This window comes from Pan troglodytes, chromosome X (genome assembly GCF_028858775.2).
Source record: "Pan troglodytes isolate AG18354 chromosome X, NHGRI_mPanTro3-v2.0_pri, whole genome shotgun sequence".
Taxonomy (NCBI): domain Eukaryota; kingdom Metazoa; phylum Chordata; class Mammalia; order Primates; family Hominidae; genus Pan; species Pan troglodytes.
The window spans coordinates 129,085,512-129,373,869 of record NC_072421.2 but is presented as its reverse complement, the minus strand read 5'-3'; the positions used below and the strand labels follow the sequence as shown (position 1 = coordinate 129,373,869).

At 40.0% G+C, this 288,358-nt stretch overlaps 1 protein-coding gene and 1 pseudogene across 1 annotated transcript; both read left to right on the top strand.

Annotated features, from left to right (window-relative positions):
* Positions 1 to 114,639: 114,639 nt before the first annotated feature.
* LOC100609378 (probable hydrolase PNKD) lies at positions 114,640 to 115,220 on the top strand (annotated as a pseudogene).
* Positions 115,221 to 120,397: 5,177 nt separating this feature from the next.
* Positions 120,398 to 226,805, top strand: LOC100611487 (uncharacterized). The gene is made up of 14 exons (XM_054676495.2): positions 120,398 to 120,503; positions 122,190 to 122,566; positions 123,919 to 124,061; positions 134,335 to 134,487; positions 140,604 to 140,725; positions 147,794 to 147,912; positions 149,633 to 149,780; positions 161,626 to 161,724; positions 162,590 to 162,738; positions 168,840 to 168,992; positions 195,958 to 196,044; positions 206,594 to 206,663; positions 208,763 to 208,821; positions 214,772 to 226,805. The coding sequence occupies exons 1-4, from the start codon at positions 120,398 to 120,400 to the stop codon at positions 134,414 to 134,416; spliced, it is 708 nt and encodes a 235-aa protein (XP_054532470.1). The 3' UTR covers positions 134,417 to 134,487; positions 140,604 to 140,725; positions 147,794 to 147,912; positions 149,633 to 149,780; positions 161,626 to 161,724; positions 162,590 to 162,738; positions 168,840 to 168,992; positions 195,958 to 196,044; positions 206,594 to 206,663; positions 208,763 to 208,821; positions 214,772 to 226,805.
* The last annotated feature ends 61,553 nt before the right edge of the window (positions 226,806 to 288,358 follow it).

Genomic DNA, 288,358 nt, shown 5'->3' with positions numbered 1-288,358 from the left:
TCTGTGCTGCCTGGGGTTAGGGGAGGGGTGATGCCAGCACTCCCTTAGCCACCCCAACTGACATCTCCCTAGGTCACATGCCCCCCACGTCCACTGGCTCCAAGCCCAGCGCAGCAGTAGGACCTGCCTAGGTGTTGCATTCTTTGTGGCCTAGACAGCCTTTGAAGTTTATTTAGGACCTCCAAGCACTTTAGCCTATAGTGATGAGGCTTGCTAAAACTCACATTCTTACCATTTGGATGAGTGATTTCCTTCTGGCTAGGGCTGGTCTAAATGCTCCCTCAGTAGGCATGGACTGTTTTGCCCAGTGCTGGCAGCACTAACTTCCAATGCAAAGTCCCACAATTGCTGCACTCTCCCTTCCCAAGTGCACAGATTCTCTTTCTACACCACAGAGCCACTTCTGGGGAGTGGGGGTGGGGTGGTGTTGACAAATCAAAACTGTCTTTCTTACCTTCTTCAGTGCTTCTTTCAGCAATATGAAGTTAAAAACAGGTACTGTGGTTGCTCACCTGATTTTTGGTTCTTATGAAGGTGCTCTTTTGTGTAGATAGTTGTCAAGTTTGGTGTTCCTATGGGGAGGATGATCAGTGGAGGCTTCTATTGTGCCATCTTGCTACAACTCCCTCTTGCTGTGTCTTCATTTTCATTCATCTGAAAGCATTTTCTAAATTCCTATGATTTCTTCTTTGACCCATTGGTTGTTTAGTAGTGTGCTGTTGAATCTCCACATACTCGTGAATTTTCCAAACCTAATTGTCTTATTTATTTCTAATTTCATTCTATTTTGGTTGGAGAATATACATTGTATAATTTCAATGTACAATGTATTGTCACAGAGTGACACTCCTTCTGTGTATGGTGGACACTGGAGGGCGGTGGCAGCTGCTGGTCTTCTCGGCTTATCCTTCCCTGCAGAAAAAACTGGTGCTATGAGCAAGCTAGGGAAGAGGTGATTGGGGCCAGTATTATCAGTCTCCTACACCTGGAGTAGTGTTTATATCATATGAGTGGAGCTGGGTGGGAGAAGAGAGATGCAGTTCTTTCTGTTACACCTTTCTGGAATATAGCTTTTTCAACACAGTGCTGAGGGGAATGAGGAACACCAGCAGCCTGCTCCTCCTGGGTGAAACTGTATCCTGGGTGAGACTGGAAACTGGAAGAGAAAGAGCCCTGTCTTCTTGATTACACATGTCCAGGGTAGACCTTCCATAACACGGACCTGGGAGAAAGGGGAAAAGGTACTGGAGTGAGTTGTGGCTCAAATGCCATAGACTCTCACTGTTCCTACTGATGTTTAGTAGATTCTTTTGAATTCTTTTGAATGACATTTATTTCCCTTTTCTACATGCCCTTAGAAAAATTTTCGGAGACTTTGAATGATTGCTTTTTTAAAAAAAATTATTTTATTTTATTTTATTTTATTTTATTTTATTTTATTTTATTTTATTTTTTGAGACGGAGTCTTGCTCTGTCGCCCAGGCTGGAATGCAGTGGCGCGATCTCCGCTCACTGCAAGCTCCGCCTCCTGGGTTCACGCCATTTTCCTGCCTCAGCCTCCGAGTAGCTAGGACCACAGGCACCTGCCAGCATGCCCGGCTAATTTTTTGTATTTTTAGTACAGAAGGGGTTTCACCATGTTAGCCAGGATGGTCTCGATCTCCTGACCTCGTGATCCGCCCGCCTTGACCTCCCAAAGTGCTGGGATTACAGGCGTGAGCCACCATGCCCTGTCGAATGATTGCTTTTAAAGTAATTTTCATCAGATAAACTGTTGTTTGGCTGGGGCGAGAGTATGCTGGACCCCTTATTACATCATCCCTGTAGTCCTGCTTCCCCAGTAGTATTTTTATACGGAGAAACTTCTCCAGAAAGCCATCTTCTATCTGTCACCTTTCCTGATTTAACCATGATCAAATGTATTCAAGAGGTGTCCAAAGACCCAAGTTCCCTAGTAATAGCCCGGAAGTTCAGTGATGAGGTAGTATAGATGGACAGTAACCTTAAAAACTGCCTGTGTTCAGCGAATGGTAGTTTTTGCATATTCCATTCTGTTTTTGTTCTTGACAAATTTCACCATAGCACTCCTATGAGAGATGGGGACCTGATAATTTCTAATGACAATTGGTGTCTACATGATCATGAAAGACTTGGAAGGTGAATATCATTCTTTCACAAGAATGAACGCCTTGGGTACCTGGCCTACCTTAAAGTTGCATCTACGTTTACATTTACATTTTAGCATTTACCACCTAGTGTTGCCTCACATGGCCCCTGAGTCTAGAATTCCAAAAGAAAAAAAAAATGTTGTGTTGGATTTGGAAGTGGTTTGGACATGATGGAAAGAAAATTCTCCTGTATGATGAATAGAGCAAATTGATATGATGCCCGATGTCTGTTTTCCTGTCAAGTTTAGTGTGCCTTCAGGGCTCAAAACCTTTTGCTAGTTTATTGAACCCAGCTCATGGAGTGCTTCTCTTTCCCGCTAAAGAAAAATGGACATTTCACCTCTGATGAAAATATCATAGTCTCTACACAATATCTGTCTTAGAATTATACTTATTCCTATTAATCTTCATGGATAAACTTTATGGAGCAAGGATCTTTGAAACTTTAAATATTTAAGGCCTTTATAATATTGCTTCTGTGGGTTAACAAAAAAATCCGTACTAAAAAAGATAAAATAATGATTGAACAAACTCCAGTGAAATTTCTTACCTATGTTATCTCCAGCCAAAGATGTCTTATGATTCTGGACAAAGTGACCCAGAGGGTCTACAGTGGGAAACTCTCATGTAAATCAGAAATGTTTATCACTCTCTGAGATTCATTATACAGTATTATAAACAGAACACTTCCTCACCATTCCCCAGGCCATGGAAGACAGAGCATCTATCAACTCTTCTACCTTTCAAAGATAGTGTTGAGGACAGAAATTCTGCCCCTCTCTCCATCCGTTACTTGCTTTTGCCCAATGAAAGAAGAGTAATTAACATGATTGGAGGTTGCCTGACATCCATGAGCCATACTCAGCAAATGGGTGGAGTAACAGTGATTCCAAATAAAATTAGCATTTTTCTTTCTCCTTTTCACTGCCTTACTCATATACTGGTAAAGGTGTGAGCAGTTGTCTGCTCCTATGTGTAAGCACTTATGTGTAGTAAGCATACTTGGGGCGGGGCCTGTAGCATGCCCTCCGTATAGAGACTTCGTCAGTCTCTCTCTCTCTCTCTCACACACACACACACACACACACACACGTACACACATATACACTTTTGTTCCTTTTATTCTTGCTCTTGCTGGTGACTGTGTGTGTAAGGAAGACCTGTGACCCTTGGAGATGACTTTGTAAGCCAGTGTATACTCAATAGACACAACTTTTTGCACAGGCATGCCCTAAAATCTCATTTTAGTAAGGAAATAGGAAGATGCTATTTTAGACTCAATATACAGCCACATTTCTCTAATCCAGCTTTAGCAAGAGAAACATATGTTTTGGGATCACTGAGCCCTTGTCTTGTTCACTAATTAAGCTGATACTCTGATCCTCATTTAGCTATTAGTTCACCATATCTATTTTTTGCATGAGACGGAAACCAGAATGGAGGAGTGAATCTTACTTCCTCCCTCCAATTTACAAAAGCTTCAACAATTCATTCCATAATTCTCTGTGTTGACAGTCCCAGTAAAAAACTTACTAAAAAGAATGAAAGAATATATGGGCCCTTAAAATAGCAAGTCAAGTTCCTTAATGTCTTTACATCTGTTCAGATTCCCAACCTTGATCTGTGGTTTTGAATCCAATCCCAAAAAGAAATCTGACCTCGTGATAGTGGCTCCTGTTGTCCCAAGATGGCTATGACTCCAGCTACCTTCACGCCAGAGCTTTGATTCAATCAAATCTTATATGTCTGGTAAACAAACGTGTGAAAGAGATAGTCTCATCTGGAAAGTACTGAATAATGATAAAGATGATTCTATACAGCTTTACTCCCAACAGGGAACACCTATACCCATGGGCTTATGGCATAAAAGCAGCACTGTGACTCTTTCAATATACAGACTAAGGTCATCAAGACTTTTAGCAGCCCCATATTTTATTTTTACTTAAATTCTTATTTTTAATTGACAAATAATAATTGCGTGTATTTAGGGGGTACAATTTGATGTTTTGATAAATATGTACACGTTGTAAATGATTATATCAAGTTAATTAACATATCCATCATTTCACATACTTATAATTTTTCGTGGTGAGAATATTTAAAATCTACCCTTTTGATGTGAAGGACCTCTTCAAGGAGAACTACAAACCACTGCTCAACGAAATCAAAGAGGTCACAAACAAATGGAAGAACATTCCATGCTCATGGATAGGAAGAATCAATATCGTGAAAATGGCCAAAGTGCCCAAGGTAATTTATAGATTCAATGCCATCCCCATCAAGCTACCAATGACTTTCTTCACAGAATTGGGAAAAAAACTACTTTAAAGTTCATATGGAACCAAAAAAGAGCCCGCATTGCCAAGACAATCCTAAGCAAAAAGAATAAAGCTGGAAGCATCATGCTACCTGACTTCAAACTATATTACAAGGCTACAGTAACCAAAACAGCATGGTACTGGTACCAAAACAGAGATATAGACCAATGGAACAGAACAGAGCCCTCAGAAATAATACCACACATCTACAACCATCTGATCTTTGACAAACCTGAGAAAAACAAGCAATGGGGAAAGGATTCCCTATTTAATAAATGGTGCTGGGAAAACTGGCTAGTCATATGTAGAAAGCTGAAACTGGATCCCTTCCTTACACCTTATACAAAAATTAATTCAAGATGGATTAGAGACTTAAATGTTAGACCTAAGACCATAAAAACCCTAGAAGAAAACCTAGGCAATACCATTCAGGGCATAGGCATGGGCAAGGACTTCATGCCTAAAACACCAAAAGCAATGGCAACAAAAGCCAAAATAGACAAATGGGATCTAATTAAACTAAAGAGCTTCTGCACAGCAAAAGAAACCACCATCAGAGTGAACAGGCAACCTACAGAATGGGAGAACATTTTTACAATCTACCCATCTGGCAAAGGGCTAATATCCAGAATCTACAAAGAACTTAAACACATTTACAAGAAAAAATCAAACAACCCCATTAAAAAGTGGGAAAAGGACATGAACAGACACTTCTCAAAAGAAGACATTTATTCTGCCAAAAGACACATGAAAAAATGCTCATGATCACTGGCCATCAGAGAAATGCAAATCAAAACCACAATGAGACACCATCTCACACCAGTTAGAATGGCAATCATTAAAAAGTCAGGAAACAACAGGTGCTGGAAAGGATGTGGAGAAATAGGAACGCTTTTACAGTGTTGATGGGACTGTAAACTAGTTCAACCATTGTGGAAGACAGAGTGGCGATTCCTCAAGGATCTAGAACTAGAAATACCATTTGACCCAGCCATCCCATTATTGGGTATATACCCAAAGGATTATAAATCATGCTGCTATAAAGGCACATGCACACATATGTTTATGGTGGCACTATTCACAATAGTAAAGACTTGGAACCAACCCAAATGTCCATCAATGATAGAGTGGATTAAGAAAATGTGGCACATATACACCATGGAATACTATGCAGCCATAAAAAAGGATGAGTTCATGTCCTTTGCAGGGACATGGATGAAGCTGGAAACCATCATTCCAAGCAAACTATCACAAGGACAGAAAATCAAACACAGCATGTTCTCACTCATAGGTGGGAAGTGAACAATGAGAACACTTGGACACAGGGTGGGGAACATCACACACCCGGGCCTGTCGTGGGGTGGGGGCAGAGGTGTGGGATAGCTTTAGGAGATATACCTAATGTAAATGACGAGTTAACGGGTGCAGCACACCAACATGGCGCATGTATACATATGTAACAAACCTGTGCATTGTGCACATGTACCCTAGAACTTAAAGTGTAATTTAAAAATCTACCCTTTTTGCAATTTTTAAATCTACAATACATTATTATTCACTATGGTTACCATGCTGTGCAATAGATCTTGAAAACGTATTTCTCTCTAACTGAAGCTTTGTACTTTTTGATCAACATCTCCCTGTCCCCCAACCCCACCCCACCCCAGCCTCTGGTAACCCCCATTCTACTTTCTACTTCTATTAAGTCTGGCTTTTTGAGATTCTATGTATAACTGATATCATGCAGTATTTGTCTTTCTATGTCTGGCTTATTTCACTTAACAAATGTCCTGCAAGTTCATTCATATTGTCACAAGTGACAGAATTTCCTATTTTAATCCTGAATAATATTCCCATGTGTATATGTACCACATTTTCTTTATCCATTCATCTGTTGATGGACATTTAGGTTGATACCATATCTTGCCTATTGTGAATAATGCTACAATAAACACAGGAATGCAGATATATCTTCAACAAACTGATTTCATATCCTTTGGATATATACTCTGCAAAGTTCTCATGGCTTCTCATTGGTTCAGATCTAGTCACATACCAATCCATAAGATCATCACTATAGCCAGGGAGTGCTGACTTGCTTGGACCAAATAAGGTCTATTCCTAGAGCTGAGGGTGGAGGCCAATTCCAACCAAACCAAATGAGTTGAGAATAGGGCAAAGTGGGTCATCAAGCAAAAGATGAAGTGATATTGCTGGAATACTTGAGAATGAATATTCAAGAGATATATCAGTGTCATCTATAGCTTCTCTCTTAATCATGACTAGAACTCTCCCTTAGGCTAAACTATCATTTGCAGCCCTGGATAAATACAATATTTCAATCCATAACTTTATGGTGTCTTAAAGAAGCTGAGCCCTAAGATTTACCTAGGCTTTCTTCCAGAAGCACTGCCTATGTTCTACATAGTCAGTATGTCCTGCTTAGTGCCCAAAATATCAGACAAATATAAAGAGGATACCTGGTAGAAAAACTTTTCTGCTGTCCTGTCTTCAATAGGATATCTAAAACACCCTCTAGCTTGGTTAACAGTAAGGATTGACTGGATGTTCAGTGCTAGTCTTCTCTCCAGCAATGTGTCGTCTGGTTTTCTGGCTACAGATGTGTTTCTGGAACAAGAGTTAAAGCAGGAAATTTTCCATCTGAGTTAGAATGGGATCCTAAAAGCCAAAAGATGAGCCAACTCAAAATCCTTTTTGAGAGAACAGAGACTCAAAAATCAAATTCCATAATTATAGTCATGAGGTAAGATGGTTCCTCCAGACTTTTAATACTACCTTAAGTGGTGTGATTAATTTCTGCCTGCATCTACAACAACCATAGTTTCCATGATAAACATGCATTTGGGCCAGATATTTTGCTCAGGGATTCTCATACACCGAAAGATGGCTCACTGTGTTGTGTTAGAAGAATCCGTCCCTATTTAGTAAAGGCAAATTAGATTAGGGTGATCCAGGGTGATTGAAGAGTTTGTTGAAGAGCATCTGGAGATACTGAAATGCCTCAATTACTGCGGAGTCCAAAAGATAGCTACATCTCCTTACTTGATTAGGTGGGTGAGTGGTCAAATAAATTAGTGCAATAAAATAACAATTACTATTTATTGACTAATGACTATGATAGGCACTATGCTAAATATTTTACATACATCACCCCATTTAATTTGTATAGCAAGCCTATGAGGTAGTTATGATTACTATCTGCTACCTTAATAAGAGACTAAAATAGGACAAAATTAAGTAAGAATGACCCTGAGGCAGAGCAAGGGAGTGTAGAATGATTTCCCAGAATGTAGGAATAAAACAGGACTTGAGTAAGCATTATGTGTCTAAAAAGTTGTGAGTTTCAGATAACACTATAGTTTTCTATTGATCATGGGAGCAACAAAATAATTATCAGGCACTGGAGAGGAAAAAAGAAGCAACAGTGACAGTTGCCAGACCTAGAGGGTTTTTCAGACAGGCAGGCAGCCAATTCAGCAAAACTTGAATGACAAATGGCAAAGGACCAGATGCAATAGTTAACATGTCAGTGATGCCAGATAATACAGAGACAGATAATACTGAAGACAAGATTCCCATTGTACCCCTGACCTTTATGCCCTTGTACCTTGTACACTCCTCCGAACTTAGATATAACCTTTTAGAAAAGGCAAAGAGCACTAAAAATTAGTTCAGATTATTTTCCCTACATGGAATATCTTGAATGAAGGTTGCATTGTGCTTCAGAGCATGCATAGGAGGAATACACATGAAATCCCACACCCCATTTATATTATAGTTCTTTGTATAGTTGGCCTAGAAAGTGGTGAGAAACAAAGATATTGTACCATAAACACTTCAGTTCATTGTCTCTGATTATTCAGATGGAATGTAAATGAATGGGACATGAGTGAGCTAAAGAAAGGGTAAATATAAGAAGTTGGGGGCTGAATATAAAGAAATGAGAAGCTGGAAGTGGAAGTAATAGGTTTTGCAACCTTCTTAACTTGGAATTGGCCTGGGGTTGGTACTTGAGTTTTCCAGAGGATCAAGTGAAGTGGATGTGACAGAAGAAGCAGATTGGGTCTCTCACTCAGTGATTTACCTTGGTGAGAAGCACTTGGAATGATCCTTGCTCCAATTCAAGGTCCTCCTATAAATGATGTAGTTCCTCCAGATATAGACTAATGCCTAATGTCAAAAGTGTGCTGGCTGGTGCAGAAAACACAGGGGTGAAACTTGTAATTGCCCTAAAAGAGAGCCTGCTTGTGGACAAGTGCAGAGAAATTTCTTTGCTCTTCAAATACTATATTTATTTCACATCCTTTCCTGGGGCATTGGTTTGAGAATGTTGATGTCACTGATATGTAGATTGGAATTTGGAGTGCCTTAAAAGCGTATCCTTCAAGTCAAGATAATTTTATGTGATTCAACTGAGTGCCAGCCCTGATCCAGAGAGAAATAGCCTAAATATCAAAGGAATTACAAGACCTAAGGAAATGACAGAATATAAGTCTGAAAAAAGAATTTATTGTTATGGGAAAATTCACCTATGCATCAGAACATTTTTAAACTTTTGTTTTGAATTAAGTAAAAACTTAGGAAAAGTTTCAAAAATGGTACAAAGAGTCTTCAGATTCCCCAAATGTTAATGCTTCTATATTTGCTTTGTCAATCTCCTTCCCCCAACTCCCTTCCTCCCTCTCTCTTCCTCTTCCTCACCCTATTATCTTCCTCAGCACATAATACATATTAACTATTTGAGAATAAGTTGGAGATGTCATGCCCTTTAATCCTAAATAATTCAATGTATGTTTCCTAAAATCAAGGACATTCTCTTACAATGACACTACAGTTATCAAATTGAAGAAATTAGCATTAACGCAATATTTTTACTCATCTATCAAACTTATTCAAAGTCCACCAATTGTCGTAATAATGTACTTTATAAGGACATGAAATTGCAGCTCACAAGTGGCATGCAGTTGCCACATTCCTTTAGTATGCTTTATGTGTGAATTTGAATTTAATGATCTGGCAAGGCTACCTAGAGATGATCTTAATATTTATTTGAGGGGCTCCTTGAATCCCAATCATGTTGATGCGTTATAGTAACCAAGGTCGAGCCATCTGAACTTTCTTGGCATAGTATCTACTAAGAAAGTAACCTCAGAGGGTTAAAATAGATTTATAATGTAAGACTTGAAAACCCACCAATTGAGTCTGCACCATAGAAGAACCAGAAGTGACTCCTTTTACAAGGCATGCACTAGTGATGGAAACAATAGTATCTTTGAGCTCACTGATGGCTGTTATCTGTAGGCTATGGTTGACACTGTGAGATTCTGCCATGGAAATTGGCTCTCTAATACTGTTACGGGATTTCTGGGATGTCGATTTTTCTGGCTGGAAACCTCTGTGGCCGCACCTTTGCCCTAGATCTTGCCCTGCATCCAGGAAGAATGAGGTTCTCAGACAAATGAAGGGTGAAGAAGTAGAAGAGTTTTATTTAGTGTTAGAACAGTTGCAGTGAGCCGACACGGTGCCACTGCACTCCAGCCTGAGCAACAGAGTAAGACTCCGTCTCAAAAAACAAACAAACAAACAAACAAACAAACAACAACGACAACAAAAAGAACAGCTCAGAGGAGTGAGTAGCTCCTCTCTGTAAGCAAGTTATCCCTTTGACTGTTCAGCTATCAGCAAAGAGGAGGCCCTGGAGAGAGTAACTCCTCTCTGCAGACAAGCCATTCGGACATCTCTGCCCGTCTCTGAAGCTCTCAGCAGAGAGCGTAGCTTCTGTCTGCCAGCAGGTCATCTCTGCAGCATTCAGCGGAAGGGTACTCCCCTCTGTAGCTGGTCGTCCTGTCCCATTGCCTCTCTGCCCTCTTCGTCCTCTGGCCGTCCTCTCTCCTACTCTGGCTGATACCAGGGCTTTTATGAGCCTCAGAGGGGAGGAAATGCATGCCCATTGGTCCATGGGCGGCCATGGCAGGCTGGAAGAGGCACCACGAGCTGCATCCCGCTGCCATTCATGTCCCCCCAGGCTCCGCCCCAACCCTCGCTCGGAGATCGGAGCAGGCGCAGGGAGTGGAGAGAGGACAGGCAGCATGAGAAGACATCCCCTAGCCTGCAGGGACGGGGTGGGGAGGTCCTTCCTGGGGCACCCGAGGTTACAGGCTGCGGAGACATCCAGCTCCTGCACCTGGTTGGGAGTCACAGCCTCGCCTGGGATGGCAGATCCCGCCAGCTCCCAGCCCTCTCCAAATAGCACAGGGAGGCTCGGATCCACAGCCGCAATTTAGGTGGCTGTAGCCCGGCCCAGCAGGATGGGGTTCCTCTGTGCTCCGTAGAGCAGGAGGCCTGGGTCTGCAGCTGCGGTTTGGGCAGCTGCAGCAACAAACGGGGAGCTCCTGTCCCAACTCACAAGGGGCGGGGCTCCCACCGGCTCCACGGAGTGTGCAGCATTAGCCGCACCTCCCTGCTGCAGCCGGAATGATGACCGCAGCTACTGCCATCAATACCAACATGGGCGAAGAGATTCCGGAATTACAGAGGCCACAAGGTAACTCTCAGCCACCAACCCTTATTAACATGGCAGGTAGCAAGGACTGACAGTTGACTGCTATGCCATGATTCATAGAAACAGCAACTGAAATAGACGATGGTGTTTCTAGATGGGGATTCAACTAGGCTGTTTCTCTATTTTGTTATAATAAAGAAATAGAAAGCTGGTGATTAGAAGGTTGGTGTCAGACGCCATAAATGGAAAATTGCACTTCTCACGCAGTTTCCAGATCTATGTCATTCACAGACCCATTGATTCAAGATCATGCTGATTCACCTCAAGTATAAAAAGTGAATATTTCTTTAGTGTTTCTTTTTTCAGCCTTTGTCCAGGATACTTTTAGACTGGGGAAAAGAAATTATTCAGACTCTAATACTGTTATATATAGGGTTTGAGGTGGCATTGATCACAGAGGTCCTAAAACACCATCATGTTCATCTGATTAATATAGAGGCTTTAAGGTTCAGGTAAGAAATGGAGTTTTGGCTGAAGCCCATCTTATATTGGGTCAAATGGGTCCACACACCCACATTGTGGCTTTTTCTCTGGTCTCTGAGTGTATAATTTGGAGATGCATTCTTAGACGCCAAGAATGAAAGACTTCTCCTATTGTTTCAATGACCTGTGGATGAAAACCATTATAATACAAACAAAAAAAAAACAAGTGAAACCATTCCAACCTTCTGGCAAACATTCAAATCACAAAAAAATTATATTTCTAGAGTCACCGCAAAAATTAGTGTCACCATCAAAGATTTAAAAGATATATTCTGTTTTCTCAATTTTCTCATCTGAACTCTGTAAAACCAGATGGTTCATGACAGATGACAGTGATTACTGTAAACTTAACCAACTGGAAGTTCTGATTGCAGTTGCTGTGCTAGATATAGTGAGGATTGAAAGCAATTCACAATTACTTTGTTAATATGGCAGCTTACAAACACTCACTTGTGTCAGTGCTGTTAAGTCATGCTCTTTGATGTAATATAGTCCACAGGAACCCTAAACATCTCAACATTTCTGAGAAGTTGTTTTTCTCACATCATATTAACTGAGTCTGCTGAGCTGGATGTAGCAATGCCCCTAAATTCCACAATAAGATACTTGTATGCCAAAAGGTGGAAGATAAGCTCCATAAACATTCATCGCCCTGCCATATTGATGAAGTTAAAGGAGGGTCTGGAACCTGCTGGTATATTTTCCCAAGTAAAAGACAGATTGTTGCACCTACTGCCACCAAGAGACAGGGACAGCATTTAATTTGGCCCCAATAGAAGTATAACAGTACAGAAGTTCAGGGCTCTAGAGGGAGGCCATGCCATTTATAGCAAAAACATGTTCTCTGTTTGAAAATCGTCATCTGATATGCTACTGCGCCCTAGTTGAGACTGGGCACAAGATACCAAGATATTTTGCAAGCTAGATTCTCATTGTGATCTGTTTATTATTGGATCCACCACATTGTAACTTTAAGTAGACATAGCAGCTATCTATTTAATCCCCTGTACAATGAAGTAATCAATTTAGAATTGGCTCAAGCAGGTCTAGAAGGCATGAATCAACTATACGAATAGTGGCCCAGATGCCCATGTAACCTGACTTTGTTGCATTTTTGCCTCTTCTTCAACTTACACCAAGCAATGTTAAACATGAAATTCAGGATAAAGAATTCAGAGCTACCAAAGAGAAGTAGAGTTTCAAAGTTTATTCCTTGCATAAGAGCATCGCACCTAAGGGGAGACCATTTATATCTTAAACATCTTATACGTTTGATGTTTTTCTTACGTTTATTATAAAATTGTTGACTCCAAAGACAGGTAATTTGAATCTTTATTTCAGCAATTGTCCACACATTGTGGTAAACACTTGTTTTTAACAAAATCAATATCTGCAGAAACATTGTTTGACATTCTGTTGGAAGCAAAGTGCCTTCTTCCAAATATGATGGATACATATTATTCCATTGAAAGCAACAATTGAGAGTCAAGTTTGATAATTGAAAGACTTTGTTGATTCTAATAACATCTAAAATAACTGCTTTTATCTAATGATCAGTGATGTTGAGCCTTTTTTGTTGTTGTTCATATGATTGTTGGGCACATGTATGTCTTCTTTTGAAAGTATCTGTTCATGTCCTTTGCCCACTTTTTAACGGGGTTGTTTGTTTTTTTCTTGTAAATTTGTTTAAGTTCCTTATAGATGCTGGATATTAGACCTTTGTCAGATGCACAGATTGCAAAAATTTTCTCCCATTCTATAGGCTGTCTGTTTACTCTGTTGATAGTTTCTATTGCTGTGCAGAAGTTCTTTAGTCTAATTAGATTCCATTAGTCAATTTTTGCTTTTGTTGCAATTGCTTTTGTCATCTTCATCATGAAATCTTTGCCCATGCCTGTGTCCTGAATGGTATTGCCTAAGTTGTCTTTCCAGGGTTTTTAGTTTTGGGTTTTATGAGATATCATCTAACAGCTGTCAGAATGGCTATTATTAAAAAGTCACAAAACAACAGATGCTGGCGAGGTGGCAGAGAAAAAGAAACACTTATACCCTGCTGGTGGGAGTGTAGATTAGTTCAGCCTTTGTGGAAGACAGCGTGGCACTTCCTCAGAGACCTAAAGACAAAAGTACCATTTGACCCAGCAATCCCATTACAAGGTATATACCCAAAGGAATACAAATCATTCTATTATAAAGACAGATGCATGTGTGTATTCATTGCAGCACCATTCACAATGGCAAAGATATGGAATCAACTTAAATACCCATCAAAGATAGACTGGATAAAGAAAATACACCATGGAATACTGTGCAACCATAAACAAGAATGAGATAAATTTGTATAATTTATACCGAATGAGTATGATGTTTATATTTTGATAGATAAATAAATAATATGCTAACTAAAATATTTACCAGGTGACTGGGCATCTTTTTCTAATTTGCATAAAATCTCTGCTGTTTGGGCTAGTGGTAACACTGAGTGATGACCTTTGACGAGGCAGATGGAGGATGGGATACAAAAGAAGAATGCAGGTAGATGGAAATTACTGTTAATATTCTAGTTCTTGTTTGGGTGGTAGGTTTATTTGTGTTCAGTTATAATTAGATAGCTAGCTAGATAGATAGAAAAAATACATACATGGAGTAATGATGATGAAGTACCATGAAATAAAAGTTATAATTAATTAATTTCTATTTGCTGGAGGTCCATCAAAAATGTGTTTGTAGGGGGCTAGATTAAAAGAAAATGTGATTCATGTCTAGGAAGAGAAATGATCTGGTCCACTGGGACTTGCTGTATAAATCCTAAAAGATTAGACTGCTTTTTCCCTCCTTTTGCCCCAGTAGGGATGGATCCAAATGCAGAACAGTTTACAAGAAGCCTACCGTGAAGCCTGGGTAGAATGTTTATGGAATATGGGTAGCTCATGGGCCTGTGCCTGTTAAGCAAGGGGAGGGATGTTAAAGGAGCATCAAACTGGCACTTTGGGAGGCCGAGGCGGGCGGATCACGAGGTCAGGAGATCAAGACCATCCTGGTTAACACAGTGAAACACCGTCTCTACTAAAATAACAAAAAAAAATTAGCCGGGCTTGGTGGCGGGTGCTTGTAGTCCCAGCTACTCCGGAGGCTGAGGCAGGAGAATGGCGTGAACCCAGGAGGTGGAGCTTGCAGTGAGCTGAGATCGCGCCACTGCACTCCAGCCTGGAAGACAGAGCGAGACTCCATCTCAAAAAATAAAAATAAAAAATAAAAAATAAAAAAATAAAAGGAGCATCAAACTGGAGAGGTGAATTGTGAAAGGAGCCAAAGAGAGTAAGGATTGATGGATTGGTATGAAGACGAATAGACATAGAAGTGAGCTAATCTATTTCAGAGATGACAATATGTGGCATATATCTGCTATGTCCATGGCACACATCACTAATCAATTATTGCATTCTATCCCACTGAGCTTGACCATGGCCTCTGAATTCTTTTCAACATAACACTACAGGCAGTTATTAGTGATTGATCAGAGTTAATCAATGAAATGTAACCTATTTGCCATGTTTAGTCTATACAAACCATAAGACTACCACTCAGAAGAAATGATTAATTAATAAGCAGAACATTAGCCAAAATTTAGGATATAGGAAAGTAAAGGAAGTTACACAGGGCATCAATCTGGAGTAGTGTAGCAGAAGAGGGGCCAGGGAGCAAGGATTGATTTCAAGTTGGCTAAAAAAAGAACTGGGAGAAATAGAAGCTTAGATATTAATTTGGACAAATTTAACTTAGCTCCCAAGACTTTGAATCACATTTAAGACCCTAGTACCCATGGTGAGTTCGTGTGTGTGTGTATGTGTATGTGTGTGTGTGTGTGTGTGTGTGTATCTGTGTGTTGTAAGAAGTTTTGAAATACAGAGACAATGTGCAGGAATGAGAAGGGACCTGAAGATGGAAGGACTCTTTTCAGTGTGATTACATTGTGAACTCCTAAATAAGCCAAGTAATCATCACTTGAGGAATATCTTTTTGTATGTGTGTGAAGATTATATAAAATTTGTGGCCACACTGAGGGGAAAGTATGACCCTAGCATTAATATATTTTTCTTCCTCCATCAAGAAAAGAAAACCATCAACATCTGTAACTACTCTTTGGAGTTTTATTCTTCATCAACGATTGGCCTTATAAGGACACCACATAACAGGTACAGTTACAGGAATTCTCTGGAACAGAGAATTACAGATTAGTCTATAGAAGGAGATAACATCAGTCAGGTGGGATTGGGGGTGATGGAGGGGACATTTTAGGGTAAAAGTGGCCAACGGTGCAGAGCCTAAGGAGGAGAAAATATATATATATATATATATATTACATGTATATATATAAATAGATACAAATATGTATATATATTTTAGATACATATATATTATGGAATATATATGTATCCTATATATGTAAGCTGAAATTCTGTAGCAGTGTTGTTCAATATAACTTCATGAGGTTATAGAAAGGCTCTAAATCTATATTCTCCAATGTCCTATATGATACCCACTAACGTGTGACTGTTGAGTACTTCAATTGTAGCCATTGTGATTGAGAAGCTGGTTTTTATTTTGCTTAACGCTAATTTAAATTTACATAGCCACCTGTGGCTAATGGCTACCACACTGGACAACACAGAACTGTAGAGTGTCATATGTAGTATCCCGAGTCATTCTCACTTTGTTCTCCCTTATCCCCTTTTCTTAAAAGGATGCTGATGGGATCTCCAGGATCACTAAGATTCTGGTAAATGCATTATAAAATCACTTATGTACATAAATACATAGTACAGTGTAATTATTTTGATGATTTACTTTGTTTATCCCATGTTTTCAAAATGGTAGCAACCCTCCTAACCATCACCACCCTCAAGCATTCATAAATTCATGTTTTATTTAACCATTCTGATATTTCATGTAACAAAACTCCCAAAGAATGGTAAAATGTTTGCATGGCCAAAACATTCCAATAACTGTAGACTGCTTACCTTCTCAAACCTAGCTCACCATGACCTGTCTTTGTCAACATAGACAGATGTCTCCAACAGGGAAGTGTTGGTAATCTTTTTGTAAGATGATCTCTAGAGACTTTGGCCCATATATGCACATCTTGAAAAAGCAGTTTCCAGCTGTAACCAACCACGTTGCATACGAATGAGAATTGGTGGTTCTAAAGATTAGAGGAACCAGGTCCAGGAGGTTTAGCACTGGTGATCATGAAATCAGAAGACAGCAGCCTGGAAAACTTCCAGATAATTTGGAAGTCCAGCCGGTGCCAGATGTGGTAGACTCTATGTTTGGGAATCCCACAGCTGCTTTTATTCTGTTCAGCATGCTTTCCCTTCCTTTTGGTAGACCACCAGCTGTCTTATGTGCCTCAACTCAAGTTACAACAGCAAAGTTCACTTTAGCTCCGGGAAACTGATCCCCCTTAGCAACTCCATAGCAAATTCCTGAGGAGATGACCTCAACTGCAAACTCTCAGTTAAAGTAGACTTATTGGGCCTACTTAGAACAAAACTGTAAAAGGCTTCCATTGCATCTGTAAATGGTGTAACTTGAGGAGGGACTTTTCATAGTTGATTTCTGGGACTCTGGTTCACAGGGTGTAATTGGATGCACAGCCACCTACCCAGGGTTATTTGGAGGACAGTCCCTGCAGGCAGCTAAGTGGCAGGTGTGATCTCCGTGACAGCTGCCTCTAAAATATACAATGTCCACAAGTCTATATGCATGCTATTTAGAAATTAGCTCAATACTCCTCTTTGTTCTCCATAAAAATCTTATAATTTTCCCATGTTACCCTGGACATCTTATTCCATGTTAATAATTGGAAATCATTCAAGCAATTCCCCAGAGATGTTCTTAGTTCTTCAATTATTGTTACTGACTAATCTTACACACAGAAATACTGTATATAACCATTCTATACATATTGAAGTTTGAAGGGCCTTGACTGCTAAGGTTTTGCTTATGGGAGAGTTGCTTTAGTGATGAAATTTGAGGGGCTTTTGCTACTAGGACATGAGGCATAAGTGAGATTAGTGGGATGGGAGAGGGGTTTTATCTTTAGATATATAGGAAATAGCCATACCCCACACCCTGTGCATTAAATGTGGTTTGTGCTCAGTCCAGCAGCACCAGTGTTAAAATTGGAACACTATAGAGACTAGCATGTTCCCTGTATCTGAAGTACAATGGGATTTCGGGAGCAAGTGCTGCCATGGTCTAGGTTCAGGTTAACAAAACATATAATATATTCTCTCTATATAGGAATGTGGCATATCCTCATATGACATGTAGAGAGATATGAGATGCATTTGTGCATAAAACATAACAACAGTTGAACAAGTGATCTGACAAGCGATCTCCATGCAGTTTTGTTTCACTGGCTATACAAATACTGTCTGGTTTGAGATACAGCCTTTGACTTTGGTGTGAACCTAAAGAGAGCTCATGTAATAGTGGGATTAGAATCAGAGGCGATCCCCTATACCAGATGACTTCAGTGTTCGCAGGTGAGGCAAATGGAAATGGGATGTGATTCCTGCGTTTGATGACATAGGACATAGCATATACATAATAAAACCATGAAGCAACAACCTTTAGTTAACATTAGACAGGTACAAGTAAGGGGCTTGGGGCATTCAGAAGGCAACAGTTGCCCATTTAGTTTAATATGGAAGCTTTTATGCATTGGTGGAGTGACCTGAAACACTATGACTTATATGCAATATTTGAAGAGTCACCTGTCTAAGGTGACATTTGGGGGCCTGCCTGGTATGACTTCAGTGAAAAATACAAGGGCAGATGGCATCACTATGAAGCTAGTCCTGCTGAGGGCAGCAGAATCTGGCAAAAGCTATTGCATGGGCATAGAAAAACAGCTACCATTTATTGAGCACCAACTAAGTGCCTCCCAGGCTGGCATTTTATTTAATCTGCTTTTAATTTGCGTTTAATTTAATTTGCTTTCTCTTCATCTTTGCATATCAGAACACTCCCAGCAACCCAACCAGCTACCTTCTCTGACTCTCTATACCCAGGTTGCTGATAGCTACTTGAAAACAATTGCAAAAACTTGTTGGCTAGCATTCAACTTCAGCTGAACCTTCTTTACACTTACTGGCAATTGCTCTCTATCTCCTTTGGCTAGTGGTTCTCAAGATGTGATCCCCTGAACCAGCTGCCTTAGCATCACCTGGTAACTTGCTAGAAATGTACATTTCAGGGCCCCACCGAGACCTGTTGAATCAAAAACTCTGGAGGTGGGACTCAGTATTCTGTGTGTGTGTGTTTTTTTTTTACATTATTAAATACTTTGGTGTGTATTTCCTAAAAACAAGGACATTCTCTTATGTAACCAATACAGTTATGAAGACCAGGACATGAACACCATTTCAATACTGTTATCAAACCCACAGATTTTATGCAGATTTCACCAATTGTCCCAATAATGTCATTTATAGCAGAAGAAAATCCTGGGTCAGGCTTTGCATTATGTCATTGTGCCTCTTCGGTCTCCTTTGCCTGGAACAGTTCGTCTGTCATTCTTGGAGTTTTGTGACTTCAACACTTTTGAAGAGTACAGACCAATTACTTTGTAGAATGTCTCTCAATGCATCCTGTCCTTTCTATTCTGTGTTTTAATGAGCCCTTCATACAATTATGATGTAAGCTCAAGTTTGGAGATCACTGCAGGTCTAGCCTTGTCAACACCTTTCCTCCATTTTCTCAAAACGTATTTCAAACTTTCGTCAGTCTTTTCAAACCCCCTACATCGCATACTCCTTCATTTTCACAAAAAATCTAGACCTTAGAGCAGAGGTTTCTAGTCTTTCTATTGCCATTACCAAAAAACTTTTGTGCCATACTATATCCTTTCTACCCACTTTTTTCAATTGAAGAAGGCACCTTTCAGCTACTCAATGAAAAGCCATCTCTCTCAATCGATAGATAGATGATAGATAGATGATAGATAGATAGATAGATAGATAGATAGATAGATAGATAGATATTCTGGGTTGCAACTCCTCTGTTCAGTGACTTTCTCCATCAATCAACTATATTCTGAATAAGCTTTGAATCTATTGATTTTTGGTCCCTACCCCATAAATTTCTCCATTCTCTCCTATCTTTAAAAGTCCCCCATATCACCCTCTAACAGATCCTGTAACTTCTTCTGTTTTATATCCAAGAGAACTACATTAGCTATTTGTTCTTCTTCGCCAGTATTTGATTCACATCTCACAGAAATCTCACATTTTACCCCATACATCTTTGAAACCATCTTTCCAAATCACCAATGACAAGAATGCCAGGGAGAGAGTTACAAATTTTAAATAAGTCATCAGGAAAAGCCTTACTGAAAAGGCAAAATCTTTCCTCCTATGTCTCTAACCACCTTTATTCATACTGCTTTCTGAAGTAGGTCTTCCGCCTGTCCCATAAATGTTGATGTTTACCAAGATTCTGTGGTTCCATCCTCTTCTCTTTCCTTCCAAATTTATATGAGCGGCTTAGGCCTCTCTCCAGAACTCCAGGCAAACATGTTGGCTAAATCAGAACACATTTGAGTAAGTACTCCATGCCTCATTATGGCATCACTCTCCTTATCTTTATCACCTGGGAATTATTCTTCATGCTTCCCCCTGTATACCCAAAACCCAAAAAGAGGAGATTTTGCAAAGTAGAGCTGAGAAAGGCATGAAAATCTACAAAGGGGAATCAAGATAAGGATTGAAAAGTTTTGATCAAGAGAGACAGCATCGACTCAAGAAAACACTGGATTAGTGTAGGAGAAAGAAGGATAGGACAGAAGAGGAAGAGACCTAGTTACAGGTACCCTATAAACGTGCTGTGTTAGAAGTCTTTGGGAACTAGTTGGCCAAGATGGCAATGAGAAGGATTAGATAAGTTTCATAATGTATATGGGGTCTCATGGGGAAGAAGGAGAAAAACAATCACAATCTTGGCCATGATTTTCAGGGAGAACACACATGCTAAGCTCAAAAATGTGTGTAAGGATTGGGAGTAAAAATGGCCAGATGGGTTGTTAAAGTACACCATGGAAGACAAAGCAATGAAACAGGAGATGGGAAAGAATAATAATTTATTCTTTTTCCAGTTTATCCTTTTTATGAGAAATTGATGTGACGGAAATCCAATACTTGTAGAAATGATGTTGAAAAAACATTTATTATGATACATAAAACGCTTTAAAAGAAGAAATTATGAGTATAAGGAATAATAATTTATGCAATAATACTTCTAAAATGATAAAGTATTTTCCATATGAAAGAGAATTTTTATCATGAGATGGAATCACCTTAACATGGAATTTGAGGGTCTGTTGCACATTAGTTCAAAGAAGGTGTTTGCCTGTAAAATGAGATCTGAGGAGGAATTCTTAGATGATAGTTGCATAAACCCTATCTTGTGTATTAATTCCATTCATCTTGTGTGACAAGTACCAACAAAGCGTAGGTCACAAAAAAATTGCTGTTGTTACCCTAAAAAAGAACCTCTCCCAAGGAGCTGCTATGGTGGTTCTAGTTAGTACTACTCTCTCTGTATACTTATTTTTGAACACACTTGTGTTTTTAGAGCTTAAAGTGGTTCCCAAAATGCTTATATTCTATAATTAATCAAGATAAATGCTAAAGAAATCCTTGTTCAACTCTAGCCATGACTTTGTAGAGTTTGTACAAATGTATTAGACTCTACCGTACATTTGTACAACTGCTTAAATATGAGCCTTCTTCTCTTTTTATTTAGGACCTATAAAGGCAAAGGAAGGCTGATAAAGTTGTGTAGCCTACTGGATCCTGAAGAAAGGTGCTTATATTAGGTTATATTACGTCAATGATTCTGGTCCATTTCTGGTCAATAGTCAAACTTATAATTAAATAGTCTATTAATCTCATAAATAACGTAACTGGGTGATTGACTGAAGCTTTGACAGAAAGAAGTAGTGGCTTATTTTTGCATTTATGCTGTATCTCCTCATAAATAATTTTTGCCAGTTTTTAAGCAAATTGGCTAGACACTTTGTACTTTTTTGATAAATTTAAAATCAAACAGTTATGATGCCATGTGAATGGCCATAAATTTATTTTGCTTTTTAACTGGCTGTTCCATCTGTCATTTTAGATACAACCTAATATGCTAAATTAGACTATATGATGCTAAACCAACCAGGCAATTCGATGAAAACCAAACTAGTAAAAGTGGCATGAAGTAAAGCCAACATCTAGTGGATTTACTGAAATCTCACTCGTTGCTCGATTGTTCTGTCATTGTTCTTCAATTGACAGATACTTAACAGGTTTAGGTCCTCCACCTCCATATAGGCCCAAACAAAATCTGATTAATCAAAATGGTTCCACAAAGTCAAAGCTTACCAGAAATTATGAAGTAATACTAGTCGAGTTTCAGGATGCATGTTCCCTGGAGCCCTTAGAAAAAAGTATGACAAACCCAATAACTGTTGCATGATTGAGGTAGATAAAATAATAGGTGAACCATTGAGGACTCTTTCAGCTTTAGAATTTTCTTTTTCAAACATAGCATCAAATCTTTATAAGTGGTAGATAAATAAAACATGATATATACATACAATGAAATGTTATTCAGCCATAGAAAAGAATGAAGTACTAATATATGCCATAGAGTAGCAATGGATGAACTTTGAAAACATGCTAAGAGGCCAGCCATGAAAGATGCATATTGTATGATTTCGTTTATATGAATTGTCCTTATAAGAGGCAAATCTATAGGGACAGTAATTAGATTAGTGGTATCTGAGGGCTAGTGGGGGATATGGTGATATGCAGGTAATAGCTAAAGTGCACAGGGCTTCTTTTTGAGGTGATGAAAATCTAAAATTTACTGTGGTAATAGTTGCACAACTGTGAAAATACAAAAAGCCATTAAATTGTACAATTTTAAAGGGTGAATTGTATGGTATGTGAATTATTTCCTAGTAAAGCTGTTACTTTAAAATCTCTCTAACTTGTATATTCATAACAAAATGTATTGTTTAACTGTATTCCAGGACACTAGAGGCTATATAGCCAAATGGAGAAAAAAACACATAAGAGATTTAGAGTTATTTGTGTCTGACTTTTTGTTGTCATTGTTGTTTTGGGTTTTGTTTTGTTTTGTTTTGTTTTGTTTTGTTTTTTGAGACAGGATCTCCCTCTGTTGTCCAGGCTGGAGTGCAGTGACGTGATCACAGCTCACTACAGCCTTGACTTCCCAGGCTCAAGTGAGCCTTTCATCTCCCAAGTAGCTAGGACTACAGGCCATGCCATCATGCCTGGCTAATGTTAATGTTTTTTTTTGTAGAGAGGAGGGTCTCACCATGTTGCCCGGGCTGGTCTCAAACTCCTGGGCTCAAACGATCCTCCCACCTTGACCAGCTAAAGTACTGAGAATATAGGTGTGAGCTGCTGCACTTGACTGAGTCTGGGTTCTTTTATCTGCTCAGCTTCTAATAAGCTGCACAATCATAGAAAGCCAATTTTCTCAGATGTGAAACAGGAATATCACCTTAGCCTCTTGCAGGACTGCTCCAAGATGAGATAATTTCAACAGAGAGCCTAGCACAGTGCTTGGCACATTTATAGCCACCCAAGAAATGTTTGCTCCCTTCCCGTTTTCACACTCCATGGATAATTTCTCTTTTGCCTAGATTTCATCTTTGTGAACATAGGTCAAAATGTCATTTCATCCCATCCTTCCTTGAAAGGTAACCACATTACCATCAAACCAGGCAACCTGGAGTTTTAAGTCTGAATAACAACTAAAGAAAACTTGACTGTGTAAGTCATTAAAATTTGTCTGTATGTAAAAGAGAAAGACCCAAAAAGGGGGTGAAAAATTAGGGCTGAAGCACAGCAACAGAGAAGTGCACCTCATTCAAAACAGAAGTATTTTGCAGTTGGTGACACCCCCACAAATGACTAATCCCAAAGAAGAAATTTGATTCCTTCAACTGCAAGGAAAAGAAGTTTAACACAGGCAGCTGTGGTGATAAATCTTCCTATCAGTTGTGGTTGTAAGTCTGGAAAATCTTGAGTGAACTGTGCTGGTGAATCATGCACATTTATTTCTACTTGTTTAAATATGTTTTTCCTTTATTTACACAGAGATGGCTTATAATAAAGCTACCGTTAAACACTGGTGTCAGAAAACCACCAAAGGGAATTCATTTTCTAACATCCATGATGATAATATAGATGCCCAATTCATGACATGCAGTTTTCCTTTCTCTGTACAAATATTAAAATAATATTTCTGCTTGCAGTGGTAAAGATATTGTTGCCTTGATCCCAGCCACAGAAAAATAAATTAAGGAAAGGACTATTTGATTATATGTAGAAATTTTAAATATATTTGCCTTTGCCAAAAATGTATAGTTTACTGACCGACCCAAAATATTTAACCAGATTAAAAAGAATCCACAATTCAAATGCAACTATGGAAAATCTTGTGGTGATTTAAATATTTATAACCCCAGTCTCAAAGTACTGTTTCCACTTTAGGAACATAAAGGAACATGTCCCTGATTTGCAATTGAGTTGCCTAAAAAAATAGGGATTTGTGTTAGGGCGGGGGCGGGAGGCAGAGAGAAGAATACAATTCTAATGGAAAAGTAGACAGTTGTTATATTTGGCTAATGAAAAGTAATGTTCATTTTCGTGTCAATGTATTTGATAAGAATTTTCAAGAATTGTTACTTCAGCAATGACCCTGGGGAAACAAGATCTGATCTAAGATAATTTTTTTTCCATGTGGGCAATTTTTCTTTTCTTCAACTTTTATTTCAAGTTCCAGGGTTCATGTGCAGGGTGTGAAGGTTTGTTACATAGGTAAACGTGTGCCATGGTGGTTTGCTGCACCTATCAACCCATCACCTAGGTATTAAGCCCCACATCCATTAGCTATTTTTCCTTATGCTCTCCCACCCCACGTCCCACCCCCGACAGGCCCCAGTGTGTGTTGATCCCCACCCCCACCGTTTCCATGTGTTCTCCTTGTTCAGTTCCCACTTATAAATGAGAACATGTGGTGTTTGGTTTTCTGTTCCTGCATTAGTTTGCTTAGGATAATGGCTCCCAACCCCATCCATGTTCCTGTAAAGGACATGATCTCATTCCTTTTTATGGCTGCATAGTATTCCATGGTGTATATGTACCACATTTTCTTTATCCAGTCTGTCATTGATGGCCATTTGGATTGATTCCATGTCTTTGCTATTGTGGATAGTGCTGCAATGAACATATGCATGCATGTGTCTTTATAATAGAATGATTTATATTCCTTTGGGTGTATATCCAGTAATGAGATTGCTGGATCAGATGGTATTTCTGCTTCTAGGTCTTTGAGGAATCACCACACTGTCTTCCACAATGTTTGAACTAATTTACATTCTGAACAGCAGCGTACAGATATTTCTATTTCTCCGCAACCTCACCAGCATCTGTTGTTTCTTGACTTTTTAATGATTGCCATTCTGACTAGTGTGAGATGATATCTCATTATGGTTTTGATCTGCATTTTTCTAATGATCAGTGATGTTGAGCTTTTTTTCTTTCATGTTTGTTGGCCTCATGAATGTCTTCTTTTGAGAAGCATCTATCTGTTCATGTCCTCTCCATGTGGGCAATTTTTCATTTATTCTCTCCTCTGGGAGATAGTTAAGTGTTTAAAGTAGTGATATGAGGACCTGAATTAATAATTTTATTTTTTCCAGCTTCATTGAGCTATAATTGACCAATAAAAATTGTACACAAGGTGTGCAATGCCATGTTTTTATATACATAGACATTGTGAAATGATTATTATGGTCAAACTAATTAATATGCCCATCACTTCCCATAGTTACCTTTTATTTGTTGTGAGAATATTTAAGATATACCCTGAACATATTTGAAGCATGCAGCACAGTATTATTAATTATAGCCACCATGTTGTACATTAGATCTACAGAACTTATTTATCTCATAAAACTTAAACTTTGTAAATTTTGACCAACATCTCCCCATTTCCCATATCTTCTGTCCTTTAGCAACCTTCATTCTACTCTCTGCTTCTATGAGTTTCACTATTTTAGATTCCACATGTACTGAGATCATACAATATTTGTCCTTTTTTGCCTGGATTATTTCGCTTAGCATAATGTCCGCCAGGTTCATCCATCTTGTCTCAAATAACAGAACTTTCTCCTTTATTGAAGCTGAAGGCTATTTCATTGTACATGTATACCATGTTTTCTTTATCAATCCATCCATTGATAGACACTTAAGTTGATTCCATATCTTGGCTATTGTGAATAGTATTGCAATAAACATGGGAGTGCAGTTATCTCTTTGACATACTGATTTCATTTCCTTTGGACATATACCCAGAAGTGGGATTGCTGGATAATATTGTAATTTTACTTTTAGGTTTTTGAGAAACCTCCATACTGTTTTCCATAATGGCTGTACCAATTTACGTTCCTGCCAACAGTGTACAAAGTTTCTCTTTTCTCCACATAACTGTCAACGCTTGCTATCTTGATTTTTTGCCATTCTAACAGGTGAGAGATAATATCTTATTATGGTCTTGATTTGCATTTCCCTGATGATTAGTGATGCTAAGAATTTATATGTCTTCTTTTGAGAAATGTCTGTTCAAGTCCTTTGCCCATTTTAAAAATTGGGTTGTTGGTTTTCTTGCTCTTGAGTTATTTGAATTCCTTATATATTTTGGATGTTAGCCTCTCATCAAATCTACGATTTGCAAATATTTTCTCCCACTTCTTGGGTTGTCTGTTCTCTCCATTGATTGTTTTCTTTGCTGTGTAGAAGCTCTTTAGTTTGATGTAATCCCATTTGTCTGTTTTCGCTTTTGTTGTCTGTGCTTTTGGGGTTCTATCCAAAAAATCATTGCCCAGACCAATGTCATTGAGCTTTCCGCCTTTGTTTTCTTCTAGTAGATTTACAGTGTCAGGTCTAACCTATAAGTATTTAATCCATTTCGAGTTGACTTTTGCATATGGTATGATATAAGGGTCTAATTTCGTCCCCTGCATGTGGATATCCAGTTTCCCAGCACCATTTATTGAAGAGACTATCCTTTCCATATTGTGTATTCCTAAATCCATTTTGGTCCCAGTTTTCTACAAAGCCTTGGCATTGGTGTTGCTGCTATTATGCCCTGCATTGAGACAGGCCTGACAAGAGTTACAAGAGTCCGAATGTTCTCAAAGAACACAGAAGAGAAAGTAATTTATGATCCTTGTAGCCTTGCATTTGGTGTCTGCTCATTTGAAGTAGGCACCTCATCCAGTTATACAGACTGATGTTGACAGGGAAAGCCCATCCAGAGATTCTCGGTGGGCTGATTGATAGGGTCCTCAGGTGGTCTGGTCTTGTGCCTGGGTCCACAGGGGCTGGTGTGGAGCTTGGGGCCACTGGGGTGGGCCTAGAATTTGGGTCCAATCACTGGGGTTCATAGATTCAGGCCTGCAGCCTGAGTCCATGGGGGCTGGTCTGGCACCAGAGTTCACTGGGGTGGGTCTGGTGCTGGGATCTGCAGTAAAATCTGGTGCACACTTCACTCTGCTTCGCTAACACACAGAGTATCTTGCACTGCATATTGCTGTGTGGGCTTGGAAGAAAGGCAATGCAAGTAAAATGAAACTATCTTTTCTAGCCTATTCAATACATCTTTTGTTATTTTTGTGCTCCACTGAGGTGCAGCAATCTCTCACCTGGATTCCTTAGCTCTTGTGATGGTATTTTCGTGCGTGGATGGTTATTTGAATTGATGTTTCTGTGAGTGGATAAGCATTGGAAATTTCTGTTCCGCCTTCTTGTTGACATCACCTCTCTTGGTGTCTCCTGAATTAAGGATTTTAAAAGATCTAGAGGCCCACCATAATATGCTGGCCTAAACTTGCTTAACTTGTAAACCTTCTGAATCCCTAGAATGTAGTATTATATTAATCAATCAGATTTTCCCCAAAGTATGATTGTGTTAGCTCAACTGTTAGAATATTTATCTTTTTTTAATGAGGGATTTTAGACCCTGTATAATGAAAACTAATTTGGACTCTATATGTTTTATACATTTTGAATTTCATGCAACTTGAATTTACAGACCTAATTAATTTTCATTCTCTTTTTAAGAGACTCAAGTTTAGCTTCCATAATATATATAGGGTTTTAAGTCCCTTGTGTTAAAAAAAACTATCTATACATATATATGTGTATTTATAGTGTGTGTGTGTGTGTGTGTGTGTGTGTGTGTGTGTGTGTGTATTCCAATCTTTCTGCCTTGCACAGAGAAGATGTGTAAATTTTCTGAGGAAAGATCACATAGAGCCTGGCTATGGCAATGAGTTAGGATGGTAAAGAGTAAGACCAGCCCAGAAGTTCTTACAGTAGTTCAATAAAGAGACAGTGGTGGTTTGGCATATGGTGATAGTAATAGAGATAGTGAGAAAATTAAGCTAGAGCCATAGGATGTTTTGACAGATGGATGTGAGCAGAGGAGGAAGAGGAAAGATGGAAGGGAGTTTTGGCTACAGCAACAGAGTGTTTAGGAGGGACCATGTTTTAGTACTAGTAATTTGGGACTGAGGCTTGCTTCGTTCATTCATTCATTCATTCATTCATTCAAATAAAAGATTTATTGAGTACCCCACTATGTGCCATGTGCTGTGCTAGGTGCAAGGTATGCACTGATTAACAATATAGACATAATTCTGGCTCTCATGAAGATTGTGGTCCAATGAAAAAGACTGAGCCTGAGTCTGACAAGTTGATATTTACAAAAGAGTACAGTGAGTAGTATGGTAGTGGCAAGCACAGCATGCTGTTGGGAATTAGAGGAGGGAAAGCTAACCCAGATTTGGGATGTGTTGAGTAATTAAAAGCTTCCAACAAGAGTGACATCTAGCCTGAAACCTACAAGATGAATGGGAGTCAAACAAGTTAAGAAGGGGAGGGAGAAATGATCCAGGTAGAAAGAAGAACTTGATAAATAGTCCTGGACAGGGGAAAACCATGTTGAACTCCTGGAACTGAAAAAACACATTCAGAGTGACTGAGTGAGAGAGAGGAAATGGCAAATGATGAAGCTAGACAAGTAGGCAGGGGTCAGAAAATGCAGGACATTACAGGGCAGGCTACTGTATTAGTCTTTCCCTTAGGAGCAAAAGGGAAAAAACAGTGAACTTAAAAAAAAATAGTATTTTAAAATTTAATTTCTATTTTGATATAAATGTAGGCTCACATGCAGTTATAAGAGATAGTACAGAGAGACCTTCTATGCCTTTTACCCAGTTTCCCCAAAGGTAAAATCTTACAAAACTTTAATACATTACCACAATCAAGATATTGACCTTGATAGAGTAAAGACAAAGAACCTTTCATCACCACATGGATCCCCCATTTTGCCCTTTTATAGCCGCCTCCACATCCCTCTTTCTCCCCAGCTCCTTAAACCCTAGCCACCACTAATATATTCTCCATTTCTACAATTTTGTCTTTTTGGTTTTTTATATAAATGAAATCGAACAGTATGTAACCTTTTGGAACTGCTTTATGTTGGATATTTAGCTTAGAAATATTTTCTCCAATTTTATAGTTTCTTTTTTCATCCTCTTAACAGACTCTTTCAAAAACCAAAATTTTAAATTCCGATGTAGTTCTATTTATCAATTTTTCCTGTCATAGCTCTTGCTTTTCAAGTCAAGTCTAGAAAGTCTGTATTTATCTCTTGATCTTGGTGATTTCCTATTTTTTAATAATAAGGGTTTTAGTTTTATATTTTATGTTTATGTCCATTATCCATCTTCAGTTAGTTTTTTAATAAGGTGAGGGAATTATGTTAAAGTTCATTTTGTTGCACATGGATGTCCCCAAATTATCCAGAATCCTTTTGTGAAAAGGCTATCTTTCCTATATCGAATTCCTTTTGCATCTTTATCAAAAATCAATTGGGTATATACATGTGGTTTTATTTCTGTATTGCCTGTTCTATTTTGTTGATCTCTGTGTCTTAACCTTGGCTAAGACCACACAGTCATGGTTACTGTAGGTATATAAGTTTTGAAATTGGTAGACTGGTTCCTCTACCTTTTCTCTTCTTTTAAAACATTGTTTAAGCTATTGTAATTCCTTTCCCTTTCCATGTAGATTTTATAATAATCTTGTGTATATCTACAAAAAAATCTTGCTGGGATTTTGATAGGAATTGTGTTAAATAAGTTTGGAAAAAACTGACATCTTTTCTATGTTAACTTTTCCAATCCATGAACATATATGCATCTCCATTTATTTATATCTTATTTTATTTCTTTTGTTGACATTATATACATTCCTTTCTGTATTTTGTTAAGTTTATGCCTATGTATTTCACTTTTTGAATGATTACAAATAGTATTAAATTTTTAATCTTAAATGTCCACATTTTGATGCTGAAATCACTTATTTGTTCTAGAAATTTGTTCATTTGTTGTTGTTTTATTGTCATTTTATAGTTTCCTTGTAATTTTCTATTTAGATAATCATATCTTCGAATAAGAATAGTTTTATTTCTTCCTTTCTGATCTACATGTCTTTTATTTTCTTTTCTAGCTGTATTGCACTGGCAGGAATTTCCAGAACTATGTTGAATAAGAATGGTGAGAATAGGCATCCTTGCCTTTTCCCCAGTTTTAAGGTGAGAGGATTCAGTCTTTCACCGTTAAGTATAATGTTAATAGTTCATTTTTCATAGATTTTTTTACTGAGTTGAGGAAATTCCTTTCAAATTCTATTTTTATGAGTTTTAAAAATCATAAATTAGTGTTGAATTTCATCAAATATCTTTTCTGCATCGACTGATGAGGTCATATCATTTTTTTCTTTCATTTGTTAATATGATGGATAGACATAACATTGATAGAATTTTAAATATTGAACCAGCCTTGTATTCTTGAAATAAACTGTACTTGGTCATGGTGTATAATTCTTTTATATTCTACTGAATTCTCTTTGTTAATATTTTGCTAATGATGTTTGCATCTATTGGTGTGTAGGGTTTCTTACTCTCTTTATGTGATTTATGGTATTAGAGTAATATTAGATTCATAAAATGAATATAAAAGTGTTCCCTACTCTTCTATTTTCTGGAAGAGAATGTGGAAATTTGATGTAAATATTTCTTTAAACTTTGGCAGAGTTCTCCAGTGAAACCATCTGGGAGTGCAGATTTCTTGTTTGGGAACTTAATTTTAAAATTATAAAATCAATTATTTTAATAATTATAGGTCTATTCAAATGAGTGATTTCATATTGGATGAATTAGAATAGCTTGCGAGGTTATTTTGAGGAATTGGTCCATTTCATCTAACTTGTTAAATATATTAGTATGGAGTTGTTCATAAGTTATCCCTTATTTTGATGTCTGAGGATTTTTAGTGATAAGTGACTGTTTACTTCCTGCAGTTGGTAATCTGTATCTTTTCTCTTATTTGTTTGTCATCTTTGGTAGAAGATGGTTCTTTACAAAGAACCAGTTCTTTGTCTCATTGATTTGTTGGTTTTTTTCTGTTATTTTCTTTCTTTCTTTCTTTTTTTTTTTTTTTTACAGGGTATCACTCTGTCACCCAGGCTGGAGTGCAGTGGCATGATCATAGCTCACTGCAGCTATCCCTCCTCAACTTGAGGGATTCTCCCTCCTCAGCGTTCTAAGTAGCTGGAACAACAAGCACGTGCCATCATGCCTGGCTATTTTTTTTTTAATTTTGTGGACATGGAGTTTCACTATGCCGCCCAGGCTGGTCTTGAAATCCTTATGCGATCCTCCTGCCCCGGCTTCCCAAAGTACTCGAATTACAGGCTCAAGTCACTGCACCCAGCTTTCTACTGTTTTCTGATTCCAACTTTACTAATCTGTGTTTTTATCTTTTTTGTTTTCTTCCTGGTGCTTACACTGAGTTTGTTGCTCCTCTTTTTCTAGATTCTGGAAATATGAGCCTATAGAATTGATTTCAGACTTTTCCTCCTTTCTTATATCTGTGCTTCATTTCATAAATTTCACTCTCAGCACTGCTTTAGCTGCTTCCTACAAATTTTGATATGTTGCATTTTCATTTGCATTGGTGCAATTATATTTTTATTTCCTTTAAGATTTCCTCTTTAACTCGTGGATTATTTAAACTGTGTTCAAAATAAATAAGTAAAATACCTAGGAATACAGCTAACCAGGGGGGTGAAAGATCTCTACAAGAATTACAAAACACTGCTGAACAAAATCATAGATGACACAAATAGAAATACATCCCATGCTCATGCATATGAAGAACCGATATTGTTAAAATGACAATACTGCCCAAAGCAATTTACAGATTCAATGCTATTCCTATCAAACTACCAGTGACATTCTTCACAGAATTAAATTAGAAAAACTGTTCTAAGATTCATACGAAACCAAAAAATAGCCTGATGTAGTTTGACTCTGTGTCCACACCCAAATCTCTTCTCAAATTTTAATCCCCACGTGTCAAGAGAGGGAACTAGTAGGAGGTCATTAGATTATGGGGGCAGTGTCCCCCATGCTGTTCTTGTGAGAGTGAGTGAGTTCTTACAAGATCTGATGGTTTAAAAATGTGGCACTTCTGCTTCACTTGCTCTCTCTCTGTCCTGCTGCCATGTGAAGAAGGTCCTTGCTTTCCCTTTCATCTTCTGCCATGATTGTAAGATTCCTGAGGCCTCCTCAGGCATGTGGAACTGTGAGTTAAATAAACCTTTTTTCTTTACAAAACACCCAGTCTCAGATATTCTTTATAGTAGTGTGAAAATACAGAGCCCAAATAGCCAAAGCAATCCTAAGCAAAAAAAAAATAAAGCTGCAGGTATCACATTACCCAACTTCAAACTATACTACAAGGCTACAGTAACCAAAACAGCATGGTACTGGTACAAAAACAGACACATGGACCAATGGAACAGAATAGACAGCCCAGAAATAAAGCTGCTCACCTACAACTATCTGATTTTTTAATGAAGTTGACAAAAACAAGCAATGGGGAAAGGATTCCCTCTTTAGTAAATGTTGCTGGGATAAATGGCTAGCCATATGCAGAAGATTGAAACTGGACCCCTTCCTTTTATCATACACAAAAATCAACTCAAGATGGATTGAAGGCTTAAGCATAAAACCTAAAGCTATAAAAAACCCTTGAAGGAAACCTAGAAGATACCATTATGGACATAGGCCCTGACAAAGATTTCATGACAAAGATTCCCAAGGCAATTATAACAAAAACGAAAATTGACAAATGGGAACTAATTAAACTAAAGAGCATCTGCAAAGCAAAAGAAACTAACAAAGTCAACAGACAACCTACAGAATGGGAGAAAATATTTGCAAACTATGCACCTAACAAACAGCTAATCTCCAGAATCTATAAGGAACTTAAACAAATTTACAACCAAAAAGCAAACAACCCTATAACAAAGTGGACAAAGGACATAAGCAGTTTTCAAGAGAAGATATATACATGGCCAGTAAGCATATGAAAGTACACTCAGCATCACTAATCATTAGAGAAATACAACTCAAAACCACAATGACATACCATCTTATACCAGTTAGTATGGCCATTATTAAAAAGTAAAAAGAAAAAATAACAGATGCTGGCAAAGTTGCAGAGAAAGGAATACTTATACGCTGCTGGTGGGAATGTAAATTACTTCAGCCACTGTGGAAAGCAGTTTGGAGATTACTCAAAGAACTTAGAGCAGAGCTAACATTTTACCCAGCAATCCATTGGGTATATACCCAAAGGAATATGAATTGTTCTACCATAAAGTCATATGTTTGCATATGTTCATCACAGCACTATTCACAATAGCAAAGACATGGAATCATCGTAAATACCCAGCGATGGTAGAATGGATAAAGAAAATACACATGTACACCATGGAATACTATGCAGCCATAAAAAAGAATGAGATCATGTCTTTTGCAGCAACATGGATAGCGCTGGAGGCCATTATGCTAAGCAAACTAATGCAGAACAGAAAACCAAATACTGCATGTTCTCATTTATAAGTGGGAGCTAAACATTGAGTATACATGGACACAAAAAAAGAGTACAATAGACACCAGGGCCTACTTGAGGGTGGAGCATGGGAGGAGGGTGAGTATCAAAAAAACTACCTATCAGATACTATGCTTATTACCTAGGTGATGAAATAATCTGTACATTAAACCCCTGCAAGACTCAATTTACCTATATAACAAACCTGCACATGTACCCCTAAAACTAAACTAAAAGATTGAAAAATAACAAAAGGAAAAAATAAAGTGTGTTGTTTAGTTTTCAAGTGTTTGGTGATTTTCCTATTGTTTTTCTGTTGTTGATTTCTATTTTGATTTTATTTTGGTTGGAGAACCACTTGTATGATTTCAATTTTTTAAGAATTTGTTGAAACTTATATTATGGGTTTGGGTATGGTGTATCTTGGTATATGTTCAGTGGGCACTTGTAAGAAATGTGTATTCTGTTTTTGTTTGGTGAAGTGGTTTTATAAATTTTGATTAGATCCTCTTGGTTGATGGGGTTGTTGAGTTCTTTTATATTCTTGGTGATTTTTGTGTGTGTGCATAGTTGCTCTATCAATTGCTGAGAGAAGGATATTGAAGTCTCCAACAATCATTGTGGAATTCTCTGTTGGTCTCGAGTATATCAGTTTTTGTTTCACATACTTTACAATTCTCTTTGGTGCATTTAGAATTGCTATATCTTCTTGGTGAACTTGCCCTTTTTATAACATTCTTCTCTATCTCTGGTAATTTTCTTTGCTCTAATATCTAATATGAATATACCCACTCTACCATATTTTGTTTAACATTTTCCTGATATGTATTTTCCTTCAATTTGCCTATATCCTTTTACCTTCAATTTGTCTATATCCTTGTTTAAAGTAAGTGTCTTTTGGACAATGTATAGTTTAGGTCATATTTTTGTATCCACTTCACCAATCTCTGTCTTTAATTGGTGTGTTTAGATCACTTACATTCCATGCAAATATTGATCTATTGGAACTTAAGTTTGGTATTTTAAAAAGTATTATTGTCATTATCTTTGTTTGTACCCTCTGTTTTTTGTGTTCCTGTTTTCCTTTTCTGCTTTCCTGAGGGTACTTAGTTTTTTAAATATCATTTTGATTTACCTCTAGCAATTTTGAATATTATCTCTTTCCATAGCTTTTAAAGAGGTTCTAGGCATTACATTACATATATATAACTTGTCACAGTCTATTGCTGTTATTTAAGAATTTGAGTGAAGTGTAGAAATCTTACCTCTCTTTACATTTGTTTACCCTTCTACTTTTATAATTTAATTGTCTTAAATAGTTCCCCAACATACATTTGTAACCAGTCAATGTCATAATTTCTGCTTCAACCATTAGACTTAACTTAGAGGACTCAAGAGGAGAAAAGCCTATTGTGTTTATCCATATATTTTGCTTACCATGTTCTTTCTTCCTAGTGTTCCCAGATTCCTTTTTTTTTTTTTTTTTTATTGTTTCCTTTTAGTTTAGAGAACTTCCTTTAGCCATTGTTTTAGGATAGCTCTGCTGGTGACAAATTTTCTTAGATTTCCTTCACCCAAGAATATGTTGATTTTCCTCTTAATTCATTAAGGATATTTTCACTGGATATAGGATTCTCATTTGGCATTATTATCTTTCAGCAATCAAAAAATATACTACTTCCTTTTGGCCTTTATGGTTTCTGATGAGAAATCTGCTGCTATTGAAATTATTGTTTCCCTGTAATATGTTGTTTTTCTTTAGCTCCTTTCAAGAATTTTTGCCGTTAGTTTTCAGAAGTTTGAATATGATGTGCCTTTGTATGGCTTTCTTTGTGTTTATCCTGTTTGAGGTTTGCCCAGCTTCTTAAATCTGTAGATTCATGGCTGCCAAATTTAGGAAATTTTTAGCTATTATTGTTTTGAGTACTTTTTTGTCCCCGCCCTCCTTCTCTACTTCCAGAACTCTGATTATAAGAATGTTAGATTGGCCAGGTGCAGCAGCTCACACCTGTAATCTCAGCACTTTGGGAAACCAAGGCAGGTGGCCTACTTGAGCCCAGGAGCTCAAGGCCAGCCTGGGCAACATAGTGAATCTGTCTCTATAAAAAATACAAAAATTAGCCTGGCGTGGTGGCACACGCCTGTAGTTCCAGCCACTTAGGAGGCTGAGGTTGGAGGATATCTTGAGCCCAGGAGGAATAGGTTGCAGTGAGCCAAGATTGTGCCACTGCACTCCAGCCTGGGCGACAGAGTGATACCCTATCTCAAAAGAAGAAGTATAAGGAGAAGGAAAAGGAGAAAAGAAGGAGAAGAATGTTAGGTCTTTTGTTATAATTCCACAGATCTCTCTGTCTATTCATTTTTTAGTCTATTTTTCCTTATATTATTATTTTTAATTGATACATAATAATTGTACATATTTATGGGGTACAGCATGATATTTTCATACATGTATACAATGTACAATGATAAAATCAGGGTAACTGGTGTCAGGAACTTCAAAATTTGCTCTTCTAGCTATTTGAAAATATCCAATAAATTGTTAATTATAATTACCCTGCAGTGTTATAGAATGTTAGAACTTATTCCTCCCATCTAGCTGTAATTTTGTATCCATTAACCCACCTCACCTCTGGCTCTCCTCCCCACACCTTCCCAGTCTCTAGTAACCACTATTCTACTCTCTCTGTCTATGAGACCAACTTTTTAAGCCTCCACATATGTGTGAATGTGTGGTATTCATCTTTCTGTGCCTGATTTATTTGGTATTTTTATTGCTGTTCAGATTAGATAATTTCTATTGTCCTATCTTCAAACTCACTGATCCTTTTGCCCTCTCCATTCTTCTGTTGAGCTCATCCTTTCAGTGTTTTTGTTGTTGTTGTTGTTGTTGTTATATTTTCCAGTTCTAGAATTTCGATTTAGTTCTTCTCTACATTTTATGTTTCTTTGCTGAAATTCTATTTTTTCACTGGTTTCCAGCATATTTGTGATTGCTCATTGAAGCATCTTATGATAGTTGCTTTAAAATCATTGTCATATATATCTAACATCTTTTTTATCTCTGTATTGGCAGCTATTGATTATCTCTTTTCATTCTGTTTGAGACCTTTCTAGTTCCTGGTATGCAGAGTGATTTTTTTATTTAAACGTATGCAGTTTGACTATTATGATGAGACTGTGGATCTTTTCTAAATCTTGTGTTTAACTGGTTTTTTATTTTTTTACACTGCTCTGGAGGCAGAAGGTAGGGAGTACATCATCTTTACTGACAGATGGAGGTAGAAGTCTAGTTTCCCCATTTAACCTTCTACAATACCCAAGGGGGCCTTTTCACTACTGCTGGGCAGAGGTGGAATTTCTATCTGTCCTCTAGGCTTCCACTGAAAAGTCCCTGAATGGGAGGAGTAGGGTGTTTCATTACTGCTCCTCACATGACCTCCACTGACACTTTGTGGAGAGGAAAGGAAGTTCGCATTGTTATCACTGAGTGATGGGGAGAGACCCGACTCTTGGCTGGGCGAAGTGGCTCACGCCTGTAATCCCAACACTTTGGGAGGCTGAGGTGAGCAGATTGCTTGAGCCCAGGAGTTTGAGAGACCAGCCTGGGCAACATGGCAAAACCCCATCTCTAGAAAAAATACAAAAATTAACCTGGTGTGGTGGTGTGCATCTGTAGTCCCAGCTACTCGGGAGGCTGAGGTGGGAGGATGACTTGAGCCCTAGAGGTGGAGGTTGCAGTGAGCCGTGATCCCACCACTGCACTCCAGCAGCCTGGGTAGCAGAGCGAGACCCTGTCTCAATTTAAAAAAAAAAAAATCCTGTCTCTCTCTCTCTCCACTAAGCCTCCTCTGACACCATTCCAGCAGTGGTGGGGATGTGTGGATTTGGGGCACCTCATGACAGCATGGTGTGGGTGGAAGTCTTAGACCCCATGTGGCTTCTGCTGGCATGATTTGGGATTGGAGCCATGGTTTTAAATGTGGTGTTTGGCTGCAGTAAAGCAGTTATTTTCTAAAAGCTTTCTCTCTTGCTAACTCGTCCCTTTCCTGGGTTTTTGATTAGAGAGAACAGGCTTTTGTTAGGGCTTTTTTTTTCTGTCTGCATCCCATTAGTGTTTCCTAGTTACCAGCTTCTCCATAATCAGACTTGTATATATGAAGCAAAAAGAAAACTCAGAGAAGTCACCACCTTGTCATTCTTTGCATGTCAAGGTCCCTAGCTGATCTGCCTTCTTCTCTTCGCCTTTGAGCATCTTTGTACGTTTATTTTATACATATTGCCCAGGGCTTTTCATTGTACTTAGTAGGGGGAATAGAGAAAAATGCAACTATTACATCTTTAAGATATTGAAAGCTTTTACACAAAGAGATGGCCTGAATGGAGAGGTAAATCTGACTACAGCATGATGGATAGATGAAAGCACAGATGACTAAAGTTAGAGAGACCAGTTAAGAAGGCATTGTGGTAAGTCAGGTGAGAAGTAATGGTAACCTGAAGTAGAATAGTAGCAAAGAAAATGAGGAGAAAAGTGCATACTCATTCATTTGTTCAATTATGGATTGATTCATTAATACAGCAATATTTATCAGCAACCTACTACATGCCACATGGTGATGAAACAGTAGAGAAAAATATACTCTTCCTACCTTCCTGGAGGTTTTTTTTTGTCTAGAAAGTAGTTTTTTGTAAAATTATAGGACATACAGTTTACAATAATTATTGATAAGTTGGATGTGGGTGGTCATGATTGAGAGTGAGAAATTGGAAGCGATATCAAAGATTTTGCCATTGTCAACTGTGTGGGTTGCAGTGCCATTCACTGAAATAAGAAACATAAGGGGAAGAGCAAATATTAAAGGAGTAATGGTTACATTTTGTACATGTAGATTTTGAGGTGCCTACAGACATCAAATGATCATTGAAACTACTGGAAATGGATACTTTCTCAAAGAGAGAGAATACAATGTGAAGAGGAGAGGGCCCAGTAGCAAGTCTTGAGTAACTCCAATGTTTAATGACTATATTGAGGAGGAAAGCATCTGAAGGAGAACATGAATGAGTGTTCAGAGAAGTAGGACAAAAAGATAAACCTAATACCTTAAATTCTCAAATCAAAGCAGAGAATGGAGAATCAGAGTCTCTGGCAGTCTTAACTAGAATCCCTTCATTAACCTACCTATATTAAGGGCAGACATGGCTGAGAAGCAGGACAAAGGCCTGATTGTAAGAATTCAAAAGTTGTAGCACTGTCACAACCCCACCAAGTTATGCTAGGTTAAGGGCAATAGTAGGAAAAGTGTGGGACCATAAGCTGTGGGATGGGGACATTTGGGCAGATCCAGAAGCAGTAGCAATCCACCCCAACCCATTAATGTGAGGGTGCCATTCTTCCTTTGCATGAAGTCTTTTCAATGTCTTCACCTGAGGAAGTTGCCTCACAAAAAATATTTATTCTTCTCAGAATCTATTGTCAGTATCCTTTATTGAATGTAGGATTTAAAATTAGGTCCCAATATACCACAGAAGAAATGCAAGATGTGATCAGGGAGGAGATAATGTATGTGTTAAAAGAGTTGCAAGGTTTGCTAATTTATGTCAGCAGGAATTTGAAGGGCAGATATGGAAATGTATACAAAGAGTATTAGACCAACAAGGAAAAACATGAAATTGTATTTGGTTGAATTTATTGATATGGGTGTATTTATCTGAAATTCTGGATTTAATTTGTTAACTTGAGCACTTGGGAGTATTGCTAACTGTCTTTTGACTTGGTTATTTAAAATCAATTGTAGCATACAGTCAACTGGGTTAAGGTATTAGACTTTCTTAGTATAGTTTTAAGAAAGGAACACAAAGATTTAAGAAGAAAGATGGGAAAGTCACAGATCTGTTTCACGTAACTTGCTCAGTCACGCCTTAACTACAGCCTTTGGGAGAGACCAGAAGACAGTCTCTTCACGAAGGCATTACAAAATCCGTGCTAAGAAAGATCTATGGTGGTTTCCCTCCATATCCCAAGGTTATTGTGGTAGTTATCAACATGGAATTGGGAGCCCAGCTTTCAACAATAATAATTATATCCCAGAGAAGTGTGGCCAGGTGGTGTGCTTAACCATCATTGACAAGATGGCCAAATTACCACAATAAGGCACATATAGAATGTTTTCTGGCCTGCAGTGATCGGTGTGGTAGCTAATTAATCACAAGATTCAGAGAAATGAATGAGATAGGTAGCCTACTAAGGTGCAATTAATCTGTGCAAAAGGAAACATTTTAGTAGAAACCTGACTCAAGTTGCCATAGTAAGAAATCATAATGGTCTCTTATTTGGTTCCCAGCCTATTCCTTTTTACAGGCCTAGAGATCCTTGATTGTGGGGGAGGCAATGCCTCTTTTTGGAAGAATCTTACAATGCAACCACAAGTCTATACAGGTATGTGCCGGAGACAGGGCGTGTACAGTTCCAGAACACTATAAAACAGTTAATATATCAATGTGGCAAGTCACACATAATTTTTGGCTTCCCAGTGCATATAAAAGTTATGTTTAAAGTATACTTTAGTCTATTAAGTGTGTAATAACATTATGTCTTTAAAAATCAATGTACATACCTTAATTTAAAAATACTCTATTGCTAAAAATGCTAATGATCATCTGAGCCTTCAGCAAGTCGTCATCTTCATGTTGGCAGAGGGTCTTGCCTCAATGTGGATGGCTGCTAACTGATCAGGGTAGGGTGGCTGTGGCAATTTCTTGAAATAAGACAACAATGAAGTTTGCCACATCGATTGACCCTTCCTTTCATGAAAGATTTCTCTATAGCATGTGGTGCTGTTTAATAGCATGTTACACACAGTAGAACTTCCTTCAAGACTGGAGTCAATCCTCTCAAACCCTGCTGCTGTTTTGGCACAAGAGGCCTAGCTCCCAGCCTGTCTAAGCTTTTGACCTGCTTTCCTCACTAAGCTTAATCATTTCTAGCTTTTGATTTAAAGTGAAAGATGTGCAACTCTTCCTTTTACTTGAACATTTAGAAGCCATTGCAGGGTTATTAATTGGACTAATTCCAATATTGTTTTATGTCAGGGAATAAGGGGGCCAGAGGAGAGAAAGAGAGATGGGGGAATGGCCGGTTGGTGGAGCCGTCAGAATAAGCACAATATTTACTGATTAACTTCAGTGTCTTATATGGGCATGCCTGGCACCCCAAAACAATTATAATAGTAACAAGAAAGATCTCTGATGACAGATTACCATAAAAGATATAACAATCATGAAACAGTTTGAAATATTGTAAGAATGACCAAAATGTGACACAGAGACACAAAGTGAGCACATTCTGTAGGAAAAATGACACCAGTAAACTTAACCAATGCAGGGTTGCCACAAATCTTCTATTTGTAGCAAACATAGTATCTGCGAAGCGCAGTAAAGCAAAGCGCCACTAAACAAGATGTGCCTGTACAGTGAATCTTCCTTTAAATCTCACCCGGAAAGAAATGCAACCCTTTACCAGGGCTACTATGCACTGTGAAAAGAGAAATTTCCAGCTCTTCCAAGAATCATCAAGTACCGTTTATTAACTTGGAGATCCCAAATACCATCATGGCCTACTGATCAGAATGGTAGTTTCTGAAATTCAGGGGATAGACCGAGCACTGGCCCAAGTTTATTTAACGTTGGATCCATTGGTCCCACAGATGCACTCTGTAATGATTTTCCCAGTCCTTTGATATATAGCAGGAATAAGTATACTTAGAAACTGTCAGAATCACCATGGAATGAGGGCTCTTGCAGTAGAAAGGGCCGAGTGAAGATCCTATTAACTTGTTTCTCCCCTCAATATCCTCACCCAAATAATAAATCCAAATCAATACCTTATCTTTGGGGGGAGCTACAGAGATCAGTGCCACTACCAAGGCCTCAAAAAATGCATGGATGTTGATTCTTATAACAACTTCGTTTAATTTACCTGTTTGTCAAGTGCAAAAGTCATGTGGGTATTATAAAAGACTGTGGATTATTATAAACAAAAGGGTGATGCAATTCACCACTGCAGTTTCAGACATGGTATCTTCAGATTGTAGCAAACTGAAACAGCTCTGCCACTTTGTTTTGCAGCCACTGACCAAGCAAATGCATCCTTTTAAATTCCCATCAGAAAAAATCATCAGAAACAGTATATCTTTACCTGTTAATGTCAACAGCACACCTTCTCAGTCTTACATTGACCAAAATCTATTTTCCTGCTCTGTCATAATACAATCAGTCCAAGGGAGTCTTGATTATCTCAACATTCTAGAAAATATTACACTGGTCTATTACACTGACGTAATTATGCTAATTGAACTGATACGGAAGTAATAATTACCTTAGATACCCTTACTAAGGCACAGATGTCAAAATGTGGGAGATAAACTCCGCGAAAGTTCAGCTGTCTGGGACCCTGGTGATTTTTTTTTATATACTTTACGTTCTAGGGTACATGTGCACAACGTGCAGGTTTGTTACATATGTATACATGTGCCATGTTGGTGTGCTGCACCCATTAACTGATCATGTACATTAGGTATATCTCCTAATGCTATCCCTCTCCCCTCCCCCCACCCCACAACAGGCCCTGGTGTGTGATGTTCCCCTTCCTGTGTCCAAGTGTTCTCATTGGTCAATTCCCACCTATGAGTGAGAACATGCGGTGTTTGGTTTTTTGTCCTTGCAATAGTTTGCTGAGAATGATGGTTTCCAGCTTTATCCATGTCCCTACAAAGGACATCAACTCATCCTTTTTTATGGCTACATAGTATTCCATGGTGTATATGTGCCACATTTTCTTAATCCAGTCTATCATTGATGGACATTTGGGTTGGTTCCAAACTTTGCTATTGTGAATAGTGCCACCATAAACATACATGTGCATGTGCCTTTATATCAGCATGATTTATAATCCTTTGGGTATATACCCAATAATGGGATGGCTGGGTCAAATGGTATTTCTAGTTCTAGATCCTTGAGGAATCACCACACTGTCTTCCACAATGGTTGAACTAGTTTACAGTCCCACCAACAGTGTAAAAGTGTTCCTATTTCTCCACATCCTCCCCAGCACCTCTTTTTTCCTGACTTTTTAATGATCGCCATTCTAACTGGTGTGAGATAGTATCTCATTGTGGTTTTGATTTGCATTTCTCTGATGGCCAGTGATGATGAGCATTTTTTCATGTGTCTGTTGGCTACATAAATGTCTTCTTTTGAGAAGTGTCTGTTCATATCTTTGCCCACTTTTTGATGGGGTTGTTTGTTTTTTTCTTGTAAGTTTGTTTGAGTTCTTTGTAGATTCTGGATATTAGCCCTTTGTCAGATGAGTAGATTGCAAAAATTTTCTCCCATTCTGTAGGTTGCCTGTTCACTCTGATGGTTTTTTTTTTTTTTAATTTATAAAGAAAAAAGTTTCATTGGCTCACTGTGCTGCAGGCTCTACAGGAAGCATGCGTGGGGAATCCTCAGTAAACTTAAAATCATGGCGGAAGGCAAAGGGGAAGCAGGCACTTTCTACATGGCTGGAGCAGGAGGGAGAGATAGAACGGGGAGGTGCTACACACTGTTAAACAACTTGGCGATGTTTTTAAGAGTATGGTGATCTGGGCATGTAGGGTTATACCCTATAAAGTGAGAGGCAAAAATTTGCTGTCACATTACATACTCATGATATATCCATCATAAAGAAAGAGTCACAAGATAAAATAGTCCTCTTTGGATTTTGGAAGAGGCAAAATATATCACACTTAATTGTGATACTCTAATCCATTTACCAGATAACCTAGTAGGATACCTTTTTTTTTTTTTTTTTTTTTTTGAGATGGAGTCTCGCTCTGTTGCCCAGGCTGGAGTGCAGTGCAGTGGCGCTATCTCGGCTTACTGCAAGCTCCACCTCCCGGGTTCATGCCATTCTCCTGCCTCAGCCTCTGGAGTAGCTGGGAATACAGGCACCCGCTGCCACGCCCGGCTAATTTTTTGTATTTTTAGTAGAGACCGGGTTTCACCGTGTTAGCCAGGATGGTCTTAATCTCCTGACCTCGTGATCCACCCACCTCAGCCTCCCAAAGTGCTAGGATTACAGGCATGAGCCATCACGCCTGGCCTAGGATACCAATTTTAAGTAGGATTTAGAGTAGGGGGAAGAAAGCTTTGCAGCAAATCCAAGCTGCAGTGCAAGCTTCCCTGCCACTTGGGCCTATGACTCAATAGACCCAATGACGTTAGAGGTAGCTGTGGCAAACACAGAAGTTTATGGAGTCCTAGTAGTTGAATCACAATAGAGGCTTCTGTAGTTTGGAGTTGGGCTATACCTTCTTCTGTCTGCAAAGTAATCTCCATTTGAAAAGCAGCTTCCGATTTGTTACTGGGCCTGGTTGAAACAAATACCTGACTATGGGGCAACAAATGACTACATGACTCCAGCTCACCATTCTGTGTTGGGTATTATAGAGTCCACTGAACTAAGAAATTGAATGTGCACAGGACCATTTCACTATAAAATATAAATGCAGTACATAAAACAGGTGAGAGTAGTTCCAGAAGGTGTAAGTAAACCATACAAGCAGGTGGCTAGACCCCTCTAGTATTTACCCCTGCTGCTTGGCTGCCTCTTTCTCTACCAAAACCTGTGGCATCATGAGGAGTACCCTATAAGCAGGTACAATAACAAGAAATTCATGGGCCTAAGCGTTAGGCACTTAGCAGAGCCACTCCAGAACCAGGCCCATGAATTTGTGTATACAGGCACCAGCAATGCACTATAGCCCCATGCAGTGTCAGGCCTAAAAAGCAAGAGTTATTCACAATAGCAAAGACATGGAATCAACCTATATGCCCATCAATGGTGGATTGGATAAAGAAAATGTGGTACATATATAGTATGAAATACTACATAGCAGTGGCCAGGGGCGGTGGCTCACGCCTGTAATCCCAGCACTTTGGGAGGCCGAGGCAGGCGGATCACAAGGTCAGGAGTTCAAGACCAGCCTGACCAACATGGTGAAAACCCGTCTCTACTACAAATACAAAAATTAGCTGGGCATGGTGGCATGCACCTGTAATCCCAGCTACTCAGGAGACTGAGACAGGAGAATCGCTTGAACCCAGGAGGCAGAGGTTGCAGTGACCCGAGATTGCGCCACTGCACTCCAGCCTGGGCAACAGAGTGAGGCTCCATCTCAAAAAAAAAGAAAGAAAGAAAGAAAGAAATACTACATAGCCATAAAAAAAACAGAATCACGTCCTTTGCAACAACATGGATATAGCTGAAGGACATTATCCTGAGTGAATTAACACAAGAACAGAAAACCATATACCACATGTTCTCACTTATAAGTGGAAGCTAAACATTGAATACACGTATACACAAAGATGATAACAATACACCCTGGGGACCACTAGATGGGGCGAGGGGAGGAGACCATGGTCTGAAAAATCACTTATTGGCACTATGGACACTGTCTGGGTGATGGGATCATTTGTACACCAAACCTCAGCAACACACAATATACCCATGTAACAAACCTGCACATATACCTTTTAATCTATAATAAATATTGAAATTATTTTTTAAAAATATAAAACAGTAGTAAATAGAAATCCTCCCAGTGAGTAGAAGTGTGGGTAGTATATTTGCTTCTCCACATTGTTTGGAAGGACAAATGGCCAGAGACATGAATCTATACTGCTTCATGAGAAATGGCTAACAAATTAGATGGCTGGAAAAGGATTTGAAAAAAATAACATTAAAATTTTGGGAAAAAAGAGGTTTCTAGGAAAGGTAAATGAATGAACTTCTCTGAATGGGGACAGGATGTGATGATCCTAGTGCCCCATCTAATTGCCAACCAGAGGGCATGCACTGCAATATCAATAATCAGGTAGACAAGATGACATGATCTGTGAATATCAGTCAGCTTCTTTACCTGTGCCATCCTGAAGCTTGCCCAATGACCCATTGTATAAAGCAGCAATGACAGTAGTGAAGAAGGCCATATTTTTGGTCAAGACCAAAGACTTCCTCTTATCAAGGCTCATCTTGCTACGAACACTGTTGAACTCCTAATATTACATGAGCAGGGACAAATATTGCTCCCTAGTTTGGCACCATTCCCTTTGGAGACTAGCCAGTCATCTGGAGAAGGTTGACTCTATCATATAGAGGGAGTGATATGTCCTCACAAAAATAGATACATATTCTGGATATGTATGTTCATTGACCCTCATTGACCTTCAATTGACCACAAATCTTTGGCTTTCACCACCAGTTGTGAACTTAAAAATGCCATATTTGTTGCCATGACATTTCACACAATGTTACCTCTGATCAAAGAACTCATTTTATAGTGAGAGTAGTGTGGCAATGGACATACACCACCAGAATTCACTGATCTTACGATTTGCTCCATTACCCAAATGATAGAGTAGAGAAATGACTTTTTGAAGGCCTAGTTGCAGTTTATGGTGAAATAACCTGCAAGGTTAGGGTGCTATCTTACAAGATGCAGTATATGCCTTAAGTCAGGGTCTAATAAATGTTGCCATTTCTTCCATCTTTAGACTACAGGCATCTAGGATGGAAGTAAGAGTGGCCATCTCACTATTACACCTAATAATTGGTTTATAATTTTTCGCTTCTTGTGCCAGCAACCTTGGTCTCAGTGGTTGGAGATCCTAGCAAAGGAATTATGCTTCAATGAGAGATCAAGATCATTATTATGTTCAACTGGAAACTGATACTACCCTCTGAGGATTTTGATCACCTCATGCTGCTAAACCAACAGGCAAAGAAGGGGAGGTTACACTGCTGGTCAAGGTGATTGGTCTCAATTACTAAGAAAGAAATTAGGTTGCTACTATAGATTAGGGTCAAGAGTACTATGTCTGGAACCCTAGGGATTTAATAACATGGAACCCTAGGGATTTAATAAGATGCCTCTTAGTACTCCCATATCCAAATATATGTTTGCTGAGAAACTGTGACAACTCTGTAAAAATGGGACCACTGAGGTCTTAGATTGAGTGAGAATTAAATTTTGGATCACTCCAACACACAAAAGCAGAAATCAATGAGCCAAGATTTTGGCAGAGTATAAGAGGAACATCAGATAGGTAGTGAAGGAAGAAAGCTATAATTAGGCCTTGTGACCAGCAACAAAAGATGGGATTGTATCAATTATGCTTTATGCTAATTGTTTCTTACTTTTTTTTTTTTTTTGACACGGAGTCTCGCTCTTGTTGCCCATGCTGGAGTGCAATGGTGCAATATCAGCTAACTGCAACCTCCACCTCCCAGGTTCAAGTGATTCTCCTGCCTCAGCCTCCCGAGTAGATGGGATTACAGGCATGCGCCACCAGGCCCGGCTAATTTTGTATTTGTAGTAGAGATGGGGTTTCACCATGTTGGTCAGGCTAGTCTCGAACTCCTGACCTAAGGTGATCCACCCACCTCAGCCTACCAAAGTGCCGGGATTACAAGCATGAGCCACCGCGCCCAGCCTGTTTCTTTCTTTTAAGGAATAGCTTTGTTGTGCTGTAATTGCACATATTTAAAAGTGTCCAGTTTGATAAGTTGACATATATGCAGACCCATGCAATTATCTCCACAATCAAAACAAAGAATATATCCATCACTTCTCCAAAGTTTCCACGAGCCTCTTAATATTCTCTTTCCCATTCTTCCCCTTCCCCTCCTAACCCCAGAAAATCAAATATCTGCTTTCCGTTAATATACATTAGCTTGAATTTCCTAAAATTTTACATAAAGGAAATGGGACAGTGAGTATGTTTTTTTCCTGGCTTCTTTCACATAATATAACTACCTTGAAATTTATTCACATTGTAGCATGTGTTGATTGTTTACTCCTTTTCATTCCTGAGTAGCATTCCACTGTATAAATGGAACAGTTTATACATGTGCATGTGGATAGACATTTGAACTGTTTACAAATTTGGGCTATTATAAATAAAGCTGCTACAAACATTCATATACAAGTCATTGTACAAACATGTGTTTTTGCTTTTCATAGGTAAATATCTAAGTGTGGAATGGCTAGATCTTATGGCAAGTGTATGATTAAATTTTAAGACTGTCAGTTTTCCAACGTTGTAATATTTTACATTTCCACAAACAGTGTATAAGGGTTCCAGTTCACCACGTTCTTGCCAATATTTGATATGGTCAATCTTTTCATTTTCTCCATTCAAATAGGTGTGTAGTGGAACACACACTGTATTTATAGTTTGTGTTTCCTTGATGAATAACGTGGTTGAACATATTTTTGGGTGCTTAATGCCATTCATTTGTCTTTGTGGGTGAAATGCCTCTTCAAATATTTTCTTACTTTTAAAAATTGGGTAATTTTAATCCAATTTATGTATTCTGGGTATAAATATATCAGGAATATAAGCCTTTATATATTCTGGAATAAATCTTTATCAGATTACTCTTTTTTCTGTCTGTGGCTTATGTTTTCTTTATCTTAACTGTGTCTTTCAAAGAGAGAAGTTTATAATGTTGGTGAAATCCAATTAATTAGTTTGTTATAAGGATTATGCTTTTGGTGTTGTATCTAAGAAAGTTTTCCCTAATTCAAGGTCACAGAGGTTTTCTCCTGTATTTATATATAGAAGATTAACAGTTTTAGGTGATACATTTAGGTCTATAACATATTTTCTGTTAATTATTTGTATATGGTGCAAGATATGGATTGATGCTCTTTTGTTGCATATGAATATCTAATTGTTCTACCACTATTTCTTGAAAAGGCTATCATTAATCCACTGAATTGCATCTGTGCCCTTGTCCAAAATAGGTTGTCAATATAAGTATGTGGATCTACTTCTGGATTTGCTTCTCTTTCATGGATTGATTTGCTTTTTATACCATTAATACACATCTTGTTTACTGGAGATATAAAATAAATATTAAAATCAGGGAGTGTTAGTCTCAAACGTTTTTCTTTTTCAAAGTTCTGTTGGCTATTTTAGGTACTTTGAATTTCCACTGAACTTTACAATCAGTTAGTCATCTCTTACCGAAAAGTCTGCTGAAATTTTGTTTGGGGTGGCATCTAATTTATAGATCAAATTTGAAAAAATTGTTTGAAAATGAATGAAGGAAGGAAAAATGAAATATTTTATTTGGCATAATCTTTTAAAATTTTTTTCAAACTTTTAATGGAAAAACACACATAAAATTTATGATCTTAACTAATTGTACAGTTAACTTCAAGTGTACAATTCACTAGTGTTAGGTACACTCATATTGTTGTGCAACCAATCTACAAAACTTTTTTCATCTTGCAAAACTGAAACTCTATACCCATTAAACAATAGTTCCCTGTTCCTCCCTCCCCCCAGCCCCTGCCAATCATCATTATACTTCTTTCTTCATGAATTTGAATACTCTGGGTAGCTCTATAAGAGAAATTATACAGTATTTGTCTTTTTGTGACTAGCTTATTTCATTTAACATAATGTCCTCAAGGATTATCCATGTTGTAGCATGTGTCAGAATTTCCTTCCTTTTAAAGGCTGAATGATATTCCATTTTATGTGCACACCACATTTTGTTTATCCATTCATCTGTCAATAGGGACTTGAGTTGTTCCTACCTTTTGGCTGTTTTAAATAATGCTGCTATCTACCTTGGTGTACAGATATCTCTTCAAGACCCTGCTTTCAATTCTTTTGGGCAAACACCAGTGGTAGAACTGCTGGATATATATGGCTATTACATTTTCAGTTTTTTGAGGAACTGCCATATCATTTTCCCATAGTAGCTGCATGATTTTTCCTTCCTACCAAAAGTGCACAAGGGTTTCAATTTCTTCACATTCTATTCAACACTTGTTGAATAGAAACTTAATGAGCATGTGTTGTTATTTTATTCATTCTTAACTGATCTAAGAGATAATAGCTTATTCAAAATAATAAGAACAACAATATGGTAGATTATAGCTTATAGATATGTGAAATGTATGAGAGCAATGTTATGAAGAGTGGGAGAGAATAATTGGGAATACTCTGTTAAAGATATCTGCCTTATCTGTGAATGGTATAGTGTTATTTGAAACTGGACTTAGATTAGTCATAAATGTTTGTTTCAAGTTCTATGGTATTCATTAAAAAATTAAAAATAGATAAAAGTGAAATACTAATATAGGAGAGAAAATGAAAACATATAAAATGCTCAATTAAAACCAGAGTAGATCATTTAGAAAAAAACAGAGTAGACAAAGCAAAAAGAGTGGAATATAAAATAAGAAACAAAGAACAAGGGCAATAAATAGAAAACAGTTACAAAAATGATAAATATTTATCCCACAATATCAATATGCACCTTTAATATGAATGGTCTAAATTCACCAATTAAAAGATACAGACTATCAGAATGGATTAAACATGCAACCCAACTATATGTTATCTACAAAATCTCACTTTAAATATAAAGACACAGATTAAAAGTAATGAGATGAAGAAAGATACAGTATGCTAACAATAATCAAAAGAAAGCTAGAGTAGCTATATTAATTTTGGTTGAAGCAGACTACAGAACCAGAAAAAGTATCAGGTATAAAAAAGAGTATTACCTAGTGATAAAGCAATCAATTTTCCAAGAAGACATAATGTTGCTCAATACGCATGCACCTAACAATAGAGCATGAAAATCATATGTGGCAAAACCAATAGACCTGTAAGAAAAAAATGGACAAATTCACTATTATAGTGAAGACTTTAATGCCCCTCTATCAGTAACTGACAGATGCAGCAGGCAAAAATATCCATAGGGATATACTAGAACTGAGCCGCACCATCAATCAACTCAATCTATTTGACATTTATAGAATATTTCATCCAACAACAGGAGGATACACGTTCTTCTCAAGTTCACATGGTACATTCCCCAAGATAGAAAATACAACTTATCAAATTTAAAAGAATAGAAATTGTACAAAGTATGATGTCATAACACAATGGAATTTAACCAGAAATCAATAACAGAAAAATGGCTAGAAAATTCCAAAATATTTAGAGATTAAACAACACACTTCGAAATAGTACATGAGTCAAAGAACACTCAAAAGAAATTTTAGAAATATTTTGAACTAACTAGAAATGAAAATACAACTTATCAAAATGTGTGGAATGGAGTAAAGGCAGTATTTAGATGAAAATTTACAGTGTTGATGAATATACTAGAAAAGTGAGATCTAAAATCAATAATCTAACTTTTCATCCTAGGACACTCAAAAAAGAATAACAAATTAAACTCAAGTAAGCAAAATAAAAGAAACTATAAAAATTAAAGTAGAAATCAATTAAATTGAAAACAATAAATTAATAGAGAAATTCAACAAACCAAAAACTGTTTTTTGAACAGATCAACAGGATTGATAAACCTCAACCCTGGCTAACCAAGAAAATCAGAAAGAAGAGGTGTATTACTAATATCGTAAATAAAAGAGGTGCCATCACAACTTATACTATGGACATTAAAAGGATAATAAAGGAATATTATAAACATCCCTGTGCCTACAAATTTGATAATTTAGATGAAATGGGCCAATTCCTTGAAAGACTCAGAGATCTATGAAAACTCACGCCAGGATAAATACATAATCTGAATAGCCTTATGTCTATTAAATAGATTAAATAAACAATTAGTAACCACCTCAAATAGAAAGCATCATTCCCAGATTAATTCTATCAAACATTTAAAGAAGAAATGATACAAATTTTCTATAATCTCTTGCAGAAAATAGAAACAAAGATAATACTTCTTAACTCACTCTATAAGGACAGAATTACCCTAATACTAAGCCAAAGACATCGCAAGAAAGAGAAACTACAGACAAATATCTTCCATGAGTATAGACACCAAAATCCTCAACAAAATATTGAGTTATATATAGAGTTATATATCACAAATAAATGAAAAAATTATATATCACAACCATGTGGAATTTATTCCAAGTAAGGAAGGTTGGTTCGTCAATTAATATAATTGCTCACTTCAAAAGGTAAAGAAGAAAAAAATCATATGATCATATCAGTAGATTGAAAAAAAGCATTTGATAAAATACAGCATTTATTGATGATAAAAATTCTCAGAAAACAAGGAAAAGAAGGGAAGTTTCCCAACTTGATAAACAATATCTACAAAAAAACCCTTACAGATAACATCACAATTGATGGTGAGAAACTAGATGTTTTCTTTCTGGGATTAGGAACAAGACATGTATGTCCCATCTCATCCCTGCTACTCGACTTTGTGCTGAGACAAGAAAATAAAATGAAAGATACAGAGATCTGGAAAAAAGAAATAAAACTGTCTTGTTCCACAGGTGATATGTTTGCCTATTTAGGACCCCCTCCAAAAAAATCCCCAAATCTCTTGAACTAATAAGCAATTATAGCAAGTTTAGAGGATAATAAATTAATTTACAAGAGTCAATTGTTTTTCTACATACCAGCAATAAACATTTGGAGTCTGAAATTAGGAACACAGCACCATTTACTATAGCACCAAAAAAAAGACAGAAATGCTTAAGTAAATTTTATAAAATATGTATAAGAAACATACAATTGAACAAAACTGTAAAACTTAAGTAAATAAATAAATATTTCATGTTCATGGATAGGAAGACAATATTATTAAGATGTCAATTCTTACAACTTGATCTATAGGTTTAATACAATCCTAACCAAAATGCAAGCATATTATTTTGTGGATGTTAATAAACTGATTCTAACTTTGTATATGAAGGCAAAAGACCCAGAATAGCCCACATAATACTGAAGAAGACCAAAGGAAGGACTGATATATGACAACAAGATTTATTATAAAACTATAGTGATAAAGACAGTGTGGTATTGGCAAAAGAATGGACAAAGAAATCAGTGGAATAAAACAGAGCCCAGAAGTGAATTTACACAAATATGGTCAACTTATCTTTGACAAAAGAGCAAAGGTAACTCAGTGGAGAAAGGATAGTCTTTTCAATGAATGGTGCTCAAGCTACTGGATATCCACATGCAAAAAAAATGAATCTAGATACAGACATGATACCTTTTATAAAAATTAACTCAAAATGGATCATAGACCTAAATTTTTAAACTGCAATTTCAAGAAGGTAACATAGGATAAAATTTAGGTGGCCTTTGGTTTGGAGATGACTTTTTAGATACAACAGCAAAAACAAGATCTATGAAAGATAAATTTGATAAATCACACTTCGTTAAAATGAAAATGTCTGCTCTGCAAAAGATGCAGTTTAGAGGATGAAATGACAATCCACAGACCACGAGAATTCTTTCAAAAGACATATCTCATAAAAGACTTGTATCCAAAATATACAGACAATGCTTAAAACAGCATTCTTTTGGAGTCCTTTGTGCCCTCTAAATCTCTCATTGGAACTGAGACGTGGAAACATCCTGTTGATCTTAGTCTCCAGTCTCAATGTCCTCAGAGAAGTCTGCATTTAAGCCTTCCAGTTTTTGTAGTCCTTGAACATGGTGTGAAACTTCTGCCAATCTAATTTTGAGGTGTTAATAATTAGCAGAAATAACACTCATCATGTAAAAAATTCAGGTTTCCTTTAGTGAAACCAACTCATACCCAGACACGTTGACAGCCATTTGCGAAAACAATCAAATCTCCTTTTGCACCAGAGGTTGTGAGCATCCCTGGACAGCTGAAGCTGCTATTGGCAATGGGCACTTGGGAAGAGCAGATAACTGACAGAAGACATTAGGGAGTAGGGCAAGAGATATTTCCACAAGCTGATGAGTCCAAATGGCTACTCCATCTGAAAGAAAGAGGAAACCTGGTAAACATATTCCTTATTCATGTACAACCATGTTTTCCCACTTTAAAATGTGTGCCTGCTCTTAAATTTTACAGAATTTTTATTTCACCCAAATTTTTGGATGAATTGACAAATGAAATTATAAATCTCTGTCTTTCTTAAATCAGAATTCAAAGTATAATTTAATTTTAAATTCCTGAGGCCAGATCTCTTGACGTGCTTTTCTCAAAACACCTGGACTTTAATTTTCTCATCTGTAAAGCAAAATGATCTCATTACACAATTACTATTTCTAATAAACGTTTTGTCAAAAGAGAAAATGTGGGAACTACAACAAACTATAGGCAATTGGACAAAACCACCCAGATTCATACTGTTTAGCCGTGACCACTATCATCATATGGGCTCTTTCCCCATTCTTATGTCTAAATATTTTCATAGCCATTATGTCACACTATAGAAAATATATGATCTGCTTTCCCACTCAACCACTCCCACATGGCATTATACAATCATTGAGAACTCTTTTAGCTCTATGATTTTCAGGTACATTTGATTTCTTATTTTTTGTTTCTTAGTGTTATGGATAAAAAAAAATAGTGAATGATATTTGATTGTTAATCTATAAAGTTTTCATGGAAACTAAATGTAACAACTGTACAAAAAATTATTATAGACTGAAAAGAAATTAATACAATCCTTTATTAACATTTATTGTTCCTTTATTGGATTATACTCAAAAGAAAAGTCCAGCATGGTGAATTGAAGGGCTTATTTTGCCATTTCTCTTTCTCCTAGGAGAAGCATATGGTCTGTAAGGCCAGAAGTCAGCTTTCATGACAAATTATTGGAGATAAACAAATATAAAGATTTAAAAATCTAAAAGATCCTCAGAGTGAATTGTTTAGAATATACCTTTTCAGCACCCGGTAAATTAATAAAACAATATTGGTGCCATGTGTAAAGGAATGAAGATGGCTGCCTTTGAAGATGAATTATGGCAGGCTTTATGTGCTAATGAAACAGTATTAAGAACTCAATAAAACAATGTTGCAAGTTTGGACATTGGCCAAATTTTGAAAGAACACCTACCACATATAAGGCATTGGCCTTAGGCAAGTGGCATCTCAGGAAGCCCAAGACACTGTTGTTGCCTGCAGAAACATACAGTAGTAGGATAGGAGTGGTGAGGATGACACAGATTCAAGTGTCTATAAAATGAGGTGCAAACGGCCAAGATTTATAGCAGATGGGTATCTGAGGTGGGACAGAAATTTCTTCTGTTGACCAGGAGCAATGTTGCAATGGGTCATGCCATGCAAGAAAGGAGTCCTTTCTCTAAGGAGTGTCAAATATCAACACAGAAAACACAGTAGGCTTTTTCATTCTGCTTATAAAGACCTGGAGTGAAATTCAAATGTAACTCAAAACGGGCACCTCCTTTACCAAATGGGGAGAGGAATATTCTCAAAGGCTGTTTTGTAAAATAATAATATAATAACAGTAAAAACACACACACACAGAGGAAGGAAGTGGAATCACACTTACTAGGGGACACAGTATCAATGGTTGCAATATTGCAAAGGAAAATCATTTCAAAGCCTCCAGATGTAGAAGCTGTGGTGCATAAGGGAACAGCGGTTGTCCCCAAGGCACAAGCTAGCAGAGCAGACTTTCACGCTCTTTCATCAACAATCCACTGCCTCTCCTAAGAGCTCTGGAACTCAATAGGCCAGGGTTTCAATGGCAGCTCCACGAAAGTGTCCATGCAGCCTTAGTAGGCAACTTCCTCCTTTTTAAACCCCATTTCCCTGTTGGGTAAGTTGGCCTTATAACATGTGACCCCAGGGATGTTAGCCTTAGAGGAAACAGTCCACGCAAAGTGCCCAGAGAGGGCCAGGAACAACTGATTCCCAAACCTTAACTCCTTTCCCCTCCTCCCAGGCACATGAGGCCACTGGAGACAAGCAAGCTGAACAGAGCATCCTCAGTGGTTGGCAAGGGCCAGCTGACGGGAGGGGCCAGATCCTCAGATCATCTCATCCCTCAGGAGGCGAGTTCAGAGCTTGACCCTGCACCAACATGGTCTTGCTCTGAAGAGACTCTCCTCTGCTCCCTCCTAACATCCCCCAAGGAAATGCAGCCTTCAAAACCCAGGCTTTCCAATTTACTTAGTAAAATGAATGAAAGAACCTTTTGGGGAATAAAGTGATTTCTTTTTAGCTGCATTCGTTTACTTTTCCATAAACTCCCAAGATGGCTTACATGTTAGCTGTTAATCACACCATCTGTTCAAACAGTACTTCAGTAAATGATTCGATTCATACTTTTCTTCTAAAAAAATCTCTTTAAGGACAGTGTTTATGTCTCTGTTATCCTTCATTTGGCAACATTGCATGAGATGAGCTATTTTAACTTTGCTGTCATTGTAAACACATATTGAATTTTCCATTTCTGAACTGTGGAGAAAACAGGACCACTTCTCTGCATTTATTCCACTTCACTCTAGGCTTAGGCTGGGGATGGGAGTGTAACTGGACAGAGATCGTATTTTCATATGGAAAAAAAGACAGAAACAAGAAGTTCCAGACAGTATTTCCTTTGACATCTTGAATTTAGTGACAGTGAGTAGATTCTAGCTACATAAGTATTCAGACCAAGCAATGGTGAACAGTGTCCTTAGTGATTGAGAAGGGTCAGTTATGGTGAGAGGCCTGGCTGCTCAAATGCATCTTATCACTTAGGAGACAAAGTCACTGGTTTAGAGGGACTTCTGGGAAGAAGAGCCTGGGTCCCCTAGCAAGTACAGGCACAAAGCTTGGGTCATACCAGGCCTGGAGAGGAGACAAAATTGCTGTTGGGGCTTTTAGGGAAGAGGGATAGTAGAGTAGAGGTGGCCTTTTTATTGTTCCAGGCTGCTCTATGAACCTCTGATGACCCTGTATTTATGTGAATGTCTGGGGAAATTCAGACGTCAGCATGAGTATACTCTAGTGCTGGCCCAGAGGGATGCCACTCTCCCCTGCTTCCCAAGACCTTTAGCCACATGAAAAGTGCTGCATTGTACAGTCATGTACAAAGTGTAAGCGATGTGCAAAGGAGGCACATGAAAGTGTGTGTGTGTGTGTCTACCGATGAAGGAGGGGCTGACTCTCCAGGCCTTCTTAGGGCCATTCCAAGATATAAACCCAGCCTATGTGCATGCCCTAACTCTTACTGATCCATCTACATAAACTTATTACTGTTCCCATAGACACCTCATTCCTTTCCAATTCTGTGCACGGGATTGACGCAGTGCCTGTAAGATGCACATGGTTCTCAACTAGTGAACTCCTCTCTAATCCTGGAAACCCAGCGAGAATGTCTCTTTCAGTATGATCTTTCTTCACCACACTTTATCTCTGGGCCTGGAAAGTCAATGTCTCCTTCATCACTCTGTGGATACTGACCTAGCAAATGCTTTGCCTCCCATCCCTATCAAGGTAATAAGGAGTCTGCCTTTTAAAGAACTGGAGAAACTGCTTCGCTTTCTTTCTTTCTTACATCAGTACTATGTCAATTATCTTGCTCTTTCACAAGATAGTCAGAGGAGTCATAATCATCCTGATGTCACACAAATCATTGCATAATCCACATACAATGATGATATCATGCTTAATGGAGCTGACGAACAGAAAGTAGAAGCCACTCTAGATACCTTAGTAAGATACTTGCGTGCCAGAGCATGAGAGATAAACTTCATCAAATTCTGTGGCCTGACTCATTAGAGAAGTTATTAGGAGTCCAGTAGTCTGGAAATCAAATTGCTACACATTGGCATCACTCACAACTAAGAAAAGAGTACAATATTTGGTAGGCTTCTTTGGATATTGGAGAGAGCAGACACCACATTCAATTGTGCCTGCTCCAACTCATTTACCAGGTCATATATAATATTGCCATTTTTGAGTAAAGCCATGTTATGAATGTTTCCTCTTTGTTTTGTTAATGAATATATTAGTGTGTATATACATATAGTAAGCAAATATCTTTCTTTTTTCCTCTCTTATTCCCTAATCATGTAACACAAGATGTATTGACTTTACATTGGTATTTAAGTACTGTGAATTTTACATCATAATATTTGAGTTATGGGCTATCAGGAGAAGAATAAACATCACTCAGAACTTTACCTCCTCTACTGAGGAAGGGATTAGTGTGTTTGCTGCTTTATGTAGGATAGTTGTATCATGTTAGGGGGAATTAAATCCCCATTGTTTCCATTATTTGGATATTAAGTACGGTTGAGGGAGATGTGTATGGGTACCAAGTTGATAAAGGGTGGACTTATTATGTTTAATTTTATGCGTCAACTTGATGGGGCTGAGGGATGCTCAGATAGCTGGTAAAACATTATTTTGGGGTGTGCCTCTGAGGGTGTTTACAGAAGAGATTAGCATTTGAATCAGTAGATTGAATAAGGAAGATTCACCCTCACCAATGTAGGCAGGCATCATCAAATCTGTTTAGGGCCAGAATAGAATGAAAAAGAGGAAGAATGGTGAATTCTCTCTTGCTTCTTAAACTGGGACATCCATCTTCTCCTACTGTTAGACATTAGAGCTCATGGTTCTTGGGCCTTCAGACTCTGGAATTTATATCAATGTTCCCCCCACAACCTACCCCACAGGTTCTCAGACCTTTGACCTTGGACTGAGTTACGCTTTTGGCTCTCCTGGTTCATAGGCCTTCAAATTCAAACTGACTTACACCACTGCTTTTCCTGAGTCTCTAACTTGCCGATGATACATTGTGGAACTTCTCGACCTCCATAATCATGTGACCCAATTCCCATAGTAAATCTCCTCTTATATATCTACATATCTTATTCGTTCTGTTTCTCTGGAGAACCCTAAGTAATATGGGCTAGAAGGAAGAAAAGGTTCTGCAGCAGTTACAGGCTGTGATAAAAACTGCCCTACTGTTTGACTCTTATGCTTCAACAGATCCAAGGATATTAGAAGTGTCAAAGTGTCTATGGCAGACAGAAATGTTCTATGTAGTCTCTGGCAAGATTCAATTGGAGAACTACCTCACAGACTCCAAGGGTTTTTGAGTGAGGCATGCCCTCTTTTGCTAACAACTATTAGAAAAGCAACTCCTGGCTGGGCGAGGTGGCTCATGCCTGCAATCCCAACACTTTGGAAGGCCAAGGTGGGAGGATCCCTTGAGCCCAGAAATTTGAGACCAGCCTGGGCAACATAGGGAGACCCTGTCTCTACAGTAAGTAAATAAAATTAGCTTGGCATGGTGGAACATGCCTGTGGTCCCAGCTTCTGTGGAGGCTAAAGTGGGAGGATCGCTTAAGCTTGGAGTTTGAGGCTGCTGTGAGTCGTGATCATGCCACTGCACTTCGGCCTGAGCAAAAAAGGAAGACCTTTTGTCAAAAAAAAAAAGAAAGAAAGAAAGAAAAGAAAAGAAACTCCTACCGTGCCCCAGTAGAGACTGAATATCAGATTATGGAACACCAAATAACTAGTTAACCTGAATTTCTTATGATGAAGTGAGTGTTGTTAATCCACCAAATCATAACATTGGATACATGTGGCAGTATTGGATTGTAAAATGAAAATGATATAGAGGAACAAAGCTGAATAAATATGAAAGACATTAGTAAACTGCCTAAGAAGATGGCTCAGACTTCCACTGTACATGCTTCACTGCTTTTTCCTCAGCCCTCAGGGAAAGTTTCCTGTGACTAGTTAACACGGGAAGAAATAAATGGAACTGGTTTACATGTAGATCATCATGGTATGCTGGAGCTACCAGATGTGGATGGATGGTGCACTGCAGCCTCGCATAAGGTTATCTTAGAAAGGCAGTAATAAAATAGTATGACTGGTCAGAATTCAAGTGTCCACTTGATGAACAAATGGCCTAAATTTGGATCTATTCATGGACATTAGCATGGCTTGATCAACTGGTTAGAAACTTGAAGAGAGCAATATTAGAAGACTGGTGACTAGGAAGTATGGAGAAAAAGTGTGTAAATGGACCCCTCTCAGTGGGCACTGAATATAATTATGTTCCGCGTAAATGGTAAATATCCACCAGAATATATCCACTTTAAAGAAGGCTCTCAATACTTAGGTAGACAAGATGTGATAGATTGCAAAATGGCCACAAATTTTTCCCATTCCTAAATGTATGTCCCTTAGCAACGTGACTTTCCCACTCTCCTCATCAAGTGGCAGAGTCTGTTACTCCATTCCTTGGACTAGGGTTTGACCATGTGACTTGCTTTGGCTACCAGAGCTTTAACAAATATGATGTATTCAAAATTCTTATGCATTGGCACTTTCTCTTGTTGAGTTTGCAATTCTGAAGCCATTTTTATGTGAATGATTCTTAAATAGTCTACTGAAGAGGTCATGTAGAGGAGAACTGAGGTCCTTCAAAAGGCATCCTAGATCACTAGATATGTGAGTGAGGCCTTCCCAAACCATCCAGAACTCAGAGATCAGCCAGCCAGCCAGAAAAATCAGCCAGCCAGTCCACAAAATTGTTAAAAATTAATAAATATTTATTGTTTTAAGCCAGAAAAAAGAAACTGTTTTGGACAACTCTATGCAAATAAACTTGAAAATGTGGATAATTTTTAGAACAATTCAACTTGCCCTGCTGACTCCAGTAGAGACAGAAAGTCTAGTAGGCAAAATGAAAAACAAAAAAAACCCTCCGGGTTGCTTGAACCCAGGAGGCGGAGGTTGCAGTCAGTCGAGATTGCACCACTGCACTCCAGCACAGGCGACAGAGCAAGACTCCATCTCAAAAAAAAAAAAAAAGTTTTGATAAAGATTTCCCTCCAATAAATGGCACCAAACTAAAAAGATTTCATAGAATTCTGCAAAACCTTCAAAAATAATATTATTCCAATGCTACTTAATCTGAGAGCTTAGAAAAAGAAACAACATTTTCAGATTAATTTATACACTTACTATTCTAAAATCATGGCACCAGAAATGTTGCAAGAAGAGTACAAAAAATTTATTTTCTGGGGTCATGCATTGCTTTTAGTAGTCATGTCTCTTTATCCACTGAGTTCCTCAGACTGTGTCTTTCATGAGTTTCACTGTTTTTTTGTTTTGTTTTGTTTTGTTTTGTTTTGTTTGAGATGGAGTCTCACTCTGTAGCCCAGGCTGGAGTGCCGTGCCATGATCTAGGCTCATTGTAACCTCCCCCTCCTGGGTTCAAGCAATTCTCATGCCTCAGCCTCCCTACGTAGCTGGGATTACAGGCATGTGCCACCACACCCAGCTAATTTTTGTAATTTTGATAGAGATGGGGTTTCGCCACGTTGGCCAGGCTGGTCTCAAACTCCCGACCTCAAGTGATCCACCCGCCTCGTCCTCCCAAAGTGCTGGGATTACAGGTGTGACCCACCAAGCCTGACCTTCTTTCACCTTTTTAAAGAATAGAGGTCAGTTATTTTTCAGATGGCCTCTCAATTTGAGTTCCCATGATACTGTCTCATAATTAGACTCAGGTTTTCATACTGACACCACAGAAGTTATTTTGTCCTTACTGCATGATATCAGGAGGTACATGACACTCTTGTGTTCCACTGTTAATGACGTGAACATTGAACATTCGGTTATATATTGGTGCATGCCCAGTTTCTCAACTGTAAGGTTATTACTGTATTTTCTCCTTGGTATTATTTCTCCTTTGTGTGATAGCTATTTTATGAGGAGAAATTTTGGCACTGTATAAATATCTTGTCTCTCATGAAATTTTCACCTAAGAGTTCTAATAATACTTTCATTTTGTTAAGCATGATGAATTTTTTAAAACTATATTCTTTTTAGAGACAGGGTCTCACTCTGTTGTCCAGGCAGGAGTGCAGAGGTGAAAACTTTTTTCCTTTGTTTGTTTGTTTGTTTGTTTGTTTGTTTGTTTTTTGAGACAGAATCTTGTTCTGTCTCCCAGGCTGGAGTGTAGTGGCACGATCTCGGCTCACTGCAACCTCCGCCTCCTGGGTTCAAGCAATTGTGCCTCAGCCTCCCGAGTAGCTGGGATTACAAACGCCCGCCACCACACCCAGCTCATTTTTTTGTATTTTTAGTAGAGGTGGGGTTTCACCATGTTGGTCAGGCTGGTATCGAACTCCTGACCTCAGGTGATCCGCCTGCCTCAGCCTCCCAAAGTGCTAGGACTATAGGCATGAGCCACTGCGCCTGGCTGTAGAAACTTTTTAAACCTAATTTCAGACCTACTAAAGAGTTGAAAGCACAGTACAAAAAATTTCCTCACTCCCTTCAACAAGTTTACCAAAAAGTTATTTTATTATATTTGCTTATCATTCTCTGTGTGTATTTATATATGTATTCATCTGCATATAGGTATAATAGTTTTCTGACCCACTGAAAGTAAGTTGCAAACATGGTAGTTTGTATTTCCTAAAAACATGATTATTCTCTTTCATAACCAAAGCACAATTACAAAAACCAAGAAATTAACATTAACATAGTACTATTAGCTTGTCTACAGACTTTATTCAAATCTTAATAGTTATCTCAATAATGTCTCCTATAGAAAAAGAAAATTCTGGCTCATGAGTCATATTCAATTGCCATGTCTCTTTAGTTTCTTTTAACCTGAAAAAAAAATCATTCATTTTTCTTTATCTTTCGTGACCTTGACATTTCTGAGGAGTGCATAACAGTTATTTTGCAGAATGTCCCTCAATTGGGGTTTGTCAGACATTTCCTCATGATTATTTTCAGGTTATGTGTTTTTGACGAGAATATCACAGAAATGACAAGTTCTTCACGATGCATTATATCAAGAGACAAAAAAAGTGTCAATTTGTCCCTTTACCAGTGCTGTTAGCATTTGATGTGATCCTTTTGTTAAGATGGTGTCTGCCAGGTTTCCTCACTGTGAAGTTAAAGTTTTCCCCTTTGTAAATAATAAATATCTTGTGGTAGATACTTTGAGACTATGTAATTAATTGGTTACTCATCAAATGTTTATCCCCAGTTTTAGCATCTATTGTTAATTATTGCCTGAATCAGTTATTGCCATGATGGCTGGAAATGGTGATTATTTTATGTTCATTATTCTTTCTACATTCTTAGTTCATAAACCACTATAAGGAAGACTTTTTTCTCCTTTAAAATTTCTTGTTTATTTCAGTATAGTGCTTTCTTTTTTTCTATGAGTTATAATGTTACTGTCATAATTTATACTGATGTTCCAATTGTCCCTCGTTTGGTCATTGGTACACACTATAATCTGGTTTCTCTGTCCTTTTGACATGTATATACCATTCGTTGGCCACTTTCTTATTTTCTGAACAACATGGTGTTCACAGTTCATCATGTACTTGTCTAGTCTCAGCTTTTTGATCAGCCATTTCTCCAAAGAATTGATTCCTCTTAGTGGAGAATACTTGATCTCAACTAAGAGCCGAGCATTAAACATGATTATTGCTACTGTGGTGTCACTGCTTCTAGGCTCTCTGAGTAGACAGAATTAGAAAATATGTGCATGTATATACATGTATGCACATCAATATGTGTATATGTAAATGTATATATAAATGTATATGCATAATATATACATATACTTATCTCTTTCCATATCTATAATTGTGTCATTTTATCTGTGCATCTATCTGTTCATCTTAATCTATCACACCATGACTTCATACTAATACCTCTAACACCAATCTAACAAAACATGGTGCTAGTTAGTGTTCCCCCTTTAATATCTGATACACTTCGAAAATGGAAGAAAGGACAATGAATGCAGTCAGCCTCTAGAAGCTAGAAACAACAAGGAAATGGATTCTCTTCTAGAACCTTCAGAATGACTACCAAAACCTCAATTTTACCCATAAGATCCATTTCAGATTTCTGACCTCCAAAACTGTAAGATAATATATTTGCATTATTTTAAACCAACAAACAACTTGTGTTAGTAAGCTAGAGGTGATTTGTTACAGCAACATAAGAAACTTACATAGGAGTATTATTTTAATTTTCTTCACCATCATAACTTTTGGGGGTGGAGATTTCATCAGCAGAGTTTCTCTCTTTTTCTTTTTTTTCTTATAATAGCTTTATTTTTGCTTAATCATTTCATGAATTTGCAGTAGTTTATAACATTTGTAGTTCAAGGGCACCCTCTTCTGTTTGGTTGGCAGAGTAGAGTGTTATTTTTCAATGTTTTGCTTGGCATCTTTTTTTTTTTTAACTTTTTGGTGGTAATAGGAGGGATTGTGTGTTCTGCATATTTGGGTTTCCTTTGTTTTGCAAAGTCCTATATTTTGCCCTTTTGCTTCCTTTCCTCTTCACTACCCAGTCTTCAAAGGGTACTTCTCCCATCTTTTTCACCTTCTTCTCTACCAGAAGTGACGACTTTTGGTCTTAGGGCACTTTTAAATTCTCTTCTTGTAGTAAAATGTTTGGTCTTCTAGGACATTTTCAGTACTTTCACACTTAGTATGACTTAGTCTTTGTGACAAATACTTTAGATTCATCTTGGGTGTGATGCTTCTCCACTTCTTTCTCCATGTAGTTTTTCCCAGATTGTCCTTGTTCTCTGTGAAGGAATGTGACAGGAGTGCTTGAGAGGTAGCTCACTGGGATTTGTTGAATTTTCTATTTACTGGTAACTTAAATAATAAATAACTTAAATTTACTCTATTTACTGGTAACTTAAATAAAGTTTGGGCATTGTCCATCTTCTAATTAAGTTGTGGATGTTGATTTTTGTCATTTTATCTGTCCTTTAAGCCCCTTCCTTGTCATAAGAACTCCAATCTACTAGCACTCTTATAGTAGATTTGCACTTAGGATAAATTTCTCTATCTAGTGGTGATTTTAGATCAATTTTAGGCCCACTGCTGGCTCCTCTATTCTCTCTTCCAATCAGATTTCCCAGACTGTTTTCCATGAAGAAATGTGATAGGAGTCCTTACAAGAAAGTTCACGAGATTTGAAGCTTACTTTTCCAAGTACGGATTTCAAAGTTTGGATATTTTCTATGTTTTTAGTTATGCTATGGATGTGGATTTCTGTATATTCATTCGTTTTTCTTTTGTTATGTTTGAATTTTTAGAGGATATGTTGAGAGATTCAGATTTATGGCACTGTCGTTAACTGAGATACCCGTATAAAATTTAATTTTAGAGTAATTGCAACACTGATCCTACAACAACAAAAACAAATGCCAAAACAAACAAACTAACCCAAATCCTATAGACAAAACTCACTTATATTGACACAAAAAATTAAATGTTATTTTAAAAAACCGGTGGCAAAATAAAAGTATTTCATGATTAATCATATTATTCTAGGAATGCAAGGGGTTTTAATATTAGGAAAGCCTTTAAAATAATTTGTCATTTTAATAGAACCTCGTAAAAATTTATGATCCTTCTCATAAATGTAGAAGAAGAAAAAAAGCATTTGACATACCCAATGCCTATTTGTGTTAAGACACTCAATCATCAGAAATTGATAATAAAAACCCTTAACATAATTTTATCAATCATGTTCATATCTGAATGTTAAAGCCAGTACTAAAGTTAGAAAAAGCCTAAGATAATACATCAGGAATAATGGAGTTTATCCCAGGGATACAATATTTAGTATTTTCTCAGCTTTACTTATATATAATTGACTAATAACAAATTGTATATATTTGTTATTATACGATAATGAGAGAGAGAGAGAGACTTCTTTGTCACTCAGACAGATGTGCAGTGGCGCAATCATGGCTCACTGCAGCCTGGACCACCCAGGTTCAGGTGTTCCTCCTGCCTCAGCCTCTGTAGATGGGACTACAGGCATGCACCACCACCACACCCGCCAATTTTTAAAAATTTTTTGTGGAGATGGGGTTCCACTAGGTTGCCCAGGCTGCTCTTGAACTCCTAGGCTCAAGCAATCCTCTTGCCTCAGCCTCCCAAAGTGCTGAGATTACAAGCATGAGCTCCTGCGCCTGGCCCAAACTGTGTATTTTTAAGGTATGAAGATTGACGTATTGATATTGAAATACATTGTGAAATGATCACAACAATCAAGCTAATTAATATGTCTGCCACCTCACATAGTCACCATTTTCTTTTCTATTTTATGGTGAGAACACTTCAGCTCTACCTTCTTAGGAAATATCAAGTATACAATACAGTGTTGTTAACTATAGTCACCATGCTGTACATCAGATCTCCAGAACTTATTCATCTTGTATAAATAAAATTTAATTTGGCATTTGAAAATGAATTATTGTAATTCACCACGTTAATAGACTTAATGAGAAAAACCATTTGTTCTCAATAGATGCAAAAAAAGCATTTGTCAAAATTTGGCAACAGTTCCCCCAACTCATGAGAAAACAAAAAAAACTCTCAGAAAACTCCCAAAAGGAAATATGAAAATCTTGTGCCTACCCTCCACGCAACACCAAAACCACCCTCTTTTTATAGTCCCTTTGAAATCATGTATTGCCGAACTTTTGTTTTAGGGCCTACACCCTTAGCAGACTCTGAGCCACTCGGGAGTTACCTCCCCTCCTTAATCCAGACACTGTATTTTATTCGTGAAGCAGTAAATGAGGCCATGCCTCTCCCTGTCGACACCTCCTTGTCCTCTCAACATAACTGTCTTGCAGGCACAGATGTGTTTATCTGCCAGCCCGACCCTCAACAAAAGCTACAACCGAAGTGGACAGGCCCGAACACTGTGATACTCAGCATGCCAACTGCAGTGAAAGCCCAAAGACTCCCTCACGGGGTCCATCACACCAGGGTCAAGCTCACCCCCAAGCCTACTCCTTCCTCCAAAACATTAACAGCGGGCAACACCCTCGGAGTCCCTGTGTATGAACTTAAACAGAGAAAAACAATCCTTAAAGGTAGGAGGAAGCCAAAGATGGCAAGAGGACAGATGGCCTCCACAACATATCATCGAATATTACGGTCCTGCCACTTGAGCTGAGGATGGTTCATGGGGTTATCACATTCCCATATATATGCTAAGTAGAATAATTAAACTACAGGTGGTTCTAGAGATAATCACTAACCAAACCGCCTCAGCCCTGGAAATGCTCGCGCAACAACAAAACCAAATGCTTGTGGCAATTTATCAAAACAGGCTAGCACTAGACTACTTATTAGCAGAAGAGGGTGGGGTCTGTGGTAAGTTTAATATCTCTAATTGCTGTCTTAACATAGACGATAACGGAAAAGCAGTTCGAGAAATCGCTTCAAATATAAGAAAAGTAGCCCATGTACCAGTCCAAACCTGGAAAGAATGGGACCCGGCAAACCTTCTAGGAGGGTGGTTCTCTAATTTAGGAGGATTAAAACGCTGGTAAGGACAGTAATCTTCATCACTGGGCTCCTCCTGTTTCTCCCCTGTGTTATCCCACTGATAATAAAAGCCATTAAAACTCTTGTTGAAACTACAGTTAACTGCCAGACAATCCAGACAATGCTCCTGCTACAACGACACAATGCATACCAACCCATCTCTCAAGAATACGCCCAAAATTAAGGTTTTCTTTTTCCAAGGTGCCCATGCCACCCACTATGTCACGTCTGAAGTAGTTATTGGGAAAGTCGCCCCTTTTCCCTTTTTTCTATAACCAAATAAGAATTAAAGATTCTCCCTGGGGCCTGAAAGCTTGAAGGGATGAGTAACTCCTCCCTTCTCAGGCCCAGTCCCAAGGCACAAGGCCACTTGCATCAGCAGAGTGCATCAGCAAGATAGCAGAAGCAGGAAGAGAGCGGGCCGGAAGACAACTACCCTGACCAGAAGACACGTATCCCTGAAGATTGAGAAAGAGACCGTCCGGGTGCTACCTAACAGTCACATCAGACTGGGACACTTCCTGTTTACAGGAGACTATAAAACCCCTGCCCTGTCCTCATTTGGTGCTGATGCCATTTTAGGCCTCAGCCGGCCTGCACCGAGGCTCTCATTGAAACAGCATGTTGCTCCAAAAAAAAAAAAAAATCTTGTGTCTACCATTCTACCATCATACTTAGTTGTGAAAGACTGAAAAGTTTCCATGAACACAGTATATTTCTTTATTTATTTAGGTCTTTTTTAATCTTTCCAAGCAATATTTTATGGTTTATAGGTCTTGGACATCATCTGTCAACTTCGTGCATAAGTATTTCATATATTTTGATGATACTATAACTGATATTCCATTTTTTATTTCAATTTTTGTGAGTATATGGAAAGAAAATAGTTTTTAAAAGTATATTGATTTTGTTTTACTGCTACCTCACTAAACTCACATATTAGTCCACGTGGGGCTTTTAAAATAGATTCCATCAGAATTTCTACAAAATCATTTCCTCTGTGAATAAAGAGAATTTTATTTTTTCCTTTTCTATCTGAATGCCTCTGTTGATTTTTTGCCTTGTCTCACTGGTTAAAATCTACAGAACACTAGAATATAAATGGTAGAAATAGAAATCATTGTTTTCCTCCAGATGTTAGAGAGAAAGCATTCATTTGTTCACCATTAAGTATGATAAGTTTTACATAAAAGCCTTGATCAGGTTGAAGAAGCTCCTTTTCATTCCTTTGTTGAGAGGTTTCATCAAGAATGAATGCTGGTAGGGAAAACCCTTCAGGACATTGATCTAGGCAAGGATTTTATAGCGAAGAACTCAAAAGCAGAGGCAACAAAAACAAAGCTAGACAAATGGGACTATATTAAACTAAAAAGCTTCTGAACAGCAAAGGAATCAATCAAGAGTGAAGGGATAACCTGTTGAGTGGGAGAAAATATTTGTAAACTGTTCATCTAACAATGGACTAATATTCAGAATATAAAAGTAATGCAAACAACTCAACAATTTTTTAAAATCTCATTAAAAAGTGGGCAAATGACATGAATAGACGTTTCTCATAAGAAGAAATACAAATGGCTAACAGTTATGTGAAAAATGCTCAAAATCAAAATCATGAATTATCAGGGAAATGCAAATCACAATCACAATGAGATATCGTCTTACCCTAATTAGAATGGCTATTATTAAAAGGACAAAATAGCAGATGCTGTTGAGGATGCAGAAAAAACGAAACTCTTAGAAACTATTAATGGAAATGTAAATCAGTACGACCACTGCGGAAAACAGTATGGAGATTTCTCAAAAACTAAACATGGAAATACCATACAGTCTAACAATTCCACTACTGGGTATTTATTCAAAGGAAAAGAAGTGAGTATGTCAAACGGATACCTGCGCTCACTTGTTTATTGCAGCACTATTCACAATAGCTAAGATATGGAACCAACTGGTATCCATCAATGGACGAATGGATAAAGAAAAGGTAGTATATATACACACAATGAAATACTCTTCAGCCATAAAAAAGAATGAAATCATGTTATTTGCAGCAGCATGGATGGAATTGGAAGTCATTATGTTAAATGAAATAAACTAGACACAGAAAAATTTTGCATTGTCTCACTTACATACTGGAGCTTAACAAGTTGACCTCATAGAGATAGAGAGTAGAATGGTAGATACCAGAGGCTGGGAAGATTATGTAGGTAGGAAGGTGGATGAAGAGAGGTTGGTCAATAGAATAAAACATATTAGATAGAAAGTATTAGTTTTAATGTTAGATAGCAGAGTAGGCTTACTATAGTTAGCAACAAAATATTATATATATATTTAGCAACAAAATATTATATATATTTATAAATACATGTATTATAAATATATATAATAAATATATATTTATAATATATATTATAATATATGTATTATAATATATATTATAAATATACATATTATAAATATATATAATAAATATATATAATAAATATATATATTATAAATATATATATTATAAATATATATATATCATAAATATATATATATATTTTTTTTTTGAGACAGAGTGCCGATCTTGTTGCCCAGGCTGGAGTGCAATGGCACAATCTCAGCTCACCGCAACCTCTGCCTCCAGGGTTCAAGCAATTCTTCTGCCTCAGCCTCCTGAGTAGCTGGGATTACACGCATGCGCCACGATGCCCTGCTAATTTTGTATTTTTAGTGGAGATGGGATTTCTCCATCTTGGTCAGTCTGGTCTTGAACTCCCGACCTCAGGTGACACGCCTGCCTCAGCCTCACAAAGTGCTGGGATTACAGGCATAAGACACCGCACCCGGACATATATTTCAAAGTATCTAGAAGAGAGAACTGGAAATGTTCCCAACACAAAGAAATGATAAATACTCAAAGTGATGGATATCCCAAATACCCTGACTTGATCATTACATATTCAATACGTGCAACAAAGTATCATATGTGCACCATAAATATGTACAAATATCATTTATCAATACAACTTTTTAAAAAGAATGAATGCTGGATTTCTTCAAATACATTCTCTGCATTAGAAATGATAATATGATTTTAATTATTCAGATTGTTAACATAGTGAATTACATTGACTGCTCTTTTGAATTATAACTTAACCTTGCTTTCTTGAGATAAACATTACATGGTCAAGAAGTATTGTCCTTTGCATATTTTGTTGGATTAGATTTCCTAAAAAGAAGTTTAGAATTTTTGCATCTATGTTCATGAGCAATATTGATCTTTAATTTTCTTGTCCTGTAATAGTATGTCTTATAATAATACCACATAGTATTTTAGTTTCAAGGTGATGCTGCCCATATAGAATCAGTTGGGAATTATCCTCTTCATTTGACTTATTTGGAATTGGTATTATTTATTCCTGAAATGTTTGGTAGGGTTCAACAGTGAAGTTATTTGGGTCTGGAGTCTTCTTTGTGGGAACACTTTAAACTACAAATTCAACTTCTTGAATAAATATAAGACTATGCATGGCTGAGCATGGTGGCTCACGCCTGTAATCCCAGCACTTTGGGAGGGTAAGGTGGGTGGATCACCTGAGGTCAGGAGTTCGAGACCAGCCTGGACAACATGGTGAAACCCCGTCTCTACTAAAAATACAAAAATTAGCCCGGCAATAGTGGCAAGCACCTGTAATCCCAGCTACTCCGGAGGCTGAGGCAGGAAAATCGCTTGAGCCTGGGAGGTGGAGGTTGCGGTGAGCCGAGATCGCACCACTGCACTCCAGTCTGGGCGACAGAGTGAGACCCTGACTCAAAAAAAATAATAAAAATAAAAATAAATAAGATACAGGACTATGCATTCTTGGGAGAGTTTTCCTTGTTTGTGGTGCTTGTGTCTTTCGAAGAATTTATCGATTTCATTTAAATTTTTAACTATATGATATGAAATAAAGTTGTTAATAATATTAATTTTTTTTTATGGAGTCTCGCTCTTGTTGCCCAGGCTGGAGTGCAGTGGCACGATCTCGGCTCACTGCAACCTCCGCCTCCCGGGTTGAAGCAATTCTCTTGCCTCAGACTCCCAAATAGCTGGTATTACAGGCGTCTGCCACCACACCCGGCTAATTTTTGTATATTTAGTAGAGGCAAGGTTTCACCACGTTGGACAGGCTGGTCTAGAACCCCTAACCTCAGGTGATCCACCAGCCTCAGCCTCTCAAAATGTTGGGATTACAGGCGTGAGCCACCGCACCAGGCCTCTTATTTTTTAATAAACATAATCTGTGGTGATGACTTTTCTTTCATTCCTAATATAGGTTTTTGGGGGCCTTCACTCTTTTATTTCTAATTATTTTGATTGGAGGTTTTAAAATTTTATTAATTTTCTTAAAGAATCAATTTTTTGTTTTACTGGTTTTTCTCTATTGTTTTTCTCTTTTTATTTCACTTTAACTCCACTTTTATTACTTCCTTCCTTCTGCTTACCTTTAGTTTAATTTGCTCATCTTTTTCATTCTTAAGTTAGAAGCTGAGGTCATGGATTTGAGGCCTGTAGTCTTTAGTAACATAGGTGGTTTAGTGCTATAAATTTACCCTTACGTACTGATTTGGTCACATTCCACAAATTTGGACATGTGATTTTATTTTCATTTCATTGAAAATATTTTCTAATTTCCCTTTGAGTTTCTACCTTGATTTCTATGTTATTTCAAAGTTTGTAATTTTGGCCAGGTGTGGTGGCTCATGCCTGTAATCCCAGCACTTTGGGAGGCCGAGGCGGGTGGATCACTTGAGGTCAGGAGTTCAAGACCAGCCTGTCCAACATGGTGAAACCCCATCTTTACTAAAAAAAAAAAATAATAATACAAAAATTAGCTGGGCGTGGTGGCACGCACCGGTAATCCCAGCTACTCAGGAGGCTGAGACAGGAGAATCAGTTGAACTCAGGAGGCGGAGGTTGCAATGAGCCAAGATGGTGCCACTGCACTCCAGCCTGGGCAACAGAGCGAGACTCTGTCTCAAAAAAAAGTGGAAGTTCTTTTAAATACTACATTTTGAAGTCTGGAGTCATGGAAAATGGGTCTTATATTCTTAACCTCACCTTTTTGGAAACTATTTAGAATTGTTATTTTATTTATCTATTTTTTATTTTTAGTTCAGGAGTACATGTGCAGGATGTGCAGGTTTGTTACATAGGTAAATGTGTGCCATGGTGGTTTGCTGCACAGATCATCCCATCACCTAGGTATTAAGCCAAGCAAGCATTAACTATTTTTCCTAATGCTCTCCCTCTCCCCACCCCACCTGCCCATAGGCCCCAGTGTATGTTGTTCCTCTCCCTATGTCCATGTGTTCTCATTGGAAACCTAGAAACTATTTTAAGTCAGTAAGCTGACATATTTGTTGGTATTACATTATCTGCTGCCCATATCCAAGGGTTATTATCCCTTGTAACCTGATATCCAGGAACTCAATAACTGTTGTTTATGAAACAGTTTGTAGTTTCATAATATTTGTAGTTTTTGGTTATTTCAAGCATGAGGGCAAATTGGTCTCTGTTTCTCCAGAGTGACTAGAAGTGGGATTTCCTTTTTCATGTTTTTAAACATTGTAAGCATAGTTGTTTTATGGTCTGTGTCTTAATAATTCCATTAACTGAAATTTTGTGCCTTTTTTTGCCTATTATTCTGCCTGTTCTTGCCCATTGCGTCTTGTTTGTTTATGGACCTGGTTATTTTGGTCATCATACTTTGTTATCTGTAGCAATGACTTTAGGATAGGATGAAGTCACTTTCCTCCAGAGAAGATTTCCATTTGCCTCTGCCAAGTTATTGGGGTTATTCTCAGTTGAGGACGATCTTAAATTTTAAGGCTTGGGATTCCCTGGATTATTAGGTAAATAGAACAAAAGATGAAATTATGTGTGAGAGCTCAACCAAATCCTATTCATCTATTCTCTGTGGTGTAGCCTTTTTGGGGGCCACCTTATTGAAGAAAGGCTCTACTTTGTATATATTGTGGCTTTTAGTTTAATATTTATCTTGCCCTAAGAAGCTATCAGAATAAAAGTTACAATTTTCTGATTTGGCAAATACTCACATGGCAAAAGTAGCTTCCAGTTCTCATTTATCTCCCTACGTCTTCATTTTCCATTTATTTTGGCCAGGTAACATCTTACCCCCCTCTCAGCTCTTCAATTGTTTAAAGAAGGCACTGTTTACATATTATTTAGGTTTTTAAAAGTTGTTTCCAGAGGCAGGGTTGGTATGAATAACCTCGCCTATCTTTACATAAATCTGGAAGTGCGTCATGGTTTTTTGTAGGATGAGCTCAGACACTGGCAGAGAGGGAAATGTTAATGAAGCTGTCCAGCTGGATTATACACTATCTGGATAGTCTTATCCTTGCAAGCACCTTCCTTGGTAATGGGCCTTGTTCTTCCATTCACTGAAATTATTCTTGTGATGCACTCATTAGGAACACTTGGTTCTATTTTTGGAATTTAGACCTCATTTGTTAGCAAAAGAGTTACTGTATGGACACATCTGCTTTATCATGTAATACAGTTGACAATTTATAGTTTAGTAAGCTTTCCAAAGGGGCTGCAGGCTGGCTTTTGGAGGACGATGCCTAATTCCACATCGGAGACTCTGCCATATGGGACTGCCTCCATTTCCCATTTTTTAAGCTGTGGTTCCACTAGGACAGTGAAAAAGTCAGCATAGTCAACATATGGAGACATTCCTGAATTTGGGGGTAGATAGGTAGTAGAATGAGGGAACTTGGCAGCTGTGTAACTTCTTCATCAAACAGAACTTGTTCTTGAGTAGGTAGGGCACAGGACCTGCTAGATGAAAGTTCAATTAGTGTCCCCAGAGCAGCATTTTCTTCATGGTCCCTGAAGCTCTGCTCCCCAACTCAAATATTTATATCAGTGGGGAAGGATTTCGACCTGTAGGTGGAGAGAGAAATTTCTATTTTTCTCGAGTGTTCTCAGAGAACACTGGGACTCTAGTAACATAATGTCAGGCCTCTCTCTACGCAGTAACAGCAACACCAAAGCTCTGTAGAAGAAAAAAAAAAACACAACAAAAAACTAGGACCAGAGACAGACACAGTGGCTCACACCTGTAATCTGAATGCTTTGGGAGGTCAAGGCAGGAGGATCGCTTGAGCCCAGGAATTCAAGACCAGCCTGAGCAACATAGCAGGATCCTGACTCTAGGAAAAAAATGTTTAAAAATTAGCTGGGCATGGTGGCACAAGCCTATAGTCCTAGCTACTCAGGAGGCTGAGTTGAGAGAATCGCTTGAGCACAGGAGTTAAAGGCTGCAGTGAGTTGTGATTGTACCACTGCACTTCAGTCTGAGTGATGGTGTGAGACCCTGTCTCTAAAAAAATCAAAATAAAAACACAAAAAACTGAGATCAAAAAGGAGTTATGCACACACAATGGGGAAAGGACAGTCTGTTTAATAAACAATGCTGGGAGAACTAGATATCCACATCCAGAGAATGAAACTAGACCCTTATCTCACACCACATGCAAAAATCAACTGAAAATGAATGAGGGATTAAAGACTTAAGATAAGACCTGGAAATGTAAAACTACTAGAGGAAAACATAAAGGAAAAAGCTCCATGACATTAGTTTGGACAATTATTTATTTGATATGACCTCAAAAGCACAGGCAACAAAAGCAAAAATAAACAAATGAGATTACATCAAACTAAAAAGCTTCTGCACAGCAAAGGAAACAATCAACAGAGTGAAGAGACACCTATGGAATGAGAGAAAATATTTCCAAACCATAAATCTCATAAAAGATTAATATCAAAAGTATATAAGGAACTGAACTCAATAGCAAGAAAACAAATAGCTCAACTTAAAAAATGAATAAAGGATGAAAGGATGTGAATGGATTTTTTTTTTTTTTTTTTTGAGACAGAGTTTCACTCTTGTCACCCAGGCTGGAGTGCAATGGCGCGATCTTGGATCACTGCAACCTCCGCCTCCCAGGTTCAAGTAATTCTCCTGCCTCAGCCTCCCGAGTAGCTGGGACTACAGGCGCACACTGCCATGCCCAACTAATTTTCTGTATTTTAGTAGAGACGGGTTTTCACCATGTTGCCCAGGCTAGTCTTGAACTCCTGAGCTCAGGCAATACGTCTGCCTCAGCTTCCCAAAGTGCTAGGATTATAGGCGTCAGCCACCGTGCCTGGAAACATTCCTTAAAAGATGTACAAATGGTCAACAAGTATATGAAAAGATGCTCAACATAATTAATCATCAGGGAAATACAAATTAAAACCATAATGAGACATCACCTCACACTTATTAGTATAGCTATTATCAAAAAGTCTTAAGTGTTGGTGAGGAGATGGAGAAAAGGAACCGTTGCACACTGTTTGTGGGAATGTAAATCAGTACATCCATTACAGAAAATTATATGGCTGTTTCTCAAAAAGCTAAAATTAGAATTACCATATAATTCAACAATCATGCTTCTAGGTATATATCAGAGGAAATGAAATCAGTATGTCTAAAAGGTATCTGCACTCCCATGTACATAGCACCATTATTCACAATAGCCAAGATATGGAATCAACTTAAGTTTCCATCAAAGGCTAAATGTGTAAAGAAAATATGGCATACACACACAATGGAATTCCACCTTTAAAAAGAAGGAAATCCTGTCATTTGTGACAACATGGATGAACCTGGACAATTATACTAAGTTAAATGAGCCAGACGCAGAAAGACAAATACCACATGATCTCACTCAAACGTGCAGTCGAAAAAAGTTGTATTCATAGAAGCACAGAGTAGAAAGGTGGTTACTATGGGTGAGGGTGGGGGAGTTGGGGAGATGCTAGTCAAAGGATGCAAACTTTCAATTAAACAGGAGAAAATAAGTTCAAGAGATCTATTGTACAACATGGTAATTATAGTTAGTAATGTATTACATTCTTTAAAATCGTTGAGAGTAGATTTTAAGTATTCTCATTTTTAAAAATCATGTGAGATAATGTATATATTAATTAGTTCTATTTAAGCATTTCACAATGTATGCGTTTTCAAAACAACATGCTGTACCTAATAAATACATACAGTGTTTTATCCTTAAATTGAAAAAATTAATTAGTTTTTAAAAAGCAGTTCCCAACTGCCAGACATAGTTGGTGACGCCAGAGACAGAGTCCATAGTCGAAACCTAGGAGCTCAAGATAGGAAATGCCAAGAAAAACAAATAATGACTGAGGCCTTACTCTGCAGGGCAAGATGGCGATTAGAATAGCTAACACATATTGGATGTGCAGTTATGTGCCAAACATTTTCATAAGTGTTTTAGAAATGTTCATTTATTTCAGCCTCACAGTAACTTTATGACATAGGTACACGATTACAATCTTCATTGCATACGCGAGAAAACCCGAGCACAGAGAGGTTAATTAACTAGCTCAAAGTCACACAGCCACTAAGACGGGACCCCAGTCCTCAGACAAGCCTACAGTATTGTTAGTTGTTGGCGTCAATTGTGCTGAGCCGAGGGAGGCAGCAGGCACAAGGAACACGGGAACAGCCAAAGACAGCGCCATCCCCAGCGCCTATCCTACCCACGTTGTTTGTGGAGATGAACATTCACACTGTGGGATCTGAGAGGGGAGAGGGCGGTAAGGGGAGGAGTATCCCAGGCGGCAACAGAACGTGGTTTTTAGCCTTCATTCCCTCAAATATGTGTGTGAGAAGTATGGGGGCGCTGGTTGGTCCTGAGCTCTAATTTCACCCATTGGAACAGGAAAAACTGGACCTGTGAAAACGTTGCCCTCATCCCTGAAGAGGTGAGACGTCCTGCCAAGGTCTCTTTCGCCATCTAGTGGCCAATAGGATGTATGACACACAACGCAAAAACAGATGTGGGGAGCAGGGGCTCCTAACCCGGGGCTTGGCGAGGCGAGGGATGGGGAAGTTCTGAGAAAGCAAAACTCCTAGAATCCTCTGTATCAGCAATTCTGCTGCATTTTCCCACAGCTGCCATGATATCCGCAGTGGGTTTTGGGACACACACAATGTAAGGGCCACAGCTGGAAGGTGGGGAAAGGGTGGCCAGAGAGGCCTGCTCCAGTTGCGGGTGGCTCCGGCTGGGGGAACTGCAACCACGGGAACTTCTTGGTGGAGTTTAGGCCGTCTTGGCATGGAGAGGACAGCGTCGGCCCCTTCCCTGAGAGAGCCCTGTTGGGCCCCTCACGTTTTCTCGGCCATCAGGGTCTGGACTGGAGCCCCTGGAGTCTCTTCTGCCAGGCAGCCTGGGCTCCTTCCTAGGCCAGACCGAGCCCTTCATGCTTTCCTTCTCGCCCTCTGGAGTAAGGCCCGGGACCCTACCTGCTCCCCTCTCCATAGCTGCCACCTCCTACTCCACCCTGTGGGTTCAGCTGTCCCTTCGGAACGTGGCTGCCGAGGGGGCCGCAGCCGGCCCAGCTCCTCCCTTGCCTGGGACCCATATGGCCGGCCCTGACCCCTCCTGATCATAAAGGCTTCACTGCGCTCCTGCTCTGGCAGGGAGGCATTCAGGGCACACACAGCCGACTGACACATTCAGGGGCCACAAACAGCAAAGACACTTTCAGAGGGTTCACAGTCACCACCACTGGCCTACAGGTTCCTCCCGCCTTTTGACTCAGAGATGCCATGTGTAATCTCTCTATATTTCAGAATAGCAGCCCCCCACTTTGTTCCTGACCCCAATCCATCCTACTATGCACTGCTTATCTGAAGCAATATGTATTCCTTCTCGGCACAACCCTTATCCTCACACTTGCTTCCACCTCTCCTTCCACCCCTAACTTGACCTCTATCCCTGATTCCAACCTAATCCCTTACCCTATGTAAAATCGGTGCTTCCTATTATCAAGGAAATGAAAAACAGACATCTTCAACCCTCACAAAATTCCCAATCCATCCCGTCCCTAACTATGATCCTAACATTCAGAATAATTGCAAAACTCCTGCATTGTGGACACACCTGACCCTCACTAACCCCATCTTCACTTGATCCCTGACTGCTACCAAGACCTCTTTCACCTATAGATCACTCTTTTTCAACGTCCATATGATCGCCAAAGCACACACCTTTGGTTTCATCCTGTCACTAGTCCTGATGCCATCTTTAAGTGTCACCAACTATTAGACACACACCTGATCCTTTATCCCCTCACCTTGCTGTCTTTTAAGAAATCAAGACTGGAAGATACACAGTAGTGAGAAGATGTCCAGGAGGTGCCCCCTTGATTCTGCGGTCTGGGAGGTCCTCCAGAAAGGGTGAACCTTCGTGCCCACCCACGCACCCTGGCTCCAACCCCATTTCCTAGGCCTCTGCCTTTCACTGAGGAATGATTTCCACTGGTTTCCTGTAAGGCCATGTCGCAGATACGGTTAGAACTTGTGTCTGGATCTCACTCTACTCTGCTTCTGGGGCCTGGCCTGACATGAAATGCTAATCTGGTCCGGCTTATGTTTATGTCAGTGAAGCCATCCTCATGAAGAGGACGTGCACATTAGACCACAGTGGGGTTTCTAGAACATGTCCTGTCCCTACATAGGAGACACTATGGGTCAAGGTATCTTTGGTCCTAGATGCAGGGAATAGCAGACTCTTTCTGTAAAAGGCCTGATGGTGAATGATTTAAGCTATGCAAGCCACAGGTGGCCTCGGTCACATAGCCTCCATTTTTTCAAGCAAAGCTTTAAAAATGTAAAAATCACTCTTAGCTTTCAGGCCTTACAAATACAAGTCACTGGCCACATCTGTTCTGTGAGTTAGCTTACCAACCCCTGGCTTAGACATTCATTCTCACCTCTCAAACCCATCAAAGCCCTCCCTCCTCTCCTGGGCTTTCCATAGCACAAGTGCAGGTTTATAATGAATTTCCTCACCATGAGTACCTGAAAAGAGACTATGGAATTGAGTTTTGTGTACAGTGTGAGGGAGAAGTAAAGTTTCATTTGCACGCACGGATGCCCAGTAATCCCAAGACCACTCATTGAAAACTCAGTCATTTCCCCCAGAGAATTGAAATGCTGCAGCTGTCATATATCACATGTTTTATTTTAAAAGCTATGGCTTTCTCATCAGTGACTATGGAGGCTACAGGACAGTGTCACGTCCTCTTGAAAGTGCTGATGGGAAAAAAAATCAACCCAGAGTTCTCCATCCTTGAAAATATCTTCACAGATGAAGGTGAAATAAATGTTTTCAGACAAAAGACAACTAAGATTCTTTGTCACTGGTAGGCATGCAATAAAATAAATGCGATAGGACATTCTTCAGGTTGAAGAAAACTACATCAGAGGAAAATACAGATCTTCCAGAGCCAGAACATGTTCCAGAGTAAAGAACATCAGAAATATTCAGTGTCTGAGAATGTACAAAAAAATTTTTCACTTAGTTCCTTTAAAATATACTTGAACGCTTAAAGCAAAAGTTCTAACATCATTTTGCTGTGTTTATAATGTATGTACATAAATTACAAATGACAATAATAGTATAAAGGACACCGAGGAATAGTAAAAGTATGTATATTGTTATAAGGATTTTACATTCTGTATGAGGCGGTAAAATATCAACTCTGAGAAGATTATAAAAAGTTAAGGATGCATATTGCAATCGCAAGAATAACCACTAAAAAATAACACAAAGTGGTATAGCCAAAAGGCCAACAGACATATTATAATAGAATTCTAAAAGATAAAGTGTTCTAATACTTGAAAGGAAGGAAAGGGGAAATGGAAGAATACAAATTAATGAGGACAAACAATGTAAACTATAAAATTGTAGCCCAAAATTCAAACCTATCAATAAATACATTAGCTGTTAATGGTTAAACATTCCACATAAAAGACACAGTTTTTTTGAATAGATACAAAAGCAACACCAATCATACCTTGTCTGTAAGATATGGACTTTAGCAGCTTTAGAAGTGTTTTTGTAGAATCATTCTATGTAAACAATACTGTCATCTGTGAAAGCACTTTTACTTCTTTCTTTCCAAACTGTAATCTTTTTTTTTTTTTTTTTTTTTTTTTTTTTTTGCCTAATGGCACTTCTTAGAAAATCTGGTATGACGTTGAATAGAAGAGGTGAGAGACGAATTCCTCACGTTGCTCTAGATCTTAAAAACAGTGTTGACTTTTTCAGTGTTAAGTATGACATTAGTTGTAAACTTTTACCATATTGAAGATATATTTTCTTCAATTTCTAGTTTGGTGAGAGTTTTTTAAAATCAGGATTGGTGTTTATGTTTGTCAAATACTTTTTCTACACAATTTCAGATGATTATATGCTTTTTCTTATTAATTTTATAAATGTGAATTAACCTGTTAATTTTTGAAACTTTTAAAAACAGCTTTATTGAGATAGAATTCACACACTATAAATTCCACCAATTTAAAATGTACAATGTGGTGGTTTTCAATATATTCACAGAATTGTGCAATCATTACCATAATCAATTTTAGAATATTTTCATCACTCCAAAAAGAAATATGCCTACTAGCAGTTAGTTCTCATTCTCAGCTTCCTCTAGTCCCTGGCAAACACTAATCTACTTTCTGTGTCTATGGATTTGCCTATTCTGGAAACTATATATAATTGTAATCCTACAAGATATGGTCTTTTGTGTCTGGCTTTTTTCACTTAGCATGTTTTGAGGGATTTTTCATGTTGTACAATGTATCAATAATTCATTCTTCAATATGGTTGAATAACAGTCCATTGTATGGATATACCACATTTTTTATATATATTCATCAGTTGATGGACATTTAGCTTGTTTCTACTTTTTGTGTGAACATGTTTTCATTTCTCTTGTGTAGATAAATAGGTTTGGAATTGATTAGTCATATGATGATAGAATCTTCAAACTTTTGGGGAACTGCCAGACTACTTCTAAAGTGACTGTACCATGTGATATTTCCACAAGCCATATATGAAGCTTGCAGCTTATGCACATCCTTACTGACACTTGTTATTATCTGTCTTTTTAAAATATAGACAACCTAGGGGCTGTGAAGTAGTACCTCACTGTGTTTTTCATTTGCATTTCTCTAATAGCTAATGAGGTTGACCATCTTTTCACATGCTGTTAGCCATATACATATCTTCTTTGGATAAATATCTATTCAGATCATTTGCCCATTTTTAAAAGAGTTATATTTTTATGACTGAGCGGTAAGAGTTTTTTATATTCTGGATACAAGTCCCTTACCAAATATATGATTGGAAAACATTATCTCCCATTCTGTGAGTTTTTTCTTTCTTTCTTGATGGTATCATTTGTGAAACAACTTTTTTAAAACTTGATGAAATCTGGTTTGTCGAGTTTTTTCTTTGGTTGGCTATGCTTTTGGTATCCCTAAGAAACTAATGTGTAAAACAAAATCATGAGGATTACTCTTATGAAAGACTGTTTTTCTCTACTGTTACACAGAACCATAAACATATACGGATTCTAGAGGGTGAATATGTACTAAGTACAGTTTCTGGAAGGCTTCTAATCAAACACTAGTATAGTTTGTATCTCAAAAATACAAGTTAGAGTCTACAGGTTTTAACTATTTATGTCTTAAAAATTGAAATGTTGAAAACGAGCAAGGGTTGCTTCTGAAATTTACAGAAAACCCAAAAAAGGTCCTAGTATACATTTAATAAAGGTACAAGTTATACAATATTGTTTTATTTCAGATTCTATTTTCCATAAGAATAGGCACACTTCTATATATACATTGAAATGATTAAATGTCCTACTTTCAATGGTCATGGAAAGAAAAGCTTTTGGCAAATAATTACTTAACATAAAATCCAGTCTTCTTTGGCATGCTTAATGGCATTGTAAGTGGCCTCGCTATAAAAGACCTGAGTAAAGCATAAAAAAGAAAAATAAATTAAAAAGAGAATTCCATATATAGGTCATGTCCATTTAAATTCATACCAAAAAACCCCTGTACACTCCCATGCAAAAGTGTATATAGAAGAAAAGGTGGAATGTACTAGATTGAAATATCAATTGAGTTTGTGTGATTCAGAGTATCCTCTCTTTCCTGTTTTACGATTACTCATTTATCATTTCTTTGCCAGATGCATCTATTATCCTTAAGAACTTAACAACAAAGCAATCGTATGAGATTAAAAATAAAGTACTATCATGAAGAGATATGCTATTCAGTATCCATTATTCAATGTTGAATGAAGAAACAATGACACAAAACTCCACCTACATTTTAACTAGAATGTAATTGAAGAAAATAAATGGTATATTCCTCCCTGGATGAATGTATGTATGCTCCAAGCATCTTGTCAGCAAATAGGGGAGTTTATTGATGTGCAGTAGGATATATTTATTTAGTTAAATAATATCAGCTCTCATGAGTGGTTGTACACCTTATTTACAACATTTGAATACATGTACCCATTAAGCTGCTAATAGTGGTTCCCTTGGGATAGGTTGATTTGGGATAAAGTATTTCCTTAGGTCTTTCATTGATTCGTGCACTCTATGAAATTTTTCATAATGCTTCTATTATCTTTGTAATTCAATAACAAATCCAGAATAAATATGTGCAGAAGGCCATGTGCAGTGGCTCACGACTGTAATCCTAGCACTTTGGGAGGCCGAGGTGGGCGGATCACCCGAGATCAGGGGTTTGAGGCCAGCCTGGCCAACATGACAAAACCCTTTCTCTACTAAAAATACAAAAATTAGCCGGACGTGGTGGCACATGCCTGTAATCCCAGCTACTCGGGAGACTGAGGCAGGAGAATCACTTGAACCTGGGAGGCGGAGGTTGCAGTGAGCTGACATCGCGCCATTGCACTCCAGCCTGGGCAACAGAGTGAGACTCTGTCTCAAAAAAAAAAAAAAGAAAAAGAAAAAAAAGTGCAAAAGAAATTATTGGTGAAAACTTGCTGTGTTGAACACATGAGAGAGTCCTAAGGAATCTATATCTCTGAACGTATACAACATATATCTGTGAAATATGGTTGAAAATACAACCATATTTTGCAGGTCCTTGTCCTCTTGAGGCGGCATTACCTATGATTTTGCTACGCTTCTTTAAAAATGGATGTTGTACCTGAACACATTATTTAGAAATACATCTGATTTGTGAAATCCCAAAAGTAAGAGGCTACTCTCTAAAATATAATCAGTATTTCAAAGAATATTTAATGAAGTTTGGAAAGTACTCTAGCTACAATATGTACAAAAAATGTATCTGAACACTGAAGGTACAAAGGAATTTGAATATGATTTTTAATGTTATTATATGTACATAAGAGATGATAATGACATTTTGTTTATTTATTTATTTATTTATTTATTATTTATTTTTGAGACAGAGTCTTGCTCTGTCACCCAGGCTGGAGTGCAATGGCGCGATCTTGGCGCACTGCAACCTCTGCCTCCCGGGTTCAAGCGATTCTCCTGCCTCAGCCTTCTGAGTAGCTGGGATTACAGGCATGTGCCACCACGTCCAGCTAATTTTTGAATTTTTAGTAGAGACAGGGTTTCACCATGTTGGTGAGGCTGGTCTTCAACTCCTGACCTCATGATCCGCCCGCCTCGGCCTTCCAAATTGCTGGGATTACAGGCGTGAGCCACCGTGCCCGGCCTCTTTTATTTATTTTGGAGACAGAGTCCCGCTCTGTCACCCTGGCTGGAGTGCTATGGCACGATCTTGGCTCAGTGAAGTCTCCACCTCCCTGGGCTCAGGTGATCTTCGCACCTCAGTTTCCCAAGTAGCTGGGACTACAGACACACTCCACCTTGCCAGGATAATTTTTGTATTTTTTTGTAGAGACAGGTTTCACCATGTTGCCCAGTCTGGGTGAATGACATTTTAAAAGTCTTTATTCTTGTTGGGATTGAACTATCATTTATTTTTGGCTTCATGATTTCTCAATATCTGAACAGTTTGCCAACAGCAACTATTGCTTTTTAAATTTTCTGGATAATAAGGCTCTTTCCAGGGTAGAATAAAAAGATTTCAAGTTCTCCAAGTACATATATGTATATGGGAACATGGAAATTGTATGAGATAATGATGATGTTTCTGTTCAAAACTACCTTCGGTATTCATTCAATTATGTTTAAAGATAGATAAACTACACATTAGTATACAGTCATGCCCTGTATAATGATCTTTAGGTCAATGACTGACTGCATATATGATGGTTATGCCATACATAATATTATAATATCGTATTTTTATTGTACCTTTTCTATGTTTAGATACACAAATACTTACCATTGTTACTATTGCCTACAGTATTCAGTATAACAACATGCTATACCACTTTGTAGCCTAGGAGCAATGGGCTATATTCTGCAGCCTAGGAGTGTAGTAGGCTATACTATCTAGATTTGTGTAAGTACACTATGATGTTTGCACAATGATGAAATCAACTAACAATGCACTTCTCAGAATGTATCCCTGTCATTAAATTAGGCATGACTCCATATCCATCTATATGTGTACTTATGTTTAAAAAGTATATATATTTTTTGAGACGGAGTCTCACTCTGTCTCCAGGGCTAGCGTGCAGTGGTGTGATCTTGGCTCACTGCAACCTCTGCCTCCCAGGTTCAAACGATTCTCCTGCCTCAGCCTCCCTAAAAAGTGTATATTTTTAATTATGATTATTATAGTAACAATGCACTTAAATTTCACTCTCTTTGTCCGTATATTAATGTGTGTTTGTATATGTATGTATATGTGTACGTGTGTATATGTATACACATAGAAACTTTGATATTTAGCTTCATATATAATAATGTTTACATTCATATGGGATTTATTCATATATCATGATTTGGATAATATTTTCACTTCTGTTTCCTTGGCAATTTGTCATTATGAAAAATTTGCAAGACCTAATTTTTAGGAAATAAATAAATTTAAAGGGAAACATTAAGAAAAGATTATAGATGAATATAAAAATATGTCAATGCATTCACCTTGAACCTTTGATGGAGTACGTGTTTGGGTCACAGTCACAGTGCTAAAGAGATGAGGACACAGACTTTATTTATACAGTAATGCAATCTGTTGTTAATTTTTTTTAGTAATAAAATAAGATTAGGCCAGGTGCAGTGGCTCATGCCTATAATCCCAGCACTTTGGGAGGCTGAATTGGGAAGATCGCTTGAGCCTACAAGTTAGAGATCAGTCTGGGTAACATAAGGAGACCCCTTCTCTACAAAAAAATATAAAAAAGAAAAAATTAGCTGGGTGTGGTGGTGTGTGCCTGTGGTCCTAGCTACTCCAGAGGCTGAGGTGGGAGGATTGCTTGAGCCTGGAGGTCAAGGCTACAGTGAGCCATGATTGCATAGACTTGCCAGACCCAGTCTCTAAAAATATAATAATAAATAAATAAAATAAGATGAAATTTTAGATTTAATTGTAGGTTAAAATTTTGAGAAGGAAGGAATATCCTATATTTTCTGATGCACGCATGTTATACTTGTGATTCAATATTTGTTTTAGAGTATATACATGTTAGCATAATAAAGATTAGAAGCTCTTCAAATCATGATACCTGAGAGGAGACATCATAGGAATTAAATTTCCAGTTGTTAAATAAGTGTTTTATGAAGTGAACATGTCTTCAGAGACCATGTTGTTATTGAATGTAGCAATCAAGAAGCTCTTGGTTAATGTTTCATTTACTAAAAATTCAGGTCTTGCAAATTTTTCATGATAATGACAAACTGCCCAGGAAACAGAAGTGAAAGTATACTCCAAACCATAACATACAAATAAACCTCATTTTAATGTAAACTTACTATTGTGTATGACACGAAATATAAATGTTTATGTGTATATATTGAAATGAGTGCATGAGTATATGAGTTTGCATGTGTATGTTGAAACTGTGAAAGGAAAATAAATCTCAGGGCCCCAAAATCACTAAGCCAAAGGGAAACATCAAGCTGGGAACTGCGTCAGGCAAACCTGCCTCCCATTTTATTCCTAAATAAGATGGCTACAATGATTGAACAAAGCAAAAACAAAAAGCTACATATCTCCCTCACAATTTGCCCACTAGGAAATTCCTTGTGAGCCCCAAGATTTTTACCCTGAAACAGTTCTGTTGAATTTCACCCTGACAATGTAAATTTTGGCTTATCCTCACAGGTATGGAACAAAAGACAGAACTCAAAGTCTTCCCTCTGCTCACTTGAGACAAATGCATGTCTGATTGCTTCCTCTGCCCTGTGTTTATTTTATCCTATGTAAAAAATGCAGATTCACTGAGCTAGATGAATGTGTACGTGACTATTCCTCTACCCTCATCTCGCCTATGAAGGGCTGATCAAAGACTCAAAAGAATGCTACCCTTTGCCTCTTATCTACCCACATCTTTTCAAAATTTCTTCCCCTTTCCCCAGTATCTGCCCTTTCCCCTTTAAATATTGAAGCCCTCAAAATCATCTTTGAAGAAAGGCATGGACCTATCTCCCAGGCATGCGTGTACTTAAACTTGCAAAATAAATTTCTAAAACTATTGAGACCTGTCTCAGACACTTTTTAGTTCACAAAACATAATCCAGATGTTTATCAGTATTACTAATAGGTACTGTTTATGACAGTGCTTTACTCTTGGTCAGCACATGGTTCTTTTCTGAATCCTTTGCAAATCCTTTGCAAGCACCATGTCTTAATTACGTAAGATAAAATACCATAAGATTGACCCCTAAGTGATAAGCATATACACACTAAAGTCACAGGAAACCATTGACAGTCATATAAGAACATAGGAACATGCCTGTGTTCCGATTTTAAATTATTTTGACTATCAGACTGTATCAGTCTCCTCTGACTGGAATTTATACATATTTGAGTTTGTGTATCCTTCCAAATGGGCACTGTATAGCACGCAGTCTTGAGAACCATCTAGACACTTAGCTTAGGGTTCCAGACAACTGCTTCTCCCTCAACACACAGGCCTAGTGCCTAGGCCAGAAATGGAGTAGGACTCCCGGGAAACATGGGAAGTGAGTCAGGCAAGAACAACATGGATTTGCTCTTCTCCAAGCCCTTAGATGCAACCATTTGCTTTTCCCTCTAGGCCTGGATCCCTGAGGTTTGACCCCTGATACACCAAGACAATTTAGTACCATGAGAAAAAGTTAGGTGAAGAAAAAGCAGAACTGTGAAGACTAGGTAAGTGGAAATTGAGTTCTTGAACTGAAAAGACCCCTGATGAGAGTGTAGGTTTAGGCGCCAGTTTGATTTCAGATGAAAAACCAAAAGCAAAATCACAATAGTGTGAGCGAGTTTCTCAAGTCAGCCATATTTCCTGGTGCCTTAATCTGTTGGTCACATTTTTTTTTTCATACCGGACGGGCGGGAGAAGAGGGCTTGGGGGCAGTATTGGATAGAATTCCAGGAGCAACACTGCCATCGTGAGGAAATTTCTGGAAAAAGCCCCATCCCTTAGAGGGCTTATATTGGAAAGTTCCAGGCTCGGACCATGAGCTGGATCTTAGTTCCACCTCCTGAGGCCTACCTGAAGCTCTGGACAGAGTGAGGTCCAGGTGTAGGAACTGGCCCGTGGGGAGGGAAGACTAAGTCGGCCTCTGGCAGGAAGTCCAGGCCCAGGAAGTTGTAGGGTGGGGTCTTGGTATTCTCCCAGTATGGGCGGGACTGGAGGAAGCCACCAACCAACGAAGTACTGGGCCTGTGGGTATTCGTCTCTCTCCCCGCCCCTGAGAGTCTGGGAAAGGCTGACACGTGGTGCCTTCAGGCTCTGGGGCCTAGGACCTTTGTGGTAGCAGAGTCACTGCAGAGAACCAGACAATACCAGGTTGCTTATAAAAGGATGCCATGTGCTTGCTGGAGGTCCCAGGTGCAACCAAATTGCTTGCAGCTAGGAGGACCTTGAAGAGAAATGGAATCAGCCCGCCAAACCAAGAAGGGTTAGCACTTTTGCTAGGAGAGCTGACCACGCACAAACAGATGAGAACCAAAACCGAGTGAAGAGGATTGAAGATGAACCCACATTTTAAAAGTTCTTGTCTGCTGGAGGTGGCATTACCTGTGACCTCGCTTCACTTCTCCATACATGGCTGTTATAGCAGGTACATTGTAAAGAAGCATGATTATTTCTAGAAATGCAAAAACATGTGGCAAGATTTTAAAACCTGTCATTATTCTAAAGAATACTTAATGAGATTTGAAGAGCATTCAAGTTACAAATGAGGAAAACTTGTTTTAGCATTCAAAGTACAAGAGGATTTGAACATTTTTTAAGTGTATATTATTTGTGCAAAGTGAAGATATAAGAATGTATGGCAAGGATATTTTTAAGTGGCTATTTCTTGTTGTGATTGAAGTACCGTTTACTTTCTACTTATAATTTCTTAAAATCTAAACGGTGCCAGCAGTGGGTGTAACTTTTGTAATTTCTTGAAATAGAAAGGTCTTCTAGAGTAAGATGCAAAAAAAATCCAAGCACTCAAATATACATTGTCATTCATGTATGCAAATGGTATAAGGTAGTGTTGAAGACTGTGCAAAACTATATCCAGTTTGCATTCAATTATCTTTAAAGAGAAGGATAGTCCATGCTCCCAGAGGTTGAATAAAAATAAATAAATAAAGAGAAGTAAATATATATATAATAGGTGCAATCATTTTCTTTTCCCTCTAGGCCTGTAAGCAGGTAACTAGGACCTATCTATCTAATGCTTATACATATATATGCATTATGCATATCATGCATAATCATGGTCAGTGTTAGAGTGAGTATGCGTTTCAACTTTATAGATTTTACATAAAATTTTAAGATAAAATTTTGGTATAAGTTTTGAAAAATATAAACAAAAGAAATCCTAATGTTCTGAGGCATAAGCACATAGTGCCTGTTCCAATGTTAGTATATATATATATGTATATATATATATATATGTATATATATATGTATATATATATGTGTATATATATATGTATATATATATGTGTATATATATGTATATATATATATGTATATATATATATATATATATATATAGTCAGCATAGTAATGATTAGGTAAGGCAGGTATCAAAATTAAGATACTTGAGTGGTGGCATTATAGGTATTATGTCCTGTGTATAAATTTTTTAAAAATTGAGAACCTAACATTCTTTAATGAATTAGTCAATCAAGAAGCTCATTGCAAATATTTTATTATCTAAAATCCAGGTCTTGCAAATATTTCATGACAATTTCAGTTACCCAGGAACGAGCAGTGAAAAGTTTGCATCTAAAACATGATGCATATATAAATTTAATTTAAATATGTTTATTGTAGTGTATTACCGTAAATATAGACCTGTGTGCATGTTGAAATAATGGGAGTAAATATGCAAAAGGCTATTAGTGTTTAATACAAGATTTTATGACAGTGCTTTTGTTCTTGATCAGCACGTGGTTATTTTCTAAATTCTTTACAAGCACCATGTCTTAATTACTTATGAGAAAACACCATAAGACTGATTCCTAAGCTTAAGCAGTGGCACACACATATATAATAAAGCCATAGGAAGCCATTAAAAGTCAAATAATGACGTGCATGGGAACTTGCTTGTGTTTTAATGTTGAATGATGGAACCATAAGACAAAATCATGTTCCTTTCTACTGGAATTTTGTAAGTTTGGAGTGTGTGTGTCACCCCAAGAGGGACATTGTATGGAATTCAGCCTTGAGATCTATCTGGACCCTCCTATTAGGGTTCTGACATGGCTGCCCCCAACTCAATACACAAGACCTAGTGCCCAGGTCAGAAAATGGAGGACTCCCAGGGAACCTGGCAGTGAAACAAGTCACATGGCCTGGTGCCTAGATTTGTTCTTCTCTAGGCTGTTATTTCCATTATTTCCTTCACTTTCTTAGCCCTAGGTCCCTAAGAATTTCCCACTGAAGCAGATAACTTGGGAAATTGTTGGGGATCAAGGTTGAATGAAGAAGAGCAGACCTACAAAGCTATGGTAGAGTGGAAATGGGCATTTTTTTGTTTTTTTAAATTTAATTATTATTATACTTTAAGTTTTAGGGTACATGTGCACAATGTGCAGGTTAGTTACATATGTATACATGTGCCATGCTGGTGTGCTGCACCCATTAACTCGTCATTTAGCATTACGTATATCTCCTAATGCTATCGGAAATGGGATTCTTTAAACAAAGTATGGCTGATGAAACTGGGTGGTATAGGCTTCAGTCTGAGTTCAGAGGGAAACCAGGAGCAAAAGTAAATTCGAAAGAGCATATTTCCCCCAAACAGGGCCAATAGCAAGGCAGCTTTGTTTCCTGTCTCCTTTGTCTTGGTAGCTTTTTTCAGATTGAATGGGTGAGAGGAGAAGGGCTCTGGGGGTGGGGTGCCCAGGCAAGGCTAATCAGCTTTTCCAGAGCAATACTGCCATCAAGAGGATGTAGTTTGACAAAACACAAACCCAAAGTTGTTAGAGCTCCCCCAAGTTTTAGCAACTGAGAAATGTTGGGCCTTTTGTGAGGTTGAGTGGACCCTAGCCTTAAGTAGGTCCCCTTCACTTTAAATCTGAAGCCTTCCAGGAGCTCTGGACAAAGGCAGGATCCTGGGGGAGAAGCTGATAAGTGGGGGGTCGGGGGAGGACTGAAGGGACAGCTACTAGGCAGGTGGAGTATAGGAAGTATTGGGGCTTAGATATCTACCCAGTGAGGGTGGGGCTAAAACAAATGGCTCAGATCCTATTTGGGGGAACTTCTGGCCACATATCCTCTGGCCGTGCCCTTTGAACAATGAGGTAGGGGGTTGGCACAAGGTGTAAGCAATGTTAGGGTGCAGATGAAACATCTCATTCCAGATGATATCTAACAGCAGCCAGCGTGCTTTCTGGGGGTCTCAAGGATACCTAAAAGTCTGGTGCCCCCATTGCCTAGAGCAAGGAAGACCTGAGGAGAAGGCAGTGTGTGTCACTTGGCCAAGCCAATAAATCCTTGAACATCAATAGGAGTGCAGATATACACAACCAGAAGACCTGGAAGTATTTTCTGAAGCCAGGAGGTAACAGCTACCGTGGCTTTGCAGCACTTTTTCTAGGGCCCAGTGTGAAGGCCTACCTATTTAGAGAAACCTACTCTTAGCTCTATTAAAGGAACAGAAATGAGTTCTTTAGCTATTGGCCTTCCCCTAAGGAAGATGAGGCCATTGAGACTTGGGACCTAACTGTTCATTCAGATTAGCAAGTATTGTTCTCTGTGCCTGCTTCTTAGCCTTTTTCTAATGAAGATTCCTTGTAAGCCCTCTAAAAGCTGAGCACATCAGGACCCTCAGGACACTTGCCCATAGCATAGCAAGAAAAGGCAAAAATTTCGTAAGATTGACTGCATGTGAGAGTTTTCTCGTGTATCAGTGATGGATTCAGTGGCTGACCACTTACAGAAGAGAAAGGAATGTTATTCTCATGCACTGCTGTAACATATGGTCACCACCTGAATTCTACTTGCCCAGGGTGGAGCTATAACATCTACTAGGAAGTTTTTAGCAACTACTACAAAGACCATAGGGTCCCTGGGGAAATTGACTTTCCTGCTATTCATGCCTTGGTCTAGCTGTCCTTGAGGATGTTATAGGTTGACATGAGCCAAGAAGGGTTTGAAAACATTTGAGAAAGCATGTCTCAATGGTCTCAAATACCTTATGAAAGTGTAAGGTGACCTCTGACCTTTTCAGCCTACTTCAGCTAAGCAGGTGACTGAGAGAAACCCTGCATCAGATGGGTTAGGCTGCCTGCTGTTGAGTCATAGTTTGACTTGACCATATGCTAGACTAGGAAAGCCAGATGTGTGGAGACAGTGCACCATAACTTAACTTAGAATTGTGAGTGACAGAGAGGTAGCCCCAGCCCTAGAATTCCTCAGGGTCAGGAATTTTGTATTCCCACACATTTTGGTTTACATTAAGAGACTATCTGGTCAGAGAGTGGATAGAGGCCTAAAGCAGCAGCAACTTGCTGAGTCCCAGGAATTCAAACGTGACACCGTGACCAGGAATGGGAGATTATAACTATTGCCAACTCTCAATACCACTCAATCATTGACACTCAGCTCAGATCAAAAGCTGTTTCAAAATGTAGTTAAAAAGAAAACCACTCAGCAGGAAAGATGGCAAAGGAATAAGGCACCTCTATTATCACAGTCTCAAATTCACCAGTACTGAAGTAAATTGCAGTTCACTGTATTCTTCCATAATGCCCTTAAATCTTCATCATAACCCCGAGCAAGCCTTTGAAAAGGAATCCATTGATGTCAGTGTTTGTGTAATGATTTGTAGAATTGGACAAGGTCCTACCAGGTGAGAAGCACTGTTAATTGGTACACCTCTTTGAAGGTCAACAGGCCAAATCATTTAACCTTTCACATGAGCATACCCTTTGTCCAGAGACTACCTCTTGAAAGTGATCGCACAGCCAAACTCCCACAGGAAAGTAGAAAGGAGAGGACAAAGAGGATCGCTGAGATTTCTTTTGCAAGGATGGCGGTGGGGAAGGGGCAAAACACCCATTGTCCAAGTTCAATTACAGTAAGTTCAGCTATAGTAGGTAGTCTTTTAAAGCCTTTGGAAAGATTGAAATCCATTCGCCAAGTCCTCAATAGGGGAGATGACCACACCTCTGATTTAGGGAAGAAAATGCGAAATGTTGTAACGGGAATCAAACCATTCTGGTTGGCTAATCGCAAGGAAATAGAAATGAAAAATGAAGTCTTTCTTTCTCTCTTAATTACATACATTATTAATTCAAGTTGAACACATAAACCTATTGGTTCAGAAAAGCAAATAGGCAGAAAGGAAGTTATCTGGAAAGTTCCCCAGTCAAGCAACTAACAGTGTGTAATTTTCTACAGTGATGTTTCTAATGACTTGCCTTCACGTTTTAACTTACACTTGTCCAAAGCCTTGAAATGTTGAAAATGAGAAAAGCTTACATTTGCAAGTTTTTTAAAAATCAAGAAACCAGCATCATCTCAATATATAATTAGGAAAACAACATATTACAAGATGTATTTTTCTTTAAAACATACACACTTCTACACACACGCAAGATTTAAAGGCTCTATTCTGAAATTCTATTTCCAAATTTTACTTAACAGAAAATCCAGCTTTCTGAAGCATATTTCACGACATATGATGAGACTTATGTGATGTGAGACCTGAGAAAACTATGATAGAAAGAAGCAACTCAAGCTGCAAGGATATTCCTCATGTATCATGCAAGGATATTCCTCATGTATCATGTAAGTAAAAAGTCACCAAATCCTGACAACCTGTCCACATGTGCCCACACATGTACAATTATATAATAAAAAGAGCAGAATGCAATATAACAAACATCAATGGAATATCTATTAAACTTAAGAGTATCATTTCTTTACTGCTATATATTTGTTCCACTTACTGATTTTTTTCCAGATGCATATAATTCTTACGGTTTGATCAACAGTAAAAGAATGCTATGAGATTTAACCATAAAAAACTATCTTGTTCCTCAAGAAAAGTTAATGATATTGGAGAGTACTCATTTTCTAGTGTTGAATTGAGAATTCAGGGCACCAAATTCTATGTGTAGTGGGACCAATGAGGATGGATTTGAAGAAAAGAAATGGAAGTGTGTGTGTGTGTGTGTGTGTGTGTGTGCGCGCGCGCGCCTAGCATTGTGCTGAGGAATGTGGGGAGTATATTGATGAGATATAGATTAAATTTATTTCACTGAATAACATCAGTTCTTATTGAACAGTTATATATCATTTTTCTAATGTTTAAACCAATATACTCATCAAGCTGCTAATAGTGGATGCCTCAAAAAAGTGGGATTTGTGATAAAGTGTTTCCATTTGTTCTTCATAGATTGTGTATTCTAAGAGATTTTTCAAGAAGCTGATAAGATATTTGTAATTTGAGAGTCAACCCAGAACAAATATGTGCAGAAGAAATTGTTGGTGAAAACTTGATTTGTTGGCTATTTGAGACCTAATATATTTATATATTTAACTGATCACAGAAAACAGGTGTATTCAGGACACCCACATTTTAAAAATCCTTATCTGCTTCAGTGGGCATTACTTGTGGCCTCACTGCACTTCTTTGTACAAGGCTAATGTGTCTGGTTATTTTGTAAACAGGTATGCTTAATTTTAGGAAATGCAAAAATATGAGAAGCAACCTTAAAAATATTGCATATTCCAAGGAGTAGTTAATGATGTTTCCAAAGACCTCAAACGGTCCTGAGAAAAGCATGTCTGACATACAAGGTAACTGGGATTTTAGGTTAAAAAATGTACATTATATATGGATAGGGAAGATAAGAGAATGTATGGCAAAGACATTTTAAAAGTTATTTCTTCTAGTTTTCATTGAGATACCATTTATTTTTGGCTTTGTAATTTCTTAAAATATGAGCAGATTTCCAACAGCAGATGTTACCTTTATAATTCCTTCGAAGAGAAACCTCCTTGTACAATCAAGTATAAAGAAATTTCCAGCTAGGGAAAATAGATGTTGATATATGGAAACATGCAATTAATGTAAGTTGGTGCAGAAGACTTTGTATAAAACTATGCCCAGTATAAGTCAAGTTATAATTAAGGTGAAATAAATGTGCACATATATGTATAGCAATATTATATATTATATATGCCATATTTAAACTATATAATAAATGGAGCAATAAGAAACATTTTTGTTTGTTTGTTTGTTTGTTTTTTGAGACGAAGTCTCGTTCTGTAGCCCAGGCTGGAGTGCAGTGGCGTGATCTCAGCTCACGGCAACTTCCGGCCTCCTGGGTTCAAGTGGTTCTTCTGCCTCAGCCTCCAGAGTAGCTGGGATTACAGGCGCGCGCCACTGCACCGGGCTAATTTTTTGTATTTTTAGTAGAGACGGGATTTCACCATGTTGGCCAGGCTGGTCTTGAACTCCCGACCTCAGGTAATCAGCCCGCCTCGGCCTCCCAAAGTGCTAGGATTACAGGCGTGAGCCACTGCGCCCAGCCAAGAAACATTTTTTTGCAGTGTTTTGATTACTAAACATGAAGACAAAAATTTTATGTAATGTGGCCAAACTGTCTGAGAATCAGGAGTGGCAATCTCCTAGGCAAACCATCATGTACAAACAACCAATTTTAATATAAATTCATTGTCACATATGAACATAAATATAAAACTCTGTGTGTATTGAAAGGAGTAAGAGGACATGATCCAAAAAGTTATCAGTGGTCTTAATCAATTTTATGACAGCGCTTTACTCTTTATCAGTGCATGGTTATTTCTGAATCCTTGGCAAACATCATGTCTTAATTACTAATGAGGAAGTGGTTTTAAGGCTTATCTCTAAGAGATAAATGGTAAATACAGATATAAAGATAAATACACACACACACACACACACACACACACATGTCCCTACATATCCAATAAAGTGGTAGGAAGCAATTGGAGACCACTTAATGGCATCGGAAAGTGTCTTCAAATGGTAAATGAAATCACAAGACAAAACTCTTGGAATGAGAGCTACTTGGGCGCTTCTCTTAAGACTCCAGCCAAATGGCTGCCAACAAGTCAACACATAAGACTTAGATCTCTATCCTGAAAATATAGAATTCCTTGGGAGCCTTACAGATGGATGAGCCAGGCAAGGACATGTGGTTTGGTACTTAGAGATAACCTCCCGGCCTTGAGTTTGTAGCATTTTCTTTTTCTGCTTAGGCCTGGATTCTTGAGTCTTGAATCCAGAAGCAGACAACGTGATAACTTGGGAAAATACTGGAGATGTAATGCTGAGTGAGCGAGAACACAACTGTGAAGGCTAAACCTATTGGAAATGCAGTTCTTAAAAAGAGAAGGCCTCAGTTTCGTTTCAAATGGAAACCAAAAGCAAAAGTGCAGCAGCGTGATAAGATTGTCCCAAACTGGGCAAAAGTAAGGCTGCCATGTTTCCTGGCGCCTTTTTCTTGCTGGTGTTTTTTTGGACAGAAAGGGCGGGAGAAGGACTAGGGAGCGGTACTTGTTGGCATATCTGGAGCACGACTGCCATCGTGAGGAAATAGTTTTAAAATACCCTACGCCATTAAAGCGTCCGTCCCGTGAGGTCTTTCGGTTTAGAAACGCCCGTTCAGCGGAGAGATTGAACAGGCCCTGACCCGAAACTGGGCTTCCCTGACTTCTCTGAATTATTCCGGGAGGTCTGGGCAAAGACTTGATGCTAATATGACAAAGGTGATACCCAAGTGTAAAAGCCTGTTGTTGGCGAGGCCGGACAGAGCCAACAGCTGCCAGAAGTCCGGGCACAGGAAGTTGTCGGGTGGGGCTTCCGTTGAGGAAAACTTTCAGGGCCCAGTGCAGGGCTTGTGCCCATTGTCTCCTGTTCCTGCCCCTGTCCCTCAGAAGATGGTTCAGGCCAATTCACCTTGTTCTGGAGCCATAGAACCTGAGCTCCTTGTGATAGCAGCATCACAACTCATAAAATAGGCTAATTTGAGGAGATACCTTATAACAGCATTTGTGCTTGCTGGGGGATCTCATACACAGCAAAAGTCTGGACCCCATTGCCTTAGAGCAAGGAGGGAAATGAAGAAGCATTGGGAGCCATCCCGCCGAGCCAAAAAAGGCCAAATCTCCTGCTTAGAGAGCAGAGGCATACACTAAGAGGCCAAAAAATGTTACGCCTATAGCCAAGGCCTGTCCCCTAATAGAGCTTTGCCGTCATCTCAGGTCTCTTGGTGGGGTTGGTGGGGAAGAAGGGAGGAGTGCTCATCTCTTTATTTGTTCTCCCAGAGGATGCTGAACTCCTTGAAGTCTAGTGATTCTCCTCATACATAACAATTGTTCTTCTCTGTTACTTCTTCATAAAAAGCTCCAGATGAGGATACCTGGTAAGCCTGACAACCCATACTTCTTGTTCCCAAGTTGGTGGAGAATGTCTAGAATTACTTGGGATTCATTGCATAATGGAGAAACATTCTGGCGCCCTCTTCTACTTTCCTCACTCAGTTAGCATTTGACCTCATAGAGTAGTTGAAGATGATTTTTTGTATGTGTGTTTGCGTGTAAGCGTCCTGTGACTAAAAAATTTAAAACTTTCTGTTTCTGTCGTATTTAAACCAACGGCAAAATTGGTAAAGGAATTAAACAGGCAATTTACAAAAGAAGAACTCCAGCTGTTTATTAAATAAATGAAAAGATACTCAATTTTACTAGTGTTTATGACGTTCCAATTACCTACACACATTGTGTTTATGTATATACTGTGTTAGTTTATAAATATATGCACCAATATTTGAACATATTCCTATATCTATGCACACATACCTGTTATATATATATATTTATATGTACTATGTATATATGCATGCACATTAAGTTATATACAATTTTACAAATATAGAGGTATATATATAAAGACATGTATGTGTAAATGTGTGTGTGTGCACAATTAAAATAATTCTATTCACTTAAATATTATATTCAATTACATATTAATTATTTCAGTTAAATATTATAACTGATACAGTAAATAAATATAACTGAATTATATTAAGTTAAATATTAAATAATTCTATTCAGTTAAATGATTCTATTCAATTAAATATCCTATTTAGTATTCTTTTATCCCCAAGGCTTAGAACAGTGCCCGGAACTTGGCAGCAACTAGATAAATATTGGTTAAAGGAATGTATGATTTCCTCTACATATTGAGAGATCTGAGATGATAAACACCAAAGTGCAAATAGTAGTTACTGTACTACCACATACTGTTTATGAATGGGTGCTCATGCCTCTTTTTTAAAAAACATTTTTCACATGAAAGGATGCTTTATAAAAGATAAGAAACATTTATTGTTTTAATATATTTAAAAATACAATTCCAGATTATTAAGTATCATCAATAGTAAGAGTCTTTTTTTTTTTTGAGACAGAGTCTTGCTCTCTCGCCCAGGCTGGAGTGCAGTGGTGTGATCTTGGCCCACTGCAACGTCTGCCTCCCAGGTTCAAGCAATCCTCCCACCTCAGCTTCCCAAGTAGCTGGGATTACAGACATGTGCCACCATGCCTGGCTTATTTTATTTTATTTTATTTTATTTTTTGAGATGGAGTCTCGCTCTGTCGCCAGGCTGGAGTGCAGTGGTGCAATCTCGGCTCACTGCAACCTCCACCTCCCAGGGGTTCAAGCGATTCTGCTGCCTCAGCCTCCAGAGTAGCTGGGACTGCAGGCACGTGCCACCACACCCAGCTAATTTTTGTATTTTTAGGAGAGACAGGGTTTCACCATGTTGGCCAGGCTGGTTTCGAACTCCTGGCCTCAAGTGATCCACCCGCCTTGGCCTCCCAAAGTGCTGGGGCACCAGGCATAGGGGAAAATGGACACATTGGAGGAGGTCAGAAAATTTTGAGATAAATTTTGCGAGGAAAATTAAATTGATCAAGATCCGTAATATGAATGAGACTCCTGAGAGATATTTTAGTCAACTTGAATATGTGTGTGTTTGAATGAACTATGAGTACACAGACCATCAAATGAAATGACTAGTAAATTATTCTAGGGGACAGAGACTAGAGGAAAGATGTCCAGAAAAAGAAAAGCAAACACAATTTAGTACATGGATCATCTCAAGATATTTACATTGTCATAGTATTGTATGCATTAAACATTGACACAAGCAATTATAGCTACATTGGGAGGATGGGAAGAAAGGAAGGATGTTAAGTGAAGTAGTAATATTGATATTAGTGAAGTGTAGTGAGGGCAAAGAAAGTGAAATATTCTTCTAGAAGGAAGAGTATATATTATGAATGTATGGGTTAGTTTATAAATTGGTAATATGGGCATTCTATTTAGGGATACATAAGCTAGTAAAAACTTATTCGCTAAGAGTGTTAAAAGTGTTTCAATCAGCCGGGCGCGGTGGCTCACGCCTGTAATCCCAGCACTTTGGGAGGCCGAGGCAGGCAGATCATGAGGTCAGAAGATCGAAACCATCCTGTCTAACACAGTGAAACCCCGTATGTACTAAAAATACAAAAAATTAGCCCGGTGTGGTGGCGGGTGCCTGTAGTCCCAGCTACTCAGGAGGCTGAGGCAGAAGAATGGCGTGAATCCGGGAGGCGGAGCTTGCAGTGAGCCGAGATCGCACCACTGCACTCCAGCCTGGGTGATAGAGTGAGACTCCGTCTTAAAAAAAAAAAAAAAAAGTGTTTCAATCTCGGAGGAATGTCAGAGATGGCGTAATGTTGTTTGTAAAGTATTGTACAAATAACTAATGTTGAAAAATGTGTTCATGTATAATTTTGACTTAAAATCTTTAAAAACTGTATCTATCTATCTCTCTATCCATCCATCCATCCTTGTGGTATATAGGCAGAATACTAAGATGATTCCATCTCCCTGTATAATTCCTTAAGTATGAGTGGGACCTGTGAATATGATAGATTATCACTTCTCTGATTCCTTTATATTATATGGCAAAAATGATAGAGGCTCAAAAGGGAGATTACCCTGGGGGGGCCTGATCTAATCAGGACAGGAAAAGAGGGCCTGGTGGTCTGAGATCTTCTCTTTTGCTAGCCTCAAAGAAGTAAGCAATTATGAGTTCTATAGCTGCAACAAAATGAATTCTGCCAACAACCACATGAGCTTCCCAGAGGATCTTGAGCCTCAGATGAGTCCCCAGCCCTAACCGACACCTTGATCGCAGCCTTGAGCTGAGTACCTACCTGAGCTATGCCCAGACTCCTGACTCACAGAAACTGAGATAAAAAAAATGTATGTCGTTTTAAGCTATTAAGTTTGAAGTAATTTGTTACATAGCAAGAGATAATAAATACAATGCTTACACACAGGGAAGAAAAAAAAAAAGAAAACCTAGTAAGGACTGAAAGTTTGTGTTACCTCGAAATTCATATGTGAAAGTCTTAACCCACAGTGCGATGGTATTTGGAAATGAGACTTTTGGGAAGTAGTTAGGTTTAGATGAGGTCATAAGGGTGGAGCCTGCATTATGATTAGTGCCCCTATAAGGAGATGAAGGGACAGAGGTTTCTCACTTTGCCTTGTGAGCAACAGGAAGATGTCCATCTGCACACCTGGAAGAGGACCCTAGCCAGGAACTGAATTGGCTGCCACCATGATCTTGGGCTTCCCAGCCTCCAGAACTGTAAGAAATACATATAGTTTGTTTAAAAATCTATGATGCTTTTATGGCAGCCCTCCCTGACTAAAACATCTAGAATCAAGTATGGAGAAATATTAAAACTGGTTTCCTCTAAGAAAATAATGTAGGAGATTCAGTTTACAAACTTTAAAGAACGTATATTGACTATTGTTTTGTTAAGGAAAATAAAATAGTAAAATGCAAACCTGTGAATTCAGTGTAATGACATAAGTGAAAAAGGAGTGTGTGTGTGTTTGTGTGTGTGTGTGTGTGTTTGGACTTCCACATTTAGCATTGTAAGAAGTGTATTGATAATTACAAAGACAAATTGGTCACATGACAGATGTACTGAATAACTATATGTTTTTAAGTGTATGAAAAAATAGATACACCAAAGTGCAAAGAAAAGTTACATCTGAAAACTGGTTTTAGATAAGAACTCACCTTTTTGTTTAATACATTTCTTCATTAAGAGTTTCCTAAGAACAGGCTAGGCCCAGTGGTTCATGCCTGTAAATCCAGCACTTTGGGAGGCTGAGGTGGGAGGATCACTTGAGGTCAGGAGTTCAAGACCAGCCTGGCCAACATGGTAAAACCCCATCTCTACTAAAAACACAAAAATTAGTCAGGTGTGGTGGCGGATTCCTGTAGTCACAGCTACTTGGGAGGCTGAAGCATGAGAATCGCTTGGACCCAGGAAGTGGAGTTTGCAGTGAGCCGAGATTGCACCACTGCACTGCAGCCTGGGAGACAGAGTGAAAGACTCCGTCTCGAAAATAAATAAATAAATATAAAGGTACATTTGGTATGTCACATATGACATGTCAAACCAATGAGAGCTATATAGGCTACAAGAAAATAATCTCAGGAATTCGGCCAAATAACAGCCTTCCACCAAACAAAAAGATTAGTGTCTCCCACAAAATGGAGGAAGATTCCCTGGTAACCTAGAAAGCTGCGTCAAGGACCATGATGCCAGGTGACTAGAGATGACCTTTTCCAGGCCTGGAACTTACGGCGTTTTCTTCTCCCATTTCATCCTGGAATCCTGAGTCTTGTTCAACTTTAAGAAGTCAACTTAATAAATTGAGAAAATGCTGAAGAACTAATGTTGAGTGAAGAAGAGCTGAACTGTGAAGCCAAAGATCTGGTGGAAATTTAATGCTGGAAAAGGGAAGAGCCTGACCAGGGCGGGGTGGTTAAGGACTCATTTTGATTTAAGATGGAAATAGAAAGCAAAAGCACAGTGGTGTGAACAAGTTTCCTCAAACTGGGCAAGAATTGAAACAGTTTTGTTTCCATGTGCCTTTGTCTTTTGTTGGCGTTTTTTCATACTCGTTGGGCGGGAGAAGAGGCCCTGGGGACAGGGCTGGTTGACATTTCTGGAGCACTACTGCCATCGTGAGGAAATCAGTTGATGAAAATCCAAGCCATGAACAATTCCTCCCAAAAAACCAGGATGTCAAGGAAGGTTGCACCTGTGGGGAAGTTGGGACGGCTTCTGGCCTCAAGCGTGATGTCCTTGCCTTCATCTCTCAGACCTTCTAGAATCTGTGGACAAAGGTGTGATATAGTTGTAGAAGTGGCCAGAACTGACCGGGGAGCAGGCAGGAAATTCATGCATAGGAAGTCCTGGAGGTGGGGCTTTTGTGTCCTCCCAGTACAGGAAGAACTAGAGGATTTGCCTCCTGCCCCTGCTCCTTGTTGTAGAGGCAGACAGTCTGGGACACAGTCCTCTAGCACACTGGGGCCTGGGATATGAGCCCCATTTGGCAGTAGTGTTGGAGCTCAGAGTACAGGGGGAAAATTCCCACTATTTATTTTAGAGCATATATTGAAGAATGCATTCAGAGCTGAGAGGCAATAGATAATTGACAAGAAGGGTCAATAACTCTCAGGAGTGTCTTGGAGACATGTGGTAAAGCATCCCTTAATGATCCCAGATGTCTTGTGAAGGTGAGAGGTCATTGCTGATCTCCTGATCTCACTTAAAACAGACCGAAAGAGAAGGCCTGAACTAGATGGGTTAGCGTGCCTGCCTTGGAGCTGCATTTTGACTAGGTCGTATGTTTGAAGTAGGGTAGACAAATGTGTTGAGACAGAACTGTGGATGGCACTAGCAGTGGCCTCAGCTCAGGAATTCCTCAGGCTCAAGAATGTTGTGCTCACCTCACCTGGCTATACTTAATAGAGGCTAACAGGCCTGATTGCCGATGGAAACAATTTCATTGTTTCAGGCATAATAAAAATAACAGCAAAAACAGGAAACTACAAGCAATTGTTTGTCAGTGTTTACTGCCCTTCAACCATTGACATCCATTACAGATCATTAGCTATTCCAAGATGAAAAGTTAAAGAGAAACAATTCAGCAAGGAAAGAGAAAAGGAACCAGGCACAAACTTCGCAGAAGAAAAAGGCCATGGAACAACAAAGTCCATTGGCAGAGGTTCTCAAATTCACCAATACTCAAGTAAATTACAGTATGACAAAGTCTCAACCATTCCCCACCTCTTCAAAATATCCCTAAGTAAGTTACTGAACATGAAACCACTGATAACACCTAGTTTGTGTGAACATTTGTAGAATTGGACAAGTTCCCGTGAGGTGGGAAGCATTGTCAATTGGTTTAACTATTTGGTGGGCAATATGTGTGCATCACTTAACCTTTCACATGAGCACACTCTTTGTCCAGAGTCAAGGTCACATTCCCATAGGAGACAGGAGTGCAGAGATGAGTAGGTTCATTCAGCTTTCCTCTGCAACGTCAGAGAGTGGGGAGGAGCAAAGGGTCTATTCTCTAGTAGATTGACTCCACATGTTTCAGCTATACCAGGTAGTCCTCTTAAGTCCTTGAAAAGACTGAATTCCATTCTCAGTGTCCACATCAGTAAAGATATTCCACCTCTTTGATTAGGGGTTAAAGCAAATTATTGACTCTTTGGGATCAAACCATCCTAGTTTACTAATACAAGAAAACAAGCCAGGTGCGGTGGCTCACACCTGTAATCCCAGCACTTTGGGAGGCTGAGGCAGGCAGATCACGAGTTCAGGAGACCGAGACCATCCTGGCTAACATGGTGAAACCCCGTCTCTACTAAAAATACAAAAAATTAGCTGTGCATGGTGGCGGGTGCCTGTAGTCCCAGCTACTCGGGAGGCTGAGGCAGAAGAATGGCGTGAACCTGGAAGGCGGAGCTTGCAGTGAGTCGAGATCCCGCCGCTGCACTCCAGCCTAGGCGACAAAGCAAGACTCCGTCTCAAAAAAAAAAAAAAAAAAAAGAAAACAAAGGAAAAAATAAAGTCTATCTCTCTCTACTTATTCCATGTATGACTACTGTAAGTTGAGTGCATATATATGAATTCTAAAGAATGAATTTGCAGTCTTCTAACGAAGATACTCATTGTGTCTACCTTCCTGGAGTAATTATTTTAAGGCCATGCCCTCAAGTATTAACGTTATACATGTCTCCACGTTTGAAATAGTAACAAGCAAAGTTTACATTGGAAATCAAGAAACAAAGGTATACCCTTCAGGTTTTAAAATAGCCTTCAGTGTAAGAATCAGTTTCTCTGAAAATTATACATTGCTCTGTTTACATATGGATATTTTAAAAAATCACTTTTTATGGTGAAGAAAACAAAAATCTTTGGGGAAATTTATAAGTAACACAAAATCCAACCATCCGAAGGATATTTAATGACCCATGCGGTGGCCTTATAATAAAAGGGAAAAGGAAAAGGAAAAATTTCAAAACCCAAGGAGATCTGCAAACTATGGGGAAGCCTAAAGTCATACCAACAAACCCATGAGTGTCACACATACACGTACTCATGCAAATATTCAAATGGAATAGATTTAGAAGAGAGCAGAAGAAAGAATATCAAAATACTCATGCTTGTTTTCATGGACTGCTCAGCATTTTCTCTAAAGGATCATGTACAGAGATCATCCCTGGTACGAAAGAGTGGTACTAAAGAGGCAAGTTTTCTGGGGGTCCTGATGTACTCAACTCCCTGAAGGATATCTTGTCAGGCCTACAAGGAATCTTCATCAGAAAAAGGCTAAGGAGCAGGCACAGAGAACAATACTTGCTAATCTTAATGAACAGTTAGATCCTGAGCCTTAAAAGCCTCATCTTCCTTAGAAGAAAGCTAAAGAAACCATTTCTGTCCCATTAAGAGAGATGAAATGAGAGCAGATCCCTCCACGTGGATATGCCTTCACAATGGACCCTAGAAAAAAATGCTGCAAAGCCACTATAGCTGTTAACTCCTGGGCTCAGAGAATACCTCCAGGCCTTCTGGTTGTGTGTATCTGCACTCTTATTGATGTTCTGGAATTTATTGACTTGGCACAGTGACACATGCTCCTTTTCCTCAGATCCTTCTTGCTCTAGGCAACAGAGGCACCAGACTTTTGGTGTCCCTGAGACCTCCAGCTGCTGTTAGATGCCACCTCGAATGAGATTCATTTCCCCCTCCTCACATTCTAACGTTACTAACATTGGGGCCCATACCCCAAAGTACAGGGATATCTTGTGCCAGCCCAAATGTCTCATGGTCTAAGGGGCAGGGTCAGGAGACCAATGCCCAGAAGCTGTGTGTAGACTGTAGTTTTTCTATAGTCCTGCCCACAGTGAGAGGAAACCAAAGCCCTGCATCAGTCCTGGTACCTTACTTAGCAGCTTCTTCACTGAGATTTTGCCTTTGTCCAGACTGAACTCCTGGAAAGCCTAAGAGTTGAAGTTGAGAAGGCCCATCTTGGGGTCAGGCCCTGTTGAACCTTTGAATTTGCTACATCTTTCTTAACTGCTAGATAGGAGGGAAGTTCAAACCCGAAGCTTTTGCTTTTGTCAAACTACTTCCTCGCGATGGCAGTATGGGCCCAGAAAAGCCAACTAACCCTGCCCCCAGGCCTTCTTCTCCCTCCCATTCCATCTGAAAAAAACCACCACTAACAGGCAAAGCCACCAGGAAATATGGCTACCTTGTGTCTTGCCCAGTTTGAAGAAACTTGCTCACACCGCTGCGCTTTTGCTTTTGGTTTCCATATACAATCAAACTGAAGCCTAAAACCACCCACTCTCATTAGGCATCTTTTCTTTTCAGTAATTCAGTTTCCTCTACTACAGCTTCATAGATCTCCTCATCGGTCACCATTAGATATGCAGGATTTTCCCCATTTTCAAGTTTTCTGATACAAGGTTCAAGTCCCAAGGAGTCCGTGCATGAGGAAAAGATATTGCTGGAACTCCAAAGCTTGTATGAGGCTTGGCTATCTGTCTCCATCAGACGTTGTAGTCTTTGACCTGGCTCATTTCCCCGGCTCTTATGGCGTACTCCATTTTCTGGCTCACATATTTTAGAAAGTAACCAAAATGGCATCCTTCTTTTTAAATGTCTTTCCAGATGGAGAACTCACTAATAAATATTTCAGTTGCTCAAACTTGATGTTCAAAATAAATACTCATATTTAGCTATTATCATTTAAAGACATCAGAGTTAAGCTGTTCCATAGGTTTTGAACTAATATGTTAAAACATTATCAACTTTATCGTATGACCTTTTCTTACACTTTTATATTTTTATGCCTCATATATTCATGTTTTAATTTTCACATACACGATGCTTTGAATGAATAAAGAAACAACACATTTTAAATAATTAATTGGGCAGTTAGGTAGAGAATGTACCTTGTGTATCCTCCTTAGATAATTGTATAATTTATTGTCCAAGTTGGACAACTGTGTGAACCGTGACTTCCTAAGGCACACTGAAAGGAATGTTCACCCTATTTATCATTCCACAGTCTTGAGACAAACACTGATCACATCTTTATGCTTTATTTACCTAAATATATTGATAATTTTTTTTTTTTTTTTGAGATGGAGTTTCGCTCTTGTTGCCCAGGCTGGAGTGCAATGGCACAATCTCAGCTCACCGCAACCTCCGCCTCCCAGGTTCAAGCGATTCTCCTGCCTCAGCCTCCCTAGTAGCTGGGATTACAGGCATGTGCCACCACACCTGGCTAATTTTGTATTTTTTTTTAGTAGAGATGGGGTTTCCCCATGTTGGTCAGGCTGGTCTCAAACTCCCGACCTTAGATGATCTGCCCGTCTCGGCCTCCCAAAGTGCTGGGATTACAGGCATGAGCCACTGTGCCCGGCCTTTTTTTTCTATTTTTGAGACAGAGCCTTGCTCTGCCACCCAGGCTAGAGAGCAGTGACGCAATTTCGGCTCACTGCAACCTCTTGCTTCCTGGGTTCAAGTGATTCTCCTGCCTCAGCCTCCCAAGTAGCTGGGATTACAGGCGTGTGCCACCGTGACCAGCTAATTTTTATATTTTTAGTAGAGACGGAGTTTCGCCATGCTGGCCAGGCTGATCTTGAACTCCTGACCTCAGGTGATTGGCCCGCCTTGGCCTCCCAAAGTGCTGGGAGTACAGGTGTGAGCCAGTGCGCCTGGCCGATAAATTTTAATTTGTATATACACATACATGTTTACAAAAATTGGGCATTGTCCTGCATATTTTTTCTTTTATACTTTTTCTCTTGGTTATAGTATGAGCATTTTGACAGTTGTACTTTAGTTATCCAAAAGTATAATTTAAAAATATGAAAATAGCTATTTATTTATAAGAAATAGAAATATTTTTATTTATATAAATATTTATAAGTAGAAATATTTAAAATTAAAAGAAATAGACTCAATACAGAATATTTAGAAAATATGGAATTCAGATAAGTGAACACAAAATGACCTATCGTATTACTATAATCTGTATGTATTTTTTCTTTAAACACCAATTGCATAATAGCGTATGTTGGATTTTTTTCCCTGATATTTCTATTTTCTCCTCTTTAATCCACTCTTCATTTTTCTCTACTTCTCTGTGTATCAAATGGCTAATCTGTATGGACTATGTAATCTGGCTGTTTTGCTCTATGTCCTGGTTATGTTCTCCTATAAAGGATTCTGGCAGGATTTCAGGAGTAGGTTAGGTATTTATTTAATCAGATCTATGGTTTTGACTCCATCCCTTAGCCAAATACCACTATCTTAACAGTATCTAGGAGGAATAATTGAAATATTTGGCAAACAGCCTTAACGAATACCCATATACCCATAAATATAGTTAAACAACGTCGGCATTTTTAAAAATTAAAACATTAGAACCTGAATGTGACTGTATATTTCTACATTCCCAACTCTAATTTATCTTTTTTTTTCTGAGCCAAAGGGGTCCTTGGGCCTATAGGTAGCTAGGGATAAGTGGGGTCTTTATGGGAATTTCTCCCTTGAGCTGCTCGCCAGGCTGGAGTGCAGTGGCACTATCTCAGCTCACTGCAACCTCTGCCTCCTGGGTTCAAGCAATTCTTCTGCCTCAACCTCCTGAGTAGCTGGGACTACAGGTGCATGCCACCAAGCCCAGCTAATTTTTGTATTTGTTTTAGTAGAGAAGGGGTTTCACCACATTGGCAGGATGGTCTTGATCTCTTGACCTCGTGATCCTCCCGCCTCACCCTCCCAAAGTGCTGGGATTACAGGCGCGAGCCACCACACCTGGCCAGAATTTTTAAAGCTTGCAATGAAAAGGAACAGATTGTGGAAAGGGCTTGGCCTGATAAACAGGTGGACTAATAATTGGAAGGTCAACTGAGTCGGACTTATTTTTGCCAGTTGTTCCCCTATGCCAAGAATACAAGATAGAACTGAATTTGTTACCTGAGTCCTCCCTGGACCTGAGACTTGGAGAATGCAAGAAAACCAATAAAAGTTGGGAGGCTTCCTCAAAGTGCCTTGGAAGTGAGCTGACAGTTTGCCTAACCTAGATCTTAAGAATGTGAATTCTGAAGCCTGACTAATCCGATTTTAAAATTTGTTTCTAACTATTCTTCTGTGACTTTGCATAAGGTATTTAAACTTTCTTTGCAGCTGGGCACGATGGCTCATGCCTGTAATCCCGGCGCTTTGGGAGGCTGAGGCGGGCGGATCACAAAGTCAGGAGTTCGAGACCAGCCTGACCAACAAGGTGAAACCCCGTCTCTACTAAAAACACAAAAGAAAATTAGCTGGGCATGGTGGCAGGTGCCTGTAACCTCAGCTACTCAGGAGGCTAAGGAAGGAGAATCGCTTGAACCCAAGGAGAATCGCTTGAACCCAGGAGGCGGAGGTTGCAGTGAGCAGAGACCACACAACTGCACTCCAGCCTGGGCAACAGAGCAAGACTGTGTCGCAAAAAACAAAACAAAACAAAACAAAACAAAAAAAACAAATACAAAAAAAACTTTATTTGCTATCTGTCCTCGTTAAGTAAGTGGCTAGAATCATACCACTTACATTAGAAGGATGTTGTAAAGAATAAATATATGAATTTGTATTCAGATCCTTAGAATATTCCCTGGTATGTGGTTAAGTGTTCGATATTTGTTAGCTATTGTCCTTGATGGTGGTATTCCAGTAGCTGACAGGAGTAAAGAACACTTTCTACTCTACCACTTGTGGAATTTCAGCTACTTGTTACTTAGTAACTCCAACAAAATAAATTGTAGCCCACTTAAGAGGCATAAGCAGCCTTAGGCCCCTAACAGCCTGTGAACAAGCCAACCTTTGAATCAGCAAATACAGTAGCTAGATGAGAAAAATGACAACTTGAATTAAAAAACAAATATGAAATTATTAAGATTCAGATGCCTCCCAAAAGCCTTTATTTAGGAAAATGCTAAACCATTAGGAAAAGTTTTGAAAGGGAGATCAACTGACATTGAATGACAGGCTAGAAGGATCAACTGCATAACATATCTCAAAACAAAGGAAAAAATAAAGCAATGGGAAAAATAAGGAAAAGTTAATAACCTTAAAGATCTAAGGTTTTAACATATTACTAAAAGATGTTACAATAGGGAAAAAACAGAATAAACAGGGCAAAATTTAAGGCAACAAGTAGAAGAAAACTTCCCACAATTGAAGAAGGCCCAGATTGTAGAGTCTCACTGTGGTATAGAACGGAATAAAGATATGCACTAAGCATATGTTGGTAAAATACTAGAATTATTAAAAAGTCACCTTATAATCTTCCCAGGTAAAAATTAAAACTTACAAAAGAAATATTGGAATGAGACTCCATTCTGACTTCTCTGCAACACTGGAAAACAAGTATCAATGGAATAACATCTATAGACTATTAGGAGAGAGAGAATACAACATAACCGTTGTGTGTCTCCAGCCAAGAAATTATTCATCAGTCAGGCTGAACAGAAGTTCCTTGTGCATATGGAAACCTTCAGATAATATATCATCCACATATCCTGTATAAGGATAATACTTGAATAAATATCTAGCCATGGCCGGGCGCGGTGGCTTACGCCTGTAATCCCAGCACTTTGGGAGGCTGAGGCAGGTGGACCACCTGAGGTCAGGAGTTCGAGAGCAGCCTGGCCAACATGGTGAAACCCCGTCTCTACTAAAACTACAAAAATTAGCCTGGCATGGTGGTGGGCGCCTGTAATCCCAGCTACTCGGGAGGCTGAGGCAGGAGAATCGCTTGAACCTGGAAGGCAGAGGTGGCAGTGAGCCGAGATCTCGCCATTGCACTCCAGCCCAGGTGACAGAACAACATTCTGCCTCAAAAAAAAAGAAAAAAAAGAAATCTAGCCAAGTGAATATTCCAGAAAAGAGAACTGAAGTGGATGAAGAAGGAGAAACAGGAATAAAGACCTTACACTCTTTATAAATGGAAGACATAAGCACTCTAAATAGTCATAATTGAGGGACTATACTGCAAAGGACATAACATGAGTACAGAATAAAAATATTAAAGAATTTTAACAAATCTTTTAAGTGGGGAAAATATAAAAGGACGAATTGGAATACATATTTTAATGGACACAACATCTTGGGTTAGTTTTGAGGAAGAATATTAGGTACCTTGAGCTAAGAAATAGTGTGCTTTGGGGGACTTTATAGTACTTTGTTTCGGGCAACATTAGAAAAATATGTGGCTATTGGTAGACATGGAGAAATGAAGGTAACTATTAATGGAAATTAACAATTGGTAAAAAGATATAATCAACAACTCAAACATCAGAAATGAAGTGGAAAAAAAAGTAATAAACGTAATGTAGGAAGGCAGGAATAAAGTTAAGTGTTTTCTTCATTACAGTAAACGTGAGTGGACACAATTATCTCCTCAAAAGACAGAAGTCATTATATTGGGCTGAAATACAAAACGCAAAACAATAACGAAAACAACCCTATACAGTGCTTTTAAAAATTAAGTCACTTAAAGCCAAGAATTATAGGAAGTTTTGAAAATTAAGGTTGGGGCAAATAAATATCATACCAAAGGAAAGTAGCAGTACCAATATTAATATCAGAGAAGTGCGCTTTTGAAGTGAAAAGCACTAAAACATAAAAAGACTGACATTTTGCAATGATAAATAGAGTAGTACTGAACCAATAAATCAATTGTCATAGAACTGATACCTTTATGATACTGCATTTTCCTATGTTTGATCATGGTGTCTGCATTTATTTCAATCTTCTTTACTATTACTTAGTAATTTTTTTTTTTTTTTGAGACAGGGTTTCGCTCTTGTTGCCCAGGCTAGAGTGCAATGCCATGATCTCGGCTCACTGCAACCTCCACCTCCCGGGTTCAAGCGATTCTCCTGCCTCAGCCTCCCGAGTAGATGGGATTACAGGCATGTGCCACCACGCCTGACTAATTTTGTATTTTTAGTAGAGATGGGGTTTCTCCATGTTGGTCAGGCTAGTCTCGAACTCCCGACCTCAGGTGATCTGCCTGCCTAGTCCTCCCAAAGTGCTGGGATTACAGGAATGAGCCACTGTGCCCGGCCTACTTAGCAATTTTATATGATTTTCAAATGAAAAGTCTTACACATCTTTTATTCCTAGTTAATTTATTTTTGTTTGTTTTTTTGAGACGGAGTTTCATTCTTGTTGCCCCAGTGCAATGGCGCGATCTCAGCTCACTGCAACCTCCGCCTCCCGGATTCAAGTGATTCTCTTGCCTCAGCCTCCCAAGTAACTGGGATAACAGATGCCTGCCACCACACCTGGCCAATTTTTTTGTATTTTTAGTAGAGACAGGGTTTCCCCATGTTGACCAGGCTGATCTCGAACTCCTGACCTCAGGTCATCCACCCACCTCAGCCTCTCAAAGTGCTGGGATTACAGGCGTGAGCCACCGATCCCGGCCTATCCCTAGTTCGTTTATAGTTATTGATGCTATTGCACATGGTGTCTTCTTTAAATTTATGTTTTCTAATGCCCCTTGCTATATAGAAATACAGTTTACTTTTATATATTGATCTTATGCCCAGTTTGATGTATTCTCTTATTTTACACATGTATAAAATTATATAATATATATCACATTTTACTTTTCTTCTTTTCTAATCCTGTTTTCATTTCATTTTTCTTTTTTCATTGCCTTCAGGACTCTTTTTGGTAGAATTGCTATAATTGAGTAGCCTTCTATTATTCATGGCTGTGAAAGGAATTCTTTAGCTATTTTCCCATTAAGCATTATGTTAGATGTAGGTTTTTGTAGATATCTCTACTAAATTGAACATGAAAACGTCCTAAATTCTCCTCCAAGGGTGAATGTGAATTTTCAGTTCCTTTTCCAGGAAAAAGGTGGACTCTTTTTCCCTATTTCTTGAATCTGGGCTGTCTTTGTGACTTGATTTAGTTAATAAAATTCTGAAGTCATGGTGTGTCAGCTCTGAGTCTCACAAGACTTGTGTGCTTCCACTTTTCCTTGCAAACCTGCTACCAGTGTATGAATATGCTCAGGCTGGCCTGTTGCAGGATGGGGAGGAGAGACCAGCAGTCTCTACAGTGAATTTACCCCCAAACATGTAAGAGATAGCATTAGCAGAGCTGCCAACCTGACCCAGTGCTGATGCCAGATGCTTGACAATCCAGGCAAGACCATGATAACAACAACACAGTATATTTGTAGATTCTTTTTTTTTTTTTTTTTTTTTTTGAGACAGAGTGTTGCTCTGTCGCCCAGGCTGGAGTGCAGTGGCATGATCTTGGCTCACTGCAATCTGTGCTTCCCAGTTTCAAGCAAATCTCCTGCCTCAGCCTCCCGAGTAGCTGGGACTACAGGAGCATGCCACCACGCCCAGCTAATTTTTGTAATTTTAGTAGTGACAGGGTTTCACCACGTTGGCCAGGCTGTCTCGAACTCCTGACCTCAGGTGATCCGCCTACCTCAGACTCCCAAAGTGTTGGAATTACAGGCGTGAGCCACCGCACTTGGCCTTACTTGTAGATTTTTTAGTTATGATAAGTGCTTGTTTTTTAAGCCACTGAGTTAAAAAATAGTTTTTCACAGAGCAATGATTAAATGATATAATAACCAGATTATGGAAGTTCCTTTATATTCGTGGCTTCCTAAAAGTTTATATTGTAAGTGCTGTTGAATTTACCAAATGTTTTTATTTTTCTGCATCGAGATGACCATATACTTTTCTCCTTTATTTGGAAAAGTGGTGTATGACATTTAGTCCTTTTGCACTATTTTAACTCCCTTTCAGTCATGAGATAAATCCAAGTTGATCATAGTTTATTGTCTTTTACAGAACTATGGATTAAATATGCTCATATCTTTCAATTTTTAAGTCTCCACTTATAATTGAAGTGAGTTTGTATTTTTCTCTTCAGTCACAATCTATGTTTGATTTAGGTACCAATGTTATAAAAGTTGCTCAGAATATGTTGGGAAGTAATTCATCTCTATTTCCCCTCTAAAATATTTTGAATAAGATTGGAATCATCTTTTGCTTAAAAATTTATAAAACCGGACGGCATGGTGGCTCCTGCCTGTAATCCCAGCACTTTGGGAGGCCCAGGCGGGCGGATCACCTGAAGTCAGGAGTTCGAGACCAGCCTGGCCAACATGGCGAAACCCCATCTCTACTAAAAACACAAAAATTAGCTAGGCATGGTGGCATGCACCTGTAATCCCAGCTACTTGGGAGGCTGAGGCAGGAGAATCACTTGAACCCAGGAGGTGGAGGTTGCAGTGAGCCAGGATCGCACCATTGCACTCCAGCCTGGGCACAAAGAGTGAAACTCCATCTTAAAAAAAAGAAAAAGAATTCATAGAACCAACCTGTAACCATGTGGGATAAGTGCTTGTGTTAAAGGAAAATCCCTAAGTGTGTTTTATTTTTTAATCGTTATACTTCCCTTCAGGCTTTTTCTATCTTCTGCTCTTTGCCACCTGTGAGGTCCCTGAAAATGAAGGCCAATACTACCCAGGTAAGCAAATACCCGAAAGGCCAAAAAGACTGGGTAATCTGGTGTTCCCGTTAATTCTCCCTATTAGAGTTTTAATCTGAGACTTTCTCTTTTGTGAATTCTTTGACACTTTTAAGGAGAATTTTGTATTTCGTCCTATATATTTTGTTTCCATTGGAGAGATATGGAGGAGAAATGGTCCAAATATTATAGCCAACCATAAACAAAAACTGAATTACTCCTAAATCTATTTAACAAGTTGAAATATGACTAAGCTGTTCAGTAATATTTGTTATTTATTTCAATGAATATTTTCCTTAACTTTCTGAGGAAACTAAGTAACTAATTTCAAATGAGAAGAAATACAATGAAAACAAACAAAAATAAAGTGAAATAAAAATTTTAAAATATAAGGCACAAAATTAATGATATGAGAAAGTGCTTGTGTTCCCAGGTTAAAAGATGAAATCATGAGACAACCTTTTAGTAACTTCTGATAGGGGTTTATACGTATTTATATATGTATACTACTCAAAGTGGGCATTTATGGCATGAAGTGATGAGCGGTATCTAAGCCTTCCTCTTAGGGCTCCAAGCAAACAGTTGCCTCTCATTTTACAGAGTCTAACCCCGTAAATGGAGAAAGACTCCTTGAGGGCATGAATATTGACAAAGGCTATCTCCTTGACCAAATTGTAGATAGGCTCCTCTGAGCCCTCTTTTTAACAGCTCATTCTTGAGTCCTGTCTTTGGCTTGCCTAGTCCAGTTTTAATAAGAATCTTAACTTAGTTTGGCAAGAATTCCCCTACCCTTGATGTCTCCTCTCTGTGATGTTCCATGCACTGACCCCCCTCACTCTGCTCCTTGACTATAAATCTCCAGCTGTCTTTGCTATGCTCAGAATGGAAACTGATCTATTTCTCACCTATTGCAATGTCCCTATTGCAGTGGTCTTGAATAGTCTTCCTTATCACTTTAACAAGTGCCGGAATAATTTTCTCTTTAACAATAGCAAGCCAAGTTAAGGAACATGTGGCCTGCTGCCTAGAAATGCCCCAATCCTGCCCTTAATTTTTCAAAATTGTCTTCTTCCTCCTAGGCCTAGCTCCTTGAGACTTGCCCCTAGACATAAACAATTTGATCATGTAGGGAAAATACTTGAGATGTAAAACTGAGTTAAGAGCAGAACTGCAAAGACTAGGTTAAGTGAAAATTGAGTTCTTGAAAGATAATATTGCCTGATAAAAGTGGGTGGTTTAGGGTGGGATCTGAACATGGCGGTGGTGGTAGCTGCTAAGGCGCTGAAGGGCCGGGGGGATGGAGGGCAAGAAATGCCCGCGTCCTCCGGGGGATTCTCGCAGGAGCCACAGCTAACAAGGCTTCCCATAACAGGACCCAGGCACTGCAAACCCACAGCTCCCAAGAAGGCAGGGAGGAACCTGAACTCCTATCCCCCGAGATGTAATACATTCCCAGAAAGAGGGGCAAGAACCCCATGAAAGCTGTGGGACTGGCCTGGGCCATCGGCTTCCCTTGTGGTATCCTTCTCTTCATCCTCACCAAGCAGGAAGTGGACAAGGACCGTGTGAAGCAGATGAAGGCTCGGCAGAACATGCGGGTGTCCAACACTGGCGAGTATGAGAGCCAGAGGTTCAGGGCCTCCTCCCAACGTGCCCCGTCCACTGTTGTTGGGTCTGGGCTGCAGACCTGAGGAACCATGCAACTCTCCTAAACTATTGACTGTGAAGTCCTCAGGTTTGGCCGGGATTCCAGTTCTTGCCTCTGAGGTCCACCAGAGGGCGCACGAAGCCCGGGCTGCTGCCAACCCCTACCCCGCCCCAAACCCAGGAGCCAACCAAAGGCAAATAAAGTTATTGAGTGTTTAGTGGGGGGGGGGGGGGGGGGGGGAGTGGGTAGTTTAGGCCCTGGTTTGATTTAAGATGGAAACAAAGGCAAAATTCCAGCAGTATGAGCAGGTCGCCCCAAACTGGGCAAAATGCAAGGCAGCCATGTTTGGTGGCGCCTTTACCTCTGAGTGGCGTTTTTTCACACAGGAAGGGCGGGAGAAGAGTGCCCCAAGGCAGGTTTCCTTGAAAATATGCAGCACTACTGCCCCTGTGAGGAAATCATTTAAAGACAGAATACCCCATTACAGCGTTCTTCCCTTGAGGCCCAGCTGTTGGGGAAGGTCTGGTCTGTGGGTAGGTGGAAGAGGCTGGGGCTTCATGCTGAGCCTCCTTGCCTTCTCCTCTAAGGCCTTAACAGAGACCTGGACATTGGTGGTATCTTGGTATAAAACCTGGAGAGTGAGGGGCTTGGAGTGAACCATCAGCTGCCAGGCGGTACTGGCACAGAAGTCATGGGGCGGGGCCTCACTTCCTCCTGGTGTGGTCAGGACTGGAGGGACCCACTCAAACACAAATGCAAGCTCTTGTGGGCATCTGTCTCCTATTCCTGCCCCTTGGAGCAAGAGTTAGCAGGTTTTCACGTGGTACCACCATCCTATGATGAAGGCCTTATTATATACAAGGACTCTTCAAAGAAGCTATGGGACGTTGGTTTCTTGTGGCAGCTGTGTCAGAACACAAAGAACAGGCCAATTCCAGATGACATTGCAGAGGCAAGTGTGCTTGCTGAAGATCTCAGGTCAAACATCTAGATTCACTGCCTGCAGCCAGGAGGAATTGAGGAGAAGTGGGGCCACGTAGTCAAACCAAGAAGTAATGAAACGTCTAAAGGAGTAGATATGAAAAAACAGATGGAGAAGAAGTAATCCAAATATGTTAGCCAAGCATAAACAAAAACTGAAGTGTAATTCAATCTAATTTAGATGTTTTACATATGACTAAGCTATTTCAACACAGACAGTGAAAAGGATTGAAAATGAACACATATTTCCAAGTCCTTGCCTGCCAGAGGTGTCATTCCTTGTGATATCACTCTATGACTTCATACATGCCTGTTGTAGAAGGAACATTGCAAAGAAATGTGATTATTTCTAGAAGTGCAAAAATCAGGTGGCAAAAATGATGTCACTGAAGATCATGAAGGAGGACACGTTGGCACATCATCCCTCCACAAAAGCAGCAAGAGCCAGGCATGAACTAGAAAGAAGTGTCGGCCCCGCGCCGTGGCTCACGCCTGTAATCCCAGCACTTTGGGAGGCCGAGGCGGGTGGATCACGAGGTCAGGAGATCGAGACCATCCTGGCTAACACGGTGAAACCCTGTCTCTACTAAAAATACAAAAAATTAGCTGGGCCTGGTGGCGGGCGCCTGTACTCCCAGGTACTCGGGAGGCTGAGACAGGAGAATGGCGTGAACCTGGGAGGCGGAGCTTGCAGTGAGCCGAGATCGCCCCACTGCACTCCAGCCTGGGCGACACAGCGAGACTCCGTCTCAAAAAAGAAAGAAAGAAAGAAGTGTCAGAATCCACTTTTACAGAACTCTAGAGCTTGTCAAAAACTTACAACACCCAGGGAAGCCTTGGTGAAGAAATAAGTGACTGTGGTGAGAGAGCAAGAGAGCTGCGGCATTTTAAATTACCTGTCTACCATCCCCCAGCCTCCACAGTGCCTTCAGTATAGCTCCTACCCTCGTGCATAGGTATAATACAGAACTTATTCTCAAAGAATTGTTGCATTCCAGTTTGATCTGTCTTTTGGCTCCCTAAAGCATTGGTGTAAGAGCTTGCTTTTTGTTTTGCCTCACTTGGAGTGTTTCCAAGTTTGGAACAACTCCTGAGGGGCATGTGTTGAAAAAACTTAAAGACACAAGTACTGGCTATAAGAATCTGAGGCAAGGGACAACAGTTAAAATAAATAATAAGCAGATGGAAAAGCATGGGAAGGAAGAGGCTATGAAAGGAAATACTTGGGGGAATAAGAACTTTAAAATGTTCTTGTATACACTAGAGAAATAAGAAAGCCATGCACATGGGCAGGGCTGGACAATTATGCAGAAAATGCCTGAGAAGAGCTTAAGGTCTCAGATCTCCCTAGCTTTCAGGCCCCTTGCAAGCTAGAAGTGAAGACTACAGCCTGGCTAGTTGAAAGAGTGCCCCAACACACAGAGCCAGTTTTCAAGGACTTAGAGAATACTTAACTTTCTTTCTTTTTTTTTTTTTTTTTTTTTTTTTTTGAGAGGGAGTCTCGCTCTGTCGCCCAGGCTGGAGTGCAGTGGCGCGATCTCGGCTCACTGAACCTCCGCCTCCCGGGTTCAAGCGATTCTCCTGCCTCAGCCTCCAGAGTAGCTGGGATTACAGGCTTGCGCCACCATGCCTAGCTAATTTTTGTATTTTTAGTAGAGACAGGGTTTCACCATGTTGACCAGGCTAGCCTCGAACTCCTGACCTCAGGTGATCCACCTGCCTCAGCCTCCCAAAGTGCTGGGATTACAGGCATGAGCCACCGCACCCAGCTACTTTTCTTTCTTTCTTAGGCTCCACGTGTTTAAGGAAACTGTCAGAGTACTAGGTGACTACTAAGCTATCAGAACACTGACTCCAGTGGCTACAAATGATAAAAATACAGACTTTACAAAAATATTTAAGAAAAGTTACTAAAAAAGCAAATAACAAACAACAACACACAACTGCTATCAACTAACCCCATGGGGTGGGGAGGCAAGTGTGTTTAGAAATCTAATTTCCAGAGTTGATACAGTATGATATCAAAACATCTAATTTTTATTTTTATTTATTTATTTATTTATTTATTTTTTGAGATGGAGTCTTGCTCTGTCACCAGGCTGGAGTGCAGTGGCGTGGTCTCGGGTCACTGCAACCTCTGCCTCCTGGGTTCAAGTCATTCTCCTGCCTCAGCCTCCCGAGTAGCCGGGACTACAGGCACGCGCCACCACACCCAGCTAATTTTTGTATTTTTAGTAGAGACGGGTTTCACCATGTTGGCCAGGATGGTCTTGATCTCCTGACCTCGTGATCCGCCCACCTCGGCCTCCCAAAGTGCTGGGATTACAGGCGTGAGCCACCGCACCCGGCCCAAAACATTTAATTTTTAATGATAAACAAAACATAAGACATGCAAAGAAAACAAGAAGGTATGGCCTACTCACAGGGAAAAGAGAAATTCATAGAAACTGTGCAGAAGGAAGCCCAGGCATTGGGCTTACTAGAAAAGAGTTATGTCAACTCTCTTAAATATGCTCAAAGTGTTACCATAAATGAAATACAAAGAACTAAAAGAAACCAAGAGAATAATGTCTCACCAAGTAGAGAACATCAATAAAGAGAGAGAAATTATTTTTTAAAAAAACAAATATAACTTTTGGAACTGAAAAGTACAGAAACCGAAATGAAAAAAAAAAGATCACTGGAAGTTTCCAACAGCAGATTAGAACAGTTAGAAAAAAGTCAGTGAATGTGAAGCTAGAGCAATTGAAACACATGAATATAAACATGCAAGAAGCTCAACAAACTCCATGTAAGATAAACACGAAGAAATCTACAATGAGAAAGCTTATAATCCTGCTGTCATAAGACAAAGACAAAGCAAGAATCTTGAAAGCATCATAAGAGAAAGGGCTTAATTATATACAAGGACTCCTCAATAAGATTAGCAGCCAGTTTTTCTTCAGAAACCATGGAAGCCAAAAGGCAGTGGGATAACATATTTAAAGTTCTAAAGCAAACAAACTTGTCAATAATTCCATATCCCCCAAGACTAACTTTCAGAAATGAAGGAGAAATTAAGACACTCCTAGATAGAAAAAAACTTACAGATTCCACCAGTAGTAGACCTCCCATAACAGAAATGCAAAACGGAGTCTCTCAGGATGAAATGAAAAGACGCTAGATAGTAACTCAAAACCATATGAAGAAATAAGGAACAAAGAAAAGGGTAGCTACATAGATACATAAAAAAGCCAGAAGAATTATATTTTTGGTTTATAATTCCCTTTCCTTCCCATATGATTTTAAAAACAAATGAATGAAACAATAATTATAAGTCTGCATTAATAGGTACACAATGTTTAATGATGTCATTTGTAAAAATAACACAAAAGGGATTAGAGCTTTAAAGGAGTAGGTTTTATGTACTATATAAACTACTTTGTAGTTTAATAAAAATTGATTACTCTAAAATTAAGATATTAATTGTATTCTGCAGGATAACCATAAAGAAAAAAATTAGTATATAGAGAAAAAGAAATAGAAAGGAATAAAAATGGTGCACTAGAAAAGATCAATTAATCACAAAAGAAGGTAGGAATTATGGAATTGAGAAAAAAGCTATAAGACATACAGAAAATACATAGCAAAATAGCAGGAATAAGTCCCTCTTTACCAGTAATTACTTTAAATGGATTAAACTCCAAGGCAAAGATTGGCAGAATGGATTTTTTAGAACATCCAACTCTAGCTGTCTAAAAGAGTTGGCTTTAGATCCAATTCACAAATGGTTAATAGTAATAGCATGAAAAAATATTTCATGTAAAAAGTAACCAAAAGAAAATTGGTCTGACGGTACTGATACCAGACAAAATATACCTTAAGACAATAATTGTTTCAAGAGACAAAGATGGACATTATATAATGATAAGGTCAGTCTGTCAAGATGTACTAATTAAACATACATATTTATTTTACAAGAGTCCTCAAATACATGAGGCAAAAACTGAACAGAACTAAAGGAAAAAATAGAGTTCTAAAAAGTAAGTTGGTGACTTCAATACCCCACTTTATGTATTTATTTATTTATTTATTTATTTATTTAGAGACAGAGTCTCTCACTCTGTCACTCAGGCTGGAGTGTAGTGGCACCATCTTGGCTGCAATCTCCGCCTCCTGGGTTCAAGCAATACCTATGTCTCAGCCTCCCTAGTAGCTGGGATTACAAGCGTGTGCCAACGTGCCCAGCTAATTTGTTTATTTTTAGCAGAGAAGGGGTTTCACCATTTTGGCCATGCTGGTCTTGAACTCTTGGCCTCGAGTGGTCTGCCCGCCTCAGCCTCCCAAAGTGCTAGGATTACAGGCGTGAGCCACGTCACCCAGCCCAATACCCCACCTTAAGTAATGAATGAAACAACTAAACTGAAGATCATTAAGGAATTAGAGGATGTGAACAAAGTTATGAGTCAACTAGACCTAAAAGATATAAAAATCTATCTTACCTTGAAAGGTAAGATTCCATCACCTACCATGTAGACCATGCTGTACCAGGAGAAGGGAACTGGCTTTTGTGACATCCTGGCCTGTGCCTAACTCTCTTTTTGACTTATCATGGTTGATTTCAAGGATGGCCTATGGACATAGGTGTACTGACACACAGCAGTGCCTTGCAGAGGCTCTGGGAAGCAAAGCACGAGGTCTTCCAGGTATTTTGTGAAAGAGAAAAATGACCTCTAACCTTCCCTTCAAATATCATCTAAAGAACACTCACAGAAAGCCTTGACTAGATGAGTTAGGCTCCTTAGGTAGTCCCTTCAGCCTTCACAAAGTCTGAATTCCATTCTCTGTGGCCTGATTGGCAGAGACATTCCCTGCCTCTGATTTAGGGAGAAAAGCAAACAGTTGGACCTTGGGGATCAAACCATGTAAGTTTGCTAACACTAGGTAAGAGAAATGGCAAAGTCAAGGGCATTTTACTTCTAACATGTGATAACCTTGAACCAAACGTCTAAACATGTATGTATTCTTGAAAGCCAATATGCACATTGTAATGTATCTGTAAATTGAAAAAATTCAAACAAAACAACTAACAGTGTCTACTTCTCTAAAGCTGAGTTTTTGAGAGCACATTTTCCAGTTTTACTTTTATTTATAATGAAGACTTGACACATTGACAAATAAGGCTTAGTACTGATAACATTCTGAGTAATTCCATGTTTTTATCTAAAAATAAACAGCACTGTTTACATGCTGGGATGATTAAATGTCTTGCTCTTACTAGTCAAGAAAATTAAAAACTTCTAACAAATTATTATTTAACACAAAATCCAATTAGCTGAAGTATGTTTAGTGACATTTTAAGTAGCCTTTCTATATAAAACCTGAGAAAAATGATAGAAGGAAAAATATTAAATTAGAAGGAAATTTCATATAAAGGGTGTTATTTGATGTTTATAACAAAAAAAAATTCCTGCACATGTACATTCCCTCTACCCCCCCAATAAAATGCAAATAGAAGAACGAGCTAAATGCAGTTGAGAAAGACAGTAATTGAATTTTGATTGAGTTTATGTGATAGAGAATATGCCTCATTAACTTCTGCTATAATTGTTCAATTTTTCATTTTTTTGCTAAGTGTTTATATCATCCTTAGGATTTGAGCACTAGTTGATTCATTGTTATTTTTGAACAATAAAGAAATGTTATGAGAGTTAGCAATAAAGTGCTATTAGTTACTCCATACCATTGGAAATTTCCCATTACCTAATATTGTGTGAAATATTCAAGGCACTAAATACTACCTATAGTTTGATGAGGATGGAATTGAAGGGAGTAATTAATGTGATTGTGTGTGTATGTTGAACACTTTGTTGTGCAAATAAGGGAGTATATTAATAAGCCTCTATGGCTTTAGTTAAATAGTATCACCTCTCATGAACAATCATAGAATCCATTTATAATATTTGAATGCATGTAGCCATCAAGCTGCTGATGGTGGTTGCTTCATGAAAATGGGATTTACGATGCAGTGTTTTTGCTTGTCCTTCATAGATTTGAATATTCTAAGAGATTTCTCAAAAAGCTGATATTCATAATTTGAGAAGCAATCAAGAACAAACGTGTACTGAAAAAGTTGGTGCAAAATCCTTATTGACCACAGATGGAATTCAGTAATTTATATTTCTTCGAAACATAGAAAAACGGAATACTGAGATCTGGTGGGGGGCCGGCGGCAGTCTGGGAGCGGCGCGCCTGTACACCATCATCAACGGGCCCAGCAAGTTGGTCGCGCAGCGCCGCACAGGTCTCACGCAGCAGCAGGTGAAGGGCCAGCTCCAGGAGCTCCTGAAAAGCCGGCAGCCCGCGCCGCCGACCTTGCAGCCCCAGCGGGCGCAGCCCTTCGCGCAGCCGCTGGGACCCTGGCCCCTGTCGAGTCCAGGGCCAAGGCTTGTGTTCAATCGTGTGAATCGCCGGCGGGACCCCTCCAAGTCCGCATCCCTCCAGGGGACCCAGGAGACCTACACACTGGCCCACAAGGAGAATGTCCGCTTTGTGTCCGAAGCCTGGCAGCAGGTGCGGCAGCAGCTGGATGGTGGCCCAGCCGGTGAGGGCGGGACAAGGCCTGTGCAGTGGAGAGGATCCCCAATCCCCGGCTGCAGAACTTCGTGCCCATTGACTTGGACGAGTGGTGGGCGCAGCACTTCCTGGCTAGAATCACCAGCTGTTCCTAGCGGCTGCTGGGAGGGAGCGCTGCTATGGTCTACGTATCGCCAGGAGAGGAGCATGGCGTCCTGCCCATCCACTGTTGCGCCTGGCTGGGTGCCGGCCACACCTGAAGTGCCAGCATTTGGACTTTTGCACCTGTTGTTCCCTTGGCCCAGCTGTCCCAAGCTGCTATGGCCAGGGGCCGAACCCGTCTGACCTCAGTCCTGCTCACTGTGCCCAGGGACCAGAGACCAGCCCCTGGGGATGTCGGAGAGGAGCTCCAGGCTAATAAAGTCGAGAAACTGCCAAAAAAAAAAAAAAAAAGAAAAAGAAAAGAAAAGAAAGAAAGAAAGAAAGAGAAAGGGAATGCTGATAATAGATCCGCATTTTGAAATTACTTGTTTCTTGGTGGTGGCATTAACTGTGACCTACCTGCTTTTCTTTAAACAGGGCTACTGTATCTGAAAATATTGTAAATAAGCAGATCTAATTTCGAGAAATGCCAAAAATAGGAAGGCACTCTTAAAAACAACCTGGCATCCCACAAAATATTTAAGAATAATCTTTAAGAATATTTAACAAGTTTGCAAATGTTTAAGCTACAATAAATGTAGAGAACATATTTGAACACTGGACATACAAATATATGGGAACTTTAAATAGAGAAGTTCTTTTATGACCAATAGAAGACGTGAATGTGTGATAAAACCATTTTAAAAGTCATTTCCTATTGGGATTGAGAGACCACTTATTTATGGTATTTATACACCTATGTGTGTACACATGTTTACTAACCATAGTAATGATTAGTCATGGTAGTGATTAGTCATGGTAATCATTTCAGTTACCATGATCTGTGCCTATATCCGTATGTATGTGTGTATGTACTTATTTATACAAAACAAGATGTTAAGGAGAATTTGTACATGCATTTAATGCAAGCAAATACTTTCCCTTCAAAACTTTGTCAGAATACACATCTGGTCTGATCCAAACCACAATGTACAGATTAATCCAATTTTAATATAGATTTATTTTTTGTGTGAACAAAATATAGTAGGCGTATGTATCTATACATTGAAAAGTATGGAAGAAAATAACCCAAAATGTTATCAGTTGTCTTAACAGATTTTATGATGGTGTTATTCTTCTTGATGTACACAAGATTATTTTTGAACTATGTGGCAAACATCATTCTTTTTTAATTTTTTTTTTTTTAGAGACTAAGGTGTCACTATGTTCTTCAAGCTGCTGTGCTCCTGGGCCCAAGCTATTCTCCTGCCTCAGCCTTCCAAGAAGCTGAAACTACAAGAACACGAGACTGTACCTGGCTTGCAAACACCATTGCTAATAAGAAGATATTGTAAGACTGATACCTAAGAGATAAGAGGTAACACACACACACACGCATGCAGGCACACACACACACACACACACTCAAGTCACAAGAAGAAGCTGAAAAATATTTAATGGCATAGGAACATATGGAAATATAAATTATTCACTGTTAAACAGAGGACAATTTTTAAAACTGTAACTATCTTTTTTTTTTTTTTTTTTTTGAGACAGAGTCTCACTCATTCTGTCGCCCAGGCTGGAGTGCAGTGGCGTGATCTCAGCTCACTGCAACCTCCACCTCCCGGGTTCAAGCGATTCTCCTGCCTCAGCCTCCTGAGTAGCTGGGACTACAGGTATGGGCCACCACACCTGGCTCATCTTTGTATTTTTAGTAGAGACAGGGTTTCACCATGTTGGCCGGGCTGGTCTCAAACTCCTGATCTCAAGTGATCCACCGGCCTCGGCCTCCCAAAGTGTTGGGATTACAGGCGTGAGCCACTGCGTCTGCCCCAAAAATGTGTAACTTCTAATGGGAGTTTATACAGATGTAAGTATATGTATCATACCCTGTGGAACAATGTATTACAAACAATGATGTGCGCTGTCTTGGCCTTCTCTTCCTACTTCTACCAAACACTTTCTGACAATTCATCACATAAACTGAGAAAATGGTGGAGGACTCCCTGGTTGTCTGGGGAGGGGAATAGGTCAAAGATCACCTAGACTTGTGAATTGGTGGCTCATGATGATCTCCAGGCTTCTGACCATTTATTATCGCTTTTCTTCTCTGATCGTTCTAATTTCCGGCCTGAGACAGACATTTTGATACCATGTGAAAGTACTGAGCCAATCCACATAGACTAAGTCTGGAAAACATTTAATTTCTTGAAAGAACAAGATTCCTGATGAGGATGGGTCGTTTAGGCTTTGACTTGATTTCACATGGAAAAGAAAAGCAAAAGTACAGGAATATGCACAGGTTGCCCCAAACTGTGCAAAATGCAAGGAAGCCATGCCTCCTGGCGCATTTGTCTCTGGGTGGCGTTTTTTCAGACAGGAAGGGCGGGAGAAGACTGCTCCAAGACAGGGCGTCCTTGAAAAATCTGAAGCACTACTGCCACCGTGAGGAAATCGTTTAAAGACAGAATAGGCTATTACAGCGTCCTTCCCGGGAAGCCTCGCTGTGGGGGAAAGTCTGGTCTGTGAGGAGGTGGAAGAGGATTGGGCTCCAGACTAGGTCTTGTTGCCTTCTCCTCTAAGGCCTGAAGAGAGACCTGGAATTTGGCGGTATCTTGGTGTAGAACCTGGAGAGTGAGGGGCTTGGAGTGAAGCAGCAGCTGCCAGGAGGTCCTGGTACAGGAAGTCGTGGGTCGGGGCCTCAGTTCCTCCTGGTGTGGGCAGGACAGCAGAAACCCTCTCAAAGACACATGTAGGCTCTTATGGGCATCTCTTTGCTGTTCCTGCCCCTTGGAGCAAGAGTCAGAAGGTTTCCACGAGCTGTCATCTTGCTATGGATCTTTGGGTCTCTGGTAGCATCAGTGTTGCGCACAATTAACAGGGTTATTCCAAGGGAAGTTTACAGGATTTGCTATTAGAACCTTCACACCCCAGGTTCTATAGCAAGATACCGCCAATGTCCAGGTCTGTTTTAAAGCCTTAGAGGAGTAGGCGAGGCCTCCCAGCATAGAGGCCAAGCCTCTTCCACCTCTTACCAGACCAGACCTGTCCCAACAGGTAGCCCTCACTAGAACTCTGTAATGGCGTAGGGTTTCGTTAAACGACATCCTCACGATGGCAGTAGTGCTCCAAATATGCTAAGTAGTCTTGTCTTGGCGCCCTCTACTCCCGCCCTTCCTGTATGAAAAAACGCCACGCATCCACAAAGGCGCCACCAAACATGGCTGCCTTGCATTTAGCCCAGTTTGGGGCCAGCTGGTCTTACCGCTGCACTTTTGCTTTTGTTTTCCACTTGAAATCAAACAAGGCCCGCCTTCATTAAGAATCTTGTGCTTTCAGAAATTAAATATCCTCCTGTCCAAGACTTTGAGGGTATGATTTATTTCACAGAGTTAAGGGGCCAGTACACTTCATGGTATAAAAATCTTTTTCAGGGGATGAAGGCACAAGGAGAAAATTACTTGAAACTTGGAGATCTTCTCTGGCAAGCAATTTACAAATTCTGGTGTTCTTTGATCTGGCTCCCCGCCCAGACAACCAGGGAGTTCTTCATGTTCTAGCCTCATGTGTTGCACTATAGGCAGTAATTTGGCATCAGCCATAGAGGAGGGATCCGATAGTTGTCATTGCTGCCCGCCACATATACTCCACATGGAATGATACTCATAATGCATATGTTCAATTCCTGTCGAGGTTACACAGAGTTATATCTCATGGTCGCATCATTTAACACCAAAATAACAACATTCCCATGTGTTACATATACTTCAAGTATTTCCTGGGACTTTACACGGTGCCTACGTGGGGAATGGATGGGTGCGTTATGTTTCTCCCTTGGAGCAAGAGTTAGCAGGCTTTCAGGCAGTGTCACTCTGCTGTGAGGCATGAGTCATTTGTTGCAGCAATGTGAGAACACCAAGGACAGACCAATTCCAGGTGGGATGTAGCAGGAGCAAGTAAGTTTTCTGAGGGTCTCAAGGGTACCCAATTGTCTGAAGACTAGAAGGGCATGAAGAGAAATTGAACCACTGAGCTAATCAAGGAAGAGTTACATCTTCTTCTAGTGGACTGTTGTACATAAACACATAAACCAAAAACAGTGAAAGGGATTGAAAATCAATCTCCATTTTAATAGTATTTGTTGGAGATGGCATTACCCGTGATCTCACTTCACGTTATCATGTATGACTATTGTGGCAGGTATGTTTTCAAGAAGCATGATTGTTTCTACAAATTCAAAAACAGGTGGCGAAAGTGACATCAATGAAAATTATGCATTAGGGAACTTCTGTAGTCCTTCTCTCTGGAAAGGCAACTCAAAACAATCAAGAATCTATCATTAGAAGATCATTTTCTCAACACGATATATGGGGCATTTATAAAAAATCTACAGGTAGTATTATACTCAAGAGTGAAAGACTGAAAGCTTTCCTCCCAAGATCATGAACAAGGCAAGAATGCACACTTTTGCCCTTTTCTTGAACAGTACACTTAAAATTCTAGTCAGGGTCATCAGACAATGAAGATATATAAAAGGCATCCAAGTTGAAAAGAAAAAAAAATGGAAATTATCTCTCTTCATAAAGATGATGATCTTATAAAAATGCTTTAAAATGCAGAAAAACCATATTAGAGCTAATGAACAATATTCAGCAAGCCCCACAGGATAGAACATTAAATCATAAAAATCAGTTATAGTTGTGTACACTAGCAATGAACAATCTGAAAATTGAATTAAGAAAGCAATTCCATTTATAATAGCATCAAAATAAATCATATTTTAAGGAGAATATTTCACTAAACAGATGAAAGACTTGTACATTGAAAAATCACAAAATATTGGAGAAGAACTTAACGATTACCTGGATTTTTAAAAAGGACATCCTGTGGGTAATGAGTTAGAAGACTAAATATTTATAATATGGCAATACTAGCCATAGAGATCTACAGATTTAATGTAATCCTAATTATTATTCCCATGAGCATTTATTTTTGGGAAAAAGAAAGAGCAAATTCTAAAGATCCTATTAAATTGCAAGAGATCTGAGTAACCAAACTTTGAGTAAGAAAAACCAAGGTGGAAGACACACTTCTAGATTTCAAAATTTACTAGAAAATCTAGAGTAATCAAAGCAGGCTGATGATCAAATAAGAATACACACAGTGATTAATGGAAGAGATGAAGAGTCTGAAAATAAACCCAGACATTGTGGTCAATTGACTTTTCACAAAGTTATCAAGTTCATTTAATGAGACATGAATAGACTCCTTAAGAAATAGTGCTTAGACAACTGGTTATCCACATGCAAAAGGATGAAGTTAGACCTCTACCTCACATCATGTGCAAAAATTAACTTGAAATGTGTCAAATGTCTAAAGGTAAGAGCTAAAGCTATAAAATCTTCAGGGAAACTACAGGAATAAGTCTTCAAAACTTTAGATTTGGCAATGATTTTTTAGCTATACTGCCAAAAGCACCAATAACAAAAGAAAAAATAAATTGGACTTCCCTGGAATTAAAAAATTTTGCATCAAAGTGCACAATTCAGAACTTGAAAAGCCAACTTACGGAGTGGGAGGAAATATTTCCAAATCAATTATCTAAAAACTGCTAATATCCAATACATATAAAGGACTCTTAAAAACAACAAAAGACAACCCAATTTTTAAAAAATAGGCCAAGGGAGAGTGACATCACCAAAATGGTAGAGTGGAAGCAATCTGACTTTACCCCAAAGAAAACTAAAAATAGCTGTCTAGTGCCAAGATTGTCACAAGCAATATTGCAGAACTGAAAATTGAGACTATGACGATCTGTGGGTCCACAAGAAAGTGAATACATATGAGCAGCTGGAAAGATTAATAGACTTCTGTCTCTGTGATTCCCCAACTCAAAGCTGCTAGGCACCATGTAGAAAATTCCCCCTGGACTCACGGTTTCCTCTGTAAAATGTGAGATCCAGGCAGGCAGCTAGCTTCTCTCCCATTTTGGTGTCCTTTGCAGGAATGCTGTTCTTGCCTCACTCCCTAGAAAGCATCCTGACTGCCTGTAGGAAGAAAAATCTCTGAGGGCAGCTAGAGACAAAAAGTGGAGTCGAAGCTAGCAACCCCAGTGCATTAAATTTGGGGACTCGTCTTTTACTGAGACAAAGAAGACCTCAAATCAGAGAGGGCATCAGCAGCAACATGAAAATGAACAGGAATGAAAAAAGAACCGGAAAGGCTATACTCTGGCCCAGCGTGGTGGCTCACGCCTGTAATCCTAGCGCTTTGGGAGGCCAAGGCAGGCGGATGACCTGAGGTCAGGAGTTCAAGACTAGCCTGGCCAACCTGGTGAAACCCTGTCTCTACTAAAAATACAAAAATTAGCTGGGCGTGGTGGCACACGCCTGTAATCCCAGCTACTTGGGAGGCTGAGGCAGGAGAATCCCTTGAATCCAGGAGGCAGAGATTGCAGTGAGCCGAGATCATGCCATTGCACTCCAGCCTGAGCCACAGAGCGAGACTCCATCTCAAAAAAAAAAAAGAAAGAAAGAGAGAGAGAAAGAAAGAAAGAGAGAGAGAGAGAGAGAGAAAGGCCATACTTAGATACAATAGATTAAAAGTCAAAAACTGTAAAGAGAGGCAAAGAAGATCACTGTATAACAATGAAAATGCCAATACAGCAAGAGGATAACAATTGTATATATGTATGTACCCAACACTGGAACACAGAAATATATAAGGCAAACATTTGAAGATCTAAACAGAGTGATAGAATGGCGTACAACAACACTGGGAGACTTCAGTACTCCACTTTCAGTAATGGACAGCTTAATTAGACAAAGAAACATTGAAATTAAACTGTTCTCTAGACCAAATGAACTTAACTGACCTTTACAAAATATTTCATCCAATTGCTATAGAATATACATTCTTGTTATCAGCATATGGAACATTCTCCAGTATAGAGCATATGTTAGGCCACAGAACAAGGCTAAACAAATTTAAGAAAAGACCCGAAAATATGAAATTACTAGAATAAGAGCCTGGGGAAATGCTTTAAGACATTGTTCTGGGGAAAGATTTTTTGTATAAGATCTGAAAAGCACTGGCAATCAAAGCGAAAATAGACAAATGAGAGTAAATCAAGCTAGAAAGCTTCTGCACAGCAAAGAAAACAACAAAGTGAGGAGACAACCTACAGAAAGAGAGAATATCTTAGCAAACTATTGATCTAACAATGGAATAACAAATCACAATGTAAAACAAACTCAGCTCAATAACCAAAAACCAAATTATCTGATTTACAAATGGGCAAATGATCTGAATAGACATTTCTGAAAGAAAGACACAAATGGCCAACAGATATATGAAAATACGTTAAACATCACTAACCGTCAGGGAAACGCAAATCAAAACCATGTGAGATACCATATTACCCCAGTTCAAATGGCTTTTACTAAAAAGACAGAGAATAACAGTTGCTGGCTAGGAAGCAAAGAGGAATGCTTGTATACTGTTGCTGTAAATGTATATTAATACAGCCACTATGGGACATAGGATGGAGTTTCCCCAAAAAGCTAAAAATAGAGTTACCGTATGATGCAGCAATCCCACTGCTGAGTATATATTCAAAAGAAAGGAAATCAGTACAGCAAAGAGATATATGCATTGCCATGTTTATTGCATCATTATTCACAATAGCAAAGATATAGAATAAACCTAAGTGTTCACTGACGGATGAATGGATTAAGAAAATGTGACATACATATAAAAAGGAAGATTATTGAGCCAGAAAAAGGAATAAAATCCTGTCATCTGCAGCAACATGAATGGAACTGTAGGACACTACGTTAAGTCAAATAAGCCAGATGCAGAAAGACAAATTATCACATGTCCTTACTCATGTGCAGGAGCTGAAAGAATCCATCTCATGGAACTATAGAGTAGAATGGTGGATACCAGAAGTTAGGAAAGGAGGGGAATGAAGAGAGGTTGGTTAATGGCTACAAAAATACAGTTGGACAGAAGGAGTAAGTTCTAGTGTTCAATAGCGTACTTAGGGCGACCATAGTTAGCAATAATTTAATGCTTATTTCCAAATACCTAAAAGAACATTTGAAATGTTTCCAACACAAACAAATAATAAATGCATTAGGTGATGAGTATCCCAGTTATCCTTTTTTGGTTATCAGACATTTTATGGATGCATGAAAATATATGTACTACATAAATATGTACAATTATATGCAAATTTTAAAAATAGGCAAAGGTCTTAAATATACAATTCTCCAAAGAAGATATACAAATAGCCAACAGTTCTATGAAAGATGCTTCCATTATTAGTCTTTTCAGAAACGTAAATCAAAACCACCTGATGGTACCAATTAACACCCACTAGAATGGGAATTACTTAAAAAGAACAAATATCGGTGGAGAGGTGGAGAAGTTAGAACTCTTCTAGAGTGTTGGTGGAAATGCTAAATTGTGCACCTGCTACAGAAAGCAGTTTATCAGTACTTCAAAAATTTAAACATAGAAGGAACCATATGAGCTAGCAACTCTACTCCTATGTATACACCACATATGATTGAAAACACTCAAACAAGTACTTTTATATACTCACTGTATATATTTATTAACAATACCCAAAAGGTGAACATAAGCAAACATCCATCATTTGATGAATGGATAAACAAAATGTGATATATACATATGGATATTATTCAGCTACAAAATGAAATGAAGTACTGACATATATTACAACATGGATGAAATTTGAAAACATGCTAAGTGAAAGAAGAAAGAAAAAAAGGCTACTTATTGTGATGATCAGTAGTGAGGGAAAGTAGATTAGTGTTTGCTAGGAGCTGGGCAGAGAGTGGAATGGGGAATGACTGCTTAATGAGTTCACGGTTTTCTTTTGTGGTAATGAAAATTATTTGCCACTACACAGAGGTAGTGCTTGCACTGCATTGTGAATGTACTAAATGCCACCAAATTTGAACATTTTAATGGTTATTTTTATGTTACATGAATTTTACCAACACAGTTTCAAAAAGTGCCAATATTTTTAAACCTATCATTATTTCCAAGAATAATTAATTATATTTGAAAAGTACTCAAGTTATCAGTGAAGAAAACTTGTTTCAATGATTATACTACAGGGGAATTTGAACATTAGTTTATAAATGTACATATTATATGTGCATAGGAAAGAGATCATAATACATAGCATAGATATTTTAAAAGTGATTACTTCTTCTCACTAGGTTTGACCTACCATATGTTTTCTGCTTGTAATTTCTTAAAGTTTTTCTAGAGTAAAATATAAAAAAACTCAAGCACTCAAAAGTATATATTGATATGGATATATTCAAAGATTATAAGGTGATGCTGAAGATTTTGTACAAAATTGCAAACAGTATGAATCCAATTATATTGAATGTAAAATGTGTGTGGGACTGTATGTATTCATATCTGTTTATATGCATATACAGATTTTAAAATGCCATATATATATATTTTTAGACAGGGTCTCGCCCTGTCATCCAGGCTGGAGTGCAGTGGCATGATCGTGGCTCACAGCAGCCACGACCTCCCTGGGCTCCAGTGATCCTCTCACCTCCACCTCCTGTGTAGCTGGGCCCACAGGTGCATGCCACCATGCACAGGTATATTTTGTATTTTTTGTAGAGACAGGGTCTCACTAAATTGCCCGAGATGGTCTCAAACTCCCGGGCTCAAGCAATCCTCCTGCCTTAGCCTCTCAAAATGTTGGGATTACAGTTGCGAGCCACCACACCCAGCCAATGGCATATATTTCAAATCATGGTCAGTGTTATAGTGAGTATATGTTTGAATATGATATTTTTGGCCAACAAATTCATATCTTTAATTCATGGTTATATAAACAGACATTAATGAAACATTGTAGCTGCATGTGAGTGGTGTGAATACATCCATCTTACAGTTTTCTTAGGGTTCACATCTAAGTGACTGAATGTGAGAGATGCCTAATTCAATTATCATGTATTGAATGTTGTTTTGCTTCTTTTGAGTTTTTAAAGATAAAATTTGAAGGTAAGAATTAGAGCTAAAATCTCAAGAATAATTTTAAAATCCTAATTTTCAGAGGTATAAGTATGTATAATATACATATTTATATGATATGTAAATATTTATGTGTTTATATACATATAAACACATTTTTAGATTAAAAAGAGCAAACAACTTATTTTTTAATGACTAGTATAATCACGAAGTTCTTTGCAAATAATTTATTGTCTAAAATATAGAAATTGCAAATTTTATATGACAATGTCAAAAATTAGTCAGGAACCAAATTTTAGAATGAAAATTTTTACTTTACAATACATAGCTAAATCCAATTTTTTTTTTTTTTTTTTTTCTGAGACAGGCCCTCCCTCCGTTGCCCAGGTGGGAGTGCAGTGGTGTGATGTCAGTTCACTGCAACCTTGGCCTCCCGGATTCAAGCGATTCTCCTGCCTTAACCTTCCGAGTAGGTGGGATTATAGGTACTCGCCACCACACCTGGCTTATTTTTGTATTTTCAGTAGACACGGCATTTCAACATGGTGCCCAGGCTGGTCTCAAACTCCTGACCTCAAGTGATCCGCCCGACTCGGCCTCCCAAAATGTTGGGATTACAGGCATGAACCACTGCTCCTGGCCTGAATCCAATTTAAATGTAAATTTACTGTGGTGTTTGACTGTTTGACTGTATATATAGAACTTTTATCTATGTATTGAAAGTGGGAGCAAATACGAAAAAGGGTATCAGTGTTTTTTATTTTTATTTTTTGAGACGGATTCTCGCTCTTGTTGCCCAGCCTGGAGTGCAATGGTGCGATCTTTGCTCACTGCAACCTCCACCTCCCGGTTCAAGCGATTCTCCTGTCTCAGCCTCCCCAGTAGCTGAGATTATAGGCATGTGACACCACGCCCAGCTAATTTTTATATTTTTAGTAAAGGCGAGGTTTCGCCATGTTGGTCAGGCTGGTCTCGATCTCCTGACCTCAAGTGATCCGCCTGCCTTGGCCTCCCAAAGTGCTGGGATTATAGGTGTGAACCACCGCGCCCAGCCTTCAGTGTTTAATACACAGTTGTATGGCATTGCTTTTCTCTTGATCACCACATTTTTTTTAGCTTCTTTGCGAATCCCACCTCTTTGTTACTAATGTGAAAATACAGGACTGATTCCTAACTGATAAACAGTAACACACATACACAGCAAACTCATAGGACATAGTTGTAAGCCATTGCAGTTTAATGACCCAGGAAAATGTTTGTGTTACACTGTTATATAAAGAAACTGTAAGACAAAATCCTGGGATCCATCTGATTAGCATTTATAGTCATTCCTGTATTTGTGTACATTCAAGTAGGGTTGTGTGTGTCTGTCAAGCTTGAGAGCTATCTGGACTCTTATGTTAGAGCCCCACTAAATAGCGACCTCCCTCTCAACATACAAGGCCTACTGACTAGGTCTGAACATGGAGTAAACCTCCCAGGGAACCTGGATAGGGAGTCAGGAGAAGAAACACATGGCCTGGTGCCCAGATTTGCTGTCCTCCAAGACCTCAGATGTCAACATGTTTTTTTTCCTTTCTCTTTAGACATGGATCCCTGAGATCGGTCCCCAATACGACAAGACAATTTGATATCATAATAGAACACTGCAGAAACAATGCTGAGTGAAGAAGAGTAGAAATGGGAAGACTTGGTTGAGCGGAAACTGAGTTCTTGAAAAGAGGAGATGCTTGATGAGGGTGAGTGGATTACACCTCAGTTTAATATCCAGCAGAAGCCAAAAGTGGAATACCATTACGCAAATGTAGCAAAATGTTAGGTAGCCATAGTTTCTGGTGTCTTTGTCTCTTCTTGGCCTTTTTTTTGAAATGTGATGGGCGGGAGAAGAGCTCCTGGAGCAAAGTTAGTTGGCTTTTCTTGTACAATACTGCCATCGTGCGGAAATAGTTTCATAGCGTCCAAAGCCGTGAGCGTTTCCTGCATGTAAGCCCTAGCAGTTGCGGAAGGAAAAGCCATCCAAGACACAAGTTGGCATTCCTACCCTTTTCTCTGAGGCCTAGCAGAAGCAATAGACAAATGCAAAGTCTTAGTGAAGTATCTGCTGAGTGAGGGACCAGGACTAAGCCAAATGTTTCCAGGAACTCCGGGTACAGGAAATAGAGGACAGGGCCTCAGTTTCCTCATAGTGGGGACAAGACTAGAAGATGACACAGCCAAGTGCAGACCCCTGGGGCATTTATGTTATGAATATGCCCTTGGGAGTTTTAGGCAATCTGGCTGTCCCTGTGTTATGCAGCTGTGACATTTATAGCAGCATCGTTAGATTGCAATGGACAGGACAGTTCCAGGGACAATCTATCTGAAGCCAGTGTCATTCACGTGGTCCTCGATACACAAAAATTACAACTAGAGGGACCTCTATAGAGGAGTGAGGATCTGCCTATGTGGGCCAGATCATCTTTTAGCAGAGCCGATTTGCTGAAGTGGATGAAGGCCAAGAATGTGATGGAAGGCCTAAGCAATTATCAGAGCACACAAGCCAGCAGCTTCTGTGACTTTATAAGTTCAGGAGAAAGTCTTTTGTCATAATGAGACCCCGATGACATCTCATTTCTGTCAAGGAGGCCACATAGGTAGCTCTCTTCTGTTGGATGTCCCTGAGAAGGATGGCATTGTTTAGGCCTGAGCAAATCATTATTTACCTCATCCTAGCTAGTATTTTCTGTATCAGCTTCAAAGCTATTTCCTGATGAAGACATACAACCTTTGGTGTGGAGACCTCCAGAAACTCTATGACTCATAATTGAGGAATCAATAAGAGTGGCTAAAATTGTATGGGTGACTTATTCCTCATGACATTCTTCCTCAGAATTTCTTATTTCAGTATCTGAATTCTTAATGAAAGGAATTAATGTTAGTCTGGTTCTGCACTGTGACATTACAGTGCTTCAAGAGCTTGTTCACGTATGACCTCTCCTGGCCTCTGAGGATTCAGGCAGGCATTCCAGGGTAAGGCATTCTAGGGTAGCCTGGCTTTTTTGACATCTTTGACTGTGTCTAGCTCTCTCTCTAGCTGGTTTTGTTGAGTTGAGTGATGATCTGCAGACATAGATACTATTGGCATGCATGAATGCCTTGGAGACGCTAGGGGAAGCATTTCTCCATGATCCTTGTTCCTGGAAAGGACAAAAAGGATATCTTACCTCCCCAGAGTATTTCACCTAAAATAGACTTAGACATCTGCTAAACTGCCTCCTATGGAGGAATAGTTTGACTCGACCATTTTCATGGAAGAATACAGACCTACCTATGGAACAGTACCTCATATCTGAAGGTAGAAAGGCTGGTGGTGCCAATCCTAGAATTCTTTAGGCTAAGTGGTCTTTTATTCACCCCTTGCTAACTATCTTTAATAAAGAGGCTATGTGCCTGGGCAGTCGATGGAAGCCTGGAAAGGAAATCACACCTAGCCAAGTTCCAGTGGTAGTGACAAGGAGGTTGATTGGTTTATTCTGCAATGAAAGGTAGTGTGGAGGGGCAATGAGCCTATCATTCCCATTTAGGTTGGATACATGTCATTCATCTACACCAGATAGTCCCTTTATCCTTCACATTTTTTTTTTTGAGGCGGAGTCACCTTCTGTCACCCAGGCTGGAGTGCACTGGCATGATCTCAGCTCACTGCAACCTCCGCCTCCCGGGTTCAACCAACTCTCCTGCCTCTGCCTCCCAAGTAGCTGGGATTACAGGCATGCGCCACCACACACAGCTAATTTTTGTATTTTCAGTAGAGACGGGGTTTTCACCATATTGGCCAGGCTGGTCTCGAACTCCTGACCTTGTGATCCACCTGCCTTGGCCTCGCAAAGCGCTGGGATTACAGGCATGGGCCACCGTGCCTGGCCCATCACAAGATCTTAATTGCATTCTCTGTGGCCTCATAAACAGCCATTCCCTGCCTCTGATTTAGGGAGAAAAGAAAAATTATAGAACCTTGAGGATTAAACCTACCACACGGTAAGATAAATGACAAAGTAAAGTGTATGTTACTCTACTTCTAACATGTCAGAACCTTAAACCAAACATGTAGTCAAATATGTATTCTAGAGAGCCAAAATGCACATTGTGATGCATCTGTTATAATTTAAACAAAAAATTGGCCAGGTGCAGTGGCTCACGCCTGTAATCCCAGCACTTAGGGAGGCCGAGGTGGGCAGATCACCTGAGGTCGGGAGTTTGAGACCAGCCTGACCAACATGGAGAAACCCCGTCTCTAATAAAAATACAAATTTAGCCGGGCCTGGTGGCGCATGCCTGTAATCCCAGCTACTTGGGAGGCTGAGGCAGGAGAATCGCTTGAACCTGGGAGGCAGAAGTTGCGGTGAGCCGAGATCAAGCCATTGCACTCCAGCCTGGGCAACAAGAGCGAAACTCCATCTCAAAAAAAAAAATTATAAATAAATAAATACTGTCTACTTTTCTAAAGGAATGTTTTTGAACATATATTTTTCAGATTTTCCTTCATTTACATTGAAGGCTTGAAATGTTGAAAACAACACTTAGTATTGATGATATTTAAATGAATTCATGCTCCTGAAAGCTTTGTTAAAATATACACGTGATCTGCTCCAAACCACAATGTAGAGTGTAACCTAATTTCAATACAGATTTATTATTTGCATGAAATTAGGAATGTATCTATAGCTGGGTACAGTGGGTCACACTTGTAATCCCAGGACTTTGGGAGGCTAAGGATTTTGGATGCCTTGAGGTCAGGAGTTCGAGACCAGCCTGGCCAACATGGCGAAACCCCATGTCTACTAAAAATGCAGAACAATTAATCAGGTCTGGTGGCCTGCGCTTGTAATCCCAGCTACTAAGGAGACTGAGGCAGGAGATTTGCTTGAACCTGGAGGTTGCAATGAGCCGAGGCTGCGCCATTGCACTGTAGCCTGGGTGACAGAAAAAGTTTCGCTCCCCCCAAAGAGAAAAAGTGTATGTGTGTATATATATATATATATGTATATATTTCTCTATGTGTATATATATGTATATATTTCTATATATATATGGAAATACTCCATATGTATATTATATATATATGGAAATACTCCATATATATATTATATATATATGGAAATACTCCATATATATATTTTATATATATGGAAATACTCCATATATATATTTTATATATATGGAAATACTCCATATATATATTTTATATATATGGAAATACTCCATATATATATTTTATATATATGGAAATACTCCATATATATATTTTATATATATGGAAATACTCCATATATATATTTTATATATGGAAATAATCCAAATGGTTATTTTTTGCCTTGACAAATTGTATCGTAGTGCTTTTCATCTTTATTAGTACATTGATTTTTCTCAATCTTTGTCAAGCATTATTCTTTAATTAACCAGTAGGAGAATACTGTAAGACTTATATCTAAAATACAAATTATTTTTAAAAAGACACACACACACACACACACACACAAACAGACACACCGCTTAAAGTCTCAGGAAATACCTGAAGAATATGTAGTGTCATGGGATCATGCTGTGTTTTGATGTTAAATGATGAGACCATGAGATGAAACTCTGAGTAACCTCGACAGGAACTGAACATATGTAGTATGAGTATCATGCCATGTGGAGCACATATGGCATGTAGCAATGACAGCTTTCTGGTTCCTCCTCCATGGTTCTTGCCAAATTGTTGCCTACAATGCAACACATGCGCTAGAACATGAAGAACTTCCTGGTTGTCGGGAAGGGGAGCCAGATCAGAGACCACCAAGGTCTGTAACTTGTTTGCTGGAGAAGATCTCCTCTGAGGTTCAAGCAGTTTTATCCTTGTGCCCTCATCCCCAAATTTATCCCCTGAGGAGGCAGTTTGATGCCATGGAGACTACTGGACCTGTAAGTCTGAGGTAATTCATAATCATATAGACTAGGTTAGGAAGATTTTAAGTTTCTGAAGGAGTAAGATTCCCGATGAGGGTGGGTGGTTTAGGCCTTGGTTTGATTTCAGATGGGAAACAAAAGTGCCACAGTAAGACCAGATGACTCCAAACTGGGCAAAAAACAAGGCAGCCATATTTTCTTGTGCCTTTGTGTGTGGGTGGCGTTTTTTCAGACAGGGAGGGCGGGAGAAGAGGGAATCCAAGACACATCTTGGCACATCTAGAACACTAGTGCCATCGTAAGGTGATAGTTTAAAGACACCCTACGCCACGTCAACGTCCTTCCCCTGAGGACTACCTGTTGGAGAAGGTCTGGTCTGTGGGGAGGTAGAAAAGGCCTGGGATCCATGCTGATCCTCCTTGCCTTCTCGTATAACGCCTTAAAAGAGATTTGGACTTTGGCGGTGTCTTGGTATAGAACCTGGATAGTGAAGGAAAGCAAATCCTGTAAATTTCCCTTGGAGGAAACCTGTCAACTGTGGGCGGATACTGATGCCGCAAGAGACCCAAAGACCTGTAGCAAGATGACACCATGGGAAAGCCCGCCAGCTCTTGCTCTAAGGGGCAGGAACAGGAGACAGATTCCCACAAGAGCAAGAATTCGACTTTGAGTGGGTTCCTGCTGTCCTGCCCAAACCAGGAGGAACCGAGGCCCCGCTCCCGACTTCCTGTGCCGGGGCCGCCTGGCAGCCGCTGCCTCACTCCAAGCCCCTTACTGTCCAGTTTCTACACCAAGATACCGTCAATGTCCAGAGCTCTCTTATGACCTGAGAGGAGAAGGCAACAAGACCTAGTCTGGAGCCCAATCCTCTTCCACCTCGGCCCAATTGAGACCTTCCCCCATAGCTTCCTGGGAAGGAGTGTGTGATGGCGGATTCCGTCTTTAAACAATTTCCTCACGGTGGCAGTAGTGATTCACATTTTTCATGGAAGCCCTATCTTGGCGCACTCTTCCCCCGCCTTTTATGTCTGAAAAAACGCCACTCAGAGGAAAAAGGCGCCACCAAATCTGGCTGCATGGAGATTTGTCCTGTTTGGTGCAACCTTGTCTTACTGTTGAATTTTTGCTTTTTTTCTGTCCATCTGAAAACAAAATGAGGCCTGAACTACCCATGCTCCTCAGGAATCTTGTTCTTTCAGAAATTAAATATACTCCTCACTGTGTCTATCTGGATAGGATTTACTTCACACAGTTACAGTCCAGCAAGTTCCATGGCATCAAATTGTCTCCTTCAGGTGATAAACTGGGTGGATAAAAGTGCAATAAGGAAAAAATTATTTGAAACTAGGAAGAGATCTTTGGCAAACAATTTACAAATCCTGATGGTCTTTGACCTGGTTTCCCTCCCAGAAAACTAGGAGTTCTTCATGTTCTAGCCTCAAGTGTTGTTTGTAGTCAACAATTTGGCATGAGCCACAGAGTAAGGACCAGGTAGCAGTCATAACTCCCTGGCCTATATGCTCCACATGGCGTGATCCTCATAGTCCCTAAGTTCAGTTCCTATCGAGATCACTCAGTTTCATCTCATGGTCTCAACATTTAACACCAGAACACAGCATGTTCCCATGCATTACATATTCTTTAGGGATTTTCTGAGACATTAGATGCTGTGGGGGGGGGGGATGGGTGTGTGTGTTCTGTCCTGTCCCTTGGAGCAAGAGTTAGCAGGCTTTCAGGCAGTGTTACTGTATCACAGTCCTTTGTTGCAGCAGTATGAGAACACCAAAGACAGGCCTGTTCCAGGTGTGATAAAGCAGGAGCCAGTATGTTTGCTGATAGTCTCAAGGGCATCTAGTTGTCTAAAGACTGAAAGGACCTAAAGTTTTACATCTTCTAGTAGAGTTGTTTTTTGGTTTTGTTTTTTTAGATGGAGTCTTGCTCTGTCGCCCAGCCTGGAGTGCAGCGGCACGATCTCAGCTCACTGCATCCTCCGTCTCCCAGGTTGAAGGGATTCTCTTGTCTCAGCCTCCCGAACAACTGGGACTAAAGGTGGGTTCCACCAAGTTCGGCTAATTTTTGTATTTTTAGTAGAGACGGGGTTTCACCATGTGGGCCAAGCTGGTCTTGAACTCCTGACCTCAGGTGATCATCCCGTTTTGGCCTCCCAATGTGCTGGATTACAGGCGTAAGCCACTGTGCCCGGCCATTCTATTTATTTATTTATTTATTTAGTGGAGTTGTTACACATAAAGGGATGGGAAACAAAAGGAGTGAAAAGGATTGAAAATTAATCCACATTTTAAAAGTGCTTGTCTGTGGGAGGTAGCATTACCCATGATCTCACTTTGTTAGCGGTGGCAGTGAACCGAGTTACCCCGAGTAACAGGCGGCATATCCATATAGGTCCAGAGGAACTTCAGTCCTGGCGCCTCAGAAGAAAGAACTTCACTGAGGGGCATAAAGCAGGAAAAGAGACTGAGGCAAGATTCAGAGCAGGAGTGGAAGTTTATTTAACAGGCTTTAGAACAGGAAAGAAAAGAAAGAAAGAACCCTTGGAAGAGATCCAAGTGGGTGCCTGAATGGCCAAGAGAACAAAAAGACCTTTTAACCTTGATCATGGGACCTTATAGGCTTACCTCTTGCTCATGATTCTTCCTTTAGGGTGAGCTTTCCGCATGCGCAGTGCTCTCCTTACCCTTTGGAATTGAGCACTGTGCAGTGTGTTTAGGGAGTTATACACATGCCCATCTGAGGCTTTTTTCTTTTTCCTGGTGGCATGTACCCGGAACATCATATTTCGCCATTTTGTGTCTTAATACGCATGCCCAAGAAGCTGCTTCTCCCTGTGGCCTGCATTCAATTCGTACTTTTAATATTAACAGATGTGGATCATCAGGAGATTGTCTCTCCCAGGCTACCAAATTATCGTTTTTAGAGGGGCAATGTGATCATTGCCGAACCATCATGTGACATTCCTACTGGGTCAGGGAGAGCCCTTTCCTGCCGTGCTCATTGCCTATCTATCTGTAACTACTTTTTCATATGTGACTATTGTGTCAGGCACATTTTGAAGAAGGATGAGTGTTCCTACAAATTCAAAAACAGGTAGCAAAAGTGACATCAATGACAATGGTGCAGTAGACACTTTCTGTAGTCCATCTCTCCAGAAAAGCAACTCAAAACAATCTATAATATATAATTAGAAGATCATTTTCTCAGCACGATATATGGGGCATTTATTAAAACCTACAGCTAATAATATAGTCAAGAGGTAAAGACTGAAAACTTTGCTCCTAAAATCATGAACAGGAGAAAAATGCCCACTTTTGCCGCTTCTCTTAAACATTATACTTAAAATCTAGCTGGGGTCATCAGGCAATGAAGATATATAAAAAATATCCCAGTTGAAAAGAAAAAATGGAAATTATTTCTCTTCACAAATACAGTGATCTTATAAAAAATGCTGCCAGGCGCAGTGACTCACACCTGTAATCCCAGCACTTCGGGAGGCTGAGGCATGTGAATCACCTAAGATCAGGAGTTCAAGACCAGCCTGGCCAACATGGTGAAACCCCGTCTCTACAAAAATACAAAAATTACCCGGGCATGATGGCGGGTGCCTGTAATTCCAGCTACTCGGGAGGCTGAGGTGGGAGAATCGTTTGAACCCAGGAGGCAGAGGTTGCAGTGAGCCGGAATCGTGCCATTGTACTCCAGTCTGGGCGACAGAGCAAGACTCCAGTCAAAAAAACAAAAAAAAGCTTAAAAACCCAGAAAAACAGTATTAGAGGTAGTGAACAAGATCCAGCAAGCAACTGCAGGACAGAACATTAACTTGGAAAAATCAGTTGTAGTTGTGTACACTAGCAATGAATAATCTGAAAATTCAATTAAGAAAGCAATTCCATTTACAATAGCATCAAAATGAATCATAATTTCAAGACAATAATTAACTAAATAGATGAAAGTCTTGTACACTGAAAATCACAAAATAATGGAGAAGTTAAAGATAACCTAAATTTTAATAAAGAACATCCTGTGGTAATGGGTCTGAAGACTAAATATTTTTAACATGGCAATACTACCCATAGAGATCTATAGATTTAATGTAATCCTTATTGTTATCCAATGAGCATTTTTTTTGTAAAAAAGGAACACAAATCCTAAAGATCCTATTGAATTGCAAGAGATCTGAATAACCAATGTAAACTCTGAATAAGAAAAACCAAGGTAGAAGACTCACACTTCTGGATTTCAAAACTTATTAGGAAAGCTGGAGTAATCAAAGCAGTGTGATAATCAAATAAGAATACACACAGTGCTTAATGGAAAAGATGGAGAGTCTGGAAATAAACTCAGACACTGTGGTCAATTCATTTGTGACAAAGTTATTAAGGTCATTTTATGAGTAGTTAATAGAGTCTTTAACAAATAGTACTTAGACAACTGGTTATCTACATGCAAAAGGATGAATTTAGACCTCTACCTCACATTATATGCAAAAATTAACTCAAAATATATCAAATTTCTAAATATAAGAGCTAAAGCTATAAAACCTTCAGGGAAACTATAGGGATACATCTTCACAACTTTAGATTTGGCAGTGATTTATTAGCTATACCACCAAAAGCAGCAATGACAAAAGAAAAAACAAATTGGACTTCCCTGAAATTAAAAACTTTTTGCATCAAAGTACACAATTCAGAACTTGAAAAGCCAACTTACAGAATGGGAGGAAATATTTCCAAATCAATTATCTAAAAACTTCTAATATCCAATAAAAACAAATAACTCTTAAAACTCAACAATAAACAGACAAATAACCCAATTTTTAAAAAATAGGCAAAGGGAGAGTGATATCACCAACATGGTATAGCAGAAGTGATCTGACTTTACCTCAAAGAAAAGTAAAAACAGCTGTGTAGAGACAAGATTACTAGAAGCAATATTCCAGAACTGAACATTGAGACTGTGACTATCCATGGGGCTATAAGGAAGTGAAAAAGTATGAGCAGCTAGAAAGACTAATGGACTTCTCTCTCCATGACTCCCCAACCCAAGGCTGCTAGGCACCATGTAGAAAAGTCCCCCTTGACTGGGCGCGGTGGCTCACACCTATAATCCCAGCACTTTGGTAGGCCGAGGCAGGTGGATCACCTGAGGTCAGGAGTTTGAGACCAGCCTGACCAATATGGTGAAACCCCGTCTCTACTAAAAATACAAAAATTAGCCGGGCGTGGTGGTGTGCCCCTATAATCCCAGCAACTCGGGAAGCTGAGACAGGAGAATTACTTGAACCTGGGAGGCAGATGTTGCAGTGAGCCCAGATTGCGCCACTGCACTCCAGCCTGGGTGACAGAGTGAGACTCCATCCCCCTGCTCCTCCCCCCACCAAAAAAAAGGAAGAAAAGAAAAAAAGAAAAGTCCCCCTTGGTTCACAGTTTCCTCTGTAAAATGTGAGATCAAGGCAGAGAGCTAGCTTCTCTCCCATTTTGGTGTCCTTTGCAGGAATCCTATTCTTGCCTCAATCCCTAGGAGGCATCCTGACTGCCTGTAGGAAGAAAAATCCCTGAGGGGGTAGTCTGAGACTGAAAGTGGAGTTGAAGCTAGCAACCCCAGTGCATTAAATCTGGGGACTTCTCTTTTACTCAGGCAAAGAAGATTTCAAACCAGAGCGGGACATCAGCAACAACATGAAAATGAACAGGAATGGAAAAAGAACAGGAAAGGCTAGACTTATATAAATTAGATTAAAGTCAAAAACTGTAGAGAGAGACAAAGAAGGTCACTGTATAACAATAAAGATGCCGGCCGGGCGCGGTGGCTCACGCCTGTAATCCCAGCACTTTGGGAGGCCGAGGCGGACGGATCATGAGGCTAGCAGATCGAGACCTTCCTGGCCAACACGGTGAAATCCCGTCTCTACTAAAAATACAAAAATTAGCCGGGCGTGGTGGCAGGCGCCCGTAGTCCCAGCTGCTCCAGAGGCTGAGGCAGGAGAATGGCATAACCTGGGAGGGGGAGCTTGCAGTGAGCGGAGATCGCGCCACTGCACTCCAGCCTGGGCGACAGAGCCAGGCTCAAAAAACAAACAAACAAAAAAACAAAACAAAACAAAAAATGAAGATGCCAATTCAGTAAAAGGATATAACAATTTAAAATATGTACGTACCCAACACTGGAACACACAAATAGATAAGGCAAACATTTGGAGATCTAAACGGAGAGATAGGTGTACAACAATAGTGGGAGACTTCAGTACCCCACTTTCAGTAATGGACAGCTTATCCAGACAAAGAAACATTGGAATTAAACTGTGCTCTAGACCAAATGAACTTAACTGACATTTACAAAATATTTCATCCAATTGCTGTAGAATATACATTCTTGTCATCAGTCAGCACATGGAACACGCTCCAGTATAGAGCATGTGTTAGGCCACAGAACAAGGCTCAACAAATATAAGAAAAGACCCAAAAATATGAAATTACCAGGAGAAGAGACTGCGGAAATGCTTTAAGACATCATTTTGGGCAATGATTTTTTTGTGGGAGACCTCAAAAAGCACTGGCAATCAAAGCAAAAATGGACAAATGAGAGTAAATCAAGCTAGAACGCTTCTGCCCAGCAAAGAAAACAATAAAGTGAGGAGACAACCTACAGGAAGAGAGAATATCTTTGCAAACTTAAAAAAGCTCAGCTCAATAGAAAAAAAACAAATATATCTGATTTACAAATGGGCAAATGATCTGAATAGACATTTCTGAAAGAAAGGCACACAAATGGCTAACGGATACATGAAAAAATGCTCAACATCACTAATCATCAGGGAAATGTAAATCAAAACTACAGTGGGGTACCGTATTTCCCCAGTTCAAATGACTCTTACAAAAAAGACAGAGAGTAACAGGTGTTGGCTAGTAAGCAGAGAAAGAGGAATGCTTGTATAATGTTGCCTGCAATGTACATTAATACAGCCTCTATGAGACACAGGATGGAGTTTCCCAAAAATACTAAAAATAGAATTACCATATGAGGTAGCAATCCCACTGCTGGGAAATCAGTACTATATATATATATATGCATTCTCATGTTTATTGCAGCATTATTCACAGTAGTCAAGATATGGAATCAACCTAACTGTTCATTAATGGATGAATGGATTAAGAAACTGTGGCATACATATAAAATGGAAGATTATTGAGCCAGAAAAAAGAATGGAATTCTGTCATCTGCAGCAACATGAATGGAACTTTAGGACACTATGTTAAGTGAAATAAGCCAGATACAGAAAGACAAATTATCACATGTCCTCACTCATATGTAGGAGCTAAAGGAATCCATCTCATGGTATGTATAGAGTAGAATGGTGGGTACCAGAAGTTAGGAAGAGAGGGGAATGAAGACAGGTTTGTTAATGGCTACAAAAATACAGTTAGACAGAAGGAGTAAGTTCTAGTGTTCAACAGCACAGTTAGGACATCTATAGTTGACAATAATTTAATGGTTATTTCCAAATAGATAAAACACATTTGAAATGTTCCCGAACACAAATAATAAATGCAGTAGGGAATGAGTATCCCAGTTTTCCTTTTTTGGTTATCACACATTTTATGCATACATCAAAATACCATGTGTACCCCATAAATATGTACAACTATAATGCATCAATTTTAAGAATAGGCAAAGGTCTTAAATAGACAATTCTCCAAAGAAGATACACAAATGACCAATAATTACATGAAAACATACTTCCATTATTAGTGTTTTCAGAAATGTAAATCAGAACCACTTCATGATACCACTTAACACCCACTAGAATGGATATTACTTAAAAAGAACAAATATGGGTGGGGAGGCGGAGAAATTGGAACCCTTCTGCAGTGAAGGTGGGTATGCTAAATTGCGCATCTGCTATGGAAAACAGTTTATCAGTCCTTCAAAAATTTAAACATAGAAATAACCATATGACCTAGCAGCTCTACTCCTAAGTATACTCCGCAAACAATTGAAAACAAATACTCAAAAAAGTACATGTATATACTCACTGTATATATTTATTAACAATACCCAAAAGGTGAACACAAGCAAACATCAATCACTTGATGAATGGATAAACAAAATGTGATATATACATATGGATATTATTCAGCTACAAAAAGAAATGAAGTACTGACATATATTACAACATGGATGAAATCTGAAAACATGCTAAGTGAAAAAAGCAAAATGAAAAAGGCCCCTTATTGTGATGATCAGTAGTGAGGGAAAGCAAATGAGTGTTTGCCAGGGGCTCGGCATAGAGTGGCATGGGGAATGACTGCTTCATGGGTCCAGGGTTTTCTTTTGTGGTAATGAAAATTATTTGCCACTACACAGAGGTAGTGCTTGCACTGCATTGTGAATGTACTAAATGCCGCTGAATTTCACACATTTTAATGGTTAATTATATGTTACATGAATTATACCAACACAGTTTTAAAAAGTGCCAATATTTTTAAACCTATCATTATTTCCAAGAATAACTAATTATATTTGAAAAGTACTCAAGTTATCAGTTACAACATGGATGAAATCTGAAAACATGCTAAGTGAAAAAAGCAAAATGAAAAAGGCCCCTTATTGTGATGATCAGTAGTGAGGGAAAGCAGATGATTGTTTGCCAGGGGCTTGGCATAGAGTGGCATGGGGAATGACTGTTTCATGGGTCCAGGGTTTTAACAACTTGTTTTAACAATTATACTACAGGGGAATTTGAACATTAGTTTATAAATGTACATATTATATGTGCAAAGGAACAAATCATAATACGTAGCCCAAACATTTTAAAAGTGATTATTCCTTCTCACTGTGTTTGACCTACCATATGTTTTCTGCTTATAATTCTTAAAATTCTTCTAGAGTAAAATATAAAAAAACTCAAGCACTCAGAAGTATATATTGATATGGATATATTCAAAGATTATAAGGTGATGCTGAGGATTTTGGACCAAATTTCAAATAGTATGAATCCAGTTATATTGAAAGTAAAATGTGTGCGGTACTCTGTGTGTATTCATATCTGTTCATATGCATATACAAATGTTTAAATACCATATATATGTTTTTTTTACACAGGATCAGACTCTGTTGCCCAGACTGGAGTGCAGTGGCAGGATCATGGCTCAGTGCAGCCTCAACCTCCCTGGACTCAGGTGATCCTTTCACCTCCACTTCCTGAGTAGCTGGGACTACAGGTACATGACACCATGCCTGGCTATTTTTTTTTTTTTTTTTAGAGACAGGTACTCGCTACATTGCCAAAATTGCTAATTACTAAATTGGTCTTGAACTCTCAGGCTCAAGTGATCCTCCTGCCTCAGCCTCCAAGAGTGCCAGGATTAGAGTTGTGAGCCACCACGCCTGGCCAATGCCATATATTTTATATCATGGTCAGTGTTATACTGAGCATGCGTTTGAATATGATATTTTTGACCAATAAATTCATATCGTTAATTGATAGTTACATAAACAGAGACATTAATGAAACATTATAGCTTCATGTGAGTGGTGTGAATACATCCATCTTAAAGTTTTACTGGGGTTCACATCTAAGTGACTGAATATGAGATGTGCCTATTTCAATTATCATTTATTGAATTTTGTTTTCTTTCTTTTGAGATTTTAAAGATAAAATTTGAAGGTAAGAATTAGAGATAAAAATTCAAGAATAATTTTAAAATCCTAATTTTCAGAGGCATAACTATGTAAAATATATATATTTATATATGTGTTTATGTATGTATAAATAGATTTTATAGATTAAAAAAGCAAGGTGAGATCTTAATTCTTAATGACTAGTCCAATCACATAGTTCTTTGCAAATATTTTATTGTCCAAAATTCAGAAATTGCAAATTTTATATGACAATGTCAAAAACTGGTCAGAAATCAAATTTTAGAATGAAAATCTTCATTCATACTATGGAATATTCATACTAAAATGCAATGCATAGCTAAATCCAATTTAAATGTAAATTCATTGTGTTGACTATATATAGAACTTTTTATCTATGTATTGAAAAATGGAATAAATATGGAAAAGGGTATCAGTGTTTAATATACAGTTTTATGAGACTGCTTTTCTCTTGATCAGCACATGGGTTTTTTTTTTTTTTACTGCTTTGCAAATTCCACCTTTTTGTTACTAATGAGAAAATATAGGACTGAATCCTAACTGGAAAACAGTAACACATATACACAGCAAAGTTATAGGGCAGTCTTAAGCCATGGCCATTTAATGACACAGGAAAATGTTTGTGTTCCAACGTTAAATAATGAAACCATGAGACAAAATCCTGTGATCCATCTGATTAAAATTTATAGTCATTCCTGTGTTTGTGTCCATTCGAATCGGGTTCTGTGTCTCTGTCAAGCTTGAGAGCTACCTGGTCCCTTATCTTAGAGCTCCACTAAATGGCAGCCTCCCACTCAACATATAAGGCCCAATGCCTAGATCAGAACGTGAAATGGAACTCCTAGGGAACCTGGGTAGGGAGTCAGGACAAGAACCACATGGCCTGGCCGGGCTCGGTGGTTCACGCCTGTAATCCTAGCACTTTGGGAGGCCGAGGCAGTCGGATCAGGAGGTCAGGAGATCCAGACCATCCTGGCTAATGCGGTGAAACCCCGTCTCTACTAAAAAAAAAAAAAAAAAAAAAAAAAAATTAGCCGGTCGTGGTGGCGGGCGCCTGTAGTCCCTGCTACTCAGGAGGCTGAGGCAGGAGAATGGCGTGAACCCGGGAGGCGGAGCTTGCAGTGAGCCGAGATAGCGCCACTGCACTCCAGCCTGGGCAACAGAGCAAGACTCTGTCTCTCAAAAAAAAAAACAAATGAACCACATGGCCTGGTGCCTAGATTTGCTCTTCTCCAAGACCTTAGGTGTTAACATTTCTTTGTTTGTTTGTTGTTTCCTTAGGCATGGATCCCTGAGGTCTGCCCCAGTACTATAAGACAATTTGATGTAAGAAAACACAGCAGATATAATACTGAGTGAAGAAGAGTATAAATGAGAAGACTGATTGTGCAGATACTGAGTTCATGAAAAGAGGAGATGATTGATGAGGGTGAGTGGATCACACCTCGGTTTAATATCCAATGGAAAACAAAAGCAAAATGCTAAGAGTGGAATAAGTTTACACAAATTGAGCAAACTGCTAAGTAGTTCTAGTTTCTGGTGTCTTTGTCTCTTCTTGGCCTTTTTTTGAAATGTGATGGGCGGGAGAATAGCGCCTAGAGCAAAGTCAGTTGGCTTCTCCCGTACAATACTGCCATCGTGCGGAAACAGTTTCGTAGCATCCACAGCCGTGAGCGTTTCCTCCATGTGAGCCCTAGCAATTGAAGGAAAAGCCAGTGAAGGCTGAACAGACTCGAGACACAAGTTGATCTTCCTACCCTTTTCTCTGAGGCCTGGCAGAAGCAATGAACAAATGCAAAGTCTCCGCGAAGTATCTGCTGAGTGAGGGAGCAGGACTGAGCCAGCTGCTTCCAGGAAGTTTTGGCACAGGAAGTAGAGGACAGGGCCTCAGTTTTCTCATAGTGGGGACAAGGCTAGAAAATGATACAGCCAAGTACAGACCCTTGGGGCATTTATGTTATGAATATGCCCTTGGGAGCTTTAGGCAACCTGGTTGTCCTTGTGTTGTGGGGCTGTGACATTTATAGCAGCAGTGTTGGCTGGCAATGACAGGCCAATTCCAGGAACCATCTATCTGAAGTCAGCGTCACTCACATGGTCCTCAATACACTAAAATTCTAACCACCATTGCCTATAGCTAGAAGGACCTCTGTAGAGCAGTAAGGATACACTGAGATGCCTATGTGGGCCAGATCATCTTTTAGGAGAGCTGATATGCTAAAGAGGATGAAAGCCAAAAATGCGATGGAAGGCCTAAGCAATTATCTGAGCGCACAAGCCAGCAGCTTCTGTGATGTTATAGGTTCAGGAGAAAGTCTTTTGTCATAATAGGACGCCGATGTCATCTCAGTTCTCTCAAGGAGGGCAGATAGGTGGCTCTTTTCTGTTCGATGTCCTTGATAAGTATGGCATTGTTTAGGCCTGAGCAAATCATTATCTACTGCATCCTAGCTAGTATTTTCTGTAGCAGCTTCAAATCTATTTCCTAATGAAGATATCCAACCTTTGGTGTGGAGACCTCTAGATACTTTATGACTCATAATTGAGAATCAAAATGGTGACTAAAAGTGTATGGGTGACTTGATCCTCATGACATTCTTCCTCAGAATTTATTATTTTAGTATCTGAATTCTTAATGAAAGGAATTAATGTTAGTCTGGTTCTGCACTGTGACATTACAGTGCTTCAAGAGCTTGTTCAGGTATGACCTCTCCTGGCCTCTGAGGATTCAGGCAGGCATTCCAGGGTAAGGCATTCTAGGGTAACCTAGCTTTTTTGACATCTTTGACTTTGTCTAGTTGAATGATGATCTGCATACATAAATGCTATTGGCATGCACAAGTGTCTTGGAGACTCTCTGGGAAGCATTTCTCCATGACCCTTGATATCTTACCTCCCCATAGTATTTCACCTAAAGTAGACTTAGACATCTGCTAAACTACCTCCTATGGAGGAATAGTTTGACCTGACCATTTTCATGGAAGAATACAGACCTACCTATGGGACAGTGTCTCATATCTGAAGGTAGAAATGCTGGTGTCCCCAAACCTAGAATTCTTTAGGCTAAGTGATCTTTTATTCACCCCTTGCTAACTATCTTTAATAGAGGCTGTGTGCCTGGGCAGTGGATAGAAGCCTGGCAAGGAAATCACACCTAGCCAAGTACCAGTGGTAGTGACAAGGAGGTTGATTGGTTTATTCTGCAATGGAAGATAGTGTGGAGGGGCAATGAGCCTATCATTCCCATTTAGGTTGGATACATGTCATTCATCTGCACCAGGTAGTCCCTTTAGCCATCATAAAATCTTAATTGCATTCTCTGTATCCTCGTAAACAGCCATTCCTTGCCTCTGATTTAGGGAGAATAGCAAATTGTTGAACCTTGTGGATTAAACCTACCACACCATAAGATAAATAATAAATAACAAAGTAAAGTGTATTTTACTCTACTCTTTTTTTTTTTTTTTTTTTTTGAGGTGGAGTCTTGCTCTTTCACCCAGGCTGGAGTGCAGTGGCGCAATCTCGGCTCACTGCAAGCCCTGCTTCCTGGGTTCACACCATTCTCCTGCCTCAGCCTCCTGAGTAGCTGGGACTACAGACGCCAGCCACCACGTCTGGCTAATTTTTTGTATTTTTAGTAGAGACGAGGTTTCACCGTGTTAGCCAGGAAGGTCTCGATCTCCTGACCTCGTGATCCGCCCGCCTCGGCCTCTCAAAGTGCTGGGATTACAGGCATGAGCCACCGTGCCCAGTGCATTTTACTCTACTTCTAACATGTCATAACCTTAAACCAAACATATAGTCACGTATGTATTCTAGAGAGCCAGTACGCACGTTGTGATGCATCTGTAAAAACTTAAACAAAAAATGAATGGTGACTACATTTCTAAAGGAATGTTTCTGAGCATATATTTTTCAGAGTTACCTTCATTTACACTGAAGGCTTGCAATGTTGAAAACATTTACCATTTATGATATTCAAATGAATTCATCCTCCTGAAAGCTTTGTTAAAATACACACTTGATCTGCTCCAAACCACAGTGTAGAGTGTAACCCAATTTCAATACAGATTTGTTATTTGCATGAAATTAGGAATGTATATATAGCCGGGCGTGGTGGCTCACACCTGTAATCCCAGCACTTTGGGAGGCCAGGGTGATTATCAGGATCACTTGCGGTGAGGAGTTGGAGAATAGCCTGGCCAACATGGTGAAATCCTGTGTCTACTAAAAATACAAAACAATTGGGGATGGTCCAGGTGGCTCACGCCTGTAATCCCAGCACTTTGGGAGGCCTAGGCGGGCAGATCACGAGGTTGGGAGATGGAGACCATTCTGGCTAACATGGTGAAACTCTGTCTCTACTAAAAACACAAAAATTAGCCGGGCAGGTGGCATATGCTTTTAGTCCCAGCTACTCAGAAGGCTGAGGGAGGAGAATCACTTGAACCTGGGAGACGGAGGTTGCACTGAGCAGAGATCACATCACTGCACTCCAGCTTGGGTGACAGAGCGAGACTCCGTCTCAAAAAAAAAAAAAAAAAACCAACAAACAAACAAAAAAGAAGTAACCAGGCCTAGTGGCATGCACTTGTAATCCCAGCTATTCAGGAGGCTGAGGCAGGAGAATCGCTTGAACTGGAGGTTGCAATGAGCCGAGATCTCGCCATTTCACTCCTGCTGGGAGACAGAGAGAGTTTTAGTCTCAAAAAAGAAAAAAATGATGTGTATATATCGGGGAACCTGCCCCGATATTCACGTAGGTTCTTTTCTATTTTCCTTAAGCGTCGGCCAGCTTGAGAAATAAAGGGACAGAGTACAAAAGCTGGGCTTCTGGGGGAGACATCACATGTCAGTAGGTTCTGAGATGCCCCACAGGCTGCAAAAACCAGCAAGTTTTTATTAGGGATTTTCAAAAGGGGAGGGAGTGTGCGAATAGGTGTGGGTCACAGAAATCAAGTACTTTACAAGGTAATAGAATATCACAAGGCAAGTGGAGGCAGGGAGAGATCACAGGACCGAGGGGAAATTAAAATTGCTAATGAAGTTTCAGGCACCATTGTCATCGATAACATCTTATCAGGAGACAGGGTTTTTGAGATCAACCAGTCTGACCAAAATTTATTAGGATATATGCATGGAAATATATTCTTTTATTAGGTGGGAATTTCCTCTTCCTAATAAGCCTGGGAGTGCATGGAAATAATCCAAATTTATTTATTTATTGCTAGACAAATTGTATTGTAGTGCTTTCCATCTTTATTAGTACATTGATTTTTCTCAATCTTTGTCAAGCATTATTCTTTAATTAACTAGTGGGAGAATACTGTAAGACTTATATCTAAAAGACAAATTATAAAATACACATGCACACACACACACACACAAACAGACACACCCCATAAAGTCTCAGGAAATACTTGAAGAATATGTAGTGTCATGGGAACATGCCGAGTTTTGATGTTAAATGACGAGACCATGAGATGAAACTCTGAGTAACCTCGATAGGAACTGAAGATATGTAGTATGAGTATCATGCCATGTGGAGCGCATATGGCATGCAGTAATGACAGCTATCTGGTCCCTCCTCTATGGTTCATGCCAAATTGTTGTCTGCAATGCAACACATGAGCTAAAACATGAAGAACTCCCTGGTTGTCTGGAAGGGGAGCCAGAATAGAGACCACCAGGATTTTTAAATCCTGGTGGTCTCGGAGCCTCAAGCAATTTTATCGCTGTGCTTTCATCCCCAAATTTATCCCCCGAGGGAGACAGTTTGATGCCATGGAAAGTACTGGACCTATAAATCTGAGGTAAATCGTAATCATATAGACTAGGTTAGGAGGATTTTAAATGTCTGAACAAATAAGATTTCTGATGAGGGTGGGTGGTTTCGGCCTTGGTTTGATTTCAGATGGAAAACAAAAGCAAAATTGCCACAGTAAGACCAGATGACTCCAAACTGGGCAAAAAGCAAGGCAGCCATGTTTCCTTGTGCCTTTGTCTTTGGGTGGCGTTTTTTCAGACAAGAAGGGCGGGAGAAGAAGGCTCCACGACACCTGTTAGCACATCTAGAGCACTACTGCCACCGTTAGGACATAGTTAAGCAACGCCCTACGCCCTATGCCTAAGCCATGTCAATGTCCTTCCCCTGAAGACAGTCCTTCCACCTGTTGGAGAAGGTCTGGCCTGTGGGGAGGGGGAAGAGGCTTGAGCTCCATGCTGCTCATCCTTGCCTTATCCTCTAAGACCACACTTTGGGAGGCTGAGGCGGGCGGATCGTCTGAGGTCGGGAGTTTAGGACCAGCCTGGCCAGCATGGTAAAACCCCATCTCTACTAAAAATACAAAAATTAGTCGGATGTGGTGGCAGGCGCCTGTAATCCCAGCTACTCAGGAAGCTGAGAATCGCTTGAACCCGGGAGGGGGAGGTTGCAGTGAGCCGAGATCTCGCCATTGCACTCCAGCCTAGGCAACACAGTGATACTCCGTCAAAAAAAAAAAAGACCTGGACATTGGTAGTGTCTTGGTATAGAACCTGGAGAGTGAAGGAAAGTAAATACTGTGAATGTCGCTTGGTAAAATCCTGTTCCTTGTACACGGTACTGATGCTACCAGAGACCCAAAGACCTGTAGCAAGATGCAAGTACGTGAAAGCCTGCCAACTCTTGCTCCAAGGGGCAGGAACAGGAGACAGATGCCCACAAGAGCCTGCATGTGTGTTTGAGTGGGTTCCTGTTGTCCAGCAAACAACTGGGGAAATGGAGGCCCTGCCCCGGAAATTCCTGTGCCAGGACTGCCTGGCAGCTGCTGCTTCACTCCAAGCCCCTCACTCTCCAGGTTCTACACCAAGATACCGCCAATGTCCAGGCCTCTCTTAAGACCTTAGAGGAGAAGGCAAGAAGACCTAGCCTGGAGCCCAATCCTCTTCCACCTCAGCATAGATTAGACCTTCCCCCACAGCGAGGCTTCCAGGGAAGAATACTGTAATGGCGGATTCTGTCTTCAAACTATTTCCTCACGGTGGCAGTAGTGCTTCATATTTTCTTGGAAGCTCTGTCTAGGAGCCCTCTTCTCCCGCCTTTTCTGTCTGAAAAAATGCTACCCAGAGACAAAGGCCCCACCAATCATGGCCACCAGGAGATTTGTCCAGTTTGGTACGACCTTGTCTTACTGTTGAATTTTTGCTATTTTCTTTCCATCTGAAAACAAAATGAGGCCTAAACCACCCATGCTCCTCACGAATCTTGTTCTTTCAGAAATTAAATATACTCCTGAGACTATCTGGGTATGATTTACTTCACACTGTTACAGGTCCAGCAAGTTCCATGGCATCAAATTGTCTCCTTCAGGTGATAAACTGGGTGGATGAAGGTACAATAAGGAAAAATTTATTTGAAACTTGGAGAAGATCTTTGGCAAACAGTTTACAAATCCTGGTGGTCTTTGACCTGGTTCCCCTCTCGGACAACCAGAGAGTTCATGTTCTAGCCTCATGTGTTGCATTGTAGGCAAAAATTTGGTTTAAGTCATAGAGTAAGGACCATCTGGTCATTACTCCTTGGCCTATATGCTCCACATGGCGTGATCCTCATAGTCCCTAAGTTCAGTTCCTATCGAGATCACTCAGTTTCATCTCATGGTCTCAACATTTAACACCAGAACACAGCATGTTCCCATGCATTATATATTCTTCAGGGATTTCCTGAGACATTAGATGCTGTGTGTGTGGGAGATGGGTGTGTGTGTTCTGTCCTGTCCCTTGGAGCAAGAGTTAGCAGGCTTTCAGGCAGTGTTACTGTATCACAGTCCTTTGTTGCAGCAGTATGAGAACACCAAAGACAGGCCTGTTCCAGGTGTGATAAAGCAGGAGCCAGTATGTTTGCTGATAGTCTCAAGGGCATCTAGTTGTCTAAAGACTGAAAGGACCTAAAGTTTTACATTTTCTAGTAGAGTTGTTTTTTGGTTTTGTTTTTTTAGATGGAGTCTTGCTCTGTCGCCCAGCCTGGAGTGCAGCAGCACGATCTCAGCTCACTGCATCCTCTGTCTCCCAGGTTGAAGGGATTCTCTTGTCTCAGCCCCCCGAACAGCTGAGACTACAGATGGGCTCCACCACGTTTGGCTAATTTTTGTATTTTTAGTAGAGACGGGGTTTCACCATGTGGGTCAGGGTGGTCTCGAACTCCTGACTTCATGTGATCAGCCCGTCTCGGCCCCCCAGTGTGCTGGATTACAGGCTTAAGCCACTGTGCCCGGCCGTTCCTTTTTATTTTTTGTTTATTTACTTTCTTAGTGGAGTTGTTACACATAAAGTGATGGGAAACAAAAGGAGTGAAAAGGATTGAAAATTAATCCACATTTTAAAAGTGCTTGTCTGTGGGAGGTAGCATTACCCATGATCTCACTTTGTTAGCGGTGGCAGTGAACCGAGTTACCCCGAGTAACAGGCGGCATATCTATATAGGTCGACAGCAACTTCAGTCCTTGCCTCCTCCAAAGAAATAACTCGACTGAGGGTCATAAAGCAGAAAAAGAGACTGAGGCAAGATTCAGAGCAGGAGTGGAAGTTTATTTAACAGGCTTTAGAACAGGAAAGAAAGGAAAGAAAGAACCCTTGGAAGAGATCCAAGTGGGTGCCTGAATGGCCAAGAGAACAAAAAGACCTTTTAACCTTGATCATGGGACCTTATAGGCTTACCTCTTGCCCATAATTCTTCCTTTAGGGTGAGCTTTCCGCATGCGCAGTGCCCTCCTTACCCTTTGGAATTGAGCACTGTGCAGTGTGTTTAGGGAGTTATACACATGCCCATCTGAGGCTTTTTTCCTTTTTCTGGTGGCATGTACCCGGAACATCATATTTCGCCATTTTGTGTCTTAATACGCATGCCCAAGAAGCTGCTTCTCCCTGTGGCCTGCATTCAGTTCACACTTTTAATATTATCAGGTGTGGGCCATCAGGAGATTGCCTCTCCCTTGCTACCAAATTATCATTTTTAGGGAGACAATGTGATCATTGCTGAACCATCACGTGACATTTCTATTGGGTGGGGGAGAGTCCTTTCCTGCCCTGCTTATTGCCTATGTAACTAACTGTAACAACTTTACTTTTTCATGTATGACTATTGTGTCAGGCACATTTTGAAGAAGCATGAGTGTTTCAGTAAATTCAAAAACAGGTGGCAAAAGTGACATCAATGACAATGGTGCAGTAGACACTTTCTGTAGTCCATCTCTCCAGAAAAGCAACTCAAAACAGTTAATAATGTATAATTAGAAGATCATTTTCTCAGCACGAAATATGGGGCATTAATTAAAAACCTACAGCTAATAATATAGTCAAGAGGGAACGACTGAAAGCTTTGCTTCTAAAATCAGGAACAGGAGAAGAACACCTGCTTTTGCCACTTCTATTGAACATTATACTTAAAATTTTAGCCCGGGGCGTCAGGCAATGAAGATATATAAAATACATCCCAATTGAAAAGACAAAATGGAAATTATTTCTCTTCACAAATACGATGATCTTATAAAAAATGCTTAAAAATCCAGAAAACAACAATATTAGAGCTAGTGAACAGTATCTAGCAAGCACAGCAGGATAGAACATTAACTCGGAAAAATCAGTTGTAGTTTTATTTGTGTACACTAGCAATGAATAATCTGAAAATTAAATTAAGAAAGCAATTCCCTTTACAATAGCATCAAAATGAATCATATTTTTAGGACAATAGTTAATAGATGAAAGTCTTATACATTGAAAATCACAAAATATTGGAGAAGTTAAAGATAACCTTGATTTTTAAAAAGGACATCCTGTGGTAATGGGTTGGAAGACAAAATATTTTTAACATACCAATACTACCCACTGAGATCTATAAATTTAATGCAATCATTATTATCCCAATGAGCATTGTTTGTTTTTGTAAAAAAGGAACACAAATTCTAAAGATCCTATTAAATTGCCAGAGATCTGATAACCAATGTAAAGTTTGAATAAGAAAAACCAAGGTAGAAGACTCACACTTCTATATTTCAAAACTTACTAGAAAAGCTAGAGTAATCAAAGCAGTGTGATAATTAAATAAGAAAACACACAGTGATTAATGGAAGAGATGGAGAGTCTGGAAATAAACCCAGACGTTGTGGTCAATTCATTTTTGACAAAGTTATTCAGGTCATTTTATGAGTAATTAATAGAGTCTTTAACAAATAGTACGTAGACAACTGGTTATGCATATGCAAAAGGATGAATTTAGGCCGGGCGCTGTGGCTCACGCCAGTAATCCAGCACTTTGGGAGGCTGAGGTGGGCGGATCACAAGGTCAGGAGATCCAGACCATCCTGACTAACGCGGCGAAACCCTGTCTCTACTAAACAATACAAAAAAAAATAGCCGGCCGTGGTGGCGGGCGCCTGTAGTCCCAGCTACTCAGGAGGCTGAGGCAGGAGAATGGCGTGAACCCGGGAGGCGGAGCTTGCAGTCAGCGGAGATTGTGCCACTGCACTACAGCCTGGGTGACAGAGAGAGACTCCGTCTCAAAAAAAAAAAAAAAAAGAAAAGAAAGAAAAGAAAGAAAAAATTTAAGGATCCTGGGTGACAGAGCGAGACTCCGTCTCAAAAAAAAAAAAAAAAAAAAAGGATGAATTTAGTCCTCTGCCTCACATTATATCCAAAAATAAGTCAAAATGTATCAAATTTCTAAATGTAAGAGCTAAAGCTATGAAACCTTCAGGGACACTATAGGGATAAATCGTCACGACTTTAGATTTGGCAATGATTTTTTAGCTATACCACCAAAAGCACCAATTAACAAAAGAAAATATAAATTGGACTTTCCTGAAATTAAAAACTTTTTGCATCAATATACACTATCAAGAACTTGAAAAGCCAATTGACACAATGTGAGGAAACATTTGTAAATCAATTATCTAGAAACTTCTAATACCCAGTACATATAAAGAACTCTTAAAACCTAGAAACAAAAAGATAGATAACCCAATTTATATCGAAGAGATAAGATATCATGGTCGGGCGCGATGGCTCATGCCTGTAATCTCAGCACTTTGGGAAGCCGAGGTGGATGGATCATGAGGTCAGGAGTTCCAGACCAGCCTGGCCAACATGGTGAAACCCCGTCTCTACTAAAAAACACAAAAATTATCGGGCATAGTGGCATGCGCCTGTAATCCCAGCTACTGGGGAGGCTGAGGCAGGAGAATCGCTTGAACCCAGGAGGCGGAGGTTGCAGTGAGCCGAGATTGCACCACTGCACTCAAGCCTGGGCAACAGAGCAAGACTCCATCTAAACAAACAAAAAAAAAAACAGAGAGAGAGAGAGAGAGAGATCAAAAAGATGACCAATGGAAGAAATTTGAAAACAGCTTAAGTGAAGGAAACAAGACTAAAAAGACCACTTATTGAGATGATCAGTAGTGAGGGAAAGTAGATGAATGTTTGTCAGGGGCTGGGCAGAGAGTGGAATGGGGAATGACTGCTTAATGGGTCCAGGGTTTTCTTTTGTGGTAATGAAAATGCTTTGCCAATAGATAGAGATAGTACTTGCACTGCATTGTGAATGTACTAAATACCACTGAATTTCACACATTTTAATGGTTAATTTTATGTTATGTGAATTTTACAAACTCAGTTTTAAAAAGTGCCAATACTTTTAAAGCTGTCATTATTTCCATGAATAATTAATTCTATTTGAGAAGTACTCAAGTTATCAGTGAAGAAAACTTATTTTAACTGTTATACTACAAGGTGGCCGGGCACGGTGCCTCATGCCTCTAATCCTAGCACTTTGGGAGGCCGAGATGGGAGCATCACTCTAGGCCAGGAGATCAAGATCAACCTGATCAACATAGCGAAGCCCCATATCTAAAATTTTTTTAAAAAATATAAATAAAAAACAGTTATACTACAGGGGAATTTGAACATTAGTTTATAAAAGTCCATATTATATATGCATAGGCAAAAGTGATTATTTCTTCCATTATGTTTGACCTACCATATGTTTTCTACTTTATAATTTCATAAAGTTCTCCTAGAGTAAAATATGAAAAAATTACAAGCATTCAAAAGTATATATTGATGTAGATATATTCAATGAGTATAAGGTGATACTGAAGATTTTGTACAAAATTTCAGACATTATGCATCCAATTATATTTAAACTGTGTCGAGTGTGTGTGTATTTATATCTGTCTAGGTATATTACAAAATTTTTAATGCTGTATATGTATGATTTTTTAGACAGTGTCTCACTCTGTTGCCCAGGCTGGAGTGCAGTGGTATGATTATGGCTTACTGCAGCATCAACCTCCCTGGGCTCAGGTGGTCCTCCCACCTCTGCCTTCTATGTAGCTGGGGCTTCCATTGCATACCACCATGCTCACCTATTTTTTGTATTTTTTGTATAGACGAGGTCTCACTACATTGCCAGAGCTGACCTTGAACTCCTGGGCTCAAGCTGTCCACCTGCCTTGGCCTCCCAAAGTGCTGGGATTACAGTTGTGAACCACTATGCCCAGCCAATGCTATACATTTTTAATCATGGTACATGTTATACTGAGTATATGTTTGAAGATGGCATTTTTGGCCAACAAATTCATATCTTCAATTCATCATTATATAAACAGAGACACTAATGAAGCATTCTAGCTGCATGTGAGTGGTGTGAATGCATCCATCTTACAGTTTTCTTTTTGTTTTTGTTTTTTGTTTTTGTGAGACGGAGTCTCGCTCTGTAGCCCAGGCTGGAGTTCAGTGGCGTGATCTCGGCTCACTGCAACCTCCACCTCCTGGGTCCCGGTTCAAGCAATTCCCCAGCCTCAGCCTCCCAAGTAGCTGGGATTACAGGCATGCGTCACCATGCCCAGTTAATTTTTGTATTTTTAGTGGAGACGGGGTTTCACCATGTTGGCCAGGCTGGTCTTGAACTCCTGACCTCGTGATCCGCTCGCCTTGGCCTCCTAAAGTGCTGGGATTACAGGCATGAGCAACCGCGCCTGGCTGTACAGTTTTCTTAGGTTACACATCTAGGTGACTAAATGTGTGAGATGCCTATTTCAACTACAATTTGTTGAATTTTGTTATCTTTCTTTGAAGATTTTAAAGATAAAGTTTTAAGGTAAGAATTAGGAATAAGAATTCTAGAAGAATTAAAAATTCTAATTTTCAGAGGTATAAGTATGTATTATACATCTGTTTATATTGTATATAAATATGTATTTATATGTTTATGTATGTTTAAATATATATATATTTTTTAGCCAGGTGTGGTGACTCACGCCTGTAATCCCTGCACTTTGGGAGGCTGCGGTGGGCGGATCACCTGAGGTCGGGAGTTCGAGACCAGCCTGGGAGACAGAGTGAGAATCCATCTAAAAAAAATTAATATATGTATATATATTTATATATGTATCTGTATTTTTTAGATTTAAAAGTGAAAATTGAGAACTTATGTTTTGATGAATAGTCCAATTAAGAAGTTCTTTGCAAATATTTTATTGTCTAAAATTCAGATATTGCAAATGTTTTATGAGAATATCAAAAACTCCTCAACAATCAGATGTGAAACTTTTAATTCTTCAACCTTAAGTATAGCTAAATTCAGCTAAAATGTAAATTTATTGTGTGTTTGACTGTATACATAGAACTTTTTATCTGTGTATTGAAAAAAAGGGAGTGAATATGGAAATGGTTATCAGTGTTTAATATATAGTTTTATGACATTGCTTTTCTCTTCATCAGCATATGGTTACTGTTTTACTTTGCAAGTTCTATGTCTTTGTCACTAATGAGAAAATATAGGACTTATTCCTAATGAAAAAGAGTAAGACACATGTACAACAAAGTTATAGGACAGTCTTAAGTCATAGCCATTTAATGACACTGGAAAAAATTTCTGTTCCAATGTTAAATAATGAAACCATGAGACAAAATTCTGTGATCCATCTGATTAGAATTTATAGTCATTCCTGTATTTGTGTCCATTCAAGTAGGGCTGTGTGTGTTTTCTCAGGCTGGAGAGCTATCCGAACCCTTATGTTAGAGCCCCACTAAATATCAGCCTCCCTCTCAACATATAAGGCCTAATGACTAGGTCAGATCGTGCGGTAAAACTCCTAGGGAACCTGGGTAGGGAGTCAGGACAAGAACCACATGGCCTGGTGCCTAGATTTGCTCTTCTGAAAGACCTTAGGGGTAAAACTTTTTTTTTTCTTCTCTCCTTAGGCATGGAAACCTAAGGTCTGTACCCAAAACTACAGGACTATTTGACATCATAATAAAACACTGCAGATATGATGCTGAGTAAGAGCAGAAATGGGAAGACTTGGTTGTGCAGTAACTGAGTTCTTGAAAAGAGGAGATGCTTGATGAGGGTGAGTGGATTACATCACTGTTTAATATCCAATGGAAACCAAAAGCAAATGGCTAAGAGTGGAATATGTTTACACGAATTGAGCAAAATATTGGGTAGCCATAGTTTCTGGTGTCTTTGTTTCTTCATGGCCTTCTTTTTGAAACGTGTAGTCATGTATGTGTACACATTCATACAAAAAGCTGATAGTATCTACTTTACTAAAGTAATATTCTTGAGGTCAAATTTTAAGATTTATCTTTATTTGCCAGGTACAGTGGCTCATGCCTGCAATCCCAGTGCTTTGGGAGGCCAAGGTGGGCCAATCACGAGGTCAGGAGATTGAGACCAGCCTGGCCAACATAGTGAAACCCCGTCTCTACCGAAAATACAAAAATTAGCAGGGTGTGGTGGCACACACCTGTAATCCCAGCTACTCGGGAGGCTGAGGCAGGAGAATCACTTGAAACCAGAAGGCAGAGGTTGCAGTGAGCCGAGATCGTGCCTCTGCACTCCAGCCTGGGCGAAAGAGCAAAACTCTGTCTCAAAAAAAAAAAAAAGATTTACCTTTATTTACAGTGAAGGCATGAAATGTTGAAAAATAAGACTTAGTACTGTGGACATTCAAATGAATTCACGCTCCTCAAAGGTTTCTTAAAATACACACTTGGTCTGATCCAAATCACAGCATACACAGTAATCCAATTTTAATACAGATTTATTTTTTGCTGAAATTAACAATGTACTTATTGAAAGATATGCATGGAAATAATCCAAATGAGTTGCCTTGACAAGTTGTATTGTAGCGGTTTTCTTCATTATTAATACATGGACTATTCTTAATATTTGTCAAGCATTATTCTTTAATTTACTATTTGGAGAATACTGTAATCCTTATACCTAAAAGACAAATTATAAAACTCTCAGAGAAACATATAATTATAAACACACACAGTCCATAAAGTCTCAGGAAATACTTGAAGAATATTTAATGGCATGGGCACATGTTGTGTTTTGATGTTAAACGATGAGACCATTAGACGAAACTCGGAGTAACCGTGACAGGAATTAAACATATGTACTTTGAATATCATGCCATGTGGAGTATATATGGCATGCAGTAATGAGCATCACCTGGTTTCTCCTCTAGTGGCTCATGCCAAATTGTTGCCTACAATGCACCACAGAAGGCTCAGAAGGCTCTCAGAATAGGGAGAACTCCTAGGGGAGCCAGGTCAAAGACCTCTCGGATTTTTGTTTTTTGTTTTTTTGAGACGGAGTCTCGCTGTGTCCCCAGGCTGGAGTGCAGTGGTGCGATCTCGGCTCACTGCAATCTCCACCTCCCGGGTTCAAGCGATTCTACTGCCTCAGCCTCCCGAGTAGCTGGGACTACAGCCCACCACCACGCCCGGCTAATTTTTGTATTTTTAGTAGAGATGGGGTTTCACCATGTTGGCCAGGGTAGTCTCGATCTCTTGAACTCGTGATCCGCCCGCCTTGGCCTCTCAAAGTTCTAGGATTACAGGCGTGAGCCACCACGCCCGGCCGACCTCTGGGATTTTTAAATTGTTTGCCGGAGAAGATCTTTTCTGCTTTCAGCCCTTTTCTCCTTTTTGTGTTTTCACCCACCGAATTTATCCGCTGAAAGAGACGGTTTGATGCCACGGAAATTACTGGACCTGTAACTCTGAAGCAAATCAAACTAACACAGACTAGTTCAGGAGAATATGTAATTTTTGATAGAACAAGGGCAGGTGGTTTAGGCCTTGGTTTGATTTGTTTTCTTTTCTTTTCTTTCTTTCTTTCTTTTTTTTTTTATTTGAGACGGAGTTTCTCTCTTGTTGCCCAGGCTGGAGTGCAGTGGCGCGATCCCGCAACCTCTGCCTCCTGGGTTCAAGCGATTCTCCTATCTCAGCCTCCCGAGTAGCAGGGATTACAGGCATGCGTCACCACACCCGGCTAGAGACGGGGTTTCTCCATGTTGGTCAGGCTGGTCTCGAATTCCCGACCTCAGGTGATCTGCCCTCCTTGGCCTCCCAAAGTGCTGGGATTACAGGCGTGAGCCACCGCGCCCGGCCTTTAGTTTGATTTCAAGTTGAAAATAAAAAGAAAAAGTGCAGCAGTAAGACCGGCAAGCTCCAAACTGCAAGATATAAAGCATCCAGGTTTGGAACGCCTTGTCTATGGGTGGCTTTTTTTTCAGGCAGGAAGGGCGGGAGAAGAGGACTTTGAACCAGGGCTTCTTCCTGTATGTGGAGCAATACTGCCATCGCGCGGATATCGTTTTAAAAAAAAAAAAAAAACCCTTCCACCATTACACTGTTCTTCCCCGTGAGGACTACCTGTTGGCCAAGGTCTGGTCTGTGGGGAGGTGGAAGAGGCTTGGGCTCCATGCTAGGTAGGAGTCCTTGTCTTCTCCTCTAAGGCCTTAAAAGAGACCTGGATATTGGCGGTATCTTGGTATAGAACATGGAGATTGAACGTTCTGAAAGCAAATCCTATAAACTTCCCCTGGAATAACCCTGTTCTATGTGCGCGGTACTGATGCTACCAGAGACCCAAAGACCCATAGCCAGCACGAGAACGTTGGCTGACTCTTGCTCCAAGGGACAGGAATAAGAGATAGATGCCCGCAAGAGCCTCCATGTGTGTTTGAGTGGGTTCCTGCAGTCCTGCCCACACCAGGAGGAACCGAGGCCCGGCCCCACGATTTCCTGTGCCGGGACCTCCTGGCAGATGCTGTTTGACTTCGAGCCCATCACACTCCAGGTTCTACACCAAGATACCGCCAATGTTAAGGCCTCTCTTCAGGCCTTAGAGGAGAAAGCAAGAAGACCTAGCCTGGAGCCCAAGCGTCTGCCACCTCCCACAGTTCAGACTTTTCCCCACAGCGAATCTTTCCAGGAAGGACGCTGTAATGGCGTATTGTGTCTTTAAACGATTTCCTCACGGTGGCAGTCGTGCTTCACATTTTCAAGGAATCCCTATCTTGGAGCCCTTTTCTCCCACCCTTCCCGTCTGAAAAAACGCCACTCAGAGACAAAGGCGCCACCCAATATGGCTGCCTGGAGATTTGTCCAGTTTGGTGCAACCTGGTCTTACTGTTGAATTTTCGCTTTTTTTTTTTCCATCTCTAAACAAAATGAGGCCTAAACCACCCATGCTCATCAAGAATCTTGTTCTTTCAGAAATTAAATATACTGCTCACTAAGTCTATCTGGGTATGATTTACCTCACACAGTTACAGGTCCAGCAAGTTGAATGTAATGAAAATGATTTGCCACTAGATAGTGGTAATGCTTGCACTGCATTGTGAATATACTAAATGCCACTAAATTTCACACATTTTAATGGTTAATTTTATGTTTTATGAATTATACAAACTCAGTTTTTAAAAGTGCCAGTACTTTTAAACCTATCATTATTTCCATGAATAATTAATTATATTTGAAAAGTACTCAAGTTTTCAGTGAAGAAAACTTGTTTTAACAGATATACTACAAGGCAGCCAGGCTTGGTGCCTCATGCCTCTAATACTAGCACTTTGGGAGGCAGAGTTGGGTGAATCGCTTGAGGCCAGGAGTTCGAGATCGGTCTGCTCAACATAGCGAAACCCCATATCTAAAATTCAAAAAAAGAAAGAAAGAAAGAAAAAGAACCAGTTGCACTACAGGGGAATTTGAACATTAGTTTATAAAGTCCATATTATATGTGCATAGGGAAAATTGATTATTTCTTTTCACTGTGGTTGACCTATCATATGTTTTCGGCTTTATAATTTCTTAAAGTTCTAGAGTAAAATATGAAAAAAATTCAAACACTCAAAAGTAAATACTGACGTAGATACATTCAAAGAGTATAAGGTGATGCTGAAGATTTTGTAGAAAATTTCAAACAATATGAATTCAATTATATTTAGAGTAAACTGTGTTGAGTGTGTCTGTATTTATATCTGTAGGTATATTACAAAATTTTAAATGCCATATATATATATATATATATATATTTTTTTTTTTTTTTAGACAGCGTCTCACTCTGTTGCCCAGGCTGGAGTGCAAGGGCATGATCATGGTTCACTGCAGTATCAACCTCCCTGGGCTCCGGTGGTCCTCCTACCTCCACTACCTAAGTAGCTGGGGTTTCCATTGCAAGCCACCATGCCTGGCTATTTTTTGGATTTTTTGTAGACACGGGGTCTCACTACATTGCCAGGACTAGTCTTGAACTCCTGGGCTCAAGCTATCCACCTCCTTGGCCTCCCAAAGTGCTGGGATTACAGTTGTGAGCCACTGTGTCCGGCCAATGCTATATATTTTTAATCCTGATAGGTGTTATAGTGAGTATATGTTTGAAGATGGTATTTTTGGCCAACAAATCGTGTCTTTAATTCATCATTATATAAACAGAGACACTAATGAAGCATTCTAGTGGCATGTGAGTTGTGTGAATGCATCCATCTTACAGTTTTCTTAGGTCACACATCAAGGTGACTGAATGTGAGAGATGCCTATTTCAACTATCATTTATTGAGTTTTGTTATCTTTCCTTTGAGATTTCAAAGATCAATTTTTAAGGAAAGAATTAGGAATAAAAATTCAAGGAGAATTAAAAATTTCAGTTTTCAGCAGTATAAGTGTGTATAATACATATGTTCATATTGCATATAAATATGTATTTATATGTTTATATGTGTATAAATATATATATTATACTTAAAAGTACAAATTGAGTACTTATTTTTTGTTTGTTTGTTTGTTTTGAGATGGAGTCTCACTCTGTCGCAGAGGCTAGAGTACAGAGGCACAATCTCTGCTCACTACAACCTCCGCCTCCCGTGTTCAAGTGATTCTACTGCCTCAGCCTCCTGAGTAGCTGGGATTACAGGTGCCTGCCACCACGCCCAGCTAATTTTTGTATATTTAGTAGAGTCAGGTTTCACCATATTGGCCAGGCTGGTCTCGAACTCTTGACCTTGTGATCCACACGCCTCGGCCTCCCAAAGTGCTAGGATTATTGGCGTGAGCCACCGCGACCGGCCGAGTACTTATGTTTTCATGAATAGTCCAATCAAGAAGTTCTCTGCAAATATTTTATTGTCTTAAATTTAGATATTGCAAATTTTTTATGAGAATATGAAAAACTCAGGAATCATATGTGAAACTTTCTTCAACCTTATGTATAGCTAAATTCAACTAAAATGTAAATTTATTGTCGTGTTTAACTGTATAGATAGAACTTTTTCTCTGTGTTGAAAAAATGGGAGTAAATATGGAACTGTTCGTTTGTTTGGTTTTGAGACAGAGTCTCGCTCTGTCGCCCAGGCTGGAATGCAATGGCGTGATCTCGGCTCACTACAGCCTCCGCCTGCTGGGTTCAAGCAATTCTGCCTCAGCCTTCTGAGTAGCTGGGACTACAGGCATGCGCCACCATGCCCGGCTAATTTATTGTATTTTTAGTAGAGATGGGGTTTCACCATGCTGGCCAGGCTGGTCTCAAACTCCTGACCTCGTGTTCTGCCCATCTCGGCCTCCCAAAGTGCTGGGATTACAGGTGTGAGCCACCACGTCCGGCCCATAATATGGAACTGTTTATCAGTGTTTAATACACAATTTTATGGCATCGATTTTCTCCTGATCAGCACATGGTTATTTTTATCTTCTTTGCAAGTTCCATGGCTTTGTTAATAATGAGAAAATACAGGACTGATTCCTAACTGAAAAACAATAAGACACATACAAAACAAAGTCACAGGACACAGTCGTAAGTCACAGCCTTTTAAAGACACAGGAAAATATTTCTGTTCCAATGTTAAATAATGAAACCATGAGACAAAATCCTGTTATCCATCTGATTAGCATTTATAGTCATTTGTGTATTTGTGTCCATTCAAATAGGGCTGTGTGGGTCTTGTCAGGCTGGAGAGCTATCCGTACCCTTATGTTAGAGCTCCACTACATATCGGCCTCCCCCTCAACATGTAAGGCCTACTGCCTAGCTCAGGTGTGGAGTAGAACTGCCAGGGAACCTGGGTAGGCAGTCAGGACAAGAACCACATGGCCTGGTGCCTAGATTTGCTCTTCTCCAAGACCTTAAGGGTAAGCTTTTTTTCTCTTCTCTCCTTAGGCATGGATCACTAAGGTCTGTTCCCAATACAAGAAGACTCTTTGACATCATAATAAAATACTGCAGATACGATGCTGAGTGAAAAAGAGTAGAAATGGGAAGACTTGGTTGTGCAGAAACTGAGTTCTTAAAGAGAGGAGATACTTTATGAGGGTGAGTGGATAACCTCTCAGTTTAATATCCAATGAAAACCAAAAGCAAATGGCTAAGAGTGGAATATGTTTACACAAATTGAGTGAAATGTTAGGTAGTCATAGTTTCTGGTGTCTTTGTCTCTTCATGGCCTTTTTATTGAAACATGTAGGGATGTATCTGTAAACATTCAAACAAAAAGCTGATAGTGTCTACTTTTCTTTCTTTCTTTTTTTTTTTTTTTTTTTTTTTGAGGCAGTGTCTCGCTCTGTCGCCCAGGCTGGAGTGCAGTGGTACAATCTCGGCTCACTGCAAGCTCCCTCCCGGGTTCACGCCATTCTCCTGCCTCAGCCTCCCAAGTAGCTGGGACTACAGGCGCCCGCCACCATGCCCCACTAATTTTTTTTTTTTTTGTATTTTTAGTAGAGACAGGGTTTCACCGTGTCAGCCAGAATGGTCTTGATCTCCTGACCTTGTGATCTACCCGCCTCGGCCTCCCAAAGTGCTGGGATTACAGGCGTGAGCCACCACGCCCGGCGATAGTGTCTACTTTTCTAAGGCAATATTCCTGAGGCCCTATTTTAAGATTTACCTTTATTTATATTGAAGGCGTGACATGTTGACATATAAACTTAGTACGGTTGACATTCAAATGAATTCACACATCTGAAAGATTCGGTAAAATACACACTTGGTCTTATCCACACCACAGTGTGCACAGTAATCCACTTTTAACACATTTATTTTTTGCATGAAATTAACAGTGTATGTACATATTGAAAGATATGCATGGAAATAATCCAAAAGTTCATGAGTTGCCTTGACAAGTTGTATGGTAGCAGTTTTCTTCATTATTAATACATGGATTTTTCTTAATCTTTGTCAAGCATTATGCTTCAATTTACTAGTTGGAGAGTACTGTAATCCTTATACCTAAAAGACAAATTATAAAACTTTCAGAGACACACACAAACACAAACACGAACACACACACCCCATAAATTCTCAGGAAATATTTGAAGAATATGTAATGGCATGGTGACATGCTGTGTTTTGATGTTAAATGATGAGACCATGAGATGAAACTCTGAGCCACCTTGACAGGAATTAAACATATGTACTATGAGTATCATGTCATTTGGAGTATATATGGCATGTGGTAATGTGCGTAACCTGGTTTCTCCTCTAATGGCTCATGCGAAATTGTTGCCTACAATGCACTACAGAAGGCTCTTAGAATACGAAGAACTCCCTGGATGTCTGATCAGGGAGCCAGGTCCAAGATCCCTGGGATTTTTTTTTTTTTTTTTTTTTTTTGAGACCGAGTCTTGCTCTGTCGCCCAGGCTGGAGCGCAGTGGCACAATCTCGGCTCACTGCAACCTCCGTCTCTTGGGTTCAAACAATTCTCCTACCTGAGACTCTTGAGTAGCTGAGATTACAGACGCCCGCCACCACCCCCAGCTAATTTTTGCATTTTTAGTAGAAACGGAGTTTCACCACGTAGGCCAGGCTGGTCTCCAACTCCTGACCTCAGTCAATCTGCCCGCTTTGGCCTCCTAAAGTGCCGTAATTACAGGCGTGAGCCACCGCACCCTTCCCCCTGGGATTTTTTAATTGTTTACTGGAAAGATCTTTTCCAAGCTTTAAGCCCTTTTCTTTTTGTATATCCATCCACCGAATTTATCCCCTGAAAGAGACAGTTTGATGCCACGGAAATTACTGGTCCTGTAACTCTGAAGTAAATCAAACCTACACAGATTAGGTCAGGAGGAGATTTCATTTTTGAAAGATCAAGATTCCTGATAGAGGCAGGTGGTTTAGGCCTTGGTTTGATTTCAAGCGCAAAACAAAAAGAAAAAGTGCAGCAGTAAGACCAGCTGACTCCCAACTGGGCAAAATAGAAGGCATCCACGTTTGGTTGTGATTTGTCTATAGGTGGCGTTTTTTCAGACAGGAAGGGCGGAAGACCTTGGCTCAAAGACAGGGCTTCTTGGCATAACTGGAGCACTACTGCCATCGCGAGGAAGTCGTTTAGTGAATCCCTACGCCATTATTACAGCGTTCTCTGAGGACTACCTGTTGGGGAAGGACTGGTCTGTGGGGAAGTGGAAGAGGCTTGGGCTCCAGGCTGGGAGTCCTTGCCTTCTTGTCTAAGGCCTTAAAAGAGACATGGACATTGGCGATATTTTGGTATAGAACCTGGAAAGTGAAGGTTCTAATAGCAAATCCTGTAAACTTCCCTTTGAATACCTTTGTTGGTTTTGCGCGGTACTTATGCTACCAGAGACCCAAAGACCCATAGCAAGATGCCAGCACATGAAAGCCAGCTGACTCTTGCTCCAAGGGGCAATTACATGAGACAGATGCCCCCAAGAGCCTCCATTTGTGTTTGAGTGGGTTCCTGCAGTCCTGCCCACACTAGGAACCGAGACCCCGCCCCACGACTTCCTGTGCCAGGACCGCCGGGCAGCTGCTGCTTCATTGCAAGCCCCTCACTCTCCAGGTTCTACACCAAGATATCGCCAATGTCCAGGTTTCTCTTCAGGAGTTCCAGGAGAAGCCAAGAAGACCTAGCCTGGAGCCCAAACCTCTTCCACCTGCGCACAGATCAGACCTTCCCCCACAGCCAGGCTTCCCGGAAAGAAGCTATAATGGCGTATTGCGTTATTAAACGATTTCCTCACGGTGGCAGTAGTACTCCATATTTTCAAGAAAGCCCTATCTTGGAGCCCTTTTCTCCCGCCCTTCCTGGCTGAAAAAACGCCACCCAGAGACAAAGTCACCACCCAACATGGCTTCCTGGAGATTTGTCCAGTTTGGTGCAACCTGGTCTTACTGTTGAATTTTTCCTTTTTTTACTCCGTGTGAAAACAAAATGAGGCCTAAACCACCCAGGTTCATCAGGAATCTTGTTCTTTCAGAAATTAAATACACTCCTCACTGAGTCTATCTGGGTATGATTTACTTCACACAATTACAGGTCCAGCAAGTTTCATGGCATAAAATTGTCTCCTTAAGGTGATAAATTGTGTGGATGCAGGTACAACAACAAAGGTAGATATCAAAGAGATAGATAACCAATACATGAAATTTGAAACAAGCTAAGTGAAAGAAGGAAGTTGAAAACGGCCACTTGTTATGATCAGTAGTGAGGGAAAGCAGATGAGTGTTTGTCAGGGACTGGGCAGAGAGAGAGCCCAATGCGGAATGACTGCTTAATGGGTCCGGGGTTTTGTTTTGTGGTAATGAAAATGATTTGCCACTATGTAGTGGTAATGCTTGCACGGCATCTTGAATGTACTAAATGCCACTCAATTTCACACATTTTAATGGCTAATTTTATGTTATATGAATTTTACAAACTCAGTTCTAAAAAGTGCCAATACTTTTAAACCTATCATTATTTCTATGGATAATTAATTATATTAGAAAAGTGCTCAAATTATCAGTGAAAAAAACTTGTTTATAACAGTTATACTACTGGGTGGCCGGGCATGACACCTCATGCCTATAATCCTAGCACTTTGGGAGTCTGAGATAGGAGGATGGCTTGAGGTCAGGAGTTCGAGGTCAGCCTGGTCAACATAGCGAAACCCCATATCTTTTTTTTTTTTTTTGAGACAGAATCCCGCTTTGTCGCCCAGGCTGGAGTGCAGTGGCACGATCTGGGTTCACTGCAACCTCCGCCTCCTGGGTTCAAGCAATTCTCCTGCCTCAGCCTCCCAAGTAGGTGGGACTACAGGCGTGTGCCGCCACACCCGGCTAATTTTTTGTATTTTTAGTAGAGACGGGTTTCACCATTTTAGCCAGGATGGTCTCAATCTCCTTACCTTGTGATCCACCCGCCTCAGCCTCCCAAAGTGCTGGGATTACAGGCGTGAGCTACCCTGCCCGGCAACGAAAACCCATATCTAAAATAAAAAGTAAAAAACCTGTTATACTACAGAGGAAATTGAACATTAGTTTTAAAAAGTCCATATTATATGTGCATAGGGAAAAGTGATTATTTCTTCTCACTATGTTTGACCTACCATATGTTTTCTGCTTTATAATTTCTTAAAGTTCTTGTAGAATAAAATATAAAAAAATTAAAGCACTCAAAAGTATATATTGATGTAGATATATTCAAAGAGCATAAAGTGATGCTGCAGATTTTGTACAAATTTCAAACATTATGCATCCAATTAAATTTAAACTGTGTCAAGTGTGTGTGTATTTATCTGTCTGGAGATATATTACAAAATTTTAAATGCCATATATATATATGAGACTGTCTCACTGTTGCCTAGGCTGGAGTGCAGTGGCATGATGATCATGGATCAATGCAGCATCAATCTCCCTGGGATCAGGTGATCTTGCCACCTCTGCCTCCTATACGTACCTGGGGCTTCTGTTGTACCCCACCATGCCCAGCTATAGTTTGTATTTTTTGTAGACACAGGGTCTACCTACATTGCCAGGGCTGGTATTGAACTCCTGGGCTCAAGCTGTCTACCTGCCTTGGCCTCCCAAAGTGCTGCAATTACAGTTGTGAGCCACCGCGCCCAGCCAATGCTATAAATTTTTAATCGTGGTAGATGTTATACTGAGTATATGTTTGAAGATGGCATTTTTGGTGAACAAATTCACATTTTTAATGCATCGTTATATAAACAGAGACACTAATGAAGCATTCTAGCTGCATGTAAGCTGTGTGAATGCATCCATCTTACAGTTTTCTTAGGTTACACATCTAGCTGACTGAAAGTGAGAGATGCCTATTTCAATTATCATTTATTAAATTTTTTTATCCTTTTGAGATTTTAGAGATAAAATTTTAAGGTAAGAATTAGCAATAAAATTTGAAGAAGAATTAAAAATCCTTATTTTCATAGGTATAAGTATGTAACATACATATGTTTATATTGTATATAAATATGGATTTATATGTTTATGTATGTATAAATATATATATTAAATTTAAAAGTGCAAGTTCAGAACTTATATTTTGATGAATAGTCCAAACAAGAAGTTCTTTGCAAATATTTTATTGTAAAAAATTCAGATATTGCAAATTTTTATGAGAATATCAAGAACTCCTTAAGAATCAGATGTGAAAATCTTAATCTTCATCATTATGTATGGATAAATTCAAGTAAAATGTAAATTTATTGTGGTGTTTGACTGTATATATAGAACTTTTTTATCTGTGTATTGAAAAAATAGGAGTAGGCCAGGCACAGTGGCTCATGCCTGTAATCCCAGCACTTTGGGAGACCGAGGTGGGCGGATCATGGGGTCAGGAGTTTGAGACCATCCTGGCCAACATGGTGAAACCCCGTCTCTACTAAAAATACAAAAAATTAGCGGGGCGTGTTGGCAGGCACCTGTAGTCCCAGGTACTTGGGAGGCTGAGGCAGGAGAATGGCGTGAACTCGGGAGGTGGAGCTTGCAGTGAGCCAAGATAGCGCCAATGCACTCCAACCTAGGCAACAGAGCGAGACTCCCTCTCAAAAAAAAAAAAAAAAAAAGAAAGAAAAGAAAAAAATATGAGTAAATATGGAAACGGTTATCAGTGTTTAATACACAGTTTTATGACGTCGCATTTCTCTTCATCAGCAGTTGGCTACTTTTCACTTTGCAAATTCCATGTCTTTGTTACTAATGAGAAAATATAGGACTGATTCCTAACTGAAAAACAGTAAGAGACATACACAACAAAGTCATAGGACACAGTTGTAAGTCATAGCCTTGTAATGACACTGGAAAATATTTCTGTTCCAATGTTAAATGATGAAACTATGAGACAAAATCCCGTGATCCATCTGATTAGGACTTATAGTCATTCCTGTATTTGTGTCCATTCAAGTAGGGTTGTGTGTGTCTTGTCAGAATTGAGAGCTATCTGAGCCCTTATGTTAGAGCCCCACTAAATAGCCGCCCCTCCCTCAACATATAAGGCCTAATGACTAGGTCAGAATATGGAGTAAAACTCCCAGGGAACCTGGGGAGGAAGTCAGGACAAGAAACACGTGGCCTTGTGCCTAGATTTGCTCTTCTCCAAGACCTTAGGGGTAAGCTTTTTTTTTCTTCTCTCCTTAGGCATGGAAAGCTAAGGTCTTTCCAGAATACTACAAGAGTACTTGATAGCATAATAAAACACTATAGATATGATGCTGAGTGAGTAAGAGTAGAAATGGGAAGACTTGGTTGTGCAGAAACTAAGTTATTAAAAGGAGGAGATGCTTGATGAGGGTGAGTGGATTACATCTCAGTTTAATATCCAACGGAAACTAAAAGCAAATTGCTGAGTGGAATATGTTTACAAAAATTGAGCAAAATGTTGGGGAGCCATAGTTTCTGGTGTCTTTGTCTCTTCATGGCCTTTTTTTAGAAACGTAGTGATGTATCTGTAAAAATTCCACAAAAAACTGATAGTGTCTACTTTACTAAAGTAATATTCCTGAGGCCCTATGTTAAGATTTACCTTTATTTATATTGAAGGTGTGAAATGTTGAGATATAAGACTTAGTACTGGGCCGGGTGGGGTGGCTCACACCTGTAATCCCAGCACTTTGGGAGGCTGAGGCCGGCGGATCACGAGGTCGGGATTTCGAGACCAGCCTGACCAACATGGTGAAACTCCATGGGCGTGGTGGTGGACGCCTGTAATCCCAGCTGCTCAGGAGGCTGAGGCAGGAGAATCCCGTGAACCCGGGATGCAGACCTTGCAGTGAGCGGAGATCCCACCACTGCACGCCAGCCTGGGCAACAGAGCGAGACTCTATCTCAAAAAAAAAAACAAAAAACAAAACAAAACAAAAAAAGAGTTAATACTGGTGACATTCTAATAAAATCACGCTCCTCAAATGTTTGTTAAAATACACACTCGGGGTGGGTGGGCGCGGTGGCTCACACCTGTAATCCCAGCACTTTGGGAGACCAAGGCGGGCGGATCACGAGGTCAAGAGATCGAGACCTTCCTGGCTAACACGGTGAAACGCCGTCTCTACTAAAAAGTACAAAAAATTAGCAGGGCGTGGTAGCGGGCGCCTGTAGACCCAGCTAGGCGGGAGGCTGAGGCAGGAGAATGGCATGAACCCGGGAGGCGGAGCTTGCAGTGAGCAGAGATACACCACTGCACTCCAGCCTGGGCGACAGAGCGGAGACTCCGTCTCAAAAAAAAAAAAAAAAAAAAATACACTTGGTGTGATCCAAATCACAGTGTACACAGTAATCCACTTTTAACACAGATCAAGATTCCTGATGAGGGCGGGTGGTTTAGGCCTTGGTTTCATTTGAACTGGAAACCAAAAGAAAAAGCTCAGCAGTAAGACTAGCTGGCTGCAAACTGGGCTAAATGTAAGGCACCCATTCTGCAGGGCCTTTGTCTATAGGTGGCGTTTTTTCAGACAGGAGGGGCGGGAAAAGAGGGCTCTGGAACAGTGCTTCTTCCCATACCTGAAGCACTACTGCCATCGCGAGGATGTTGTTTAACAAATCCCTACGCCATTACGGTGTTCTCCTGAGGACTACTTGTTGGGGAAGTTCTCTGTGGGGAGGTGGAAAAGGCTTGCTCCATGCTGGGAGTCCTAGCCTTCTCGTCTAAGGCCTTAAAGGACACCAGGACTTTGGCGGTGTCTTGGTATAGAACCTGGAGTGTGAAGGTTCTAATACCAAATCCTGTAAACTTCCCTGGAATAAACCTGTTGTTTGTGCGCGGTACTGGTGCTACCAGAGACCCAAAGACCCGTAGCAAGATGCTAGTTCGAGAAAGCCTGCTGACTCTTGCTCCAAGGGACAGGAAGAAGAGACAGATGCCCACAAGAGCCTCCATGTGTGTTTGAATGGGTGCCTTCAGTCCTGCCCACACTTGGAGGAACCGAGGCCCCGCCCTACGTCTTCCTGTGCCAGGATCGCCTGGCAGCTGCTGGTTCACTACAAGCCCCTCACTCTCCTGGTTCTACACCAAGCTACTACCAATGTTAAGGCCTCTCTTCAGGCCTTAGAGGAGAAAGCTAGAAGACCTAGCCTGGAGCCCAAGCGTCTGCCACCTCCCACAGTTCAGACTTCCCCCCACAGCAAGTCTTTCTGGGAAGGACGCTGTAATGGCGTATTGTGTCTTCAAACGATTTCCTCACGGTGGCAGTCGTGCTTCACATTGTTAGGGAATCCCTATCTTGGAACCCTTTACTCCCGCCCTTCCCGTCTGAAAAAACTCCACCCAGAGACAAAGGTGCCACCCAATATGGCTACCTGGAGATTTGTCCAGTTTAGTGCAACCTGGTCTTACTGTTGAATTTTTACTTTTTTTTTTTTTTTCCATCTGAAAGCAAAATGAGGCCTAAACCACCCATGCTTCTCAAGAATCCTGTTGTTTCAGAAATTAAATATACTCCTCGCTGAAGCTATCTGGGTATGATTTACCTCACACAGTTACAAGTCCTGGAAGTTCCATGGTATCAAATTGTCTCCTTCAGGTGATACATTGGATGGATGAAGGTACAAAAACAAAGACAGATATCTAACAGATAGATATCTAAGAGACAGATATCAAAGAGATAGAAAACCAATTCATGAAGTTTGAAACGCTAAGTGAAAGAAGCAGTACTGAAGCAGGAGATGTAAAAGAAAAAAAAAAAAGGGAGAGAAAAGCTGGTTCTCTGTGCTGGGCTGACTCACTCCAAGGCCCAGCGATAAGTAGGGCTCTGTCAGGACTTGATAGCACTATCAGCAGAGTGGGGGCCGAGAAGGAATGGGCTCTAGAAGCAGGGATAAGAAAAACAAGTTATTTGGCCGGGCACGGTGGCTCACACCTGTAACCCCAGCACTTTGGGAGGCCGAGGTGGGAGGATCACCTGAGGTCGGGAGTTCAAGACCAGCCTGGCCAACATGGTGAAACCCCGTCTCTACTAAAAATACAAAAATTAGCCAGGCATGTTGGCAGGCAGCTGTAATCCCAGCTACTTGGAAGGCTGAGACAGGAGAATCACTTGAACCCGGGAGGAGGAGGTTGCAGTGAACCGAGATCACACCATTGCACTCCAGCCTGGGGGACAAGAGTGAGACTTCATCTAAAAAAAAAAAAAAAGAAAGAAAAACAAGTTCTTTTTATCAGTTTCCCCTTTGAAATTCTTTCCCCATACCATTATTCTTTGTTCTGCTCTCACAACTATTTTTGTAACTGTTTCCGCACGCTTGTAAGGATTTTGTAAGTTCCTGTTTTCCAGCTGTGCAGTTATGGCGAAGGTCACAAGACATGCCTGAATTGTAAAACCTGTCACTGTTTGATAAACTGCCTTTGTTCTGCTTCTGTAAGCTTGCTTAACGGCCTTACAGGTTTTGGGCCCTTTTCAGATATATGTATAAAAGTCAAGCCCTCTCTTGGTTTGGGGCTCAGCCTTTGGATGTTAATCTGCTGAGTTGGTGACCACCTAGTAAAATCCTCCTGTTCCACCCATTGGTCTCTCTGGTCTCCTGGTTCCCACAACAAGATGAACAAGGCCACTTGTTGTGATGATCAGTAGTGAGGGAAATCAGATGAGTGTTTGCCAGGGGCTGGGCAGAGAGTGGAATGGGGAATGACTAACTAATGGGTCCAGGATTTTCTTTTGTGGTAGTGAAAATGATTTGCCACTACATAGTGGTAATGCTTGCACTGCATTGTGAGTGTCCTAAATGCCATTGAAATTAATACATTTTAATGGTTAATTTTATGTTATATGAAGTTTACAAACTCAGTTCTTAAAAGTGCCAATACTTTTAAAGCTATCATTTTTCCATGAATTCTTAATTATATTTGAAAAGTACTCCAGTTATCAGTGAAACAAACTTGTTTTAACAGCTATAGTACATGGTGGCCAGTCAAGGTGCCTCATGCCTGTAATCCTAGCACTTTGGGAGTCCAAGATGGGAGGATCGCTTGAGACCAGCAGTTCGAGATCAGCCTGGTCAACAGAGTGAAACCCCATATCTAAAATGAAAAATACAAAAATAAATAAATAAATAAACAACAACAAGAAGTTATACTACAGGGGAATTTGAACATTAGTTTATAAAAGTCCATATTATATATATATAGGGAACAGATCATAGTACCTAGCACAGACCTTTAAAAAGTGATTATTTCTTCTTACTATGTTTGACCTACCACAAGTTTTCTACTTTATAATTTCTTACAGTTCTTCTAGAGTAAAATATAAAAAATTTCAAGCACTCAAAAGTATGTATTGATGTAGATATATTCAAAGAGTATAAGGTGATGCTGAATATGTATATGTATATATACACACATATATATACACACATATATATACACATATGTGTATATACACACACATATATGCATATACACACACACACACATATATATATATATATACACACACAGATATGCATATATATATATTTTAGACAGCATCTTACTCTGTTGCCCAGGGTGGAGTGTAGAGGCATGATCATGGCTCACTGCAACATCAGCCTCCCTGGGCTGAGGTGATCCTCCCATTTCCGCCTCCTATGTAGCTAGGGCTTCCATTGTAGGTCACCATGCCCGGCTATTTTTTGTATTTTTTGAAGAGACGGGGTCTCTCTACATTGTCAGGGCTGGACTTGAACTCCTAGGCTCAAGCTATGCACCTGCCTAGGCCTCCCAAAGTGCTGGAATTACAGTTGTGAGCCACCATGCCCGGCCAATGCCATCTTTTTAATCGTGGTAGGTGTCATAGTGAGTATATGTTTGAAGATGATATTTTTGACCAGTAAATTCATATCTTTAATTCATCGTTATATAAACAGAGACACTAATGAAGAACTCTAGCTCCATGTGAGTTGTGTGAATGCATCCATCTTACAGTTTTCTTAGGTTACACATCTAGGTGACTGGAATGTGAGAGATGCCTATTTCAACTACCATTTATTGAATTTTGTTATCCTTCTTTTGAAATTTCTTTTTTGTGTGTGTGAGATGGAGTCTCGCTCTGTCACCAGGCTAGAGTGCAGTGGCTCAATCTCAGCTCACTGCAACCTCTGCCTCCTGGATTCAAGTGATTCTCTTGCCTCAGCCCCCCGAGTAGATGGGACTATAGGCATGCACCACCATGCCTGGCTAATTTTTTTGTATTTTTAGTAGAGACGGGGTTTCACCATGTTGGCCAGGTTGGTCTCAATCTCTTGACCTCGTGATCTGCCCACCTCAGCCTCCCAAAGTCCTGGGATTACAGGCTTGAGCCACTGCGCCCAGCCTGAAATTTTAAAGATAATGTTTTGTGGTGAGAACTAGGAGTAAAAATTTGAGAAGTATTAAAAATCCTAATTTTCAGAGGTATAAATATGTATAATACATATGTTTATGTTGTATATAAATATGTATTTATATGTTTATGTATGTGTAAATGCATACATATTTTCGATTTAAAAGTGCAAATTGAGATCTTATGTTTTGATGAATAGGCCAATCACAAGTTCTCTGCAAGTATTTTATTGTCTAAAGTTCAGATATTGCAAATTTCTTATGAGAATATCAAAAACTCCTAAGGAATCAGTGGTGAAACTTTTAGTTCTTTAACCTATATATAGCTAAATTGAAGTAAAATGTAAATTTATTGTCGTGTTTGACTGTATATATAGAACTTTTGATCTGTGTGTAAAAAATTGGAGTAAATATGGAAACAGTTAATATTGTTTAATACAGTTTTATTACATTGGTTTTCTCCGGATCAGCACATGGTTATTTTTATTTTTATTTCTTTCCTTTTTTTTTTTTTTTTTTTTTTTTTTTTGAGACGTAGTTTTGCTCTTGTTGCCCAGGCTGGAGTGCAATGGCATGATCTCGGCTCACCGCAACCTCTGCCTCCCAGGTTCAAGTGATTCTCCTGCCTCAGCCTCCCAAGTAGCTGAGATTACAGGCATGTGCCACCACACCTGGCTAATTTTGTATTTTTAGTAGAGACGGGGTTTCACCATGTTGGTCAGTCTGGTCTTGAACTCCCGACATCAGGTGATCTGCCCTCCTAGGTCTCCCACAGTGCTGAGATTACAGGCATGAGCCACCGCCCCCCTCCCCCCACCCCCTTTCTTTTCCTTGAGAGGGAGTCTTACTCTGTCGCCAGGCTGGAGTGCAGTGGGGTGATCTCGGCTCACTGCAACCTCTGCCTCCCAGGTTCAAGTGATTCTCCTGCCTCCGCCTCCCGAGTAGCTGGGACTACAGGTGCGCACCACCAGACTCAGCTAATTTTTGTGTTTTTAGTAGAGATGGGGTTTCACCATGTTGGCAGGATGGTCTCAATCTCTTGACCTTGTGATCCACCTGCCCCCACCTCCCAAAGGGTTTTTTTTAACTTCATTGCAAATTCCATGTCTTCCTTACTAATAAGAAAGTATAGGACTGATTCCTAGGTGAAAAACAGTAAGACACATACACAACAAAGTCATAAGAGGCAGTCCTAAGTCATAGCCTTTTTGTTTGTTTTGAGACGGATGGAGTCTCACTTTGTTACCCATGGTGGAGTGCATCGGCACGACCTTAGCTCACTGCAACCTCTGCCTTGGGTTCAAGCAATTCTCCTGCCTCAGCTTCCCAAGTAGCTGGGATTATAGGCATGCACCACCATACCTGGCTAATTTTTTTGTATTTTAGTAGAGGCAGGGTTTCACCATGTTGGCCAGGTTTATCTCGACCTCCTGACCTCAAGTGATCCGCCCACCTCGGCCTCCCAAACTGCTGGGATTACAGGTGTGAGCCAGCACACCCAGCCAGTCATAGCCTTTTAATGACATTGGAAAATATTTCTGTTCCAATGTTGAATAATGAAACCATGAGACAAAATCCTGTGATCCATCTGATTAGCATTTATAGTCATTCGTTTGTGTCCAAACAGGGCTGTGTGTGTCTTGTCAGGTTTAAGAGCTACATGGGCACTTACGTTATAGCCCCTCTAAATAGTGGCCTCCCGCTCAACATATAAGGCCTAATGACTAGGTCAGAACATGGAGTAAAACTCCCAGGGAACCTGGGGAGGGAGTCAGGACAACAACCACGTGGCCCGGTGCCTAGATTGGCTCTTCTCCAAGACCTTGGGGGTAAGCTTTATTTTTAATTCTTTCTTAGGCATGGATCCTTAAGGTCTGTTCCCAATACAACAAGACTATTTGTTATCATAATAAAACACTGCTGATAGGATGCTGAATGAAAAAGAGTAGAAATGGGGAGATTTGGTTGTGCAGAAACTGAGTTCTTAAAAAGAGGAGATGCTTGTTGAGGGTGAGTGGATCTCATCTCAGTTCAATATCCAATGGAAGCCAAAAGCAAATGGTTAAGAGTGGAGAATGGTTACACATATTGAGCAAAATATTAGGTATCCGTAGTTTCTGTTGTCTTTGTCTCTTCATGGCGTTTTGTTTTGAAACGTATAGTAATGCATCTTTAAAAATTCAAACAAAAAGATGATAAGTGTCTACTTTTCTAAAGTAATATTCGTGAGGCCCTATTTTAAGGTTTACCTTTACTCATATTGAAGGCATGAAATGTTGACATATAAGACTTCGTACTGGTGACATTCAAATGAATTCACCCTCCTCAAAGGTTTGTTAAAATGCACACTTGATCTGATCCAAACCACAGTGTACATAGTAATCCACTTTCAATACAGATTTATTTTTTCATGAAATTAACAATGTATGTACATATTTAAAGATATTCCTGGAAATAATCCAAAAGTTCTTAAGTTGCCTTGACTAGTTGTATGGTAGTGGTTTTCTTCATTATTAATACATGGATTTTTCTTAATCTTTGTCAAGCATTATTCTTTAATTTACTAGTTAATTCTTATACCTAAAAGAGATTATAAAACTCTCAGAGACACACACAAACACAACCACACACAGCCCATAAAGTCTCAGGGAATACTTGAAGAATATGTAGTGGCATGGGCACATGCTGTGTTTTGATGTTAAATGATGAGACCATGAGTTGAAACTCTGAGTCACCTTGACAGGAATTGAGCATATGTACTATGAGTATCATGCCATGTGGAGTATACATGGCATGCAATAAAGAGCGTCACCTGGTTTCTCCTCTAATGGCTCATGCCAAATTGTTGCCTACGATGTACCACATAAGGCTCTTAGAATAGGAAGAATTCCCTGGATGCCTGACAGGGGAGCCAGGGCCAAGATCTCTGGGATTTTTAAATTGTTGCTGGAGTTCCTTTCCAAGCTTTCAGCCCTTTTCTCCTTTTTGTGCGTTCATACACTGAAGCTATCCCCTGAAAAAGACAGTTTGATGCCACGGAAATTATTGGACCTGTAACTCTGAAGTAAATGAAACCCACACAGACTAGGTCAGTAGAATAATTTCTTAAAGAACAAAATTCCTGATGAGGGTGGTTGGTTTAGGCCATGGTTTGATTTCAAGTGGAAAACAAAAAGAAAAAGCACAGCAGTAAGACCAGCTGGCTCCAAACTGGGCAAAATAGAAGACATCCATGTTTGGTGGCTCTTTGTCTATGTGTGGCGTTTTTTCAGACAGGAAGGGCGGGAGAAGAGGGCTACGTAACAGGACTTCTTGGCATATCTGGAGCACTACTGCCATCGCGAGGAAGACGTTTAACGAATTATAGTCGTTTAACGCCATTACAGAGTTCTCTGAGCACTACCTGTTGGGGTAGGTGTGGTCTGGTAAGAGGTGAAAGAGGCTTGGCCTCCATGCTGGGCGTCCTTGCCTACTTGTCTAAGGCCTTAAAAGAGACCTGGACATTGGCAATATCTTGCTATAGAATCTGGAGTGTGAAGCTTCTAATAGCAAATCCTGTAAACTTCCCTTTGAATAAACCTGTTGTTTGGTCACAGAGACCCAAAGACCCATAGCAAGATGCCAACATCAGAAAGCTTGCTGACTCTTGCTCCAAGGGACAGGAAGAAGAGACAGATGCCTACAAAAGCCTCAATGTGTGTTTGAGTGGGTTCCTGCAGTCCTGCCCACACCAGGAGGAACTGAGGCCCCGACCCACGACTTCCTGTGCCAGGACCGCCTGGCAGCTGCTGGTTCACTCCAAGCCCCTCACTCTCCAGGTTCTACACCAAGATACCACCAATGTCTAGGTCACTCTTCAGGCGTTAGAGGAGAAGGCAAGAAGACCTCGCCTGGAGGCCAAGCCTCTCCCACCTCCCAACAGATCAGCCTTTCCCCACAGCGAGGCTTCCTGGGAAGGAGGCGCTAGTGGAGTATTATGTCTTTAAACGATTTCCTCACGGTGGTAGTAGTGTTGCACATTTTCAGGGAAGCCCTATGTTTGAGGCCTTTCTCTGGCTCTTCATCTATGAAATAAGCAAACCAGAGATAAAGGTGCCACCAAACATAGCTGCCTGGAGATTTGTCCAGTTTGGTGCAACCTGGTCTTAACTGTTGATTTTTTTTGGTTTTGTTTTGTTTTTCCAACTAAAAATAAAATTCAGCTTAAACCACCCGTGCTTATCAGGAATTTTGTTCTTTCAGAAATTAAATATACTCCTCACTGAGTCTATCTGGGTATGATTTACTTCACACAGTTGCAGGTCCAGCAAGTTCCATGGCATCAAATTGTCTCCTTCAGGTGATAAATTGGGTGGATGAAGGTACAATAGCGAAGTTCCATATCCAAGAGGTAGATGTCAATAAGATAGATAACCAATGCATGAAATTTGAAACGCGCTAAGTGAAAAAAGCAAGACTTTGGAAAAGACCACTTATTGTGATGATCAGTAGTGAGGGAAAGTAGATGAGTGTTTGCCAGGGGCTGGGCAGAGAGTGGAATGGGGAATGCTTAATGGGTCCAGGTTTTCTTTTGTGGTAATGAAAGTGCTTTGCCAATAGATACAGATAGTGCTTGCACTGCATTGTGAAAGTACTAAATGCCACTGAATTTCACACATTTTAATGGTTAATTTTATGTTATATGAATTTTACCAACTCAGTTTTAAAAAGTGCCAATAATTTTAAACCTGTTATTATTTCCATGAATAATTATATTTGAAAAGTACTCAAGTTATCAGTGAAGAAATCTTGTTTTAACAGTTATACTACAAGGTGGCTGGGCTTGGTGCCTCATGCCTGTAATCCTAGCACTTTGGGAGGCTGACATGGGAGGATTGCTTGAGGCCAGGATTTCGAGATCAAACTGGTCAACATAGGGAAACCCCATATCTAACATTAAAAAACAAAAACAGTTGTACTATAGGGGAATTTGAACATTAGGTTATAAAAGTCCATATTATATGTGCAGAGTGAACAGATGATAATACCTAGCACAGACATTTTAAAAGTCATTATTTCTTCTCACTATATGAGACCCAGCATGTTTTCTGCTTTATAATATCTTAAAGTTCTTCTAGAGTAAAATATAAAAAAATTCCAAGCACTCAAAAGTACATATGGATGTAGATATATTCAAGGCATATAAGACAATGCTGAAGATTTTGTACAAATTTCAAACAGTATACATCCAATTATATTTAAACTGTGTTGAGAGTATGTGTATTTATATCTGTCTGTAGGTATATAACAATATTAAAAAAATATATATATATATATATATATGACAGTGTCTCATTGTTGCCCAGGTGAGAGTGCAATGGCATGATCATGGGTCACTGCAGAATCAACCTCCCTGGACTCAGGTGGTCCTCCCATCTCCGCCTCCTACATAGCTGGGGCTTCTGTTGCACGCCACCATGCCTGGTTATTTGTTGTATTTTTTGTAGATACGGGGTCTCACTACATTGCCAGGAATGGTCTTGAACTCCTGGGCTCAAGCTATCCTCCTGCCTTGGCCTCCCATAGTGTTGGGATTACAGTAGTGAGCCACTGGGCCCGGCCAATGCTATATATATTTAATCATGGTAGGTGTTATAATGAGTATACGTTTGAAGATGGTATTTTTGGCCAACAAATTCAAAACTTTAATTTGTCATTATATAAACAGAGACACTAATAAAGCATTCTAGCTGCATGTGAGTTGTGTGAATGCATCCATCTTACAGTTTTCTTAGGTTACACCTCCAGGTGACTGAATGTGAGAGATGCCTATTTCAACTATCATTTGTTGAATTTTGCTATCTTTCTTTTGAGGTTTCAAAGATAAAATTTTAAGGAAAGAATTAAGAATAAAAATTTGAGAAGAATTAAACATCCTAATTTTCTAGGTATAAGTATGTATAATACATATGTTTCTATTGTATATAAACATGTGTTTCTATTTTATGTGTGTATAAATATACATATATTTTAGATATAAAAGTGAAAATTGAGAACTTATGTTTTGATGAATAGTCCAATCAAGAAGTTTTTGCAAATATTTTATTGTCTAAAATTCAGATATTGCAACTTTCTTATGAGAATAAAAAAACCTCAGGAATCAGATGTGAAACTTTTAATTCTTCAACCTTATTTATATATCTAAATTCAAGTAAAATGTAAATTTATTGTGGTGTTTGACTGTATATATAGAACTTTTTATCTGAGTGTTGAAAAAATGAGAGGAAATATGGAAACAATGATCATTGTTTAATACAGTTTTATGACATTGCTTTTATCTTGATCAGCACATGGTTATTTTTAACTTCTTTGCAAATTCCATGTCTTTGTTACTAATGAGAAAATATAGGACTGATTCCCAACTGAAAAACAATAAGACACATACACAAGAAAGTCATAGGGCACAGTCCTAAGTGACAGCCATTTAATGACACTGGAAAATATTTCTAATTCAATGTTAAATAATGAAACTATGAGACAAAATCCTGTGATCAATCTGATTAGTATTTACAGTCATTCCTGTGTTTGTGTCTATTCAAGTAGGGCTGTGTGTGTCTTGTCAGGCTTGAGAGCTATCCGTACCCTTATGTTAGTGCCCCACTAAATAGCATCCTCCCCCTCAATGTATAAGGCCTACTGACTAGATTAGAACATGGAGTAAAATTCCTGGGGAACCTGAGTAGGGAATCAGGACAAGAACCACGTGGCCTGGTGCCTAGATTTGCTCTTCTCCAAGCCTTTAGAGGTGAGCTTTTTTTTTCTTCTCTCCTTAGGCATGGAAACCTAAGGTCTCTCCCCATTACTATAAGACTATTTGATATCACAATAAAATACTGCAGATATGATGCAGAGTGAAAAAGAGTAGAAATGGGAAGATTTGGTTGTGCAGAAACTGAGTTCTTAAAAAGATGAGATGCTTGATGAGGGTGCATGGATTACATCTCAGGTTAATATCCAATGGAAACCAAAAGCAAATGGTTAAGAGTGGAAATTGTTTACACAAATTGAGCAAAATGTTAGGTAGCCATAATTTCTGATGTCTTTGTCTTTTCATGAACTTTTTTTTAGAAATGTGTAGTGATGTAGCTGTAAAAAATCAAAGAGCTGATATTGTCTACTTTACTATAGTAATTTTCCTGAGGCTGTATGTTAAGATTTACCTTTATTTATATTGAAGGCATGAAATGTTGGCATATAAGACTTAGTACTGGTGACATTCGAATTAATTCATGCATCTGAAAGTTTCATTAAAATACATATTTGGTCTGATCCAAACCACTGTGTACACAGTAATCCACTTTTTACACAGATTTATTTTTTTGCATGAAGTTAATGTATGCACATTTTGAAAGATATGCATGGAAATAATCCATAAGTTCATAAGTTACCTTGACAAGTTGTATGGTAGCGGTTTTCTGTGTTAATACATGGATTTTTCTTAATCTTTGTCAAGCATTATTCTTTAATTTACTAGTTGGAGAATACTGTAATCCTTATACTTAAAAGACCAATTATAAAACTCTCAGAGACACACACAAACACGAACACAAACACACACCCCATAAAGTCTCAGGGAATACTTGAAGAATATGTAATGGCATGGGCACATGCTGTGTTTTGATGTTAAATGATGAGACCATGAGATGAAACCCTGAGCCACCTTGATATGAATTGAACATATGTTCTATGATATATGGCATGCAGTAAGGAGCGTCACCTGGTTTCTCCTCTAATGGCTCATGCCAAATTGTTGCCTATGATGTACCACATAAGGCTCTTAGAATAGGAAGAATTCCCTGGATGCCTGACAGGGGAGCCAGGGCGAAGACCTCTGGGATTTTTAAATTTTTTGCTGGAGTTCTTTTCCAAGCTTTCAAGCTTTCAGCCCTTTTCTCTCTCTCTCTCTTTTTTTTTTTTTTTTTTTGAGACACTCTCACTCTGTTGCCCAGGCTGGAGTGCAATAGTGCGCTCTCCGCTTACTGCAACCTCCCCCTCCCAGGTTCAAGTGATTCTCCTGCCTCCTCCTCTGGAGTAGCTGGGATTACAGGCCTGTGCCACCACGCCCCGCTAATTTTTGTATTTTTAGTAGAGACAGGGTTTTGCCATGCTGGCCATAATGGTCTCGAACTCCTGACCTCGGGTGATCCGCCAGCTTCGGCCTCCCAAAGTGCTGGGATTAAAGGCGTGAGCCACCGCGCCCGGCTCCTTTTCTCTTTTTTGTGAGTTCATCCACTGAATGTATTCCCTGAAGGAGACAGTTTGATGCCTCGGAAATTACTGGACCTGTAACTCTGAAGTAAATCAAACCCACACAGAGTAGGTCAGGAGGATATTTAATTTCTGGAAGAACTGGATTCCTGATGAGGACCGGTGTTTTAGGCCTCGGTTTGATTTCAAGTGGAAAACAAAATGAAAAAGTGCAGCAGTAAGACTAGCAGGCTCCAAACTGGGCAAAATAGAAGGCATCCATGTTTGGTTCCACCTTTGTCTATGGGTCGCGTTTTTTCAGACAGGAAGGGCAGGAGAAGGGGGCGGTGCTCCAAGACAGGGCTTTCTGGCATATCTGGTGCACTACCGCCATCGCGAGGATGTCATTTAACGGATCCCTACGCCATTACATGGGCCTTCTTGTGAGGACTACCTGTTGGGGAAGGTCTGGTCTGTGGGGAGGTGGAAGAGGCTTGGGCTCCATGCTCAGAGTCCCTGCCTTCTCGTCTAAGGCCTTAAAAGAGACGTGGACATTGGCGGTACCTTGCTGTAGAACCTGGAGAGTGAAGGTTCTAACAGCAAATCCTGTAAACTTCCCTTGGAATAACTGTGTTCCTTGTTAGCGATATTGATGCTACCAGAAACCCCAAGACCCATAGCAAGATGCTAGCACGTGAAAGCCTGCTGACTCTTGCTCCAATGGGCAGGTAGAAGAGACAGATGCCCACAAGAGCCTCTATGTGTGTTTGACTGGTTCCCTACTGTCCTCCCCACGCCGGAGGAACCAAGTTTCCGCTCCACGACTTCCTGTGCCAGTACCTCCTGGCAGCTGCTGGTTCACTCCAAACCCCGCACTCTCCAGATTCTACACCAAGATACCGCCAATGTCCCTGTCTCTTTTCAGGCCTTAGAGGAAAAGGCAGGAAGACATAGCCTGGGGGCCTACAGATCAGCCTTTCCCCCACAGGGAGGCTTTCCGGGAAGGACGCCATGATGGCGTATTCCGTCTTTAAACGATTTCCTCACGGTGGCAGTAGTGTTCCATATTTTCAATCAAGCGCTGTCTTGGAGCCCTTTTCTCCCGCCCTTTCTGTTTGAAAAAACGCCTCCCAGAGATAAAGGCGCCACTGAACATGGATTACTGGAGATTTGTCCAGTTGGGTGCAACTTGGTTTTGTGACCCGTAGAGGGTCAGGATTGCAAGTTGTCCAGGTTCTTGGCGTTTTGAACAAATAATTGCACAAAATGCCCAGCAAAGCAAAGCAAGAATGAAGCAACAAAAGAATGAAAGCAAGGGTTTACTGAAAACGAAAGTACACTCCACACTGTGGGAGATGGCCTCAGCAGAGGCTCAAGGGCCTGGATACAGAATCTTCTTTGGTTCAAATACCTCCTAGAAGTTTCCCATTGGCCACCTCATGTAAGTGAAGTGGTCGCCCGAAATAAATCTGATTGGTTGCAGAAAGGAGACAACCAGAGGCTAAACTGAAGTTACAAAGGTCACACTCCTGTGCAAATATCTGATTGGTTGCAAAAAGCAACCAATCAGAGGCTAGGGTGAAGTTAACAAAGTTATACTTGTATGCAAACGAAGACTAGGCCAGAAGTCAGCCTAATTTGTTGCCACAGCCAATTTTCCATCTGTAGTGCAGAAAAGGTCAAAGGGAGTAGCCTCTGGTCCTTTTGTTACTTAGGCGTTGAAAGTGAGGGTTTTCCTTTCAATTTAGTTCTAGGAAGTCAGCGTAAAACAGCCTTAGGTCCCCTGCCTCCAGACCCTATTCTCCTGCCTCATCTCCCCGCTGAGAGACGTGATCCCCATAAATCTTTATGTGAGGCAGAGGGACTGAAGAGCTTTCTTCTGTAACTGCTTCATGCCGACCTGGGGCATAGTCCCTACCTATTGGAAATCACGGAACTCTCGCCATGCTCTATCTCGTGGAGGCAGGGTAGCTTCTTGATGGCCAGGGGTGGTGTCTTCACCTGGAACTGGCTGGAACCGTGGTTGCATGATCATCTGAAGCTTGATGATTATCTAGGCGAGAGGAAATGAATTTGGCTAAAAGATTTAATGGGAACTTCAGGGGGTTGATACCTATGCTGTCAGAAATGTTTTTTATAGAGATATGCAGGAGAAAAAAAACAAAACCTGGTCTCTTGTAGAATCTATGCGTTTCCCTAAAGTTTTAGCACGAGCGACTCCATTTTGGTTTGGTTTGGTTTGGTTTGGTCTGGTTTGTAGGGGCCTAGTGCATGAGCTCAGTCCAAAACAATGGCCTCCCATAATTTTCTTTAAAAAAATTCCCCTTTATTCAGGTTTTCACTTGAGTGAGAGTGGGACCAAAACTTAGGGCCTTAGTGCCACTCTTGGTTACTATCATTTTGGGTTTTCATTCTCAGCACGTCATGTATAGGTTACGGTGTCCTCATGGTTGCAGATTCTTTTGGCTCTTGTTATTCCAGTTGAAAAGAAACTATATTTCATTTTAGAGATGGCTGCATGCAAGCATTTAAAACCTTTGAGAGAACGCAGCACACCAGGGAGACTATTATTAGAGGATATACCAAGAATTTGGAGTATGTCCCTTACCCAAGATCCCCATAAACCAAACCTCCTAAAACCAAACAGATCAAAGAATGAGCTAGATAAAGAGTTTACTCACTTAATGAAGCAATTTCTTCATCAATTCCCGATCACTGAATTTTTTTTTTTTTTTTTTTGAGATGGAGTCTCGCTCTGTCACCCAGGCTGGAGTGCAGCGGCGCGATCTCGGCTCACTGAAAGCTACGCCTCCCGGGTTCACGCCATTTTCCTGCCTCAGCCTCCCAAGTAGCTGGGACTACAGGCGCCCGCCACCACACCCAGCTAATTTTTTGTATTTTTAGTAGAGACGGGGTTTCACCGTGTTAGCCAGGATGGTCTCAATCTCCTGATGTCATGATCTGCCTGCCTCGTCCTCCCAAAGTGCTGGGATTACAGGCGTGAGCCACCTATGCCTGGCCACTACTGAATTTTTATAATCCTCATTTGATGTATTTCCCCATAGGCCACAAGTGCCAGCAGCTGCACAGATACTTTTTCTGTTTAGCCATTTCTATCCCAACGTTCACAAGAGAATTTAGAATCACTGTGCAACTGCAGCCTTTACAGTAGAATTTGCTATAGAACCTATCATGAGGGATATATTTCCAATCATTGCTTCTTTTACTCCAAATCATGGAAAAAGGACTTAACAAATGATGCCCTTTGAGAAGAGTGAAGGCCCTCTGGCAGTGTTCTCTTCAACCAATGAAATGGGCCAAGAGGAATGAACCAATGTTCTGCTTTTGACTGATTATGAGGCAATGCATGTACCATTAAAGTTTCTTACATACATTGGCCTTTATCCTTTATCTACCAAAGTATAAGCTTATCCATGTAACCTTACACTTGCAGGCTGGCTGGAAGCTCCTTCACAAATAAAAGTACACCCTATTAGTGCACATAACAGACACTTTTCCACTTCTATTGTTCACAGAGACATAAGCAAGAAAAAAACTTTCAAAGAGAAGAGTTTCATGTCACTAGAAGTCTTAATCTGTGACCTTGGGAAAGCTATTCACATCAAGGATGCCATCTTCTTCTTGGGAGAAATTTCCCTGGTTAGCTTTACCTCAAGGGTTACAATGGGTGCACAGTTCCAAAAGTGTGGAGGAACCCTTCTTAGTTGCAAGACCATGAACCCAAAGCTCAAGGTCCCTAAGTTTTGTTGTAGTGTGGATGGCAAGGACAGTCTTTTTCTGATGTTCTCAGAAGATCCAAACCATAAAAAGCCTTTTTTTTAACCTGGTGAAAATACACTGTAGCATAATAATCTACTATTAGAACATCAGCTCTGTTGCATAGGAAAGCTTTTATACAACCAGAAAACATGCATTGAAATGACAATTGAATGATATCCCTTTATAAAATGTTTAAATGGCCAACCAAGTGACCAAATGTACCTGAAACTTTAATTGTTTTCCTAGGAATATGGGATCAAGCATTGGTTATAAACTATTTTAAACAATTTTAGTATTAGCTGGTTTAACACTGTTTTCTTTATATTTAATTATTTGATTTACTTGGGTTAGTAGCTTTATACAAGGAAATTTGGTTATTTCTGTAATTTACAATAATAGCATAATAACTATAATTGTGATTGGTAGCATATATTTAGACATTAGAATTTTAGAAATCCCATACAATTTTGGAATATATATTAGTATTATTCACAAAAATATAACTTAAAGAAGATTAAGCATCATTTTGGCAATCCCATTGTTAGAAATAAATTTTCGGTGCCACAAAAGAAACAGCATTCGAACATGAGTTTTCTCAGCAAGGCAATTTTTCTTCTATAGAAGGATGCGTCTCACAGATGGAGCAATGGTGAGAGCACACCTGAACAGGGGAGGGGAAGGGGTTCTTATCCCTGACGCAGATAGCCCCTACTGCTGTGTCATTGCCCTATAGGCTAGAGTTGGACTGCACAGTCTAAGCTAATTCTGATTGGCTATTTTAAAGAGAGCAGGGGTATGACCAGAATGGCGGGGTGAGCAGTTTTGGCGGGAAGGATGGTTACGGAACACATGACTAAATGTGACAGATCAGAGCGGGTAACCAGGGGTGACTCAGGATGGAGCAGGTGACCAGGGGAACAGGTGTGAACTACTGATTAGAACTGATGGAAAAGGTCATTTACTGAAACCAGGGGCAAGGAGACGAGGAGAATGAGGAAGTTAAACTTTAAAATGGAGAACAAAGAACTGAACATACTGACATACTGATTCTTTGAAGAAAATTTAGAACTCACTGTATTTAATACCATGTACCTAATCCTGTTTACCTCTCTTTTCTGGACACTTCAGGGACCCTCTGAAGTATTCCAAAAGGCAGGTGCCAGGGAAGACAATTTTGAAACTGAAGTTTGATTTTGGGAATTCCAGATTACTACAAGTTATTTATTTTGCCAAAATGATGGCTCAGAAATTTTAAAGAAGCAAAAACCTTTTATAACCCTTTTGAATTTAGTCAACATGTTCACACAGAGAACCTCTTCAGCAAGACTAATTTCCACAATTCTCCCACCACTTCTTTGAACCTTCAGCTTTTTCCTAATTTAACTCAAAACAATCCTTTAACCCTAGGCAAAACTTGACATTTCCATGCCTTCATTTAACCTTTTACTATAAAAATACATTTTACTGTTTTTACACACCTTGCATGTAAATCTATTTCTAGTAGTTTCAATTAATTCCTAGCAATTTTACCCTTAAGGTAAAACACGGTAAGTTGCTTTACTTGTATGCTAAGTGCAGTCAAGCCTTGCCTTCTTAGTTAAGGGTGTGGTTAGTTTCATATGTCCCCAGGTGTCACCAAGTGTGAAGCAGGCAAGACAGACAGTTCTCAAAACCCAAAAAGCAGTTTGTAACCTTAAAACACTTAGCAAACCTTGCATCTGACCAACAGTTTTTTTTTTTTTTTTTTTGAGACAGAGTTTCCCTCTTGTTGCCCAGGCTGGAGTGCAATGGCACAATCTCGGCTCACCACAACCTCTGCCTCCTGGGTTCAAGCAATTCTCCTGTCTCAGCCTCCTGAGTAGTTGGGATTACGGGCTCCCGCCACCACACCATGCTAATTTTTGTATTTTTAGTAGAGACGGGGTTTCACCATGTTGGCCAGGCTGCTCTCGAACTCCTGACCTCAGGTGATCCGCCTGCCTCGGGCTCCCAAAGCGATGGGATTACAGGCATGAGCCACCACACCTCTCCTACCAATAATCTATAAAACCATCTTTATATCCCAAAGATTGCTAAAGTTATGTGAACTAAAAGGCATTACACTCTACTTTTCTGACAAAATATTTGATTTAAGTTCTTTTTATTATTAAACAAAGTAATTTAAAATTTCAGAGGAGATTAACGAGTTTGCACACAGAGATAGAGGCCAGAGACTGAATGGTAAAAAATTCTTACCCTTTTGCCTGCATGCCAGGTTTCTGGATTGTCTCTCCCTGAGTGGCCCTGGTGACCATGCTTGACTGTATGCAAGGAAACACATTGCCATGAATTAAGAATATTCATAGTTTACAAATTTGGAGAAATTAGCCAGAGAGAGAGAAATATGACTCAAATTCTATTTGTGAGAGTATACTCAACACATTTAGAGTATCAGGAAGCCTAAAATCCAAAAAGTTAGTTTATGGATAAAAAGCTGGTGTGCTCCATTAATTCCTGATACACAATTCAATACCCTTAAGTTCACCAATATCATTATATATTCTGTACAATTAAGAAATTTACTTTAGGCACATGACCAATATGTACTCCAACAGTATCCATGTCAAATGGCATGGTGGCTCACGCCTGTAATCTCACACTTTGGGAGGCCGAGGCAGGTGGATCACCTGAGGTGGGGGGAGTTCAAGACCAGCCTGACCAACATGGAGAAACCCCGTCTCTACCAAAAATACAAAATTAGCCTGGCATGGTGGCAGATGCCACTTCAACATAGTGTGAAGCAATGCAAGCATATATGTGAAATTGGCTCCACACTAATTCCAGCTTCATGCTTACCTATATTTAAAAAAAAAATTGTCAAACTGCTGATACTGGTTTTTTTTTGTTTTTTTTTTTTTTTGAGACGGAGTTTCACTCTTGTTGACCAGGCTGGAGTGCAATGGCATGATCTTGGCTCACCGAAACCTCTGCCTCCCGGGTGCAAGTGATTCCCCTGCCTTAGCCTCCCGAGTAGCTGGGATTACAGGCATGCACCACCATGCCCGGCTAATTTTGTATTTTTGGTAGAGATGGGATTTCTCCATGTTGGTCAGGCTGGTCTTGAACTCCCGACCTCAGGTAATCCACCCGCCTCGGCCTCCCAAAGGGCTGAGATTAAAGGCGTGAGCCACTGCTCCAGGTTGCTGATACATTTGTATAATACTTCTTATTTTACTTTAATCAAGACTAAGAACTTTAACTATGAGAATGTTCATTAGCCAAATGTCTCCAATTCTCTCAGGTTTTAAAGAATATTTTATTAATTAAACTTTTCCACAACTTTCTTCCCTACTTATAATGATTCCTTACTACATTGTTTCATAAATAATCTTTTCAAAACTGTAATTTGAACAAAATTTAGATAACTTCTGAATTAGACAAAATTATTATTTTTCCACTAATAACGTAACCCTTTCTGGCCCATTTTGTATACAAAATTACTTGTTAACTAAAATTTTTATCCTTAGTAACGTAAAATGTCAGTGAAACCCTAAACAGCAATAAATTCTGAACTATCAGATATAGGCATTTATAGATAAGAACAATTCCACAATTTTAGAAACATGTTTCCCCGTATCACAACCCTGTCTTAATTGGAAATGACCCAGATATTAAATGAGGATCAAAAATAACTTTAAGATTTTAATTTACACAAAAATTTATCTAAAACATTTACCTCATTCACCGTACTTATTTTTCCTTTTAATAAGGGAGACATGAGACATCAATCAACATATGAAAAACAAACAAGACAGGACAACTGGAGAGGAGGCGGCTTGGGAGATTTTAGATCACAGGTGGGAGACAAAGGGTTGCATCCTTTGAGTTTGTGATTACCTTTTCCAAAGGAAGCAATCAGATATGCATTTATCTCAGTGAGACTTTGAATGGAATGGGAGGCAGGCTCAATCCAAGCCCCCAGCTTGAATTAACACTGACATTTTAAAATATCCAGCAAAGACAGTGGGAGGCCAAGGCCACAGATCACCTGAGGTCGCAAGTTCCAGACCAGCCTGGCCAACATGGTGAAACCCCATCTCTACTAAAAATACAAAAATAACTAAGCGTGGTAGCAGGCACCTGTAATCCCAGCTACTTGGGAGGATGAGACAGGAGAATTGCTTGAACCTGGGAGGCAGAGGTTGCAGTGAGCCGAGATCGCACCATTGCGTTGCAGCGTGGGCAATAGAGAACGCCATCTCAATAAATAAATAAATAAATAAATAAATAAATAAATAAAATATCTGGCAAAGACAAACAAAATTCAGACAAAATGTATATCGACAATTCTGAAGGCTTTTCTATTTTTATTCCACCAATATACTTTTTTAAATTTTTATTTCACCTTTAGTGATTATCCAAGACCCCACTATAACAATTAACCCAGTGGCTGAGCACGGTGGCTCATGCCTGTAATCCCAGCACTTTGGGAGGCTGAGGCGGGTGGATCATGAGGTCAGGAGTTCAAGACCAGCCTGGCCAAGATGGTGAAACCCCATCTCTACTGAAAATACAAAAAATTACCTGGGCTTGGTGGCAGGCGCCTGTAATCAATCCCAGGTACTCAAGAGGCTGAGGCCAGAGAATTGCTTGAACCTGGGAGGTAGAGATTGCAGTGAGCCGAGATCGTGCCACTGCACTCTAGCCTGGGTGACAGAGTGAGACTCCCTCTCAAAAAAAGGAAAAAAAAACAAACCAATTAACCCAGCAGATTTTGTTCACGTGAATGGCCAGAGTACAACCCTTTAAATCTTTGAATTGAGAGAAAGGCTTTCAGATTTTAAGTTCTGAGGGTTTTTTCTGCTTGATCTAGTCTATCATTGAAGCTTTTGAGTGTACTTTGTATTTCATCCTATGATTTCTTCAGTTCCACATTTGCTGTGTGCCCTGGAAAACTCCGTATCTGGTTGGTAATTACCTCAACCATATCCAGAATTGCTTCTGTCATTTCGCTCCTTTCTTTTTCAGAAGTCTCTTGTATCCCCTAATCTTGGTTAAAATCAGTATGCACAATTCTCTATCTGACATTTCTTGAATTTCTTTTGGATAGGGATCTGTTGCTGGAGAATTACTGGGTTCCTTTGGAAGTATCCCGTTTCCTTGCTTTTGATGTTTCCGGTGTCCTTCCCTTGAGATCTGCACATCCTGTGTAAATTGCTTCTTTCAAGTTTGTGAATTCGCTTTGTAGGGGAGGATTTCCTCCTCTTCCCCTTGCGTGGGAGCTGCAGGCTCCAATAGCTTGCAACTTTAGCCATGAGATAGCAATACAAGCTTGCCAGTTTTACTTTGCCCCAACAGATAATCCAATGAAGGCTGTGAACCAAAATTTCGGGTAAGCAGTCTCCATGGCAGTTTGATTTTTAAAGTCTAAACCTCCCCAGACTCCAATAAGGATCACTGGGGCCAAACTAACAAAGGAAGGCATCACACGTTAACGAGGCCCCCTACTTAGAACAGCAGCACAAAAGCCCGGTTACATGCAACACCATCCGGCTTTCCCATTAGACAATAAACTTCAGATTCTAAACAATTTTGGGGCCAAGGAACATTACAACTCTGAGAGAAAATTCCAAGGAGGGCTTAATACTAGACCTTAGAACCTCTGCAGAAAGCATCCTCTTTGGAGAATTTGAGGCACGGAGGATCTTCCAGAGCATCCTCCTGTGGGGTCCAAACTTAGAGTTCCAGACGTCTCTGGCGTTACTTAGGTGGGCACCGGTGCCGCTTTACATGGGTTCCCTCCAGAGCCTTTTATGAACTTTATAAGAATAGCCATGAACTGTATAACTGGAGGCCGGGTGAGCCTTTTTGTTCCTTAGCCAGTAGAGTACAATAAGGAAAGAATTTAGCATAACTCAGTTCTAAAAAGTGCCAATATTTTAAAACCTATTATTATTTCCAAGAATAATTAATTATTATATTTGAAAAGTACTTAATTTGTAAGTGAAGATAACTTGTTTTAATAGTTACACTACAGGATAATTTGAACATTAGCTTATAAGTTCATATTATATGTGCATTGTCAACAGATGATAATACATGGCCCAGACATTTTAAATTACTTCATCTCACTATGTTTGACCTACCATATACTTTTTGAATTATAATTTCTTAAAGTTCTTCTAGAGTAAAATCCAAAAATCTCAAGCCCTCAAAAGTATATATTGATATGGATTCATGCAGATATTATAAGGTGTTCTAAAGATTTTGTACAAAATTGCAAACAGTATGCATTGAATTATATTGAAAGTAAAATGTGTGTGGGACTGTGTATCTGCATCATATCTGTCTGTATGTATACATAGTTTTAAAATGACATATATATATATTTTTAGACAGGCTCTCACCCTATCACCCAGACTGGAGTACAGTGGCATGATCGTGGCTCACTGCATCGTCGACCTCCCTGCGCTGACGTAATCCTCCCAACTCAGACTTCCAAGTAACTTGAACTACAGGTACACACCACCGTGCCTGGCTATTTTTTGTAGAGCCAGGGTCTCACTACATTGCCTGGGCTGGTCTCGAACTCTTGGGCTCAAGTGATCCACCTGCCTCAGTCTCCCAAACTGCTGGGATTACAGTTGTGAGCCACCGCACCTGGCCAATGCCATATATTTTTATTTCATTTTTTATTATTTTTTTTGAGACAGTCTCACTCTGTTGCCCAGGCTGGAGTGCAGTGTTGCTATCTCGGCTCACTGCAACCTCCACCTCCCAGGATCAAGCGATTCTCCTGCCTCAGCCTCCCAAGTAGCTGGGACTACAGGCACCTGCCACCACACCCAGCTAATTTTTGAATTTTTAGTAAAGACAGGGTTTCACCACGTTGGCCAGGCTGGTCTTGAACTCTTGACCTCATGTGATCTGCCCACCTCGGCCTCCCAAAGTGCTGGGATTACAGTTGTGAGCCATCATGCCTGGCCTAATGCCATATATTTTAAATCATGGTCAGTGTTATAGTGAGTACATGTTTGAATATGATAGTATTGGCCAACAAATTTATATCATTCATATTTATATTAAGACAGACATTAATGAAACATTGTAGCTGCATGTGAGTGGTGTGAATACTTCCATCTTAAAGTTTTCTTAGGTTACACATCTAGGTGACTGAATGTGAGAGATGCCTATCTCAACTATCATTTATGGAATTTTGTTATATTTCTTTTGAGATTTTAAAGATAAAATTTAAGATAAGAATTAGGGATAAAAATTTGAGAAGAATTAAAAGCTAATTCTGAGGTATAAGTATGTATAATATATTTATATTATATGTAATACGTATTTATATATGTGTTCATGTATGTATAGGTAGATTTTTAGATTTTCATTTTGTTGTACAGGCTGGAGTGCAGTGGCACAGTCCTGGCTCACCGCAACCTCTGCCTCCCGGGTTAAAGCAATTCTTGTGCCTCAGCCTCCCGCGTAGCTGGGATTACAGGCGCCCGCACCACTCCTGGCTGGGTTTTTTTTTGTATTTTAGTAGAGACGGCGTCTCACCATGTTGCCCAGGCTGGTCTTGAACTCCTGAGCTCAGGCAATCCGCCCATCTTGGCCTCCCAAAGTGCTAGGATTACAGGTGTGAGTCACTGTACTTGGCCAAGAACTTCTTAACGACTTGTTCAATCAAGTAATTCTTTGCAAATATTTTATTGTTTAAAATCCAGATATTGCAAATTTTTTTATAACAATGTCAAAAACTGTTCAAGAATCACATGTGAAAATGTTCACTCTAAAACATGACGTATAGCTAAATCCAATTTAAATGTAAGTTTATTGTAGTGTTTGCATACATATATGTAGAACTTTTATCTATGTATTGAAAGTGGGACAAAATATGGAAAAAGTTATCAGTATTTAATACACAGTTTTATGACATTGCTTTTCTTTTGATCAGCACATAGTTTCTTTTTACTTCTTTGCAAATTCCACGTCTTTTCTACTAATGAGAAAATAAAGGATTGAATCCTAACGGAAAAACAATAAGACACATACACAGCAAAGTCATAGGACACGGCCTTAAGCCATTGCCATTTCATGACACTGGAAAGTATTTCTGTACCAATATTAAATAATGAAACCATGAGACAAAATCCTGCGATCCATCTGATTAGCATTTATAGTCATTCCTGTATTTGTGTACATTCAAGAAGGGTTGTGTCTGTCAAGTTTAAGAGTTATGTGGACCCTTATCTTAGAGCTCCACTAATTAGCAATAGCGGCCTTCCCCTCAACACGTAAGACCTAATGTCTAGGTCAGAACATAGAGTAGAACTCCCAGGGAACCTGGGTAGAGAGTTTCATGCACGTCCGTGTGAAGAGACCACCAAACAGGCTTTGTGTGAGCAACATGGCTGTTTATTTCACCTGGGTGCAGGCAGGCTGAGTCCGAAAAGAGAGTCAGGGAAGGGAGACAAGGGTGGGGCCGTTTTATAGGATTTGGGTAGATAAAGGAAAATTATAGTCAAAGGGGAGTTGTTCTCTGGCGGGCAGAGTAGGGATCATAAGGTGCTCAGTAGGGGAGCTTTTTGAGCCAGGATGAGCCAGGAAAAGGAATTTCACAAGACAATGTCATCAGTTAAGGCAGGAACAGGCCATTTTCACTTCTTTTGTGGTGGAATGTCATCAGTTAAGGCAGGAACTGGCCATCTGTGTGTGTACGTGCAGGTCACAGGGGATATGATGGCTTAGTTTGGGCTCAGAGGCCTGACATTCCTGTCTTCTTATATTAATAAGAAAAATAAAATGAAATAGTGGTAAAGTCTTGGGACAGCGAAAATTTTGGGGGATGGTATGGAGAGACAATGGGCAATGTTTCTCAGGGCTCCTTTGAGCGGGATTAGGGGCGGCGTGGGAACCTAGAGTGGGAGAGATTAAGCTGAAGGAAGATTTTGTGGTAAGGGGTGATATTGTGGGGTTGTTAGAAGAAACATTTGTCGTGTAGAATTATTGGTGATGGCCTGGATACGGTTTTGTATGAATTGAAAAACTAAATGGAATAAGAAAAGGAGAAAAACAGGTATTAAAGGTCTAAGAATTGGGAGGACCCAGGACATCTGATTAGAGAGTGCCTAAGGAGATTCAGCATAGTCCTGCCAGCAAAGATTATTTATTTACTTCAAGAGTTAAGAGTGGCAGTTTGGGGATAGCACCAGGAGATATCAGCTGTGATGGCTTGGAGAAACAGCAGTGTAAACAAGATCAGGGCATGTATGAGTAGTTGAGAACGGTGAATAGGAGTATGACTAGACAGAAGATAGTAGGGATGACAAGTTTTTTGGGGGCACAGTCTAAGTTGGTCTGGTGTCTGGATAAGACTGGGGCCTAATAAAAAGGAGTGTCTATACAGGAGCTCAAATGGGCTGTACCTTGTAGCATTCTGAGGACAGGTCTGACTTCTGAGAAGGGAAAGTGGTAAAAGTATTGTCCAGTCCTTTTTAAGTTGGTGGCTGAGCTTGGTGAGGTGTGTTTGTAAAAGATCATTAGTCTGTTCTACTTTTCCTGAAGACTGAGGACTGTAAGGGATATAAAGGTTTCACTGAATACTAAGAGCCTGAAAAAATGCTTGGCTGATTTGACTAATAAAGGCCGGTCTGCTATCGGACTGTATAGAGGTGGGAAGGCCAAACTGAGGAATTATGTCTGACAGAAGGGAAGAAATTACTACGGTGGCCTTCTCAGACCCTGTAGGAAAGGCCTTTACTTATTCAGTGAAAGTGTCTACTTAGACTAAGAGGTATTTTAGTTTCCTGCCTCGGGCATGTTGAGTAAAGCTAATTTGCCAGTCCTGGGCAGGGGCAAATCCTGGAGCTTGATGTGTAGGGAAGGCAGGGGGCCTGAATAATCCCTGAGGAGTAGTAGAATAGCAGATGGAACACTGAGAAGTTATTTCCTTGAGGATAGATTTCCACGATGGAAAGAAAATGAGAGGTTCTAGGAGGCGGGCTAGTGGCTTGTACTATAGCATAGCCTGCCTTTGCTGGTGTGTGGTGATTAGGCCTGGTGGAACTGCCATCAGTAAATCAAGCGTGATCAGGGTGAGGAACAGGAAAGAAGGAAATATGGGGAAATGGGGTGAATGTCAGGTGGATCAGAGAGATACAGTCATGGGGGTCAGGTGTGGTATCAGGAATAATGTGGGAGGCCGGATTGAAGTCCGGGCCAGGAACAATGGTAATTGTGGGACTTAACAAAGAGTGAGTACAGCTGAAGGAGCCGGGGAGCAGAAAGTATATGCGTCAGATAGAGGAAGAAAATAGATTTTGGAAGTTATGAGAAATGTAGAGAGTGAGTTGAGCATAGCTTGTGATTTTTAGGGCCTCTAAAAGTATTAAAGCAGCGGCAGCCGCAGCACGCAGACATGAGGGCTAGGCTAAAACAGTAAGGTCAAGTTGTTTGGACAGAAAGGCTACAGGGTGCGGTCCTGGCTCTTGTGTAAGAATTCTGACCGCACTAACCAAGCCTAGGAAGGAAAGGAGTTGTTGTTTTGTAAGGGATCGAGGTTTGGGAGATTAATCGGACACGATCAGCAGGGAGAGCAGGTGTGTTTTCATGAGAATTATGCTGAGATAGGTAACAGATGAGGATGAAATTTGGGCTTGACTGAAGTAATGGGGGCTGTCTGTGAAGCCTTGCAGCAGCACAGCCCAGGTAATTTGCTGAGCCTAATGGGTGTCAGGGTCAGTCTAAGTGAAGGCAAAGAGAGGCTGGGACGAGGGGTGCAGGGGAATAGTAAAGAAAGCATGTTTGAGATCTAGAACAGAATAATGGGTTGTAGAGGGAGGTACTGAGGATAGGAGAGTATATGGATTTGGCACCATGGGGTGGATAGGCAAAACAATTTGGTTGATAAGGCGCAGATCCTGAACTAATCTGTAAGACTTGTCTGGTTTTTGGACAGGTAAAATGGGGGAATTGTAAGGAGAGTTTATAGGTTTTAGAAGCCCATGCTGTAGCAGGCGAGTGATAACAGGCTTTAATCCTTTTAAAACGTGCTGTGGGATGGGATATTGGCAATGAGCAGGGTAAGGGTGATTAGGTTTTAATGGGATGGTAAGGGGTGCGTGATCGGTTGCTAAGGAGGGGGTAGAGGTGTCTTATACTTGTGGGTTAAGGTGGGGAGATACAAGGGGAGGATGTGAAGGAGGCTTTGAACTGGGGGAAAAGGCAGCAATGAGGTGTGGCTGTAGCCTAGGAACAATCAGGGAAGCAGATAATTTAGTTAAAGTGTCTCGGCCTAATAAGGGAACTGGGCAGGTGGGGATAACTAAAAAGGAGTGCTTAAAAGAGTATTGTTTAAGTTGGCACTAGAGTTGGGGAGTTTTAAGAGGTTTAGAAGCCTGGCCATCAATACCCACAACAGTTATGGAGGCAAGGGAAACAGGCCCTTGAAAAGAAGGTAATGAGGAGTGGGTAGCCTCCATATTGATTAAGAAGGGGACAGACTTACCCTCCACTGTGAGAGTTACCTAGAGCGTCTGTGATGGTCCTGTAGGCTTCCGAGGCGATCGGGCAGTGTCAGTCTTCAGCTGCTAAGCGGAGAAGATCTGGGAAGGAGTCAGTCACAGAGCCTTGGGCCAGAGTTCCAGGGGCTCTGGGAGTGGTTGCCAAGTGAGTTGAACAGTCCAATTTTCAGTGGGGTCCCACACAGATGGGATGCGGCTTAGGAGGAATCCCGGGCTGTGGGCATTCCTTGGCCCAGTGGCCAGATTTCCGGCACTTGTAGCAAGCTCCTGGGGGAGGAGGTTCTGGAGGAACCCCTGGCAGCTGCAGTTCGGGCATTTGGAGTTCTTGTGTGCTGGAGATGTGGCTGGGGTTTGTCTCACAGTGGAGGCAAGGAATTGCAACTCAGAAATACATTGCTACTTGGCTGCCTCTATTGTATTATTGTACACCTTGAAGGTGAGGTTAATTAACTCCTGTTGTGGGGTTTGAGGGCCGGAATTTAATTTTTGGTGTTTTATTTAATGTCAGGAGTGGATTGGGTAATAAAACGTATATTGAGAATAAGATGGCCTTTTGACCTTTTAGGGTCTAGGGCTGTAAAGCGTCTCAGGGTTGCTGCCGAACGAGCCATGAACTGGGCTGGGTTTTTCAGATTTGATGAGAGAGCCTAAACGCTAACTGATTTGGGAGAGGTTGGATAAAGAAAAAGGAGCATTAACTTTGACTATGCTTTTAGCTTCAGCCACCTTTTTAAGAGGAAATTGTTGGGCAGGTGGGGAAGAACTAGTCGCGGAACTAAACTGTAAGCTGGACCGGGTGTGAGGAGGGGAGGTGGTAGAAGGATTATAGGGTGGAAGAGCGGAGGCTGAGGAAGAATTGGGACCTAGCTCGGCCTGGCGAGGAGGGGAGAGGTCAGATGGGTCTGTAGAAAAGGAAGATTAGAAAGACTCAGTGACGCTTGGGGTTGGGACTGAGGGAACAGGCGGGAGGGAAAGAAGGAAGATTTGGGACTAGTTACACTGGGAACAGAGACTAGGAAGGGACCGATGTGTAAAAGAATGCCTGGACGTCAGGCACCTCAGACCGTTTGCCTATTTTACGACAAGAATTATTTAGATCTTGTAGGATGGAGAAATCGAAAGTGCCGTTTTCTGGCCATTTAGAACCACTGTCAAGTTTGTATTGGGGTCAAGCGGCATTGTGGAAGAAAATAAGGCATTTAGGTTTTAGGTCAGGCAAGAGTTGAAGAGGTTTTATGTTCTTAAGAACACAGGCTAAGGGAGAAGAAGGAGGAATGGAGGGTGGAAGGTTGCCTATAGTGAAGGAGGCAAGTTTAAAGAAAAGGGAGAGTATGAGACATGGAGGGAAGTGGTTCGGGGGTTCTTACCCTCCAGAAAAGCGGGAAAGGGGTTGAGGTGCAGAGATATGAGGTCGGGGCATGGAAATAAGGGATCAGGGCACAGAGATATAAGAGGTTGGGGTGCAGAAATAAGGGATCAGGGTGCAGAGATATAAGAGGTTGGAGCATGGAAAGAAGGGATCGGGGCGCAGAGATAAAAGGTTGGGGTACTTGCCCCTCCCCCAGAAAAGTGAGACTTGCTGCTAAGAGTGAAGGAGAAGAGGTTGGGGGTTTCTTGCCCCCCAGAAAGGCGGAGAAGGGGTAGAGACACGGAGAGAAGGGGTTGGGGTACTTGCCCCTCCCCTAGAAAAGCGGGACTTGCTGCTAAGGGTGAAAGACCAAGGCAGGTGTCCTTGAGTGGTCTGACACCTCTGAAACCTGGGTGAATAATCAGAGAGGTGTCCCTGCAATGATTAAACACTAAGGGAAGGCTGCCTTCCCTAGTCCATGACCGGCGCTGGAGTTTTGGGTCCATGGATAAAACGTGTCTCCTTTGTCTCTACCAGAAAATGAAAGGAATTGAAATTAAGAGAAGGGAGAGATTAAAGTGTGGCACCAAGACTGAAAGGAGAAAGAGGTTGAGGGATAGTGAGGGAGGTTGGAGAAGTGAGTAAAAAGAGGCCGCTTACCCGATTTAAAATTGGTGAGATGTTCCTTGGGCTAGTTGGTCTGAGGACCTGAGGTTGTAAGTGGATCTTTTTCATGGAGCAAAGAGCAGGAGGACAAGGGATTGATCTCCCAAGGGAGGTCCCCTGATCCGAGTCATGGCACAAAATTTCATGCACGTCCGTGTGAAGAGACCACTAAACAGGCTTTGTGTGAGCAACATGGCTGTTTATTTCACCTGGGCGCAGGCGGGCTGAGTCTGAAAAGAGAGTCAGGGAAGGGAGATAAAGGTGGGGCTGTTTTATAGGATTTGGGTAGATAAAGGAAAATTATAGTCAAAGGGGAGTTGTTCTCTGGTGGGCAGAGTCGGGGTCACAGGGTGCTCCAAGGTGCTCAGTAGGGGAGCTTTTTGAGCCAGGATGAGCCAAGAAAAGGAATTTCACAAGACAATGTCATCAGCTAAGGCAGGAACAGGCCATTTTCACTTCTTTTGTGGTAGAATGTCATCAGTTAAGGCAGGAACCGGCCATCTGGATGTGTACGTGCAGGTCACAGGGGATATGATGGCTTAGCTTGGGCTCAGAGGCCTGACAGAGGGTCAGGACAAGAACCACATGGCCTGGTGCTTAGCTTTGCTATTCTCCAAGACCTTAGGGGTAAACATTTGTTGTTGCTTTTTTGTTTGTTTGTTTCCGTAGGCATGGATCCCTGAGGTCTGTCCCCAATATTACAAGACAATTCGATATCATAATAAAACCCTTCAGATATGATGCTGAGTGAAAAAGCAGAAAGGGAAAGACTTGGTTGTGCGGATACTGAGTTCTTTTTCTTTTCTTTTTTTCTTTCTTTTTCTTTTCTTTTTTTTTGAGCCCAACTCTCATTCTGTCACCCAGGCTGGAGTGCACTGGAGCAATCTTGGCTGGCCAATACTGAGTTCTTGAAAACAGGAGATGCTTGATGAGGGTGAGTGGATTAGATCTCAGTTTAATATCCGATGGGGCCAGACGGGGTGGCTCACACCTGTAATCCCAGAACTTTGGGAGGCCGAAGTGGGTGGATCACCTGAGGTCAGGAGTTCACGACCATCCTGGTCAACATGGTGAAACCCGTCTCTACTAAAAATACAAAAACTAGACGGGCGTGGTGGTGCGTCCCTGTAATCCCAGCTACTTGGGAGGCTGAGGCAGGAGAGTTACTTGAACCCGGGCGGCGGAAGTTTCCGTGAGCCAAGACTGAGCCACTGCACTTCAGCCTGGGCAACAAGTGCGAAACTCCGTCTGTAAAAAGAAAAAACAAAAACAAAAAAAACAATGGAAGCCAAAAGCAAAATGCCAAGAATGGAATACATTTATGCAAGTTGAGCAAAAATGTTAGATAATTTTAGTTTCTGGTGTCTTTGTCCCTTCATGGCATTTTTTTCAAACGTGATGGGCGGGAGAGGAGCGCCTAGCGCTACTTGGCTTTTCTCGGACAATACTGCCATCGTGCGGAAGTAGTTTCATAGCCTCCGAAGCCGTGAGCATTTCCTCCACGTAAACCCTAGCCGTCGCGGAAGGAAAAGCCAGTGGAGGCTGAACAGGCCCAAGACACAAGTTGGCATTCCTACCCTTTTCTCTGAGGCCTGGCACAATCAATGGACAAATGCAAAGTCTTAGTGAAGTATCTGGTGAGTGAGGGACCAGGACTGAGCTAGCTGCTTCCAGGAAGCAAGAATGTAATGGAAAGCCTAAGCAATTATCTAAGCCCACAAGCCAGGATTATCTGTGACTTTATAAGTTCATGGGAATGTCTTTTCTCATACTAGGACACTGATGGTAATCTCAGTTCTCTCAAGGAGGGCAGATAGGTGGCTCTTTTCCGTTGGACATTCCCTGAGAATGATGGCATTTTTTAGTCCTGAGGAAACCAGTATTTATCTCGTTCTAGCGAGCGTTCTGTGTACCAGCTTCAAAGCTAGTTCTTCATGAAGATATCCACCCTTAGGTGTGGAGACCTCCAGATACTCCGTGACTCATAATTGAAAAATCAACAAGGGTGGCTAAAATTGTATGGGTGACTTGTTCCCCATGACATTCTTTTTCATTGTTTGTTATCTCAGTATCTGAATCTTTTAAAAAAGGATGTAATATTAGTCTGGTACTGTAGTGTGACCTTCCAGTGCTTCAAGATCTTCTTCAGGTAGGACTTCTCCTGGCCTCTGAAGATTCAGGCAGGCATTCCAGGGTAAGGGACCTGGCTTTTGTGACATCCTTGACTGTACCTAGCTCTCCCTCAAGCTGGTTACAGTTGAGTTGATTGATGGTCTGTAGACATAGATGCTATTGGCATTCAGGAATGTTTTAAAGATTCGGCCAGGCCTGGTGGCTCATGACTGTAATCCTAGCAGTTTGGGAGGCTGAGGCAGGTGGATTGCTTGAGCTCAGGAGTTTGAGACCAGCTTGGGTAACATGGTGAAGCTCTGTCTCTATAAAAATCCCCACAAAATTAGCTGGGCACGGTAGTGCCTGCCCATAGTCCCAGCTACTTAGGAGGCTAAGCTGGGGGGATTGCTTGAGCCCTGGAGGTCAAGGTTGCAGTGGGCAACAGTGCACTTCTTCCTGGGAGACAAAGTGAAACCCTGTCTCAAAACAAAACAAAACAAAACAAAAATAGAAGTGTCTTAACGACCCTCTGGGAAGCATTTCTCAATGACCCCCATTCCTGGAAATGACAAAATGACATCTAGACTCCCCACGCTGTTTCACCTAACGTAGACTTAGATATCTGCTAGATCAAGGGTCTCCAGTTCCTGGGCCACAGACCTGTACTGTTCTGTGGTCTCTTAGGAACTGGGCTGCATAGCAGGAGGTGAGCGTGGAGCAGGCAAAGTTTCACTGATATTTAAAGCCACTCCCCATCGTTTGCATTACTGCCTGAGTTCCACCTCTTGTCAGCATTGGCAACATTAGAGTCTCATAGGAGCACGAATCCTATTGTGAACTGTTCATGCAAGGATCTAGGTTGGGCTATCCTTATGAAAATCTAATGCCTGATGATCTGTCACTGTCTCTTATGACCCCCAGATGGGATCATCTAGTTGCAGGAAAACAAGGCTCAGGGTGCCTACTGATTCTACATTATGGTGAGTTGTATAATTATTTCATTATATATTACAGTGTAATAACAATAGAAATAAAGTGCATGATTAATGTAGTGAGCTTGAATCTAACTGAAACCATCCCCAACCTTGGACTGTGCAAAATTTATCTTCCACAAAACCGATCCCTGATGCTAAAAAGGTTGGGGACTGCTAAACTACCTCCTGGAGAAATAGCTTGGTCTGACCATTTTTGTGGAAGAGAGCAGCCCTACATATGAGACAGTGTCCCATAGCTGAAGCAGTTATAGTAGGTCGCTAGTCAGATATGAGCAGGGCAGGAGAGGGCTCTTGCCGACCCACTGGGAATGTCAGCTGACCATCAGGCGGTAGTCAAACAGTTGTCACACTGCCTCTCTAAAATAATAATGTTTTAAGTTAGGTAGAAAAATCTGAAGGTTTGAACACTTGTGGAAGGCTTGTGACAAATAAATTGTAAATGAAATTCTGTGTGTGAACATATTAGCTAAAGTTAAAGGGGTACTATTTAATTTTTCCATAAATTGAACATTGGAATAAAAGTACAACAGAGTTGGCTGGGCATGGTGGCTCACACCTGTAATCCTAGCACTTTGGGAGGCTGAGGCGGGTGGATCACGAGGTCAGGGGTTCGAGACCAGCCTGACCAACATGGTGAAACCCCATCTCTATTAAAAATACAAAAATTAGCTGGGTGTGGTGGCGGGCACCTGTAATCCCAGCTACTCAGGAGGCTGAGGCAGGAGAATTGCTTGAACCTGGGAAGTGGGGGTTGCAGTGAGCCGAGATAGCGCCATTACACTCCAGCCTGGGCGACAGAGCAAGACTCCGTCTCAAAAAAAAAAAAAAAAAAGTACAACAGAGTTTTCTTACAGCACTAATTTGCTCTTTAACAAAAATTGGCAAAGAATTATAAAAGATTTATAAGAATCTTACCTTATGGTCAGACATTAAAATTGGATAGATTTGTCCATAAGGTTTCATTAAGATTTGGGTTTGACATCAATAGTGCACTAATACAATGGTGAAATTTGGCTTTCTCTCTTGAACAAGATTTTCATGTAATATTAAGAAATGATGAAAGATTTTTGTTTGCCTTTTGAATAAACTGTAGGAAGAAGAAGGGAAAGAAAAAAAGACAGATTGTTTGGAGAGCTAAGTCTCCCTCTTAATGAGTAAAGGTTTTTTCCGTTTTAAAACATTTTGAGTTATTGTTTTGGCTAATTAAATGACTTATGGTGACCTGGGATTTGATTTTATAATATCAAGTGTTTTAAACCATTGATATTTGACAAAGCTTCCAAAATTAAATTATAAATTATGTTTTTTTCTGACATAATTACTATTTTAGATATTAAGTCCTCTGAAGTCCAAAAATGATATATTTGGCCTATTTGGTATAACAATCATACAGTAAACACTGTCAACTATGAAATGGTGTTTGGCTTTCTTTGGGTTGTATTTGTATAAATATGTTAGCGGTTGAAGTTATCTGTGCTACCAGCGTTGAATCCAAACAGGTCTGGAGCAACCTCGATTCCTGCCTTCTGAGAAGAAAGAATCCGACTGAGGGGCATAAGGCAGAAGAAGAGACCAAGGAAAGTTTTAGAGCAGGAGTGATGTTTATTCAAAAGCTTTAGAGCAGAAATGAAAAGAAAGTAAAGTACACTTGGAAGAGGGCCAAGCAGACATCTTGGTCAAGTGCTCCGTTTGACCTTGGACCTAGGATTTTATATGGTGGCCTACTTCCGGCATCTTGTGTCCCTTTTCTTTTGATTCTTCCATTGCGGCAGGCTGCCTGCATGCGCAGTGTATTTACTGAAGCTGTACACATGCTCAGGTGAGGCATTCTTCCCTTTACCGTGCAATATCCCTGGAAGGCCATATACCAGTTAAATTCCACCATTTTGCCTCTTAATGTGAAGCCCACTTGACCAATTCCTGAGATCTTACTGGAAGCTGCTGATTACCAATTTCAGGTGTTTTTATCTATTGGGAAACTGCTTCTTGGTGCAGGGTGCACCCAGTTATTATTTTAGAGAGGCAGTGTGACAAATGCTTGACTATCGCCTGATGGTCGCCTGACATTCCTGGTGGGTGGGGAGAGCCTCACCTGCTCTGCTTATACCTGACTAGCTACTTAGTGTAACAAAGCTAGAAAAGTTGCTGGTCTCAGACCTAGAATTCCTTAGGCTAAAGAATTGTTTATTCATTCCTTGCTAACTATCTTTAATAGAGGCTGTGTGCCTAGGCAGTGGATAGAAGCCTGGTAAGGAAATCACACCTAGCTGAATCCCAGTGGTAGTGACAGGAGGTTGATTGGTTTCTTCTGCAAGGGAGGATAGTGTGGAGGGGCAATGAGCCTATCATTCCCATTTAGGTTGGATACATGTCATTCATCTGCACCAGGTAATCCCTTTAGTCCTCACAAAATCTTAATTGCATTCTATGTCCTCATAAGCAGCCATTCCCTGTGTCTGATTTAGTGAGAAAAGTAAATTATTGAACCTTGAGGATTAAACCCTTCCACACGGTAAATGACAAAGTAAAATATTTTTTACTCTACTTCTAAGATGTGATAACCTTAAACCAAATATATAATAATGTATGTGTTCTAGAGAGCCAATATGCACATTGTGATGTATCTGTAAAAATTCAAACAAAAAATAGTGTCTACTTTTCTAAAGCAATGTTTTCGAGGGCATAGTTTTAAGATTTACCTTTGTTTATAATGAAGGCTTAAAATGTTGACATATAAGATAGTATTGATGACATTCAAATTAATTCATGCTCCTCAAACCTTTGTTAACATACATACTTGGTCTGATTCAATCCACAATGTACAATGTAATCCAGTTTTTTTGTTTTGTTTTGTTTTGTTTTTGAGACAAAGTTTCCCTCTGTTGCCCAGGCTGGAGTGCAGTGGCATGATCTTGGCTCACTGCACCCTCTGCCTCCCAGGTTCAAGTGATTGTCCTGCCCCAGCCTCCTGAGTAGCTGGGATTACAGGTGCCCGCTAAGTTTTGTATTTTTAGTAGAGATGAAGTTTCACTGTGTTGGCCGGGTTGATCACGAACTCCTGACCTCAGGTGATCCGCCCACCTTGGCCTCCCAAAGTGCTGGGATTACAGGTGTGAGCCACCGTGCCCAGCCTATAATCCAGTTTTAATACAGATTTATTTTTTACATGAAATCAAGAATGTATATATATATTGAAAGATATACACAGAAATGATCCAAAAGGTTAGTTGCCTTGACACGTTGTATGGTAGTGTTTTTCTTCTTTAGTAGTATGTGGATTTTTCCGAATCTTTGGCAGCCATTATTTTTTAATTAATTAGTGGGAGAATACTGTAAACATTATACCTAAAAGACAAATTATAAAATGCAGACAGACACACACACACCATAAAGTCTCAGGAAATACCTGAAGAATATGTAATGGCATGGGAACATGCTGTGTTTTGATGTTAGATGATGAGACCCCGAGATGAAACACTGAGTAACCTGGACAGGAATTGAACATATGTACTATGAGTATCATGCCATGCGGAACATATTTGACATGCAGTAATGACAGCTATCTGGTCCCTTCTCTATGATTCATGCATGCCACATTGTTGCCTACAATGCAACACATGAGCTACAACATGAAGAACTCCCTGGTTGTCTGGGAGGGGAGCCAGAACAGAGACCACCAGGATTTGTAAATTGTTTGCCAGCGAAAATCTCTAAGCTTCTAGCAACTTTCTCCTTTTTGTGCCCTCATCCATTGAATTTATCCCCTGAAGGAGACAGTTTGATGCCTTGGAAAGTACTGGACATATAATTCTGTGAAGTAAATCATACCCATATAGACTAGATCAAGAAGACATTTAATTTCTGAAATAATAAGATTCTTGACGAGGGTGCGTGGTTTAGAGTTTGGTTTGATTTCAAACGGAAGACAAAAGCAAGGCCAGGTGGGGTGGCTCACGTCTGTAATCACAGCACTTTGGGAGGCCGAGGCGGGCGGATCACCTGAGGTCAGGAGTTCGTGATCAACCTGGCTAACATGGTGAAACCTCGTCTCTACTAAAAATACAAAAATTAGCTCGACTTGGGTGCGGTGCCTGTAATCACAGTTACTTGGGAGGCTGAGGCAGGAGGATTGCTTGAACCCGGGAGGCGGAGGTTGCAGTGAGCTGAGATCGTGCCACTGCACTCCACCCTGGGCGACAGAGCGAGACTCCGTCTCAAAAGAAAAACAAAAACAAAAACAAAAGCAAAAGTGCAGCAGTAAGACCAGGTGGCCCCAAAGAAGGCAAAATGCAAGGCACCCATGTTTGGTGGCGCCTTTGTCTATGGGTGGCGTTTTTTCACACAAGAAGAGCGGGAGTTCTCCAAGGTGAGGTTTATTGGCATATCTGGAGCTCTACTGCCATCGTGAGGATATCGTTTAACGAAACCCTACGCCATTAAAGAGTTCTAGTGAGGACTACCTGTTGGGGCAGGTGTGGTCTGGTAAAAGGTGGAAGAGGGTTCGCCTCCATGCTGGGAGTCCTTGCTTAGTCTCGTTTGAGGCTTTAAAAGAGACCTGGACATTGGCGGTACCTTGGTATAGAACCTGGAGAGTGAAGGTTCTAAGAGCAAATCCTGTAAACCTCCCCTGGAAGAACGTTGTTCATTGTGTGCGGATACTGATGCCACAAGAGAGCCAACGACCCGTAGTAAGATAATACCATGTGAAAACCTACTGACTTTTGCTCCAAGGGGCAGGAACAGGAGACAGATGCCCACAAGAGCCTGCATTTGTCTTTGAGCGGGTTCCTGCAGTCCTGCCCAGAGGAGGAACCGAGGCCCCGCCTCACGACTTTCTGTGCCAGGACCGCCCGGCAGGGGCTGGTTCATTCTAAGTCCTCACTCTCCAGGTTCTACACCAAGATACCGCCAATGTCCAGGTCTATCTTAAGGTCTTAGAGGAGAAGGCAAGAAGACCTAGCTTGGAGCCCCACGCCTCTTCCTCCTTCCCACAGATCAGAATTTCCCCAACAGAGAAAAATACTGTTCTCCAGAATTCGAGAACAGTGTAATGGCGTAGGGTTTCATGAAACTTCATCCTCACGATGGCAGTAGTGCTCCAGATACGCCAAGAAGCCGTGTCTAGATCCCTCTTCTCCCGCCCCTCGTGTCTGAAAAAACTCCGGCAAACATGGCTGCCTTATGTTTTGTCCAGTTTGGGGGCAACCTTGCCTTACTACTCAACTTCCGCTTTTGTTTTCCATGTGAATCAAACTGAGACCTAAAACCACCCACCCTCATCAGGAATATTGTTATTTCAGAAATTTAATTGACACCTGACCTTGTCTATGGAGTTCTGCTTTCATTATATGCAATCTGTGCAGTTCTACTCAACATTCTATATCCAGTACTTTCCCATAGTATCAGATTTTCTACCTGAAAGGATAAGTGTGAAGTCTCCAAGCTTAAGAGAGAGAATAAAATGCTAGAAGTTCAAGACTTAGAGAAAGGCCTCTCTAGCCACCCTATTTTCCTTTGAGACTCTCAAGATATTCTGCGTTTATTTTCAGTCCTACACTAATACTTGTTTGGGAGTTACTCCTGTTCCAGGAACGAAGCCCGGCCCGCTGCATTTTCTAGAGGCCTAGTACGGAAAAGCAGGCAAACTAGGAAACACAGGAATTTATTGCTGTAACTGGATACAGGAAGAACGCTGGAGATAATTCCACCAGACCAACTCAAAGTGTAACAATTTTCTTAGTGCTTATATAGGTTGGGGTTATGTGCCTACTGCAATATAGCATTCGCCTATGTCTATTGGTAACTAAATTTGCTTCAACTAGAATGTCAGAGGCAAAAAAAATGCTTGCTAAGTCCAATTAAAAGGGCCCCAGTACCTTCAAAGCCTGTCTACTGTGGTACCAGAATGATTATTTCTATCTTATTTCCTTTACAGCTTGGTCCGGAGAGCTGCCTTGGACTCTCCAATGAATTCAAACAGCTGCCTCTGTTACCTTGACTCGTCTCAGATTTCATTGACCCGAGATGGGTCCTGGCACTAGGAATGTAAGACTGTCTCCATTCTTTTGGCTTGTTCCAGAGAAGCCCATGCAAGGTTCCTACTGACCATATGTTTCTTTCTTTTCTTTTGTTTTTTGAGACGGAGTTTCGCTGTTGTTGCCCAGGCTGGAGTGCAATGGCGCGATCTCCGCTCACTGCAACATCCGCCTCCCTGACTCAAGCGATTCTCCTGCCTCAGCCTCCCGAGTAGCTGGGATTACACGCATGCGCCACCACGCCCGGCTAATTTTGTATTTCTAGTAGAGTTAGGGTTTCTCCATATTGGTCAGGCTGGTTTCGAACTCCTGGCCTCAGGTGATCTGCCCTCCTTGGCCTCCCAAAGCGCTGGGATTATAGGCGTGAGCCACCGCGCCCGGCCTTGACCATATGTTTCATTTCTAGCTTTGATGTCTGGGCATCGATTTCCCTCGGTTAAACTATTTGCTCAATGTTAAGGCCACTCTGTAGAAATTTGTCTGTGTAACTGAGGTGCTATGCAGGCCTGCCTGTGTGACTGTCATGCAGGCCTGTCTGTGTGATTGTCAGGGAGAATTGGTCTGCCACAATCCTTTTCTAAGCATAGCCAATAGAGGTAGTTAGGCATAATTTGTATATTACAGAAATTGCCTTACAGAGAGTAACACATTTCTATACTCTCCTTCCATAACAGACACTTAAAAAAACAAAAAAAGTAATGTATGCTTGCTGTGGACCTCATTTAAGATTGCAACAGAAGCACTTTTCAATACTATTAAACAGCTTTTTACTTTCCATATTTTAAGCTTTTTAATTTATTATTTATTTTCTTAATTTTCTATTTTTAATTTTTTGATACATTATATTTGTATATATTTAAGGGTACATGTGAAATTTTGTTACATGCATACAATGTGTAATGATCAATTCATGATATTTAAGTTACCTATCAACAAAGTATTTATCATTTCTATGTGTTGGGTACATTTCAAGTCCTTTCTTCCAGCTATTTTAAAACTACAGAAAAGTGTTGATTATAGTCACCTTACTCTTCTATCAAAGTTTAGAACTTATTTTTTCTAACTGTATGTTTCTACGCATTAACCAACTCTCTTCAGCCCCACTGCTCTCCCGCAAATACACCCTTCCCTGTCTCTGGTATCTATCATTCCACGCTCCACCGCCATGCCAACAAGTATTTTAGCTCCTACAGATGAATGAGAGCTATATTTTCCTTTCTGTGCCTGGCTTATTTTACTTAACATAATGATCTTCAGTTCCATCCAAGTTGCTGCAAATACATGATTTCATTTTTTTAATGGCTGAAGAGTATTCCATTGTGTATATATAGACTGCATATTCTAGGTTTTCCAGTTCGTTAGTGTATAGTCGTTCATAATACTCTCTGATGATCTTTTGTATTTCTGTGGTATCAGTGGTAATCTCTCCTTTGCCATTTCTGATTTTGTTTATTTGGGTCTGTTCTTTTCTTGGTTAGTCTAGCTAGTGGTTTATCAGGTTCATATGTGTGTGTGTGTGTGTGTGTATATATATATATAAATATAAAACTGTCACCCAGGCTGGAGTGCAGTGGTGTGATCTTGGCTCACTGCAACCTCCATCTCCTGGGTTCAAGCGATTGTTGTGCCTCAGCCTCCCTAGTAGCTGAGTTTACAGGCGTGCGCCACCATGCCTGGCTACTTTTTTTATTTCTAATAGAGATGGGATTTCACCATTTTGGCCACACTGATCTCGAACTCCTGACCTCAAGTGATTCACCCGTCTCGGCCTCCCGAAGTGCTGGGATTACAGGAGTGAGCCATCGTGCCCGGCAGTTTTGTTTATATTTTCAAAGAATCAATTTTTCATTTTGTTGATCCTTTGTGTTGGTTTTTCATCTCTATTTTGTTTAGTTCTGCTTTGATCTGTATTATTTATTGATCCATGTTACCATGGTTTTTTTTTAGTAGAAAATAGCTTTTATTTATACATGGATTCAGAAAATAAGGAAATACTCTCAAAAAGAAAAACACTGATATAAATGGACCATGCCATAATAAGCACTGATTAAATTTAATACTTCTGATTCTCTTGTTTTATGCATAAATCAGTCTTTAAATTCCTGTAAAAGACATAAAGAACTGAATTATTCAATCAATAAACACAATTTACGTATTAAATATAACACTTTACATCTCACAATTAGAGAATGAGTTTTTTTTTTTTTTTTTTTTTTGAGATGGACTTCTGGCTCTGTCGCCCAGGCTGGAGTGTAGTGGCCTGATCTTGGCTCACCGCAACCTCCAACCTCCCAGGTTCAAGTGATTCTCCTGCCTCAGCCCCCTGAGTAGGTGAGATTACAGGTGCCTGCCACCACGCCGGCCTATTTTTGTATTTTTTAGTAGAGACGGGGTTTCCCCATGTTGGCCAGGCTGGTCTCAAACTCCTGACCTCAAGTGATCCGCCCACCTTGGCCTCCTAAAGTGCTGGGATTACAGGTGTGAGCCACTGCGCCCGGCAAGAATGAGAATTTTTAATAGGTTTATCAGTCTTTTGGCTTAAAATCATTTAGTGTATTAAAATAGTAAGCATTTAGCCATCCATATCATTTGTCTATTCAATAAATTTGGAAGTAAAGAAACGTTACCAAAATCTTATCCAATCTGAAATTAATAAACACGTTTAAGATTCTCTTTTACTCAAATAGGAAATAAAAAGGGAACTTACATAATATCCAGAGAATAATTAAAGGCAAAATACATCAAGTCAAATCCTATTATGCCTGCAGATGCTTTTCTCAGAGGAAAGCCTTTATCCATTAATGACTTTATTAAAATGTTTATTTATTTATTATCATAAGCTCAACCAAGTGTTAAATAAAACAGTTTTGAAAATTAAGGTAATAAGACTGAAAAGAATGAACTAATCTTACCAAATGTTAATAAACAAATAATTAATCCAAGCAAATGAGAAGAATTGAGTCAATCATTTTGAAAGTGAAATCACAGGAATAGAAAGCCAAAAATTAATAATCAATGAATTTTAAACAGATTCTTTGAAATTATCAATAAAATATATCAGCCTTATTTTAGTCCATTCAGGCTGCTGTAGCAAAATACCATAGCTAGGTAATTTATAATCTTTTATAAATAATAAAACTTACTGCTCACAGTTCTGGTGTCTGGGAAGTCCAAGATCAAGGCCCCAGCACATTCATTATCTGTTGAAGGCTCACTCTCTGCTTCAAAGATGGCACCTTCTATCTATGTGCTCACATGGCAGAAGAGGTGACAAGCTCTCTCACGTCTGTTTTATTAGGGAACTAATCCCATTCAGTATGACTGACCCTCCATTATCTAATCAGCTTCCAAAGGCTACATCTCTTAATAATATCACCTTGGGGGTTAGGTTTCAACATATAAATTTTGGGGGATACAGACTTTTAGAACATACCTTCCCACCCTTGGGCCCCCCAAATTTGTGTCTTTCCCACATGCAAAATATATTCGTCCTATCCTAATAGCCCCCAAATTCTTTTTTTTTTTTTTTTTTTTTTTCCTGAGACGGAGTCTCACTCTGTTACCCAGGCTGGAGTGCAGTGGTGCAATCTTGGCTCGCTGCAACCTCCACCTCCCAGGCTCAAGTGATTCTCGTGCCTCAGCCTCCTGAGTAGCTGGTTCTACAGGCGTGTGCCACTATGCCTGGGTAATTTTTGTATTTTTAGTATAGACGGGGTTTCAATATGTTGGCCAGGCTGGTCTTGAACTCCTGACCTCGTGATCCACCCACCTTGGCTTCCCAAAGTGTTGGGATTACAGGCGTGAGCCACCGTGCCCGTCAATAGCCCCCAAATTCTTAACCTGTTTTTGCATCAACTCAAAAGTTTAAAGTTCAAAGTCTCATCTAAATATCATCTACATTAGATTTGGGTGAGACTCAAGGTATCATTCATTCTGAGCCAAATTCCCCTTCTACTCTGAGCTTTTGAAGTTAAACAAGTTTTATGTTTCCAAAATACAGTGGTGGGACAGGCATAAGTTAGAAATTCCCATTCCATAAGGGAGAGAGAAGAAAGGAAAAGGGGTAATATGTTTCAAGGAAGTCTAAAACCCAAGAGCACAAACAATATTAAAACTTAAGGCTGGAGAATAATCTTCTTTGACTCAGTGTTGTGCCTTTCACACACACTTGGATGAGGATTGGGCCCCCAAGGCTTTAAGTGGTCCCATTCCCAATGACTTTTCTGTGCATAGCCCGTGCCACAGTGCTCATGTGTTGGAGTCTTGTGTTTGTGGTTCTCCTAGGCTGGAGTTGCACACTGGTGGCTTTACCAATCTGAGGTCTCTGGGATGGCCCTGCCCTCATGGTTTTACCAGACTTTGCCTTTATGGTGGTCCCTCCATGGCTTTAATAGACATTGTCCCAGTGGTGACTCTTTATTGTAGTCCTATTCCTGTGGGACATCTTTGTCCATGCCCTGCAGCTCTCTGGGGGTACCCTTAGTAATATAGGTGGAGGTAGCCATGTCCCTACAGCTCATTTTGCTCTGTGCTCCTGTGGAGATGGCACTGTGTTGATGCTGCCAAGATTTTTACTGCCTGTGCACTTTAGAGTGGTGGCCTGAACCACATCTGGGCCCATTTGAGACACATCTGATGAGAGAGGGAGCTGAAAAATGCTGTGCCAGAATGTAGGGAGCAGAGACTTGAGGTAGTTCAGGGCAGCAAGCACTGAGGTTCCTTGGATGCCCAAGGTCCCTCTTTTGACCTCATTTTACGCCCCAGGTTTGGTATTCTGAGCCTGTGATGTGAGTGGCAGGCTGGATGGTCTCTGAAATGCCTTTAGGGTCATTCTCTTATTGTCATGCAGAATAGCATCTGCCTTCCTTCTATCCCTACTAATCTTCTTATCAAATGGTGGCTTGGTCATACCTTTAGTATTCTCTTCTGAATATGCTTTTTCATTAACTCTTCACAACATAGCCACACTGAAAATTTTTCAGATCTTTACATTCTGCTTCCCTTTTGATTATAAATTCTTTTTAATTTGTTTCTATCTTCTTGTATTTTACTACAAGCATTCAAGAGAGGCCATACCACACCCTCAACACTTTGCTTAGATATTTATTTCACTAACTATACTATCATTGCTCAGAAGTTCTACCTTCTACAAAGCCCTAGGATACATACACAGTTCAGCCAGGTTATTTGCCACTTTATAAGAGGGATGGCTTTTCCTCCAGTTTCTGATAACATTTCTCATTTTCACCTGAGACTTCATCAGAATGGCCTTTACCATCCAGATTTATACCAAAATTCTGTTCATGACCTCTTAGGAAATCTCTAAGAAGATTAGGCATTGTTTACAGCTCTCCTCTTCTGAGCCATAACCAGATCACTCTTAACACTCTGCTCACAGAAATGTAGGCTTTTTCTAGCCTGATCCTTTGCATTCTTACGGCCTCTACCCATTACCTAGTTCCCAAGCTGCATCCGCATTTGTAGGTATTTGTTAGAGCAGCACACCACTTCTTGCTATCAATTTATACCTTGATTCTTTCAGGGTGCTATAACAATGTAACTTGGACTGGGTAGTTTTTAAAAACGTAATTTACTGAGAGTCCTGGAGTCAGGGATTTCGAACATTAAGGTGCCAGAAAATGTGGTGAACAATGAGGGCTCAATCTCTGCTTCAAAGATGGCACCTTCTAGCTATGTCCTCATATGGTAGTAGAAGTAAAAGAGCTCCCTCAGGCCACATTTTTAAAGATACTAATCCCATTCATGGGGGTAGAGCCTCATGACCAAATCACCTCCCATAGGCCTTACCTCTTAATACCATTACCATCAGGATTAGGTATTTGGGGCCATCATTAAAAAGTCATTAGGTATTTGGCAATCATTAAAAAGTCAGGAAACAACAGATGCTGGAGAGGATGTGGAGAAATAGGAAAGCTTTTACATTGTTGGTGGGAGTGTAAGTTAGTTCAACCATTGTGGAAGAGTGTGTCGATTCCTTAAGGATCTAGAATCAGAAATTCCATTTGACCCAGTAATCCCATTACTGGGTATATACCCAAAGGATGATCAATCATTCTACTACAAAGACACATGCACACGTATACATATGTTTATTGCGGCAATGTTCACAATAGCAAAGACTTGGAACCAACCTAAATGCCCATTGATGATAGACTGGATACAGAAAATGTGGCACATATACACCATGGAATACTATGCAGCCACAAAAAAGGATGAGTTCATGTCCTTTGCAGGGACATGAATGAAGCTGGAAACCATCATTCTCAGCAAACTAACACAGGAACAGAAAACCAAACACTGAATGTTATCACTCATAAGTGGGAGTTGATCAATGAGAACACGTGGACACAGGGAGGGGAACATCACACATTGGGGCCTGTCAGTGGTGGGGGACTAGGGGAGGGATAGCATTAGAAGAAATACCTAATGTAGACGGCAGGTTGATGAGTGCCACAAACCACCATGGCATGTGTATACCTATGTAACAAACCTGCATATTCTGCACATGTATCCCAAAACTTAAAGTATAATAATAAAAAAAAGAAAATGGTTCATATTCATAAAATAACTTTCAAGGTCAAGTTTCATGACCAAAAATGCAATTCTAACCCCCCAATTGACTGAATGGATCCCACACTTCTGCCAAAGAGATTCCAAAGAAACCTGAAAAACTAGTTAAGGCCATAAAGGGAAGGAAGTAGGTGGTCAGACATGCCTCATTATACCCTCTCCCATTTGGATTTCAGGCATAACTGACCAGCATGAACATTAAAACAGATCTTGGCCTGGTGAGGTGGCTCATGCCTATAATGTCAACACTTTGGGAGGCTGAGGTGGGCGTATCCCTTGAAGTCAGGAGTTCAAGAATAGCCTGGGCAACATGGTGAAACCCTGTCTCTGCAAAAATACAAAAATTAGCTAGGCATGGTGACATACACCTTAGTCCTAGCAACTTGGGAGGCTGAGGCAGGAGAATCGCTTGAGCCTGGGAGGCAGAGGTTGCAGTGAGCTGAGATTGTGCCACTGCATTTCAGCCTGGGTGACAAAGTGAGACCACTTCTCAAAACAAACAAACAAAAACAAAGAAAAAAAACAGATCTTAACACTGACAAAACAGATTCTTTGTAGCAATAAGATACCAAAGTCCAACCTGACTCTAGTATAACCTCACATGATAAAAATGGAAATAAAAATATTTTACCCCAAAGTATGTTTTTTGGCCCTATTTTGAAATGGACCTGCAGAGCCATTGGGAAACATTTGCATCTGTAAAGCATCTCATTAACATAACTAGATCTTTCCTCTTCCAGGCCTTCCGAAACCTGAAGAGATTAACTGAGACTCTAGCACCTTTTAAAAGTCTAAATAGAAAACATTTGCTATCTATTATCTCTAAGGGCAGCCACTTATGAGACTTCATCTATGTAATAAAAACCTTGGTCTCCACAACCCCTTATGTTAACCCAGTCATTCTTTTCTATTGATTCCAGGTCTTTAGAAAATAACTTAACTCTTTCAAGCAATTGCCAATCAGAAAATCTTGGAATCCTCCTATGACCTGTAAGCACCCACTTTCCCCTGCTTTAAGTTGTCCTGCCCTTCTAGACCAAACCAATGGATACCTCACATGTATTGATTGATGTCTTATGTCTCTCTAAAACATAGAAAAGAAAGCTGTAGCCCAACCACCTTGAGCACATGTTCTCAGGACCTCTTGAGACCATGCCTTGGGCCATGGCTACTCATATTTGGCTTAGAATAAACCTCTTCACATATGTTACAGTTTGGCTTTTTTAGTCAATATTAATTGGCACCCTACATATGGGGCCTCAGAGAAGACTCAGAACCCTGAAAGAGTCACCCAAACCCAGAGCTAAGGTACCAGCAGGGGCCCATTGAAAGCCCCCCAACTCCAAGCTTCTTCTTGAGTGAAACTGGTAAGTCCTCCTCAGCCCTGAACCTCCTGCTCAGTTGACAGTCTTCTGCTTTATTCTGAGCTGGTTCTTTTCCTAGGAAGTTGTTGTTCAGGATCCTAATTTTGATTCAGAAAGCATTCTGAAGGATCTTTTCCATTGCCTCTTTCTCCCCAAATTAATCTCACTTGGCTTGTTTGTGCATTTGCTTGAGAAACTGAACTGTCCCTTGTGTAAATCAACGAGAGACTGAACTTCTCAGCTCCACTCCATTGAAACGCAGACTACAGTTTGGTTCCTCCCTTAAAGAAAATTAAAAAAAGGGAAACAAATAATCAAAGAATGAGGAGATACAAAGATAACAACCCCCTTTTGGGCACGTTGTTTGGTTTTATGATGCCTCTACTTGCAAGCATTTGTGTAAATGGAAAAGTTTGAAGGCATGCCAGGTTTTCTAATACTCCAGCTGGTTACATATTATGGTCTATTCTTGGGCACATTTTAAACTTGTGGCTAAATTACATCAAGAAAAATTCAGAGGTCAAAAGTCAACCTGCGAATATAGAGTCTTTAAAAAAAGTCAACCTGCGAATACAGAGTCTTTAAAGTTTTATGTGTATTTCTCTATTTTCTTTTCTGCCTGCTTTAAATCTGTTGTTACTTTTCTACTGGAGTTGAGATAAAAACCACTGTCTGCATCCAACCATTTCTTTTTCTTTCTTTTTTTTTTTCAAACTGGTGAGTTTGTATTTATCTCATGGTTAGAGTTCTGAAATAAAAGCTATAAGATCTTTGTTTGTATGTGTGTGTATGTGTTTAGATGTGTTTGTATGTACGTACATCCATTTTTTTAAATGTGTTGTGACCACAAAGTACCAAATTGGCTTTACAATAAAGGAGTACTCATAAATTAAGTAAATAAGCCCAGTGCTTTTCTAGTTCATGTGACTTAAGTAAATCTTTAACAAATAAGCTGACTTTAAAATTATTGGTAAAATAAAATTAGAAATGTCTTCAGAATTGTCAGCACACATTTTGTCTAGATTTACTGGTCAGGTGGTTTTGTGTTTATCTCTTATAGATATTTTATAAGGTGTTAAAGTTTTGCACAAAGGATATAGAAGTATAAACTCAGCCCCAAATCTATGATCTTTGTGTAATTTTTGATAAATAAGGCATTTAATATTGTTGGTCTAATGAAAACAGATAAATCCTGAGTTATCAGCAAAAAAAAAAAAAACATTTATTTAACTGTAAATTTCATACTTAGTTAAACACCTGATATTCACATGCTGTAAAATTGGTTAACAGAGAAATAACTTTAAATAATGACTAGCTTTGTCTAACATCACAGTTTTCATAAGTACTCTAGGTAAAATATTAAAAATAAATAAATAGTCAAATAAATGCAATGGAATAAATGTTTATAAATAAACTTGTCCTGTAATTTTAAATTCTTAAAGTTATGTTAAGTTAAATAAGAGATAATTATTAAATATGTGGGTCATATCCAATTGTTTTAAAAGATTATATATACAAAAACATTTTCAAACAAATTAATTATAAAATGGTTTTCATCTATAAAATGCTCATGTAATAAACAATTTAAGATTTCCTATTTACTAGGTCTTCACAAAAAAGTAAGGTTACTAAAAATAAAAATTGAATTTAATATATAATTCTACATGTAAAACATGTCAAAAAAGATATATTCTGATGAAAATAAGAAAAATTATAACACATAAAAATGTGTTCTTAATAAAAGTAAATAATTTTTGTCTAATTCAAGGGTTACTTTGAAACAGGGTAAAATGAGCTGATAGTAAGTAAAAGAAATGTAAAGAAAGCTATAGCTATAAAAGCAGTATTTTTTGGTAATAGAGTTTAAAAGGAAAATAATTTTGTGTGAAAAAGAATCTTGTATGATAAATTTTTGTCCTAGAATAAAACAGAAAGTTCAAGCATGTCATAAATAGTATGTGAAAGTCATAATAGGGTTTGTAAAAAACAGAATTTATAAAAGAAATGTTGTGTGTGATCAAGTTGGCTATACTGGAAAGGAAATTATTTAATCATCTTCTAGAAATTGTGCTTTGATACTAAAAATACACTAATATAAAACTAAAGTTTTGGTAGACTAGATTTTCTTAAAATATTGATTTACTCAATGAAATTGCAAGAAATTTTTAAATTTTAATTATGTAATTCTTTTTTAAACTTGAAATTTCTGAGATTATCTTAGAAGTTCAAATTCTGCTATACTCTGCTGTTTTTAGCCTTTCTGTCCTTGAGAAGTCCTGGGATGCAGGTTTGACTTTCAGGTTATTCAAATAAGCTTCCCATAAGGAAAAATAATTGCTACCATAGGTCTTTTTTGTTGTTGTTGTTTTACTTTTTTGGTGATTAGCCTAAGGAACAGTGATTTTACATTTTATCAAAATAATTCCTGTGTTGTTTTAATTAGGTTTTAAAAAATACTTAAAAAACAAACTTTGAAAGGGTTAATGTTTTTATATTTGTGTAACTTCCTATATTGTTGTTGAAGTCTTTTGATTGTGACTCTTGTTAAATGATTAACTATTATTTTATAATGTTGTATGGTTCTGTTTTAATAAAATATTTTGAGACTTTTAACATTTTTGACAAATATCCTCAAAATCAAATCCCAAATTAAGTCTCTGACTTGACTTATTGCTGGAGGCTTATTAAAACTATAAAAATTAATCACTATAAGGATATAGAATCTTTCCACAGCTGCCAACAAGTCATAAACTCCAGTATCACCACCACCAGCCTGATGATTAGACATCAGTTGAGAGAATCCCTCTAGCCCCACTTAAAAAAGGTCTTTATGAAATGTTATTAACTAACCCTTGTGCTGTTAAGTTGCAGGGCTTTGACTCCTGGGTACATGTATCTCATCTGAAAGGGAATCCTGACACCTACTGAATCTTAACAGTCAATATTGATATCTGGCATCAAATTCAAGTTGACCAAAGTTCCATCTTCAGACCTGGGAGAAGATGACAGTCAAAATGAACTGCTTTCATGTGACACTGGACCAGGCCTATATACAAAGGCATAAGTAATCATTGAGTAATGTTTCATCTATCTATCTTAATATAATTTGTTCTATGCCTTACTAGATAAATGTTTAGTTACCTGTGAGTTTTCTTTTCCTGCCATTGTCAGAGCTAGGCAGGGCTTAAGTCCCTTTTGTTTAAACATTACTAACTCTATACATAGCTTGCAAAATTGGATAAAACAACAAAGGTTACTTTTTCACTCTCTCTCTGCTTAATATCTCTGAAATTTAAAACTATTCAGAATCCCATTGGGCCCGATCTATTTTCAATGCTAATGCTCCACTGCTAAAACTATATAAGCATCTTCCCTCTAGGCTCAGGCACTATCTTGGAAGAGGTAAATGTGTAAGATTGTAAAGGTTGATTTTTGAGCAACAAAATTAATTTAGATCTTCCAAATAAAAAATGGGCACACAGATGCCCAAACAGTTGGCAAAATAAGATACTTTACCTCCTGGACCAGTATGTGGTCCTTTTTCATCCATCCCAACCATAATTTCCTCTTTCCTGTAGAATTAAAAGAAAATTGCAAAGAGGATATGAACTTATCTGGTAACAAAACCTCCTGGGTATAGTGCTCCCAGTTATGAGATTTATGCAGATTGTTATATAAAGTTTTTTAAAATCAAGCACCTTAGGACAAACTATTAAAAAGATTGCTAAAAGCGTTGTGACACAACAAAAGTCTCTAAATTCTGTAGCTTAAAAAGTTTTAACAAAGTACTTATCTTTTGCAAGCTAATTGCTACAAGTCTATAACTAAAACATGTATTGACTGATGTCTTAGGTCTCCCTAAAATATATAAAACCAAGTTGTAAACCAATCACCTTGGGCACATGTTCTCAGGACCTCTGGAGACTGTGCCTTGGGCCATGGTCACTCATATTTGGCTGAGAATAAAATTTAAAAAATATTTTACAGAGTTGGGTTTTTCTTGTTGGCTTTTTCATAAAATGTAAAATGTTTGAGAAAGACACTTCTCAAGTGGCCAAGTGAGGATATTCTAGCTTAATGCGTAGAATTTATAGCTAAGTCAATTTTGTAACCTTGCCTTTTGACTTTTGGTTCTTGACGCTTACATTACAAAATTTTAAGGTTTGATAAATGCCTGCTCCACTTCCATTCCCATCTGGCCTAGGATATTTAAATTGGCTATAAGTCTTTTGGCTCTACATCTGTTGGCCGTGAGTCCCCACCAAGGGATAGGATAGACCCAGGGCACATAGCCACACCACCCCAGCAATGGTATGCAACAAAATGATAGTTTGGCCATTGATGTTGCCTCTGGGAAATTTTTTTTTTTTTTTTTGACGAAGTCTTGCTCTGTTGCCCAAGCTGGAGTGCAGTGGTGCGTTCTAGGCTGACTGCAACCTTTGCTTCCTGGGTTCAAGTGATTCTCTTGCTTCGGCCTCCCAAATGGCTGGTATTACAGGCGTGCACCACCACACCTGGCTAATTTTTTTTTTTTTTTTTTGAGACAGAGTCTCACTCTGTCATTCAGGCTGGAGTGCAGTGGCACAATCTCGGTTCACTGCAACCTCCATTTCCCGGGTTCAAGTGATTCTCCTGCCTCAGCCTCCTGAGTAGCTGGGATTATAGGCATGCACCACCAGGCCCAGCTAATTTTTGTATTTTTTGTAGAGATGGGGTTTCGCCATGTTAGTCAGGCTAGTCTCGAACTCCTGACCTCGTGATCCACCTGCCTCGGCCTCCCAAAGTGATGGGATTATAGGCGTGAGCCACTGTGCCTGGCCTAATTTTAGTATTTTTAGTAGAGATGGGGTTTCGCAATGTTGGCCAGGCTGGTCTCGAACTCCTGACTTCAGGTGATCCGCCTGCCTTGGCCTCCCAAAGTGCTGGGATTACAGGTGTGAGCCACCACGCTTGGCCTCCTCTGCTCAATCCTGACCAGAAAAATCAAATTCTAACTCCCCCAATCAACTGAATTCCCCTCCATTCATCTGCCAAGGGGATTCTAAAGAATCCTGAAAACTAGTTCAGGCCATGACAATTGACATTAAAACAGATCTTAAAACTGACAAAACAGATTCTTTGTAGCAATAAGATACCAAATTTCAACCTGACTCAGGTATAACTTCACATGATAAAAAAGGAAATAAAAATATTTTACCCCCAAAATAGATTTCTTTGACATATTTTGAAATGGCCCTGCAAGGCAGTTGGGGAAATTTTGCATCTGTAAAGCATCTCCTTAACATAACTAGATCTTTCCCCTTCCAGGCCCTCCTAAACCTGAAGAGATTAACTGAGATTCTAGCACCTTTTAAAGTCTACATAGGAAACATTCACCATTTATTATCTCTAAGGGCAGCCACTTATGAGACTTCATCTATGTAATAAAAACCTTGGTCTCCACAACCCCTAATGTTAACCCAGACACTCATTTCTATTGATTCCAGGTCTTTAGAAAATAACTTAACTCCTCCAAGCAATTGCCAAACAGAAAACCTTGGCATCTTCCTATGACCTGTAAGCACCCACTTTCCCCTGCTTTAAGTTGTCCTACCCTTCTGCACCAAACCAATGTATACCTCACATGTATTGATTGATGTCTTCTGTCTCTCTAAAACATAAAAAAGAAAGCTGTAACCCAACCACCTTGGTCAGGACGTCTTGAGACTGTGCCTTGCGCCATGGTCAGTCGTATTTTGTGCAGAACAAACATTTTTCAATATTTTACAGAGTTTGGCTTTTTTGTTGACTTTTTTCATAAAACATGAAAGATTATGTTTGAGAAAGGCGTTTCTCAAGTGACCATGTGAAGATATTGGGAAATCCTCTTGCCAAAGAACAACTATGAAATGGACAAAACCAACCATTTCTGTGCTCTGGAAATTAAATGTGCACAACAATGTTAAACTTTGGGCAAGAAAGTTTGAACTCTGATACGGTTTTGATTTGTGTCACTGCTGAAATCTCTTGTGCAATTGTGACCCTCAGTGTTGGAGGAGGGGCCTGGTGGGAAGTGATTGGATCATGGGGGTGGATTTCCCCCTTGCTGTTCTCATGTAGTGAGTGAGTTCTCGTGAGATCTGGTTGTTTAAAAGTGTGTAGCATCTCCCCCTGCTCTCTTCCTCCTTCTCTGGCCATGTAAAACCTGCCTGCTTCCCCTTTGCCTTCTACCATGATTGTAAGTTTCCTGAGGCCTCCACAGCCATGCTTCCTGTACAGACTGTGGAAGTGTAAGTCAATTAAACGTCTTTAGTCTTTAAACCTATAAATATCTTTGTAACAACTTCCTTAGCTACAATCTATAAGTTATTTATAGATTACACAGTCTCAGGTAGTTCTTAATAGCAATGCAAAAATGCACTAATACAAACCCTGTTTTGGTCTGGCCTGTGGCTGCTTCCGTATTTCTCTTTCCTAGGTCCATCTATAGGGACATTCTGCCAAGGTGAAATAAAGACTGATAAAATTCCTTACTAGCAAACTTGTATTACAAGAAATAACTAAAAACAGTCCTTCAGTCTAAAAGGAAATGACTCTATATGGTGACTTGAATCCACAAGAATAAATGAAGGGCACAGGAAATGGTAAATAGCTGGGTTAATATAAAAAAGACTCTATGTATTGTTTTTTCATTTTTTCTATATTATCCAAATGACCTAAGATTATGTGAAGTAATAATTATTACATTGTACTGTTGGTTTTAAAATATATAACTGTAATTTATATGATAACAGCCCAATGTTGGAGGGGTTTGGAAATAAATATGAGCAAAGTTTCTATGTTTTACTTGAAGTAAGTTAGTATTAAGCTGATGTATATTCTGATAGGTTAAAATGTATATTGTAACCCTTAGAACAACAATTAAAATAAAAGCATAATTAAAAATTCAAAGAGAAGTTAAAGTGGTACATAAAAATATTCAGTGAATATATAGTGAAAAGTTAAAAATATTTACTGAACACAAAAGAATGCAGTCAATCTGGAACAGAGGAACAAATCCAGACGGGAGATATATAGAAACCAAATACCCAAATGGCAAATTTAGATTCAACTATATCAAAAACTACATTAAATTTTAGTAATTTAAACACCAAAATTAAAAGATGGAGATCATTAGGTGGATAAAAAAGCAAGATCTGAGTTTATACTACCTACAGGAGATGAGTCTTAAATCAACACCCAAATAGGTTGAAAGTAAAAGGATGGAAAAAAGATATATGGTGTCAATGGTAATCATAAGAAAGCTGGAGTGGCTACATTAATATCTGAAGAAATAGATTTATGGCAAGGCTTCATGATAAGAATATTATGGAATACACAGATAAAAATTACATAATAGTGTCAGAGTTAATATATCCAGAAGCTAGATCAATTATAAATGTATACATGCTTGCAACAAAGCTTCAAAATACATAAAGCAAGAAGTGCCATAAATAAAAGAAGGACCACACAATTCAGCAATAATAATGGGGCATTTTGCTGGGTGCAGTGGCTCACACCTGTAATCTTAACATTTTGGGAGGCAGAGACGGGTGGATCACCTGAGGTCAGGAGTTCAGGACCAGCCTGGCCAACATGGTGAAACCCCATCTCCACTAAAAATTCAAAAATTAGCTAGGCATGGTGGCAGGCACCTGTAATCCAAGCTACTCAGGAGGCTGAGGCAGGAGAATCACTTGAACCCAGGAGGTGGAGGTTGTAGTGAGCCAACTTTGTGCCATTGCACTCCAGCCTGGGCAACAGAGCGAGACTCCATCCGAAAAAAAAAAAAAAAAAAGGGACGGGGGGCATTTTTATTCCTCATTCTCAATAACTGGTAGAGCAAGTGGACAGAAAACCAGCAAAAATATATAACACTTGAAAAGACAACATCAACTAGCTTCACCTAACTGATGTATAAAATCACTTCACACAAGCCTGTGGTATACACCCGCTTTTCATGTACACATGGAACATTATGACAGAACATGTGATGGACCATAAAACAAGCCTCAGGAAATTTAAAGATTCCTGTCTTACAAAGTATGAATGGAAGTAAATTAGAAAATAATAAAAGAATAAAATCTGGATAGCCATAAATTCCACGGAATTATACACCATAGTTCTGAATAACAAATGGGATGGGTCAAGGAAGAAATCATAAAGTAAATTAGGAGATATTTTTAGTAGAATGAAATTTAAAACAACATATCAAAATTTATTGACTGCAGCTAAGTCAATAACAAAGATATTTATAGGTTTAAACTCTATATCAGAAAAGAATGATTTCAAACCTCATTTGCCCTTTTAGAAGCTAGAGAAAGAAAAGCAAACTAGGTCCAAAACAAGCAGAAGAAAGTAAATCAGTAAGACTAGAATAGAAATGAAAGAAATAGAAAACAGTAAAACAAGAGAAGAAAGTCAATAACATCAAAATTCATTCTATGAAAAATATACAAAAATTGAAAAACATTTATTTATTTATTTTGAGATGGAGTCTCGCTCTGTCACCCAGGCTGGAGTACAATGGCATGATCTCAGCTAACTGCAACCTCCACCTCCCGGGTTCAAGAGATTCTCCTGCCTCAGCCTCCTGAATAGCTGGGACTACCAGTGCGTGCCACCACACCTGGCTAATTTTTGGATTTTTAGTAGAGACGGGGTTTCACCATGTTGGCCAGGCTGGTCTCAAACTCCTGACCTCAAGAGATCTGCCCCACCTTGGCCTCCCAAAGTGCTGGGATTACAGGTGCGAGCCATCACGCCCTGCCAAAAAAATATTTATTTAAAAGTCCAAGGGAAAAAACACACTTTTGGAGGCCAAAGCAGCAGGATCACTTGAAGCCAGGAGTTCGAGACCAGCCTGGGTAACAAATGAAGACCCTGTCTCTACAAAAAATTTAAAAATTAGCCAGGCATGGTGGCACGTGCCTGTAGTCCCAGCTATGTGGTAGGCTGAGGCAAAGAATTACTTGGGCCCAGGAGTCTGAGACTTTAGTGAGCTACAATCACCTCACTGCATTCCAGTCTGAGCAACAGGGTGAGACCCCCCTCCGCAATCTCTTTAAAAGAAATTTAAAAAAGAGAACAGGCACAAATTATCAAAATCAGTGATGAAAATGGGACATTGGGATACTACTGATCCCACATAAATTAAAAGGATTGTAAGGGAATATTATGAACATGACAGAAAATTACACAACTTAGATGACGTGGTCAGATTTCTCAAAGGACACAAATTATTAAAACTTATTTAAGAATAAATTAAAAATCTGGCTGGGTGCAGTGGCTCACACCTGTAATTCCAGCACTTTGGGAGGCCAAGGTGGGCGGATCACCTGAGGTTGGGAGTTGGAGACCAGCCTGGCCAACATGCTGAAACCCCATCTCTACTAAAAATACAAAAAAAGAAAAAAAAATTTGCCAGGTGTGGTGGCAGGTGCCTGTAATCCCAGCTACTCGGGAGGCTGAAGCAAGAGAATCACTTAAACCCAGGAGGCAGAGGTTGCAGTGAGCCGAAACCGTGCCATTGCACTCCAGCCTGGGCGACAAGAGCAGGGCGCCATCTCAGAAAAAAAAAAAAAAAAAAAAACATAAAAAATCTGACTAGACCTATGACAGAAGTAAATATATTAATAATCAAAAATACTTACACTAAGAAAAATCCCAACCCAGTTGGCTTCACTGGTGAATTCTATTAAATATTTTTAAAAGAAATAATAATGCCAGTGCTTCACAACTGTTTCAGAAATAGAGGCTGAGAAAACACTTCTGATTCATCCTGTGAAGCCAGTATTATTCTGACACCAAAACCAGAAAAAGACATCAGAATAACAGAAGACTATAGACCCTTTATATCCTTCATGGTCATGGATATAACACTTAAAATATTAGTAAACTTAATCCAACAACATATAAATAGGATTATATGTCATGACCAAGTGGGATTAATCCCATGAAAACCAGGTTGGTTTAATATTCAAAAGTCAACTAAGTACTGCACAATGTTAGTAGAACATAGGATTAAAATCACATAATTTTCTCAGTAGATGCATAAAAGTATTTATAAAAATGGAACACACATTTATGATAAATAGCCTCAACAAACCAGGAGCGGAAGAAGACTTCCTCAAATTGATAAAGGGCATCCATGAGAAACCCAGGGCTAACATCATATGTAATGTTGAAGAAATGTATTGTTTCCCCCCTCCTAAGATTACTAACAAGGCACAGATGTTCACTTTTGCCACCTCTCTTTTAACGTTTTACTGGATTTTTTAGCCAGTGCAATCAAGTTCAAAAAGAGACATTAAATGCATCTGGATTAGAAAGGAAATATTAAAACTGCCTTTTTTTTTCTAGAAAACATCAAGGAATGCATGAAAACTACTAGAACTAGTAATTGAGTTTTATAAATTTACATCACACAATATCAATATACAAAATTGATATTTCTATATACTAGCAATTAATCAGAAAATTGAATTAAAAATACAATGCCATTCACCACAGCATCAACAAGAAAAAAATACTTAGGGTTAAAATTGACAAAAGAGCCGGGTGCAGTGGCAGGTGCCTGTAATCCCAGCTACTGGGGAGGCTGAGGCAGGAGAATAGCTTGAACCAGTGCAGCAGAGGTTTCAGTGAGCCAAGATCATGCCACTGCACTCTAGCCTGGGAGACAGAGTGAGACTCTGTCTCAAAATTAAAAAAAAAAAAATTGACAAAAGAAGCACAAGACTTGTCCATGAACTATAGTTGAGAGAACACTGTTGATGGAAGCCAAAGAAGGCAATGAACAGAGACACATTCTATGTTTATAAATCGAAATGCTCATTATTGTCAAGATGGCAATTGTACCTAAATTTATTTATAAATTCAAATCAATCCCCATCAAAATTCCAATAGAAATTGATAGGATGATTTTCAAATTTATATGGAAATGCAAATAACCTAGAATAGCCAAAACAATTTTTGCAAAAGTACAAAGTTGAAAGATACGCTAACTGATTGCAAAACTTACCATAAGACCATAGTAATCAGGACAGTAGAGAATTGGCAAAAGTATAGGCATATACATAAATGGAACAGAATGGAGAGTACAGAAATAAATCCTTGCATCTGTATTCATTTGATTTTTGGCAAAGATATTAGCACAAATCATTAAGAAAAAAGATGATTTCTTTTTGGCTATCCATATGCAACAAGTGAACTTAAACCGTTACCTCACATAATCACACATAAGGGTTACCTCAGAACGGATCACAGACCTTAACTTTTTTTTTTTTTGAGACAGTCTCGCTCTGTCACCCAGGCTGGAGTGCAGTGGTGTGATCTCAGCTCACTGCAACCTCTGCCTCCCGGGTTTAAGTGATTCTCCTGCCTCAGCCTCCCAAGTAGCTGGGATTACAAGCATGTGCCACCACGCCCAGCTAATTTTTGTATTATTAGTAGAGACAAGGTTTCACCATTTTGGCCAGGCTGGTCTCGAACTCCTGACCTCAGGTGATCCACCCGCCTAGGCGTCCCAAAGCGCTGGGATTACAGGTGTGAGTCACCACACCTGGCCACACAGACCCTAGTATATGAGCAAAAACTAGAAAACTTCTAGAAGGAAATGGGGGAAAATCTTTGTTTTTGGATTAGGCTAATCCAAAAACAAAAGATTGACAAATTGGATTGGACATAGTTAAAATTATAAAATTCTGCTTTTCAAAAGACACTGTTAATAGAATGAAAATGTAAGTCATGGCTTATACAAATATTTCTAAAACATATTTGTTAGAGGACTTGTATGCAAGTTCTTCTATAAAGAACTTTCAAAACTCAATAATAATTTAAAAAATTAAAATAGGTAGATTTGCTGTAACAAAAATACCATAGACTGGGTGGCTTAAACAACATGCATTCATTCCTCACCGTTCTGGAGGCTGAGAAGTCTAAGATCAAGGTGACAGCAAAACTGGTGTCTGGTGAGGGCCTGTTTCCTGACTTAGAGACAGTTTCCATCTTACTATATTCTCACATGGCTAAGAGAGAGATAATCTTTGTCATGTCTCGTCTCAGACACCAATCCCATTCCTGAGGGCTCTACCCTCATGAACTAACTCCCAGAGGCTCACCTCCAAATATCATCATATTGGGAATTAGGCTACAAGATTCAAATTTAGGAGGCATTCAGTTCATAACAATGAGCCAAATATTTAATAGATACTTTACTAAAGAAGATACATGCATGGATAAAAATACATGAAAATATGCCCAAACATCATTGGCCATTAAAAAAATGCAAATTGAAACCACAAGGTGATAAAACTACACTCATTAGAATGGCTATAATAAGAAAACCAGACACTTTCACATTTTTGACGGTGTAGAGACACTGGAAATTTCAGACATGCCAGTGAGAATGTAAAATTTTTTCACCATTTTGGAAAAAAGCTTGACTATTTTTCTTTCTTTCTTTCTTTCTCTCTTTCTCTCTCTCTCTCTCTCTCTCTCTTTCTTTCTTTCTTTCTTTTTTGAGACAGTACTGCTCTGTTGCCCAGGCTGGAGTGCAATGGCATGATCTTGGCTCACTGCAACTCCACCTCCCAGGTTTGAGCGATTCTCCTGTCTCAGCCTTCCAATTCTCCTGTCTCAGCCTCCCACGTAGCTGGGACTACAGGCGCCCGCCACCATGACTGGCTAGATTTTGTATTTTTAGTAGAGACGGGGTTTCGCCATGTTGGCCAGGCTGGTCTCAAACTCCGGACCTCAAGTGATCTGCCTGCCTTGGCATCCCAAAGTGCTGGGATTACAGGCATGAGCAATTTCTTTAAAAAGAAAACATAAACTCAGGATATGACCCAGCTAGTCTTCTTTAAGGTATTTACCTGTCCTAAGCCACTCATGCTTCTATAACAAAATACCACAGACTGGGTAATTTATAAGCAATAGAAATTTATTTCTCACAGTTTTGGAGGCTGGAAAGTTCCAGATCAAGATACTGGCAGGTTTGGTATCAGGCGAGGGTCCAGTCTCTCACCTTCCAAGCTGTTGCCTTGTTGCTGCATCTTCTGGAAGGGATAAATGCTGTGTCCTCACATGGTGGAAGCAACAGGAAGGGATGAACCCATTCCCTCAAATCATTTCATAAAGGCCCTAATTCTGTCCCTGGGGCTCTTCTTTTGTGACTTAATTATTTCCTAAAGGCCCCACCTCTCAATACTATCATACTGTTGATTACGTTTCAACATATGAATTTTGGGGGACACATTCTAAATGTGACACTATCCAAGGGAAATGAAAATATATGTCTGCACAAAGACATACACAAATATTTGTAGTAGCATTATTTATTGCAGCCTCGATCTGGAAAAAAATCCAAATTTCCATTGCCAGGTGTGTGAATAAACAAAATGTGGCATATCTATTAGTCAGGGTTCTTTAGTGGGACAGAACTAACAGGATAGATGAATATATGAAGGGGAGTTTATTAAGAGAATTGGCTCACACGGTCACAAGGTGAAGTGCCACAATAGGCCATCTGCAAGCTGAGGAGCCAGGAAGCCATTCCGAGTCCCAAAACCTCATAAAGTAGGGAAGCTGGCCAGACCCGGTGGCTCACCCCTGTAATCCCAGGAATTTGGGCGGCCAAGGCGGGCATATCACAAGGTCAGGAGATCGAGACCATCCTGGCCAACATGGTGAAATGTGTCCTTAACTTTTTATAATGTACTTAGAGTTTATATTCTACCACCTCATACAGAATGTAAAATCCTTATAACAATATACATACTTTTACTATTCCTCAGTGTCCTTTATACTATTATTGTCATTTGTAATTTATGTACATACATTATAAACACAGCAAAATGATGTTAGAACTTTTGCTTTAAGCGTTCAAGTATATTTTAAAGGAACTAAGTGAAAATTTTTTTTGTACATTCTCAGACACTGAAAATTTCTGATGTTCTTTACTCTGGAACATGTTCTGGCTCTGGAAGATCTGTATTTTCCTCTGATGTAGTTTTCTTCAACCTGAAGAATGTCCTATCGCATTTATTTTATTGCATGCCTACCAGTGACAAAGAATCTTAGTTGTCTTTTGTCTGAAAACATCTATTTCACCTTCATCTGTGAAGATATTTTCAAGGATGGAGAACTCTGGGTTGATTTTTTTTCCCATCAGCACTTTCAAGAGGACGTGACACTGTCCTGTAGCCTCCATAGTCACTGATGAGAAAGCCATAGCTTTTAAAATAAAACATGTGATATATGACAGCTGCAGCATTTCAATTCTCTGGGGGAAATGACTGAGTTTTCAATGAGTGGTCTTGGGATTACTGGGCATCCGTGCGTGCAAATGAAACTTTACTTCTCCCTCACACTGTACACAAAACTCAATTCCATAGTCTCTTTTCAGGTACTCATGGTGAGGAAATTCATTATAAACCTGCACTTGTGCTATGGAAAGCCCAGGAGAGGAGGGAGGGCTTTGATGGATTTGAGAGGTGAGAATGAATGTCTAAGCCAGGGGTTGGCAAGCTAACTCACAGAACAGATGTGGCCAGTGACTTGTATTTGTAAGGCCTGAAAGCTAAGAGTGATTTTTACATTTTTAAAGCTTTGCTTGAAAAAATGGAGGCTATGTGACCGAGGCCACCTGTGGCTTGCATAGCTTAAATCATTCACCATCAGGCCTTTTACAGAAAGAGTCTGCTATTCCCTGCATCTAGGACCAAAGATACCTTGACCCATAGTGTCTCCTATGTAGGGACAGGACATGTTCTAGAAACCCCACTGTGGTCTAATGTGCACGTCCTCTTCATGAGGATGGCTTCACTGACATAAACATAAGCCGGACCAGATTAGCATTTCATGTCAGGCCAGGCCCCAGAAGCAGAGTAGAGTGAGATCCAGACACAAGTTCTAACCGTATCTGCGACATGGCCTTACAGGAAACCAGTGGAAATCATTCCTCAGTGAAAGGCAGAGGCCTAGGAAATGGGGTTGGAGCCGGGGTGCGTGGGTGGGCACGAAGGTTCACCCTTTCTGGAGGACCTCCCAGACCGCAGAATCAAGGGGGCACCTCCTGGACATCTTCTCACTACTATGTATCTTCCAGTCTTGATTTCTTAAAAGACAGCAAGGTGAGAGGAGGGGAAATAGAGGAGCATGCGAGAGACCACTGGGATTTTGGGTCAGGACTATCCTGCCATCAAAATGAAGTTGGAAACTACGGAACCTATGACCCAAGATATTGGTTTTGCGACCTCTGTTAGGTTCTTTTAAACCCTTTTTTCTGCATCTGATAGTGCTTTTATGCTCAGAATGTTGTCCTGCAGGGTCAATAGTCACATTCTCAAAATAAGAACTTTCTAGGTGCTGGCCATCTGGGGTCTCAAAGGGGGGCGGGAGTGGGGAGTGGCTATTGTACCTCCTCTGCAGCCAGACTTTGGAAGATGAGGGTGCTAAATTACAAAGGACAGTTAGAATTCGCAGAGAAGGTGAGGATGAGTTGGGCGGTAGAGAAAGGAGGAGAGAGGAAGAAAGCGTGAACTCCCCTACACATACTCTCTCTGTTTCTCTCATTCATTAAAATCTCTACTCTCGGCCGGGCATGGTGGCTCATGCCTGTAATTCCAGCACTTTGAGAGGCCCAGGCTGGCGGATCACCTGAGGTCAGGAGTTTCAGACCAGCCTGGCCAACATGGAGAAACCCTACCTCTACTAAAAATATAAAAATTAGCCGGGCGTGGTGGTGGGTGCCTATAATCCCACCTACTGGGGAGGCTGAGGCAGGAGAATTGCTTGAACCTGGGAGGGGAGGCGGAGGTCGCAGTGAGCCTAGATCACCATTGCACTCCAGCCTGGGCGACAGAGTGAAACTCCATCTCAAAAACAAACAAACAACCTCAACTCTCATCTCATTCTCCTAAAATGATGATTTTTTTCTTGTTTCCATTTATGGAACAAAGTTGTGTCCCCATAACTTAATAAAAAGAATAATTTTAAATAGGATGATGGTTAGGGACGGATTAAAGTTTGGGAATATTACTTATGTTACTTGATAAGCACATAATCATTGGCATTAAAAAGGATAAAGGATTAGGTGTGTGTCTACTAGTTGCTGACAGTTAAAGATGGTCAGGACCAATGACAGGATGAAACCAGGGATGTGTGCTTTGGCAATCACGTGAATGTAGAAAAAGAGTGATCTATAGGTGAAAGGGGTCTTGGTAGCAATCTATAGGTGAAAGGGGTCTTGGTAGCAGTCAGGGATCAAGTGAGAGTCAGAGATGGGGTGAGCGAGGGTCAGGTGTGTCCACAACACAGGATTTTTGCAATTATTCTGAGTGTTAGGATCATAGTTAGGGATGGGATGGATTGAGAATTTTGTGAGGGTTGAAGAGGTCTGTTTTTCATTTCCTTGATAATAGGAAGCACCGATTTTACATAGGGTAAGGGATTAGGTTGGAATCAGGGATAGAGGTCAAGTTAGGGGTGGAAGGAGAGGTGGAAGCAAGTGTGAAGATAAGGGTTGTGCTGAGAAGGAATACATATTGCTTCAGATAAGCAGTGCATAGTAGGATGGATTGGGGTCAGGAACAAAGTGGGGGGCTGCTATTCTGAAATATAGAGAGATTACACATGGCATCTCTGAGTCAAAAGGCGGGAGGAACCTGTAGGCCAGTGGTGGTGACTGTGAGCCCTCTGGAAGGATTTTTGCTGTTTGTGACCCCGGAGGTGTCAGTTGGCTGTGTGTGCCCTGAATGCCTCCCTGCCAGAGCAGGAGCGCAGTGAAGCCTTTATGATCAGGAAGGGTCAGGGCCGGCCATCTGGGTCCCAGGCAAGGGAGGAGCTGGGCTGGCTGTGGCCCCCTTCGCAGCCATGTTCCTGAGGGACAGCTGAACCCACAGGGTGGAGTAGGAGGTGGCAGCTATGGAGAGGGGAGCAGGCAGGCTACCGGGGCCTTACTCCAGAGGGCAGAAAGGAGAGCATGATGGGCTGGGCCTGGTCTCAGAGGGAACCCAGGCTACTGGGCAGGAGGAGGACTCCGGGGGCCCCAGGCCAGGCCCTGATGGCCAACAAAAGGTAAGGGGCTCAACAGGATTCTCTCAGGGAAGGGGCCGCCCCTGTCCTCTCCATGCCAAGACGGCCTAAACTCCACCAAGAAGTTCTCGTGGGTGGAGTTCCCCCAGCCAGAGCCACCCGCAACAGGAGCAGGCTTCTCTTGCCACCACTTCCCAACCCTCCAGCTGTGGCCCTTACATTGTGTGTGTTCCAAAACCCACTGCGGATCTTATGGCAGCTGCGGGAAAATGCACTAGAATTGCTGATACAGAGGATTCTAGGAGTTTTGCTTTCTCAGAACCTCCCCTCCCCTCCCCTCCCCTACCAAGCCCCGGGTTAGGAGCCCCTGCTCCCCACATCTCTCAGCCTCCCACCTGGGAGTTTCCCCCCTGGCAGGTTCTGTGTCGGGTGTCATACGTCCCAGTGGCCACGAGATGGCGAAAGAGGTCTTGGCAGCACCCGTCACCTCTTCCAGGGCTGTTTTTCCTGTTCAATGGGTGAAATTAGGGCCCAGGACCAACCAGCGCCCCCATATCTCTCACAGGAATGTGAGAAGGAATGAAGGCTGGAAACTACTTTCTGCTGCCACCTGGGATACTCCTCCCTTTACAGTCCTCTCCCTTTCCAGATCGCACAGTGTGACTGAGCATTTCCACTAATAACATGGATAGCATAGGCGCTGGGGATGTCACTGTCTTTGGCTGTCCCCGTGTTTCTTGTACCTACTGCCTCCCTCCCCACGTGGTAGGGGACTGGGGGTTCAGCTGCTCTTTTGACCTCAGCATAATTGATGCCAACAACTAACAGTACTGTAGGCTTAGCTGAGGACTGGTGTCACATCTTAGTAGCGGTTTGACTTTGAGCTAGTTAGTTAACCTCTCTCTGCTCAGGTTTCCTTATGTACTCAATGAGGATTGTCATAGCGTACCTATGTCATGAGGTTATTGTGAGGCTGAAATAAATGAATATCTCTAAAACACTTATGACAATGCCTGGCACATAACCAAGCACCCAATGTATGTTAGCTATTCTAATTTGTCATCTTGGCCTGCAGAGTAAGGCCTCAGTCATTATCTGTTTTTCTTGGCATTTCCCATCTTGAGCTCCTAGGTTTTGACTATGGACTGTGTCTCTGGTGTCATCAACTATGTCTGGCAGTTGGTAACTGCTTTTTGGTCTGAGTTTTCTACAAAGTCTTAGTGTTGATTTTATTACTATGCACTGGTTGAGATAGGCCTTAACAGTATATTTCTGGAGTTGTAGTGTTCTCCTGGAACTGGGACAGTAGAAGCTCATCCCTCAATTCATGGTCAAAAACTTTCCCCTCTGGCATAAATCTTTGATCCTGGGAGCACAGAATCAGATACCACGCAGAAAATGCTGCCCAGGTGACACTAGCTAAGCTTTCCCTAGGAAATCTTGTGCCCACTCAAGTATATGATACTACTTGATAATGACTAGTGACAGGCTCCATGGTTTCCCAATGGCTCACCTGCCACAGAGAATTGTGCACAATATTCATGTTGCTCCGGAATTTCCTTCCTGTATCTGTCTTACATTTTCTTTTTTATCTTTTCCAAAAATTGACATCTAAATCACATATGATAATGTTCACCCTTTTAGACTGCACAATTTAGTGGGTTTTTTTTAGTATATTCACAAAGCTTTGCAACAATCACCATTATCTCATTCCAGAACATTTTCATCACCTCAAAAGAAAACTTCATACCCATCAAACAGTTATTGCTCATTCCCGACTCCTACTCCCAGCCCCTGACAACCACTATTTTCTGTGTTTATGAACTTACCTATTCTGTGTATTTCACTTAAATGGAATCATACAGTACGTAGCAGTTTGTTTCTAAGTTCTTCCACTTAGCATGATGTTTTCAAGGTCCACTTATGTAATCGCATGTATCAATATTTTTTCTTCCTTCCTTTTTATGGCTGATGAATGGATAAACAAAATGTAATATGTCATCCCTGTCTTTTTGAGGTGTATGAATAGGTGGGGCAAATGTAACATTCCAGGATTGAGATAATAAGTCTTTATACAATATGTCCCTTTTGTTTCAGGACCAGGACCACATGTTCTCCTAATCTTGCCGTTTTCAGATCAGGAGCCTCCTTTTGTTTTCACACAGTTGTGATGTGGCGCTCAATTTCTCACCTTCACCCCAGTTGCTTAGCTTTGCCATTGGGAAGACATGCCAGGAACTTTCCTGGACTGTGTTCTTCTAGTCCTGGGATGACCTAGGTATCTCAGAATAAGTCACTTTCTCAGCCTACCTCCATCCCAGAGATGTGCCTTTGTAAACAGAGAATGGACTCCTAAGGCCCTTGCTTGTGGGTCAGTGTACCCACCAAATCCTGGGTAGATTCACCAAAGTGGGAGCCAGTCCTGCCCTTAGAGAACATTTCTGACCTTTTCTGCCCCCACACTATTGCCAAACCTCTTTTCCCCTCTGTAATGTGGGGTTGGGTGTCCTGTACAAGCATAAGATGCTGGTAGAGGCCACAAGATGGTGATAGAGAGCTTGCCTGGACGTTTCCTCTTTGACTCCTGAGTTTGAGGGCAGCTATTTCATTTAACTCAATTTTCCTCACTCCACTATACATACAAAGCACCTACTATGTCATGGCCCTGTGCTAGGATCTCCCTCTGAGTGACAGAGTTCACAGAATGACTCAAACTACAAGATGCAAGATCTGAACTCTTCACAAACGAGCAGCTTCCACATCCCACAACCTGATTTTTTTTCTCAAAAGGGACAAACTAAAGAAATGAAATCCCGGGCTGGGCACGGTGGCTCATGACTGTAATCCCTGCACTTTGTGAGGCCAAGGCGGGTGAATCTTTTGAGGTCAGGGGTTCAAGGCCCACCTGGCCAACATGGTGAAACCCAGTCTCTACTACAAATTCAAAAAAATTAGCTGGGTGTGGTGGAGGGTGCCTGTAATCCCAGCTACTGGGAGGCTGAGGCAGGAGAATCACTTGAAACCTGGAGGCAGAGGTTGCAGTGAGCCGAGATCGCACCATTGCACTCCAGCCTGGGCGAATGAGTGAGACTCCGTCAAAAACAAAACAAAACAAAACAAATCAAAACAAAACAAAACAAAAAAAACCCTTAAAAAGAACGTGTCCCTTAACACGTTCCATCATGACCGCATGCTCTCCACATCCCATTATACTAATTAGCTTTCCTGAGGTGGACTTGCAGCTCCACACATGCTCATGCACAATTGTGGAGCATGAGCTTGCCCATGGGCTCAAGATAGGTTCTCGTGTGTCTCAAATATTGTATACTGCAATATTTTCAAGGGCAGGGACAATGCATTTGTCATATTTTACTTATATATTCTGTCAGTATTTTTGAGTGTCTCCAACTTGCCAAGCATAGTGCTAATTTATGTGTAAACAATGGTGAGTTAAAGAGCATCCTCACGCACATGGAGTTTATTTTGTTTCCATCTGGATAGGCACAGTGCCTAGTACATATTAGAAGTTTAGTCAACGTTTGCATGACTGTTTGTTTATGTGAAAGATGGTAATTTTCAGGATGTGACATTCACATTTTCAAGTTGTGACGATGATTTTAATTCTGGCCCATTCCATTAAGTTGCCTGAGTGAAAAATAATAACACTTTCAGTGAGCTTAAACAGTTCAACTAAAGGATATAGGTAATAGATTTAAATGTTAGTAAATCCTGCTAAGAGGATTACAAAGGGTAATTTCAAAAGGTTCTGCTCTAGGGTTACCGAGGGAGGTGAAGGATCTTTAACGTTAAAAGTAAGGACTTTTGCAATGCTTAGTACTATTCTCTTTAACTATTGGAGACCCAGTACATTTGTATATATTAGCCAGTACAACTCATAATTTTTCTTTACATTAGATGGCGTGTTTAATCTTATTTTCTGTTGCAATGTATCTACTCTGATAAAACATAATTTTGGGCCTATAAAATTCTGCCTAAGCCTGACTATCTGTCTAAAGAATTCCACAGATATAGGTGTTTTACCTAGCTTGTGGGACAGAAGATTGAGAAAATTTGTAATTGTTTCCAATGTGTCTCTTAATGTCACAGAGAGACCACCAGAGGAGCCAATACATACACTTAGGTAAAGCATAGGGATTTGTGTACAAATATTTGTATTCAATCCTTGCTAAGAATAAATGTCTTACCAAAATATAGAAAGGACAAAAGAAGATAACTCTTGGGAGAGTGTTTTGTAAAATGACAAACTTAGGTCTAAGTTCTGTCATTCTCAAGATTGTACCAGATTAATTAACATTTATTTATCCAACATTTATCAGATACCTTCCCTGCACTAGATCCTATGCTCTGTGCTAGGCACACAGTAATGATATCAACATATTCAACTCCAGCAACTCAGTCTACTGAAGAGGCATACATATGAACAAAGAGGAGATGCAAACATGGTTAGTGCTCTGATGGAAGACCATAGAGACGGCAGCATGACCGGCCAGGCTGACTAGTGTAATGGAGAGGCAAGAGAGGGTGATTAAGAAGAGCATAGATGTTCATTTAAATATAGATAGTCCTCTATTTACGATGATTTCACTTAAGATTTTTTGACTTTATGGTGATGCAAAAGTGATACGTACTTAGTGGATTTAGCGGAAACCGTATTTTGAATTTTGACCTTTGCCCGGGCTAATGATATGCGGTACCAGATTCTTGCCCTGCTGCGCAGAGCAGCAAGCTGCGGCTCTCAGGCAGCAATGTGATCATGAGGGTACACAACTCATACCCCTATATGAGATATTTAACATTTTATTATGAAACAGGCTTCGTGTTAGATGATTTTTCCCAATGTTACATTAATGTCAATGTTCTGGGCATGCTATGGAGTTCGGTAGGTTAGATGTATTCAATGCATTTTGATTTCTGATATTTTCAATTTACAACGGTAAGTAAGTCCAGGAGCATCTGCACCAGAATACCTATGTGTTCTAAATCCTCTGCACCTCAGCTTCCTTATCTGTGAGATGCAGATAGTAATGGTACCAAATTTATGGGGTTGTGGTAACAACTAAGTAAGCACATTCCATGCAAAGCCCTCAGGACAGTACATGGCACAGAGTAAGGACTACTGTATAAGTGTTAGCTGTATTTTTTTATTTTATATATTTAGCAGGAGTGTTAGGTACAGCTTCATAGAGGATATGACCCATGAGCTCCATTTTGAGTGATGTGTAGCATTTTTTAATTTTTTTGAGATGGACTCCCGCTCTTGTTGCCAAGGCTGGAGTGCAATGTTGCGATCTCAGCTCACTGCAACCTCCGCCTCCTGGGTTCAAGCAATTCTCCTGCCTCAGCCCCCCCCCCCCCCAACTAGCTGGGATTACAGGCATGTGCCACCACGCCCGGCTAATTTTGTATTTTTAGTAGAGACTGGGTTTCACCATGTTGGTCAGGCTGGTCTCGAACTCCTGACCTCAGGTGATCTGTCCGCCTTGGCCTCCCAAAGTGCTGGGGTTACAGGTGTGAGCTACCCCGCCCAGCTGCATTTTTTTTAAACCAAGTGAACATAGGGAACACCGAGGATGCTGTGAGCAGAGATGGGTGAATTTGGTATCACGAGGAAAAGGTATAGACGGAGGCATATAACATCCTGCAAGTAGATCACTGTAGCTGGAGATAACCACATAAGGAGGAAAACCCCAAGAGGAATGGTTGAAGAGATATAGAAGCTGCATCGCAGAGGCCATTGTGCATCATATTTCAGCGCTTAAACTTTGCTGGGTAGGTGATGGAGGTAGATATAAAAGTAGAAAGGAGAGGGATGCATCTAGGAACAATCTTCAGGCTTGTGACCTATGGAAATGTAATATGGTGTTGATGATCAAGAGACATAGTGTGACTTTGCCTGACTTTTTGAGAAAACAGAGATTGAAGCAAAGCTTTGTGCTAAGGGTTTATTGAGGGCTGCAATTACAGAGCAGTTAGAGTGGACAGAAAATGGCAATGTGGCAAGGGATGAGATAGAAAATATAAAGTAGCACATTACAGAGATTTCTACAGCTTCATGAGAAAACATAGTTGGTTGCTCCGTTGCCTTGGATATGTCTAGATAAGCACTGTGAAACCACCATACCTTGGTTCAGCTGATTAACTCTCTTGAACTTCCAGATTGTTTCACCTCACCATTTCCAGTAATCCACGGAAAGTCACATCCTGCAGTGTATGGAATGGCACTTCATTTGAGGCTGGAAGAAGTGGAAAAGCCAGACCTTGTGCTGAAGCTGCATAAAGAAGGATCTGCTGGAGGGAGTTTGGATCTCAGCCCAGGAGAGGCCATGAGCGTTGTTGATATTTGGAGACAAAGTGATAGTGGTGACAGCCAGACATCTCTTTTGAGCAAGGAGCCAAGGGTCTGGCAGGCCAAGGACTCCTCTTGTGTAAACAGAGTAGGGGTATAAATTCAGGCTGATGCAGTCTACCCCTTGATACAATAATTTGGAGCCATCATTTTATGAGAACAACATGTCCTCATTTCTTTTCTTGGATGAAGAAGCAATCCTTCAAATTGGTGGCCAGTTACACTCTCCTAAAAAGGCTTATTGAATGAGGATTATTATGCCAACATAAAGTTCCTGTTACTATACTGTGTCCCAGAACCATATTGTTTACATATTTATATTTATTTTTTATATTTATTTTTTAAAATTTACTTTAAGTTCTGGGATACATGTGCAGAATGTGCAGGTTTGTTACATAGGTATACATGTGCCATGGTGGTTTGCTGCACCCATCAACCTGTCATCTAGGTTTTAAGCCCCACAGGCATTAGGTATTTGTCCTAATGCTCTCCCTCCTCTTGCCCCCCACCCCGCTACAGGCCCCGGTGTATGATGTTCCCCTTCCTGTGTCCATGTGTTCTCATTGCAGCACCATAGTTTATATTACTCATCTCCCTCTACAACCACCATTTTTTTTTTTTTTTTGACGGAGTTTTGCTTTTGTTGCCCAGGCTGGAATGCAATGGCACGATCTCGGCTCACCGCAACCTCCGCCTCCCAGGTTCAAGCAATTCTCCTGCCTCAGTCTCGGTCATGTGCCACCATGCCTGGCTAATTTTTGTATTTTCAGTAGAGACAGGGTTTCTCCATGTTGGCCAGGCTGGTCTTCAACTCTTGACCTCAGGTGATCCGCCCGCCTCAGCCTCCCAAAGTGCTGGGATTACAGGCATGAGCCACCACGCCCGGCTACAACTACCATTTTTATGCTTTCCTCACAATTAGCTAACACCTTGGCTAATTTAGGTTACTTGTCTAGTGGGATCATCCCAGAAGGGTTTAAGCATTCAGTTGCCTATCTCTTTTTGGGCCATGGTTGGTGAAATTGGATGTTCACAGTTATCACCGAAAATAGACGCACTAAGAAATGCTTCAGTGGATCCCCTGAGTTTCAAACATAATCCTCCCTATCTCTGTGTGTAGCAGCAACTTTAACTGCTGACAGAAATGAGGGTGAGTACCTCTGTAAATATAGGAATTTTTCTTTGCTTGTTATTCCACAGGCATCAGGAGCTCAAAGTTGCAAGATAGTGATAGAGGCTTCTGGTTCATTGAAGCATTTACTGTGTCATCAGGTGGAAGTGGACCTCCCACTCTTCCTTTGTTTGTTTGTTTGAGATGGAGTCTTGTTCTTTTGCCCAGGCTGGAGTGCAGTGGTACGATCTCGGCTCATTGCAATCTCCGCCTCCTGAGTTCAAGCGATTCTTCTGCTTCAGCCGCCCGAGTAGCTGGGATTACAGGTGGACACCACCACACCCAGCTAATTTTTGTATTTTTAGTAGAGACAGGGTTTCGCCATGTTGGCCAGGCTTGTCTTGAACTCCTGATCTCAGGTGATCTGCCCGCCTCAGCCTCCCAAAGTGCTGGGATTACAGGCATGAGCCACTGCGCCCGTCCTGGACCTCTCACTCTTAAAACCAGTATCTCAAATCCACCATAGCCTATGTTTGCAGGAATGAGGAAGCCCAAATTCCACAAGTGGGTCACTGCAGTGACAATCATTGGGGTTATATGGACCTCAGTTTTTTAGCTATGCGGGAAAACAGCATATATTGGCTACAGTTTTGGTAATTATACTACATCACAAGATATTATGACTGAGCTGGTACCTTAACTAAGACTTCAACACATCAGTCCACCATTCTTTTTTTTTTTTTTTTTAATGTACCCTTCCCCTAATGGCCTTTTTTTATTTATTTTAATGTATTTAATCTGTGCCAAGAGAAAGCTATAAAGCTTTTCTATTCTCTGAAATTTTTTTTTTTCCATTTCTAGGGAGCCTAGAATAGGTATTGTTACTTAAAATTTTTTTTGTTTTAATTATACTTTAAGTTTTAGGGTACATGTGCACATTGTGCAGGTTAGTTACATATGTATACATGTGCCATGCTGGTGTGCTGCACCCACTAACTTGTCATCTAGCATTAGGTATATCTCCCAATGCTATCCCTCCCCCCTCCCCCCTCCCCACAACAGTCCCCAGAATGTGATATTCCCCTTCCTGTGTCCATGTGATCTCATTGTTCAATTCCCACCTATGAGTGAGAATATGTGGTGTTTGGTTTTTTGTTCTTGCGATAGTTTACTGAGAATGATGATTTCCAATTCCATCCATGTCCCTACAAAGGACATGAACTCATCATTTCTTATGGCTGCATAGTATTCCAGGGTGTATATGTGCCACATTTTCTTAATCCAGTCTATCATTGTTGGACATTTGGGTTGGTTCCAAGTCTTTGCTATTGTGAATAGTGCCGCAGTAAACATACGTGTGCATGTGTCTTTATAGCAGCATAATTTAGAGTCCTTTGGGTATATACCCAGTAATGGGATGGCTGGGTCAAATGGTATTTCTAGTTCTAGATCCCTGAGGAATCGCCACACTGACTTCCACAATGGTTGAACTAGTTTACAGTCCCACCAACAGTGTAAAATTGTTCCTATTTCTCCACAACCTCTCCAGCACCTGTTGTTTCCTGACTTTTTAATGATTGCCATTCTAACTGGTGTGAGATGGTATCTCATTGTGGTTTTGATTTGCATTTCTCTGATGGCCAGTGATGATGAGCATTTTTTCACATGTTTTTTGGCTGCATAAATGTCTTCTTTTGAGAAGTGTCTGTTCATGTCCTTCACCCACTTTTTGATGGGGTTGTTTGTTTTTTTCTTGTAAATTTGTTTGAGTTCATTGTAGATTCTGGATATTAGCCCTTTGTCAGATGAGTAGGTTGCGAAAATTTTCTCCCATTTTGTAGGTTGCCTGTTCACTCTGATGGTAGTTTCTTTTGCTGTGCAGAAGCTCTTTAGTTTAATTAGATCCCATTTGTCAATTTTGTCTTTTGTTGCCATTGCTTTTGGTGTTTTAGACATGAAGTCCTTGCCCGTGCCTATGTCCTGAATGGTAATGCCTAGGTTTTCTTCTAGGGTTTTTATGGTTTTAGGTCTAACATTTAAGTCTTTAATCCATCTTGAATTGATTTTTGTATAAGGTGTAAGGAAGGGATCCAGTTGCAGCTTTCTACATATGGCTAGCCAGTTTTCCCAGCACCATCTATTAAATAGGGAATCCTTTCCCCATTGCTTGTTTTTCTCAGGTTTGTCAAAGATCAGATAGTTGTAGATATGCGGCGTTATTTCTGAGGGCTCTGTTCTGTTCCATTGATCTATATCTCTATTTTGGTACCAGTACCGTGCTGTTTTGGTTACTGTAGCCTTGTAGTATAGTTTCAAGTCAGGTAGTGTGATGCCTCCAGCTTTGTTCTTTTGGCTTAGGATTGCCTTGGCAATGCGGGCTCTTTTTTGGTTCCATATGAACTTTAAAGTACTTTTTTCCAATTCTGTGAAGAAAGTCATTGGTAGCTTGATGGGGATGGCATTGAATCTGTAAATTACCATGGGCAGTATGGCCATTTTCACGATATTGATTCTTCCTACCCATGAGCATGGAATGTTCTTCCATTTGTTTGTATCCTCTTTTATTTCCTTGAGCAGTGGTTTGTAGTTCTCCTTGAAGAGGTCCTTCACGTCCCTTGTAAGTTGGATTCCTAGGTATTTTATTCTCTTTGAAGCAATTGTGAATGGGAGTTCACTCATGATTTGGCTCTCTGTTTGTCTGTTGTTGGTGTACAAGAATGCTTGTGATTTTTGTACATTGATTTTGTATCCTGAGACTTTGCTTTAAGTTGCTTATCAGCTTAAGGAGATTTTGGGCTGAGACAATGGGGTTTTCTAGATATACAATCATGTCATCTGCAAACAGGGACAATTTGACTTCCTCTTTTCCTAATTGAATACCCTTTATTTCCTTCTCTTGCCTAATTGCCCTGGCCAGCACTTCCAACACTATGTTGAATAGGAGTGGTGAGAGAGGGCATCCCTGTCTTGTGCCCGTTTTCAAAGGGAATGCTTCTCCAGTTTTTGCCCATTCATTATGATATTGGCTGTGTGTTTGTCATAGATAGCTCTTATTATTTTGAAATATGTCCCATCAATACCTAATTTATTGAGAGTTTTTAGCATGAAGGGTTGTTGAATTTTGTCAAAGGCTTTTTCTGCATCTATTGAGATAATCATGTGGTTTTTGTCTTTGGCTCTGTTTATATGCTGGATTACATTTATTGATTTGCATATATTGAACCAGCCTTGCATCCCAGGATGAAGCCCACTTGATCATGGTGGATAAGCTTTTTGATGTGCTGCTGGATTCGTTTTGCCAGTATTTTATTGAGGATTTTTGCATCAATGTTCATCAAGAATATTGGTCTAAAATTCTCTTTTTTGGTTGTGTCTCTGCCCAGCTTTGGTATCAGAATGATGCTGGCCTCATAAAATGAGTTAGGGAGGATTCCCTCTTTTTCTATTGATTGGAATAGTTTCAGAAGGAATGGTACCAGTTCCTCCTTGTACCTCTGGTAGAATTCGGCTGTGAATCCATCTGGTCCTGGACTCTTTTTGGTTGGTAAGCTATTGATTATTGCCACAATTTCAGATCCTGTTGTTGGTCTATTCAGAGATTCAACTTCTTCCTGGTTTAGTCTTGGCAGAGTGTATGTGTTGAGGAATTTATCCATTTCTTCTAGATTTTCTAGTTTATTTGCGTAGAGGTGTTTGTAGTATTCTCTGATGGTAGTTTGTATTTCTGTGGGATCGGTGGTGATATCCCCTTTATCATTTTTTATTGTGTCTATTTGATTCTTCTCTCTTTTTTTCTTTATTAGTCTTGCTAGCAGTCTATCAATTTTGTTGATCCTTCAAAAAACCAGCTCCTGGATTCATTAATTTTTTGAAGGGTTTTTTTGTGCCTCTATTTCCTTTAGTTCTGCTCTGATTTTAGTTATTTCTTGCCTTCTGCTAGCTTTTGAATGTGTTTGCTCTTGCTTCTCTAGTTCTTTTAATTGTGATGTTAGGGTGTCAATTTTGGATCTTTCCTGCTTTCTCTTGTGGGCATTTAGTGCTATAAATTTCCCTCTACACACTGCTTTGAATGTGTCCCAGAGATTCTGGTATGTTGTGTCTTTGTTCTCATTGGTTTCAAAGAACATCTTTATTTCTGCCTTCATTTCGTTATGTACCCAGTAGTCACTGAGGAGCAGGTTGTTCAGTTTCCATGTAGTTGAGCGGTTTTGAGTGAGATTCTTAATCCTGAGTTCTAGTTTGATTGCACTGTGGTCTGAGAGATAGTTTGTTATAATCTCTGTTCTTTTACATTTGCTGAGGAGAGCTTTACTTCCAAGTATGTGGTCAATTTTGGAATAGGTGTGGTGTGGTGCTGAAAAAAATGTATATTCTGTTGATTTGGGGTGGAGAGTTCTGTAGATGTCTATTAGGTCCGCTTGGTGCAGAGCTGAGTTCAATTCCTGGGTATCCTTGTTGACTTTCTGTCTCGTTGATCTGTCTAATGTTGACAGTGGGGTGTTAAAGTCTCCCATTATTAATGTGTGGGAGTCTACGTCTCTTTGTAGGTCACTCAGGACTTGCTTTATGAATCTGGGTGCTCCTGTATTGGGTGCATATATATTTAGGATAGTTAGCTCTTCTTGTTGAATTGATCCCTTTACCATTGTGTAATGGCCTTCTTTGTCTCTTTTGATCTTTGTTGGTTGAAAGTCTGTTTTATCAGAGACTAGGATTGCAACCCCTGCCTTTTTTTGTTTTCCATTTGCTTGGTAGATCTTCCTCCATCCTTTTATTTTGAGCCTATGTGTGTCTCTGCACGTGAGATGGGTTTGCTGAATACAGCACACTGATGGGTCTTGACTCTTTATCCAATTTGCCAGTCTGTGTCTTTTAATTGGAGCATTTAATCCATTTACATTTAAAGTTAATATTGTTATGTGTGAATTTGATCCTGTCATTATGATGTTAGCTGGTTATTTTGCTCATTAGTTGATGCAGTTTCTTCCTAGTCTTGATGGTCTTTACATTTTGGCATGATTTTGCCGCGGCTGGTACCGGTTGTTCCTTTGCATGTTTAGTGCTTCCTTCAGGAGCTCTTTTAGGGCAGGCCTGGTGGTGACAAAATCTCTCAGCATTTGCTTGTCTGTAAAGTATTTTGTTTCTCCTTCACTTATGAAGCTTAGTTTGGCTGGATATGAAATTCTGGGTTGAAAATTCTTTTCTTTAAGAATGTTGAATATTGGCCCCCACTCCCTTCTGGCTTGTAGGGTTTCTGCCAAGAGATCCGCTGTTAGTCTGATGGGCTTCCCTTTGAGGGTAACCCGACCTTTCTCTCTGGCTGCCCTTAACATTTTTTCCTTCATTTCAACTTTGGTGAATCTGACAATTATGTGTCTTGGAGTTGCTCTTCTCGAGGAGTATCTTTGTGGCATTCTCTGTATTTCCTGAATCTGAACGTTGGCCTGCCTTGCTAGATTGGGGAAGTTCTCCTGGATAATATCCTGCAGAGTGTTTTCCAACTTGGTTCCATTCTCCCCATCACTTTCAGGTACACCAATCAGACATAGATTTGGTCTTTTCACATAGTCCTATATTTCTTGGAGGCTTTGCTCATTTCTTTTTATTCTTTTTTCTCTAAACTTCCCTTCTCGCTTCATTTCATTCATTTCATCTTCCATTGCTGATACCCTTTCTTCCAGTTGATCGCATCAGCTCCTGAGGCTTCTGCATTCTTCACGTAGTTCTCGAGCCTTGGTTTTCAGCTCCATCAGCTCCTTTAAGCACTTCTCTGTATTGGTTATTCTAGTTATACATTCTTCTAAATTCTTTTCACAGTTTTCAACTTCTTTGCCTTTGGTTTGAATGTCCTCTCGTAGCTCAGAGTAATTTGATCGTCTGAAGCCTTCTTCTCTCAGCTCGTCAAAGTCATTCTCCGTCCAGCTTTGTTCCGTTGCTGGTGAGGAACTGCGTTCCTTTGGAGGAGGAGAGGCGCTCTGCTTTTTAGAGTTTCCAGTTTTTCTGTTCTGTTTTTTCCCCATCTTTGTGGTTTTATCTATTTTTGGTCTTTGATGATGGTGATGTACAGATGGGTTTTTGGTGTGGATGTCCTTTCTGTTTGTTAGTTTTCCTTCTAACAGACAGGACCCTCAGCTGCAGGTCTGTTGGAGTACCCTGCCGTGTGAGGTGTCAGTGTGCCCCTGCTGGGGGGTGCCTCTCAGTTAGGCTGCTCGGGGGTCAGGGGTCAGGGACCCACTTGAGGAGGCAGTCTGCCCGTTCTCAGATCTCCAGCTGCGTGCTGGGAGAACCTCTGCTCTCTTCAAAGCTGTCAGACAGGGACATTTCAGTCGGCAGAGGTTACTGCTGTCTTTTTGTTTGTCTGTGCCCTGCCCCCAGAGGTGGAGCCTACAGAGGCAGGCAGGCCTCCTTGAGCTGTGGTGGGCTCCACCCAGTTCGAGCTTCCGGGCTGCTTTGTTTACCTAAGCAAGCCTGGGCAATGGCGGGAGCCCCTCCCCCAGCCTCACTGCCGCCTTGCAGTTTGATCTCAGACTGCTGTGCTAGCAATCAGCGAGACTCCGTGGGCGTAGGACCCTCCGAGCCAGGTGCGGGACATAATCTTGTGGTGCGCTGTTTTTTAAGCCGGTCGGAAAAGCGCAGTATTCAGGTGGGAGTGACCCGATTTTCCAGGTGCGTCCGTCACCCCTTTCTTTGACTCGGAAAGGGAACTCCCTGACCCCTTGCGCTTCCCAAGTGAGGCAATGCCTTGCCCGGCTTCGGCTCGCACACGGTGCGCGCACCCACTGACCTGCGCCCACTGTCTAGCACTCCCTAGTGAGATGCACCCGGTACCTCAGATGGAAATGCAGAAATCACCCGTCTTCTGCGTCGCTCACGCTGGAAGCTGTAGACCAGAGCTGTTCCTATTCGGCCATCTTGGCTCCTCCTCCCAGTCCACCATTCTTTTCAGCTTGCTGATTCTGAGTGATATGGTAAGTCCAGGAATTCTCTTGTTCATGAGCCCATTGTTGCACCTCCTTTGCAATATAATGGGCCTTTTGGTACAGTAAATTATTGTGTACAATTTAATGTCAATAAGATTAGGCATTTTCTAAGCCCTTGTATTGTGGGGATGATGTGGGTTTTGCAGACAAAGAAGGCAAACACATATCTCAGTATGTATCAATTCAGATAAAGATGAGTTGCTGCTCTTCCAAAATTGAAAGGAGTCTGATGTAATTGAAATTCTACCAGGTGTCTGGCAAGTAAGGTTCCATGTTGGAGATTTATTGTCTGTCTCCACTACTGGAGGATTGGGACATTCAGCAATTGCAGAAGGATTAACCTTGTTGAAAAAGAATCCATGTTGTTATGTTCAGACAGACTCTTAAATATATAACATATATTATATATATAGTATATATTTATATATAATATATATTATGAATTATATGTTTTATATATATTATATTTTAATTTAATATATTAAATTATTATTTAATATATTAAATTATATATTATATATATTATATATATAATAAATATAAATATATTAAAATATATTATATTTTAATTTAATAATTTAAATATATTATATATAAAATATAAAATATATAAAATATATATAATATATATTATATATATATTATATATTAATATATTATATATATTATATATTATATATTAATATATAATATATATATTTTATATAATATATATTAATATATATTATATATATATTTTATATATATTATATATATTTTGAGACAGAGTCTTGCTCTGTTGCCCAGGCTGGAGTGCCTGGCAACAGGTGCAATCTCGGCAACAGGTGCGATCTTGGGAAGTGGTGCGATCTCGGCTCACTACAACCTCCACCTCCCGGGTTCAAGTGATTCTCCTACTTCAGCCTCCCGTGTAGCTGGGACTAGGATATATTAACAAAGCAGAAAATGTCTGCAAACAGAGTAATTCCCTACCAAGGAGGGCATGTTCTTTCTCCAGTCCTGGAGGGCTGTCTTGTGACTTTCCTTTTGAGGCCAAATAAATGTTCCTCTCTGTTGGTCGTGAGAGTGATAAGGAGCAACAACTTGTTCCTTACTTTAGAAAAATGTCACAGTATCATCCAAGACCATCCTGCCAAAACTTCACCAATATGACAGACCCATGGATCTTTATGAAGTTTATTTACCTCCTTTTTGGCATACAAGCAAATCCCTAAAAATTTCAACAATATAGCAGATCGAGAAATATAGAATTTATCTCCCATCTTTTGGTATACATGTATCTTACTGAGGCATCTAGGATATTTGTCACTTCTAGTTCAACAGGTTCAATTAACATGAAGCAGATCAGAATGATATTCTGAGGAATTTCAAAATATTCAATGTCCTAATGGATGATATTATGTCAAATAAAGAGTTAACATAGCATTCAGGCAAGAGAAGGTATATACTCTGCTATCTCTGACATGCAAAAGTGAATGGCTTTCAATGTTTCCTGCTGATGTGCATCAAGAAAAAAGTATTCTGCCAAATCAATAGCATTATATTAAGTGCGTACAATTTTGTTGAACTGCTTTCATCTTTCATAAAAATACTACAACCAGAATAGCAACTTCAATCAGGACTTCAATTTGTTAAGTTTATAGTAGTCCACTCTCATGAGGCATGAACTACCTGATTTTGTAGAGGGCACTCAGAAAGATGTGATCGGGTCCACTAGCCTTACATCTTTTAAATTTTTGATGGGGAGACTAAGTTTTGCAGTGCCTCTAGCAATGTGATATTTCTCCTGATTTAGATTTCTGGAGGTTTGGGGAGCTTTCACGTGGTTGTTCCTATTATAATAGTCCTTAATTCACAGGTCAGGAAAATAATGAGAGAAGATTTCCAGCATTTGAGAATGTGCATTTCAATTATACACTCAAAGACCAGAGAAAGAGCCACAGTGCAGATGTGGGGATCCATTTGACCCCTTATGAGATGGGCTTGAGCCAAAACTCCATTTCTTACCTGGATTCCATGATCCTCCACACTAATCAAAGGAAAATGCTTTTCAGATTCTCTGTCATAGTGTCGGTTCAGATCTTATATATAATATTTCTAGGCTGGGTGCGGTGGCTCACTCCTGTAATCCCACCACTTTGGGAGGCTAAGATGGGTGGATTGCTTGAGCTCAGGGGTTTGAGACCAGCCTGGGCATCATGGTGAAACCTTGTCTCTACAAAAAATACAAACATTAGCTGGGCATAGTGGTGTGCACCACTATGTCCCAGACTCGAGGTGTGCACTATATCCCAGACTTGAGGTGTGCAACTCGAGTCCCAGATACTTGAGGCTGAGGCGGGAGGACCATTTGATCCTGGGAGGCAGAGGTTGCAGTGAGCTGAGATAGCGCCACTGCATTCCAGACTGGGTGATGGAGCTAGACCTTGTCTCAAAAAAAAAATGTATATATATATTTCTAGAGAAGTCTGAATATTCCCTTTTCCACAGCATACAAAGCATACAGTTAACTTGGAAAATGGCTGAAGCCCTCATTGGGGGAAACATCAAAGGAATACTCACTGTTTATACTTGAAGTGACCCAACATCAACTTGAATCAATGGATTTTGGGTCTGTGGACTGACTCAGATCTAGAAACTGCATGAAGAAGAGCAATTTTGCATGTGGCATCTGATATCAACCTTCTGATAACCAAGAGCTAGTTTTTAATCATAATAAAATTGAACAATAGCTAGTTAACTACCCATCTATCTTACCCCTGAGAACACCATGGCCTGTTTTCAGTTGTCATAGATTCCTGGGCAGTAAGACATTGTGATTTCCATTCCAGCCTTGCTGCACATCATATTAATTATGGTTAAGGGCTCAGTGTTGCCATGTGGCCTCTGGCATTCCAGAATCTCAACATCCACATTGATATTATACAGCCCAGTTCCATGGAAAAATAGAGCATTGACCCCAATCTACAGACAGCAGCCACTGCTAAGCCTCTCAAAGATACTAGTGTTTCCATCACAAGCACATTACTTAATAGAGTGCCTTTCGTTGCTCCTTGTATACATGGATGTACAGTCAGTTGATGGGTTTTCACGTCTTGCACTGTAATTCAATGCTAATCCCTTAAACTTACTTTTTTGTACTATGTCAAGACAGTTCGGGTATCTCTACCTGGGTTACAGTAGGCTATCAACCTTCACGGAGCCATCCCAAGCAAATATTAGCACTGGCTCTAGGTAGCCTTGCCGGAATGTTAAATTTCAGTTAAGTATGCTAAATGAATGTGATAACTTTATGCAACTTTTGATCCATGATTTTCTTTTAGTGTAAAGGAGCAATTGATTATTAGGACAACTGATTAACCCTGGTTAAGGTGAATAGATTTACTAAAAACATTGTATTAATGTTAATATTCTCATTTTGTTTTAATTGTGCTATAATTGTGTAAGAGAATGACTTTGATTTTAGGAAATATACACTGAAGTATTTAGGGTTAAATGGTATTATGTCTCCAACTTAATCTCAGGCAGTTAAGAAAAATTAATGTGCATGTGTGTGTAGGGAAAGAAAGAGGGAGGAAAGGAGGAATAGAGAGGAAGAGAGAGGGTAAATGATAAAGCAATGTGGTAAAAACATTAACATTCTAACATATTGGGAATCTGGAGATTCTCTGTACCATTTTCCAACCCATGTTAAGTGTGAAATTACGTCAAAGTAAAAGTTAAAAAATATTCCTATTCCTAGGTAAATTCTCCAATGGCAATGAATTCTTATATCTGGACTTACATTCTGCCATCTCCTGATCTTAACACTTTACTCTCACTCATATTGTCCTGGTTTCTGTTCATACATATTCACTAGATATTATAATTCTTTGATATTTAGTGTATTGCTTTCTGAACCAGGGTTTACATTAGGCTGAATCACATGGAAATTATTTTGGCTTGAGGGGTTCACTTTTAAGCCCTACAAATTAAAACCTAAATATCCATGACCTCAAACCCTCAAACCAATTTCCAGAGGAAGTGTGTGAATTAAATATACTACTCAAAGAGCTTATAAATTTTCATTCACTTGTCCATACAGGGTCTCCTTTTTCAGAGTCATTATGAATTTCAACCCTGCATTTTCTATACCAGCCAATGCCATTTTGACATCAGGCATTGGTCTATACGAGGATGAACGTATATAATCTTCAGGAGGATCTTGAGTTGAATTTTCTGGTCCTTGGATCTTTCTGGTTAGCACTGCTAACCAGTGTAAATCATGGAGTACAAGATGCAAGCTGGTTCTTCTGACACATCCCTTAAAACTGGGGCTGCTGGAAACTCTAAAACCAATCCTACACCCTTTCTAAGTGAGGAAAGTTACAAAACCTATTACGTCCTACTGCCAGCTCTTCATTTCTTTATATATACTCCTAACTTCTTATAATCACTTTTCCCCAAGCCCATCAATTTCCCACACATTTACATTCCATCTGAATAATCAGAGACACTGAACTGGAGTATTTATTTCATAATACATGTTTCTTGCCACCTTCAAGACCCACTGGAGAAAGAACTAAAGCTTTCGTCTGAGGTACATATTGTGTCATACTGCAATTTTACATCTCAATAGGAATCTCAATCTACATCTTGCTAAAACATACCTATTTATTGGCTGGGCACGGTGGCTCACACCTGTAATCACAGCATTTTTGGGAGGCCAAGGCCAGCAGATCACTTGAGGTCAGGAGTTTGAGAACAACGTGGCAACATGGCGAAACCCCATCTCTATTAAAAATACAAAAATTAGCTGGGCGTGGTGGTGTGTGCCTGTAATCCCAGCTACTTGGGGGGCTGAGGCAAGAGAATTGCTTGAACCTGGGAGGCAGAGGATGCAGTGAGCCGAGATTGTGCCACCGTACTCCAGCCTGATGCACAGTGAGACTTGGTCTCAAAAAAGAAAAGAGTGTGTGTGTGTGCGTGCGCGTGTGTGTGTGTGTGCGTGTGCGTATAACTATTTATTTAAAGAAATAAATCAACTTATTTATATTTCAATTCTCCATTTGTTCTCATTGGTTTCAAAGAACTTATTTATTTCTGCCTTAATTTTGTTATTTACCCAGTAATCATTCCGGAACAGGTTATTCATTTTTTATGTAGTTGTGCGGTTTTGAGTGAGTTTCTTAATCTTGGATTCTAATTTGATTGCACTGTGGTCTAAGAGACTGTTTGATATGATTTCTCTTCTTTTGCATTTGCTAAGGAGTGTTTTACTTCCAATTATGTGGTCAATTTTAGAATGAGTGCGATGTGGTGCTGAGAAGAATGTATATTCTGTTGATTTGGGGTGGAGAGTTCTGTAGATGTCTATTAGTTCTGCTTGGTCCAGAGCTGAGTTCAAGTCCTGACTATCCTTGTTAATTTTCTGTCTCATTGATCTGTCTAATATTGACAGTGGGTTGTTAAAGTCTCCCACTATTATTGTGTGGGAGTCTAAGTCTCTTTGTAGGTCTCTAAGAACTTGCTTTATGAGTCTGGGTGCTCCTGTATTGGGTGTATATATATTTAGGATAGTTAGCTCTTCTTGTTGCATTGATCCCTTTACCATTATGTAATGTCCTTCTTTGTCTTTTTTTTTTTTTATCTTTGTTGGTTTATTGTGTGTTTAATCAGAGACTAGGATTGCAACCCCTGCTTTTTTCTGCTTTCCATCTTCTTGGTAAATATTCCTCCATCCCTTTATTTTGAGCCTATGTGAGTCTTTGCATGTGAGATGGGTCTCCTGAATACAACACACTAATGGGTCTTGACTCGTTATCCAATTTGCCAGTCTGTGTCTTTTAATTGGGGCATTTAGCCCATTTACATTTAAGGTTAATATTGTTATGTGTGAATTTGATCCTGTCATTAGGATGCTAGCTGGTTATTTTGCCTGTTAGTTGATGCAGTTTCTTCATAGTGTCGATGGTCTTTACAATTTGGTATGTTTTTGCAGTGGCTGGTACTGCTTTTTCCTTTCCATATTTAGTGCTTCCTTCAGGAGCTCTTGTAAGGCAGGCCTGGTGGTGACAAAATCTCTCAGCATTTGCTTGTCTGTAAAGGATTTTATTTCTCCTTCACTTTTGAAGCTTAATTTGACTGGATATGAAACTCTGGGTTGAAAATTTTTTTCTTTAAGAATGTTGAATATTGGCCCCCAGTCTCTTCTGGCTTGTAGGGTTTCTGCAGAGAGATCTGCTGTTAGTGTGATGGGCTTCCCTTTGTGGGTAACCCGACCTTTCTCTCTGGCTGCCCTTAATATTTTTTTCCTTCGTTTCAACCTTGATGAATCTGACGATTATGTGTCTTGGGGTTGTTCTTCTCAAGGAATATCTTAGTGGTGTGTTCTGTATTTCCTGAATTTCAATGTTGGTCTGTCTTGCTAGGTTAGGAAAGTTCTCCTGGATAATATCCTGAAGAGTGTTTTCCAACTTGGTTCCAATCTCCCTGTCACTTTCGGGTACACCAATCAAATGTAGGTTTGGTTTTTTCACATAGTCCCGTATTTCTTGGAGGCTTTGTTTGTTCCTTTTCATTCTGTTTTCTCTAATCTTGTCTTCATGCTTTATTTCATTAAGTTGATTTTCAATCTCTGATATCCTTTCTTCCTCTTGATCCATTCGGCTACTGATACTTGTATATGCTTCACGAAGTTCTTGTCCTGTGTTTTTCAGCTCCATCGGGTCATTTATGTTCTTCTCTAAACTGGTTATTCTAGTTAGTAATTCCTCTAACCTTTTTTCAAGGTTCTTAGCTTTCTTGCATTGGGTTAGAACATGCTCCTTTAGCTTGGAGGAATTTGTTATTACCCACCTTCTGAAGCCTACTTCTGTGAATTTGTCAAGCTCATTCTCCGTCCAGTTTTGTTTCCTTACTGGTGAGGACTTGTGATCCTTTGGAGGAGAAGAGTTGTTCTGGTTTTAGGAATTTTCAGCCTTTTTGCACTGGTTTTTCCTCACCTTCGTGGATTTATCTACCTTTGATCTTTGATGTTGATGACCATCAGATGGGGTTTCTGTGTGGAGGTCCTTTTTGTTGATGTTGACACTATTCCTTTCTGTTTGTTAGTTTTCCTTCTAACAGTCAGGCCCCTCTGCTGCAGGTCTGCTGGAGTTTGCTGGAGGTCCACAGCAGACCCTGTTTGCCTGGCTATCACTCGCAGAGGCTGCAGAACAGTGAAGATTGCTGCCTGTTCCTTCCTCTGGAAGCTTCTTCCCAGAGGGGCACCTGCAAAATGCCAGCCCAAGCTCTCCTGTGTAAGGTGTCTGTCGATCCCTGCTGTGAAGTGTCTCCCAGTCAGGAGGTACAAGGGTCAGGGACCTACTTCAGGAGGCAGTCTGTCCCTTAGCAGACCTTGAGCACTATGCTGGGAGATCTGCTGCTCTCTTCAGAGCCAGCAGCCAGGAACTTTTAAATAAACTTTTTGATAAACTTATAGATAGTTTTATCTATAAGTCCTTGACTGGGGCTGCTGCCTTTCTTTCAGAGATGCCCTGCTGAGAGAGCAGGAATCTAGAGAGGCTTTGCTGAGCTGTGGTGGGCTTAGTCCAGTTTGAACTTCCTGGTGCCTTTGTTTACACTGTGATGGGAAAACTGCCTACTCAAGCCTCAGTAATGGTGGATGCCCCTTCCCCCACCAAGCTCGAGTGTCCCAGGTTGACTTCAGACTGCTGTGCTGGCAGGGAGAATTTCAAGCCAGTGGATCTTAGCTTGCTGGGCTCCATGGCTGTGGGATCCACTGAGCTAGACCACTTGGCTCCCTGGCTTCAGCCCCCTTTCCAGGGGAGTGAACGGTTCTGTCCTGCTGGCATTCCAGGAGCCACTGGTGTACGAAAAAAAAAAAAAAAACTCTTGCAGCTAGCTCAGAGTCTGCCCAAAGAGCCACCCAGTTTTGTGCTTGAAACCCAGGGCCCTGGTGGTGTAGGGACTTGAGGGAATCTCCTGGTCTGTGGGTTTGAAGACCATGGGAAAAGTGTAGTATCTAGGCAGGAGTGCACTCTTCCCCAAGGCACAGTCCCTCGTTGCTTCCCTTTGCTAGGGGAGAGAGTTCCCCGACCTCTTGTGCTTCCTGGGTGAGGCAATGCCCCACCCTGCTTCTGCTCACCCTACGTAGGCTGCACCCACTGTCTAACCAGTCCCAATGAGATGAGCCTAGTACCTCTGTTGGAAATGCAGAAATCACCCGCCTACTGTGTTGATCTTGCTGGGAGCTGCAGACCGGAGCTCTTCCTATTTGGCCATATTGCCAGCTGCTCTCTTGTCAATTTTTTTCTTGTTGTTTTGCAGATTCTTTATTTCTTTCTTCATATCTTGATGTATTCCTTCACAATTAAATAATTTTCTCTAGTAGTATGCTGTGATTCATTACTTTTTATCTTTTGGGTATGTACTATAGGATTTTGCTTTTGGGTTACCTCAAGGCTTACATAAAATACACTGCTTTGTGGTTACCACAAGCCTTACATAAAAAACCTTATAACAGGGTATTTTTAGCTGATAACAACTTAACTTTGATGACATAAAATTGTCTGTACCAATTTTCTGTCTTAGTCAGTTTTCTGCTGCTATAACAAAATATCTGATACTGGGTAATCTATTTAAAAACAGATATTTACTTCTTATAGTTCTGGAGGCTGAGAAATTCAAGGTTGAGGGGCTCAGATCTGGTGAGGGCCTTATTGCTTCATCATCACATGGTGGAAAGCAGACGAACAAGGGACTAAGAACTCACTCTCAAAAGCCCTCTTTTTAAAGGCATTAAACCCACACATGTGGGTGGAGTTTTCATGGCCTAATCACATCTTAAAGGCCCCTACTCTCGATACTGTTACAATGGCAATTAAATTTCAACATGAGTTTTGGAGGGGGCTTTGAAATCATAGCAATCTATTAGGTCTAAAATACAGTTTAAGTCCAATGTTTCCTCATTGGTTTTCTGTCCCTGGTTGGGTTTGGCCAACAGAAGCCATGGGGACAATATTGGGAGGTGGGGAAAAATTAAAGTCAGAGTATTTATTCTTCTGGATTCTTCCCTAAAGGGTCATCATTGTTGACTTTATTTTGCCTGGTGACTGTCATGGCTCTTGTTATGTTACCTACATTTTTGCTATCCTCTCTGGATTCCAGTGACCACCCCCCCCAACCCTTCCAAACTGGGCATGGTAATGGCTCTTCCCTGTTGTCAGTAACAGAATACTTAATTAGAAATTCTTCCCACACTTTTATTAATTACCTTAAAAGTCTTTTTATTAAACTGTTATAAAATTACCCAGTCTATGTGTGGCATCTGTTTTCCTCAAGGATCCTGGCTAATAAAATAACACACAAAGGCAAAGCGTAGTCTTTACCAGTGTATGTGCCATGAAAAAGTGGAACATAGCCCTAGACTGAATTAAAATAGAGAGTCCAGTGAAACGATAATGCAGGAACCCTTGGGGATCATAAGAGGGTATCATAGGTCTTTGGTTCTCAATAGACTTTCTTTACCCTCCTGGTATGTGGATAATAAATTTCTACATACTTGAACATATTGCACTAGGTGCAAACCACTCAGAATTTCTGTGCATAATAAAAGTCATATACCACAGAGTCACGGTTAGTAACACATGGAATGGGGAAAAACTGAAAGCCTTTTCTGTAAGATTTGGAACATGACAAGGATGCCCACTTTCACCACTGTTATTCAACATAGTACTGGAATTCCTAGCTAGAGCAACCAGACAAGAGAAAGAAATAAATGGTATCCAAATTGGAATGAAAGAAGTTAAATTATCCTTGTTTGCAGATGATATAGTCTTATATTTGGAAAAACCTGAAGACTCCACAAAAAAAATTAGAACTGATAAATAAATTCAGTAAAGTTGTAGGATACAAAATCAACATACAAAAATCAGTAGCGTTTGTATATGCCAACAGTGGACAATCTGAGAAAGAAATAAAAAAGTAATCTGATTTACTATAGCCACACATAAAATCAAATACCTAGGAATTAACCATATAAGTAAAAGATCTCTATAATGAAAATTATGAAACACTGATGAAAGAAATTGAAGAGGACACCAAAAAATGAAAAGATATTCCATGATCATGGATAGGAAGAATCAATGTTGTTAAAATATCTATACTACCCAAAGCAATCTATAGATTCAATGCAATCCCTATCAAAACACCAAAGACATTCTTCACAAAAATAGAATAAACTATCCTAAAATTATGTGGAACCACAAATAACCCAGGACCACCTAAACTATCCTGAGCAAATAAAACTAAAATTGGAGGAATCACATTACCTGACTTCAAATTATACTACAGAGCTCTAGTACCCAAAACAGCACGGTATTGGTATAAAAACAGACACATAGACCAATGGAACAAAGTAGAGAACCTGGAAACAAATCCATGCAGCCACCATGAACTCATTTTTGGCAAAGCCACCAAAAACATGCACTGAGGAAGAGATAGTCTCTTTGATACAATAGTGCTGGGAAAACTGGATATCTTTATGCAAAAGAAGAAAACTAGACCCCTGTCTCTCACCACATATAAAAATCAAATCAAAATGAATTAAAGACTTAATTCTAAGACCTAAAACTGAAACTACTACAAGAAAACACTGGCCAAACTTCCCAGGACATTGGTCTCGGCAACAATTTCTTGAGCAATATCTCACAAACACAGGCAACCAAAACAAAAATGGACAAATGAGATCACATCAAGCTACAAGGCTTCTGCACAGCAATGGAAACAATCAATAACAGGAAGAGACAACCCACAACATGGGAGAAAATATTTGCAAACTACCCATCTGACAAGGGATTAACAACCAGTAACACATAAGGAGCTCAAACAACTCTACAGGAAAAAAATATAATAATCCTTTCAAAAAATGGGCAAAAGATTTGAATAGACATTCCTCAAAAGAAGGCATATAATAAACAGGTATATGAAAAGGTGCTCAACATAACTGATCATCAGAGAAATGCAAATCAAAACTACCAGGATATATCATCTCACTCCAGTTAAAATGACTTAAGTCCAAAAGACAGGGAATAACAAATGCTGGTGAGGATGTGGAGAAAAGGGAACCCTCAAACACTGTTGATGGGAATGTAAGTTAGTACAACTACTATGGAGATGCGTTTGGAGGTTTCTCAAATAACTAAAAATAGAGCTACTATATGATCCAGCAATCCCACTACTGAGTATGTACCCAAAGGAACGGAAATCACTACATCAAAGAGATATCTGACTTTCTATGTTTGTTGCAGCTCTGTTCACATTATGTAAGATTTGGAAACAACCTAAGTTTCCATCAACAGATAACTGGATAAAGAAAATGTGGTACAGGTTGCAGTGAGCCAGGATTGTGCCACTGCACTCCAGCCTGGGCGACGGAGCGAGACTCTGTCTCAGAAAGAAATTGTATATCAGGCTGGGCACAGTGGCTCATGCCTGTAATTCCAGCACTTTGGGGGGCCCAGGCAGGGGATTGCCTGAGCCCGGGAGTTGGAGACCAGCCTGGGCAACAAAGTGAGACCCCTCTCTCTACAAAAAATAAATTAGCCAGGCATGGTGGCACGTGCCTGTAATCTCAGCTACTTGGGAAGCTGGGGGAGGATCGTCTGAGCCCAGGAGTTTGAGGCTGCAGTGAGCTACAATCACACCCCTGCACTCAAGCCTGGGTTACAGAGTGATAACCTGTCTCAAAAAATAAAAAAAATTGTATAATCATATTGCAATTTTCTTTGCATTACTGATGAGGAAAAATCTCAAAGTAATTGTAAAAAATCCTGGATATCACATGGTTGAGAAACAAACTGATTTTAAACTTTCAGGACTCTGTAGTTCACAGTTGAACACTGTGCCTTCCTGAAATATCAAAGAATAATGTACATTAATAAGCCAGCTACTATCGACATCTTGTAAAAATTAAAATTAAACATAAATAAAAGTTCAAACTATCTGTTAGAAAAGAAAATGTGGTACATATACACAATAGAGTACTATTCAGCCATAAAAAACAATGAGATCCTGTCATTTGCAACAACATGGATCGAATTGGAGATCATTATGTTAAGTGAAATAAGCCAGGCATAGAAAGACAAACATCGCCTGTTCTCACTTACTTGTGGAATCTAAAAATCAAAATTCGTCTCTTGTTCATAGAGAGTAGAAGGATGGTTATCAGAGGCTGGGAAGGGCAATAGGGGGCTGGGGTTGGGGGCAGGTGGGAATGGTTAATGGGTAAAAAAATAGAAAGAATGAATAAGATCTTCTATTTAATAGCACAACAGGATGACTAAATAGCCAATAACTTAATTGTACATTTAAAAATAACTAAAAGAGTGTAATTGGATTGTTTGTAACAGAAAGGATAAATGCTTGACAGAATGGATACCCCGCTTGCCATGATGTGATTATTATGCATTGCAAGCCTGTATCAAAATGTCTCACATGCCCCATAAATATATGCACCTACTATGTACCCACAAAAATTAAAAATAAAATATAAGAATCTCTGATTGCATTTTCATATGTAGTGTCTGCAAATAGTGTATCTTTTTATAGCACTTTGTAGCTCAATCCCAAGGATATTTACATATGATAGGGGCAAGTACAACATAACAGTGCACAATTCTGTGAATTCTTTTGGTATAATATTGTTTCAGTTTTGAAAGTATGAATGGACCCTTGGGTCAGAAAATTTTATGCTTGGGTGATGGAGAAAAAAGTCCATCAATTCTGCAGACCTGTTATTTCAATTTAAAAAGTTAGATAGCTGGGCAGTGAGGCTAAGAAAGTTTGTGATAGCTCTCTGTCAGTTGGTAGTAGTGTGGGAAGTTGAAAAAGCTCAGGGTGACCTTTGATCGTAGGCTGGGGAGAAGCAGGTCCATCTAAGACTTAGTTTATATGACTTTTGCTTAGGTCACTTCCACCTGTGTCATTCGTTGTGGAAAAAATATGTGCCAGAGGGACTTGACCTCCAGCTTCTCAAAATGCACATTTTTTTTCTGGTTTCCATGGAGATGGCTGCAGTGAGGCCAGCTCAAGTCTTGTACATGGCTGTGCCCAGAGAATGTATTAGAATTGTGTTTGTGACCAATTGTTCTTTGGTGCTACAATACCTAGAGGAATGGAAAAGGCCAAAGGGCTTGCCTTGGTCTTTGAAATGGCCAAGCCTCTTCTGAATTGAAGTAGGACACCAATCAGAATAAAAAAATAAAGCAGGAAGATTGAAAGCTAGAAAGAAGAGTAAATTTTATTATAAAATGGAAAAACTGAGCAGCAGAGAAGCCACATGCTATGAGTAGCAGTGTGAGCAATAAAATACTTACAGGCTTAGTCAGCAATGGGTTACTTCTGTGATATTTCTGAGGTCAGAGATACCTGCTGCCTACTGCAGAAAGGGATATTTAGGTTATCTTGTTTCGGGAACACGCTTGTGTTCCATATTCAAGATGAGAAGATGGGGTTTCAAGCATCATAGGATGTACCCTCAAGTGGCAATCAGGCAATCAGGATGGAAGCACCTCTGAAATTCCACTTACTTGGAGAAAACACCCAACCCACAAGGGAGTTTGGAATGATAGAGAAATGATTATTAGAATTCTGTGGCTTGTAATCCACTGATACTCCTCGAGTTATATTATGTTTCATGTCTTTTATTTTTCTGCACTGATCTTCAGTAAAACATTTACAGTAGTAAGATCCTGTATTCAAGAAAGGGGAAAACTGAAGCATCAAAGCCACACTTGGAGGGAAGGCAGTAGAACTCTAAACATGAAAATAGAAGATAGAAGCTGAGAGAGAGAGAGAGAGAGAGAAAGAGAGAGAGAGAGAACATGAGAAAACAGGCTGAGATTCCTAGAGTCTTTCACCAAAGAAGGAAATTCAGCCTGAGCCTGGGAGGAGGCAGTTGAGCAGAAAAAGACCTCATGAGAGCACCACAAGAGTTAATTAATAGAACCATGAGACCAAGCTACTACAAGAGATACAGAAGTCAAGCAAAGAGAACAAAGCTAGAGGCATCACCTTAGCTGACTGCAAACTATGCTACAGGGCTACAGTAACCAAAACAATATGGTACTGGTACAAAAACAGGCACAGAGACCAATGGAACAGAATAGAAATCCCAGAAATAAGGTCACACACCTACAACCATCTAATCTTCGACAAAGCTGGCAAAAGCAAGCAATGGGGAAAGGACTGGGGCTGGGATAACTGGTTAGTCATATGCAGAAGATTGAAACTGGACCCTTTCTTTATACCACATACAAAAAACAACTCAAGACGACTCACGACGGGCTGGCTGTGGTGGCTCACGTCTGTAATCCCACCACTTTGGGAGGCCAAGGTGGGTGGATCACCTGAGGTCAGAAGTTCGAGACCAGCCTGGCCAACAAGGTGACACCTTGTAGCTACTAAAAATTAAAAAAAAAAAATAGCCAGGCATGGTGGCAGGCACCTGTAGTCCCAGCTACTCGGGAGGCTGAGGCCGGAGAATTGCTTGAACCCAAGAGGTGGAGGTTGCAGTGAGCTGAGATTGCACTATTGCACTCCAGCATGGGCGACAAGGGTGAGACTCCATCTCAAAAAACAAAAACAAAAAGAAACAAACAAAACCCCAAAAAACTCAAGATGGAATAAAGACTTAAATATAAAACCCAAAACTATAAAACCCTGGAAGACAACCTAGGCAATGCAATTCTGGAATAGGACCAGGCAAAGATTTCATGACAGAGACACCAAAAGCAATTGTGACAAAAGCAAATATTGGTAAATTGAATCTAATGAAACGAAAGAGTTTCTACATAGCAAAATAAACTATGAACTGAGCAAACAAACAACCTACAGAATGGGAGAAAATATTTGCAAACTATGCATCTGACAAAGGTTTAAAATCCAAAATCTATAAGGAACTTAAACAAATTTACAAAAAAACCCCATCCCCATTAAAAAGTGGTCAAAGGACATGAACAGATACTTTTCAAAAAAAGACATACATGTGGCCAGCAAGCATATGAAAAAATGCTCAATATCATGAATCGTTAGGGAAATGCAAATCAAAATCACAATGAGATACCATCTCACACCAGTCAGAATGGCTATTAATAAAAAGTAGAAAAATAACAGATGCTAGCACGGTTGCAGAGAAAAAGCAATGCTTATACATGATTGGTGGGAAGGTAAATTAGTTCAATCATTGTGGAAAGCAGTGTGATGATTCCTCAAAGAACTAGAAACAGAACTACCATTAGACCCAGCAATCCCATTACTGGGTATATACCCAAAGGAATATAAATCATTCTACCATAAAGACACATGCATGCGAATGTTCACGGCAGCACTATTTACAATAGCAAAGACATGGAATTAACCTAAATGCCCATCAATGATAGACTTGATAAAGAAAATGTGGTACATATACACCATGGAATACTATGCAGCCATAAAAGAGAATGAGATCATGTTCTTTGCAGGAACATGGATGGAGCTGGAGGCCATTATTCTTAGCAAACGAACTCAGGAAGAGAAAACCAAATACTGCATGTTCTCACTTATTAAGTGGGAGCTAAATAATGAGAACCAACGGACACAAAGAAGGGAACAACAGACACTGGGGCCTACTTGAGGGAGGAGGGTGGCAGAAGGGAGATATAACTATCAGGAAAAATAACTATCGAGTACTCTACTTAGTACATGCGTGATGAAATGGTCTGTACACCAAACCTCTGTAACACAAGTTTGCCTGTATTAACAAACCTGCACATGTATCCCTGAACCTGAAATAAAGTAAAAAAAAAAAAAAAGGCATAGAAGTCATTCAGGAATTAATTTTTATGAATGCAAACTGAAAAGGTGTGCCTTTTGTGGATAGCCCAGGGTGATTCGATGTGCTGAGAAGCATCTTCTTCTTCTTCTTTTTTTTTTTTTTTTTGGTAATGAATGGGTTTTATTTTCCTAGAACTGAAATCATCTACAGTTCTCAGAGCTAAACTTCCAAAGTTACAGTCAGCAATTTTTCATCAGAGCCCAAGGGAGAGGTGCCAGGGTAAAAGAGACCAGATACTGAAGAGAGACATAGAGAGACCACTAGGAAGAGGGTGGGAGAGGGCACTTATTTCCCTCTGTCCTCTCAGTTGATTACAAATCGGATCTGGTGACAACACTAAGGGGAACAGGTCAGCGTATGTGGATGAGAAATGACACTGGAAGGAACACCAAAGCCCCAGCTACAAAAAGAAAGTCATAAAGCCCCAAATAGTAGGGGAGCCTCCCAGTGCACCTCAGAAATGTGGGCAACGATGGGGAAGGAAGGAGCAGAATGCGGAGCACACAAAGCGTTAGGGGTCTTTACATTTTTTTTTGGTAGTTTTCTTTTATTAAAAACATTTCCTAAAAAATGTATCTTTTCCTTTATATCTGAGTGATATATATGACTATAAGCTGGCCTTCAGCACTGTGCAGAGAGGGAAAAGGGCAGCTAGGGGCCTTCCCAAGCATCCCATTTCTGGCTTCAGAGATCTAAATGGGGGCAGATGCTCAACACTCCCACCCAAATGGGTAAAGTCAACCTTTCAGGTCTCAGGTCCTTGGCCCAAACAACTTGGAAGCCCCAAAATCTTTTGATGATAAACTACAACTCCCGGAACTCTTGGGATTGGCAAAAGAAAAAATGGGTGTTGTCAATCATCAAGGATTTATGGAAAGGAGCCCCTCCCCTACAAGCTGTCCCACTTTACTTGAATCTAGGCAGCTGGGATAATAGGTGTAGCAGGGGACAGGAGCTCAGGAAGATGCCACCCTCCTGTGCTACCCCTATCCTCCATTTGAGGATTGCCCCTCCCAGGCCCCACAAGCCCACACTGCTGTTTATGCTCCATCTTTTCTATTCCCACCCCTGATCCCAACCCAGAGTCCCAGAATGACTAAGAGAGTGGGAAAAGGATGTCAGGAGGTAGAAACAGTTGGCCCAGTCCCCAGCAGAAGCCTGGAAAATAGCTCCAAGTGGAAGGAACATAATAGCCTCATCTCTTCCCAGGGAGCAGAAGACATGGCTCTGACTCTGATAATAGGGGTATGGGGACCTAGAGGGGAGGACCAGGTGACCTGTCTCATCCAGGTCAATCTCCATGGTCTGGGCTTGGAGTGGGAATAGTGAGTGGAAGAGGAGAGCAGGTTGGGGTGGGAAAGGGGTTCCCAGTTTTCAGGCCATGGCCAGTTTCCCCAGTAGCACTCAGACAGCAGCAGGAACAGGGTGGGGGCTCCTCTTGAAACATTGGTGGCTACAGGCTCTCATGATCTCTGATGCCTGGGGTCTCAGCATCTTCATTGGCAGCCTCTTCCTCTTCCTCCTCCTCCTCTTCTTCCTCTTGGGGAGGCCCCCGGCCAGAGCCGGGCTCAGAGAGGGTGCTATTCTTTTCCACCTCCACAAGAAGTGTCTTCTCACCTTCCAAGGTGGCTGCCTCCTTCTTCTCCCCTTCAGGGTTTTCTGCTTCCTTGGGACATTTAGGGGAGTCCTCCAGCAGGTCCCCTGCTCGAGAAGCATCTTATAGATCTCTCTGAAAGCAGACATTACTATGAAGCCAAAATCTTCATATTTGCTAATTCATTGAGTCTCAAAAAAATTTTTCAGGAAATGGGTACCTATATTCATATTCTCACTTTAGATATGAAGAAAATATGAGGGCCTCAGATAGGTTAAGTGATTTGCCGTATGTGATATAATTAGTAAGTGACGGAGCTTAGTTTCTCTGGACAGAGAAAGCAGTTTTCTTCTGCTTTCTGTTTGAATACTCTGCCCTTTTGACCACAGCATTCTTATTTTATTTTCTGTAGAAATTTCTAGGAAAAATACAGTTAATAATGAGAAGTTCCAACTGGCGTTACTGCAAGAAACTTTTCCTTTGTTTTCATGTTTGTGACCTTGCCTTACTCCTCAGTTTCAATTATGGGTGCTGCTTTTTCTGGCTTTTCTGATTTCCAGCTTCTCTCATTGACCATAGTTTAAACTCTTCTTCACTTTTCTGCTTCAGGCTGCCCTGAGTAAATCTCTCATTGGATCCAGACAAGTCTCAAAACTCTACAAATTAAACATACTGTCTCTTGGATATGGCCTCTGTTAGATTCACTCCAAACCCATATAGAGCACTTGTAAAGGCAGGACTTTGGTAGACATCTATCTTGGGGGGTTTATGTAAACTTGAGTTATTCCTATCTATGTTACTAAGGCTTCCGAGAATGATGATGACACCCTCTCCATGGATCCCAATTAATCAGAGATATCTTAGATCTGATGTGGAAGCAGTCAGAACTAGCTCATAAACAAGGAATTAGAACAGGATATGAGGCTAGAAATATGGACATGAATGAAAGTGGGGCAAAAGTGTATTGAAGAAGGGATGAAGCAGGTTGTTACACTAATAAGCATGTTGTTGAATATATACATATACACACAAAGTATATGTTTATATTTATACATACAGTGTGTATATATATACAGTATACACAGTGATACATACAGACATTGTATACATATATACATATACAATGATTATATGTATACTATGTATATACAGTGTATATGTGTGTGTGTGCGTGTGTGTGTGTGTGTGTGTGTAGTAGTAGTAGTAGTAGTGGATGCTGTGTGTACTGCCCATATGCCCTCTCTTCCCTCTCAGGACTAAGACACCTATCACCCCAGCTGCCAATAGTGTTGCATGCTGACAACTCATAGATGAATCTCTGAATCTCTCCTCAAAAATTTCCTTGAGACAATTGGAGCCACTTCTTCAAATATTATGATTTCCCTTTCAGGGGAAGCCTGTATCCATTCACTGGTTCAAGTTGGAGTATAAAAGTATAAAGGCCCAGCCCCCTTGTCTCAATGTGGGTCACCTTTCCAGATTCATCCCAGTTCTAGAGCTCTCCATAGGATTGATAGGCTTCTCCTTCTCCTTCTCCTTCTTCTTCTCCTTGATGGAATCTCTCTCTGTTGCCCAGCCTGGAGTGCAGTGGCAGGATCTCAGCTCACTGCAACCTCTGCCTCTGGGGTTCAAGCAATTCTCCCACCTCAGCCTCCTGGGTAGCTGGCATTACAAGGCACCCGCCACCATGCCTGGCTAGTTTTTGTGTTTTTAGTAAGAAAGGGGTTTCACCATGTTGGCCAGGTAGGTCTCGAACTCCTGACCTCAAGTGATCCACCCACCTCGGCCTCCCAAAGTGCTGGGATTACAGGTGTGAGTCACTGCGTCTGGCCACCAATACATTTCTTATATGCAAATTCTTTTTTCAGATTCTGTTTTTTGAGGCACCCATCTTGTGGGGGTTAGACTTGGGAAGCAGCACTGTAATGGGATTTCCAACTTAATTCTTGCTGACCTTCTGACAAAGAAGGACCCTTCACTGATGGTAGGTAAAACACTAATATCCTCTGTCATGCATTTGTTGAAACTTGTACTGGTGGTGAACTGGGATGGAGCATTAATGCAAGGCATATACTAGTAGGTACAATGTCTTTGATGTTTGAGAGGCACGGGGGACATAATAAACATGAAGGCTAAGAAATTGGATTGTTATTATTGGGGTTATTGATGTTTTGGAGAAAGATACTGAAAAACTGAACATGATTAGATAGTAAATAAAGACAAAGTCTGAAAGCCAGAGAGCCTGCTTACCAGCATATATTTCATTTCTTGAATATACTTCATTTGGTAATTTATCTTTCTTCTTGTATATAATATGCCAGTATTTAAAAAGTATTGTATACATGGGGATAAGTGCAAAATGATCTACAGTTTTATTCATTTTTAAATACCTTTTTTTCTGATTTTAGTTGCAGTGTTATGTTGGACTCATAAAATTATTTCAAAGCATGCACTTCTAATTTTTTTGAATCATTTCATGGGGGATTGCTATTTATCTGATGGTGGTGTCTTAGGAAACTAGGTCATTAAGGTGGAGTCCTTCTGAATGGGATTAGTGCCCTTATAAGAGGAGACATGAGAGCTTGTTCTTACTTTCTGCTCTTAGCCATGTGAGGATCTAAAAAGAAAACAGTTGTCTGCAAACCAGGAAGTGGGCCCAGACACCAGCTCTGCTGGCACCTGGATCTTGGACATTCCAGGTTCCAGAACTGTCAGAAATAAATGTTTGTTGCTTAAGCCATCCAGTCTATGGTAATTTGGTATAGAAGTCTGAACTGACTGAGACAGAAACTGGTACTAAGAGGTGGGGTTCTGCTGCTGTAACAAATACCTAAAAATGTGGAGTGGCTTTGCAACTGGGTAATGGGTTGAGGATAGAATGGTTTAGAGGTACATGCTAGAAGAAGCCAGAATTGCTGTGAAGAGATTTTTAAAGATGATTCCAGTGATAGCTCAGAAAGAAAAATGGAGATCTGTAGAGAAAACTTTTGTCTTCTTAGAGAATGTATAAATAATCATGAACAGAATATTGATAGAAATGTGGATGGCAAAGGCCATTCTGATGAGGTCTGAGATGGAAATGAGGGACACATTATTGGAAACAGGAGGAAAGGTGATTCTTGTTATAAAGTGGCAAAGAACTTGGCTGAATTATGTTTGTGTTCTAGCGTTTTGTGGAAGGTAGAGTTTGTGAACAATAAAATTGGATATTTAGCCAAGGAAATTTCTAAACAAAGCGTCTAAGGAGTGGCTTGGTTCCTCCTGATTGCTTATAGTAAAATGCAAGGGGACAGAAATGAATTGAAGACACAATTACTTATCAAAAAGTTATCAGAACTTAAAGATTTGGAAAATTGTCAGCCTGTGCATAACAAAAAATGAGAAAGTGAGTTCAGAAGAAAACACTACAGGTGTGGTAGACCAATCATTTATTAAGGAGATTAGTGCAGGTGTGAAACATGGACCTATTCAGCAATCTCAGCAGAAGCCAGGAATAGAGATGGCATTATGTTAGCAGAAACACTGCCAGCTTTGACTGAAGAAAACAGAAAATGGGACCAAGTAAAAGAAGACTGTCAGACTTCTTAGCGCCTACAGACCCAGATCACACATCTCTTCCAGCTGTGGACATGCATTATTCTTCAGACAAGGAAAGAAACCCCAAAAGGTGATTCAGAGATCATCAGGGCTATGACTCCCACTACAGGCCCAGAATGCACAGGCCTGGGAGGCAGGTCTTCTTCACCTCAGTCCCAAAGGGCTGAACCAATGTTCGTATAATCTCACTGTGGGCTCATAACATCTGCTAGTCAGAGCCATGGGCACTTAACTCCCACTCAGCAGAGCTGTGGAGGCAGGGCTATTGCCGCAGTGGGTCCAGAAGACAGAGGATCAAACCAAAGAGGATTATTCTCAAGCCTTAAGACTTCATAGAGTTTTCTTTGCTAGATTTTTGACTTACCTGGAGCCCATCACTCCTTCCTTCTTATTTTCCTCGCCCCCACCAAATTTCTATTTTGTCAATGTCTATCATATGCCTGCCCTACCGTTGTATTTGGGATGCACATAACTTGTTTGGTGTCACTGGTTTACACCTGGAGAAGAATTCTGCCTCAGGATGAATCTTACCTCAAGTTTCACCCGTAACTGATTTAGATGATATTTAGGAAAGACTCTGGACTCTAGATTTTAGAGTTGACACTGGAATGAGTTAAGACTTTTGGCGTTGTTGGGATGAAATGAATATATTTTGCATGTGACAAAGGCATGACTTTTTGAAGCCAGGAATAGAATATTATAGACTAAATGTTTGTGTCCTGCCCAAATCAATATATTGAAAACCTAACCCCCAATGTGTTGATATTAGGAGGTGGGGCTTTTAGGAAGTAATTAAATCATAAGGGTGGAGTCCTTCTGAATAAGATTAGTGTTCTTCTATGACAAGACATAAGGGTATATGCAGAAAGTGGCCATTTGCAAACCAGGAAACTGGCCCTCAGCAGACACTGGATCTGCTGGCACCTTGATCTTGGACCTTACAGCCTTCAGAATTATGAGAAATAAATGTTCATTGCGTAAGCCATCCAGTCTATGGTAATTTGTTATAGTAGCTCAACCAATCTTACTGAGACAATAATATTTCTTATTATCCTTTTGATGTCTGTGGCCTTTGTGGTAGATATTCCCTCTTTTACTCCTGACATTGGTGATTTGTGAATTATCTCTTTTTTGATCAGTCTAGCTAAAGGTGTATCAATTTTATGGATATTTAATGGATACTTTTATTTTTAATTAAGTCATTTATGTTGAAATAATTTTGGATTCACATGCAGTGGCAAAATAAAATACATACAGATCTCATTCATCCTTTACCTAATTTTCTCCAATGGTAACAACCTGCAAAACTGTAGTATAATATCAGAAACAGGATATTGGCATTGATATAGTAAAGATTTGAAACATTTCCATAGCCATGAGGATCCCTCATGTTGTCTTTTTGTAGTCATGCTAGTTTCCGTCCTGCTCTCATCAGCTCCTTAACTTCTGGCAACCACTAATCTGTTTTCCGTTTCTATAATTTGTCACTTCAAGATTGTTGTATGAATGGAGTGATACAGTATGTGACTTTTAGGGAATGGTTATTTCACTCGGCATAATTATCTACAGGCTAATCCAGGTTGTGTGTATCAGTTTGTTCCTTTCCATTGCTGAGAAATATCCCATGTTATGGATACACCACAGTCACATAACCCGTTGCATTGACTCATTGCATTCACCTATTTTAGGACATTTGGGTTGTTTTCAGTTTTTTAAAAAATTATGAACAAATTAACTACAAACACCTGTGTACAAGTAGCTGTGCATGTGTGTGTCTACATAACAGAAGGCTTCATTCTCTGGGATAAATGCCCAGAAGGGCAATTGCTGGGTTGTGTTTCATTTTTAAGAAACTTTGAAATTCTATTTCAGAGTGGCTCTACTGTTTTATATCCCCATCAAGTATGTATGAGAGGTCCAATTCCTCTATATCCTTGCCAGCTTTTGGAGTTGTAATTATTTTTATTTTATCTATTCTTATTGGTGTGTAATGATACTTCATTGTGCTTTTAATTTGCATTTCCTTAACGACTAATGATGTTTTACATCTGTTTATGTGCTTATTTACCATTGTATATCCTTGTCTGTGAAAGGTCTATGTCTTTTCATTATTTTCTAATTGGATTGCTTATTTTTTCTATATATACTATAGATATCAGGTATTTTGTCAGATTTGTGATTTGCAAATATTTTCTTTTACTCTATAGACTGTATTTTATCCTTTTAACATGGAGCCAAAAGTTTTTTTATCCTTCTTCATGGAGCCAAAGTTTTTAATATTGATGAAGTCCAAACTATCATTTAATTTCTTTTATAGATTGTGCTTTTCGTATCAAGTGTATGAACTCTTTGCCCAACCCTATATGCCAAAGCTTTTCTTGTGCTTTTTTCCTAAAAGTTCTATAATTTTACATTTTACATATAAGTCCATAATACATTTTTAGTTAATTTTTGTATACGGTATGAGTCTTTGGTTGAGGTTCACTTTTTACCCTATGAATTTTCAATTGCTCTAATACCATTTGTTGAAAATGCTATCTTTCCTCCATTGAACTGCTTTTGCACCTTTGCCGAAAATCAATGGTCATATTTGTGTGTGTCTATTTCTGGGTTTTGTGTGCTGCTCCATTGATCTATGTGTCTATCACTCTATCAATATCACACAGTCTTGATTACTGTAGTTATATAATAAACTCGAAATTGGGTACACTGAGTCTTCCCATTTTGTACTTTTAAAAAACTGTTTTTAGCTATTTGAGTTTTTTGACTTTTCATACAAATTTTGCAATAATTCGTACCAAAATCCAGGCATTTTTGTAGGTATATTGTCTATCTCTATCACATATTTACTTATCTATTGTATATACATATATATATGCATAACCTATATATAAAAAATTTTGCTTGGATTTTGACAGGAATTACATTAAATATGTGTGTCAATTTGGGTAGAGTTGACATCTGCCTTGAGTCTTCAAGTCCATGAACATACTATGTCTTTCCATTTATCCACTTAGATTTTTAAAATTTCTTTCATCAGCATTGTGTAGTTTTCAGCTTGTAATTTCTTTACAAGTTTTGTTAGATTTACCCCTAAGTCTTCCACTTTCTGAGCAATTGTAAATGGCATTATGTTTTTTATTTTTCGTATCCACCTGTTCTTATCTAGCATATAAAAATACAATTGATTTCTGTAGGTTGATCTTGTATCCTGCAACTTACTAACTAGGAGATTTTTATGGTTTCCTTGGTATTTTCTATGTAGACAATCATATTATCTGCAAACAAGGACTGTTTTGTTTCTTTCTTTCTCCTATGCATAAATTTAATTTTCTAGCCGTGCTTTATTTCACTATCTAAAACTTTCAATACTACGCTGAATAGGTGTGGCAAGAATAGTTATCCTTCTCTTGAGGTTGCTTTTAAGAACAAGCATTCAGTCTTTCAATATTAAGAATAATATGACCTGTATGTTTCAAAGATATTGTTTGGCAAGTTAAGGAAGTTCCTGTCCATTTCTATTTTCCTGAGATTCTTTTTCTTTTCTAGTATAATAATGGTTTCTTTGAAGAGGATGTTTCATGTGAATGTTTTATGTTGCAGCCAAACTCTACGAAGTAGGTTGAACTATTGAGTTGTCTGTAAGCAGAACAGAAGAAGTATTCCTCAAAAAACTGGTTGTGCTGCATTTAGCCATGTATAGTAGATGCAATTACAAAAGGCCTTCAATATTATTCTTCAATCTTGGTGTCATAGTTGAAAACATCAGAGTTTCTGAAAACAAAATAGCTCACTAATTTCAGTTGTAGTATTATGTTAATGTCAATGGATAAAGAACCAGCATATGGATAAAATGTGCCATTTTAGTGAATAATTACATAATCACCAGGTTGAAGTTATGGCAGTGGAAAGGGAGCAAGTTAAAGATACATTTTAATGTTCTGGAATCCTAGAGACACATATAGGGACAGTGAGTGGTGTATTATTTCTCTGAATTGCTAAAGGTATTTCTTGTTCTAACTACAGGTTTTCTAGATGCTATTCTATTGGAGGATGCAGTAATAAATATGAATCCTTCAAAAGTCTCTGTAGAGTTTAATCAATATCTTGAATAATCACCAGACATAAATGTCTTTGCATAGGCACAGTATTTAAGGACAGGCCTCCCTAAATGGGAGTCAGCCTGTTATTCTGTACTTTACATTATCGTTTCGGGGTATATTTGACTTTCAGTCTGGCATCAGTATGCCTGTGTGTTTGCCTACTTCCTCTGCCAGATTATTCTGATTAATTATAGTTGGAAATAGATGGCCTTAAAGTTCATAGTTTCGATAATCTGCCAGGGCAGACTTGCTAAAGGAGATAATCTGCCCTCAAGACCTGGTGATTTGGGCAGCCTAGTAAGACCAAAAAATTCTGTGAATGTGGTCCATCAAGCATTGCACCAGTGCCTGATACACACTAAGCGCTTAGTAATACTTCTAGAATGAATAGCTGGTACAAACTGAGCTTCTGGGTTTGCCTTAGCTGTTCTTAGCTATGGAGTTCTGAGTGTAGTATCACCTCTAAGTCCCAAAGAAGGCCTTGGTGGTGAGTATTCTCATTCCCATAAAATATGGTTGACTTTGTGTCTTCCTAACTTCTTAAACAAATAGGTGTTTAGGTGGATGTTCCCCAAATCAGGGATTTTCTGAGGATACGATGGTCATCACTATGTAGTTGGAGACATTTTTCATCACAGTATAAGAATTTGCCAGGTTGGCAACTGATCTTTGACAAAACTGGCAAAAACAAGCAATGGGGAAAGGATTCCCTATTTAATAAATGGTGCTGGGAAAACAGGATAGTCATATGCAGAAAACTGAAACTGGATCCCTTCCTTACACCTTATACAAAAATTAACTTAAGATGGATTGAAGATTTAAACATAAGACCTAAAACCACAAAAACCCTAGAAGAAAACCTAGGCATTACCATTCAGGACATAGGCATGGACAGAGACTTCAAGACTAAAACACCAAAAGCAATGGCAACAAAAGCCAAAATTGACAAATGGCATTTAATTAAACTAAAGGGCTTCTGCACAGTAAAAGAAACTATCATCAGAGTGAACAGGCAGCCTACAGAATGGGAGAAAATTTTTGCAATCTATCCATCTGACAAAGGGCTAATATCCAGAATCTACAAGGAACTTAAACAAATTTACAAGAAAAAAACCAAACAGCCCCATCAAAAAGTGGGCAAAGGACATGAACAGGCACTTTTCAAAAGAAGACATTTATGCGGCCAACAAACATATGAAAAAAAGCTCATCATCACTGGTCATTAGAGAAATGCAAATCAAAATCACAATGAGATACCATCTTATGTCAGTTAGAATGGCCATCATTAAAAAGTCAGGAAACAGGCAAGGCATGGTGGCTCATGCCTGTAATCCCAGCACTTTGGGAGGCTGAGGTGGGTGGATTACAAGGTCAAGAGACCATCCTGGCTAACATGGTGAAACCTCATCTCTACTAAAAATACAAAAATTAGCTGGGCATGGTGGCGCATGCCTGTAGTCCCAGCTACTTGGGAGGCTGAGGCAGGAGAATCACTTGAACCTGGGTGGCGGAGGTTGCAGTGAGCAGTGATCCGCCACTGCACTCCAGCCTGGTGACAGAACAAGACTCCATCTCAAAAAAAAAAAAATCTAGAACTAGAAGTACCATTTGACCCAGCAATCCCATTACTGCATATATACCCAGAGGATTATAAATCATTCTACTATAAAGACACATGTACACGTCTATTTATTGCAGCACTATTCACAATAGCAAAGACTTGGAACCAACTCAAATGCTCATCAATATTTTACTGGATAAAGAAAATGTGGCACATATACATCATGGAATACTATGTAGCCATAAAAAAGAACGTGTCCATGTCCTTTGCAGGGACATGGATGAAGCCGGAAACCATCATTCTCAGCAAACTAACACAGGAACAGAAAACCAAACACTGCATGTTGTCACTCATAAGTGGGAGTCGAACAATGAGAACATATGGGCACAGGGAGGGGAACGTCACACACTGGGGCCTGTCAGGGGGTGGGGGCAAGGGGAGGGATAGCATTAGGAGAAATATCTAATGTAGATGACGGGTTGATGGGTGAAGCAAACCACCATGGCACATGTATAGCTATATAACAAATCTGCACATTCTGCACATATATCCCAGAACTTAAAAAGTATAATAGTAAAAAAAACCTAAATAAATAAAGAATTTGCTAGGTTGGAGTAGGCTGGTTTTAGGGCCAGGGAGGATTAGGTGTAGGAGAGAGAATTAGGGTAGAAAATAGTACCTTCATGTGCTGGATGGCTACATCTATGACAGAGGACTAAATTAGTGCTCCCCAAAATTTCATGTTTTAACATTTATAGAAAATGGTGTGTACATGGTATACTAAGGAAATGGGCAAGATTATTCAAAGTTGAAGGCAACTTCCCCCATGCTCTGAATGCCATAGGTCTTCATGGCCGTTCTAAGGGCTGAGAGGATCACTATTTCACAAACCTACAGCCCAGTAAGTAAAATTGCCAATGAAACAAATTCTGTCCCTTTCTTGAAATCAGTTATCAGGCTAACTAGAAAAATAACATAAGTAATGAACTGTGGGTAGAACCTGATAAATGCCAGAAATCTCAGGACAAACTTCATTTACCTGGAGTGTTCTAAGTTTAATGTGATTGATGCATAATAGGCAATTATGTGCCTTCATCATATGGAATATATAGAACATGGTCCAATAATTCTATCTTTCAACTTTTAAGTAGGCCTTTTGCAGGGTTATTCCAAAAGTGGGGCTATATCAAGTGGCCAGGAAACTCTGTAATCTCATTATAAGGAATAGAATATAGGATATCATTGGCCGGGTACAGTGGTTCATGCCTGTAATCCCAGCACTTTGGGAGGCCGAGGTGGGTGGATCACCTGAAGTCAGGAGTTTGTGACCAGCCTGGCCAACATGGTGAAACCCCGTCTCTACTAAAAATACAAAAACTAGCCAGGTATGGTGGCGGGCACCTGTAATCCCAGCTACTTGGGGGGGCTGAGGCAGGAGAATTGCTTGAACCCAGGAGGTGGAGGTTGCAGTGAGCCGAGATCGCGCCATTGCACTCCAGCCTGGGTGACAAGAGAGTAACTCTGTCTCAAAAAAAAAAAAGGATACCATGATTTCATGATGAGGTCATATGGGATTTAATTCATCTGTTTCTGAAAATATATAGGGTACTGAATAAGACAAACAGCAAAAAAATATTGCTTGTGGCACATGTGAGCTACCATCTTCCACACATCAGTCTCATTCATGCTGTGGACAAATCCATTTCATAAAAACAATGGTTCAAAATTTCAAAAAAAATAATAGAAATGTGCACTGCGAACATGAGAAGATGCTCAACGTCATCAGTCATTTGGGAAATTCAAATTAAAACCACAGTGGGATATAACTTTAACTTGAACATGAAATTCAAGAACATTTTGTTAAATTAAGATAGACACAAAAGAGGATATCATGTATGCTTCTGTTTATATGAAACTTCAGGAATGGCAAATCTATTCTTGATGACAAAATAAAAAATACTGCTTGCCTTAGGCTTGAAGTGGGTCTCTGGGTGACTGGGATGGGCAGAAGTGAATTTTGGGAGGAGGTGATGACAGTGTTTTGTATTTTGAGTATGGCAGTTGTTATTTCCAGGAGGTATATAAATTTGTCAGTGCTTATTATAAAGTGCATTCAAAATGGGTAAATGTTATTATATGCAAACAAACTCCAAAAATGATTAAAAACAAACTTATGGTTTGCCATGATGATCTGGGAGGCCCTGAGTCAATAGGTATGGGCAAAGTTTTATTGTTGTGATGCTGAGGTAATGATTGGAATAGGCAGACATTTCATAAATATGTCTAGTACTGGGACATGATGTAAGTTTGCCATAGTTATTATCTACATATTGTTGAAAGGACTTGACCTTAGCCTTAGCGAAACAATTCAAGTGCTTGACATCATACTCAGGTTAATCATACTTTCAGTTCTGCCTTCAGTTCTGAAAATGTCTTCTGGTAATTGGCATATTTGTTTGGAATCCTAGGTAAGGAAATGACAGATGGTGGAGGGCCATATTAGAAGTTAAGGCAGAATTGCAAAATAAGATGAAGAGCATAGGTTTTCTTTTTTTTTCTTTTCTAAAAACATTTTATTTTAGATTCAGGGGGTACACGTGCAGGTTTGTTACATGGGTATATTGTGTGATGCTGAGGTTTGGGCTTCTAATGATCTCTTCACCCAAGTAGTGAACATAGCACCCAATAGGTAGTTTTTCAACCCCTGCCCCCTCCCTTCCCCCCACTTTGGGATCCCCAGTATCTATTGTTCCCATCTTTGTGTGCATGTATAGCCAATGCTTAGCTCCCACTTATAAGTGAGAACATGCGGTATTTGGTTTTCTGTTCCCACATTAATTCACTTAGGCTGATGGCCTCCAGCCGCATCCATGTTGCTGCAAAGGACATGATTTTGTTCTTTTTTAGGGCATAGGTTTTCTTAGGCTATAGTGAGGTAGGCACTTGGATCTCCACTCTGTAGAGGGTTGAGTAGAAGCAGTAACACAGTAGTAATACTGGGGTTTTGTTGCATGTTATCTCATCTCATGAGCACGCCGATTCCTATTCCATGTTATCTCATGAGCACACCGATCCTATAGGAGGATCTCTATTCTTCCTAATCTGCTATATGTACAAGGGGATCTCTTCACTAGTGTAAAGGTGAGTGTACCACCCAGAATTCCTTATGATGTACTGCCCTTCCCACAGCCCTTTGTAGGTAAGGGTAAAAGATGATCCTTCCACTTTCACCCTGGCTCCCTGGTTAGTATACAAAAGTTTCTAGTGATGGGAGTGGCACCTGTGGACAAAGTGGTTAACCCTGCTGTAGGATATATTAAGAGACTAGTGCAACCAGGAGGCCTGTGGCATGGGTCCTTGTGTTTCTCTAGTTTGATAGACACATATGTATCTACACTCTGTGGCTTATTATTTCTGAAATAATAGTATAACTCTGACCAATCTATCTTGTAGTTTTCCCCCTGAGGCTTACTGAGAACCTAGACGGTTCTACTCAAGAGATGACACTACAGGCTACTCCCTAACTGTGATGGGCAACTGAAAAAATACATTGCCTTAAGAGAGTACGGCTTGCCTGACTCTCTTCATGCCCTGCTAGAATCTCAAGTACTTAGAGTCCCTCCAAATTTGAGGTTGTATGTGGCTAGTGAATTTCCCCAGAAGTGAAGGTGGCAGGGCAGTGATCCTGGTTGAAAGGCGAGGTTCACAATTCAGAGTTCTCTGTGCCCCTGTATGCATCATGCTGAACACTAGAGGGCACCCTTGTGCTGTTAGAAGCTGAGAGCTGTGGCTACAAGCGGCACTAACTTTAGGATGTGGAATCTTACTCAGTCTCCCGAGGGATTCATTAGATGGTACCGCTGGGGCCTGGGCTGGGTTACAAGACATTAGGAAGAAGATTAAATACTCATTAGGAATTCAAGTTGTGGTGAATTAGCTTTTAGGCAGAGCTCACTGGGCCGGGGTATAAAAGGAGTCATTAAAGGGAGCCAACCAGGCCAGGCGCAGTGGCTCACCCCTGTAATCTGAGCACTTTGGGAGGAGAATAGGAGTTCGAGACCAACCTGGCTAAAATGGCGAAACTTCGTCTCTACTAAAAATACAAAAATTAACCGAGCGTAGTGGTGCGCGCCTGTAATCCCAGCTACTTGGAGGGCTGAGGCAGGAGAATCACTTGAACCTGGGAGGCGGAGGATGCAGTGAACCAAGATCGCACCACTGCACTCCAGCCTGGGTGACAGAGTGAGACTTCTTCTCAAAACAAACAATGGCAACAAAAAAGGAGCCAACCAAAAGGGACATATACTTTCAACTGCTATCTATATGCAACTCCCGTATCTATATTTCCAGATTTTTCTTCTGAGCCTCAGATATATAGTCAACTGGGTACTGAATACACAGTCCTCTGAATATCCTTCAGATGCCTTAAACTCAATGTTTCCAAAATGAAACTGATATTTTCCTTACTCTCCTTGCCTCCAATTTTCCCACACCCCTTTCCGATGCCATAGCCCCACCAATGATACCCTTCTCTGCCTCACAAACTCACTCATTTACCAATATTCCCAATTTCAGTAAATAGTACCACCTTGTTGTTCAAATCATCAAACTGGTAGTATCATCTTTGACACATTCTTCTTTCCATCTTCTTTCTCATCAGTTACCCTGTCCTGTTAATGCAATTTGCTAAATGCCTCCTAAATTTACCCAATTTTCCAAATCCCCCATCCCTGCCCACCATCTTCTCTCGTCTGGATTACTACAATAGCCTTATAGACCTGCTTCTCACATCCAGTGTTAACCCCTCCCATTTATTCTCCACCCTTCAACCACAGCCTATATAAAATTGAAATCTAGCGATGTCCCTAGATGCTTGAAACCATTGAATGATCTTCTTAGCCTTCAGGATGATGTTTAAATGCTTTGGCATGGAATTCATTCATGCTGCTATTGGGACCTCTATTTTGTGCTATGTACAATGTTAGAGAAATTGGGGATGAACCCACAAATGAAATATACATAGTTTCTGTTCCCATGAAGCTTAGCTATTAAGAGTCATGGCCTATACGCAGCTCCCAGTATAGTGTCACAGAAGGCCTTTCATGATCCGGCTCTGGCTCACTGCTGCAGCCTGTTACCTTCCTATTCACTATCCTCCCTATCTTTCCATCTCTTCCTCACCACTTCAGACCTTACAGTCCAGCCAAACAGAGCTACTTGCAGTTAGCACATGCTTCTCCTCTTTCATACCTTCATGCCTTTGGGCAGAATATTTTCTCTCCAGGTGTAATGCCTGCAATGACTGCTTCATCAGGAAAAATCCTATTCATCTTTAGAAACTCATTTCAGATGTTGTATCTTAAAAGAAGCCCTCCCTGCTTACCGTTATTCTTTAAGTTGGTGGTAGGTGTCAATGTAATCCTGTAGAATCCTGCATTTACCTCCTTCACAGCATTTTCCACCCCAAATTATAACTGTTTACTTCTTTGTATCTCAATTTTCAGTGAGTACCCGTCACAGAGACCTTATCCCAGAGTCTAAGTAGAAGGTCATGGTAAACTGCTCATGTTGTCAGTCTCTTACTTTCTTTGTTTCCAGCTAGTACTTGGCCTTATCTGACTCAAAGTGGCCTTATCTGACTCAAAGTCTTTAATACAATTGTAACTTGTGACCCTTTGTTCAATGTTTTTCATTTTTAGCTACTTCCCCCAGCACACTATTCTTTAGAAGACGAGAGGTAGACCAACAAAAAGCTGTGGAGGAGGCTCATCTGCCTGCCTTTCAAAATTCCATGCTGGGTACACTTTGTCTAACCACTAGAAATTGAATAATGGTGATGTAGGACTGAAAAATGGCACTTCTTTATCCCTAATTTTCTGGACCAGTTCTGGGGGACCTAGTTGTTCTCCAATTTGGGCTTTCAGGGAGACATAGAGTCACTTCTTTCACTAGAGAAACTAAAGATGAAAGCAGACTTTGCCATTTCAATTATGCTGTCAAACCCTTTAGTTTCTTCAAGGTCCCAGTTATGTTCCAGTATTTCTTAAGCGAAATTCTATATAACTGCCTGAAAATGAGACAAAAATTAGGTTTAAATGACATATTCACTCAAACTCACATGTATATTCTCACCCTGTAGTCTATTCCAGTTGGTTCCATCTAGTTCAAAAATTGGAGCAACTAATTTCATGTCTGCCATCAGAAGTAATCTTTCAGTGTTCATAGGTGAATTCCTGGGATCCAGCTACTGCATCGAATATATTAAGAAAATGCTAGCAGACGTTTGATAATCCTAAAGTGGAAGTGCTATGTGATTTCATAGGTAGTTATAGTTATTTAACTTTAAAACACAGGGGCACACAATTTAGCCTGGAGTGAGGGTAAACAGGTACACATAGTAAAAAACTCACTGCTCTCGTTCCTGTAGGACACTGGCTTGTTTTTGCTTGTTACTTATTGTTTACACAGATACATGTAAACACATGCATACATAAACACACATGTGGACTTCAGCAAAACAAAAAGGGCTAATTTAATAGTGAAACACAACCACAAAGTTGTGCTAGAATTGTTTACTAGCATGCATAAATGCTTAAAATTAATTACTATGCACAGGTGCTTTGCATGGTACACTAGCAGGAGCTGAAATGAAAGTGACGCGTACTGGAAAATTGTTAGGCAATGATAGTCTAGGCCTGATTTGTTACAAGAGCAAGTAAACACTTGAGGTTATGGGAAAGCGACACAAATCTTAGGACTAGAATAGAGACATTCCTTGCTACGGCTTCCCGTCCTTGCCTCTGAGAGTAGCCTTGTGGAATTACGTGTGTTTACAGAGATGTATTAAAATTACTAAATAGTTTCTTTTAATACTACATTCCGTAGACATTCGGCTCCCTTTCAAATAGTAAGAGGCATGTGTACTGCTGTCATCAACGTCCTTGAAGTCTCCAGGCTAACAGAGGTTCTACCTGCTTTTACCCAAATGTGAATTCCTAATCTGTTGCTTAAAACTCTTTGCTCCTATCATAGCCAAGCAGACTGCTCACTCTTTGTAAAGGTCCCCATTATGTGAAATCTTTGTCCATGAGAGAAGCCTTGTGGATTTTGGAAGGGTGAGATGAAGTTAAATAGACCACTTTTCTCCCCTCTTCTCACTATTCCACTTGGTCCCAATTCTAGCAATTTGGTAGTGGTTCTACAGTATAATTAGGAAAACGTGAGCATGAAGAATGCCACTGACCCTAGTTCTAGCTTGGGCAAAGGAAGATTGTAGGGTAAAGAGCACCCAAAAAGGTCTTACTAGAG

Coding starts and splice junctions, on each gene's coding strand:
- LOC100611487 (XM_054676495.2), top strand. CDS start 120,398: ATGAATGAAACAACTAAACTGAAGATCATTAAGGAATTAGAGGATGTG. Junction 120,504..122,189: donor AATCTATCTTACCTTGAAAG/GTAAGATTCCAT, acceptor TTCGAAACATAG/AAAAACGGAATACTGAGATC. Junction 122,567..123,918: donor TGTCCGAAGCCTGGCAGCAG/GTGCGGCAGCAG, acceptor TTTTTTTTTTAG/AGACTAAGGTGTCACTATGT.